Below are 288,358 nucleotides of genomic sequence, written 5' to 3'. Positions count from 1 at the left end.
ATATTATGGGCTTTACCAATGTCCCTTATGCATTTTTGTTCTAATATAATGCCACATTATTAACCAATTAGTCTAGAATCATGTCAAGTCAGCAGAGGTACACGTTCTGTTTTATGTCAACATCCTCCCTTCAATATATGTAAAGTAAATCATTCATCACCAATAATTAATACAACATAGAAAAAAAAAACTAAAAATGGATTTTTTCACCTCTTTCCCTACACTCAGAACTGGTGTGTGCTCCCAGTGAAAACGAGCTGAAAGTTTGCTTCTCTTAGGTTATTCTTGTCTGCATATGTTAGACCTTCTGGTTTTGGTTGCTTCAACAGCTTTTTGATGGCTTCACACATGCAATTTATGTTTTCATTTTTTTCCAGCTTTTCTGGAAATTTTGCAAGAGTTGTTTGTCTAGAAAATTCCTTTTACCTACATGTCTCATATCTCTCAGAGCATTTTACATTTTAATTTCACTGATTACAAATTATGATGAACACATTTTCATTTGTTGACCTTAAGTTGTCATCTTTTATGAAGGATTGAAATATTTTCTCAATTTTTAAGGTTATCTTTCTTTTTTTTATTGATATGTAGTTCTGTACATAGTCTACTAGTGAAACATATATTGACTACAGGAGTTGTAAATGTATTCTCCCACTCTGCCCCTTACATTTTCAATTCCTTAAGTTTGCCTTTTGAGTAAGAGCATTCTTACTTATAATGAGGTCCAATTTATCAATTTTTTTCTATATTGTTTCTGTTTTATGCTGTCTTTGAGAATTCCCTATCCTACTGATATAAAGATATTCTCCTAGGTTTAATCCTAGAAGCTTTATTGTTTTTAAGGATGATGCTTCAATGGGGTCAATGTTCTTTTTTAAAATATGAATCTCTCTATCAATTAGCTTTCGCTACATAACAAAGCACCTCAAAACTTAAGTTTTTTATTAATGTAATTTTATTTTATTGAGTGCACTGGTAGGATCTTGGCTCACTGCAATCTCTGCTTCTGAGTTCAAGCAATTCTCATGCCTCAGCCTCCCGAGTAACTAAGACTACAGGCACCTGCCACCACACCTGGCTAACCCACTATGACTCTGTGGGTTGCCAATTCACCTGGATAATCTGTAATCTGCTGGACTCAATCACACATGCTACTGTGACAGTTAATACTGAGTGTCAGGCACGCGTGGTGGCTCATGCCTGTAATCTCAGCACTTTGGGAGACCAAGGCAGGTGAATCACCTGAGGTCAGGAGTTTGAGATGAGCCTGGCCAACATGGTGAAACCCCATCTCTACTAAAAATACAAAAATTAGCTGGGCATGGTGGTGCATGCCTGTGATACTAGCTACTTGGGAGGCTGAGACAGGAGAATCACTTGAGCCAGGGAGGCATAGGTTGCAGTGAACCGAGATTGCACAATTGCACTGCAGCCTGGGTGACAGAGCAAAATTCTGTCTCAAAAAAAGAAAAAAAAAGACATGTACTGTGTTTTTACGAAGTAATATTTTAGTTATAGGGTTTGTAGGTTTCTCTTCAAAGCTGAGTGTCAACTTGATTGTGTTGAAGGATACGAAGTACTGATCCTGGGTGTGTCTATTAGGGTGTTGCCAAAGGAGACTAACATTGGAATTAGTGGGCTGGGAAAGGCAGAACCATCCTTAATCTGGGTAGACACCATCTAATCAGCTGCCAGTGTAGCCAGGATATAAAGCAGGCAGAAAAACATGAAAAGGCTAGACTGGGTTATCCTCCCAACCTACATCTTTCTCATGTGCTGGATGCTTCCTGCCCTCCAATGTTAGATTTCAAGTTTTTCAGCTCTGGGACTCAGACCGGCTTCCTTGCTCCTCAGCTTGCAGATGGCCTATTGTTGGACCTTGTGATTGTGCAAGTTAATACTACTTAGTAACCCTATATATATATCTTATTATGTACATACAATATACATAACCCCCATATATATATCCTATTTTATATATATCCTATTTTTATATATATCCTATTTTTATATATATATATCCTTTTTTTTATATATATATCCTATTTTTTTTATATATATATCCTATTAGTTCTGTTCCTCTAGAGAACCCTAACTAATACAGTTACCAAGGGTCTGTCCATATGTCTGTTTGTTGGCTGGCTGGGTCATTTGGCATTTGTTATTCAGGAGGATAGGTCAGGCTTATTTACATGGTGGTGGATGTGGAATTCTCAAGGTCAACAACAACAAAAAGAACAAGTCACAGTGTACCAGCACTTTTCAATCTGTGTTGACATCATCATGTTTCCCATTGTCCCTCTGACCATGTGAGGCAACATAGCCAACCCAGATTCAAAAGGCAGAGGGGAGACTTCACTTCCTGATAACAGGAAATTATTTGTAATGGTTTTTACAATCTACAATATCCAGCTGACCTAGCACCATTTATTGAAGAGACTTTCCTTTCTCCACCATTCTTTAGTGTTACTTAATAATACAATTACTTTCTATTCCAACTTGCCTGGAGGGAGAAATTGAAGCTGAAAGATGTGTTTCAGTCCCTTAGGCAGTTTAAAGTCCTTTCTGTAGCAAGATTCTTCTCTTTGTATATTCTGAGTTACTTAGTATCCTTTCTGTAATGTAGCTGCCTGGATAACATATTCCAGTCTAAGAATGTTTGCCCTAGAGAGTAACACTAGGGATCTCATTTGACATTGCCCTCAGCTTGACCAAACTTCAGAGAGATGAGTTAGACATACATAAAGCAAACCTTCCTATACGTATGATTATCATATTGTCTTTTTAATGTTTGGAGCTTACTGTGTTATTCCTTTTTTCATTCCACGTATTAGTTATTTCATTATCCTCTTTTAATCAGTATCACCAAAGTTTTATCAATTTGATTGATAAAACATTATCAGTCTTCTGAGAATCAGGCTTTGGCTATTTATGTATAAATCTGTGGATTTTTGTTTTTTATTACAGTATTTACACTTCTATTTTTATTTCCATTTCTTTGACTTTCTTCAGGTCCAATTTGGTTGTTATTTTTTCTAATATTTAAAAAATATTAATGTTTATGCCATCAGTATAAGCTATGTTATCCTAGCATAATAAACAACAATAGTTGCAAGCACTATTGTTTTAGCAACTCAGATGTCCACCATGAATCAGTTTGGGACTCTCTTCCTCAAACTTCATTATCTACATTCTGAGCCATCAGGGTACTGAAGGGCCAGTGTATCATCATTGTCCACTCTAACTTTTCCTTGAGATGTTTGAATTTTTGCTGATATCAGAGCCTTAAGTAAAATCTATCAATGCTTGATTATAGAAACTAAAACTTCAGAAAGGATTTGGGGCAAAAAGCTTATAATTTTTCTGAAGTATCCTAAAATGCTGTCTTATGATTGGGGCATACAATATATAGCATATGCAAGTTTATTTATCTTTTGAATTTAGTTTTATGGATAAATTTAGGATGGCAAGTACCTGTTTTTTGTCTCCTTTTATTTTTCTATGTCCTATACCAGAGGCCTAGCAGTAAATTTCTGCCTCCTAGAAAATGCCAGCAAATGCTCTGTGTGATTTACAAGCAGAGTATTTCAGAAATGGTAAAACACATAGAAAGCATTTTTCAGAACCATAGTGTTACTCTCTAGGGCAAACATTCTTAGACTTGTGACACTGACAACTCCTCTGTGAGGGCATTCTATTTTATAGAATTTTAGGTACCACTGAAATGCCTGACGGGGCATGGTATATATAAAATGTAATTTTAAGGCTGTAAATTAGTTTTAACAAAGCATATAAGATTGCTGAATCTAGTACTCTCTGCATATTGCAAAATTAATGCTTTGGGGCTTTCTTTTAAGCTTGGATAAAGCTGGGTAGAGATTGGGGTTTTCTTCTGTGCAGAATATGATCACAACAATTACTTTCTATTCCAACTCGGCTGGAGGGAGAAATTGAAGCTGAGGGATGTGTCCCAGTCCATTAGGCAGCTTCAAGTCCTTGCTATGGCTCAGGGTTCATCTTTTAGCTTGTATTTTTTTGTTTTGTAGAGACAGGGTTGGTCAGGGTTTTCATATGAGTTACTTAGAATCTCTTTTGAGGTGAGACTCCTTAGAAAACATATCCTAGCTTTGGTATATTAAATGCATTTGACCAAGAAGGTTTTGACATTCTCCTCAGCTTGAAAAAACTTAGACAGGATTTTCTGGGACTATAGGTGTTGACCTCCCTTTTCTTAGAGCATTTACTTTATAAAATGTTCTATTGTAAATTCTTTGTCTGTCCCTTTGAGATGTAAGTTTTCTCCCAGTGCCAGTGTCTTACTAGTTTCACAACCCAGGAATATCTTTCTCAAGGACCTGGGAGCCTTTCCTTTGAAATGTAAATATCAAGAGAGAGTTTCCTATTTCCCAGTTTTGGTGGGAGAGTAGGAGCTTAATTTACATAAGCAACAATTCACAAATATAGATGGCTTGATCACACGGCCAACCTCCCCCTAATGCCCATCAGTACTTTTTTGTATTGGTAGAATTGAATTCAGTCTCTCTCCCTTATTGCAATAGTCTTGAATAAAGTCTTCCTTGACTGTCAACTTTTCTACTGCAATTTTTCTTTGATGTATCCTGTTTCCATTTTGTGTAAGTGAAAGTCTTCTGAGGAGTTAAAATAAGAAAACCACCAGCTCATTTGCTGCCTGGTCACAGAGACAGCTATCAGAACAAAGATGTGGTGTGTGTGTGTGTGTGTGTGTGTGTGTATGCGTGTGTGTGTGTGTGAGTGTGTGGCAAAGTAGGTGACTCAGGGTCTGGGTGGAAAGTCTTTCATTATTTTATGAATTTCCCACATGGTCATTCTCTCTGACAGGTACCAGGTTAGATTTATTGGAGATAGAGCCAGAGTTGGTCTTGAGTGGAGATGTTTGTTGTGCATTGCAGAATGATTCAGATAGATCATTACCAGATAATCTCACCAGTCAAAATGAAGATGGAAATGTTGGACAAAATATTTGATCCTCATATCACAGGATCAAACTCATTAACAGTTGTATACACTTTCCGATCAAACTTATCTACGTTTTCAAACTTCTTTTTTACATCCTTGAAAAAACAGGGGTGCTCTAGGCAGATAACTCTACCTGCTGATAGAATTCTTTGCTTATTTTGGCCCATGTAATTTCTAGTGGGGAGTTTGTGCTGCTTTCTACTCACTTAATTTACATACCTGTGACAAAAATACTTTCAAATTAGGGTAGATTAGATGATGATTGATTAAAAGCCTCAATAGTTATTTCCAATAGAACTATTCCATGGCAGCAGAAGCTTATCTTTAAGATAGGTACCATCAATTTTCTTTTTCCCTCTATACACAAATCCCTATGAAGAGGTGGTATCTACTCCTCCTTTCCCCTTATATCTGGGCTGATATGAATGACTTATTTGGCTAATAGAATATGAGAAAGTGATATCCTGCTTCTTCTGAAGTTAGGTCATAAAAATCTCTGCAACTTACCCTGGGTATCTTGGGCTATTTGCTCCTGCAATTCTTACTCTGAGAGTAGTCAGTGCCATGTAAGAAGTGTGTCCATGACGTGAGATATTTAAGTTACATAAATAGGCCATGTTGATTGAAATGCCATGTTGTGGGTTAGGGGGAGAGAGAGAGAGAGAGAGAATGGAGGCCAAGGAGCTGAGAGAGAGAATGGAGGCCAAAGAGCAGAGATGCCAGACATGCATATGAAGAGATCACCTTGAAAGCATATCCTATAGGTTCAGTCTCTGCAGATAATGCAGTTTGGCAAGAGGTAGACTGTCTAGCTAAGTCATTCCCAAATTCATGACCTTCGAAATTGTGAGAAAGTTAAAACAGGTGTTTTAAGTCAATAAACTATGGGGATGTTTATGCAGCATTAGTTAACTGGAATAATATCCAAGTTTCAATTTTAGGTTTTAGAAGAAAATATTGCTTCCACATTTCCATGTTCAAAGCGTCCTGCTCTTTTCCCCAAAATTAACTCTGCTGGAAGTTTCCAAGCAGAAAGTCAGTATCAAAAGTTTGGTGCAAGTTTTATAATAAAATAAATTCCTCTCATTTGTATCTCACTTGTAAAGAAAATTTGCAGAGGCAAATAGAGAGCCTAAAGAGTTTTGAGGAAGTAGATCTTAGGTTTATTTCTTTATGATATTAGACAGTTACCTGTGATGAATTAGTGCAGTCTTATACCCTTGTAGAATTATATTTAGGATTGTAATTGGAAGGTTCCTAAACACTTACTTTTTTGAGAAGAAGGGTTTTGAAGCTGGCAGACTGGCATTCAAATCTTAATCCTACCATAAACCTTGGGAAAAATACTTAAATTTTTATGCACCTCAATTTCTTCACCTCTAAAATGAGAATAATAATAATAACGCTTTGCACTGTTATTTTAATTAATGATATATAAAATGATGTATCTAGCAGACGGTAGATATTCAAAAAATGCCAGTCTCCCGTTTCCATTTTCTTCTTTTGCTCAAGCAATTCATTAAGCTGCCTTCTCTGTCTCATTCCTCTTTTTTCAGTTTAAGTAATATTGTCACTGTTTGTAGGTATGTTTCAGTCCTTAGTCTATAAACTCAGGGTATGTATTTATTTATCTTTGCATTTCCAAGAATAGTTCATACCCTGCCATTTAAAAGATATTTTAAAATATGCATAGAATAGAAATATAAAGTCTCACCTCTCCTATAAAGCACCCTTTGAGCAGCCTACCTCCTACTGATCCCTATTTTCCCTAAAATTAAAAAAAAAAAAAATGAAAACACTACACCATCTGTTCCAACCTTTAGGCAATCATGAATTAGACACTCCATGTAATTTTTACTTTCATGTCAGTTTACCACATACAATTTAAGTCTTCTCTTATAAAATCTTCAAATAGTGATTGTAAGGTCTTTCTTTGAGGTGGTCAGGTTTGTTATTTTATTGCTCCAAGCCTTGCCTAAAACAGTACCTGTAAAATGTAATATATCTTCAATGGATAAATAAGGAAGAGTCTCTGTCGGAGAAGAATGAAAGGTCAAGGAGCAAATTAAACTTTCATGGATTAAAATGATCTGGTCTTTCTCCCATAATTTGGAAACTTGGAGTCTTAATATTAGGAAGTATTAGGTGTGCGTTTGGTTTAGAATGGTTAAATCTCATTTGTTGTAATTTAAAATGGGAACTTTATTGCACTGTGATTGAAACACGGCCTGAGAAGTTTAATAGAAAATCAGTTCTTGTAAAGCTAGTTGAAAAGTGATTGCTTTTTAATTGGAATTGTTTATAGTCACAGTCCATTCTTTAAAGCTATTTCAGGATTCAAACAAATGAGAACAACTTGAAACCAGGAAACTGCATTAATCACAATAGTTAACTCACAATGCTAAATAGACAAGAAAATATTAACTTTCTGGGGGAGGTGAAGGAGTCATTTTCTTTAGTAAAATCGCAATTTAGGATTAAAGTGGGGCCTTGTAGAAGGGAAACAATGAATTTCCCAAACGCAAATGTTGATCTATTGACCAAGCAAGTTTACAGTTTCGATTCACTGACTGAAAAGCTGTTGCCCTCACAAAGCCTTCAGAAAGTCAAGTTCTTTCCATTTACCATGGAATTTGTCCAATCTGAGGTCCAATCACTTTGTGTCTAACGATTAGCCCAAAGAAGTTTTTACATTTCCTAAGTAATAGTGCACTTTAGAATTTCTTCAGGGCATCACTCCATTATTTAGCCAGTAACATTGCCAGAAAACCATTAAAAAGGTTTGTGGAGGTCTTCCATTTGTTAGTTTTTCACAAACCATTTTCTTTGTTAAATAACTCTTTTCCTCCTTGACTTTTCAATCTTCTACAGTACTGTATGTCTTAACTTCTTTATAACTGAACACAGCAATAAAACTAAGATTCTTTCCTTGCCTCTCTGCTGCTCATTGTATTTCCATTAGAATTTGTTTTATTTTCTTTTGCTACTGAATTCTAAAGAAGTGATCCAGTTTATTTTGCAACAAGAAGGTAGAAATTATTGATTATCACAGTTCATTATTTTCTACAGTGGGTTTGCTATGGTTGGTCATTCATTTTAATGTAAAATATACTCACATACAGAACAAAAATTTAAAAATTTAGCATCTAGCAAAATCAATCTATATGTAAGCATAAATGAGCAAAATAATTCTAAAAATGGGAAAAGTTCCCTCATTTGAGCTTTGCCTAGCTCGTTACTAGCTTTAAATAGACATAAATAAATAAATAATATATACACTTTACTTCCAATAAGACATATCGAACTAAGATATATTCATAGAAAACAAGTCTCACCTAGAATCAAAAGAGTATATATTCTTTTCCCAGTCTGAGATGATACATATCGTATTATTATATTTTTTAATCAGAGTCTCACTCTGTCACCCAGGCTGGAGTGCAGTGGTATAAACATGGCTCACTGCAGCCTGGAACTCCTGGGCTCAAGAAATCTTCCCACCTCAGCTTCCTGAGTAGCTGGGACTACAGTTGCATGCCACCACACCCAGCAACTATTTTAATTTTTTTTTTTTTTTTTTTTTTTTTTTGAGACCGAGTCTCTCTCTGTCACCCAGGCTGGAGTGCAGTGGCACAATCTCGGCTCACTGCAAGCTCCGCCTCCCAGGTTCAGGCCATTCTCCTGCCTCAGCCTCCTGACTAGCTGGGACTACAGGCGCCCGCCACCACGCCTGGCTAATTTTTTGTATTTTTAGTAGAGACGGAGTTTCACACTCTTAACCAGGATGGTCTCGATCTCCTGAACTTGTGATCCGCCAGCCTTGGCCTCCCAAAGTGCTGGGATTACAGGTGTGAGCCACCGTGCCCTGCTTAAATTTGTTATAGAGATAACGTCTAACTGTGTTGTCCTGGCTGGTCTCACTCTCCTATACTCAAGCGATCCTCCCACCTCAGCTTCCCAAAGTGCTGGTATTATAGGCATTAGCCACCATGCCCAAGCCTTATTGTATTTTTTGATGGCTAAGTTGCCATCCATTTTTATTTTTCCAATAGCCTTTCACCTCTTTCACTGAAGTAAATATGATCTAATATTAAAGTTAAACATTCTCTGAATCCTGGATGACATTAGAACATAAAGCAGCTCTCTTATTGTGGGAAACATAGACTCCCTGCACAAATTATTACAAAGCCAATGTCTACTTTTTAAAGTAATGGTGACGATAATATAGAAATAAGGCTATCTTTATATAATGCTTTAAAGTTGTGGTGAAGGACAAAATTATCATGTCATTTGAATATTACTGCACTGTATTGGATTTGTATTATAATACTCATTATTAAGTATGCAAAGTGACACACGGAGGGAGTCAGTGGCTTTGATGAAGACCACAAATCCAATAATAAGCAGAACTGGAATCTAACTTAGGGATTCTTATCCTTAGCATAAGGTTTTCTCTATTACATCATGTTATTACACTATGTTAAATTAATTTATTAAAACATAAATAAGTATAATAATTTTATATACTGCTTGGTGTATAGACTGATGCACAGACTGATGAAAATATATACAATCACATTTCTTAGCTTAGAAATCTAAATTTTCTCTAATATAAAACTTAGATTAAGTTTTATTTCAATAAAATACACTTTATCAAGGGATAATTTACTTAAAATAAAATGCATCCCAATTTAGTGTATATTTTGATGAGTTTGAAAGAATGTGTACAGACAGGTAACTACCATCATTACCTCAAGAAATGAAATATTTTTATCATCTGAAAAAGTTCCTTGTGATTCTTCACAGTCAATCCTGTTTCACCCACATTAGCCCCAATCACCAATCTGCTTTCTGCCTATACAGATTGGAATTATCTTTCCCGTTTCATATGAATGACTCAAAAGTACCTACTCTTCTGTGCCTGACTTTTTTCAACATAATGTTTATGAGATCATCCATGTTGTGAAGTTGTATCGACGGTTCACTCCTTTTTATTGCTTCTTAGCATTCAATTGTATGTTATGCTAACATGTTTATTTATCCACATGTTGATGGCTATTTGGACTGTTCCCAGATTTTGGCTATGGGCAATAAAAAAGCTATAAACATTTGTGTACCAGTCTCTGTGTGGGTGTGTGCTTTCATTTCTCTTGGGCAAATATCTAGAAATGGAATGGCTAAGTCATATGGTAAATATCTGTTCAAATTTATATAAAACTGCTGAAATGCATTTTTCAAAGATTGTCATTTTATATTCCCATAGGCAACATATGTCAGTAACCAATTATCAATATTGGTATTGTTAGTCTTACATTTTAACCATTCTATTGGGTTTGTAGTGGTATCCAATTATAATTTTAGTTTTAATTTCCCTGATGACTAATGATGCTGACATTTTTTCTAGATGAAAATTGGTCATTTGTATATCTTAAATCAAATATATATTTACATCTTTTTTGTAATTTAAAATTGATTCATTTTTCTTCTTACCTTTGAATTTTAAGAGTTCCTTATATAGTCTAGATGTATTTCTTGTATTTCTGTGTTAAATATAATCATTTCCAATATTTTCTTCTAGTCTGTGACTTGCCTTATTTCATTATGGGTATGTTTTAAAGAGCAGTAGTTTTTCATTTTGATGTATTCTAAATGTGAATATTTTTGTTATTCATACTTTTTTTATGTTCTATGTAAAATATTTTTGCTAACCAACCTAAAATCATAAAAATGTTGTTTGCTCTTCTGAAACTTTAATACTTGTGTCTCTTAATTTTAGATCTATAATCTATTTTGAGTTGTTTGTTGTATGGTGTGAATTAAGAACAAAGTATTATTTTTTTCTCCATAAAAATACGCTATTGTTCCAGTCATAGTATTTCATCAGTATAATTTTCTCATTAAATTGACTTGGCAACATTGTGAAAGATAAATTAATATCTATCTATCTATGTACCTAACTAACTAGACTTTTGATTCTAATGATTTATGTGTCTGTCTTCATAACATCATCAAATTGGCCTGATTATATCTGTATTTATATTATATCCTGAAACCAGGTAGTGTAAGTCCTCTAACATTTTCTTTAAAAACTAAAATTACTTATCTATTTGTTATCTCTTGTATTATCATATATTTTGAAATAAGCTTGTCAATTTCAACAAGTAATCCTGTTGATTGAGATTGCATAGATTTCTTTCAACAATATTCTTTCAGTTTGCTTTGCACATATTTTTTAAAATTTATCACTAGTCATTTCATGTTTTTGATACTATTATGACTGATATTTTTTACAATTCAATTTCTGTTCATTTTAGTATATAGATATATAATTGATTTTTGTGTGGAGACTTAATATCTTACAGCATTTGCTAGCCTACTCACAAATGCTAGTAGCTTTGTCTTGATTCCTCAATGTATATGCACATACACATTTCTGCATATGTCACATGTGAATGAAGACAGGTTTAATTCTTCCATTCTAATGTTCATATGTTTTATGTTTTGACTTATTGAATGAATTCATATTAAGAGTGGAAATCATTTCCTTGTTACTAATATTCAAAGAAGAACACTAAATATTTCACCATTAAGTGTGATTTTAGCTGAGAGTTTTTCAACTTGACTTTTATCAAGTTGAATGGGTATTACATGCTCTCAAAAGCTTTACTGCATCTTTTGTGACAACCATGGCTTTTTAAAAAGTATATTAATGTAATAAATTATATAGGTTGATATTCAAACCAACCTTGCATTTCTGCTATAAAACTAACTGGGCTATGATATATCACATTGAGGCAGGAGAATAAGACCTGGAGGCAGGGAACTTAAGACTGATCCCTGCTGACTTTCTAGAACTAAATCAAATGAAAGCACATCAGCAATGACAGGAATGTGAATGGCTTTGTAAGTTCACTTCCTCCTCTCCGTTCACACCATTTACACTTGGTAACTTCACATTCATCCTCTCCATTTACCTAGATCACACACACCAAATAACATCCTCTCCATTTACAATAGGGTACATCCCGAGTAAATGACTCTGTGACTTCACCTCATTCTCTTCATTTACATAGAATATATGCCAAGTAACCAATGGGAAACCTCTAGGGTATTGAAATTCCAGAAAATTCTGTAAATGGCGCTGTTGAGCCCCTATGCTCCGGCTGCTCCCACACTGTGGAGTGTACTTTCATTCTCAATAAATCCCAACTTTTGCTTTCCTCACTTTGTGAGTTTTGTTCAATTCCTTCTTCGAGATGCCAAGAAACTGGACACCTACTGGTAACAACATTTGCTAATATTTTGTTAAGAAGTTTGTATCTATCTTTATGAAGATATTATCTCCCAGTTTTATTTCTTTGATGTTTCTTTTTTGACTTTTGTTATCAGGAAAATGTTGACCTCTGTTTTCTGAAAAAAAAAAATGTGTAAGAATAGTATTTATTTGTTAAACAATTTATAGGCTATAACTGTGAATGTATGTGGGACTGTGTGTTCTTTGAGGTAAAGTTTACAAACTACTAATTCAATTGCTTACATATTTATAGGGCTAGCTATATTCAGAGACCTTTTTTTTAAGCTTTATTTTGAGTTGGTGTTTGAAATATGCACTTGTACTGAATATACATTTTAGGTTGCCATAATATTTTCTACAGCTTCTAAGAGGTTATTCCACTAACTTTTTGGTTGTATATTTTCCATAGGCAACATGAATACTTTTTTTTTTTTTTGGCCATGTTAAAGTTTTATTAAGTTTCAATACATAACATTCCAAAAAGTGAAAAGTGATCTATAATACCCAAGTTCTATGTTCAACTACCAGTTAAACAAGGAAAACATTTTCTATATCATTCTGTTTTACAACCAGTATAAACCCAGAACAATCAAGGTCTGATTCTTTTTCCGCAAGTTTGCTAGGTCAGTAAACTATTTATCAAACAGGTGTCTGGTCATTTTAACATATTCCTTGCTTTGAACTTAATAGTCATTCATAATTGGTACAATCTCTATATCCTATACTATCTTTAGGATATCTATATATCTTAAATATCTAGGATATCTCAAGAGCCGAAAAGGTCCTCACAGAGGCTTTAATCCAAGTAATCATAAAAGTATGGAAGGATTGGGCTAAAACAACTATGGAAGTACAACAACCACATAAATTTGGTCATTACCCATTACAGGTCTGTGATTAGTAGTAGTCTGTTAAATGAGAGTTAAAATGTTGTACTTACTATCCCTAGTTGCAAATGGTAAAACATGACATTGCCATAATTACGACCAAAAAAAAAAAAAAAAATCCTAGAATATGAGTTAGTTCCTGTAATCCAACAACTCGAGTCTGTTTCTTTTGAGAAAATTATGCTATTGGCTCTAGTCTCTAAAGCAATAAACTAAAACTTGTTTCCAAGATGGGGAGGTAAAGTGAGCTTATAAAACAATACAGCAAACGTGGCCTACTTATTTCCAGTGTGCTTGCCATTTTAACATGTTTGTTACTTTCCAGATGTCACTCGTAAGTTTTATTCTACAACTAAACTGTGTTTCTTGATAAGCCACCACCAAAAAAATGTTTCACTTACTGACAGACACAGACACTTCACTAGATAGAGCTACCACTTAGATTTATCATTTTTACGATTCAACTTAAGTTCTAAATTGAAGAGTTGTCCCATGACTTTAGCTAAAGAAAATGAAAACCAAAGCTGTAAAATCTATGTAAAGAAACACAAGAACTTCCTGACTACTTCCACTTACCAGTTTCCTTAATTACTTCTCCTTTTCCATTTGGTCAATTATTGTTTTAAGGAACTACCACTCACTCCCTAGTTATGAATGTTAATCAACACTGATGCCATCCTCAGGTCCATAGGAACCCTTGAAGGCAAAATTTATTGCTTGCACCAAACCAATTCTGACAGCACTACTTATGCAACTGTAGTGACTTATTGACAATCAGCCACCGTCTGCTTCAACAACTCTTAGCATTTGATTTATCTGACTGCTAGCTTTATCTACTGTGAATAAATCAGCACTCCATGACCATAATGAGCATAATCTTAAACCATCTTTGCTGTTTCACAGGCATTCGATGCTTTAAACCTGATGTGGAATGCTGATAGATTAACTTTTTAGAAGTCATAAACCTTTAGGAAGTTGGAGATAATTTCATTGCTTATCTATTTTCTCCTTTGCAATCAAGCTGTTCCATTAAAAGTGAGACATTACAGAGTTGCAAAAATTTGAAACAGTAAGAGCAGACACCTTTGCAGCTTCATGGTTGGTTTTGGCCAAACTTTTTATTTAGTATTCTGTAGTTGTTTAACACACACTTAAATGGTCTTATTCAGGGAGGGGAAAGGGGAGGTTCTTGCGGTTTCCCAAGGAAATGTCAGAAAAGCAAAATGGCCAGCATTACCCATTTGCTTTTTTGGGTTTACTGCGTGAATAGCACTTTCCTTACATAGGCATCTGATTTCAGGTTTTTCATGCTGAGAACATTGAGATTTCAGTTGGAAGACACCTGAAATCTTCTAAGTAGCATACTCCAACCACCCTCTAATAGCTAGCTTGTTTGTATAGGCAGAACAATTCATCTCTCCATTTTACATGGCTAGATGTTTTGTGGAAGATCTTAGAATTGCTTGCGTCATTTACTGGGAAAAATCAGATAGGAATTGGCCTTTAGGAACACTTTTACTTGGAAAGTTACAACACTAATATAACAAGTCTTAACACATTTAATATTTGCTTGTTGAAAAGCAATGTCATAAAGTCAAATAAAATTAAACATGTTTTACTTTTTTTCTCATAAGAATATAAAAATTATGGAGGGGAACTTAACAGGGAATTTAAAAAAGGTGACACAAGTTTTCCTTTTAGTAGTCCTTGGGTAGCTGTGACAGAATAGTTTCACTTTTTCTTTGTTTCTTTGAACTGGGGTTTTGGCTCAACGTTTTGTTTGTTTCTAGTATCTGCTTCTGCCTCCCCCTCTATCAGATCAGCTTCCTCCACAGCCACCACCTCTTGGTGCTCTGCAGCTTGAACTGCTGTAGGAATCACGTGGAGAAGGGTACCCCCTTTCCAAAGAAGCGAGAAGCCCTGTTTCTTGTCTGCCAAGCTAATCACGACCACTTGAGTGGAGATCACTTCGGCTGCTTGAGTAACTGTCTTCACTTCTACCATATCCATCACGTGAGCTGCTGTAATCATGATAGAGACTGCTTCCAGCATAAAATGGTGGGGGCCCTTGTTTAGGTGGAGCACTATGTGAGTTATCATAACTCTCATATGAATCTCTGTAGGAACTTCCACTTGGATGATCTGAATAGTCATGATCACGATCATATCCATCTCTATCACTATAACCTCTTGATGGATGGCCATCACATGAACGGGAATGACCATAATCATGGTAAGTATAATCTCGTGGTGGTGGGGCATAATCTCTTGTATCACGAGAACTTGGGTAATCTCTGCTTGAAGAGCTGTCTTTAGTAGAATAAGCATCATCTCTTGGGGACAAATAAACATCTCTACGAGAGGGCGGCAGTTCCCTTCGAGGTGGACCTCCGTAACTATCTCTCCCATGTGATAAAGGAGCTCTTCCTTCCATTCCACTGCTGCTGTGAACTGGTCCTGATGGTGCAGATGTCTTAGAAGAAGGACCTCCACTTCTTGGTGATGGTCCCCTTTTTACTGGGAGTGGTTCCCTGGTTCTTGTGTTAAAATGCATGGAATATCCACCATCATCCATGTGTCTTCCCCATGAGGGAGGTTCCCTGGTTCCTCCACTTCCTCCTCTTCCACCTCTTAGACCTCTTGGAGGGCCTCTACTTCTTGGAAGTGTAGGTGGTCCATATCTACCACTTTCCAATGATTGTTTGGTGGCTTATTCCACTTTGATGGCTTTTCCATCTAATAACTTTCCATTCATGTCTCTGGCTGCATCCTTAGCGTCTGCTGGGCTTTCAAAGGTGACAAAAGCAAATCCTCTTGATTTGTTGATTTCACGGTCTTTCATCAAGAGTACTTCCACTATTCACTATTCGTCCGTATTTGCCAAATGGTGCTTCAAGCGCTTTCTCATTTGTTTCCATATTAAGCCCAACAATGAAGAACTTTCCTGGACAATCTGCTACAACCATTTTTTAAAACATTAATCAATTTCTTTTTTTGCTGGTGAATCAGAGGGGTGACAATGGGTTCAAGTTCCAGTGAGCTCACTAACAGTGACTTCCTACCAACTCAACACCAGTGGCAGCTGCCAGGTCCGAGGACCAAATCGTGAAGCCATTAATGCTACTGTGCAACCAATATGCATACATTTTAAACCTTGTTTTTCTTATGTAATTTGTCTTTTTTCTCTGGCTACTGTTAAGATTTTCTCTATCACAGGCTTTTAGCAATTTTATTTTGCTCTGTTTTATTTTGATAGGCATTTAAAAATATTTCCAGGTGTTGAGCAAGCATTGTAGCTTTATTCAAATTTGAGAATATAGTAACCTCTATTTCTTCAATTTTTATTTTTTTATTTCTCTGTCCTTACCCTGTTCGGAATTCCTATTCCATGTCTGCACATAAATTTATTTTGTTCCGTGGATTACTGAAACAAATTATTTCATTCTCTTTCTTTTTCAATTTTAATAGATTCATTGCTAAATTTGAATATTTACTGATATTTTCTTGTGTAATATCTTATGTGTTGGTAAGCCTATCTAAAGTTTCATTTAGACATTATTGTTCAACTCTAGAAGTTCTATCTAGTTGTTTGTTTTTTAAATTTCTATTTACCCTTTTATTTTGTTCATGTTATTCTTTACATATGTTTACGTATTTATAATAGCTGCTTAATGTATTTGCTAGTTCCATTATCTCTGTCATTTATAGTTCTATTTGATTATTTTTCTCCTGCTTTGGATTACATTTTTTTACTTAACTTAGCAGTCATTTTTTATTTTATGCTGAACATTAAAGATTTGATGTTTTTTGGCTGGATTTTTGTTTTCTTCCTTTAAAAATTATTAGGCTTTGTATGGACAGGTAATTGGTTACTTATAGATCATTGTCATTCCTTTGAGTCAGTTTTTAAAGCTTTTCTGCGAGCAATCTAGAGTCGCCTTTATTCCACTGATAATTTGTCCAAATTATTAAGATACTGTCCCCTCTGATGAAAAGTTACTCTCTTAAATATGCTAAATAATCAAGAACTCTCCACTCTGGCTAGGTGGAGTTCAATATATGTTGTTAGAGCTTGTCTTGTGCAAACTCTGGAAATATTTACCTTATAGATACTTGGTTGTTTTTTTACCTGGCCTCATCGAGTTTCACTCCACACTTGCATATCTGAGTACTCAACAATGATATAAAAGGGCCCTGTAGTTAGATTTCTGAAGCTTTTTTTCTGCATAGCTCTCTCTTCTTAAATTTCCATAGGTTTTTGGGGAACAGGTGGTGTTTGGTTACATGAGTAAGTTCTTTAGTGGTGATTTTTGAGATTTTGGTGCACCCATCATCAGAGCAGTATACACTGTACCAGTTTGTAGTCTTTTATCTTCACCTCCACTCCCAATCTTTCCCCCAGTTCCCAAAGTCCCTTTTATCATTCTTATGACTTTGCATCCTTATAGCTTAGTTACCATTTATAAGTGAGAACATACGATGTTCAGTTTTATATTCCTGAGTTACTTAACTTAAAATAATGATCTCCAATTCCATCCAGATTGCTGCAAGTGCCAGAATGCCATTATTTTGTTCCTTTTTATGGCTCCATGGTATATCTATACATACCACAATTCCTTTATCCACTCATTAACTGATAGGCAACTGGGCTGGTTCCATATTTCTGCAATTGCAAATTGTGTTGCTATAAACATGCGTGTGCAATTATCATTTTTTGCATAATGACTTCTTTTCCTCTGGGTTGATACCCAGTAGTGGGATTGCTGTATCAAATGATTGTTCTCTGCTTTCTTTGTTAAATTGTTTCTTGACTGAATTCTTTCTCCCAAGAAGACTAAGAACTGAGGATGCCACACTTTCCAGTAACTTAATGAAATGTATTAACTTTCTCTTTTGTTGTGCTACAATATCCTTGCTGGTGAAGAAAACTTGAGGGTTGTAATTCTGTAGTTTGAGAAGTACTCATGTCCAAAATAAAGATTTGGGGTAATCCAGTACAAAATTTTCATTTCATATATTTTTTAGTTTTGTATTTCATTATTAATGATTAAAGTCCTTACGCAAGAACATCTGACTGAATAGAATGACAAAATCTGTGAAGAATATCAAGAATTCTATCACAGGTGCACAAAATTTGCTTTCCAATTCTGCAAAGAACAGATGGGAATTGTCAGGTTGCAAGGTCTATGAGGGCATGATCTAAGAAATCCACCATGTCTGTCTGACATCATGATCATGGCTATCATGACATCAGATAATCTCAGATAGACATTCGGTAAAATATTCTATGAGACAATCATCACAATAGTGATAAATTGGCCATCATTTAAAACAGCAAAGCAGAAATGTTCTTAGGAGGTATTTTATACTATTGTTCCTCTGTATGGGCTTTTAGCGTATGCTAAAGGGAAAACTCAAAAGGATTAAACTGTTGTCAACAAATTAATCATATTTCAGAAAAAAAGCTCAAGAGTATTTGTAAAATGCAAAAAAAAAAAAAAGAAAGAAAGAAAAAAAGAAAGGAAAGGAAAAAAAATAATCAAGAAACCAACAAAGTTGAATTTTCAGTTCTACATATAATGTAAAATCCCAAGGCATGCAAAGGAAGCAGAAAAATGTAACAATAATGAGGCACAAAATCACCCCTTTCTGTAAATTCTTATTTCCATCTGGATTATTTTCCTTCCACCTGTGGGAATGCCTTTAATATTTCTTGCAGTTCGTATCTGCTTATTGCCTTTAAATTTTGTTAGGCAGGACCACAGCTGAATTTGACCTTTGGCTAATTTTGCTCCACGATCGACGCACAAATTTTCTACATACTATACCCCCCTACGATACCCTGTGAATTATTAGGATTTCCTCTCTAGTTAGTGGAAATGACCATTTATTCTTCCAGTCCTGTGTAAGTACAAAGGATTGTTACCTCTGTCTTTTCACGCATTTCTTTTCTGGTCTCAAGCTGTTTTCCCATGTTCATTTGCGGATTAGTATTCAGCTGATGACTCAGGGAGAACTCTTCCAGATCTCTAGAGTTCTCTGTCTGGGCAACTCTCTTCTTTCTGGTACTCTGCATTGCAAACTCTATCAACCTTGTCTTCCCTTCTTTCCCTGCTATGTCTCTTCAAGCCATAGGCTCTATCTGCTTTTCCTTTTTTGGTGCCATCTGGAAACCTCTTCAGAAAGTATACCGGGACAATCAGAGAGCTCACATTGTTTATTTAGTATCTCTGTTATTGCTCTCTGTCATTGTCTGATATCCAATGTCTTCAAAACCTTTGTTTCATTTATTTTGTGCATTTAAATAATGTTCTGGGAAGGAGAATATATCTAATCCTACTTATTCTACCTCGTTCAGGAGAAGTCTTGAAAGTAGGATTTTTGATTTGCATACAGTTTTTATATGTTTAATTTTTGTCGATGAACAAGGAGACATTTTTGTTTTGTTTTGTTTTGTTTTGAGACAGAGTTTTGCTCTTGTTGCCCACTCTGGAGTTCAGTGGCGTGATCTCAGTTCACTGAAACTTCCGCCTTCCGGTTTCAAGCGATTCACAAGAGGACATTCTTAGTGAAATATAAACTTCACATTAGTATTATTTCTATCTCTGATACTCATTTACTTACATAAATCCCACTGGCTATGAGCCAGTCAGACAGCAGATGGTTCAGTTTAAATCAATTAAATTGAATGACTTGTGCCATAATAACTGGACTATCAATGTGCATGTCCAAAAAGCACTGTTCTTTTAACAATAATCCTTACGCTTTTGCCAGTCCTTGAGGAAGGTCAGCTGAGGTTCACCTTCAACATTTATCAACATTATTAATCTTATAATTTTTATTTATAAATGAAGTGACTAGATGAGTAAAAAATATTGTTATTCAGTATTAATCTTATCAAATGTTTGTTATTAGTATTTTATGATTTTTATTTAATTTTTATTTTTTGACCAATTATGTAATTATGGGACACAAAGTGATGTTATCATGTATATACAGAGTGTGGAGTGATGAAATCGAGCTATTTAACATATCCATCACCTTATATACTTAACATTTATTCTTCTTGTCTCTTTGCCACTTCACAACCTTTGACCATTTCCCTAAGCCCCCACTCTGATAACCACCATTCAATTTTTGCTTCTATGAGTTTGATTGTTTTAGATTCTACGTATAATTGAAAACTTGTGATATTTGCGTTTCTGTGCCTGGCTTATTTTACTTAGCATACTGTCCTCCAGGTTCACCTATTTTGAAAGGACAATATTTCCTTCTTTCTAAAGGCTGTCTAAATATAAAGACATTATATACATATGCCACATTTTCTTTAACCATTCATTTGTTAATGTATGCTTAGACTGATACCATAGCTTGGCTATTGTGAATAGTGCTATGATAAAAATGTGAGTGCAGCTATCTCCTCAATATGTTGATTTCCTTTATTTTGGATATATACCCAGCAGTAGGATTGCTGGATCATATAGTAGGTCTATGTTTTAGTCTTTTGAGCCTCCACAGTGTTTGCCTTAGTGACTGTGCTAATTTACATTCCCATCAACAGTGAACAGCGTTTCCTTTTCTCCATATCCTTGTCAACATTTGTTGTTATATTTTGTCTTTTTGAAAATAGATGTTCTAACACACACTGGGGCCTGTTGAGGGGTTGGGGGTGAAGGGAAGAAACCTAGATGACAATAGGCGTAGCAAGTCACCATGACACACGTATACCTATGCAACAAACCTGAATATTCTGCACATGTATCCCACAACTTAAAGTAAAATAACGAAATTTGAAAAAGAGAAAGAAAATAGCTGTTCTGACAGGTGTGAGTTGGTATCTATAGTTTTAATTTGCATTTCCCTAATGATTAGTGATGCTACATATTTTCATTTGATTGTTGGCCATTTGTAGATCTTCTTTTGAGAGATGTCTATTCAGTATTCAGGTTCTTTGCCCAGGCCTCTTTTTTTTTTTTTTTTTTCGCTGTTGAGAATTTTGAGTTTCTTGTTTATTTAGGATATTACCATTTTATTAGACCTATTGATTACAAATATTTTCTCTCATTATGTAGATTGTAGATTCACTGTGCTGTTATCTGCATTCAGAAGAATTAGACCTTCGCCACACACCTGTGAAAGGAAAATAAATCTTGGGGGCCCCAAATCACTAAGCTAAAGGAAAAATTCAAGCTGAGAACTGCTTAGGGCAAACCTGCCTCTCATTCTATTCAAAGTCAACCCTCTACTCTCTGAGGTAAATGCGTATCTGATTGGCTGTTTTGGAGAGGCTAAGCAGAAACTCAAAAGAATGCAACCATTTGTCATTTTTCTACCCATGACCTGAAAGCCCCCTCCCTACTTCCAATTGTCCCGCCTTTGCTTCGAGTTGTCCCACCTTTCCAGACCGAGCCAATGTTCAGCTTTCGTATGCTGATTGATGTCTCATCTCTCCCTAACATGTATAAAACCAAACTGTGCTCTGACCACCCTGGGCACATGCTGTCAGTACCTCCTGAGGCTGTGTCATGGGTGCACGTCATCAACCTTGGCAAAATAAACTTTCCAAATCAATTGAGATCTGTTTCAGATATTCGGGGTTCACACACCATATACAAATATCAACTAAAAATGAATTAAAGACTCAAATCTAAGATCTGAAACTGTAAAACTACTGCAAGAAAACAAAGGGTGAAAGTTCCACAGCATCAGTCTGGGCAATGATTTGTTGTGTCGGACCCCAAAGCACAGCCAACAAAAGTAAATAGACAAATGGGGCTGCATCAAGCTAAAAATCTTTGACACGGCAAAGGAAACTATTACTAGCATTTTCAAAGTGATGGGAAAAGATACATTTTTTTTTTCTACAAGCAAACCTTACTATTTGAATTAATTATAATTTAATTTTTTCCTATGTTTATTCTTGAAAATGTACCAAAAAACAATGACTTAGACATTGCTTAAATATCTAAGCAATAAAAGAAATGAAGAACTCATGAAACAGCAGATTTTTATATGTCATTTTCTCTATAAGATAGCAAACCCCTAAAGGTTACGATGTATGCTTTAATTCCTTATCTTCCCTCCACAGTACCTAGCAAGATACTCTTTTACTATAGGTATCTAATACCATTATTATTTTTCAGTTGATTAACAATTAAATTAATCCACTTAAATAGGTATACTAAGTTCAAATAAAAAATACATGGACAACTAGGCACTAAATTAATATTTAAGGCTTCTACTTAATTTTCTGTAAAGTGAATTTTTGGAAAGCGTAAATTTCTATACAATAAAGACAATGTTAGCACTATTATATTGTTGTGGGTATCTCCTGTGTTATGTTTAAAACTTTTAGAAGAGTATCTGGAATATAATAAGTACTTAATAAATCATAACTATGATTTTAATTATTAATTCAATTATTAATAATCAAACATTTACTAAACAGTATACAAAATTGTTATCCACCTCATACAAAATGGCACAATTCTCAGATGCATTTCAATGTATGAAATGAATTTATTAGTATAATTTTTCAGCATATTAAATTTCCAAAAAATTTTTGAATATTTTTTCCTATTTCATCAGTATAAACTAATTATAAAATTGAATATATGTGAGTTTTTCAAAAGAAATATTGACCATCATATAAAATGGCATATTTAAGAGATTAGTAAAATGCCAAAGTCCTACAATTGGAAGGAATCTGATAATTCAGTATTAAAATAATTAATAAAATATGGATAAAACAATAAAGTTTGTATTGATATAGAACATATTGAAGGTCAAAAATAAAAACACTACTTAATGAGGAGAAAATCAGATTTAATCTTCTTTTAGCAATTAAACATATATTTCTTTTGAGGCTACAAACAAAAATGACAACAAGTGTTGTCTTCAGGAAGTTTCTAGGCTTGTATCGGGTATGGTTAACAGAAGGAGGTGGTTTCAGCATAATGTTAAGTAAGTGCTATAATAGTATAATCTCTGAGAGAAAACACCAAGCCTGTCCTAGAGTTTGAAGAAATTTGAAAGGGAGGATGCCTGGGCTGATTTGAAAGGATGAAGAGGAGTTAGGTTAACAAAGAAATGCAATAAAAAGAATCGACAGAAGAAAAGAAGCATGAATCAGTATGTTGTTTCTACAGCAGAAATTGTGTGTCAAGGAACAGTAAGGGGTCAACCTGGCAAGGCAGACAGACTCCATGGCACCTGGGGTATTATGCACGTGCAAAGGAGCTGAGCTCTATTTTATAGCAATAAGAAACCACTTCTATTTGTTTTTGAGATTTTTTTCCCCAAGACTTTGTGAAAAACATCTTGGCATGGGAAAATATAAAAGAGATATAGAAGATGAAAGACAGACATTACTTCAAAATGCAACCATATAAATATAGTTCGTAAAACTAGAATGGATATTTGAGATCACCTAATTCTACTGCTTCAATTTACAACCGAGAAAATTGGTCCAGAGGCAATCAGTGCCTTATCAAAGACACAGAGTTGTATTACAGTTAAGGTCTGAATATACACAAGCATGCACACATGTGCCCTGCATACACTTATGCACACATTCAACTAAAAAGCCATTATAAAGAGGTAGTGGCATGTTGAAATGTGTCTAAGAGAGACTAAAAACTTATTTATTTACTTTTATTTTTAATTTTAATTTAAATTTTTATTTAAACTGATAGGGAAAGGGCACCTCACCTCAGGTACTGCTGCAGAGATATGCCTTTATTTTTACATTTTTAAAAATGGAATTTCAACTTTTATTTTAGATTCATGGGGTACATATGCAGGTTTGCTACATGGGTATATTATGTGACACCGAGGTTTAGGGTATGATTGATCCTGTCATCCTGGTAGTGAGTGTAATACTCAATAGTTTTTCAACTCTTGCCCCGATCTTACCCTCCTCCCTCTAGTATTCCCCAGTGTCTACTTTTTCCATCTTTGTGTCTATGTGTACCCATTGTTTACTTCCCACTTATAAGTGAGAACATGTAGTATTTGATTTTCTGTTTCTGCATTAATTTGCTTCAGATAATGGCCTTCAGCTGCATCCATGGCACTGTAAAGAGTGTGATTTCATTCTTTTTTATGGTTGTGTAGTATTCCATGGTTTATATGTACCACATTTTCTTTATGCATTCTACCACTGATGGACACCTATTCTGATTCCATGTCTTTGTATTATAAATAGGGCTGCAATGTACGTACAAATGCAAATATTAATCAAGAACAAAGTATGCACCAATGCTCTAATCAATATTTTCAGTTATAATCAACTATGCTTTTCAGAAAATTAAGTTGATAGAGAACAAACAAAATGCTGAGTAGGAAATCTTAAAAATTGTCTTGTGAAAACTGATAAGCTAGTTAGAAATTACCAGGTCAAACTTTAAGAGAAAGCTGAAATTCAGAGGTATAAGCAGAGAAATTTAAGCCAATTTTGCTTGAAGAATAAATTATGAAAACAAGTTACATGTGTGGAAAATAAAGATAGATATCGAAAGTTCTGCTTGAGTTTACTAGACTCTCTTTATTTCAGCATTGAACTTGGATTCTGAGTCATTACTTCATGTTGAAAAAGAGTAAGAAAGGTAAATCCATATTCCTCCTCACACTTCCAGAGAATTTTAGGGAGAGTTTACTTGACTCAGAGTAGACTAAGGGCAAAAAGACAGACAGAGGATTTTTCCCTAAGAAGATTTATTCATTAGCTGATGTTATTTGGATTTGTAGCCCTGGGATCTACATCACCAGGATTTAGGTTTACTTTTTTTAATTGACATATAGTAATTGTACATATTTATGGGGCATATAGTAATGTTTCAATACATACATTGTATAGTGATCAGATCAGGGTGATTAGCTCCTTCATTGTCTTAAACATTTATCATTTATTTGTGATGAAAACATTCAATATCTTCTCTCTAACATTTGAAACTTTAACATATTATTATTTACTGTTCCCACACTGGTGATGGGGCCTAAGTACCTTTGAGAGAAACAAATATAAATTGTCTATAAAAAGAAGGCACTTTATCCTAGGTTTCAGGGACTCATAACATTGGTTTTATGGCCAATGACAAAGACATGTTAGTAGATAAACACACAAGGAAACAAGGTATTATGAGTTAAAACCAGTAAAAAACAGCCTACAATAGAAATAGACCAGTGAATTCTTCAAATTTTGGAATGACTAGACTCAGAAAATTGCTTTCCTTACTCCATTTAAATAAATAAAGAACACATTGAATGTATTGGCAGGGTAAAAAAAAAAAATCTATCCACTCGTGGAAGACAGTAGTCCTAAAAGAATGAAGTAGAGATTCTAGAAACGAATATATAATACATAAAAATGAAAACATAAATGGGTTTAGGATTGCATTAAACAGAAGGGAAAATAAAATAAATAGAATGAGAAGACAGTCTGGATATTCCCATAGCTGCCAAAATAAGGAGGGGTTTACCCTATGTGTGGAATATTTTAGTTTATTTCACTCATACAGAGACACATGTCTTTTTTTTTTTTTTTTAACATTCGTTACTTTGTGTGTGATGAAGAGGTACAGAATAACTAGAGGTCCAATTTTTGTGTCTCAGTGATTAACACTCCCAGCAGGAGTATTCCTAAATCCTTTTTTTTTTAGAGAGCAGTTATTGTATTTTATCTGGGGAATTGCATCCCGTCTCTATATCCAGGGGAGAAGAGGCACAACTGACCTGCTGTTCTGGATGTACTTTTTGGAAAAACTGTCTTTTTTTATTTTTTCTCATTTTATATTTCTTCCATTTCTTGACTATGAACTGAGATTTTCTCTGAGACAACCTAGGGAAAAACTGCTCTGAATCTTGTCTTTTCTCTGTTTTGAGCTGATTCCCTCTACTCTGTTATCTCCAACAAAATGATTTCATCTGCATTCTAGAAATTCCTTTGGAAGTCTGGTCACCCTGTGACATATTTTCTTACTTTTTAAGGACTACTATTATAGACATATATATTTATATTTTATCTAAGTATTAGAAAAGAAAGGAGAAAGTTGAGGGTATTTAATCCATCACATTGATCTGGAACCATCCTATTTTGAACCAGGCTTTGCTGAGAACTACTTCTTTCATTCTGCACATTAACATTATCTGGGGGAATTTATATATATTTTTAAAAGGCTCAAACACAGATAAATTAAATCAAAACCTCTGGGATTGGGGACTGAGTATCCACATTTTATAAAAGCTCCCAGGTGATTTTAATTATAGCCAAGTTTGACAGCTTCTTCTGTACCTCTTCCTCTGATAAATTAACTACTTTAAAGTTCATATGGAACAATAAAAGAGCCCGTATTGCCAAGACAATCCTAAGTCAAAAGAACAAAGCTGGAGGCATCCCGATACATGACTTCAAACTATACTACAAGGCTACAGTAACCAAAACAGCATAGTACTGGTACCAAAACAAAGATATAGACCAATGGAACAGAACAGAGCCCTCAGAAATAATACCACACATCTACAACCATCTGATCTTTGACAAACCTGACAAAAACAAGAAATGGGGAAAGAATTCCCTATTTAATAAATGGTGCTGGGAAAACTGACTAGCCATATCTAGAAAGCTGAAACTGGATCTCTTCTTAACACCTTATACAAAAATTAATTCACGATGGATTGAAGACTTAAAAGTTACACCTAAAACCGTAAAACCCTAGAAGAAAACCTAGGTAATACCATTCAGGGCATAGGCATGGGCAAGGACTTCATGTCTAAAACACCAAAGGCAATGGCAACAAAAGCCAAAACTGACAAATGGGATCTAATTAAACTAAAGAACTTCTGAACAGGAAAAGAAACTACCATCAGGTAACCTACAGAATGGGAGAAAATTTTTGCAATCTACCCATCTGACAAAGGGCTAATATCCAGAACCTACAAAGAACTTAAACAATTTTACAAGAAAAAAAAATCAAACAACCCCACCTAAAAGAAGGCAAAGGATATGAACAGACACTTCTCAAAAGAAGACATTTATGCAGCCAACAGACACATGAAAAAATGCTCATCATCACTGGCTGTCAGGGAAATGCAAATCAAAACCACAATGAGATCAAACAACCCCACCTAAAAGAAGGCAAAGGATATGAACAGACACTTCTCAAAAGAAGACATTTATGCAGCCAACAGACACATGAAAAAATGCTCATCATCACTGGCTGTCAGGGAAATGCAAATCAAAACTACAATGAGATACCATCTCACACTAGTTAGAATGGCAGTCATTAAAAAGTCAGGAAACAACAGATGCTGGAGAGGATGTGAAGAAACGGGAATGCTTGTACAATGTTTGTGGGAGTGTAAATTATTTCAACCATTGTAGAAGACAGTGTGGCAATTCCTCAAGGATCTAGAACTAGAAATACCATTTGACCCAGCCATCCCATTACTGGGTATATACCCAAAGGATTATAAATCACGCTGCTATAAAGACACCTGCACACGTATGTTTATTGTGGCACTATTCACAATAGTAAAGACTTGGAAACAACCCAAATGTCTATCAGTGATAGACTGGATTAAGAAAATGTGGCAGATATACACAATGGAATACTACACAGTCATAAAAAGGAATGAATTCATGTCCTTTGTAGGGACACGGACAAAGCTGGAAACCATCATTCTCAGCAAACTATCGCAAGGATAGAAAATCAAACACCACATGTTCTCACTCATAGGTAGGAATTGAACAATGAGAACACTTGGACACAGGGTGAGGAACATCACATACTGGGGCCTGTCTTGAGGTGGGGGGAGAGGGGAGGGATAGCATTAGGAGATATACCTAATGTAAATGACGAGTTAATGGGTACAGCACACCAACATGGCACATATATACATATGTAACAAACCTGCACTTTGTGCACATGTACCCTAGAACTTAAAGTATAATAATAAAAAAAGAAAATATTGAAAAATAAAATAAAATAAAATTCTCAAGAGCAGGAACTTAAGATTACTTATTTATCCAGCTAGTGTTTGTGTATAGACATGTAAAGGTATATAAAATTGAATTAATAGTGGTCAGAAAAGTTCAGAGTGAGGAAATTGAGCATAATTGTTCATTCTTATTTTATTTTTTGTTTCTGAAAATTTTTTAAAAAATTGAAAACTTTCAGAAAATATATTCACCCTACTTTTCTGTATAAGTAAGCAAAATTAAAAACTTTTAATACTTGGGATATGAACAAAGTAGTGCATTTTCATAGTTTATTAATCACACAAGTACGTGCCTATGTGCACAGCCTACAGTCATACCCCTGTGCCTTCTCTATTTGTCTTTAAGGCTAAACTAATTTAATATTTTTATTTGAGATGTGAATTGTTCAGTTATCAGATTAGCAGTTTCCATGATCATGTAGTTTCCGGGATTATGTTTGATGAATTCCCAGGGATGTTTTTCCTCTTTAATTTTGCTTCATATGCTAATAAATTGGTTTAGTTAATGTGGGTCAGTGTGGCACTTCTAATGAATAAACTGACTACCTAGCACAGAATTAAATCCTGGGAACTATGAATCACCAAGCTATAAATATATAGGGAGCTCCCAGAAAGGTGCTGATAAACTACAGAATGGAGCTTCTTCTGTAAGATGCTGCTGGATCTAGAGGGTGAGTCAAAACCTAGGTTTAGAGCTTTATCTATTTTTTAATCTTAAAAAAAGCAATCTGAGAAATAATAATGTTGAATAAAATTAATGCTAAATGCAAGATTATTCATGCACTTTTATACTCCAAAGTTGTGTGCCACTCCAAGGAGCTTTTTGATCATTAAGATCAGATAATTTTCCTCTGATTATGCTATATTTGATCCAGAATCCTATTCAACTGGCCTGCATTCACAAATTCCCTTTGATGGATAAGCCCTACAGATAGAACAACTCCCTGAAGTCTGCTGCTCAAAGAGAGATAGACTATCTCCCTAATTAATTTATTTTCAGTATGGCTGTGGTAACAATTTATTATTATATAGAGCATATCATATTTTCATGGTGCTGTTCAACAGCAAAAGTATGAATCAGGAAATTATATTCTTACTACTGAGCCCTTTTAAAATTTGTTTTATTGTAGTAAAATACACACAACATAAAATTTACCATCTTAATTCTTTTTAAGTGTACAGTTCAATGTGCTAACTATATTCATATTATTGTGCAACCACAATATCTCTAGAACTTCTTTATCTGCAAAACCAAAACCTACCATTTCCCTCTGTCCTATGCTCCTGGCAACCACTATTCTATTTTCTGTTTCTGTGAATCTTTCTACTCTAGATATCTCTTAAAGTTGGAATCAAACAGTATTTGTCCTCTGTAACTGCCTTATTTTATTTAACATAATGTCTTTAAGGTTCAGTTATGTTGTAGCATATGAGAGAATTTCTTTTTTTTTAAAGCTGAAGAATATTTCATAGAATGTATATATAACCTTTTTAAAAATAAATTTTATTTTGCATATTTAAGATACATGATATTATAAGACACTTATATACTACAAAATGGCTACCACATTTAGTTTATCCATTCATCCATCAAGAAACATTGGGGTTGCTTCTACTGTTTGGCTATTGTGAATAATGCTGCTGTAAATATGAGTTGGAATTCCCTTTTATCAATGTATTTTAAGCTTTCTAAATCACAACTCTTCTCTTTTACAAATAAGCAAATTGATTGAATTCTTTCATTGGGGATGGCTATAAAGATTCATGTGCTCCATTCAAAACTCGCCAAATCAGAAAGTTTTTGCACTTTATCCCAGCTTCAATAATGATTAACATATGTAAATCACCTTAGTTGGGTCCTGTTATTCATGTGGTAGGTACAGAAACCGAATCTGAGATTTTTATAGTCTAGATCTTAAGTCCTGAATCCTAACTCTCAGCTCTCAATACTTCATTTCTTATATAGAATAATATAACTAAACAGAGCAAAAGCCAAAATGGCTGAAAAGTAAAAGCAATCAAATATGGAATAAAATGTTAGCTGAACAATATTGACAATGAACTATTAAAAATATATTACAAAATTACATCAGGATAAATGGGGTATGTATCACTTCAAGTGTTTATTTTTTGTGTTACAGACTATCCAGTTATACTCTTTTGTTTATCTTAAAATGTAAAATTAAGTTATTTTTGACTATAGCTACCCTTTTTGTGCTGGTAAATACTAGATCTTATTCATTCTTTCTAACTATTCTTTGAACCCATTAATCTTCCCCACCCTCTCACTACCCTTTCCAGCCTCAGGTAACCGTTCTTCTACTCTCTTATCTTTATGAGTTCAATTGTTTTAATTTTTAGCTCTCACAAATAAGTGAGAACATGCAAAGTTTGTCTTTGGGAGGCTGAAGGAGGAGGATCTCCTTAGCCCAGGAATTCCAGACAAGCCTAGTCAAGATGTTGGGACCCTGTCTCTACAAAAATAATTTTCAAAATTAGCAGGGCACGGTGGCATATGCCTGTAGTCCCAGCTATTCTACTCTGGAAGCTGAAGAGGGAGGATCACTTGAGCCTCAGAAGTTGAGGCTACAGTGAGCTATGATTGTGCTACTGCACTGCAGCCTGACAATAGAGTAAGACCACAACTCTTAAAAAAAAAAAAATTGCTCCAAGCAAAATAAAGGGACACTGGAAAATATTGTGGAGCATGAATGAAGGATTTGAGGATTACAAAAGGCAATGATTGAATGTTAGGCGAAGTGGCAAAGCTTTGCACAATCGATTTATGGCCAATTAAAGTGGAAATACAAGCAACTTTCATAGTAAGATATAGACAAACAAACATTGTTGATAGAATTCAGAGTATGATACTTCCTTACCTACTAAAAAAGCATTTAAAACTTCATATTGAGTCATCAAAAAATAAACATTTTTCCAAAATGCTGGAAACAGAATAAGGTGCCTATAGTAAATCATTATACAATGTTTCTCTGAAGTGCCTACCATTCAATTACAAAAAATATCAGATATAAGTACTTGGAAGAAACATGTAACATAATTATTGCTGAGAGCAAAATTTTCTACTTCAAGGCCAAAAAAAAAGTTGATTTGCCATTAATGCCAAGTAAAGTTTTTAAATGCATCTAATATTTGATTAAAATGTTAATGGCTTTTTAAATCATAAATAAAATGGTAAAGAATGGAATGAAAAACAATCCAATTAACCTAAGGATAAATCCAGCAATAACTATAGAAAATCTCTATAAAGTAATGTCGAATATTTCTATGAAGATAAGTAAAAGTATTATTGAAGGGCATAAAAAATACATGACTTATACTAAAGATGTCAATATATTTTATATAAAATAATAATTTTTAATATTCAATAAATGCATTTTTATTCCATTAAAATATTAATAAGAAGTTATCATTCAGCAAAGTGATAATAAATACCACTAGGAAAAATAAACAAGAATAAAGCAATATCATTTTAAAACTAATAAGTTTGTTAAGGAAATTGTCCTAACAATATCAAAAGATATTAACGGGGGGATGGCCAAAATGGCTGACTGGAAGCAGCTAGTATGCACTGCTCTCATAGAGAGGAATGGGAGAGGTGAGTAAATACACCACCTCCAACTGAAGCATCCAGGTACTCTCATTGGGACTAATGAGGAAAACAACTGGAGCCATGGAGAACGGAGAAAAGCATGGTAGGATGATGGCGCACCAGGAGCGACAGAGCCAGGCAAACCTCCCCTGCCCAGGGAAGCCATGAGTGAATGTGCAACCCCGGGAACCCATGCTCCTCCTTACAGATCTTTGCAATTCTTGTCAGGAGACCCCTTATGAACCCGTGCAACAAGGGCCTTCAGCCTGACACACAGAGTTGCCTGGAGTCGCAGGAGAGCAGCTGTTTGGACACACATGGAAATTCAGAAGCCTTAGATACACAGGCTTTCTGGCAAAAGCAACTGCAGCTCCAGGAAAGTGGGAGGTTAGTCCCCTGTGCATACCCCTAGAAAGGGGCTGAATCCAGGGGACTGAACAGCAATAGTCTGCAGGTCATGCTTCCACAGTACCTGGCAGGATAAGACCCGCTGGCTTGGAACTCCAGTCAGCCACCGAATAGCAGCATTACATCTCCCTGAGACAGAGCTCCCAGGGGGAAGGGTGGACCTGCCATCCTTGTTGTTTGACTGACTTAGCCGTTCCAGTCTTCAGATTTTGGAGAGTCCAAGGCAACCGGGGACTGAAGCAGACCCCCAGTACAGCACAACTGCTCTACGAAAACGTGGCCAGACTGCTTTTTAAAGCAAGTCCCCAATCCCATTCCTTCTCACCAAGGGGAACCTCCTAACCAGGGTCTCCAGCTACCCCTGTGAGTGTTCTACAGCCAGCAGAGGTTTCAAACCTCCTTGGGATGGAGCTCCTAGAGGGAGGGAGAGCCACCATTTTTGCTGTTTGGGTGACAGCCATTCCAGCCTTTGGGTTTTGGAGTTTCTGAGGTGACAGGGCTGAAACGAACCCCCAACACAGCATAGCTGCTCTATGAAAATGTGGCCAGACTGCTGTTTTAAACAGGTCATAAGCCCAATCTTCCTCACTGGGTAGGATTTCCTGAATAGAACCTCCAGCTACCGCTGTCAGTGTTTTCTGGCCAACAGAGGTTTCAAACCTCCCTGGGACAGAGCCCCAGAGGGAGAAGTGGGCCACCATCTTTATTATTTGAGTGACTTAGGCATTGTGGCTTTGGGGCTTTAGAGAGTCCAAGGTGACCAGGAGTGGAGTAGACCCCAAGCACATCAATGTTGCTCTATGAAAACGTAGCTAGGTGGCTTTTTAAGAGGGTCTCCAATCCCATTTCTCCTCTCTGGGTGGGACCACCCAACTGAGGTCTCTAGCTACCTCCTACAGGTGCATTTGGGCCAGAAACAGGTCTGTACATCCCTGGGATGAAGCTCCCAGAAGGAGGGTCAGGCCACCATCTTTGCTGTTTCATAGTCTTCACTGTTAATACCTCCAGGTACTGGAAAATTTGAGGTGGCTAAGGACTGTAATAGACCTCCAGCACACTGCAACAGCCCTTTGCAAAAGTGACAAAACTGTTACTTAGGTGCCTATTCCCATATATCTTCACTGGGCAGGTCTTCCAGGCCTGGGCCTCCAGACACCCCTTGCTGGGGCTATTGAGCCAGTAGCAGCTTACATCTCCCCATATGGAATCCCCAGGGGCAACTGAAAGCCTCTCTGTCACTGCCTCTGCAGTGGAACTGCTCTTACTACACTCAGACTAATGAACGAGCAAAGACCCTAAGTGCCTTATCCATACCTTCAACAAGCTGCAGTTGACCAAAGGAGAAGCCAGTCTATCTCCTATGGGAGACAGCCACCCTTCCCTGCTCATCACCAGACAGGGAACCCCTGGCTTGGGCCTACCACATAGACCCTCCATCCTGGGCTGATTGCACTGAGCAATATTGACCAGCATCGCTCTTGGGTGCAAGTAAAAGACCCTTGGGCACAACCACTACTAAGGTATCTTACTCTGCTGCCTCCAAGTTGGGGAAGGAACAAAAACCCTGAGATTTTTGTTTGCCTCAGATTTACTTCAGAGCTTCAGTGGGCAGCTCCAGAGTGCCAAGCTGTGGTCTACTACCAGCACTGAAGGTGGAGAGGAGCCCACACTTTCAGAGGATTGAGAGGGAACACAGCTGCAACAGTGAGGAAACAGGGAAGCCACAAAACCAAGCAAGAGCCTTCCAACTGACCAGTAAGCCTAAGTGCCACCTACTGGATCACATCCCAAAGCTTCAACACCAAAAATGCATTGCTAACATACCACCTTGTAAAACCAAAGACAATAAATCAGCTTCAAATGAAGACCCTGCACAAACTCTTGGCCCTGTGAAAATATAGAGAAGTCTATTGACTGTACTCAATCTATACCACAGTTAAAGGATGAGAAGAGATGAGAAAGGACCAATACAAGAATTCTAGTAACTCAAATGGCCAGAGAGTCTTATGTCCTTTAAATGACCATACCAATTCTCCAACAAGAATTCTTAACTAGACTGACCTGGATGAAATGACAAAAATATAAATCAGAATATGGATAGGAATGAAGATCACTGAGATTCAAGAGAATGGCAAAACTCAATCTAAGGAAACTAAATCACAATAAGATGATACAGGAGCTTAAGCACAAAATACACCAAATTAAAAAGAACCTAATGGACCTGACAGAACTGAAAACCACAATACAAGAATTTCACTATGGAATCTGAAGTGTTAACACCAAAATAGACCAAGCTGAGGAAAAAATCTCAGAACTTTAAGACTGGCTTTCTGAAACAAGACATTCAGACAAAAATAAAAAAGAATGAAAATGAATGAACAAGACCTCCAAGAAGTATGGGATTATGTAAAGAGGTCAAATCTATGCATCATTGGCACCCCTGAAAGGGAGAAGAAGAAAGCAAGTAATTGGAGAACATATTTCAGGATATTGCTCATGACAATTTTGCAACCTTACTAGAGAGGCCAACAGTCAAATTCCGGAAACACAGAGAACCCCTGCAAGATTCTGTACAAGAATACCATTGCCAAGACATATACTCATCAGATTTTCCAAGGTTGAAACATCAGAATTTTAAAGGCAGCTACAGAGAAAGGGCAGGTTACCTACAAAGGGAACTCCTTCAGGATAACAGTGGACATCTCAACTGGAACCCTACAAGCCAGAAGATACTGGGAAACTATATTCAACATTTTTGAAGAAAACATCTTCTAACAAGAATTTCATATCTACCCAAACTAAGCTTCCTAAGTGAAGGAGAAATAAGATCCTTTTCAAATTAGCAAATGATGAGGGAGTTTGTTACCACCCCTGCCATACAAGAGATCTTGAAAGAAACACTATATATAGAAAGCAAAGACCACTACCAGTTAATTTAAAAAACACATTTAAATACACAGACCCATGACACTATAAAGCAACCACACAAACAAGCCAATATAACACCAAGCTAACAACACAATGACAGGATCAAATCCACACATATCAATACTAGCCTTGAATGTAAGTGGGCTTAATGCCTCACTCAAAAGGCACAGAGTGGGAAGCTGGAGAGAGAAGCACGACCCACTGTTATGCTGTTTACAAGAGACCCATCTCACACGTAATGACACCCATAGGCTCAAAATGAAAGGATGGAGAAAAATCTACCAAGCAAATGGAAAACAGAAAAAAAGTAGGAGTTGCAATTGTAATTTCAGACAAAACAGACTTTAAACCAATAAAGAAAAAAGAAGGGCATTACATAACGGTAAATGGTTCAATTCAACAAGAAGAGCTAACTGTTCTAAATATATGTGCACCCAACATAGGAGTACCCAGATTCATAAAGCAAGTTCTTAGAGACCTACAAAGAGATGTAGAATCTAATGCAATAATATTGAGAGACTTCAACACTCCACTGATAGTATTAGACAGATCTTTGAAGCAGAAAACTAACAAATATATTCAGGACTTGAACTCAACATTGGAGCAAATGGATCCTGTAGACCTCTATGGAACTCTCCATCCCAAAACAACAGAATGTACATTCTTCTTATCACCACATGACACATACTCCAAAATTGACCACATAATTGGACATAAAATAATCCTCAGTAAATGCAAAAGGACCAAAATCATATCAAACATACTTTGGAACCACAGCACAATAGAAATAGAAGTCAAGACTAAGAAAATTGCTTAAAAACATGTAATCACATTTAAATTAAACAACAGGCTCCTGAATGCCTTTTGGGTAAATAATGAAATTAAGGCAGAAATAAAGAAGTTCTTTGAAACTAATGAGAACAAAGATACAACATATCAGAATCCCTGTAATATATCTAAGGCAGTGTTAAGAGGAAAATTCATAGCACTAAATGCCCAAATCAAAATGTTAGAAAGATCTCAAATTAAAAACCTATCATCACAACTGAAAGAATTATAGAAGCAAGAACAAATCAACCCCAAAGCTAGCAGAAAACAAGAAATAAACAAAATCAGAGCTCAACTGAAGGAAAATGAAGACACAAAAACCACTCAAAATATAAACAAAGCCAGGAGTTGGTTTTTTTTTTTGAAAAAATTAGGAAGATATGTCACTAATGAGACTAATAAAGAAAAAAGACATAAGATCCAAATAAAGACAATTATAATTGACAAAGTGGATGTTACTACTGGCCCAACAGATATAAAAATAACCATCAGAAACTACTATGAACACCTCTATGAACATAAACTAGAAAATCTAGAAAAGATGAATACATTCACAGACACGTACAGTCTCCCAAGACTGAGCCAGGAAGAAATTGATTCCCTGAACAGACAAATAATAAGCTCTGAAATCAAATCAGTAGCCTACCAACCAAAAAAAAAAAAAAAAAAAAAAAAAAAAAAAAAAAAGCCTAGGACCTGATGAATTCGCAGTTTAATTTTACCAAACATAAAAAGAAGAGCTGTACCATTCCTATTGAAACTATTCCAAAAGATTGAAGAGGAGGTGATTCCTCCCCAACTTATTCTATGAGGCCAGTATGATTCTGATACCCAAACCTGGCAGAGACACAGCAAAAAGAGAAAATTTTAGGCCAAGAGTTTCGATGAATGTTGATGCAAAAATCTTTGACAAAACACTTGCAAACTAAATTTAGCTCCATATGAAAAAACTAATCCTCCCAAATCAAGTAGGTTTTATCCTTGGATGCAAGGTTGTTTCATCATACAGAAATCAATAAATTTGATTCATCATGTAAACAGAACTAAAGACAAAAGCCACATGATTATTTCAATAGATACAGAAAGGACTTTTGATAAAATTCAACCTTCCCTCATGTTAAAAACTCACAGTAAACTAAGCATTGAAGAAACGTATCTCAATAATAAGAGTCATCTATGACAAACCCAGAGCTAACATCATACTGAATGGGCAAAAGCTAGAAGTGTTCTCCTTGAGAACTGGCAAAAAACAAGGATGCCTTCTCTCACCACTCCTATTCAATGTAGTATTGGAAGTCGTAGCCAGAGCATTCAGGCAAGATAAACAAATAAAGGGCATCCAAATGAAGGAAGTCAAACCACTTCTGTTTGTAGATAACATGATTTTATATCTAGAGTCTCAACCCCAAAGCTCCTTCCACTGATGAACAACTTTAGCAAAGTTTCAGGATACAAAATCAATGTCCCCAAATCACTAGCATTCCTTTACACTAAAAGCAGCCAAGCCAACAGCCAAGTCAGGAAGGCAGTCCCATTCACAATTGCCACAAGACAAATAAACTACCTAGGAATACAATTCACCAGGTAGGACATGAAAGATCTATACAAGGAGAATTGTAAAGCACTGGTCAAGGAAAACAGAGGACACAAACAAATGAAAAAACATCCTATGCTCATGGATAGGAAGAATCAATACTAAAATAGCCATACTTCCCAAAGCAATTTATAGCTTCAACACTATTCCTATCAAACTACCAATGATATTCTTCACAGAACTAGAAAAAACTATTTTAAAACTCATATGGAACCAAAAAGGAGTTGAAATAGCCAAGGCAATCCTATGTTTGAATATAAAGAGCAAAGCTGGAGGCATCACATAACCTGATTTCCAACTACACTAGAGGGCTACAGTAATCAAAACAGCATGATACTGGTACAAAAACAAACACATAGACCAATGGAACAGAATAGAGAGCCCGGAAATAAGTTCACACACCTGACCATCTGATCTTTGACAAAGCTGACAAAAACAAGACATGGGGGAAAGTCTCTCTGTTCAATAAATGGTGCTGGGATAACTGGCTAGCTATATGTAGATTATTGAAGTGTACCCTTCCTTACAACATATAGAAAAATCAATTCACAATCGATTAAAGACTTAAATATAAACCCCAAAACTATAAAAACCTTGGAAGACAACCTAGACAATACCATCCTGGACAGGAAAATGGGCAAAAATTTCATGATGAAGACACCAAAAGCAATGGCAACAAAAGCAAACTTGACAGACGGTATCTAATTAAAGTTAAGAGCTTCTGCACAGTGAAAGAAACTATCAACAGAGTAAACAGACAACCTATAGAATGGGAGAACATATTTGCAAATTATACATTAGACAAATGTCTAATATCCAATATCTATAAGAAACTTAAATTCTCAAGAGAAAAACAAACAACCCTATTAAAAAGTGGGCAAAGTACATATACATACACTTCTCAAAAGGAGACATATGTGCAGCCAATAAGCATATGAAAAAAAGCTCAATATCCCCTATCATTAGAGAAATCAAATCAAAACTACAATGAGATATTATCTGTTGCAGGAAGTCAGGGACCCCGAACAGAGGGACTGGCTGGAGCTGCAACAGAGGAACATCAATTGTGAAGATTTCATTTTAATATGGACATTTATCAGTTCCCAAATAACACTTTTATAATTTCTTATGCCTATGTTTACTTTAATCTCTTAATCTTGTTATCTTTGTAAGCTGAGGATGTATGTCACCTCAAGACCACTGTGATAATTGTGTTAACTGTACAAATTGATTGTAAAATATGTGTGTTTGAACAACATGAAATCAGTGCACCTTGAAAAAGAAGAGAATAACAGCAATTTTTAGGGAACAAGTGAAGACAACTATAAGGTCTGACTGCCTGAGGGGTTGGGCAAAAAGAGCCATATTTTTCTTCTTGCAGAGAGCCTATAAATGGACATGCAAGCAGGGAAGATATCACTAAATTATTTTCCTAGTAAGGAATATTGACATTAATACTCTGGGAAAGGAATTCATTCCTGGGGGGAGGTCTACAAACAACCACTCTGGGAATGTCTGTCCTATGCAGTTGAGATAAGGACTGAGATATGCCCTGGTCTCCTGCAGTACCCTCAGGCTTACTAGGATTGGGAAACTCCATCCTGGTAAATTTTTGGTCAGACTGGTTAACTGCTCTCAAACCCTGTTCTCAAACCCTGTTTTCTGTTAAGATGTTTATCAAGACAATACATGCACTGTTGAATATAGACCCTTATCAGGAGTTCCGCCTTTTGCTCTTTGTCCTGTTTCCTCAGAAGCATGTGATCCTTATTCTACTTTTTGCCCTTTGAAGCATGTGATCTTTGTGACCTATGCCCTGTTTGTACACCCCCTCCCCGTTTGAAATCCTTAATAAAAACCTGCTGGTTTTGAGGCTTGGGTGGGCATCACAGTCCTACCGATATATTATGTCACCCCCAGAGGCCCAGCTGTAAAATTCCTCTCTTTGTACTCTTTCTCTTTATTTCTCAGCTGGCTGACACTTATGGAAAATAGAAAGAACCTATGCTGAAATATTGGGGATGGGTTCCCCCGATAATTATCTCATGCCAGTCAGAATTGCTATTATTAAAAATCAAAAAAAATATTTAATTACAAAATTTCACATGTACCCCCAAATCTAAAGTAAAAGTTAAAAAATAAAATATAATATTAAAACATATTAGCATTTCACAGAAATCAAAAGAACATTTAACTGATACAGAATTGACAAAAAGATAAATGGCAGTGGTGTATAGTTGTCTAAAATTCTTCAATATCCTTTGAATACAAACAGAATCATTAAAATAAAATTCAGTGAGGTTGAATCTATGGTGTTCAAAGACACGTAAATTTTAGGTGATACAGCTTCTGACTATAGATCTCTGGAAAAACTGGGTAAGTAAATGTGGACTCTGGTAAGGAATTTGCCACAGGGAAAAGGAAGTAGGCTTCAGACTTCTCTAGGACAGTGGTTCTCAACTTTGACAGGACAATGAAATTGCCTAGTGAAATTTTAAGAAAAAGCAGTACAGAGCTCTATCTCTGATCAGCTGAGTAAGAATCCCTCTCTCAAAGCAGATAAATTACTAGCTGGCAACAATTACAATATAATATTCTCTAGTTTTTTGGGTTTTTTTTCTTTCTTTTTTTTTTTTTTTGAGACAGAGTCTTGCTCTGTCACTTAGGCTAGAGTGCAATGGCACGATCTCAGGTCACTTCTACCTCTGTCTCCCAGGTTCAACTGATTCTCCAGCCTCAGCCTCCTGAGTAGCTGGGATTACAGGCACCCACCAACATGCCTGGATAATTTTTGTATTTTTGTGGAGACAGGGTTTCACCATGTTGGCCAGGCTAGTCTTGAGCTCCTGACCTCAGGTGATCTGCCCACCTTGAGCTCCCAAAGTGCTGGGATTACAGGCATGAGTCATTGCACCCAGTCTCCTCTAGTATATTTTGAGCAACTTGTAGTTAAGCCACCACAAAGTAGATAATGCAAGTGTTTATTGGTGAAAAAATAATTGAGTAGATGAAGGTACTCATATAGACAGACATCCTGACAGGTCAATCGTGTGTGTGTGTGTGGCCCAGCTAGAACATTTCTTCTATGAAAATGTTTGGAATAATTAAACAGTGATTGATTCCCCTTCTGCCATGATTGTAAGTTTCCTGAGGCCTTCCCAGCCACCCCGAACTATGAGTCAATTAAACCTCTTTCTTTTATAAATTACTCAGCCTCTGGTATGTGTTTATTAAGAGCATGAGAATGGACTCACAAGTTTTGAACCTTGTTATTGTTTGAACCAGATATGGGCCACCTTTCTGGGTAATTTTGTGAACTACCTAATATTTTTTAAACAGATTCTGTTGTTTTTCATTGCTTGCAACCAATAACCCAGGCTGATACCATGGGCTTAGTCTTACTAATGGGAAAGAATTAAATATTAATGGTATAAATAAGTTGTAACTTTTCTATGCCCCAGAGAGAGTTCATTGATGGGGAAAAATATTATGGAATTCTACAGAAGAGATAAATAATTTTCAGAAGCATGAAGAAGGCAAATTAAAAGCAGGATCACCATGAGTGGTAATGTGTTAAAATTTAGTAGTGAGGGAGGGTATTTATTCCAGATGAGTGAAACAATACACCCCTCTATTTATAATTTATGGCATAATTTAATCTAGCCCTTTCTTCCTTTGGTAACTGTCATTTCTTCCTTTGGATTTCCTTGAATTTAATTGCTTCATAAAAGATTTGTCATTGTACCAGATTGTTCTGAGGTTAATAGTTTAAGAGCTATCATCAATGTACCACCAAAAATAACCTAGTGCAGAAAGCACGTGACAGAATATTACAATGTCTGAAAACAAAGCAAAATGGTCTCTGACAGGATTGTATTGAATCTTTCAGACATCATAATAAGATATGATATTTGAACTGCTCTAGTTTTCAAAGCTCTGTCAATATATTATATCTGAGGGTTATTCCATAAAATACAGCTCTCCTAATTTTATTATAATCATTTGATGGAAATCTATTTCAGATTCAATAAGCATTTCTTAAACAGGAAAATAATGGACATAATTTAAACTTCTAAGTATAACTTTACACTATTATAGTGAATGTAGCAGAAATAGTTTCCAGAAAATTCATTTCTTTTCTTTTCTTTTTTTTTTTTTTTGAGATGGAGTTTTGCTCTTGTTGCCCAGGATGGACTGCAATGGTGCTATCACAGCTCACTGCAGCCTCCACCTCCCAGGTTCAAGCGATTCTCCTGCCTCAGCCTCCCGAGTAACTGAGATTACAGGCATGTGCCACCATGCCCGGCTAATCTTTTATTTTTATTAGAGACAGGGTTTCTCCACGTTGGTCAGGCTGGTCTCAAACTCCTGACCTGAGGTGATTCACCTGCCTCGGGTTCCCAAAGTGTTGGGATTACAGGCATAAACCACCATGCCTGGCCTATGAATATTCATTTCAATTCAATTTACAATACACTTGTTGTTCGGCCTGCATTATTCTAGGTACAGTGATGCAAAAATAAGTAAGACATGGTATTGGCTTCAAGGAGCGATAGGCTGGCAGGCAGTACAAGTAATTATTAAAATTCAACAAGTAAGTGTGATAAAGAGCCTTAATATCAAGTGCAGTAATTATACTCTCTCAACTTTCTCAGGGTAATTGTGAAGATGAACTTTGAAACCAAACGTTCAATGCAGAAGATAGTTAGGATTATAATTGCAAAGCTGCTGCTATGATGCAGAAAACAGAGAGATAAAAACACATGAGACTGTGTGGTGAAGTAAAAAGGCAGGAGTCTTGAAAGAGAAAAACAGGTTCAAACAAATCCAATAAAACTCTATGTTTATCAGATGTACAAAATGTGGGTAACCATCCTAACTTTTGAGTTTCTATTTCACAGTTGGAAAAACTGCACTAATGCCTACTTGGAAAGGTGGCATTGAGAGCTAGATAGAATATTAACTTATCAACTAGCATAGAGTCTCAATTATTTTATAAAGCAATCACTCAAATTTATAGTCTTAGAGACAATTAGATTGTCACAGTTCCTGGCACATAATCAGCATACAATCCATATTTGTTAAATGACAAACAGATTAGCATATTTGAGTGTTGGGAGTTGGTAGGGCAGGTATTGTTATCTCAGTTAATATTATTGTTCATGCTAGAGTCAAATTTACTTTACATAACAGAAAATGCACTTACATGTCAAATTTAAAGCTAAGAGAACTAATTATATTCTGAACATAAAAAGAGCTTAATCTCTGAATAATTCACTTAAAGTAAATGCTTTGGGTATTTTTCATTTGTTACACAAATAATAATTTTAAAAATAAAAGTTTTAAATGGAAAAAAATAACAACTCTTGGCCTGTGGGCTCTACCATTATTGTTGATTAGAAAAAAATCTGAATTGAATTCATAAAAAATAAACATCTTCTATGGAAAAAAATATTTAATTACAGAGATTCTGTCTCTGGATGTTAATGTATGAATTTGAAATATATGAATAGTTGCATTGATAAAGTAGACATCTGCATTTCATCCATCATTTTATTACAAATCCACAAATTTTAAACAAACTGTAGAAACATAATCAAATGGAAAGCTCAAATATAAGTCCTTTTCACTTTTTGCTCATCATGCTCAAGGGAGTAAGAAAGTACAGAAAGACTTAACATTATAAACACCTATTTAAGAACCATGTCAAATCCCCTGTAGCCCATCTCCAATTTACCATTGTATCCCCAGTTTTGCTACAATATGAACCACCTTTAACGGTCAATGAAGAGACATGGGTATGAATGGCAATGGCACAGGCAGGAAATGTGATGCTCAGATACCTATAATGCTTAGGTACATAAAATAAACTGAATTACTAAGATCAAGTACAAAGCCACCTGCCTAAAATATCAAGACAGATTAGGAACCAGAGTTTCAGCAGATTTCTAAAGGTAATCTGATAGGAAACTTGAAATGGACTTCCAAGAAGCAAGGCAATAGGCACCTTTAGGCTGTAACTGAGCATGTTTGCGCAGATAGCATTTTTTACCGATCATAAATCCCTGAAGACTCAAGGACATGCCTTCATGCTTGTGATTCTCACCTGCCATGATGTATACACATTATTTGGACATTTACCGACATGGCAGGTTCTAATTGCTTTAATCTTGGCTCCATTATTTTAGTAAATGGTATTGCTATATATAGAAGATAGGTTCCTAGATTAGGCATATGTAAGTGACTGGTACAACATCAGAAACACAGTAGGATATCCACCAAATGGTAATTGCTCTTCCTTTCAGAGCCTTTGACCATGACTTCCAGATGCCTAGAATGCTTCTATCCTTGTCTTGCCTGTGGAAATGCTGTTCATTCATCTGGCCCCAAGGACAATGTCCTGTCTTCACAACCCTGGTTTGATTTCCAAGGCAACTCTGGTATAAACTGTATTAGTTATGTTTCCGTAGAATTTTGTACTTTTCTTATCAAATAAAGTCAATGATCTTGTTTATAAATATAGTAAGACATTAGGGAAAGAAAATAACTATGTAACTATGTTTTTTTTTAGATTATGTTTCAGAGCATGTTGCTATGACTCAATTTACTTGATGATTGACATGAAGGAAATGGCTATGAAAAAGTTTAGTTGTTCAGGAGACTAGGATTAAGATTCTTTAACAATAGGGGATAAATAAAAACATCTCCCCAGGCCAAGTAACTCCTGGTTTGAAAGTGCAATATTTTGTACCGGAGGCAGTGGGCAATGACATGCAGCTGTCCTCTAATGTAACTTCCCTCTCAGCTACTGTTACTTAACCTTTAGTTACTTATTCAAAGTATTCGCCACTCTTAAATACTTTCTTGTTTATTTCTTTATTAATTCACTACATATTCTTTTTCATTCTCAGTGTTGTGTAAGCTCCATATAGTCAGTCTTGTATCATTCACCATTGTGTCTCCAGGACCCTGAATTGTATCTGACATGTTGCATGACAAAGTGAATAAATAAATGAATGAATGAACAACACTATAGTTTTGCAAGAAAAATGAAAAGAAATACTGGGGGGGTCTAGGGTTGTCAGAATTTTTCTTATTAGGACTGACAGTGAAGTATCGTCATTAGAATGATAATATTACCAGCATTTCTTGATTTTCTTTCCTTGGCTGTCCCTCCCTTTGGAGGAGGGAGTGCTATTGTTCCTGAGATCAGCAACTCAAACATTATTGTTACACAAATGATATGAATGAAGTGTGTTACTCACTAGATTACTGTAAGAAGATTTTGATATCTTAATGCTCACTATCTCTATAATGCTGTGCATACTAGGATCACATTCTAGCAGGTGAAACAAGCAAATGTCATAACCATGAAACTGGGTCTTTTTTATCTTTATTTTTATGCCTTACACATAGATAGTACTCAACAAATGTTGAAAGAATAGATATATACAATATAATCAATTATTCAATTATACCTTACTACTATTTATAATACAGGTTCCCAAGGAAATGCATTGAAAGTGATTTTGAACTACAGATGGAAACACACCTCTTTGACCTTTGACATGTAGCTGTGCCCTGCCAGCCACAGTAGTGGGAACTTTCACGTTAGTGGGAGGTTCGGGGAGAAGGTGCTTCATGTCAGTGGGAGAAAGGGGTTTAGGGCCTTGTTGCTCACAGTGTAGTCTGCATCGCTATGTAGCTTATTGGAAATGCAAAATTTAGGTTCTATTCAGGAATTCACAATTGGAATCTGTGTTTTTATCAAGATCCTTAGGTGATGTTTATGCACATGAAAATTTGAAAAGCAAAGTTTCTAAGAGGTAATTTATTTAAGACATCAATAATGTTTTAAATATCTAAGTAAAGATATTCTACATAGCTTTGTATTGGTAGACAAAAAAAAATGCTCTTTAAGTCAATTTCTGTAAGGTTAAGAGGTATAACACCCTTCAAAATCTTATTTGTATATTTATCAGTTTCCAGAAAACAGTCAGTGCAGTGTTCATAATAAATCAATTCAGTGTTTAAATGGCTACATTTGTTGTCTCAATAAAGCATAATAAACAGTTGCTACCTTTCATTTCTGTTTCCATCAAGGAGGAGTTAAAATATTAACTGGAAACTTGTCATTTCTGTTTCTTGGCAGGAAATTGTTCTCTCTTACACAGAAGTTGGCACAACTTCCAAGTTCAAAGAAACACAGGATTTTACATTCAGAAACATCTGCTTTGAATTTTACATTCAAAAACACAGGATTTTACATTTCACACATCTGCTTGAAATAAAGTATGAATGTAAACATCTTTCAATGATCTTTCTCTTCTAGGCACTTCTACAGCATTTAGTCTGGGTCACAAAATTAACATAACGTTATAGAATGTTTTGCACTAAAGGATGTTGTCTCACAATTAAATTTTACTGATGTTTAAAGAGCAACATAGACAACATGTGCTATAGAAATTCGAAGAAGAAATTTGGATTACTTGAGTAATCTATAAATAAGCTATGTGGAGAAAGGTAGATATGAAACCTGCTACTGAGAGGTGAGGATGGATTGGATAGTGGCAAGAAATTTCAATAAAGGCAATGACAATGGCAAAGGTGTAAACAGAGAAAGAGCAGAGCAAGTTCAGACATTCACGAGGAAATATGTTAATGAAGTGTGGTGATGGGACTCATAATGAGAAACATTGACCAAGTCAGGTTCCCTTTAGTGTTGAATTCCAAGTTGAATTACAATATTTCCTGTAGTAAATAAACATGTTTTGAGTAAGTAACAAAATGAAAAAAAAGTATGTATTAAGAAAGTTTAATCAAGCAAAGGTATGCAGCATGCAAGTCTAGTTAACTAATGTCAATAATATAATGCTGAATCTTAATAAATGATTGCTGAATTTCAAGTAAATGAATATACAATGATTCACATAATTTGCAGGAAAAGAAATTAGTTTCTGAAGTCAATTAACTCTTCTTCAATTTGTTTACCTGTTTCACAGTTTTCCAAAAGGTGGTAGCAATTGACAGAAAGTCACCAAGAGAAGAAATGAATGTAAATGTAGGATAGACGCACTTGTCTGAACATGGCTCTAGGTGGGACTCTGCAGCATTTTTCTCTCTAGATACGTCTCTGGATTCCTGGCACTTTCAAATGTATCTCTGTCTTTCTAATGTGATAATATCTAATTTCCAGTGGAGGTAAGTGGACAAACTCCTTTTGCCATTATATGTTACCGTGGCTCCTCCTGACTGTTATAGCCAGATACTTACCTGCCCATAAGGTTTCAAGTAGTTGTTTATAACCTAACACATGCTTTATTCATTTTTTAAAAAAATGACAGATAAAATTTTGTGTATGTTTATTGTGTAAGCATATTGTTTTGAAATATGTACACATTGTGAAATGGCTAAATGAAGCTAATTAACATATGTGTTATCTTCCACACGTATTTTTGTGGTGAGAACACTTGCATGATCTTACTTACATGTGGAGTGTAAAAAAGTTGAACTCCTGGAAATATGGAGTGGAAAGGTGGTTGCCAGAAACTGGGAGAAGGGAAGAATAATTGAGGAGACGTTTGTCAAAAGATAAAATATTTGAATTAGATAGCGGGAATAATTCAATGGATCTATTGTACAAAATGGTGACTATAGCTAATGACAATTAATTATATTCTTGAAAATTGCTAAGAGAATAGATTTTAAGTGTTCTCACTGCAACCAATAAATCCTGGAGTGGCAACTACAAGGGTGAATTAAAGGCCAGTTTCCCAAGCTCAGTTTCTCAGAGTATCTTCCTCTTGCCTTTCCTTTTCCCAGCAAGCCCAGGCTTGAAGACTGTGGTATTTTCTAACAGTCACTACGATAATTTCTCTGCAGATGTTGGCCGAACTGTTACAGAATTATCATGTCAAAACTTCCATCCAAAACATTCATTTGTAGAATGGTTATGGTGACACAGGCATCTCTTGGAACAGCACAGTGTTCTCAAGGGGTCCCTACTTGACAGACATTAGGAAGTTGACTAGTGGGCTACTAGCCATGAAATGATGCTAAGTTCCTTTGATAAAACTCTAAAGTATTAACTCAGGAGGCTATTCTCCTGTGAGGAATCTGTTATCCTTGTCAGAAGAAAAAGCAGGCTCAATCGATGTTATCCAAGTTTTTCTTCCTTTCTACAACTTGAAATTATGATACATTAACAGGAGAAGAGATGATGGAGGAGAGTACAGGAGATGGCTGGGATATCCCATTCCATTACGTCTAGACAGAACCATCCAGAAAGCCGGCTAACAATCAAGAGGAGCTAGAAACGGAAACTTTTTGGATAGGGGAGTAAAATGTCTAATGTCAGGAGCCAATTTAGAGTTCTTAAATTATCTGAATCATTAAATATTGAACTACTGGGAAAGCAACAGTTTTAATCAATCAACAATTGAATCACCATAAATTATTCTGAGCACCTGTGGTAAGTTCAAAACAGTTCAGTTAGTTTTCATTTGTTTTATATGCAGAGTGATATTACATGCTGCTTCAGTGTAGGAATTATGTTCAATAATGGCATGCTTTGTCCACTAGAAGCACACAAAACAAACATTTTTTTTATTTCTTTTTTTTTTTTTTTTTGAGACGTAGTCTCACTCTGTGACCCAGGCTGGAGTGCAGTGGTGGGATCTCGGCTCACTGCAAGCTCCGCCTCCCGGGTTCACACCAATCTCCTGCCTCAGCCTCCCGAGTAGCTGGGACTACAGGCGCCCGCCGCCACGTCCGGCTAATTTTTTTTGCATTTTTAGTAGAGACGGGGTTTCACCGTGTTAGCCAGGATGGTCTCAATCTCCTGACCTCGTGTTCCACCCGCCTCAGCCTCCAAAAGCGCTGGGATTACAGACGTGAGCCACCGCACCCGGCCTTACATGTTAATTTATAAAGGTGAACAAGAGCTGAAACTATTAGTCCAATAGTGATAGGGAGACTTGGGTTTTTCTTACTGTTGAATTGTGTTCTCCATCAGCCTACTCCAAAAGGGCCTTAATCTTAAAGTGAAAATGAAACCAAGGCTATTAGTTTGGAAAGGATCGTATAGGCTTCCTAGAACACCCTTCTATTTAATGCATGGTTCTCCTAATAATCTAAATTTATGTATGCTCATTTGTAAATGCGACTCTCACAAGCCTGATCTTATGTTCAGTTGAAACTTGAAGTGATTTATCTGTGGGATCTGAGAGGTTCCTAGAAGTTGCCACTTCAGGATACAGATATGTTGAAGCTATGAGTTTCTAATTTCTGGAGGCAGAGCCATTATCTGAATGACTTGAGAGAGAAGAGAATGAACCTGTTTCCACTCACTGATCTCTAGAATTACTAGATCTCCTCTGTACATTGAGGAACTTAGCAAAAAGGCAATTGGATTTAAACCTGACTACACATTAGAATCACCTGGGAGACTTGAACTATATACAAATGCCTGGTCTCCACTCCCAGGTATTTTAATTTAATTGGCCTGAGATGGCTCCTGGGCATTTGCAAATTTTAAAGCTTTTTGCATGGCTTAAATGTGCCATCCGAGTTGAGAATCATTAGAGGAGAAATCATCAAGTTGATCTGGTCTCCTGCTCTGACATTCTGAGACTCTGGAAGACAACAGATCTAATAAGTTTCCAATGACGGATCGGGGGAGATCTGAAGCTTGGATCACTGTAGCTTTAATCATCTACTGTTACTCTAGTAGAGTAACACATTTCACTAATCCAAGAATTCACTCTCCGCAGCTCCTGCTATGAAATTTATGACATTTCTAATGAGTCCAAAGAACCCCCAATAGAAAAAAATCATGCCCTTTGTTGATTTCAAAATTTTTACCATACATGGAAGTTTCAGAATATTTTTTCCAATTTTAGCTAATATTATACTAATTATAAACATCATACACATCAGAATTGATTATTTCTCATAAGTTGGATGAAATTATCTTCTACCTATAACATTCCTTCTCTAAGGAGATAGTGAAATGTTTGTTAGTGGAAAATTCTGTATAGACAACTCTTAAATAGCATCTATAAATCTTTGAGAAAACACAAGTAGTAACATAATTCTAGTGGGTTATTGTCACATGAAGATACAAGCCTGAACTTATAAAATCATTCTTGACTATGAGAGAGAGTTACAAATGCCTTTTGCTGGAAATTGCTGAGGAAATATAAAAGTGTATTATTATTTTGGATTCTGTTTATTGAAAACATTTTTGGAACTGGAAAATTAATTAGCTGGCTGATTGAATTAAAGGCAACTGGTGAGAACCATCCTTCACAAACTGCAATTTCAAAAAGCTCCACTTTAACCTAAGGGCTGTGGATTTGTTCCTGATTTAATTTGGAAGACCAAGTCTCACATATTCATTCCACTGCTGCTCCCTGTATTTACTGTAGTTAATTGTTACTGGAAGTCTAGAGCTAAATTGAGAATTTGTGTTCTTCTAGAGTTTTAAAGAGCTGTGGGACCCTGCCACAAGAGGCTTAGCATAGAGCAGCTTCAGGTTGGAGTAGGATATTTATTCCTCATGGGTGAATATTTTCTTCAGTTTTGTAGACATTTTGTCTTACAAATGATTGTATTCTCAGCAGAGGCTGAAACAGTTCACTTCTAACTCGAACAATAGGAGCACAAAAAGAAAACAAATGACAGGAGGAAAGCTAGAGCAAGAAGTACTAGAAGAGGAGACCAAAAGACTTAGGTTATAGGAATGACGTTCACAGCCTGAGTTCAGTCTTGGCTCAGACAAGCACCCCACTCTTTGTGGTACCAATTTACTGTATTATCCCATTTCCACACTGTTATAAGGAACTGCCCAAGACTGGGTAGTTTAGAGAGGAAAGAGGTTTAATTGACTCACCGTTCAGCATGGCTGGGGAGGCCTCAGGAAACTTAGAATCATGGCAGAAGGGGAATCAAAGACGTCCTTCTTCACATGGTGGCAGGAAGGAGAAGTGCCAAGCAGACAGGAGAAAAGCCCCAGATACAACCATCAGATTTTATGAGAACTCATTATTATGAGAAAAGCATGGAGGTAACCACCCTCATGATTCAATTACCTCTTCATCAGATCCCTTCCATGACACCTGGGGATAATAGAACTATAATTCAAGGTAAAATTTGGGTGGGAACACAGCCAAACCACATCACAGGTCATTTTTGGTTAGTGAACAGTTTTTAAAAGCAACTCAAGCCAGAGCTCATATCTGACAAAGACAGCAAACACCAGAAAGCCAGTGGGGGGAAAACAGTTCCATAAAAACCTCCTTGACTAGAGGAACTGAATGTATAAAGGAAGATGGAAATGCAATAGATAGATTTCTCAGCAGGTGGGGAAGAGTAACAGCTGGACCAAAGTTTATATAAATATAAATCTTTAAATACAACTTACCAGAAGTTTCATGAGCTAAATAATTGCCCAACAAATATGTCCATGTTCTAATCCTCAGCACTAGGGAATATATTGTCTTAAATGGCAAAAGGAACTTTGTAGATGTAATTAAATTAGTGATCTTCAGATGGGGAGATTATCCTGAATCATCTTGGTGGGTCTAATGTATTCACAGGTGTCCTTATAAGAGGGAGGAGGTAGAATTAGATTCACCAAGCATATATCATGGCAGAACAGAGGTTGGACTAATGCACTTTGAAGATGGACTAAATGGCTACTAAATGAGGAAGGCCAACAACCTCTAGAAGTTGTAAAAGGCAAGAAAATGAATTTTCTCCTAAAGCTAGCACCTAGTACCCAATTTTTACCAGCACTGAGTGTTTACTGTGTTTTGGGTATTGAGCTATGTACTCTTCCTATGTTATCTCATTTATCCCTCATTACAATTATATGAGGACTTTCAGCATTCCCTTAGCCCAAGTACCATGGTTTTTGATCTTGGACTTATTTCTCTAGACGGTCTGCTGTGGATCTTCTCTAGCAATGTCTTTCCTCTTGTCAAGGGGACGTGTCCATCTGGACCTCTACCAATTTCTAGGCCATTTTCTGTGTCCTTGTATACAAACTATGGTATTCCCTTTTCAAATAGCAATAGCCTCCAGCAACTTCCCAGAACACAAGCTCTATTCCCAAAGGCACATCCCAACTTCTAAAAATAAAACCCAAAGTGAGGCAGTCCAAGGTTGGCATGGGACCCCACCCCCAGTAAGAAAACCAGATGTTTCCTGTTTTGTTGCTCTGTTATCCTCAACATATGGCTTCCACCTCATAGTACAGGACCACTTAAGCTCCAGCCATCTTATTCTTCTTTCAGTCAGAAAGAAGGAAAAAGGCAGGAGAAGGCACATCATTTCCCTTTTACTTCACCTACTGGAAGTAGAACACGAAGCTCTTTATAGGAAGAGGAGTGGGAGGTCCTGCTAAAGGCACAGGTATTTTGTACTGTCAGGCTGGCATATTCGTTGCAATTACTAATATAATTTAATTCTGACGTTTTCATTTTGTACTGTTCTATTTGTCTTGTTTTACTCCTCTCTCCTCAGTGTGTGTGTGTGTGTGTGTTTGCGTGTCTGTGTGTGTGTATTTTCCTTACCTGCCTTTTAAAATATTGCTTGAGTTTATTATTACATTTTTCTTTCTACTTTATTTGAAAGTTTCTATTCTTTTTGTAGTTACTATCAATATTCCAGTGAATATTTATAATAAAATCAACCTCTTTGCAGATGACTAGAGTGAAATAAGGATCTAGGATGGCTTTAACTCTATTCGTTTTTGTCTCTGAGGCTGGAAAAAACAGAAATAGACAAGTGGAAAACTAGAGCTAGAAGCTCTGAAAGCTGCCTTAAGCAATGAGAATGACATTCAGGAGCCTGAGTCCTTGGGACTTTGCATGCAGTTGTTATCTGTTATTTTAACAGCATTGTTACAAGCTCAAATTAATTACTATTATCGTTTTATATCATTAATTTGTTTTTAGATGTGTATGATTATTTTCTTTGCTCACCAGTCTCACTTCCATTTCAGATATTCTTTCTGGCATCTTTTTTTTCTCCTTTTGGATTATTTAGAATTTCTATTAATGAGAGTATGTTTTTGGTTATCTGAAGATGTTTTACTTGCTTTTTTTCTTTAAAATAGTTTTCCTGAGCAATCAATATAATTGAATAGCCATTTTCTCTCTCGATGCTAAAGGTGTATTTTACTCTCTGCTTGCTATGATCTAAATATTATGTCTATGTAGGTTTTTCTCTTGTTTTCTTTTTTGTTTGTTTGTTTGTTTTTTTGAGAGGGAGTCTCACACTGTCTCTTGGGCTGCAGTGGTGTGATCTTGGCTCACTGCCACATCCGCCTCCCAGGTTCAAGTAATTGTCCTACCTCAGCTTCCTGAGTAGCTGAGATTACAGGCACCTGCCATCACACCCGGTTAATTTTTTTGTAGTTTTAGTAGAGATGGGGTTTCACTATGTTGGCCAGGCTGATCTCAAACTCCTGACCTTGTGATCCACGGGCCTCAGCCACCCAAAGTGCTGGGATTACATGTATGAGCCACCACGTCCGGCCTTTTCTATCATTTTTTTTCCTGGTATCTATTTAAAATGTATTTTGAATCTTCTTGCCCTATTCATAATGTGTCTTACATTTTATTTCACTTTTCATTACTTTGTGCTACAATATTTTGTGATTTGTTCTGATCCTTCTCCCATTTACTAATTATGTTTGGATTTCTCAAACTTTCACTTCACAACTAAGTTGATAATTTTAACTACATTAATTTTTTTTTCTACAACTTTTCTGTATTCCTTTGTTAAATATACCTAGTTAATTCTGGTAGCCTTTTAATTCTGATTTTATACTTTTAATTCCATTTTATTTTCTGAAATTTAATAAGCACATCCCTTTAGCATTCTTTTAAAATATTTTTAATATATGAGTGTTTATAATTCTGTTATTGTTTGTTGTTTCTGTTGGTTCTCACTCATGGATGCTTGTTCTCTCATATGTGTGGCATAATTTTTTATTGAGAATTCATACTTGTTTACATTGTGTGTTGAGTATATACAGTACAGGGAAAATTTTGGATTGCTTCTTCCAGGTACCTAGGTAAAAAAATAGATCTTAACATACATGGCAATTCTTGGCTCACATATTTTGAACTGAATGATAGAGTAGATTAAGACCACAAAATATTTTAAGACCAGACTTTGACCTCATAGTCTCAGTGAAGGTTTTGTTTACATAAAGATTCCACTTAAGACTGAAACCAAATTATGCATGGTACTTTACTTATTTTACTATTTGCCTTTATGGAGTGTCTTTTTCTGTTATTGCTAAAAGAGCATGTGATTTATTCAGATGCTTGCTTTGGAAGCTCTAAAAAATGTGGAGTCCATATGTACCCTCAGATTAACTTTCATTTTTAATACTAGCTTAAGTTCGTAATCCTTGCTCCCTGACTGCATCTGATCTGAGCCAATTTCTAATATTTTATGCAAGCTCATCCAGCTACTTGGGAGTCTGTTTTAAATTATTTTATCAATGTTTATTAGATGTTACATAGCAGGAGAATTTTGCAATTTCCAGTTCATCATAATGTTGGAAACACAAGGCTCATATTAATCCTTCAGAAAATTGTTCTATTCTCGGGGTGCTTACATTTTTTTAAAGGAATAAAAATATTATCACTAGGTTCATATAAAATTCTATGTTTTTTGGATGCTTACATTATATAAGAGAGTGGGGGCAAGAATTTTAGGTATGATTAGGTGGTATCAGACAATATGATGTAAAACAAATTTATCTGAAACCAGGTTGCCTGGGTTTGAATCCTTGCTCATTCACTTAGTAACTGTGTGATTACTGTGGAATTAGTTAATATTTCTGGGCTCTGGTTTTATTCTCTTTAAAAGAGGTATAATATTAATAACTCCCTCATAGGTTTATCTGAGAAATGAATCTATCGATACATGTAAAATACTTAGAGAAATGTTTGGCATATGACAAGACTAAAAAAATCTAGTTATTATGATCGTAAATGGTATGGTGATATGAAGTAGTGTATTGCAAATTAATCACAGGATCAACAGGATTTTTTAAAAAGTAGATGATAGGCAGCAGTGTTTAAAATTGGGATTGGTGTATTTCATCCTTTATTTAAAAGAAGCTGAGTTGCAAAGCTTACAAGTGAATGAAAGATAGATTTAAATATTTTTGTAGGACTTGAGTTAAAGTGTTCATTTGACATATGTCTCTGAGTAAGCAGATAAGAAATGGGCCTTTCAAAATTGGCCTTTCAAAACACTTACACATTTTAGTTAATGACTTTCAAAACATACGAGTTTAATTTTTAATGATGTTTCTTTATGTTAGGTTTATTTAGCATTCAAAAGTGATTTTTGATCACTATTTTGGAAACATTCAAAGTTTCTAAGAAATGACTGCTGTTACTAGGATACATTTTATTTTTATATTTATTCATCTCCTGTTTAACATTTTAAGATTTTACAGACAAATAAAGATCTTCTTTCCAATGTCTTGGAAATAGGTATTTTCAACTATAAACATGTTATGAAAACAATAATATTTTTCTCCGGACTGCTGAAGAGAACTGGCATGAAAAAATATAAATCCATGTAAAAATATGCACCATGGGTTTGTTGTGGGAGAATTTAAATTCTTTTCTTTTCTTCTCTGAAGAAATATTTAATGCAGCACTTTTTCTTCATTGCAGCTTCAGGGAATTCATTCTCAAAACTATAGAAAAGGTGATTGGGACAGGCACTTTGTTTGATGTTATGATTCTTTGGAAATAAAATAATCCTTCCCCCAATCTGGGATACAATAATTTACTTTTTGATACACCTATTCCTCAAGACTGAGATTTTGTTTTAGGCATATGTGAATTTTGAATGCCTCATATTGGAGACACTTATAATAAAGGTAAAATTGAGTGTTGGGAACCCAAAATCGAAGGAATTAAAATAAAAAATTAGGAACACAGACTTTCTCAGTGTGATCTTTTGAGGTGAAAATACATTGCAAGAAAATAAAGCTTGGCTTTATAATTCCAAAGTAGCATTTGTAGCCAATAGATATTGAGAGGCTGTTGCTACCAGATGAAAATAAACTGCTCTGTCTTCATGATATAGGCTGGACACAAGTTTTTTCTGTTGAAGCACAGGCTCTGCAATATTTGATCCCAGAGAAGAGTTTTGAGAAACATAACTATAGAACATTCATTAGAAAAAAATCAATTTGATCTAGTGTTTTATCTAGTTAAGGACACTTATTACTCATGTTTCTGAGGTCACAATGGTAACCCTAAGGTGGTATCAAGAACTCAGAAAGTCATTGAATCAGCAGTGAAGGAAAAGTTAACCCCTATATGTGCCTACTAACTGCAAAATACAAACAGATGTATAAACATCTCATTAAAACTACCTAAGGTAGAACCTAAAACATATCTATCAACCAAATAAGTTAATTGTATTTATTGGAAGTTAGTTGTATTTATTAACACTAACATAGGTTTATGAGTTATGATAAATATTATCTTTACTTTTATATTTATATATGTGAATAACATAATTTCTTAGATTTACCCAAAAACTTGGGCAACTATTTTTTTTTCCATAAAGTTGAAAATTTCTTCAAACATTGATATTTACAACAAGGTGGCTGTCTGGAATTAACCATTGCTTTCGGGTCAAGCACACTGTCCATGAATTTTGCTTCATTAAAATGAGATTCTTGTTTGTGTCCCTACAACTTCAAGGTTCAAAATTGCCACAGTCCTAGTTTATATATCTGTCCTTATAAACAATATTTTGTGAAATAAAAAGTTATAAACACATAGAGATAAATTCAAGAGATTATTTTCATTGTAATTTGTATGAACTAGCCAAGATGTAGGAATCATATTAAAACTTAGCAGGTTCTCCGAAAATGAAAATTGAATGAGATTAGCATTATTTATCTGTGGTCAGCATCAGGTCCAATGTGAGGTATGCATTCATATAGCAGGTGCTTTAGCTAATGAGTTGTCTAGTTAATGTAACGAGTTTACTGTGCTAGGTTGACTAAGTGAGGTAAATGTAAGAAATGCCTTTTTCTTTCTCCTTATATCATCATTTATCAAATAAGAAAGGCTTTTTCTTCCCTGCTCCTGTATTTCAAGCAGAAGTCATAGATTTTGCCGTTATTAAGTATTTTTAAACAATGCTATTTAAAATTATTAAAAATACAATCCAAAGTAAATCAAATTTTATCTTTTCTTCAGTTTAAAGTTTGTCTTCTCCACTGAAGCTCCCTGCCTGAATTGCATTGAGGAAGGAAATTCTCACCACCTATGAAATTCTGAGAATTTCTCCCTAAACAGTTAGTGAAAGCCATCTTCGTCTTTTGCTATATATCAGCCAAAGTATGCGCTGGACTACGATTCTCCAAAATGGTGTGGTTAGCATGTCTGGCATGGTGGGGCTTTAGGATGTGTGATCAGCTAACACCATTCATTTTCAGTTGTTTTATCTCAGGCAGAGTCCCTTTTAACATCTTTTTACATTTACTAATGCAAAAATATTTATATGCTAACTAATATTCCAGATATTGTATCAAGACATGTTGAAGGTTATATAATTCAGACTTAAGTAGGACAAAGCAAATTATATTAATTGAATAATAATTTTGAGAGAAAGAAACATGAAGAGTCAGGAAGGTAGGATGAATCAGAGTCTGATGATAATTATTTATTTGGAGGGGGATTTGGCTGTGTCATTCAGTGTCAGGTGGTGCCTTTTAATACATTATTTTATTTTATTTTATTCATTTAATTTTGAGACAGAGTGTCACTCTATCTCCCAGGCTGTATGTAGTGCCACAACCTCAGCTCACTGCAACCTCCGCCTCCTGGGTTCAAGCAATTCACCTGCCTCAGTCTCCTGAGTAGCTGGGATTACAGGCTTGAACCACCACGCCTGGCTAATTTTTGTATTTTTAGTAGAGATGGAGTTTCAACATGTTGGGCTGGCTGGTCTCAAACTCCTGGCCTCAAGTAATCTGCCCACCTCAGCCTCCGAAAATGCTGAGATAACCGGCATGAGTCATTGCACCTGCCCATTTCTTTTTATTTTAAAACAATTAAAAAAATAAAGGAAAATTGGAAGTACAGTACCAAAATGTCATTTTCTGAAGCATTTGAAATTAAGGTAGTGCTCTGATGTCCCCCACCAGTTTTCTTAGTTATATCCTTTATGGCACATCATTTAGTGCAAGATCATACAGTGCACTTAGAGTTCTTTCATCTGAAAAAGTTATTCAGTCTTCATGTGCCTTTATTGATCTTGATACTTTTGAGCATTACAAGCCAATACTTTTGTACGCTGTCCCGCAATTTTGTTTGTCCAATGTTTCCTTGTAATTACATTCAAATGATATGTCTTTGGCAGGCCTATCACAGAAGTGAAGTATGTTCCCCTCCTTGACTCCTCTCAAGAGCACACATTTCAAATAGTCTCATTAGCGACAATGCTCACTTTAACCACTTCATTAAGGAGGTGTCTGCCATACTCCAACCACGTAAAGTTACCACTTCTCTTCTCCAGAATTTGATAGTTTATATACTCCACCATTTTTTTCCAGTAAAATAATTAGAACACAGAGGGGTTGAATTTTTTGCCAAATAGCACACAGGTAATTGCCAGAAAAGCCAGATGGAGAACCCTAGAGTGCCAGACTTAGAGTGTGTTTTTGCTTTCAGCATTTCACTAATCTTTATAATGTAAATCAGTGTGCTTCTTGAAAAAAGGTCTTCCAAATAAATAGTAGCCATAATCTATTTTCTTTTGTCAATTTTCTATATTCCATCCCTAACACTAGAGGAAAATAAAATGGCCAATCCCTACTATTTGTTCAGTTTCCTTACAGTATACCTTATCCTAAATTCTCAGGCCTAGGTGATTTCACAGAGTTGCCAAATATTGTTATTAAGAAAGAGATCCAGGGACAAAATCTTCAAAACTAATGAAACATGTCATGCCCTATGTTCTTGCCAGATTGTAAATGTTCTTATATATTGTTCTATCATGTTCATGATTTCCTTTCATTTTTCTTTCTGCTTTGAGAAATCTTTGCCTGGAGCTTATATTCCACTGCTTCATAAGGTATTTCAAGTATTTTCTATTTTTCTTAGCATTATATAAATTTCTAGTCAATAAATTACTCATTACTCTTTGTGGAATGCTTTTTTTTTCTCTCCTATTTGTTGTCTTTCCCCTAGCAAAATAATTTTTTCTTATTGTTTCCAATTGACTTTGCAATGAGTCTTCCATCCTCCAAGAATCTTTCTATTCGTGTGGTAAAAATAAGCTGGCAGAAATCAGGAATATAAAAGTTAAAGGATTACCTTTTTTGACTCCTGAAACCTCCTAACTTCATAGTTTTCCAGGAGAATTTAACTTAAGTCAACAGCATTCAATCAATGTTCATTGATTTTATACTAAGCAATTCCCTATATAACAAGAATACGAGTATACGTATAATTCTAGATCCATGCCTACCAAGAAAATACAGTCTGAAGGGAAGAAGACAGATAAATAATGAGGATTTGCAATCTTTTAGGATTAGGACTATGAAGACTAAATTGCAATGTAATGAAAGGTAGAGCAGTGCTCTTCAAATCATTGTTTATGGGTATGAAAAGACCTTTCCTAGGAGGTAATGTGTACTCTGAGTCCTAAAGTAGGAAATTGTTGTGGGAAGTCAGGGACCCTGAATGGAGGGATTGACCGGAGCTGTGGCAGAGGAACATAAATTGTGAAGATTTCATGGACATTTATCACTTCCCAAATAATACTCTTATAGTTTCTTACACCTGTTTTACTTTAATCTCTTAATCCTATTATCTTCATAAGCTGAGGATGTATGTCACCTCAGGACCCTGTGAACCTCAGGACCCTGTGATAATTGTGTTAACTGTACAAATTGATTGTAAAACATGTGTGTTTGAACAATATGAAATCAGTGTATCTTGAAAAAGAACAGAATAACAGCGATTTTAGGGAACAAGGGAAGAAAACCGTAAGGTCTGACTGCCTGCGGGGTCAGGCAAAAAGAGCCATATTTTTCTTCTTGCAGAAAGTCTATAAACAGATGTGGTCTCAGTCTCCTGAGATTTGTAAGATCACCTGTCACTTGAGCCTGGGAGGTCGAGGCTGCAGTGAGCCAAGATCACATCATTGCACTCCAGCCTGGGTGACAGAGTAAGACACTGTGTTAAAATAATAATAATAATAATAATAATAATAATAATAATAATAATTTGAAGACAGTGACAGAAGTCTTAAATTAAATGGGAGGCCCTTGTGAGCATGAGCCCTGTGCAGCACAGATCACATCCCACGAAGTCAGCCCTGCCGAAAGTCCTGGGGTAGAAAGGATGAGTTGGAAGGGATGGCTATAGAAAAGGCAGGGCAGTGTGGTGAATAATGACTTAAAGTGAAACCAGATCAAGACGAGCCCTGTAAAACAAGACAAAAAGTTTGGGATTACCAAGTCTATCTTATTTGAGAGTATAAGGACATATGTACCATTTTGTTAATGAAAGATATATGTTTATACTATCAACTACAAAATTTTTCTTCATAGAAATAAAAGAACTATTTATAAAAAAATTAAATAATAGTATATACATGTGTGTATATATATACACATACATATATGTATATACAGCATGTTTCCTATACATAATTACATAGACACTTCTCAAATTCCCCAAATATCTTTCCTATGGTTCTTCACATCCTTGTCTTTGAAATATAAGGTTTATTAAAAGAATGGTATACTTCCAATTGTTTCTTAGACCAAAGGTTTTAAGGAGTGCACATCCATTAAAGGGTGATCTCATATCTATTACTTTCAAATTTCACCCAGTTTAGATTTAATCATACATCAAGGATATTGTAAGAATGCTGCAGAGTTGTTTTCATAGAAGATTAAAGTTGCCATAGCATCACAGTTTACCTTTCCATTGCTCTGATTAAAGATATTTATTAGTAACTGAACTTTTCTCATTATAATTTTCCATTTGTTATTGCTCTTTTAATATTAGGATGACATAAAAAGAAATCCTCAATTGTGGCAAAGTTTAACTTTCTATCAAGTAGCTTCGTCAAAAAAAAAAGTGGTTAGGGTTATTGTTACCCACTATTTTAGTCTGTTTTGGCTTCTATAATCAAAATACCATAAACTGGGTAGTTTATAAACAACAGAAATTTATTTCTTACAGTATGGAGTCTGAGAAGTCCAAGATCAGGGTGCTGGCAGATTTGATGTCTGATGAGAGCCCATTATTCAAACACGGCAACTTCTTGTTGAGTCCTTATGTGATGAAAAGGGTGAACAAGCTCTCTCAGACCTCCTTTATTTATTTATTTTTTTCTTTTTGTAAACTATTTGGAGAGATTTATTCTGAGCCAAATATGAGTGATCATGGCCCATGACCCAGCCCCAGAGATCCTGAGAATATGTGCCCAAGGTAGTCAGGCTACAGCTTGGTTTTCTACATTGTAGAGAGACATCAATCAATACATGTAATATGTTCAGTCTGGAAAGGAAGAACAACTCAAGGTGGATGGGGGGTGGTCAGAGGGTCGGAAGGGTGTTCCACGTTATAGGTAGATTCGAAGATTTTCTGATTGATAGTTAGTTGAAAGAGTTTATCTAGAAGGGAGTGTCTGTGTTAAGATAAGTGGTTGTAGAACCCAAGGTTCTTATGCAGATGAAGCCTCCAGGTAGCAGGCTTCAGAGAGAATAGACTGTAAATGTTTCTTGGCAGACCCGAAAAGCTGCCGGACTCTTAGTTAATTCTCTCCCGAATCAGGAAATATATGTGAAAAGGGAAGAGGATTCTCTACAGAATGTAGATTTTCCCTACAAGTGACAGCTTTGCAAGGATATTCCAAAATATGTCAAAAATTAAAATATGTCAAAAATTATACATTGGGCCTGGTATCTGTTATGTTGGTATTTTATTGCTACAAAGAGTCTGCCCTCGTGATCTAAGTACCTCCCAAAAGCCTCACCTCTTAATATCGTAACCTTAGGGCTTAGAATATCAACATATGAATTTGGGGGAACACAAACATTCAGACCATAATACCCACCAAGAAGTTTTTTCCAAACAATCCGCACTCTACTGCTATCACTAGTTCCTGCTCATTCAGCCTCACCCATGAGGCTCCATCTGCCCCAGGGGTTCTCAACTAAATCAATATCTCTGGAGGGTTGATGCTCAGACATTGGTATTTTTCCAGTGCTTGAATTCACCTGCTTTTATCCCCAAATGCAGGAAGAAGACAAATAATTGCAATTCTAGGACTAGTAGCTATACCCCGTTTGTTTTTGGAAATTACCTTCTACACTGTAAAAGGATCCCAAATATTTTTATTGAGGACTTGCTTTCTTCCAAGAACTTGTTCTAGGCTCTGGAGAAACAACAGTGAGTAAGGAAGAAAGATTCCCGCCCTCTTTGAGCTTAATTTCTGGTGGGAAAACAGACAATAAATAAATGAATATAAGCATGCACTAATAGTCAAAAAGCATACACTAGGAAAAGACAACAAATAAGCACAATAATTGTAATAAATGCTAAGGTTGGAAATACACCATTCTAAAATGTAATAAAGAAGCTAAGGCCTGAAAGCTGAGAAAGAGGCCAGCTGTACAAAGAAATAGCATGAGTTCTAGTTAGGAGAAATAAAGGACAAGCACAATACAATCATGAAATGGGAACAAAATTGTTGTTCCAAGAAAAGAAAGAACGCCAACGTGAAAGCAGTACAATGAGAAAGGAGACTGGAATGAAAAGGCTATTTGCAGACAGGGGTCAAATCAGTTTATCTGTCTGAACTCCCCTTCCTGCTTGAGTTGTCATGCCTGCAAAAACTCTCACTATAATATTGGCCTTTCTCATCAGCCTCCATTTCTGTTTATCTTCATCTTCTCAGCTTGACTCCCAGACTCAGACCTTACTCAGACACTGAACCTTGACCATGTCCTTTTAAGAAGAATGCAAAGGAGTAAGAATGATGAAATGGACTTTGGGGACTTGGAGGAAAGGGTGGCAGGGGGATGAGGGATAAAAGACTACAAATTGGGTACAGTGTAACCTGCTTGGGTGGTGGTTGGACCAAAATCTCAGAAATTACCGCTAAACAACTTATCCATGTAACCAAACACCACCTGTTCCCCAAAAACCTATTGAAATAATAAGTTTTAAAAAGTCTGATCTTGATCTTGTCTTTGCTCCTGAGACTGTTTTTGTCAGGCATTCTTTATTTTTATTTTTTAAATTTTACTTTAAATTCTGGGATACATGTGCTGAATGTGCAGGTTTGTTACATAGGTATACATGTACCATAGTGGTGGTTTGCTGCACCTATCAACTCATCATCTAGATTTTAAGCCCAACATGCATTAGGTATTTGTCCTAATGCTCTCCTTCCCCTAGCCACTCATCACCCCCGAGCCCCTCATCCCCAAACAGGCCCCAGTGTGTGATGATCCCCTCCCTGTGTCCATGTGTTCTCATTGTTCAACTCCCACTTATGAGTGAGAATATGTGGTATTTGGTTTTCTGTTCCTGTGTTAGTTTGCTGAGGATGATAGTTTCCAGCGTTATCTATGTCCTTTCAAAGGACATGAACTCATTTTTTTTTTTATGGTGGCATAATATTCCATGGTGTATATGTGCCACATTTTCTTTATGCAGTCTATCGTCGATGGGCGTTTGGGTTGGTTCCAAGTCTTTGCTATTATAAATAGTGTTGCAAAAAACATACATGTACGTGTGTCTTTATATTAGAATTATTGATAATGCTTTGGGTATATAACCAGTAATGTTATTGCTGGGTCAAATGCTATTTCTGGCTCCAGATCCATGAGGAATCACCACGCTGTCTTCCACAATGGTTGAACTAATTTACACTCCCACCAACAGTGTAAAAGCGTTGCTATTTCTCTGCATCCTCACCAGCATCTGTTGTTTCCAGACTTTTTAATGATCACCATTCTAACTGGTATGAGATGGTATCTCATTGTGGTTTTGATTTGAATTTCTCTAATGACCAGTAATAATGAGCTTTTTTTTTATGGTTTGTTGGCCACATACATGCCTTCTTTTGAGAAGTGTCTGTTCATATCCTTTGCCCACTTTTTGATGTGGTTGCTTTTTTTTTTTTTTTTCTTGTAAATATGTTTAATTTCCTTGTAGATTCTGGATATTAGACTTGTCAGATGGATAGATTGCAAAAAATCTTCTCCCATTCCGTAGGTTGCCTGTTCACTCTGATGATAGTTTCTTTTGCTGTACAGAAGCTCGTTAGTTTAATTAGATCCCGTATGTCAATTTTCACTTTTGTTGCAACTGCTTTTGGTGTTTTACTCATGAAGTCTTTGCCCATGCCTATGTCCTGAATGGCATTGCCTAGGTTTTCTTCCAGGGATTTTATGGATTTTCTGTTTTACATTTAAGTCTTTAATTCAACTTTAGTTAATTTTTGTATAAGGTGTAAGGAAGGGATCTAGTTTTAGTTTTCTGCATATGGCTAGTCAGTTTTCCCAGAACCATTTATTAAATACAGAATCTTTTCCCCATTGCTTGTTTTTTAAGGTTTGTCAAAGATCAGATGGTTGCAGATGTCTGGTGTTATTTCTGAGGCTTCTGTTCCATTCCATTGGTCTATATATCTGTTTTTGGTACCAGTACTATGCTGTTTTGGTTACTGCAGCCTTGTAATATAGTTTGAAGTAAGGTAGTATGATGCCTCCAGCTTTTTTTCTTTTGCTTAGGATTGTCTTGGCCATATGGGCTCTTTTTTGGTTCCATAAGAAATTTAAAGGAGTTTTTCCTAGTTCTGTGAAGAAAGTCAATGGCAGCTTGATAAGAATAGCTTTGAATCTATAAATTACTTTGGACAGTATGGCCATTTTCATGATATTGATTCTTTCTATCCATGAGCATGGACATTTTTCCCGTTTGTTTTGTCCTTTCTTAGTTTCTTGGACAGTGACTTGTAGTTCTCCTTGAAGACGTCCTTCATGTCCCTTGTAAGTTGTATTCCTAGGTAATTTATTTTCTTTGTAGCAGTTGTGAATGGAAGTTCACTCATGATTTGGCTCTCTGCTTGTCTATTATTGGTGTATAAGAATACTTGTGATTTTTGAACATTGATTTTGTATCCTGAGACTTTGCTGAAGTTGTTTATCAGCTTAAGGAGTTTTGGGACTGAGATGGTGGGGTTTTCTAAATACACAAGCATGTTGTCCACAAACAGAGACAATATGACTTCCTCTCTTCCTATTTGAATCCCTTTATTTCTTTATCTTGCCTGATTGTTCTGGTCAGGACTTCCAATACTATGTTCAATAGGAGTGATGAGAGAGGACACCCTTGTCTTGTGCAGGTTTTCAAAGGGACTGCTTCCAGCTTTTGCCCTTTCAGTATGATATTGGCTATGTGATTGTCATAAATAGCTCTTATTATTTTGAAATATGTTCCGTCAATACCTAGTTTATTGAAAGTTTTCAGCATGAAGGGGTGTTAAATTTTATTGAAGGCATTTTCTGCATCTATTGAGATCATCATGTAGTTTTTGCCATTGGTTCTGTTTATGTGATGGATTACGTTTGCTGATTTGCGTATGTTGAACCAGTCTTAAATTCCAGGGATGAAGCCAACTTGATCATGGTGGATAAGCTTTTTCATGTGCTGCTGGATTTGGTTTGCAAGTATTTTATTGAGAATTTTCACATCGATGTTCATCAGGGATATTGGCCTGAAATTTTTGTTGTTGTGTCTCTGCCAGGTTTTGAATCAAGATGATGCTGGCCTCATAAAAGAAGTTAGGGGGGAGTCCCTCTTTTTCTACTGTTTGAAATAGTTTCAGAAGGAATGGTACCAGCTCCTTTTTATACCTCTGGTAGAATTTGGCTGTGAATCCATCTGGTCCTGGGATTTTTTTGGTTGGTAGGCTATTAATTACTGCCTTAATTTCAGAATTTTTTATTGGTCTATTCAGGGATTCGAATTCTTCCTGGTTTAGCCTTGGGAGCATGTATGTGTCCAGAAATGTATACATGTCTTCTAGATTTTCTTTTCTTTTTTTCTGTTTTGGAGATGGAGTCTTGCTCTGTCTCCCAGGCTGAAGTGCAGTGGTGCAATCTCAGCTCACTGCAACCTCCATCTCCTGGGTCCAAGCAATCCTCCTGTGTCAGCCTCCTGAGTAGCGGGGAGTACAGGTGCACACCACCATGCCTGACTAATTTTTTTGTTTTTTGTTTTTTTTGTATTTTTAATAGAAACGGTTTCACCATGTTGCCCAGGATGGTTTTGAACTCCTGAGCTCAGGCAATCTGCCCCTCTTGGCCTCCCAAAGTGCTATGATTACAGGCATGAGCCACTGTGCTTGACTTCCTTTATCATTTTTTATTGTGTCTATTTGATTCTTCTATGTTTTCTTCTTTATTAGTCAGGCTAGCAGTCTACCTATTTTGCTAATCTTTTAAAAAAACTAGCTCCTGGATTCATTGATTTTTTTGAAGGGTTTTTCATGTCTCTGTCTCCTTCAGTTCTGCTCTGATCTTAGTCATTTCTTGTCTCCTGCTAGCTTTTGAATTTGTTTGCTCTTTCTTGCTCCTCTAGTTCTTTTAATTGAAATGTTCAGGTATCAATTTTAGTTCTTTCCCACTTTCTGATGTGGCCATTTAGTTCTGTAAATTTCCTCTAATCATTGTTTTAGCTGTGTCCCAGAGATTCTGATATATTATCTCTTTATTCTCATTGGTTTCAAAGAAATTTCTTATTTCTGCCTTTATTTCACTATTTACCCAGTAGTCATTTAGGAACAGGTTGTTCAGTTTCCATGTAGCTGCGTGGTTTTGAGTGAGTTTCTACTTTGATTGCACTGTGGTCTGAGACACTGTTTGTTATGATTTCACTCTTTTGCATTGCTGAGGACTGTTTTACTTCCAATTATGTGGTTGATTTTACAGTAAGTGTTATGTGGTGCTGAGAAGAATGTGTATTCTGTTGATTTGGGGTGGAGAGTTTTGTAAATGTCTATTAGGCCCACTTGGCCCAGAGCTGCGTTCAAGGCCTGAATATTCTTGTTGACTTTCTGTCTTCTTGATCTGTCTGATATTGACAGTGGGGTGTTAAAGTCTCCCACTATTATTGTGTGGGAGTCTAAGTCTCTGTAGGTCTCTAAGAACTTGTTTTATTAATCTGGGTGCTACTGTATTGGATGCATGTATATTGAAGATAGTTAGCTCTTCTTGTTGCATTGACTCCTTTACCATTATGTAGTATGCTTCTTTGTCTTTTTTGGTCTTTGTTGGTTTAAAGTCTGTTTTATTAGAGATGAGGTTTGCAACTCCTGCTTTTTGTTTGTTTGCTTGTTTGTTTGCTTTCCATTTGCATGTAAATAGTCCTCCATTCCTTTATTTTGAGTCTATGTGTGTCTTTGCATGTGAGATGGGTCTCCTGCATGCAGCACACTGACGGGTCTTGACTCTATCCTATTTGCCAGTCTATGTCTTTTAATTGGAGCATTTAGCCCATTTACATTTGACATTAATATTGTTATGTGTGAATTTGATCCCGTCATCATGATGCTAGGTGGTTATTTTGCACATTAGTTGATGTAGTTTCTTCATAGTGTTGTTGGCCTTTATATTTTGGTGTGTTTTTGCAGTGGCTGGTACCAGTTTTTCTTTTCCATATTTAGTACTTCTTTCAGGATCTCTTGTAAGGCAGGTCTCTTGTTGAGAAACTGTCTCAGCATTTGCTTGTCTGTAAAGATTTTATTTCTCCTTCACTTTTGAAACTTCGTTTTGCTGGATATGAAATTCTGGGTTGAAAATTATTTTCTTTAAGAATGTTGAATATTGGCCCCCACTCTCTTCTGGTTTGTAGGGTTTCTGCAGAGAGATCCTCAGTGCGATATACTTCCCTTTGTAGGAAACCTGACCTTTCTCTCTGTCTATCCTTAACATTTTTTTCTTTGTTTCAACCTTAGAGAATTTGATGATTATGTGTCTTGGCGTTGCTCTTCTTGAGGAGTATCTTAGTGGTGTTTCTGTATCTCTGTATTTCCTGAATTTGAATGTTAACCTATCTTGCTATGTTGGAGAAGTTCTCCTGGATAATATCCTAAAGTGTGTTTTCCAACTTGATTCCATTCTCCCCATCACTTTCAAGGACCCCAGTTGATCACAGGTTTGATGTCTTCACATAGTTCCATATTTCTTGGAAGATTTTTTCATTCTTTTTTATTCTTTCTTCTCTAATGTTGTCTTCACACCTTGTTTCAGTAAGTTGATCTGCCATCTCTGATATTCTGGTATCCTTTCTTCTACTTGATTGATTTGGTTATTGATACTTGTGTATACTTTATGAAGTTCTGGTGTTTTGTTTTTCAGCTCCAGCAGGTCATTTATATTCTCTAAACTGGTCATTCTAGTTAGCAGTTCCTGTAACATTTTGTCAAGGTTCTTAGCTTCCTCACATTGGTTTGGAACATGCTCCTTTAGCTCAGAGGAGTTTGTTATTACCCATCTTCTGAAGCCTACTTCTGTCAATTTGTCAAACTCATTCTGTGTCCAGTTTTGTGCCCTTGCTGGAGAGGAGTTGCAGTAATTTGGTGGAGAAGAGGCATTCTGGTTTTTGGAATTTTCAGTATTCTTGCACTGGTTTTTCCTCATCTTCCTGGATTTATCTACCTTTGATCTTTCAGGCTGATGACCTTTGGATGGGATTTTTGTGTGGGTTTTTTATTCTTATTGTTGATGCTGATGTTGATGTTATTGCTTTCTGTTCATTAGTTTTTCCTGTAACAGTCAGGCCTCTCTTCTGCAGGTCTGCTGCAGTTTGCTGGAAGTCCACTCCAGATCTTATTTGCCTGGGTATCACCAGTGGAGGCTGCAGAACAGCAAAGATTGCTGCCTGCTTCTTCCTCTGGAAGCTTCATCCCAGAGGGGCACCAGCCTGATGCCCTCCAGAGCCCTCTTGTATGAAGTGTCTGTCAACCCCTGTTGGGAGGTCTCTCCTGGTCAGGAGGCATGGGGGTCAGGAACCCACTTGAGGAGGCAGTCTGTCCCTTAACAGAGCTCACGTGCTGTGCTGGGAGAACCATCCTTGTCAGAATCCACTGCTCTCTTCAGAGCTGGCAGGCAGGAATGCTTAAGTCTGCTGAAGCTGTGCCCAAAGCCACCCCTTTCCCCAGAGGCTCTGTCTCAGGGAGATGGTAGTTTTATTTATAAGCTCCTGACTGGAACTGCTCCCTTTCTTTCAGAGATGACCTGCCCAGTGAAGAGGAATCTAGAGAAGTAGTCTGGCCACAGCCACTTTGCCATGCTGTGTTGAGATCTAACCAGTCCTTAGCATTGTCAGGGGAATATTGCCTACTGAAGCCTCAGTAATGGCAGACACCCCTCCCCCCACCAAGCTTGATCATTTCAAGTTGACTTCAGACTGCTGTGCTGACAGTGAGAATTTCAAGCCAGTGGTTCTTAGCTTGCTGGGCTCTGTGGGAGTGGGACCCAAAGAGAGAGACCACTTTGGCTCCCTGGCTTCAGCCCCCTTTCTGGGAGAGTGTACAGTTCTGTCTCGCTGGGGTTCCAGGCACCACTGGGGCATGAAACAACATACACACACACACACAAAAACAAAACTCCTGCAGCTAGCTTGGTGTCTGCCAGAACAGCTGCCCAATTTTGTGCTTGAAACCCAGATTGCTGGTGGTGTAGGCACACAAGGGAATCTCTTGGTCTGCAGATTGCAAAAACTGTGGGAAAAGCGTAGTATCTGGGACAAATAGCAGTCCCTCATAGCTTCCGTTGGCTGGAAAGGGAGGCCTCCTGCTCCTTGCACTTCCCGGGTGAGACAATGCCCCACCCTGCTTCTATTCACCCTTTGTGGGCTGCACCCACTGCCTAACCAGTCTCAATGAGATGAACAGTGTACCTCAGATGGAAATGCAGAAACTACCCACCTTTCATGTTGGTCCTGCTGGGAGCAGCAGACTGGACCTGTTCCTATTTGGCCCTTTTGCCAGATCTCTTCAGCCATTTTGCCAGATCCAGGCATTCTTGCTTTCTTCCATGCCCTACTCAAAGCTACCATCAACATTTCCTATGGAATCTAGACCATGACCATGACCTTCAGCCTAGGACTCTTCCGCCAATGTGGGTGCTAGTCAGGAACACCAGTCACATTTTCCTCAACTTGCTACCTAATGTGCTGCCTGCCTTTAATAATAGCAGTAGCCACTGAGTACCAGAACCCAAAAGATGCAGCTCCTGGCAACTGCTCAAGAGCAGCCAAAAAAGGAGCAACTGTGTCCAACATGAATCATGAAACCTCAATGGAGAGATGGTCTTATTTTGGAATTTTAGCCAATAATTATTTCTCTTTTAAATTTTCCAAGTAGATTTTTAGATATTGATATCCATTCAAATATTAGTTCATGGTATGAAGTTGAAATAGCTTTCATGTTTATTTCATATTTGTTAGAAAGAAGGGAATTCCTACATAATGTTGACTGTTAAAAGTTAATAAACTTAATATGGTAAAACATCTTTTGTTCTTTCATATTTCACTTACTTCACTGAGAATAATTTCATGAATTCCCTTTACATATTTGTACAATTCAGGCTTATCAGTTAGATGTCTTTATCCCAATAAAACAGCTTCCAAAGTACACTGACTTCAATGAGGCCCTTGTGGCCCCTGTTAACAAAACAACAGGGAAGCTTTTAAGCTCTGAATTATAATCACTTGAGTTCATAAAAACCATAGATATTAAACTTTGAATTGTTTTGCATGGGTAGCAATGATAACTGGATGGAAATTATAGTATATTCAACACCTTCACTCTTATTCTCTTATTAATTATGCTTATCACTTAAAAGTCGTTGATGCAACATATGTATGAGTCAATCTCACTCAATTAATTTAAATGTTTTTATGAGTGAAATGTATTAAAATATAATCCTAAAAGGCTGTGCTTAGAAGATAATGGCTTTCAATTATAATATATAAATACAAGATTGAAAGAGATATACCAAACCATTTCTTCAACTCCCTAAAATACTTAAATTGAAAAAGAATAACAAAACTTTCTTAGGACTCAAAATAATTACATTTAACTTAGGTTTAGTTATGCTATTTTAGTTGTTGCCAGAGATGACCAAGATATTTTAAAATCTGAATGTAAGTGTGGGACAATTAAAAGGCTGTGGACAGCAGGATGCAGTATCAGCAGTATTATTTTTTTAATGGGGTATTTAGGAAAATTTTTAAAATAATAAGAAACATTAGGCATAAGGGAAGTAATCACCACTGAGACACTGATACTTATGAAAGTATCAAGTGTCCTGGCTTCCCTGAGACTGTCCAGCTTTTATCCTAAAGTTTCTACATCCCAGGAATAACCTCAGCCTTAGACATACCAGGATGTTTGGTCAGTCTGTACATAAACTAGAACACGTAAGAAAACAATTTGAACAGAATAAAGTGGTTCTACAGAGTATGGAACAGGGTACTTTATTGTTATCCAAATAGGAGATCTATTTATGAGTAAAAACAGCACTATTAAAATTATACTGTGACAATATGCATAAACTGGAACAGACTAAAGTGAGGTCAGCAAACTTTGCCAAGGGCCGCACAGTAAATATTTCTGGGAATTTAGGAATTTTAGAGGGCAAGAGAAAGTGTAATGATGATTAAGCAAACAGTCTCATAGAGCAAAGCTGAGTCAAGAACTAGAGGATAAACAAGTTGAATGGTAAGAGTATCTTCAACTTAGTGTTGTAAGTTTAATTTTGAACAATCAAGCCACTATTTCCAAAAATTTTGCATCTTGCCTCCTATCATTCACATTTATAATCTCAATTGTCTTGATACGAGGACCCTCTCTTGTTTTATTCCCATGAGGCTCAATGTGCAGTATGCTTGAATAATTAAAAGGCAACACTGGTGTCCTCTGGTGATTTATTTTATTAAAATCATTAGCCTACTATAGGGCAGAGGGTTCAAAATACTTAAGAGATATATCAAGATCCTCTATAATGTTGGTGCTAGGGCACAGGGTTAACAACTAGCCTATGAAGTGGTCCAGAGAAAGACAATCTTGGTCTTCCAAAGCTGTTCACTATACAAACATTCTTGAAAAGATAGTCAAAATGGCAATCATGAAGCTTACATTAAAGTTAAGGAAAGAAATAATAAGAAACAGAGAGTCATTAGGAGGGTTGATGTACTTCCAAGGATACTCTGGCAAATGATAATGACATGGGTCCTTGGAAGCTAAGCATCTCACTGTACCTTTGAGGCCAAGTATCCCAGTATCACAGCTTTTCTGAGTAATGATGCTGTTTCTAAGGATAAAAAGGTGAGATAGGCAGAGGCATTCATTTCTGAAATTGGCCCAGATTCTACAAGTTTACTTAGCGTTTTATAGCCTAAGTGCCATAGAGAGCACTCAGTCTAGGAGTAGTTGCAGGTATGTACCTAGGAAGGGTTAATTTTATTCTGTCCAAAGAGTACTGGGTTTTCAATATGCCACAGTTCTTGCACTGCTGATTATGCCATGTTCTATGGATGGCTTTTGCACTTTGAATGGTTCTCTTGCTACACCAGCATCTGCTGAGTTTCCTAAATATAACTCTTGATGACTCCTTAACTTTCAGTTTCCTATGAGTTCTACAATGAACCTCTTTTGCAGTTTTTCTTCCTCTTCTAAACATCTAAGGCATGATAGTAGCATAGTCATTATATATCTTTGGAATTTCTTATTGGAATCATACACATTGGCTTTGTGCATTATTCTAAACTCCTTAGTTGAATTATAACTACTTATCTGCATAACATCTCAACTTCAAATATGAAAAAGAGTAGATGTTGATTTTTTCTTTTTGGAAAATTCAAAATACTGATTTATCCATTAATCAATATGATCACCAAATAGTTATTAAGTGTTTATTACATACTAACATGTACAAACACATTCCAATTAATTTTCTCTTAATTTCCTATCACTAATAGGAAAACCATGATTTTGCTTAGGACTTCTCATCTTACTGCTCAAATAGTGTCCATCTCCCATGGAATTTCCCCATTATAATCTTTCCTAACATTGGTTGATTTATCAATGAAATAAGAAATTATTGTTCCCTTTTATTAACAGCATACTTAAGTGACTTACCAATGTTATGATGAAGCTTGGATTCAACAGAGATGTTCTATGTAAGCTTTGTGTTTCTTCTTATTCATAGTAACAATGGTTTCCACTAGAGGATAGTTATTAACACCTCAAGGATAATTACCACTTGTGATGGCACTACCAAGATAATGAGTTGTCCTTAAATATTCATGGTGACTCATTTAACCAGACAATGGACTATGTATTATTCTCTGTTTATTACGACTTGTCTTTTCTCGTCTTTCTATGCAAATATTGAGTAAAATTATGTTAACAATTTTAATTATAAAAATACCACTTATGTCTATATCTTAGTAAAGGTTTCAGAGTTTTTATTTATTCAAATTTTAGTTTATTTTGTGACCTACTACTATGTGCCAGTGATGTTTGAGATGCTAGGGAGCTAGTACTGGAGAAACAGGTAACATTCTTTGCTCCTGTGTGGCTTGTGGTATAATATCAAAAGAGATGAGCTGAATACCATAGCTAAGTACCACAGCTAGGAAGTCACTTAACTAGAATTCAAAACTGGGTTTGTTTGACCTAAAGTCCAAATTGTTTTCCTTTGCCTTGAAGCCTTGACACAATCATTAATGTTTTCTACAAAAAAAAAAAAAAAAAAAAGAGTTTTAAACATAGGCTGATTTCACAAATGGTAATAACACTGTGAAAGAGGTTCTAAGATGTCAGCAGATATTGTTGAAAGAGTAAACTAGCCATTTGGGCACATCTAAGAGTCAAAACATTTCTGTTCTTATTAGGTTAGAATATAGACAAACTCTAATCCCTGAGAATCACTCCATTTTAGATTATTATGCAATTTCCTAAAAATTGTATAATATTGGGTAGATCTAGGGTTTCTATACCACAAATACATTCTCCTTGATTTGAGAACCTTTTGGTGAAGCCATTCTCTAAAGACTAACCCCAGGATGGATTATAATCCTAGTTCAAGAGAACAGTGTAAATCCTCAGAGATATACCTATATGTGCCTCTGAATTCCATAGCGGACATGATCAGGACGGTACCAGAAAGATAATAGGGGTTATCAGAGTTCTTAATCTTTTCCTCCATATCCATAAGAAAATGTACTGGCCATTTTATGTATTACTACCTATGGTAGGCAGAATAGTCCCTCAAATATGTTCACACTCTAATTTCTGAAACCCATAGACATAGAAAACATGACTTTACAAATGTAATGAAACTTATGGAGCTAGACTCTATGGATAGCCCTAATTTAACCATGTTGAGTCCTTTAAAGCAGAGAACTTTATCTGACTGTGATTACAGAAATATAGCAGAAAGGCAAGAGGGATGTGGGATAAGGGAAATCAGAGAGATTCCAACCCTGAGAAGTTTTGATTATCCACCATTGGCTCTAAGGTGTAGGAACTCACATGCAAAGATGGAAGACATGCCTCTAGGAAATGAAGGTGGTCTCTACCTGACAGCCACAAGGAAATGGATGCCTCAGCCCTATACCTTCAAGGAAATAAATTATAACAAAAATCTGAGTGAACTTGGAAGTGGATTCTTCCCCAGAGCCTCCAGAAAGGAATGCAATACTGTTAACACTATAATTTTAGCTGAGTGAGAACGGCAGTGAATTTGAGATAATAAACAGATGTTATTTTAAGGTGCTATTTATTAATGTAGTGATGAAAAACTAATGCATTGCTTCTGGTAATATTTCATGGCCTCTTGTCTAGTCTGTTATGTTGACTTGTACATTCTATCTCATCAAATTTCACTGAAAATACTCAGCTTAAGACTTGCTTTTCATCGTTGGCCTCACCCCTTTTTGATTAAAGTGTCAGTTCTTACTATTTCTTTCATTCTCATGGCTCCTTTTGACTTTGGATATTTCCCACAGTTCTTTCTTTGCTCTAAAAAAGCAGTTCATATCAGGCTCACTCTACCCACATGCTTAGATCATGCTCCAGGAAATAAGCTAATTTTTCCTTTCCTTTCATAGAAATTTTTCTTCCTATTTTCAGAAACTGTCTTCCTGTATTGCATATCAACATGACCATACCTTTGTGAGACAGATGCACAAAACTTCCCCTTCCCCACTTCTCCATCTGATTATTGAGACTTTCTGCTTTCAATGGGTTCATACCATTGTATATTTATTCTCATAGTTAGCCACCCCCACTTAGGGCCCATAGTACTAAATAAGTACACTTGTAAAAAGGCATACAAAGTGGCCGTATAAAAGCAAAAGATGAAAATATAAGAGAGCTAGAAGACATCTAAACTTTTTTAAAATTTTTATTTTTATCTTTATATGTATTTTGGTAATTGAAACCTTTGGAGTTAATGCTCCAGATTAACTGGAAAATGATGAAAATATTTTCATGAGGCTGTAGTGGCTACAGGGAAGGTTTCTGGGGCAAGCAAGTTTTTAGGCTTGCAAACCTCAGTATACTAATTGGCAAATGACCTGGAGTCCACTTTATCTGGAGAGTTGAAACAACAGTGGATTTAGAGTCTAAAGAATATGGGACATTGCAGATTTGGAGGTCTTGGCATAAAATAATGAAAATTTTATGATGCAAGTGGCCTCCAAAGATCACCTAAAGAATCTTCTAGCCTCCAAGGACATGCATGATAACTTACAAATTTGAATGTCTTTGAATTAGATTTAGATGCCAGAAAATACCCAAATAACAGTAGTTTAAGTTACATATAAATTTCTTCCTTGCATAAAAGAAGTTCATATTCAGACAGATTGGAACTGACATGGTGGTTCATGATTACCAGATAATCACGAAGTTTACTTCTAACTTACTCTCCATTATCCTAAGACTGTAATTTCTACCCTAAATATCACCTCCTGGTTTTAAAAACCACTAGAGCGCCAGTGATGTATCTGCATTTAAGTCAACAGGAAGGATGTGGAAGTGGGGAGCAGAAAATGACATTCTTTCCAAGTCAATTTCTTCTGAAAACTCTTTATTGAAGTTCTATAAAATGCTTGGTTTAGACTGAGCATGGTGGCTCATGCCTGTAATTCCAGCACTTTGGGAGGCTGAGGCAGGTGGATCACGAGGTTAGGAGTTTGATACCAGCCCGGCCAACATGGTGAAACTCCGTCTCTACTAAAAATATAAAAAATTAGCCGGGCGTGGTGGCACACACCTATAGTCCCAGCTACTCAGGAGGCTGAGGCAGAAGAATTGCTTGAACCCAGGAGGTGGAGGTGGCAGTGAGCTGAGGTTGTGCCACTGCACTGCAGCCTGGGTGACAGAATGAGACTCCATCTCAAAAAAAAAAAAAAAAAAGGGCTTGGTTTAGTATCATTAGCCAGATGTTATTTGACCAAAGGGAGGAAGGGAAATTAATGATTTTAGCTAAGTAAAATAAACCCTAAATAAAATCAGTGTTCTGTTTTAAGAAAAAAGGAAAGAATAGATATTTTCTCAATTTTTTAAATAACACTTTCTGCCTTATTCAAATTTAAAGATTTCTACAAAAGAGAACGTTTCTCCATCTTTGTCACATATGTGGCTTGGAATACAATTATTCCTTGTTTTCAGAATTTTCTGCAATGCTGTGTAAATTAAGCTCATTAAGAGTCTATGCAAAAAGCAAAAAAAAAATGTGACCTGTAGTAGACTATAGGTTTTCACTTTTCGACTGAAGACCTGCCCCTGAATTTTCTAGAGAGCCTATCCTTTTTTCACTGTAAGCCCAATTGGATTTGGCTGGTTGCAACTCCCCCTTATCTCCCGGAAAAGCCTTGGTTGGCCTAAGCTAATCATCCATACAATGGCTCTGGTGATTTTTACAGGGATACGCAGGTAGCCCCATCCCATTCAAGAGTAGTTAGACCCAAGATTTTGCCCGACTCTTAGAAACTAAGAAACTTAATTTCTCTTGATACCACATACTTACCTGGAAGACTGCCTCTCTGGATGCAGCTGGCAGTAATCCTGAATCTCTGGATGCAGCTGGCAGTAATGTTTAGCCCTCAAGGGAAGAGGCTGTCTGAGAATAGAGTGAATTTATAGACAGATCTATTTTAACAGGCAGAGAGAAAGTGAAATCAGATCTTTTGAGACCCTGTATGAATTTCAAAGAAATCGTTTCACTTAAGCAAATTTGTGTCAGATTTTCTGTCCATTTACAGCCAACATAGTCTTTATCATCATAGAAAAAAATGTATTTGATTGACTACTATATATTGGCCACTATGCATTTCATGTTGAAATAATTTTTTAATAGTGCTCAATAGTTAGTCTCAATAATAAAAACTATATCCTTCGGCCACTCAAAGAAATCTTCCTTGCATTTTCCAAAAGGAAGAAAGTTTTGCTGGATTACAACATTATAATGTTGTAATATAATACAAGATATTCTTTTTATCTTTCTTCGTATCACCTCTGATTTCTACTCTTTGTTCAAAATTTGTAAAGTTATTTTAGTATGTATGTATAGCTAAAACATAGATAACCAGGGCTAGTTTAGCTTAATAAGTGGCTCTTATTCTATCCATTTTTATCCTCTCTTTAATTATTCCCACCATAAACTTAACCACACCTTGTTTATCCTCGTAATTGGCAATTTTGCCACAGACTGTAAAAGACACATACGATTAAATATCTTCACAAATGTTTAGTTTCTGTTAATGTTACAAGGTAGTATTGGCAGCATTAGTATGCATAGAGTATTATTTTGTAAATCTTTGACTGCCTTGCATATTGTCTTTTACCAAATCTGTAAAGCTATGGTTTCTCATTTTTGCAGCCCTCGGGGTAGCAAGTTTATTGCATCAATTCAGAAAAAAAAGAAGTGACATTTGGATTTCTGAAACAGACATTTGAAGCTCATAGCACACACAACAGTTTTTAGGGAAAACATTTGAATTTAAAAGCTTGTCTTTATTGTGCATCAAAGTTCAAGGTCTTACTCTCTACACAGAAGGGATACACAAAAAGTTTTTTGAGTAAGAAAATAGAGAGAAGGATATAAAAGAAACAAAAGAGGTACATCTTGGACCCACTGCTGTGGGCCTCCTCTTGCTTACGTTCCCAGCACAAAATAAGACAGACCCACCTCTCAACTAGGTTAGGGATATAAGCACAAAGGACACCTGTGCGTTGTATCCAGGAGTGGGTGTCTGAGAATATAGCAAGATTCTAGAATGATTTCCACACCCATAGAAGGAAGATACATAGGAGGAATAGGTATTTTTAATTACAGGCCTTGAACTAGCACCCCCACCAAGTTTACTCTCTACTTGAATAGAAGTAGCTGCATTTTTCTAAGCTCTTAGAAAAAAATCAGCAATAGCAAAGAGAGAGAGGGAGACCTGCCTCCTTGTAAGTTAATATTCAACAAGAAAGAGAAATTTTGACTAAAATTCAGTCAAATGAAAGTTTTAAATTCTCATGCTTCTGACTGGTTTTCTGTGGAAATCCTATTATTTTGGGTTGAGGATACGTCTTCTGAGACAATTTGTAAATTTGCTCCTGCCCGAGGCCCAGTTGGTATACCCATCTTAGATAACTCTCAAATGTAAACCCTCGTGAGACCAGGCCTATGGCTGTAATTTCCCAGAGGAGCTCCTCCTGCTTTTGTTCCTCTGGTTCTGACTGAAACAGAAAGTCTGGGTGAGCAAACAGATTTTCCTCACCACCTTCTTCTGGTGTTAAGTGAATTTTTCTAGTCTATTCTTGAATTGAGGTTATAGAATTTCACAAGTTCCAATTTTATTTCAGGGCTATAGCTCCAAATCTCCCTATGTACAAGCCCAAGATCTTGTATTCCATGAGGCACTTAACACTCAAGGCTGTATTTTTACCAGGATTGGAAATATCCTAGCAGCTGCTGTCCTGGCTTTAATACACAGTTGCAACCCTGATTTACTGCTTCCTATTTAGGTTGAATCTTGGGGATTTCTCTTACTTTCCAGAGAATTCAGTACATTTAAAAAGATGCGTTATATTCTGTCTCAATATTGTGTAGCAGAAGTTTCATCAGGATATCTGGTTTATCATAGATTGTGTTTTTCAAAACGTATTCACTCATGTTACCTCGTTTGGGATCAGAGCTTATATACCTTTGTTACAGATGAGGCAACAGGTTAGATGAAGAGTGCTTATTCTGTGAGACCTGTGTACTCCTTGTTAAGGAAGCAGGGCTGAAAACTTCTTCATTCTCTCTGATACATCAAGAACATCTCTTTCCCACCCACCTGTTAAAACACTCGCTGCTTTCAGACTCATGTTTTTCTTGCCCATGGCATGGTACCCTATTGACTTCCTGCTCACTCACTTTCATGCTTTAAAGACTGTGGCACCTACTTACAGCCCCCTCTTCTACCACGCATGTCACCACCATCCTGGTCCAATTTAGTGAGTGTCCCATTTAACTCTCAGGTCTTATATTTATTTGATATTTTTATTTTTTATTAGTTTGCCCTGTCTCAAACGTTTAGTTCAGGGCAGCATGCAAATGTTGCATTTACTTGTGTTTTTATTTGTATAGATTTAAGGGGTACAAGTACCATTTTATTACCTGGATACGTTTTCCTGTGATGTTTATTCTCAGTAACTTCAGTCTTGATTATTTTTTTGGACCACACAGCTACACGGAAAACATTTAATCTGAAATAATAAATTCAGCCACTTAACCTTTTGACTACAATCTCCTGATTGTATACCCACTGAGTATTTGGAGTTTTTAGAGTTTTTTGGATAACTCTAAAGATCCATTCCCTGAACTCTCTTCTTCTTAACATTCTGCCCTATCTTGACCTTATTTCCTTCTGTGTATTGCTTAGACTCTGTGGGTCTTCATTTAAATTATTTTGTTATTATTAACTTTAACAAGTTATTTAATTTTCTTTTGTACCCAAACAGGAAAGTCCCAAACATGAACAAATCCAACTATATGTCTGTATGAAATGTCAAATGTTAAAATCAGTTAAAGGAAATGCACAGCTTCGTAGATTACTTCTGATGTAATCTAGAGATTCAGTTGTCATCTGGTGTTTCTGCCTTGTTCAGCACACTTTCGCTTTTTTTCTAGTTATGTATGTCTGCAGTGTTCTAAACCTTTTATCCTTTCTCCAAATCTTCAGTTAAACCAACACTATATTTTGTTCTCTTTTTAAAAAGAAATTTTGTCGGTACATAGTAGGTGTATATATTTATAGGGTACATGAGATGTTTTGGTACAAGCATGCAATGTGAAATAAGCACATCATGGGGAATGGTGTATCTGTCCTCTCAAGCATTTGTCCTCTGAGTGACAAACAATCCAATTATACTCTTTAAGTTATTTTAAAATGTGCCATTAATTCATTTTTGACTATAGTCACCCTATTGTGCTATTAAATAGTAGGTTTTATTTACTCTATTTTTTTGTATCTACTATCCCTACCTCCACCCAGACCCCCACTACCTTTCCCAGCCTCTAGTAATTATCCTTGTACTCTATATCCATGAGTTCAATTGTTTTGATGTTTAGATTGGACAAATAAGTGAGACATGTGATATTTGTCTTTCTGTGCCTGGTTTATTTCACTTAACATCATGATCTCCAGTTTCATCCATGTTGTTGCAAATGAATGGATCTCATTCTTTTCTTCATGGTTGAATAGTACTGCATCATGCATATGTACAACACTTTTTTTTATCCATTTATATGTTGATGGACACTTACGTTGCTTCCAAATCTTAGCTATTGTAAACAGTAGTGCAGCAAACATAGGAGTGCAGATATCTCTTTGATATATCAAAAGATTTCCTTCCTTTTGGGTATATACCCAGAAGTGTGATTGGTGGATCACATGGTAGCTCAATTTTTGATGTTTTGAGGAACCTCTAAACTTTTCTCCATAGTAGTTTTACTAATTGACTTTCCCTTCAGCAGTGCACAAGAGTTCCCATTTCTCCACATCCTCACCAGCATTTGTTATTGCCTGTCTTTTGGATATAAGCCATTTTAACTGGAGTGAAATGATATCTCACTGTAGCTTTGATTTTTACTTCTCTGATGATCAGTGATGTTGAGCACCTTTTCATAAGTCTACCATTTGTATCTCATATTTTGGAAAATGTCTATTCAAGTTTTTGCCCATTCTCTGACCAGATTATTTTACTTTTTCCTGTAGAGTTGTTTGAGTTCCTTATGTATTCTGGTTATTAATCCCTTGTCAGATGGGTAGTTTGCAAATATTTTCTCCCATTCTGTGGATTGTCTCTTTATTTTGTTGATTGTGTTCTTTGATGGGCAGAAGTTTTTAACTTGATGTGATCCTATTTGTCCATTTTTTCTTTGGGTGCCTGTGCTTGTGGGTTATTGCTCATGAAATCTTTGTCCAAAACAGTGTCATGGGGAGTTTATCCAATGTTTTCTTACACTAGTTTCATAGTTTGAGGTCTTAGATTTATGTATTTATCCATTTTGATTTGATTTTTGTATGTGGTGTGAGATAGAGATCTAGTTTCATTCTTTTGTATAGGGATATCCAGTTTTCCTGCTACCATTTATTGAAGAGTCTGTCTTTTCCCTGATGTATGTTTCTGGAACCTTTGTCAAAAATGAATTCACTGCAGGTGTGTGGATTTGTTTACAGGTTCTACATTCTGTTCCATTGGTCTATGTGTCTATTTTTATGCCAGTACCATGCTGTTTTGGTTACTATATTTCTGGGGTATAATTTGAAGTCAGGTAATGTGATTTCTTCAGTTTTGTTCTTTTTGCTTAGGATGGCTTTGGGTATTCTGGGTCTTTTGTGGTTCCATATAAATGTTAGGATTTCTATTTTTATTGCTGTAAAGAATTCCATTGGTATTTTGATAGGGATTACATTGAATCTGTAGATTACTTTGGGTAATATGGACATTTTAACAATACTGATTCTTCCAATCCATGAACATACAATATTTTTCTATTTTTGGGTGCCCCCTTCATTTTCTTCATCAATGTTTTATAGTTTTCATTATAGAGATCTTTCATTACTTTGGTTAATTCCCATGTATTTAATTTTATGTGTGGCTACTATAAATGGGATTACTTTTTAAAATTTCTTTTTCACATTGTTCACTGTTGGCATATAGAAATGCTACTAATTCTGTATATTGATTTTGTATCCTGCAACTTCACTGAATTTGTTCATCAGTTCTAATAGTTTTCCTGTAGAGTCTTTAGATTTTTCCAAATATATGGTCATATCATCTGCAAACAAGCATAATTCGACTTCTTCCTTTCCAATATGGATGCCTATTATATCTTTCTCTTGTCTGACTGCTACAGCTAGCACTTCCAGTACTATGTTGAATAAGAGTAATGACAGTGAGCATCCTTTTTGCATTCCAGATCTTAGAGGAAGGCTGTCAATTTTTCCCCATTCAGTATGATACTATTAACTGTGGATCTGTCATATGTGACTTTTATTATGTTGAGGTATGTTCCTTCTATCCCCAGTTTTGTGACAGTTTTTACGAAGGGATGTTGAATTTTATCAAGTGCTTTTTCAGCATCAGTTGAAATGATTATATGTGTTTTATCCTATCAAGGATAGTTGATTTGATTGACAAATGCAAATTATCAGTGTGACACTTCATATCAACAGAATGTGACCCATAGTTATCCAGAGATAAATCCCTCTTGGTCATGATGAATGATCTTTCTAGTGTATTGTTGAATTCTATTTGCCGGTATTTTGTTCAGGATTTTTGCATTAGTATTCATCAGAGATATTGGCCTGTAGTTTTCTTTTTTTCGTGTATCTTTGTCTGATTTTGGTATCAGGGTAATACTGGCCTCAAATAATGAATTTGGAAGTATTTCCTCTTCTATTTTTCAGAACAGTTCGAGTAAGATTGGTATTAATTTTTCTTTAAATGCTTGGTAAAATTCAGCAGTGAAGCCACCGGGTCTCATGCTTTTCTTTAGTGGGAGACTTTTTATTATGGCTTGAATTGTGTTACTTTTATTAGTCTGTTCAGGTTTTGAGTTTCTTTATGATTCAATCTTTGTACATTATATGTATGTAAAAGTGTGTCCTAGATTTTAAAATTTATTGACATGTAGTTGCTCAGAGTTGCCACTAATAATCTCTGAATCTCTGCAGCATTGGTTGTAATATCTTCTTTTAATTTCTGATTTTATTTGGATCTTCTCTCTCTCTTATCTTATTTAGTCTACCTAATGTTTGTCAATTATGTTTAACTTTTCAAAAACAAACTTTTGTTTCATTCATCTTTTGCATTTTTTAAAATTTCAATTCATTGATTTCTGTTCTGATATTTATTATTTTTTCTTCTATTAATTTAGGATTTGGTTTGCTCTTGGTTTTCTAGCTTTTTAAGATGCATCATTAGATTGTTCATTTGAAGTTTTTCCTCCTTTTTGATGTACGTATTTATAGCTATAAACTTCTCTTAAGAGGTACTGCTTTTGTTGTAGCCCATAGGTTTTTGTATGTTGTGTTTTCATTATAATTGTTTCAATAAATGTTTAAGTTTCTTCTTAATTGCTTCATTGACACACTGGTAATTCAGCAGCATATTGTTTTATTTCTGTGTATTTGTATACTTTCCAAAATTCTTCTTATTAATTTCTAGTTTTATTCCATTGTGGTCAGAGAAGATACTTGATATTATTTCAATTTCTTCAAATGTTTTAAGACTTGTTTTGTAACCTATGTTCTATCCTTGAAAATGATCTTTGTGTTGAGGGAAAAAATGTGTTTTCTATAGCTCTTAGATGAAATGTTCTGCTTTTCTCAAGCAGAAGGAATTTGGTCTATAGTACCAATTAAGTCCAATGTTTCTTTGTTGAATTTCTGTCTGGAAGATCTGTCCAATGCTAAAAGTCGGGTGTTGAATTTCCCAGCTATTATTGTATTGGTGCCCGTCTCTCCTTTTAGCTCTAAGTAATATTTTCTTTCTATATCTAGGTGCTCCAGTGTTAGGTTCCTGTCTATTTAAAATTGCTATATCCTCTTGCCAAATTGACCCCTTTATCATTATATAGTGACCTTCTTCTTCTCTTTTTATAGATTTTTGTCTTGAAATCTATTTTGTCTGATATAAGTATAGTGACTCCTGCTCTTTTTTGATTTCCACTGGTATGGAATGTCTTTTTCCATTTCTTTATTTTCAGTCAGTGTGTGTCTTTATGGGTGAAATGTGTTTCTTGTAGACAACAGATCAGTTGGTCTTGTTTATTCATTCATTCAGCCAGTCTGTATCTTTTGGTTGGAGAATTTAGTCCGTTTACATTCAATGTTATCATTGATAAGTAAGGACTTACTTCTGCCATTTTGTCATTTGTTTCCTGGTCATTATATGGTCTTTCTTCTTTATTTACTTCCTGTCTACCTCTAGTGAAGGTGATTTTCTGTGGTGATATAATTCGATTTATCCCTTTTTATTTTTTGTGCATTTATTGTCATGAGGCTTGCAAATATCATCTTATAATCCATAATTTTAACCTGACAACAACTTAACACTATTTGCATAAACAAAAAAGCAAAAAGAAAGCTAATTAAAAACTCCATGCTTTAACTTCATGCCCATTCTTTAACTTTGTGTTGTTTATATCTTATTGTACTATGTCTTTAAAAGTTGTTGTAGTTATTATTTTTGATTGGGTTCATCATTTATTCTTTCTACTTAAGGTAAGAGTAGTTTACATACCACGGTTCCAGTGTTATAATATTCTATGTCTATGTGCTCACTATTACAAGTAAGGTTTTTTTTTTTTTTTTTTTTTTTACCTTCAGGTGATTATTTATTGCTCATTAATGTCCATTTCTTTCTGTCGAAGCACTCCATTTAGCATTTCTTGCAGGACAGATCTGGCATTGGCAAAATCACACAGCTTTTGTTTGTCTGGAAAAGCCTTTATTTCTCCCTCATGTTTGAAGGATATTTATTGCCAGATATACTATTCTACAGTAAAATATTTTTCCTTCAGTGCTTTAAACATGTTATGCCATTCTCTCCTAGCTTGTAAGGTTTCCACTGAAAAGTCTGCTGCGAGACTTGGAGCAGGGGAGCCAGGGAAGCTCCATTGTATTGTATTTGTTTCTTTTCTCTTGCTGACTTTAGGATCCTTTCTTTATCCTTGGCCTTTAAGAGTTTGACTATTAAATGCCTTGGGGTAGCCTTCTTTGGGTTAAATCTGCTTGGTGTTCTATAACCTTCTTATATTTGGATATTGATATTTTTTCTAGGTTTGGGAAGTTCTCCATTATTATCCCCTAGAATAAATTTTCTACCCCTATCTCTTTCTCTAACTTCTCTTTAAGGCCAATAACTCTTAGTTTTGGCCTGTTGAGGTTATTTTCTAGATCCTGTAGGCATGCTTCATTGTTTTTTATTCTTTTTTCTTTTGTCTGCTCTGACTGTGTATTTTCAAATAGCCTGTCATTGAACTCACTAATTCCTTTTTCTGCTTGATCCATTCTACTATTAAAGGACTATGATGCATTATTCAGTTTTCCAACTGTATTTTTCAGTTCTGAAATTTCTGCTTTATTCTTTTTAATTTATTTCAATCTCTTCATTAAATGTATCTGACATAATTCTGAATTTCTTCTCTGTGCTATCATGAATTTTTTAAAATTTCCTCAACACAGCTATTTTGAATTCTCTGTTTGAAGGGCCACATATCTCTGTTTCTCCAGGATTGGTCTCACATTCCTTCCAGTGAACTATAGATTAGTTCATTTGGTGAGGTAATGTTTTCCTGGATGGTGTCGATGCTAGTATATGTTCTTCAGGGTTTGACTATTAAAGAATTATGTATTTATTTTAGTCTTTACTGTTTGGGCTTATTTGTATCCTTCCTTCTTGGGAAGGCTTTCTGAATATCTGAAAGGACTTGGGCGTTGTGATATAAACTGTATCTGGTTTAGGAAGTACCACGAGCCCAGTAACATTGTGGTTCTTGTAGACTTGTAGATGGTCTTTGACCAGATCTGGGAGAATTCTCTGGATTACCAGGCAGAAACTCTTGTTCTCTTCTCTTACCTTCTCCCAGACATACAGAGTGCTTCTGTCTGTTCTGAGTCACCTAAAGCTGGGGGTGAACTGACATGAGCACTACTGTGTCCACCACTACTTTGGCTATATTGGGTCAGAATTGAAGCCAGCATAGCACTAGGTCTTGCCCAAGGCCTACTGTAACTACTCCCTGTCTACTACCTATGTTCGCTAAAGGCCTTGGGGCTCTACAAATAGCAGGTGGTAAAGCCAGCTAGGCCTGTGTCCTGCCCTTCAGGGTAGCAAAGTCCCCTAAGACCTGGGTGGGTCCAGAAGTGCCATCTGGAACTTACGGACTACAGTCAAAAAACCTTAAAAGTCTACTTGGTGTTCTATTATGCTGCAGCTGAACTGAATTGCAGGCTGAGCTATAAGACATAGTCCTTTCCACTCTTCCCTCCCTTTCCACAGGCAGAGGAGCCTCATAGCTACTACCACCCCAGGGCACAAGGAGTACTGTCAGACTACCACCGATGTTCCCCTAAGGCTCAAGTTCTCTTAAGTCAGCTTGTCACAAGTGCTGCATGGCCTGCGACTCAGTCTTCCAGGAAGTGGACTCACCTCTGGCCTAGGGCTGGTCCAGAAATGCCATCCAAGAGTCAAGCCCTGAAATTGGTGACTGCAAGAGACTGCTTGGTGCTCTACCTCCCTGTGGCTGTATTGGTAGCTAAGCTGTAAGACAAAGTCCCCTTTACTTTTCCCTCTGCTTTTCTCAAGCAGAAGGAATTTTGCCCTGTAACCACCACAGCTGGTAATGTGCTGAGTCTCACCTGAAGCCAGTAAGTCTCAGAGACCCATACAAGGCCCTCAGTGTAGGACCTGGGTATTTCTGCTGTTTATTCAGAGCCCAAGGGCTCTTCAGGGAGCATTGATGAATGCTGCCAGGATGGGGTCCTTTCCTTCAAGGCAGCAGGTTCCCTTCTGGTCCAGCGTGTGTCTAGAAATGTCATCTGGGAGGTAGGGCCTCAAACAGGGGTCTCATGACTGACTGGTGCCTTATCCTACTGTAGCTGAGCTGGTGTCCTAGAAGCAAGACAAAATCCTTACCACTCTGCCCTCTACTCTCCTAAAGTGAAAGGAAGGGGTCTCTTTTGGAATCTTGAGCTGTGCAGCCTGGCGTTAGGAGAGGTGTGATGCCAGCACTCCCTTGGCTGCCCCAGATGGGTGTCTCAGTATTTTGTGTGCCCACTCAGTCCACTGCCTCTCAGCCTAGTTCAGCACTAGAAATAATCTAAAGACTTGTAGTCCTTATGGCCTAGACTGCCTTTCACATTTATTTGGAGACACAGAGTGCTGTAGCCCTTGGTGGCTAGGTTTGCATTTACTCAAGTTCAAACCAATGAGATCTGCAATTCCTTCTGGCTGGGGCTGGTTTAAATGCTCTCTCTCTGTGCAGGCATCAGCTGAATTTGGTCTGGCTTTCTTTTCTGCTCTAACAGGACACTGAATTCTTTTCTGAATTCAGTGCCCCACAATTGCTGTGTTCTCCCTCTCCCAGTCCCCAGAGATGCTCTATGCAACACACTGCTGCTCCTGGGGTTGGGGGACGGGTGGCATCTGTGGTTCAGGACTATTTTTCCTTTCTCTTCAATGCCAGTGCCTCTTTCAGCAATATGAAGTTAAAACCAGGTACTGTGAGTGCTCACCTGATTTTTGGTTCTTATGAAGGTGTTTTTGTTTTATTTATTTATTTTTTTTTCTGTGTAGTTGTTCACTTGGTGTCTTTATGGGGAGCATGATTGGTGAAGCTTTCTATTTCACCATCTTTCTCTGCCTCCAAGAACAACACTGTTTCCTCATCCTTCACCACCAGGAAAAGAAAATTTCATCCATCACGAGGAAAATAGAAGTTATTAAGTAACTCATATTCTTCCTACCCTTACATTTTTAAAACACTGGGCATGTGCATCTACCTTTTTTTTAACCTCTTGAACAGTTACATTGGAAGAGAGATATCCCTTTGCTCTAGGGCCCATCCTCCCACACATGTAAACCATCTTTTTCTAGTCCTCCTTAAAATACCCCTTAAGATCTCACTTTGTAGATTTTTATCTCACTGTCTGTACTTTTCATCTCTCCCTCATTGCTAGTACATTTTTTCATTAAAAACAATAACAACAAAAATTTAATATGCTCCCTAACCCCATCTAAGGAAATCTTCAGGAATTGCCTCATTATTTCTTTTTTTCATTTATAGCCAAGCCTCTAAGGAGATATGTAAATGTGTTTATTCTGTAAAAGGGCCATGTATACAAAGCAGTCCCCAAATGCCAATGGAGCCCCGAAATCCAAGAAGGAGGCAGGCACATCCAGTTTGTCAGTATTGGGTGATTTATTAGGGGTGCTTATAGGCAGAAGCATGGTCTTAGGCAGCCTCAAGACAGGTAGATCTCCTCGCTGTTCCTCCCAAACCCAAGGCATAAGGAAAGGGTCCTATGTGTTCCAGCAAAACAGTTAAAGGCAATCCTCCAAAACCAGCAAGAATGCTGTGTGCGTCACAGCCTCTAATTTATGTGATAATGTCATGGTTGCTTTGATCTAAAAGTGGGAGTACATGTTCTTGCACTAGGGGCAGAAAATAAAACAGAAACCAGGAGACATTCATGGGGCTAGAGCCAATCAGAAGTCAACTGGTGGATTAGCGTCCATGATAGAGTCACTTTTGTCTCCACAGAACTTTCGGCTTCTATTGCTGCATTGCTATTCAATTCTTGTCTCATTGCCATTTAATTTTCCAACCCATGATACCACAGAAACTCTCTGGCCAAAGTTCCTAAGAAATTCATTTGGTTAAAATCTGGGACATACTACTTTACAAACTAACTGTTTTCTTGTTTATGTTCTAAACAGACAGAAAGCTCTTGAGGACAGAAAACATTTGCTTCTTGTTCTTACTATAGTTGCCAGCCCAAAGTAGATACTCAATAGGTATTTCATAAATAAACATACTGATACTATCGATTCATGAAAATAAAAAAATTAAAACTTCCTCAATTCTATAGCATGTTGAGATATTATTTCCCAGCCACCCTGCTACAACACCAAATAAAAATGCATCTAGGCAAGAAGGCATCAGAAACACAGTGATACACAGTGATATCTACTCCTTACCTATTTTAAATACAAATCATTACTTCCTACTTCTAGCAACTGTGACAGTACTGAACAACAACCAAAAAAGTTGTGTTTATGAATTCTCAACCACACTTTCAGTCTTATGGGCAGAATCTTTTAGTACATAGTCTTATTTTCTTTGGCCCTGAGATTTTCTTCTGCTGAACAGAAAGCATTGCCCCCTAGGACATAATTAGGACTGAAAGGATAATGCACAGCTGCACAGAACCACCGAGTTTGTCAGTCGCACTGCATGTGTCCCTCCCCCTTCTTCCCTGACAGACTCTGCCAGCTCTTAGGCCATCTGTAGTGGTGCTGCAAGATTGGGTTAATAAACCTGAATTACTCTGAAAGTTTTGCATTAAAATGTGAACATTTATCTTAGCCCAGGGAGCCAAGCTTTCTGTGTAATATAAAAGGTTTCTGAGATATAGGAAGAAAAGGCCTTCTTAATAGCCCATTCAATCTTTTCTAGAGGGTCACTGACTGTTTACTTTCTTCACCTAAGTTTGATCTGCTAAATTTTCTACGTAAACTTAAAAGTACTCTATAATGGTAATAGATGTGCAGTAAATTCCAAACAAACAAACAAAAAACCCAAGCAAAAAAGGAATTGGCCTGGTGAAAATCAGAAGAAAGTAGAAATCCAGCTTCTGATATCTACAAAAAAATTTGAGAATCAAATGTTCTAATTAATTAATGGAGGACACAAAACCATAAATAAGATGTTTTTAAAAAAAAATTTAACATTAATATTTATTTAATTTGTTACTTTGCAAAAACATCATTTCTGTTTTAAGGCTAAAATTGTCCTGCACACAATTTAGGTTGACATTTTTGTTTTTTGGTTTTTTTTGAGACAGAGTCTCACTCTGTCGTCCAGGGATTACAGGCGCGTGCCACCATGCCTGGCTAACTTTTGCATTTTTAGTAGAGATGACGTTTCACCATATTGGCCAGGCTGGCCTTGAACTCCTGACCTCAAGTGATCCACCCACCTTGGTCTCCCAAAGTGCTAGGATTATAGGTGTGAGCCACCGAGCCCAGCCTAGGCTGACATCTTAATTCAATTTGAATAAATCAATGATGAGATTGAATGAAAACATTACTCTCTGTAGAAGTGTGATTTTTAGGTACCATGGGGTTTTATAGTTACTGTTGAACTTAGAAATCACCATACACATACACACACCCTTATTTTATACATAGAGGTCTTAGTTTCAGAAAGATACAGTTGTTCAATTGCTCATTTATTTATCCTGCTGATAAGTGCCTTCTCTGTCATGAGTTCTGTGTTGGTGTCAGTCTTCCAGAAGCAATAACACAAGTGCCCTGCCCTTGAGTAGAAGCTCACAGTCTGGTGTGGGAAATGCAAAGTTAACCAAACAATTACATTTTAACATGCACATGGAAATATAAGTGTGTCTAAAATCATTTGATGGTATGTTAAAATTAGTGATAAATTAGAAGATAAAGAGCATGTGTCACAGGCAGAGAGTTGATGACTAATATTAGCTTATCACCCTCCCTTCTGTTTGTACATTTGTCCTGTAAATAATAAAATTTGTAGAACCTCCTCATACCCCCTGCTTTTGACTGCAGTCTCTGACTATGGCCAGGTTTCATGTTTATGAGTATTTGAAAGGAATTCTTCTATCCTAGGATGCATGAATCAGAAATTCTTCTCGACTCTGAGACCACCTTGGGCCTCATGGAATCACAATGTCTAGTGATATTATTTCTGTGTCACTAAAGCAGAGACCAGAAACTGACAACCTGTATGTGTGTTGTGTATGGCCCAAGTTTGCTCTTTGGTGCTTTAAAATAACAAACTTAAATGTTTTGGAACGTTGACTGCATTTCCAGTTTACCATGGTCTCCACTGCTTCCCACTGTTCACTATCAGTTGCTTCATTTGTGATATTTGCCTGTCCATATTGGCATTTTAATTTATGACCTTCAAATTAAACTGTGAAAGAGCCAATGCCGTTTTTCAGTCCAGGGGCACCAGTCAACAAAAGAAAAACAAGATATTACTAATTTGTTTTGGAGTGGTCCTATTTAAGCCATTGCTTTCTCTCTGGTAGTTGACTTGCAACTGATGGAAAACAACTCATTAAACAGTTATATTGATAGAAGGTAAGTGGGCACAAAATCATTTCATTTATGGTTATTTGTAATTAAATCTTTGGGAAAACTGATGTCCCACTTTGTCGTGGTTGAAAAATAATAGGCAAACTCAATGCTTTAAAATAAAGTTACAAACTCAGAATTAAGAAAAAGTGTTCCCGTAAATTTTAATGAAAATACTTATCACAAAACTTAGGCACTATAATTCCCAAGAGAGGCTTGAATCCAGATTTTGTCATGTTAGTTGTGTTAGTATCACAAACTTAGAGGCTTAATATAACACATGCTTACTGTCTCACTGTCACTAAGGGTCAGGAAATGAGGGACAGCCCAGCTGGGCTCTCTGCTTCAATGTCTCTCACAAGGCTATGGTTGGGGTCTCATCTGAGACTCAACTGGGGAAAGATCTGCTTCTAAGTTTGTGAGGTCATTGGCAATATTCAGTTCTTTGTGGGTTTTTGAGTATATTGCTAGTTGTTGACCAGAGGCTGTCCTCAGTTCCTTGCTATTAAGCCTCTCCACATGGCAGCTTGCTCCATCAAAGTCAGGAAAAAAAAGGTCAATTGATTCTGCCAGCATGATGGAAGTTACAATTTTATGAAACATAATCATGGGAGTGACATCCCATCACCTTTGCCATATTCTATAGATTAGAAGCTTGTCAGTTCCATCCACACTCAATGAAAGGGGATTATCCAAATATGTGAATACCAGGAGGAAGGGTTAATTTAAAGTACTTTTACAGTTGTTAACCACCAATATATAGAGCTGGTGGTGATGCGATGCCAGCTCACTTTCATTAGTCTCCTGTGTGTGCCAGATTTTCATTTAGGCATTTTGTGTGTACCAATTCACTTGTTCCTTCACACTCCACACCCCAAAAATACAATCCATATATTATTATCATTATAAAAAAAAAAAAGTGAGAAAACAGGAAAGCACACTGTTAATATCTTACCCAAAGTCACAGTTAGAAACTTGTGGAATTCTAACCCAAGCAGTTCGAACTTATGCCCTAAGCTATTTTATTAATAATCTTTTAAAGTTTAAGTACTACACACATAGAGGAATATATACAAACTATATTGGTTTAGCTTAATGAGTTATCATAAGTTAAACACACCCGTGTAACCACAACCCAGGTCAGAAGATAGAGGATTACCAACACTCAATGAACTTCTCTCCAATGCTTTTCCCAATCACTACCTCTACTCTCCACCTTAAAGGTAACCTGTATCTTGACTTCCAGCTAGTTTTATCTGTTTTTGAATTTTATGTAGGAATACATATATACATATAATACATATTGTTTTGTTTCTGTTTCCTTCATTCAACAATGTTAGGTTACTCTATGTTGAATGCAACATCAGTTCATTCATTTTTTATGGTGTCTAAAACTGAATTCTACACATGAGCTATAATTTATTACCCATCTCACTGTTAGCAGATACTTGTTTTCATTTTAAATGGTCTTATGACTATCTATATACATGTATTCTGGTGGATGTATGTACACGATTATATTTGGTATGTACAAATATGTAGAAGTAGAGTAGGCAATTGTAATAGATACAAAAATAGATTTCAAAATTGGTAGTATCCATTGAAGTAACACTAGTGGCATATAATAGATACTCAACAGAACTCAGTATTGAGAGTCTTTCTCACAATAATAATTTTAATGAATGAGTAATAGTATTTTGTTGTTATATTTTGCATTTGCAAGAAAAGGGTGGATATCTATTCATAGATATTATTGGCCATCTTGATATACATTTGCAAGTAGGAGGTTCAAATATCTTAATTAAATATTCAGTCATTTCTTATTAATATTTAGGAATTCTTTATGTATTTTCGACTTCACAGAATTAAAAGTTGTTTTTTCACTTTGTCAAAGATGTCTTGTAACAGATATCAATTTTGTATATCTAAATCATTAAAACTTTCCAACTTGGCTAGTGCTCTCTTTTAATGTCCTGTTTAAGAAATTTGTCTACCTCAACATTCTGAAGATATTATTTCCCTTATCTTTTAAAACTTTATTGTTTCACTTTTCACATTACATTGTTAATCCCCCATACACGATATACCAAAGAGCATGAATGCTAGGTCATATTGTAGGAATACGTTTAATTTTGTCTGGAATTATTTTTCATCTGCTTTATTTTTCTTAGTGTTAGTTTGTTGCTGCCAAATTATCTTATATTTTGTCTGCAAACATCTTTCATTGACTTTAATTTTTAATGTAATAGTAGCCAAGAAATTTCTAAAACAGACTAAAGCTCTTCATCTACGGATATAAGAAATGCTAAAAACCTGATTATACCAATTACAAATAAAAACACACCTGGGTATCAAAATAGAAATGCTTATAACTGAAGAAAAATTGTGCTTCAGCCTTATTTTCTCACTCTTCTCTTTATGATACTCAAATTAAATGTATATTGGGTCTTTCATTATTTCCTTTATGTATATCTAATGATACATATGTATCTTCTGGTCCTTTAGTTTGAACATTTTGTTCTGACCTATTTACTAGTTTCTAAATTCCTTTTTTAATACAAATCAACTTATCTTGTTTGTTTTTCTTTTTTTTTTTTTGAGACGGAGTCTCGCTCTGTCGCCCAGGCTGGAGTGTAGTGGCCAGATCTCAGCTCACTGCAAGCTCCGCCTCCCGGGTTCACGCCATTCTCCTGCCTCAGCCTCCAGAGTAGCTGGAACTACAGGCGCCCGCCACCTCGCCCGGCTAGTTTTTTTTTGTATTTCTTAGTAGAGACGGGGTTTCACCGTGTTAGCCAGGATGGTCTCGATCTCCTGACCTCGTGATCCACCCGTCTCGGCCTCCTAAAGTGCTGGGATTACAGGCTTGAGCCACCGCGCCCGGCCAAATCAACTTATCTTGACGCCAATATCTGATGACCCCAATGTCTTGATATCCTGCACATTTATTGTTTACTGTTTTTTTCTTTTGGTGTAATGTTTCCTTTCTCTATGCCCGATTAATTTTGCTTGTGTGCTTGACACTGTGAAAGAACATTTTTTAGAAAAATTGAAAGATTTAAATATCTTTTACATTCAGTGAGCATTTACATTTTCTTCCAGGAGGAAATGTGTTTAGGGACAATTACCTTATTTTAGTCATGAGTGAAGTCATTCAAAGACAAATTCTTTTTGAAGGATGCTCTCATTCTGTCTTTTTGGTGAGCCCCAAACTTTAATTTTTGTCCTTCCTTGCCCTTGAAGCTGCTGAAAGTTATACTCTACTTTTTAACCTTTCTCTTTACTTTCAATTTTGAAATTGGGAACCGCTTTTAGCAGCTATTATAATCGCAAATACTTAACTTACCTATTTAGCTTCTGTTTTTTAAGAAATTCTCATCCTATAAATTCTTATATCCTTGTCAGTGCTCTAATTCCTAAAACGAGATACTTTTTGGAGAGAAAAAGGGTCACTTACATTTTATTCAGCTTTCTAGTTCACATTAGAAAGTTTTAGGGAAAACAATTAAGTCAGCCATTTCTAGGAAGCTGACCTCCAAAGCCTATGTTTTTAACCAAATAAAGTAAATATTCCTGTCTTAGAATTATCAGTAAACTGAAATATAAAGTATGAAGCTCAGTTTTATTTTGCTTATAAATATGAGAAATGGAATAGATATGAATTTGAAGTTTGTAATACTGACAAAAGAAAACAAATGTATTGACAAAGGTGGTTGGAGAATAAGTAATTTAATGAACATTTAGCATGGTATCCAACAAGTATATACATACACACACATGCACAAATACACATTATAACATTTAACCAAATATAAATTCTATAAGGTTAGAAATTACTATCTCTCTTTCATAAATGAGGAAATTGAGATTCAGGCAGAATAAATAATGTCAATCACAATTTAACCTACTTCTTTTCAATGACTATATATGTGTTATATATGTATACACACAGGTATTACATATATTCTAATTTATCACTGTGCATTGGTTTTATTCTGACAAATACATTGAAATATATATTTTAGAAAGTTTTTCTTTCATAATATGTCCTTTTGAGTTTTTTAAGATTTAATTCTTAAGATGTTGCCCATTCTTTTCGTGAACATTTACTTACATAGAATAGCTAAATTTTAATAATCCAGGAAGCTAAATAAAATACCCTTAATGACTGTTTTTTTTTTTTTTTTTTAGACAGAGTCTCCCTTTGTCACCCAGGCTGGAGGGCAGTGGTGCAATCATAGCTCAATGAGCCTCCAACTCCTAAGTTCAAGTGATCTTCCCACATTGGTCTCCCAAAATGCTGGTATTACAGGCATGAGCCACTGTGCCTGGCCATATTTTCAATTGTTATATAAATCACACTTGCTTTGGAGATATTTCAAAAAGTATACAATCAACTGGTGATGTAATTCTACAATTCACACATATTTAACTCACCATGATCAGATCTAATTTTCATTAAGGCAAAACACCTGGTGAATTTTAAGCATTGGTGGCTCATGAGCAAATAAATTAGCTTTACCATATCCAAATCATTATCAATATGTAAGAAGTATTACCTACTATTTAAGCATTCAGAGGGTACCAGATTTTTCAATGTTTTTGTCTGGGTTTAACATATTTGCCTATTGTGAGCCTTATTCTCTTTGGATATAGAAGAGCATAGCTGAAATATTAACAGTACATGGCCCACTCTGTTCCTCATTATCCTTTTTGCTCCTTATAACCATAGGATGTCCCTCAAAACAGAGCCAACTTCAGCAAAACAACAAATAATAATATCTTTATATGGCACTTTGTGAAGTGCAGCTCTGGACACTTTTATATAATCCTCAAGAATGTTATGAAACATAGGTATTAGTATTCTAGTTTTAAATCTGAAAAAAATTGGAGCTCAGAGAGGTTTAACATGTGTCCAAGGTTTTACAATTTGTAAACTCTTGGGTGAAGATTCATGCATGTTTGGGCAGTAGAAAACAGAAAATAAAGAGTGTGGTATAAAATTTATTAGACTTACATAATAAACACACAAAGCGTTAATTCAGTGTATCCAGGTGAACATAAGAAAAGTAAAAAGAAAGTACTATGGAAAATCAGGGAAAGTAACATTGAGGGAACTGCGAAATGATTATATTTTTGTAAGTAGACAGATAAGACAAAAGAACATTTGGAGCCTGTCTGGTTGCCAAGGCCTTTCCATAGCTTCAGCTCATGTGGAAGTCTGATCAGCAAAACTCAGAAACCTTAACAGTTTGAAAATATTTCAGAGTGGATAGATAATACTCCCTACCTTTTTTTGTTTGATTCATTAATTTATTCAACAAATATTTATTCAAAGTGTATGTTGTATCAGGCACTATTCTAGATGATGAGGATACAGCAATGATCAAAACTGACAAAAATCACTGCCTTTAGGGAGCTTACATCCTAATGGTAGAAAAAGGATAAGCCATAGAGTAATTACATCATATATTATATGAGAAGGTCTTATGTACTACAAGGACAAAAGAAAACCAGACAAATGGGGATGGGGTGATGCAGCTTTAATAATAGCTAAATCAGACTGCAGTGAGAAGGTTAACTCATAAAAGGGGTGAGGTCTGAGCCAGGTGGATATCTGATGAAGAGCACTTCAAGCTGACTGCAAATCCCCTGAGGTAGAAGGATGCCTGTTGTGTTCAAGGAGTAGCAGGAAGGTCAAAGTGGCTAAAACAAAGATGGAGGGGAAAGAAGACCATGTGAGCTTGGGGAAGTCTTGAGCAGCCAGTGATCCCCTCCGGCCTCCCCATTTAACAAGTGAAATGTTAACCATTGGCAGCTTCTGAGAAAATAAGTAGCTTGATTTTACCTGTAACCAACCTAATAGCAACGACACTGGTTGCTGTTTTGAGAATTTATTAGGGAAATAAGGACAGAAAAAAAAAATCAGTTAGAAAGCTTTGGCAATGATTCTTACTGTGGCTTAGATGAAATGGTTGCAATAAAGTTTATAAGTGGCCAGATGCTAGATATCTTTATGACGGTAGAGAAACAAGATGAATTTCTGGACTTTTATCTCTTGAAACATTGACATTCTCTTCTTCATTGAAGTATTTTATAGACATATTCATTAAAGGTGGTTGCATATTTTATCTTAATTTCTGTGTCAAATAGTGATATCATGAGTAATGTGTGAAGAACTTGTTAGGCACACATTGGAAGTTATTCAAAGCTAAGTGGAGGGCTTGTTGAGAGAGATTTCTCAGCATCCAGTATGACGTGAATAAATGGCATCAAGATATTGGTGTGTGGTAATTCTATCTACTTTTTGATGATTATCAGTGGTATGTTTATAAAAGACAGAAAAGGGGTCCCAGGAGAGTAGTCAATAGATGATATGGGTTATGGATTATGATGCTGAAACTTCTTATGCCTCCCTACAAATTGTTCATTAATATTATGTTAGTGTCATAATTCTTGTGTGAGTCCATTACATCGCTCAGAATGACTATAAATGCTGCTACTGTAAAAGATAAACTGAATTACACTTTGCAGATGTCAGTTCCATGGAACTAGTAAATAACAATAATAAAAATGTTGTGAGTGTGCTCTCTTTCTAAAGGAGTTTCCTCTCCATTTTGTACATTAGGGGAAAAACTTAAATGAGAGAGTCTTACAATAAAACTGCATTTACCCTCTTTCCAGAATATCATGAAAGGAGACTGGAAATGCCAGTGAGTCCTTGGGACCCTTCTCCATGTAAGGGGTTTGTGGCCGACTCCAAATCAATTTTTCTTTTTCTTAGTTGCCAACTTGGAAGCAGAAGTTTCTAAAGTTTAAATGGGTTTTAGGGATTATTTAAGTTATTTAATCTCTCTGATCCTAAGTCTTTGCCTCTGTAATGGGATAAACAGCTCGGAGTTGTGAGGGTAAAATGAGATACTGTCTGCAGTGAGAGTGAGACGTATTTATTGCACATACTCAGTTTGGACATAATTGGTTTATAGTACTGTCTACTGCAGAAGAATTGGCGGCTGAGAGAAATGATATTCACAAGATTTCATAGTTAGGAATACGACTTCTTTTCTTACTTCCAGACTGGTCCTCTGTAACAGGAAACTGTGATGGTTAGTTTTGCATGTCAACCTGGCTGGGGCATAGGCTGACCAGAAATTTGGTCAAACATTATTCTAGATGTGTTTGCGTGGGTATTTCTGGATATGATTAACATTTAATTTGGTAGACTGAGTAAAGCAGATGCCCTCCATAACGTGGGTGGTCTCCATACATTCAGTTGAAGACCAGAATAAAAAAAAAAAAAAAGGCTGATCCTGCTGTGAATAGGAAAGAACTCCTCTTTCCCGTCTACCTGCAAACTGGAACATTATTTTCTTCCTGACTTTGTGCTTGAACTGAAACATCAGCTCTTCCTGGGTTTTGAGCTTGCAAGCATTGAACTGCAACTCTGCAATTGGCTCTCCTGATCTCAGATTTTCAAAACTGGAACTATACCATCAGCTCCCCTGGGTCTCCAGCTTGTTGACTGAAGATCTTGGGACTTGTAAGTCTCTGTAATTATGTGAGCCAATTCCTTATGAGAAATAACATGTGCACACACCCTGTGGGTTCTGTTTCTGTCGACAACAGGTCTCTAATAGTGACCTGTGCTCCTAACACAGAAAATGCAAGTTTTACCCTTGACCTGAAAGTTTTTTTTTTTTTTTGAGACAGAGTCTTGCTCTGTCGCCCAGGCTGGGGTGCAGTGGCCGGATCTCAGCTCACTGCAAGCTCCGCCTCCCGGGTTTACGCCATTCTCCTGCCTCAGCCTCCCGAGTAGCCGGGACTACAGGCGCCCGCCACCTCGCCCGGCTAGTTTTTTGTATTTTTTAGTAGAGACGGGGTTTCGCCGTGTTAGCCAGGATGGTCTCGATCTCCTGACCTCGCGATCCACCCGTCTTGGCCTCCCAAAGTGAAAATTTTTTTTAAATATACTCTTATTATACATGCAGGTCAAGTGTTTGAAAGTGTGGCTAATTGGGCCAGATGCAGTGGCTCATTCCTGCAATCTCAGTACTTTGAGAGTCTGAGGCAGGAGGATCGCTTGAGCTGGGAGTTTCAGACCAGCCTGGGGCAACATAGGAGACCTCTTCTCTACAAAATATACAAAAAATTGACTGGGCATAGTGGCATGTTCCTGTGGTCCCAGCTACTCAGGAGGCTAAGGCAGGAGATTGTCTTGAGCCCAGGAGTTTGGGTTTCTTTTATTTTCAGTATGGAAAACAAACATACTTTATGTACAAAACTGTAGGAAAAACAGACTATTAACTAATTCAATACTTGTTGTCTCAGTGATTGGCTTTCTTTGTGCCAGCAGCAGGACCTAGGCTGAACCCCTGAGTTGCAGTGAGCCCTATTCATGCTACTGCACTCCAGCCTGGGTGACAAAGCGAAACCTTGTCTCCAAAAGAAAAAAACAAAAGTGTGGATAATCTAATGTATGATATTAGGATTCTGTCTTAACTGGAACATGTTAGAAGCAAAGTGATTGTAAAAGAGCTGAAGCAACTTAATTCTATGTAACAGCAAAAAAAAAAAAAAAAAAAAAAAAAAAAAAAAGACACAGAAGAACCTGAAGTCCAATTTTATTGTTTTGCTAATCATTACACTGGTGATGTACCACAGCTAAGGTCAAGTAGTTGGCAAAATAAGGAGCAGAGGCATATAGAAGAGGAAGGGCCATGAGGAAATCAAATGATTGAAATTAACAAAACCACAACCAAGACCTATGTTGTCCTGAGGTATGCCTTTGACACCTGGTAGCCACCATGGAACAGCAGATTGCAACTTGAAGACATCAACGACCATAGTTTCAGGGCATAACTGAGTGGCTCCTGGGAGACCGAGTGACACACCCTGAGACAGTGAAAGGGAATAGAAGGACATATCCTGAGTGAAAGGAAGAAGTCTTATTCCTATTGATTTCTCTCATGGACACTAAAAATACATGGGTTTCTTTATCTTCAGTATGGAAAACAAACATCCTTAATGCACAAAACTGTAGGAAAAACATAGAACATTAACTAATTCAAAATAAAATGTCTTCCTTTCCGGGAATGTATAACTTGGTCATACTGATGGTTGGTAATGCCATTTGGAACATGAATGGGAATAATCACAGTAGAAGGACTGTCTCCAAAGTCAATGATTTAATGTTACAACTTTGCTGCTACAGTAACATACAGCGATCAGAGCAGTTCAAAGATTTCATTATCAGTTTCTAAAGACAACAGATTTTAGAGAGATAATTCAGCCTTTAAAATATTAATTTAGTCTACATATTGTGTCTATTCTTGGGCCCTTAGGCAACATTAGCAACTCATTATTTCTTCCTGAAGCTACTTGGAAAACCGAAATCAACCCATTGTACCATATAACTCATGTTTATGGTTTCTTTTAAATAAACACGGAAATGGACTCCTCCTGTCTTAAAACTTAAGAAAGTTACATTTGTCTTATCTGAGTTCCTTTTTTAGGAAACCAACCATCAGACATCCCAGATAGTACCAAGGAGCTGAAACTCACCATGTTACTGTATTAGGACAATGAGATGTCAGACCCCTTACCTGTCATGATTTCCTAACTGACCACCTGTTTTCTATTTCAATTCCTTTTCCTAATTTCTGTTTTCCCACACATGGTTACATTTCTCCCCTGCTATATACATTCCTAATTTTGGTCAGTCAGAGAGTTGGATTTGAGACTGATCTCCCAGCACTTGATTAAAGCCTTTTTTGCTGGCAATACTTGTTGTCTCAGTGGTTGGCTTTCTTTGTGGCAAGAAGCAGGACCTAGGCTGAACCCATGATATTTTGGTCACAAAACTATCATGAGTTGTGGTAGAAAGCTCTTCTGTTGGATATTACACATGCACAAATGGGTCTGTGTGCTTACAACACATCCAGATGTTAATGCTGCACAATAACAAGGAAGAGCACAGTTTGTCAGAGAAGATATCTTTTAAATTTCCTATTGACACACTAACCATGAAATCAATCTGCCTGACTCCCTGGAAAAGTATTTTGATCATATTCCAACCCTCTCCCTCTTTGGAGGCACAAAATTCTTCTCTCCAGAGTTCCCATGTTGTACCATACTGACCTGTTGGATTCTGTTTAAATAGGTGCAATTTGACTTTGCAAGCCAGTTTTTGAGGTGCTGTATGTTTCCATGGTGAGTACATGGTAAGATCATAATAAACGGTCATGAAAAGATTGTATACAATGCATATCTTTCAACAAGGCCAGATTTACTTATAGGTAGCCAAAGGGAAGAATAGTAAGTAAGGTGAGATGGATTGCCAAAAGAAGTAGAAAAATACAAGAATTATTTCAAATTAACTAATTTGCTGAAGGGATAGATTTTTTTTTTTTCCCTCAGGTAATAGGGACCCTGGCCACAGACTAAGACAGAAGGGGCACAGGGAATTTCCTACTGAGAAAGGAAAATGGAGAACAATAAAATAAAGTAACTGAGAGAACTGGCTAAGGAAACCCTGAAAATAATAGTTTTAAGTTCCCAATTGTTGTTTCAACCTAGTTTGGGAATATAAAATAAGAGTTATCTAAAGGTTAAGAAAATGATTTTTATTATTTCATCTTTTAGTCAAACAGTATTTTGAATGAAATAGAGAACATACACTAAATAAAGTATGGAAAAGTACCTTATGTATTGCAGCTTATATGAAAGAATCAAGATAATACATATATAGTATGTAGCTAAATGCTTGATTATCACAGAAAGGATTATAACCTGAATTATGCATTTTATTCTGTGAGAAAAGGCTTCTATTAACACAAGTCTGGATAGCTTTTTGGATATGCATACAGATTGGTGATTTTGTGAAAAATGACTGTAGGTGCATTATCTAAGAATTTAATATGCACCTCAATTAATGGGAGCAAAGAGACATTAAAATTAATTATAGGTTATTCTGACTTTTATCTAAAAGTGGATTAATGTAAATGAGGAGAGATAAGGATACTAATACTTATGTAGTATCCACACTGTATCATGTGTTTCTCGTCATTTTAATCCACAAACTATCTGATATAGTAGGCAACATTATCCACATTTTGAAATGTGATTAAAATCCACAGATGAAATCCATCATATTAGTTGTAAAGCAAATATTTGGACTCAAGTCAAGCCACAATAATTCCTCAGAAATGGATAAGAGAGATAAGACAAAGGAATGAGTTAGAGATTATTAGGATTAAAGAGGTTTTCAGGGAAAACACAGGTTGTATTACTCTGTTCTTATGCTGCTTATAAAGAACTGTTCAAGACTGGGTAGTTTATAAAGGAAAGAGGTTTAATTGACTCAGGGTTCTGCAGGGCTGGGGAGGCCTCAAGGAACTCACAATTATGGAGGAAGGGGAAGCAAACACGTACTTTTACACATGGCAACAGGAAGGATAAGTGCCAAGCAAAAAGGGGAAAAGCCCCTTATAAAGCCATCAGATATCATGAGAACTCACTCACTATTATGAGAACAGCCGTGGAGCCCCCATGATTCATTCACCTCCCACCAGGTTTCTCCTACGACATGTAGGGATTATGGGAACTACAATTCAAGAGAGATTTGGGTGGGGAGATTTGGGTGGGGACACAGTCAAACCATATCACAGGTCATTTTTGGTTTGTGAACAGTTGTTTGAGAGCAACTCAAGCTAGAGCACATATCTAACCAAGAGGGCAAACACCAGAAGGCCAGTGCCAGGAAAATAGTTCCATATCCTCCATGACTGGAGGAACTGAATGTGTAAGGAGGTTGGAAATGCAATAGACATATTTTTCAGCAGGTGGGGAAGAATAGCAACAGACTAAAATTTATATAAATAAAAATCTTTAAATAAAACTTATCAGAAGTTTGATGGACTAAATAATGGCACAACAAATATGTCCATGCCTTAACCCTCAGCACCAGTAAATATACTGCCTTAAATGGCAAAAGAAACTTTGTAGATATAATTAAATTCGTGATCTTGAGATGGGGAGTTTATCCTGAATTGTCTGGGTTGGTCTAATGTATTCAGAGGTGTCCTTTAAAGAGAGAGGCAGTAGAATTAGATTCAGCAAACATATATGATGGCAGAACCGATGTTGGACTGATACACTTTGAAGATGGACTAAGTGGCCCCTAGATGAGGAAGGCTGGCAGCACAAAAGCTGTAAATAGCAAGAAAATGGATTTTCTCCCAAAGTCTTAGAAGGCAAAGCCCTGCTGGCATCTAACTTTATCCCATTGAGACTAATTTTAAACTTTTAACCACTAGAACTGTAAGGTGATATATTAGATCATCTTCACTCAGGAAGTTTGTGGTAATTCGTTACGGCAGCAATAGGAAGCTAAAACGAAAAGTATGAGAAACATCAAATTAATTTTTATGCTCCATGTAATCGTTTAGAATTCCCCTGTTCCTAGATGCCTCCTTACAGATTTTATTATTTCCTTATTCATCTCAAGAAATTGTTGGGAATTAATTTCCTTTTGTATATGAGAGGTAGGACAGGTAAGAATAAAAGTTAAAGCAATAGCAGAAAAATCTCTATTCTTAAACCAATAAGCACAAATAGGAAACTAACAGTTTTGGGATAGTCTGCAGCCTATTTTTGACATTTAGATACTTAAGTAGCTTTTCTTTCCCCTCACATTTTTGATTTCATTTCAGTTGAACAGGACAAAACCCCACATCACATTTTTTATTTTAATTATAGTACTACAATGAACTATATCACTGTCAGTGCCAGGGCACATGGTATTCTGACTTATTTGTACTTGATTATGATCGCATGTATATTCTGCCTGTTCTGCAATGTCTCACTAATTCTCATACGTTTAGGACCTACTTTTCATTCATACTTTCTTTCATTCACTCAATAAATATTTATTCCATTCTATATGGAAGATATTATGCTAAGAACAGGGATACATTTGTAAATAGAACAAACATTATCCTCTACTTTATTCCTCCTCAAACTACCCCAGACTACAGTGATCTCATCTACTTATATTTACTTATATCTACTTATATTTACTTATGTCTGCTCCACCACATGTAAGCACTTAATGAATATTAGCATGCTTCTCTATCTTAGTTATATATTCATCCAACTTACCTTCTGTTAAAGTGCAGTTAGTTTGTTTTACATAGTATGAAACTCATGATAGACACTAAGTAATTTCTTGTTGACTAGTAGGTATATGAATCACCAAGATTTATAGAATCATTGTATCTTACACTAACATATTTGAGTAGGTCTTGAGGGGTAAGTAAAAATTGTTCAGGTGGTAAGGGAGAAGGATGAGCTTCAAGTGGAGAGAAAGATATGGGTGTTTGAATAAAAAAGAAAAATGTGTGAGGTATATCTAAAAAAGAATGAGCATTTTAATGTGGTAGGAGCATTGTACATAGCACATCACAGGGCCAAAGAGCCATGCTGGGGTTGTAGTGAGAAGAACTTTTAATGTCATAATAAGGTGTGTGAACTCTAACTTCTTAATTTTAAAAATTTTATTAACCATTTGTTTCTTTTTGTGGTAAAAATACATAGCATCAAATTTTACCACCTTAACTATATTTAAATGTAAAGTTCAGTAGTGTTAGATATATTCACATTGTTGTAAAATAGATCTGCAGAACTTTTTCATCTTGCAAAACTGAAACTCCACATTCTAAGTATAAGGGAACCTATGGAATGAGAAGATTTGAGATAGATTATTAGAATCCCCCCATTTTTGTTAATAAAAGATAACTTCAGCATCAATATAATTTCCTGACAAGGGGATGAAGGAAATTTGAAAGCCAGTTAGCAGCATGATATAACATACTGTTGAAACCAGAGAAACCTAGATTTAAATTTTGACTCCAGACTTAATTCCTGTCTTAAGTAAATTTTTAACTATGACATTTTTTCCCTAAGATTCAAAAATGGGATTTGCTTGTTGATACTCACTTTGATGTGTGTGTGTGTGTGTGTGTGTGTGTGTATTTTAATCACTGACCATTCTTTTTTCTATCTATGTATTTCTTATAAAGATATAGCAAAACTATTTGAAGGTGAATTCGCTAATAGTATATTAAATACCTTTACTTTTCTCCATGATTTATGCTAATCTATGTCTCTGCATTTCCTGAATTCCTAAATGTTAAAATGAATTCTTGAAATTTTTTCTTAACTGCTGGAACATGACTATTTAATCCACTTTATGTTCCAAAATATAATTTAATCTTCACTTTCACAATTAGGCTTTTGAGACTAATATTCTGTGGCAGCTGTTCTCAACCCTGACTGCAGATTAAAGTAATCAGAAAGCTTTTGAAAATATGATGCAGGGCCTTACCATGGAAAAATTAAATCACAATCTTTTTGGGTGAGCTTGAGCAGCTAAATAGTTTTTTAAAATTTCCCCAAGTGATTCTAATATAAAGTGAGGGCTGAGAATCACCATGCTACAGTGTGGTATTTTCCAGTGCACTTGTTTTAAATTGAAACCAAGTTGTTCCTTGAGTATGGCTTTCTGTATTTCATCCAGAGTTTTTATAAGCATGGTTACCTGGGGAAAAAAATTTAGATGCCCAGTTCTCTGTTGTCATTTTAATATAAATATTTTGTTTTCAAAATTTATCTTAGTACAGCCATTAAGTATCTTGATATTTATATAAGTTATATAATATAGGAAAATAATCAATGCATTATAAGCTCCTGCACGCTAGTAGAAATCTTGATTATATTTAATACCTTAATCTGTGAGTTTTCACAAAATTTCAAGAGTATCAAAACCAATGAATGCTTTGGAGGAGAATCTTTTCTTTTGCACATAATTCCCATCATCCTCTTCCACCCCAAATCACTAAAATGTAATCTATAAACTTGGGAGGTACCTTTGGTAGGTAATTACTTTTGGGAGGTAATTAGGTCATAAGTGTAAAGTCCTCATAAATGGGATTAGTTCTCTTTAAGAAGAGATGTGAGAGCTTGGCTCTTCTATCTGTTCTTTGCCATGTAAAGATACAATGAGAAGATGACCATTTGAAAACCAGAAAGAATGCCCTCATGAGACACTAGATCTGCCAGTGTGTTGGCCTTAGACTTCCCAGTCTCTAGAACTCTGAAAAGTAAGTGTTTGTGGTTTAAGCGATCCAGTCTATGCTATCTTGCTATTATGGCATCCCAAACTGACTAAGACACCCTATACAATGAGGGTAGGCATTATCCAATCAGTCAAAAGCTTGAATAAGACAAAAAGAGAAGCCCTCCACGAGCAACAAAAAATTCTCCGGCAGACTACCTTTGGGCTTTATTGGCAATAACAACCTTCCCTGGTTCTGCAGCAGATAGCGTTTAGACTTAAACTGGGATATGAGCACTCTGGGTCTCTAGACTACTAGCCTACCATGAAAATTTTGGAATTACCAGCCTTCACAATCACATAAGCCAATTCTTACAACAAATCTGTTTACACACACACACACACGCACACACAAATACACACACAAACACACACACACATACATACACATGCACCCTGTTGGCTCTGTTTCTCTGGAGAACTCTAATATACACATCAAGAAATCTCTCTTATCCCAGTTTTTCAAAGAAATTTCCTTCCCAAGTCACCTGCTGTATAGAAATAGACTTTTGATAATCTTAACTTACTTTAACTTTTCTACTTTGGAAATAACATGTCTTAGAGCTGGTCCATGACCAGCTCTATATGTGTTATAGGGATTTGGGGTGATTTATTTCATATGGTCCTTAAAAATAATTTACAAAAGGTCTTTTATTGTTCTTTCCAGTAGAAAAGACCTGGTACTTCCTACTTTGAATTAATAAGATTAAAAGGCCATATTGGCCGTTTCAAGATTCCCCTGTATTCCCGTTTCTTTTGAACATTATGACCAACCAGAAAGATACAGAAAACTACTGCAGTCTAATGACACAGTCTGCATCAAACCTCTATGTCCTTTTCTTTCCTGCTTGGTAAACTGTCAATTATAGCTCCATATCCTTTCAAGTCAGAAGTTTCCTTTAAGTTTTTTTAGACCTTTTACAAGAAATCTGCTATTTTGCTCGAAACATGTTTTTCACTTTGATACAAAACATAGAACCATTCTTAAACCCAAATGCATTCATCTGACAAAATTTTACTGGCTATAAATTATTATATTCCCTTGCGCTAGTCATCAGAGATTAGGAATGATTAAAATATTATTTAACACAAAAGTTCCAATAAAAAGAATAGAAGGTGTCCTAAGGCAATGATTAGTTTAGTAAATAAGAAATATAGACATATGGGGTAAAGAAAAATCATGGGAGAATAATAGAGCTATTGATATTTAAGCTGGTCCCTAATTAATGTGTACTGTAGATATCAGGCAAATTCTCTATGCCGAACTCAGTGGAGGCCAAAGATCACTTACAAAAGGAAAATATTGGATGGCCTCCTGACATCAATAATTTTGTTTTATAATTCTGTGATTTATTTCCCAGGAGGAATAAGCTATTTTACATGCATATAAGATCCTGGGGTCAATTATGACCTTACGTTATACATCTCATGCATATATGCAGCCACAGGTACTCTGAAAATATTACTTATCTTCTACAGAACATACAAACTAAATATTATGCTTGTCCGTTCAGTGGAAGAAACACAAACCATAGACATGTGTACAGTTATATATTCTGTATAGTGCTATATGACTGATGGAGCATCTAGGGTCTAATTGCATAACTTTCCTGGATACCTATAAAACATCGATTATGCTATGCAAGTGTTTCTCTCAGGAATTTTAATATAAATAGAAATACATTATAAAGCAAGATTGCTTTGAATCTAAAATCTCTTCAGTTCTGGCTAATAAAGATGTAGGTTGATTGTCTATTTGGAATGCTGCTACGGTAATATTCAGTAAAAAAATAATTTTATAGTCTTAGATTTCTATATTACAATATTGAAAAAATTATTACAAGTTACAGTATTTAAATATATTATGTAATATAGGACAAAATATAATGCATTACAAGCTCTTAATGTACAATATTAGAATAAAATAATTCATACTTGCAACAAGAGCTATAATAATCTCTTCTATGCCTCCTAGAATTTCCCTGCCAAGGTATCATTATGAAATACCTTCACTTTGTAGATAATGATGAGGAAAATCACCAGGATTGGAATAAAATAACTTCTAAGACCCAATAAATTATATATGTGGTCCAAATTCCGTATTAATTTTTTACTTCTCTCCTCCTGTTGCAGTGGAGAAAGTGTGTCTCTCATCTAATTTCAACCTTTTCATGAAGGCACTTGATAGGCATTCAGTAAGTGTTAGATGAATACATGAATCATTATGAAAATGAAAAAAATACATTTTATCTTTCATTAACAAGACACTTAAACTATCAACTTCCTTAATTCTCTTATAGATCTACCCCTATTTCTCCTGGGTTCCTTCCATTAGCATCTAAATTTGTTGATTTGTTTAGTCTTTGAGAGAGACAGAGAGAGCACAAGGCTTTTGCTATTTACCCCTCTATTTGCAGCTCTCTTCTCTATCAAAACAAAAATTCCTATGTTTTCTGACTCACTACTTTCATATCCTTTCATCTGACTCACTTACCACATGACATCAATATGATTTCTGCCCTCATCGCTCCACTAAAGGCATTTTTCCAAGGCTGACCAATGATCACCATATAGCCAAATTAAAGGGCCCTTCCCATTGGTCAATATACAATGATGACTCTGCAATATTTGGTACTAATGATCCACTAAGAAGTACCTACTTTGTTCTGTGAATTCTACCCAATTCTTCATCTCTTTGGGTGCTCCTTTACTCATGTTTTGTTTAATCAAAACCATTAAATATTGGAAATTCTCAGAACCCTGTCCTTGACTGTCCTTCCACTCAAACTTTACTGTTTCTTTAAGACAACATTTTTAGCCTTGGTACCATTGACATATTGACTATGACTGACTCACCAGACTATTACTTTGTTTGTATCAATTAATTTATTTTTCATTTCAATAGTTTTAGGGTTACAAGTGGTTTTCAGTTACATGGATGAATTGTGCAGAAAATTATTTTTCATGTGTGTGTGGGGTGTGTCCCTTATATTACGGGAGGTTTACCGAGCCTTATTCTTGGTCTCTATCCACTAGATGTCTATACCATACTCTTTCCCAGTTGTGATAATCAAAAGTATCTCCCACATTGCCAAATGTACCCTTTACAGCAAAATCGCCTTCAGTGGAGAACAACTGTTCTAGATGATCTATATCATTGTAGCTCATGCTTTTTGTTTGTTTGTTATGGTTCTTGTTTTTTTAACTATTCTACAACCTGTATGCCACTGGTTTATATCCATCTTTGGCTGCTATACTGAATTCCAAAGTCATTTATCTAAGCTGCCATCTCACTGTCTTTACTAGTGGGCCTCATATAAAACTTACTATTCAAAAAGTCCTAAATTAAGGTAAGTGTTCTCCCACCATCATACGTGCCCTTCTCCCACTTTTGAACCTTAGCCCACCCAGGTACTTGTGCCAGAATCATTGGATTAAAGGACCTATCAAAAATCAACTACTATTTCCTGCTGATTGTAATTCTAAAACCTTTTTCAAATCCAATCAGTTCTCTCTATCTCTACTGTCACCAGTTTAATCCAAACCTCCATTTTATCCAGTGTCAAGGACTGCAGTATCCACCTCAGAACTCCTCTGCAGTCTCCACATTGAAGCCAAAACAATCTTTAAAAAAAAACATAATCATGTTATTCTCTTGCTTAAATCTACTCATAATTTTCCCATGACCTTTCCATTAATGAACAGAAACTATTTCAAAGCCTTGTAAAATATGGTCCTTGGCAAAGCCTCATTTCTCTTCATTCACCATTTACTGTCTGCTTTAGCTTTATTGTCCATTTATCACTTTCTTAAATGTGCCACAGTTTTCCTTGACTCAATGCTATTTCATACAATGTCATTCTACTCCCAACTTTTATCTAATGATCTCTAGGAAGTAATTGGTTCACTTGTGTGGCACAAAGATTAATAGCTCACAAATGTTTACGTCTTAATTCTTACAACTTGTGAATATTCTAGGTTTTATGGCAAAAGGGACTTAAGGTTACAGATAAAATTGAGGCTGCAAATCAGCTGAGCTTTCATAAAGAGATTATCCTGGACTCTCTAGGTGGGCCCGATGTAATCACAAAGTTCTTTTAAAATAGAAGGAGGAAGAGGCAGGAGCTCACGGTGAATAGTGAGAAGAGCTCAATTCAGCATTGCTGGCCTATAAGATGGAAGAAGGCTGTGAACCAATAAATTCAGGCAATCTTTAGAATATTAAAAAAGCAGGAAAAGGGATTTGTGTGTAGAACCCACAGAAGGAATGCAGACCTGTAAACATCTTCATTTTAGCTCATCAAGACCCATGTGAGACTTCAATTTACGGAACAGTGAGATAATACATTTGTATTATTTCAGCCACCAAGTTTGTGGTGATTTGTTACATCAGTAATAGGAAACTAATACAACCTGTTACTCACATCCATGACACTCTGTTTTTCTTCTTTACAGTCTTTTGTGTACTGTCAGTTTTATATTCAATGACGCTCTGCCTTGTGAGATTGTGTCCAGGTGATAAGCATCTTGTTTTTCTCTATTGCTTGTACTCAAAAAAGAAGGATTCAGAAAATATTCATGGAACAAGTGAAAGGATAATTTGGTTCAGAGTTTATTTTCATCACTTTATTGTATCACATGAATTTCTGCCCCCTGTATCTCGCTGACCTATGGAAAAAATACAGAGCTGTTGTCCTACTTTTTTTTCACTACTATTTTGAAATCAGATGAAATGAAGCATGAGGAATAACTTTAAAAACCTTGAAGCATAATGTAAGTTTCCATTATTTGCAGTATATAGCAAAGATAAGAATTAAATTAATATGTTTAATGAGCAGACACCAAATTAACACTTGCATTTAATTATATAAAATTGGTTAGTGCTTAGAAGTTTTAGGTAGAGAAAATTAACGCTAGGCATAATGAACCCACTTCTCTATTGAAAACAGACTTCTAGACTGGGGTGGTGGTGTGGGACAAGAATAAGACATAGTAGTATTAAATAAATATAGTGGTAAAAGGGACATGTCTGGGGAGCTAACACTATAAAAACTGTAGAAAACCCTAGGCTTAGTGACACGACACTTTTCTGTCTCAAAACCCTCTAATTCCTTGCAGGCCATGGGATATGTTAGTTGTTAACAATGCTTTAAAAGTAATGTTCAGACTCATAAGGAATATATTTATGCTTTTAAACATTATTTCCTTATGAAAAAAACTTAATGCTTAAATATTCTTCCCTTATTAAAAAAAATTTCTAGGCTACTGCCTCCTTTTTATCTTGATGTGCTTTATTTTTCTTTCTCTTGCTTTATGATGATTTAAAAAATGTATTTGCATGTTTGTTTTGTGTTTACCTCAATTTCTTTATTTTTGAATTCCATGGGTAAGGGACAATGAGTCGATTTTTCACAAGCAATTTGTACTAAGTAAGAACTAGGGCTGAGTTGGTGGCACTCAGAGATCTACCTCCCACTCACACTATTTTCAAATCCCAGAACACCCTTATTGTTTCATTCTTTTCTTCCATGTAAAACCTGCCCTTCCTTTCTGGGTCTCCCACTCCCTTTTCTTGCCTGTACCTCAGAGTACCAGGTCCATTCAATCTAATTCCTTGATCACCTCAGGTGACCTTTATCATGAGCACCTCAAGACCCAGCTTGACCTCTGTGCTCCCTGCTAGGTGATTTAGTGTCTAGAGTGAAGGGGTGTCCCAGTTTTTGGAGAGAACGATGTCAAAGACCACCATATCAGGAAAAATAACCCGTGTTCAAAATTATCCCGGAAAAGCCTTCAGGGAGATACCTGGGTAGAGAAGAACTACCACATCTCTAATGTAGTCACTAGAACAGGACAGCTGAACAGGACACAAATAATTAGATTTGATGGTCTTGCAACATGTGAAAATATTTGTTTAAACAATAAAATGACATCCCATATGTCAAGATGATCACACCACAAGAGGACTGCAGCGAGCTGACAGTCGAAATTACATCATTTAAATGAGGATCTGATTCCAAAATAGTATATGAGAACAAAGTTATTTCTTTAAAATAATTTATAATAAACACTAAGGTTTGAATGTCTAGTGGTCTGAAATGTTCAAACGTTTATTTTATTTATTCATGTTTAGTTTTTAAGAAAGCAATTTGTTTACCTGAATGAGAAGATGGAATCAGCAGGTAGTTTTGAGCCTGGGACAATACAGAAAACTCTGGCAACTCTGAGTCACTGAGGTTCCCCACATGCTCAGGAATTTGTAAACACGAATGCATTATGTGGTGGGCCAGAATAAATACAAATATATACAGCTTCCATTTCTGCTGCTCTACTGCCCATATTATGGTAGGTGGCTGGTTCCCCAATTATTTGTCAAGTGCAGATAGGTAGGAATCTGATAGCAGAATAACACAAGCTGTAAAACTTTTCATTAGGCAGCTACTTGAGTTTCCCCAAGTTTCAAACACACACACAGAGTATCCTTAACCACTGTCCCACAGGGCATGAAAGTCTTTGAGGAGAACCACAGAGCACCTAGTAATTTCATCTCTTTAGAGTTCTAGATGGGCCAAAAGTGCAGAGATCCTATAGCTGTGGCTACCTTCCCTGACATTTGCCAGAGCCACCACCTGGGGTAACCTCAAAGCAGCTGCTATTTTTGCCTTCTCTTAAGTCACATTACAGCTGATATGGTAATTTGGAGAAAAACTGAGATTCAGTAATGGTTTAATTAGGTGGAATATTCCTAGTTTAATTCTATATTACAAATATTCTTTTCTGAGCACTTCTTTTTTATATTTTTGTGTGAAATTTTACTTCATTACCTTTATGGAGTAAAGATTTATCCTCTCACCTCATCTCCCAACCACATACACATGAAATATTCATCAGGATGGGGTTTAAGCCATCTTTCTGGAATCAGAAACAGCTGGAACTATAGATGGTGTCATGCTAGTCCTGAGACTTCAGTTTCCAGGGACAAGATTCTTGGACAGGAAAAGGGAACCTCCAGGAGGGAGTAAATTGAGACATTAAGAAACATATAGGACAGAGGGGATGTATTTTATTCTGCAACCTACTTATACAACCTTTCCCATGAATAAGGCCTATTAAGCTGACTGAATTTTGGAAAAGCCCCATTCATACTTTTTTTAATGGCTTCTTTTCACGAAGAATAAATATCACAGAGAAACCAACAGAATGCTGGCCTGGTTACTACCTTTAAAGGTCATTCTGAGTAGAGTACCATATTACTCAATATTAATGTGACATTTCACCTTAATGCTCCAGGGAAATGTCAACCACAAACAATCAGGGTCAGGGTATACAGGGACTCTCTATTTTATCTTTGCCACTTTTCTAACTATTCTACAATAAAAATATATTAAAGAATACAAGTTTCAGGGACCAACAAATGAAAAGTCATTCTCTACTTTTGGTAGGAGAATCTGGTGGTGGTGATGATAGCATAGGGAAGGTAGCAATACTTACTTAAAATAATTGTAATCTTCAGGAACTTAATGCCAGATAGCAATGGGAATTAAAAGGAGATAATATAAAATTTCCATCCAAGTGAAGTTTTCTTTTTAAGATATAAATTTTTAAGAAATGTTGGAGGCTTTTAAAATTACAGTCTTTCTCAACATCAGTGTGATTATCTATTTATTTATCTTTCTCTCATTGTAGATATCTGTGGACAAAACTGGAAAATGAATGGGATTAGGATTTATTCTACTAGCTTCCTTTTCTTCCCTCTGGGCAAGCTCCTTCATGGCATAGAGTTTCCTACAGTTCCCAGGAAAATTTATCTGGCTGCTCATTTCTACTCAAATAGGGAATATACTTGATAAGATTTCTACATTCAAAGCTTTGCCATTTCCAGTAGGATTTATAGTCATTATTCATGCAGTTCATTAAAAATGCATGCACTTCTAAGTGCTCATACATTCATTTTTATAGATGTCACGGGGCTTCAGTAGTGTCTCATTAATGGTTTTGCAAATAATGCAAGACACATTTCAGTTTTTATTTCTGACAGAAAGTGAGACTATCTCTTACATTATACTTTTGAGGTTTGAAAAAGCTGGAGATAAAATTTCATTGAAAAAAATCAAAGAGAAAAGAAGTTTATTCAAATGGTAATGATTTCACAGTTAAGACAAAATGGAATAAAAAAGATCTATGAAATTTTTTGTTTCAATATAATGAAAGGTTGATTTCCATTTGACAGGCTGCAACATATGAAATACAAAGAATATGTGATTCATTTTTGAAGTTGTTCAGCAAGGTCTCACAATGTAGGACACTGTGACAATTATTGCATTAGGGCCTCATTTCTTAAACTCATTCTATAAGACAGACTCTGTGCTAAATACTGAGATCACCACAAAAATCACAGGATAAAGTTGCTACCATTAGCCCTATATTATAGAAGAGGAAACTGATACTTCAAATATTACAGAACTAGGCCAGGCGCGGTGACTCATGCCTGTAATCCTAGCAATTTGGGAGGCTGAAGCGGCGGATCACCTAAGGTCAGGAGTTCGAGACCAGCCTGACCAACATGGAGAAACCCTGTCTCTACTAAAAATACAAAACATTAGCCAGGTCTGGTGGCACGTGCCGGTAATCCCAGCTACTGGGAAGGCCAAGGCAGGAGCATCACTTGAACTCAGGAGGCGGAGGTTGTGGTGAGCTGAGATTGCACCATTGCACTCTAGTCTGGGCAACAAGAGTGAAACTCCATCTCAAATATATATATATATATTTATACACACACACACACACATATATATGTATATATTATATAACATATATTTTAGAACTAGGAAATATATATATTATATATATTATATATATGTATTAGAACTAGGAAATAGAAGAGTTGAGGTTCAAACTCAAGTCTGTCAGTCACAGCACCTGTTCTCTTATACAATTTCTAGTTGGGAAATAAAAGTTTTAAATTTTGAATAAAATGATATTTGACAAATGGAATCTTACAGTATGAGTAATACCTGTTTGCAAAATAATAATGTGTCTAAAGAAAATTTATAAATTATCACATTAAGATAGTATGCCAGAGCAGGCATAGTGGCTCGTACCTGTAATCTTAGCACTTTGGGAGGCTGAGGCAAGAGGATTATCATTTAATCTCAGGAGTTTGAAACTAGCCTGGGCAACATAGCGGTACCTTGTCTCTATGAAAAAAAAAAATTAAAAATTAGCTCATTCTGGTGGTATGTGCCTGTGGTCTCAGCTACTAGGGAGGATGAGATGGGAGGATTGTTTGAGCCCGGGAGATGGAGGCTTCAGAGGGCTATAATGTACCATTGCACTCTAGCCTGGGCCACAGAGGAAGACCCTGTGTAAAATAATAATAAAAAACGATAGAATGTCAGTTATCAGTTTGTTTTTTAATCTAAAATCACAGTTTGCTTCCTGCTCTCCCATACCAAATGGAAGTTCTCCTTTAAACACAATCCTTGATGGCAAGCATTCTTAGTACAAGGCACTGGAGAGACATTCCAGGAAGAAGGCATTTCCCTTGCAGTTTTTAGAGACTGCATCATTGATCGGTAGCACGGATGTGAGGGCATCTTGTGATTCTTTGCCCCAGCCATCCACATGGGATGCGTCGTCTTTCGATGACCTCATAGACCTGGCCTGGCCTAGTGATAACTCTCTTGCAGCTCTCCTGATACATGCATCAGTTGCTTTAGGCCTCGTGCCCGCAGCAGTGCTCTGACTCGCCCTGCAGGCTGGCTTGCCTGCACACAGGCTATGGCTCATCTGTGACTGAAAAATCTCTCTGTCAAATGGCTGGGACCATCTGTGGCCTGGATTACCCATTGAAGTTCTCTGATATGTAGTGGGTCATTAGCACAACTTCAGTGAGATCTGAACTCCTGCCTTGGCGAGTGGGCACACCTTTCAAATAGATATCTAAATACAGAATTCAAGGAAATGCCATGACTGAATACCATACTTTGAAGATCATGTTGTATAGATAGATTTTTAAACCACAGAATTGAATGGTGTTATTTAGGGAAAGAGTTTAGATACATTAAAATAAATGTAAAATGGGGGCATGGTATGGAGTTGTAGGAAACTCTCATAATGAGATGTAAAGCATAGGAGTTAGAAACAGCATGAAAGAGAAAGCAGCCATAATACATAGATGAGATCGAAAATCAGGAGAGGGGACATTACCACAAGAAGGAAAATTTTCCAGAAGGAGGAAAAAATGAACAATGCTGATACTGCCAAGAAGCTAATAAAATGAGGTCATGACATATGAACCTTTTGTTTGTTGATAGTTCAACAGAGTAACAAGATGGTTTCGGTAGGGAAATGTGGAGGCAAAGGGAGTTTTAAATAGAAGATGCTGGAATACGTTGTATGCAGTTAGGAATAATTCAGAAGAGAGAGGAAGAAATTAGGATGCAGAATAAAAGGGCAGAGTTAATAAAGGAAATTTCTGGAGAAGACAAGAGGAAACGTCTGTGAGACAGAGAGAAAAGGAGCTGTTTCAGAGGAGCAGGGACACTTTATTCTAACTCGAGGGAAGACAAAGGGCACAAGAAGAGAGTGAGGGTGAAGAGAATTGCCATTTATCTGGTTGCTTCTATTTTGTCAGTGAAGCAGGAGGCAAGAGTCATGGAAGTACATGATTGAACGGGTTTTGTGAAAAAGAGAGACACGAAATGACTACTTTAAAAATGGTAATGCGAACCGGAGAAGGATGAATATGTGTGTGTGTGTGTGTGTGTGTGTGTGTGAGTGCCAGGGCAGAGTAGGTAGCTAGTAGATTCACCAGACTTAGGATTCCCCAGATGAGTGAAATGGAATGAGAAGGGAGCAAAGGAGTTAAAGATTTTTTGAAGAGAATGAGTACGATAATGGGATGTAAACTGTAAGGGGAAAGATAAGGACATTTGGAAGCAAGGTCAATGAACTTGAGATATTTATTGAAGGTGAAGAATTGCTCAAATAGGAGTACTTCTTTAGGTAAGCTGAGAAAACAGAAACAGTTTTCCAAAAACTAAATTCTTGAAATTAAGATTTCAGAAGTAGTTTTCGTGGTGACAAGGCCACAGATACGGTCATGGTGGTGTATGACTGAGATGGAATGAAAGAAAAGCCCTTTGGAGATGAGGAGGTCAAGGAACTTGGAGTCCAGCAATTATCCTTAATCTGTCCATTCTCCAATAACTAGGGATAAAGATATTTAAATAGGATAGAGAAGTACACGTTTTCAATAAATGTATATGTTACTTTTCCTCTTCCTGTTTACAACTTTGAGTTTCCATTTCCAGCTTTAGCATATTCTACCCTGTTGAAGTTCTGAACCCTAGTACATATTGTGTGTGTGGGGGGGAGGGGAGGCTGGGAAATTGGGAGACGTAGCTTGGTGCAAATTTTTGTGGGAAATGTAACACATTAGCCATTATTGGTTATTAATAATAATTGATGAAATTTGTCAAAGCTCTTTGAAAGTTTCAGTAAGAAACAGAAACCAAGTCTAAACTTGTTTTATTTGCTGGATGAAATTTTGTTTGTCTTTCATGGGAAAAGGATGGAGAATGATAAATTATTCTGATATTTCCCAGGCAGATATAGGACAGCATGAGTACTTTAGGGTCAGGGCACTGTGACATAGGAAACAGCACTAAAAAGAAAGGGGAAATGAATGTCATGAAAAGTTCTTATTGACAACTTGATTTTGCATGGAGACAGGATATCCAGAAATCTCTGTTACATCAGTGTCCTACCTACAGTGAAAAAAATATAGATAATGATTCATTCTCCATTGATTATTTTCTAACAATTTTTCTGGTGGATTTTAAAAAGAATCACAAAATTATACATCTTCAAAAATTCACTTTAATTGTACCATATAATGGTGCTTTTTTGTTAAGGAATCAATGTGTACAATCTGAAACAGGGTGACTGGGGAGGTTGGGACTTTATTTCTGCAACTGGAGTCCTTGGCTAGTTTCCATTTTCCATAATAGAAGAAAATGCACCAACTTTTTTTTGCTGCAGGTTTTCCTTTGAGATCAATAAGATAATAAACTACAAAAATACAGCCATTAAAGTATTGGGTTTTCCATGAGAATATAGCATGTTTATAGGCTGGCCTTCAAGTCCCTTGTCTTCAATCAGGCATATCCAAGGCACCAGAGTTGCAACTAATAACAAGATGATGAGCTGTTTTTCGCTGTTGTTGCCTTGATTGCTCACTCTTCCCTGCTGTGAGGTAAGGGCTGTCCTGGGTTATCTTGTTGTTGTTTCAAGTTTCTTTGTACATTGCTCGCAGAAATCTACCCTCTATTTTTCTGTGAAGGAGAAACCTTTGTGAGAAGGTGGATAACAATTAGATAGAAGAAAGGAATTAGTCATGCATCATGAAGTCACTGCTATTAAATACTATAATATAATCTCTACTGCTATTTCTAACTAGCTTTTAGTCTTTCCAGACATTTAGTCCTACAAAGCTTCTTTTAAAATACACTTTATGAAATAATTCAATGATGTTTTTGCAAATACAATACATTCCAAGTATTACATCTCTGAAAAATATATGTTGGAGGAACAGTGTTGTAATTATACCAATCTTATAGAGGTTTTTATCCTTTTCCAAGTCATCTCCATATATTTTAACCATTCTACATTACCCTGTATCAAATATGACTGATGTAAAAATTTCTAAGATAGGATAGTTTAATAAGAGAGCCAAAAATGTGTAAGGAATATGACAAATTGTACTATATCTTTTACCCAACTGGCTGCATTTGTGCCTATTGCCTCATCTAGCCCCATCTCCCCCAAATTTCATCTTCTCTCTTTGCTGCCGGCATACATATCTAATTGTCCATTCAAAACTGGCTCTTGGCTAACTCAAAGGCTCCTCAAATTCAACTTTTTAAACACAAAACAAATAACCTTAACCTCTTCCATACTGTCTCAGTTTATTTACATTGCTATAAAAGAATACCTGAAGCTGGGTGACTTATAAAGAAGAGTTGTATTTGACTCATGGTTCTGCAGGCTGTACAAGAAGCATGACACTAGCATTTGCTTCTGGTGAGGACCTCAGGAAGTTTCCACCCATAGTGGAAAGGGAAGGGTAATAGGTATCACATGGAGAGAATAAGAGAGGGAAGGGATGAGTTGCCAGGCTGTTTTCAACAATCAGGTCTCTTGGGAACTAATGGGGCAAGAACGCACTTATTACCAAGTTATTTATGAGGGATCTGAGCCCATGATCCAAACACCTCCCACAAGGTCCCACATTCAACATTGGGGATCAAATTTCAACATGAAATTCAGAGAAGACAAATATGCAAACTACATCACATGCCAAAATAAAAAAAGAAAACAACATCAAACCCAAAAATTTCTACTCTTCCAGTCTTTTTTTCACAATGAACATCATCACTTTTAATTCAACTGAAAAGCAAGAAACTATTTTACCTTTGACATCACCTCTACTTTACCTCTTTATTCAACTTGTCACTGTGTCCTCTTGATTTTACCTCATAGATAGTCCTCAATTCCTTTCCCTATTCAATACCTCTATCACCACCGCTGCAGTTCAAACTCTCATCAGTTTTGACCTGGAAAACTGCAATGTCTTCCTAGTGAGTTTCCTTGTCTTCTATCTTGGCCATTCTAGTTGATTCTCTAGGTGGTTTCTGATGTAATCATTAAAAAGGTAGATATTATTTTGTCATGTCCTTGATGATAACTTCTAAATTGTTTCCCATAGTTCTTTGAATAAGAACAAATTTCTTCACCATATTAAAGAGACCCCATATAAACTGTCTTCTGTAAGTTTACCAGCATCATCTTTTATAACTTGCCAATAATTCTAAGTCTATCTTGGCTTACTATACATCCTACAAAATCATGCTTATTTCTGTTTCAGGGCTTGCCTTTCCACAGGCCATTCTGTGATGATTCTAGGTTTCCTGAGGATAAAGACCACATTTCTTTCACTTGCTTTTTATCCAAAGCCCACCAGAGTATCTAGTATTTGGAACTCAATAAAAAATATGTTTATATTTATGTAAAAATATATTTATGCATATATATATATATTTCCTGCATGAATTATGATTAAGTGAAAAATTATACTCTATTACCCCATTTTTATTTGCCTTCTTTTAAATTCTCAGATATCAAGTCCCGGACTAAAATGGAAAGTACTGATTTTCATAGCTACAAGTGTAATTCTTATTACAGTTAATCAACAATAGTTTATTGAGCTCTAATAATGTTCAAATGATTTCATTAATAGCTAAGGATATCTGAAGGCTACCTAATTTTCATAAGTAATATTTTGGTTAAAAAATTAACAAAGGTAAGAGATAGGGAGAGGAGAACATAGTTTGAGATAAGACCCAAAACCAAATTTGGTTTGCAGAAGCAGCAGAGACCATTCTGTTTACATTAGAAAGTTTGGGCCAGTAAGTATGAAACTATAACTTTCAAAATGGCCAGTTAAGCTAATCTGGATGAAGTATTTTCCGATAATCAAAGTCCATCAATTCTGAATCAAATTTTCCCTACCATTTTTAACATCCAGTTCCACAGAGTTATCTACTAAAATTTGTTTATATAAAAGGAACAATATTAACAAGGTTAATACATACTGCTAAGGCCTGTCTCTGTGTAAGAACCTATGGATCTCTGGAGTATGGTGGGGTTTTATTATTTTAGACCACTGGCAAATGTAGTGGATGTTGGTACCAGGGAAATGAGAAAAATGTAAAAATCACAAAGGAGAATATATACATTTCCCTAGATCGTTTCAGAAGAAGGAAGAGATTTTAGCTCTAAAAATTCTGTGAAGCAGATTAAAAGCCAAGTTTTTTTTAAAAAATTATTTAATTATTATAATCATGTAGAGGCTGGCATTGAAGCTTGAGTTACAAGTCATAACATGACTTTGATGCTAGATTTATGTTTGAAAAAATTCCATGCAAAGACCCTAGCGCAGTAATATACCCTTAATAGCTTATTTTAAAATGTTTTTTTCCTGTGTGTTAGCAAGCATAATTTTATATGCTAGGATTTTTGCATCTTGAAAAGATTAAAACTATTGGACTAAGTTATCGAGAGGAAGCACCTGGGATGATTAAGAGAAGGAAATGCAGAAATTCAGAGGCAAATATTAAACTTATATACTGAGTGCATTGTTTTAAAAAGAACAATCCTCTAGATTTTCAAATATTGTAAGAATTATGATGTTCTTGTTTGAAAAATTATTGTCATAAAATAATATTTTGAAATTTCTTCCCTTTTGAGAAGAAAAAAATTGTACTATTATGAAATGTAGGAAATGAATCAGTATGTAATTTTCAAGTCCAGATTATATCCTATACTAGGAACCATCCTGATATTGTAACTTACTTTATCTATTGCCTTATAAGGTCACTTTCTTTAAATATAAACATTTAAGAGTCATTATGTATGGTATATGCTAAACTCCTAGAATATAGAGTCAAAATGGCTTACATGCAGAATGTAAATTTTTTAAATTAAAATTTTAAATTTCAAAGCCATGAAGACCCAGACATTATTTTTAGGGTCTCTGATTATTGGTCTCCTCATATAAAATAATGATAATATTTATATCGTATATATGTATGGGATTAAAAGAAACAATGAATGTGGAGGATTTGGAATATTAACTGGTGAATAATAATTGATAAATGGTGACTATTGTTGGTGCTTTTATTATAGTACTAATATTTACATTCAGAGAACCAGATTGTTATAAATAAATCCAATACGCCCCTTTGAAAAAATACTTAATAGAGGTGTCCATAAAAAAGGAGCAAAAGTATTTGTACTACTTCAAAGAATGTATAGAATACATTTATGAGATTTTGACTGACCCGGATCTATACATTCAACTTCCAATAATAACGATTTGAAGATCCGTCTGTCTCTTCCCCCACATTTAATCTATAAGGTTTGGATAGGATTCCTACTTTCATTCTAGTCAGATGGCATACACAATAACTCAAGCCTAGGTTTATTAGCATATGACATTTTCCTTAGCTTCGGTGATTAGCTTAGGCTGGCCACTTACACCAAGCATAGTCAATGAGATGGAATTAAGCTTTTGTTGGAATTTATGGGAGAGAAACTATTTCCCTTTTCAGTTTCAAATAGAATTTGAAACTGGAATGACAGCAGATTGGGAGGCAATATAGATGTCTTGTATCTACCAGAGGTCGTCAATGTAAGATAAAGCCAACATGGAGAAGAGTGGAGCTAAGAATCAAATTTGGTCCTTATGATAATTGTTTGAGCCCACTGATGATGTCAGGCTTTAAACATCACTATGATCTGGATGTTTATATCCCCCAAAATTCATATGGTGAAATCCTAACCCCCCAAATGGATTTTTATGTCCCCCAAAACTCATATGTTGAAATCCTAATCCCCCTATTTGGAGGTGGGGCCTTTCGGAGGTGATTAGGTCATGGGAGCAGAGCCCTCATGAATGGGGTTAGTGCCTTTAGAAAACAGATCCAAAGGAGCTCCTTCATCCATTTCACCATGTAAGGACACAGCACAGAAGCACCAGCTATGAACCATATAGTGGGCCCTCACCAGACACTTACCTGCTGACACCTTGATCTTGTACTTCTCAGACTTCAGGACTGTGAAAAATTTCAGTTGTTTATAAGTTACCCAGTTAGTGATATTTTGTTTTAGCAGTCCTCAATGACTAACGCAGACGTGTCACCTGGGTTTTAAGGAACCACTGAAAGAAACAAGGAATAGAACTGTGTTCCTGAGCCAGAGCATAAGCAGGAATATCCCTTTGAAGGGGTGACTTAAAGGTTGTAACTTGGAAGACTTTTACTGGTAGTAAGCATAATTTTGCAATGATTTCAAAATAAAATGGAAGACAGAATTTTTGTTTGCTTGCTTTTCAAAACTAATTAGTTAGAACACAGTTGATTAATTAGGGAACACAATGCTTATTATATAGATTATTTTTGGTTACATAAAACATTTTAATTATAAATGTTTAGTTTATGAAATATCATAGATATAAACAAAATTAAATGTACAGAGACAAAGATATTTGTTTCTGTTCAGCATCCACAGTTAATTTTAGCAGATACTTGTGTACAGTGTCAACCTTGAATAGTTGACCTAGAAGTGCCCTAAAACTATTCATAAGTATAGATGTTTTTCTAACAAGACACTAGCATCCAAAGCAATTAAGGTTTGAAAAAATAGATACTTTATTGAATTGTATTGTCTTTTGTTGTTAAAACACTGGATAAGAAAGGTGCCAATTTATTATCCTGGGAATAGAAAATAGGAATGGAGAATAATGAAAGAATGAATTTGCTCAGCATTTACTATCTATTTCCCTTACCTTCATTATATAAGTTATATAAATTCTGAGAACAGAAAAATAACTTGAGTTTTGAATGTGAATTATGCTATTCAGATCTGCTTTGTCTTCATTTTAAAATAACTTTGTAAAGTTGGCTAACACAAATTTTCAAAAAATTACCTTAGAATTATAAGTATAGCTATGTTGACAATATTCTTAAATATCTTTCAATGACACATAATACACATAAAGAGAAGTGCACCTGTATAAATGTATATATTGCAGGATTTTCGCAACTAAACATATCCCTGCAATCAGCCCGCCTATTAAGAGACAGATTATTACCAATACACCGGGATCTCCCCTCTTACATTCCATTTCACTATTGCTATCTTCTAAAACATAGTTTTGACTATTCTTGCACTTTGTGTTATTTGAGTCATATTATACGTAGTTTTTATTATCTGGCTTCCTTTGTTCAACATTCACTATGAAGTCCATTCATACTGTTGGGCATGTGGCTAATTCTATTGGAACTAAAGGTTGAGCATTCCAAATAAAAAAATCTAAAAAAAAAAAAAAAAATTGCTTCAAAATCTGAAACTTCCGGAGTGCCAAATTAATACTCAAAATAAACGCTTATTAGAGAATTTCAGATTTTCAGATCAACCAGTAAGTATATATAATGCACATATCTCAAATCCAAAAACGTCACAAATCTGAAACTCTTTTGGTCCTGAGCATTTTGGATAAGGAATACTCAACCAGTATTACAAACAGTGCCACTCTAAATCTTGTGGTATGTGTCTTTTGGTAAGCACATGTATGAATTTCTGTTGTGTATTACTTAAGGAGTAGAATTATTTGATCACATAAATTGTTTGGGTAAATACTTTCAAAGTGGTTGTACCAATTTATAGTCTTACCAGCAGCAAATGAGAATTCTAGTTGCTCCACATTCTCACCAATACTTGTTATTTTCTACCTTTTAAGCTGTAGTCATTTTTGTGGGTATGTGGTAGTACCTGGTGGTTTTAACTTATATTTCCTTGATGTGTACATTTTTATTCATTTATTTGTTCATTTGTCATCACCTTTTTTGATGTGTCAGTTCAAAGTTTTTTGTATAGTGACAACATTTTTATAACATTAAATCAGCAGCGGTTACCATATTTGAAATCAGGATTTTCATTTCAAATGGAAGCTCAAAAATCCCTTCGGTTCATACATGCCTTCATCTATCTCAAATAATGTAAGTTCTGATTCAGAAAAGTGTGTTTGTTTCTTGGAGCTAACAGTAGGAATTTGCATGTGCTGAGGGAAAAAAAATAAAGTTCTGATTCTAGCAAAAGAGTAATTATTTTGGAATTTCTCTTAATATTAAAAGTAAAGGCATTTTATCATTACTTTTGTCATTGAAAGTAATAGAAAAACTGCAATTACTTTTGCAGCAACCTAATAGTCCTATAAAGTCTTCACAACTCTAAATTAATTTGCAGGAGAAAGAATTGTCATCGATTTAATTATATGATAAAGTATCTATTTATGGTAGCTATCTCATTGGAAATGGTCATTGATTTGAAAAATTTGACTTCTTTTGACAATTTTTAACTTGATCTGCCATTCTTTTAGTATTTTCTTTTACTTAGTATATTTAGCTCCTACTACTGGTTTGGTGCTCTACCTGACCTATTACATATATTATCTAACTTAATATTCACAGTAAGTGTAGCAGGTAGGATTTCTTTTACCTTCATTTTAAAGATAAGTACATGGAGGCTTAGAGAAAAGAGAAACTTACCCCATATCACAGTGCTGTTAAGAAGTGAAAGCAGAATTCAAAGATAGCTTTGGGGTATCAAAACTGATGCTTTACTCCTTGTTAGCCCCTATAACTTACTTGGTGTGCAGCTGCTCAAGTCTGTCAAACAGTGTAAACACACATGTTTTATTTGGGTCTCACTAAGTCAAGTTGGATCTCGGGATTACAGGCGTGAGCCACCGCGCCCGGCCTACTTTCCACTCTTTCCGTCTCTTTTTCTAGTGACTGCTTAGACACAAGACACTGCTTAGACATACGTAGGCCATATCCCCTCAGTGTGGGCTTGCTTCTCAGTAGGAACTTCTAATTGAGGTGTTCTGTGCATTTGACTCAAAGAGTTTCATTCCACTTGCAATATTTTATCTTCTTAGCATATCTTTGTTAAACTACTCTAATGAGACTGCCCTTGGCTGTATAACACATCTACATCCTTCTCTGAAGTTGTTTCCAAATTTTATGCTACTATACTCCTTTTTAGAGTCCAAAACTCTCATTTTTTTTTTTTAAAGTGACTCACCCTGTGCGTTGAAAAGTTCTAGTGGTTCTGGCACATTAGATTTGGCCCCAGAAATTATTACAGTTCAGCCTAAGTATAATTTTTTCCACATTGATTTGATTTATGATGAGCATTTGTTTCACTCTTGTCAAACAAGAACTCATTTATTTTAAATAAAATGACATTCTGAGCCAGAAGACAGAAGGTGCACTTGGTAAATGAAAAGATCACCATGTTTCCTTGCATCAGTAGAAATTATGTTTTTATATACTCTGAAAATATTTTAAATGTGGGCTCTCTTATTTGATTTGTATCATAAACGAAGAGGCAAGAGAAATGGATCAACATGAGGTGGAAAAGACATAAATTATAAACATCAGAAGAGATTACTTACTTTCAGGATGAAGCAGTAGCTGTGAATTTCATAGATTCATAAAGAAATAGCAGAAAGCAGAAACAAAGTTTCATATACTGAAATTCATTTTGAGGCTCCATTTGCTACGTCTTTGCTTTTTGTTAGAGCACCTCATTAGATGTCAAATTGTTTGGTTTTTATCTTTGTGTCCAACACAAAGAATGCCTGAAAACAGCCTTTGACTCACAAAGAGTAGTCTCCATTAGAAAGTGAGCGAGAGGCAGAAGGATGGCCTTGATCTACTATAGCTTCATTAAGAAGTGTAGAGTAAGGCAGCTTCCAGGAAAAGGAGCTACCATGTATTGTGAGGGTTTCAGTGGAAATGGTTCCCAATTGCTTGAGCACTCCCAGGAAAACAGGAAGGCGGATGACAGTTTTATCTCAGCAGGGATGAGCCTCCGAATCAAATCTAACATGGCCTCCCGGGTGAATGTGTGATTCCTGAAGGTGACTGCATATAAATTAAGAATGGCTGGATGAGGATATCTCCCTTGTGAACACTGATGGTTTCTACTTCACTGGTACCCCTCTCCACGTTCTTTTCCATGTGCCCAAAATCTCTTGCTCAATATGAAGCCAGGTTCTACCAGCTGTTGTGCACTGTCAACTCAGCAAGACCAGCCTCCACTCAGTCTTAGTGTTCTACTCAGGGTTATGACTACTCATGGTCTATGCCTGAGGTCCCTCCATGTGTTCTGCCCAGTTTAGCAACTGTACCACATTTATTTTCATTTTAAATAGTGTATCAGTATTTGGGGGTTCATTAAAATTCACTGGGGTGGTTTTAATAGGCCTCTGCTTTATAGTTGGAATTTCTACTGTGTCCTCAACTGTAGTGAACAACTAGGTTCACTATATATGTAGAGGAAACTCAACAGAAAGTTGGCAAATTTTTTTGTGATACCTACTTTAATCAGAAAGATAATTAGTAAGGGTTTAAACATATCAATATAACTAGGACCATCCTATCAAGGGCGGCATGCAAGCCTCAGCTGACAAAATTAATTGCTTGTGGATATGAATGGCTGAAGACAACTAACTCTGTATTTGGGTGGTATTACAGAAGTATTCAGTTCTGCTGTCTGTTGGCCACTAGAAATTCCAATCAGTTAGGCCATTGGGCTTTTTGGTACCTGAGAGGCACGTGGGGCCACCAGAATCCAGTTAGTAATATAAGTAGAAAGCATCAGAAATTATGCATTAGCTATATATAAAGTATATGTAGGAAATAGATATTGAGTAGTCCTGCCATACATAGTCTATAGTCTGAAGTTTTTTATTAAATTTTTTTATATTCAAATCTATAATTCTTGTTCAATGATGCTGTTTTGTTTTGCAATTAACTTTTTTGACAGCAATATATTTAAAAATATAAATGCATATTTAATAAGAAATTTATATTAAATTTATGCTTTCAAAAAATAGATGATACATGTATGTCTTACAGAAAAGTTGATCAAAAGTTGCCTTCCTTTTTGGGTTGCAAATCATTACTATCTTTGTGGAACCCAGAAGACACTAATCTGTTGGTCAAGAATCAGCAACTACTTGAAAAGTTAAAAGTTACTTTTAAGAACACTCTATTCAAAGACAGCAATATTAGCTGAGCAGCTGCAAGAGATGCATTCATATACAACTCTTGAGCATTATTTTTCATTTAGATCAAATGAATGCCTTTTAAGTTAATTTTGCTAATTCTTGGTTAGAAATCTTTTGTGCGTACAGAAAAAGCATACAAGTATATAAGCACACACTTAGATATTGTTAAATACCTCAAGTGAAATAGCTGACATTGGGAACGCTATTATAAATTTAGCTAAAAGTTCAACATTAATTTTGTTTCAGTGATATTTATGAATGTTAATTTCATTGTGGTACAACTCCATGCTCAAAAGTTTTCTAATCAAAGAAAAGAAACCCAGGGAGCAGAAATATACTTTGTTTGTGGTATAAGCAAACCAATATGTGGTATAGAAACCCAATATAATTCATAATTATGCTCAAACAAAATGCAATATTCTACCAATAGAAACAAAGTTGTCAAAATTTATAAATATGTTAGCTACATATATAATAACTAAACCACCAAGCTGTTTTGCTCAACCTGATGTTGAAAACAAGTAAAAAATTGCATAAGCTCTTTCTTTTATCTACTCATCAGCAAGTGTATTTTAGAAATAATGAGCCTTTGAAGTGCTACTTTCAAAATCAACCTAAGTGTACTATGAAAGTTTTAAATTTTTCTACACAAATCAACTATGATTTTATATTTGTACTTTGTTGAAAATTAGTTGTAAAACTTTAATAAAAAAATCAATGAATGAGCGTCCTATATTAATTCTTTGAAGTTTATAGTAAATTGAAATTATAAAAGCAATACTTGCAAGCAGAAAGACATTTGAGTTTAACTCTGCTAAAGGAAGGTTAAACTGAACAAAACAAGAAATGCAAGTTCAAATAATGTACTGAATTTGGTTTTGAATTTATATAATAATACTTGAAGCATCTTAAACTGTAGGCAATTATTTCATTACTGTTTTTAATTGGATACATTTACATTCTCAGTGGAATGAAATTGAGACTGTCTAAAATATTGCAACATCTAATTCCAGCAAAAGACTCAAGAGAGTCAACAGAAAACTTACTGATGAGTTTCTTTCTTAGGAATGAAGCAGGAATGGATGATATTTACATAGATTTGGAGCTCTAAACATGTATGTGACCTGGAAGAAGTTGTTGTACTTTCTATTCTTTCAATTGAGCAGATAATGGGTGGGGAAGAAGAGGATTCAAACATTGATAATTTGACAATAACATGAGGCACCCTTCCTTTCTTCCTAAAAATTTATTTGGCATACAAAAAGCTGTACATAATTAAAATGTATACACTTGATGGAGATAAGTTTGTAACCTTGAAATCATCACCACAGTCTATGCCATGAACCTATATATCACCTGCAAAACTTACCCTTCTTGTTTTTATTGCTATTATTATTATGTGAGAAAAGAATTTAACATAATCTATACTCTTTACAAGTTTTAAAATATACAGTACAGGATTTTTAACTGTAGGCACTATGCTATACAGATCTCTATGACTTGCTTATCTTGCACAACTGAAATTGCACTCTTTGACTAATACCTCCACATTTTCTACCACTTGCCCCAGGCCCTGCCAGCCACCATTCCACTCCCTGCTGTTATGAACTTAACTGTTTAGACTCACTATATAAGTGGTATCATGTAGTATTTGCTCTTCTGTCTCTGGCTTATTTCACTTGGCCTATGTCCCCCAGGTTCATCTATGTTATCTTAGGTGGCAGGAATTCCTTTTTATTAAGGCTAAATAAAATTCCATTGTATTTATATACTACGTTTTCTGTATTTATTTTTCTGTTAATGAACATTGAGGTTGCTTCGACGTCTTGGCTATTGTGAATAATACTGGAATAACATGGAATGTAGATATCTCTTAGAGATCCCAATTTCAATTCCTTTGGACGTATATCCGGAAGTAGGATTTCTAGATTATATGATAGCTCTATTTTTAGTTGTTTGGGGAACTTCCATATTGTTTTTCACAGTGGTTGCGCCAATTTACATTTATACCAACAGGATAAAAGGGTTCCCTTTTCTCTATATTCTCACTAATATTTGATATATATTATATATATAATATTTGATATATATAATAACAGCCATCTTAACTGTAAAGTGATCTCATTGTGGTTTTGATTCGCCTTTCCCTGATGATTTGTGATGCTGAGCACCTTTTCATATACCTGTTGGTGGGGGACACTTTTATACAACTAATTCCTTGTATCCCTTTCACAGATCCTTCCCATCCAGTTGGTGTATAAAAAGTGTGTGTGCCACATTTTATAATTCCAGTATCAACTCACACACAAACACATACACAGAGCTGGAAGAAAATTTAGAATTTAAAGGAAATGGTACAACTGGAAAACCAACAGTATCTGACATCAGACAAGTGTCCTTTCAATTTGCCAGATGCCTTGCAGTTGGACTTAATGAACAAACTGGAAAGAGCATAAATGTTTAAACATATCTCGGAGTTCCCAATAGATGATCGCCACAGAAGCCTTTTTATAAATTTTTGAAAATAACACAAAATGCCATAGGTTATTCATGGACATATTCATTTCTAAGAAAACTGTCATTATGGAATGGAAAGCTATCAACTTCAAGAGCTTAGCTATAGGTGAAAAAGGAGAAGAGCTTCAACTTTATAATATTTTTATTTATTGAAAAATTCTGAGTGGGAAGCAAATGGTGAAAGTGTTCATATTTGTACGATTTCTTCATGGTAATTATATTCTTCCATCATTTTTATAATTTTGAAATTCTTTATAATTATTTGATTTATTGAAAAGAAAAGCAGCAGCACAATGGAGATTGGAAGGGAATACAAAATCTGTACCTTCTTGAAAGTGTTTCTAGGTTCAGTCCTAAAGATGCTTGGGGGACATGTCAAACCAAACATGGTTATTAAAACAATATAGTCTCTGCAGTCTGAACTATAGAAGGCTTCACAACACAGAGGTTAATCCTCATTTTAAATCATTGTACCATATATCTTCATTAAATTAAATAATCTCTTCTTCTGCAAAAAGTTTGTGATGCTGTAGTACAATATGAATAAGCTTATTTTTATTATCACTTCAAGGATAAATGTTTTGCAAATTCTTCTGTATACATTATGATATTTGATTCAGATAACAACATTGTTAGATAGAAAAGGTTGTCCTCATTATCCCATGTTAAAGACTAGCAACAAAAGCTTCCTCCTATCACACAGCTAATCTGTGATAGGGCAACTGCTAGAATTCAGGATTTCTAACTTCCAGCAATTTGACACTTTTTCTACATCACCATTTTGTCCCCCTCATTACATGTCTTTCAATGTTGTGATTTTTCAAATTATCTTTTTTTTTAACCAATAATATTTCAGTCATGTGTTAATATGATGATAAGGGATTCCTAAGGAGAAAAATTAAAGAAAACCCTTCTAACAGTTTATGTAACTCCTAAGTTCTATGATTTTCTACTTTCCTGTAATTTCCCAGCCTCTATGTCTTTAGAGACAATGTGCTGTCTTATTACTCATGAGATCCAAGTTGTCAGAAAGAACCAAAGAAAATAAATATTATATGTATGAGAAGCACTTTTAGGCAAAACTCAGTGCTATAAAATTTTATTATTTTCAATAACGGAGATTAAACACATACCACATCGATTTAATTTTGTAATATTGTAAATGTTGTAACTATCTTAATATTTACAAATATAAACTTTAGGAAAAATTTTTAGAAATGTGTATGTATTTTTGGTTTAGAAAATATGGTCATCTCAGTGTATTGACACAACAGCCTAGAATTAAAGATAAATGTTAATAATAATATTATAAACATATATTGAATCAGAAACTTGCAAAAATCTAGTTGTTATTAAATTTTTTCTTTTTTTTTTCTTAAGGAAGGCCATAATTTTTTTCAAGTTTCTTTTAACTTTGCTTTCTATTTTTGTGACTGTCATTTTTAAAATAAAGCTAAGCTCTGAAGCAAATATGTGAAGAAATGAACATTTTCATGTTTCAGTTTTCTGTTATGATTGCTCTACCTCACCCCAAGATGCCTACAGACATTTTTATCTCCGCCCTTTCTGAAATTGTCCAATTTCCTTTAATTTCTCTAACTGGAGTGTCATTAATATAGTTCCTGATTCTTACATGTGCCAAGAGACAGGTACTGGGAAAATCTTCCAAGAGGAAAAAGGCGGAGATTGAAACGAGGCTTATGACTAAGTTTTTATGCTAATTGCTTCTAAAGAAATAAATTAAAGAACTAATTATGGCAGCTAAATTTATTCTCCTGAATTTAGTTGAGGAGAAAAGATCGTGAATGACATTGTGATAACACCTGACAGAAATGTAAAATCAATGCATTTGTTTTATTGGTGTTCTATATTTATTACTGCTTATTCTTGCAGCAAATATCCTTACAGCCTGCTTTCAACAAAGCTGTTTGCTTAGATGATTACCTAATCCATAAAAATAATGTTTGATTGGTCTAGCAGATAAGAATTATTCCTAATGCATTTAGGATGGCAAATGCTAATTCACAATTGTACAAATGAGATGCCCTAAACAACAAACAAACAAACAAAAATTAGCTTCTATCTTTTCCACCTCACTATTTTTGTCCCACCCAGATAGCTATTGCATTTATTTCTGTTTTTCTCTTGTAATGTTTCCTTATTACATACATACATACACACATACATGTGTGCACGTGCTTGTTTGCTCAAGATGATTGTGGAAAATTCAACAACATATTCTCTTGCAAAATTTAAACACTTCTTAAATGTTTTCACTATTTTTTCCATACAATTGGTACTTTTTTTATACATACACACATAGATATATACATATAAAAATTGTGCATAATTTTTTTCATATATTGGCACGCTATGTCAAAAATTTATTCTCTGTAAATTGAAAAATATTCTAAAGGGAAAAAGAACATAATTGCTTAAGTGCTAGAAGGCTATGGTTCTATTTTATTTGTGACTGTGGTCTTTGCTGTACATCAAACTTGACTTCAGAGTTAGTCTAAGTTCATATATGGTAGAAACTTTCTTATAGTTTTTTTTCTAATCCTTCACAGTATCCATCACCAGTGCCGAAAACAGTAGTAACTAAAATATATTGATTCGATATGCTTCAGTGTTCTTTACTTTCAAAAGAGAACAGGTGATCTTGGTCTCCCTGCATAAAACTACAATTTTAATGGGGGAAGGAGGGAAGCTTGTATTGTAATTTTGGTTGTTTTCTACTGTGCCTTGAAAACTTTTTTTTTTTTTTTAATTTTATTCGTGATTTGAGTGAAGCCAAATGGAGCTCTTTCAGCCCTTATGTTTTGTTATTATACAGTATGATAATCTTACTGGTAGTATTTGGAACTAAGATGCATAGGTAGGTGATCAATGCTCAATGTCACCCATGAGTATTGGTAAATAAGGAAACAGATCGATATGAATAGAAAAAATATAAAACTTACCATGCAGAGAGAGTAGTAAAGAGGAAAAAGATATGTGGCCCCACTCATCCATTCAACAGCCATTTGAGAACTTATTTTAATTGGGCTTTGTGCTAGGTGTTTGGGAAACATTAACAAACTTAGTTATGATCCATGCCTTCTTAGAGCTTCAGGTCATAGTGAAACAGACATTATAAATGGATACAACATAAACATAAGCACATTCATATAGTAAATATGTAATTAACTGAAATTCTGTTAAATATCAAAAAAGCAAACACACTTGCAATGAGAAAGTGTCATAGGAGGAAATGATTAGTAGTGAAAGTAGTTGGAAAAGGCAAAGCCTTTTCTATGAAGAAGTGATTTTCAAGTTGATGTGGCCATAGGTAGAACTGCTTAGAGAGAAGCACAGAGTCTGATTCATGAATCTCCGAATGTTCTCCAGACTCTAGTTCAATTCCTTCACAGGGTCCAGGTGTACGCCCTGATATTCTGTTCTGGGAGCTGCTTTTGAGTCCTAATAATAAATCCCCTTTGGTCCAAACTGGAGGAAATATATTTATTTATTTGAGACCAAAGAACCTTCAGTATCATGTGTGCAAAAGCTGAATTTATACTGAGATGAGTCTTTATGTGATAGCGAGTATAAAAATGCATCATTTGGGAATCCGATCTTCTTTAAATTGATACTATAGCAATTAGTATATTAGTAAATTTAAAACATACTGAATATGCCTACATTTTTGAATAGCCTTCTTTGCTCAAAATAACTTATCTGGAGTATTTACTTTGTAATGAGTTATAAATTTGTAGAATTTTTAGAGACAGAAAAGGCCCTCAGGAAATTGTGCTATTTTAAAGATAAGAAAACAGAAAAGAAAAAAAAAAAGAGAGATACAGGGATAAGGTAAGACTATAGAACTGATGTATAATACGATCAGGATGAAGCTAAGTATGATTGCCATTTTAATGCTTTCTACAAAAGTACTTGTCAACTCACTCTTTAAGAATTTGTAGGTTTGGCGAAATACATTGATGACTCATATACCAGCTTTTCGAGACAGGGACAAGTCATCGGCACATGATTACCTACGACAACATACAATGTTGAGGTAACATTTGAGTGCAGCAAGAAGATCTAGGCAGATTCTTCACCACATTACTGCAATCAAATAATGTTATTTTTATTTATTTTTATTTATTTTTTTGAGACAGAGCCTTGCTCTATCACTCAGGCTGGAGTGCAGTGGTGTGATCTTGGCTCACTGCAACCTTCACTTCCTGGGTTCAAGCGATTCTCCTGCCTCAGCCTCCCGAGTAGCTGGGATTACAGATGTGCACCACCACACTCGACTGATTTTTTGTATTTTTAGCAAAGACAGAGTTTCACCATGTTGGCCAGGCTGGTCTCAAACTCCTGACTCCAGCAATCTGCCTGCCTCAGCCTCCCAAAATGGTGGGATTACCGGCTTGAGCCACTGCACCTGACCAAGTAATATCTTGATTTCAATTTTTCCTTTATAGATTAGTAGTACTAGCTTAACCTGAATACGATTATGCAGAACTGGGAATACCAGCAATTACGCTCTTAACCAACTTTAAAAGTGGGCTAAGCATCAGTGTACCGTGGTCACCACATTATACCTAAAATATATCAAAGGGATGCCTCTCGGGCCAAATGATGACATCAAATTGATTACATCATTCTTTGGCAGTAGAAGCTGAAGGACATTGAAATCACTGAAGCAATGCCCAGTGCCAAGACCTGAACCAACAACTTGCTGGTCTCTTTCAAACTCTTTTAAAGGAACAACATAAGAAAACTTCAAGCCCACATAAAATGGTTACGTGTTGAGTTTATAGAGAATATGAAGATTTAATAATTCGTCATTACTGCAAAAAAAAAAAAAATCACACCCAATATGCCAATCTGCAAATATTTGGTGGTATTCATACAAATGAGATTTAAGAGTATGTATATTGGTGGAAAAAGGAAAGCACATTAAAACCAGAAAAGTTATTTTGAACATAGTGTTTTTTATAATGGATAAAATTTTCTCACGGGGAAAAATTTTGTTTGAATATCTGAAGTCTTGCTGACACAGCTGCAGGATACGTTTCTCAACCAATAAGTTTCAATAAAATCCGTAGTAGACACCTAAATCAGGGCAACTGAGGACAAAAGCTAGTAAGAGGGGGAAAAAAAGAACTTGTTTTATCAGGGTGCAAAAACACTTCTCAGCTTAATATGTAACAAAACACTCACTTTAGTAATATTTAAACTGTGATCTCAGATTAGTGCTCTCTAAACTGAGGGCTTCAATTCCTAATCCTAGGCTTCTCAGCTGTTGATAATTGAATATACCATTTCTATTGCTTACCACTTTGTGTGGTCACTACCAAACATAAAAACGGTTTGTCCTTGCAATGTGAGGAATAATACACATGATCATACCAAAATCTCAGATAGAAAAGTAAAATTGAATATCCTTTTCAGTCTGTGCTTAGGTTTCTTAAGCAGAATGCAGGTAAAGTGCTTTTGTTTGTTTGTTTGTTTAAAAAAAAAAAAAGCTTTTCATGCATTTGCAAAATGGTCTTTTGAGCTTTTCATTTCCAAATAATTACATTAGATTCTCCTAATGGGAACCATTAGGTCCTTGCCTTATGTCTTTTTCTACAATATTAAAACACAATGTTTTCTGTTAGCTGTTATAAGAATCCTGAATCATACAGTAAAGTAAAGAAAGAACAGAACTGTAAATACTTTACTATATGATTCAGGTATTTACAGTTCTTTCTTTAACAGGATCAGTGAAAATACATAGAGATGCACACACACACATACACACAGATACTTCTTCCAATAGACACCTTTTAAAATAATATTTCTCTGTTTCTACCACTTAGAAATTAAATAAATTGGAAGTATTCATCACATGAGTTTATTCATTTTCAAAGCAACCCTATTATTTAAGTTATTGTAAAACTACACATTTTTAGATTATATTTCTGTAGACTTAAAATAATAGTTTTAAAAGTAATATATATGTTTCTATCATTATAAGAGATGTCATTATATAAACATACATATATATGAAGGCATATCTATAAATGGATACATAAATGTGTATGTATATGACCAAAAATCAAAACATGTTTATCTATCCCTGTCTATCATATCTCTCTCCAGCACATAAAGAACAAGTAATTTAAGTTTCTTTTTAACTTATGACATGTCATAAGTTATGGGTTATAACAAGGAATAAGGCCCTATACTAATCATATCAGTGACTATTCATTTTAACACACAAAGCATTTGATAGGCAAGGACTTCTCAGACCAAAGGAGAACATGTATCAGGTGTTTTTTTTTTTCCCTTTACCTAATTCCACTGGAAAAAAAAAAAGTTCTTTTTATAGGCAAGCCTTCTATTCAATCATAAGATGTAGGTGGATAAGTGGGACGATAGAAAAGTAATAGGATTGGAGAGTTGAGTTGAGTCTAGTGAAATATGGTTTACAAAAAAAAAAAAAATACAAAACCTGTAGAAGCTTTTCTCTGAGCTGGGTTTCCTTGACTTACATGATGGGGAGTCATGCAGCCAATACAACACAAATGGTGGCTTTCAAAAGAGTCTTTTATTTTTAGCTCCCCTGGATTTCAAAAGAGGAATGTCTACAGGAATAAGGGTCATGGTTGTCATAGAAACTTATGCTAGATACTTCTAAAAACAAGATTTCTTTCTCCAATCTTGGCTTCTGCTCCTTGACCAGAAGCAGAAATAAAGTTATAAAATATAAGGAGTTATTTTGGAATTCTATAAGACTAAATAAATTAGAACATTAAAAGAAAGTTTAAAGAGAAAAAAAATTCTAGTGATATGCACAAAACTGAATGAAAAGGTAAGTATACTGTAGAATACATCATGGATGTATAGTATGGTCTTTCTTACTTATTGCATAATAAACCTTAATTTTATATTTAGATATCATTTAGAATATGTAAGCAGTTTGTGTCAAGGCTGGAGTTTCACAATCTCTATTGAAAGAACATGGAAGGAGGTTTGTGCCAGGTGTAAGAGTGGCCAAAACAAAACCAGTACCAAAAGATTAAAGTTCAGATGAAAAAATGTCTGAAATTTAAAGATGGCTAATAGTTTAAGTAAGCTGGCATCCTTGGGAGTGCCCTGTGGAATTAGGTATGAGCCACAATTTCTACAAACAAGCTATTTTTTTTTTTTTTTTTTTTTTTGAGACAGAGTCTCGCTTTGTCACCCAGGCTGGAGTGCAGTGGGGCGATCTCGGCTCACTGTAATCTCTACCTTCCAGGTTCAAGCAATTCTCCTGTTTCAGCCTCCCCAGTAGCTGGGACTACAGGTGAACATCACCATGCCTAGCTTTTTTTTTTTTTTTTTTTTTTGTATTTTTAGTAGAGACGGGGTTTCACTGTATTGGTCAGTCTGATCTCAAACTGCTGACCTCAGGTAATCCACCTGCCTCAGCCTCCCAAAGTGCTGGAATTATAGGCATGAGCCACCGTGCCCAGATGAAGCAAGCTATTCTAAGAGAAAAGATGAGTTTTAACCAGTTTGTCCACTACTGTCAGTTGATAGTAGCTATCTGCATTGTTGTGTTGATATGGCTTCTGAGGCCAGGGTTGGTGCTAGTGATAAATATGGAAAGAGAAGTAGAAAGTGATGGTGGCATGCATTGCATGAGCTTGTCATTTGTTTGCTCGGTTTTTCTTTTTCTTTTCTTTCTTTTATTTATTTATTTATTTATTTATTTTTAGATGGAATTTTGCTTTTGTCACCCAGGTTGGAGTGCAATGGCGCCATCTCGGCTGCAACCTCTGCCTCCCAGGTTCAAGCAATTCTCCTGCCTCAGCCTCCCAGGTGCTGAGATTACAGACACTCACTACCATGCCTGGGCTAATTTTTGTATTTTTAGTAGAGATGGGGTTTCACCATGTTGATTAGGCTGGTTTCAAACTCCTGACCCCAGGTGATCCACCTGCCTTGGCCTCCCAAGGTGCTGGGATTACAGGCGTGAGCCATTGCACCCAGCCTATTTATTTTTTTATTTATTGAGAGATGGTCTGGTTCTGTTGTCCAGTCTGGAGAGCAGTGGCACAATCTCAGCTAAATGCAACCTCTGCCTCCCAGGTTCAAGCTATCCTTCCACCTCAGCCCCCCAAGTAGCTGGGACTACAGGCACGTGCTACCATGCCCTGCTGATTCTTTTTTCTTTTGTATTTTTTGTATAGAAGGGATTTCACCATGTTGCCCAGGCAGGTCTCGAACTCCTTAGCTCAAGCTATCTGTCTGCTTCAGCCTTCCACAGTGCAGGGATTACAGGTGTGGGCCACCTCGACCTGCCAGAAGTTGTTTCTTCATTGGCCTGGAGTAGACTATTAGTGCAGTTAGTAAGTCCTGCCCTGATGTGGTCCAATCTTTTCAATTTTTGCTGCTCAGACAATGAATGTGTAGAAGGCCAGCAACTTCTACTTTAGTTGCTTCATTACCAGTGTTGAGACGGCAGCATTTTATGGTAAGATATAGGCAGCTATTTCTTGGGTTCAGATAGTGGAAATGTTTTGAAATTTCATTTCAGAGATTGAATTACCCAGGTACTGGAGTTTTATGGGGTATTTTGCCCCCCATTGAGTTATTGGTGTCACATTATAAGAGTCTCTCTAAGGGATTCTCTGTAAATTACTTTTGTGTAGAGGTAATATCTACTGAATGAGGCTACCCCAAAAGACATACAACTGGAGAACTAAGATTAGTCAAACAAGAAAAAGAATTAAATGAAGACAACTCTTGATGCTATACCTATTAAAAAAGTACTACCTCATTCATTTTATTGTATTTGTAGAAAAAGAAGGATTAGGATTTACAAGTATTTTGTTTTCTAGTTATCTGAAATGGCCAAAACCAGATGAAATAGATGTAAATGGTTTACAATTTTTATAGATTTTTATTGTAAAGAAAAAAATGTTCAGATACCCAAAATAAAAGACAAGATTTCTGAAATCTGTAAGGTGGGGGGAAATATTTTGAGGAAATAATGTTAATCAGCAGGTTAAGAAAGGAAGATGTATATTAACCAGAGATTGTTATATTAAAATATCAACCCTCACTTTCCACTCACATTTTATTTTTCTCAAAAAACTCAGGCACTTCCTTTCCGTCCAAACATAATTTTCCCAAATCCACATATAAATCAATGGGGATGAGATCAGTACCGTCTTGCTATGCTACTTCTTGACATGTTCAGTTCTGCACAGTGCTATGATGGATACATAATACCCTCTGCGCTGATTCCACATCCGGGTCTTGTAACTTCAGATCATGTCATCATTCTTGGGATGTAGGGTTATAGCTCTCTTGGTTTGGGAGGAAGCCACTTCCTAGGGGCAAATTATCTTTCAAAACTTGACACAGCTCCATCTCCCATGTCTACTATTTTCTTTTCTCTATGCCAGTGATGATCTACTCCAAGATGTGGAGTAATTGTTTTATGAAATATGTCTTCAAAACACAACGATTCTTCTCACAACTTTTTTTTTTTTTTTTTTTTTTTTAAGAATTGAGTCCCTTACTTTACACCTCCTACCCTCCTAAGAAAGACATTCTGTGTTTCCAAAGCGTATTAATGTCTCCACATGTACTCTGATGTTCCTTTCTTTTTTTTTTTTTTTTTTTTTTTTTTTTTTTCTGAGACGGAGTCTCTCTCTGTCGTCCAGGCTGGAGTGCAGTGACGAGATCTTGGCTCACTGCAAGCTCCGCCTGCCGGGTTCACGCCATTCTCCTGCCTCAGCCTCCCGAGTAGCTGGGACTACAGGCACCCGCCACCACGCCAGCTAATTTTTTTGTATTTTTTAGTAGAGACGGGGTTTCAACGTGTTAGTCAGGATGGTCTCGATCTCCTGACCTCATGATCCGCCTGCCTCGGCCTCCCAAAGTGCTGGGATTACAGGCGTGAGCCACCGCGCCTGGCCTGATGTTTCTGGTTCATTTACTGATTTAGAAAAAAAGGTAGCCCCATGGAAAGGCACAAATCAAAAGCAGTTTCAACATTTTACATTGCTTTTCATTTTAAAATTCAAGAAGTGCTTCAAAAGTTTATCTCTTAAGTACATCGCTTTTTAACAAGGAAAGGTTAGCAACTGTAAAAATATTGTCAAGAAATGTGGAAACAACTTTAGCTCTTTGTTATGAGTATTGTGAGTTAGAATATTGTCATGGAATATGTTCCTAGAGAATGAAGAAGTTTCTACATTAAAAAAAAAAAAAACCTGTTAATTATATGGTTTGAATATATCAATCTGGCAGCGGTGCTTCAGTTCAAAAGAATTCTGTGGCAAAACTTGGAAATAATTAATCTTGAATCTCATTACTGCCTCGTCTTTACTTCAGAGACCCCTTCATTCTCCATTCCTGAACCATGTCATCCTGTATATATATAAGGGCTTACCATGTGTTTTATTCTCCATTTGTGTTCTCTGTCTCTGAGGGCATTTGCTGAGGCCAAGGCGGGCGGATCACGAGGTCAGGAGATCGAGACTATCCTGGCTAACATGGTGAAACCCCGTCTCTACTAAAAATACAAAAAACTAGCCGGGCGTGGTGGCGGGCGCCTGTAGTCTCAGCTACTTGGGAGGCTGAGGCGGGAGAATGGCGTGAACCCGGGAGGCGGAGCTTGCAGTGAGCCGAGATCACGCCACTGCACTCCAGCCTGGGAGACACAGTGAGACTCCGTCTCAAAAAAAAAAAAAACAAAAAACAAAAAAACTGTTCCTAAAGAAGTTTTCAAGTGCTACAATCGTAAGTTAGTTGCTAAGTCACAAACTTCTGATATTTAATGGAATTACTATAAAATAGAGGAAAGGTGTAAGAGGTAGATTTTTGAACTGGGCAAAATGTGTTGCTTAGCACACTTTCTGTAGTATGGAATAGTTTAACTCTTGTGAATAAGAGAAGCTCTAGTTTCTAAACTTTTACAACCCTACATAGGTAAGGATGTCAATTCTATCTGGTAAGTTAAAAATGCTTGTTAAAAATGTTTAAATGTAAGTAGAGCTACTTACCTTGTGATGAAACTGCTAACTTTATTAGCATTCCCATGACAATGAAAATAGATTTGGGCCAGAACTTCATTCAAGTGAGAAACCTTAAATTCTAAATACACATAGGTATTAATAGGACTTAAATTCATGACGTAATAGCCATTTATATAATTTGATCTATAAACATAAGTGGCACATTTTTATTGCCAAAGATATTTAATCACCTGAAATTAGTCACTGTTACCCTCACCATATGTGCCAAGAATGAAGACTGTGTGTATAGAGCCCACCCTTACATATAGCAGTGAAAAAGATGTGCTCAATCATCAAAGTAGAAAACTAAATAAAAAGTAGCTTTTAAATTACCTTTATATTTTATGTGAAGTACATTTTCATTAAAATGTTATTAAATCACCATTTCACATTATTAAAAATAAACTTGAACTTCATAAGTCTAATTTTGTTACATATCTTAAATTTTGATCTTGAGAAAATCTGAACAGCATTAGGAGTTGCACTAAAAAATGTGCTCTGTGAAAGACCTACAGGAGCTTGAGGGGTATCTAAGACCGAATTTTCCACCATTTCAAAGGGATGAGGGCTCAGACTCATATTTTGATTCAATAAAAATAAAATACTATGATAACTTCTGAATATATAAATGTTTTACATAAATTTTAAATTCTTATTTGAATATCTATTGATCTATTTGAATATTGAAATATATAGATAAAATTGGATTTTAGGTATCTATACCAGGGGTGTCCAAACTTTTGACTTCCCTGGGCCACATTGGAAGAAGAATTGTCTTGAGGCACACATAAAATACACTAATACTCATACTAACCATAGTTGATGAGCTGACTAAAAACAATTTTCAAAAAAATTTCATAATGTCTTAAGAAAGTTTGCAAATTTGTCTTGGGCTGCATTCAAAGCTGTCCTGAGCCGCATGCGGCCTGCAGGTCACAGGTTGGACAAGCTTGATCCACGTCAATGTAAATATAAATGAGATATAGATAATTGTTAATTTTATATACTTAAATATCTTTTGAGGGGTCAGTATTTAAGTTAAAGGAATGGCATGTATGCAGTACAACTTTTAATATCACTGTATAGAGCACACTTGACATAACTAACTCCATTTTAGAAAAAGACTCCATTTGATATTTAATAGGGCACTTTGTCAGCAGGAATAAGATGTTTTGTTTAGCCGGGCGCGGTGGCTCAAGCCTGTAATCCCAGCACTTTGGGAGGCCGAGACGGGCGGATCACGAGGTCAGGAGATCGAGACCATCCTGGCTAACACGGTGAAACCCCGTCTCTATTAAGAAATACAAAAAACTAGCCGGGCGAGGTGGCGGGCGCCTGTAGTCCCAGCTACTCGGGAGGCTGAGGCAGGAGAATAGCGTGAACCCGGGAGGCGGAGCTTGCAGTGAGCTGAGATCCGGCCACTGCACTCCAGCCTGGGTGACAGAGCGAGACTCCGTCTCAACAACAAAAAATAAAGACTGCATCCAACCAGATAAGGATACAAACAAGCACATTCTTCCATTATCAGTTCTCACCAGAGGACTCTGTGACTATAAAAGATGAGACTTCCAGCAGCTTAAAATGGCCATCTTAACTGACACCATTTTGCATTCACTTGTGATAAGAACTTGGTATCTGCCACTGAAGGCTCTGCCACCTCAAAGATTCTTCCTTGCAAGGCTTGTTGGACTACCAGGCCCAGACCAAGAATCCTTCCTTTTGTCTTCTATGCTCCCCCTGGACTGGTTTGTTACCCTTTCTTCTATCTTTTTTTCTCTTGATGTGAAATGTTACTTTGTGTATTGTGGCATGCTTAACCTGTAGCATTTATATATTGATTATATATACTATTATGTATGGTTTGCAATGTTGACTGACTTGTGGAGTGACTTGGGCCTGTGTGCCTGCAGCTCTGACTACCGAGTGAATGCGAAGTATAAAGGTGAATTACCTCCTTGGGAACTCCAAGTAGCTAGTAGCTTTTGTGATTGAAATAGCATCAGGAAAAGCCTGTCACTGTGGAAAGATACAAGGCATGTATGGACCTGGTTATTTCTAACTTTGCTCTGCTCATGGCAATCACCTGTTGTGCATTCAGTAGGCCACATTAAAGTCCTTAAAATTATAAATCTTAAGTAGTTGTTGATTGCCTGTAGGCTTTTGCCTATTTAATTTTGTGATAGAATTTCCCTCTCACCCCAGCTGGCTCAGAGTATATGACTAATATGTCAAATTTCTCTGTCTAAGAATAGCCTTCCCTCTGGTTTATGTGAGACGAGGGGCCCGAAGGGCCTGAGGTCACGGAGAACAAGTCGAGGAACAAACCCATGACCCAATGTCACTAGTTCTCATGTTACCTTCCCTAGTTTTACACCTCTTTGATTGTTATTACTTACAGATCCTATAAACTGTACATCAAAAAGTATTTTTAAAAAATCTAAGTCAAGGATAATTTGACACCTCATGTACGATTTCTCCTCTGTAGTCAAACTATCCCTGACTTGGATTTTTTTTTTTTTCTCTTTTATTTAAGTTAAATTAGAACAAAGATTTTGGCTAATTTGTTTGCAAGTACAATCTTAACATGGTGGAAAGTACACTGAGCAAGAAATTCTTAATTTGTTATTCAGTCCCAGCTCTGGTATGTGCTAAATTTATGATCTTGGAGAAATTAGTTTTCTAGAGTGAGCTTCTAAATATATAAACTGCTATACAAAGGTAAGTTATTATCATTATCTCTTATTGCCATCTACTCTCAAATGTAAACGAATTCCAACTATAGTAGGGTCTTGAGTCCTGAATATAGATTCTAGCAGACTTAAGATTTGGGGCGTAATCTTAACTGAGAAAAAATAATTATTATTTTTAAAAGTCTAATATTTATTTTAATTCATTTTGCAGTTTAACATTTATGGTGTTTTCATGTCCAGTTTTGCTTATAGACAATGCCAACAGAGTTTCCTTATCCATAGAAAATATTGCATTGATATTTTTGATAAAAATGAATGAGACCCCTAAAATTTATTTGAGGAGTTAATGGAACAGTTATCTCACAGTGCAATTATATCTGATGAATAAAAACAGTTCATTAATCTAAAAAGATATTTATTATCTCTCCTAAAAATGAACAACTGGTTTGTAACCACCAATGAAAACCAAATTTGGACCAAATTAATTGAAATGATTTTTTATGCATGCATGTAAGTAATGTAAAAATTGATTTTTATACAATTGAGATATTAAATGTTATTAAGTATCACTAACATTGTCAAACGGTAGACGTTAAAAACTGATGGTAAGGAGTGACATAAAATATTGTTCGTCCAAAATTATATTAGATCCACCATAGAAGTGAAAAGGACCATTTCAAGCTAGTGACTAATATCATAAAAGCATTTTGTACAAGGTGTGAAATTATTTAAAACATCACTTCCATTTTATTGGGTAAAGGAAATCATAATGCTGAAGTTTATGGGTACATTTGAATTTAAATTGTTGCTACTCTATACAACTGTTCCTGCCCTTTCTGCTTAAAAACAACTAATGTGATAATCTTCATATACAAAAATTGATGTCAGAATCATAGAAAATAGTGTAGGAGAGTCCTTTTTGACAGTCTGACATTGTTCAGTATGCTATGCACTTTCTCAACTGTCAATTGCTTTTCTAAATATTTTTAAGTTTATCTTTAATATGTACCACATAACATGGAGACACTATCATTACTATTATTATTTTTTAGTTAGTGAAGCATAATTTTTATATTGAGAATTACACATATCTAAATACAACTCAACAAATCTTCAAAAACTGGTGAACCTGAGCACCATATCAAGAAACTGATCGTCATTCACACATCAGAAGAATTCTTGTGATCTCTTTCAGCTGTTGCCTAATCCAACTAAGGGTAACCAATCTGAGGACTTATGAACATCTAGGTTAGTTTTGACTGTTTTTGTACTTTATATAACCAAAATCATATACTGTGTGCTTCTTAATGACTGACTTCTTTCATCAATAGTATCCTTGTACATAACATATATGTTGTGTTTAGCTGCAAATCATATCACTTATTTATAGTAGTCAACTGTGTAAATAAATCACATTTTACTTGTTGATTCTACTGTTGGGTGTTTCATTAGTTTCCAGTTTGGGACTATTATAAATAGCTCTGCTTAAAATATTCTAAAAATAACATTTGGTGAATATGTGGAAACTTTCCTTTTGGGTGCATAACCATATGAAATTGCTGCTTGTAACTCACAAACAATTGGAAATTAGCAGTTTCATAGGATTTAATCTAATGTCCAGTATTAAATAGTTGGGTTACATTGTACACATATTTTTTGTTTAGTAGATACTGCAAAAGAGCTTGCTAAAATTACTGTATCAATTTATCAACCTGCCAACAGTTTATTATTGTTGGGTTTTGCCACAGTCTTTGAAATTTGGTATATATTCCTTTGTAAAATTTTAATTATTCTGATAGATTTGTAATTATATATTATTATAGCTTAAATTTTATTTCACTAATAAAATTAAGGCGCTTTTTATAATATTGACAACTTGGATATCTCTTTTTTGTAAGATATGTTAAATTCTTTGCCAAATTTTTTTTTAGTTTTCTCCTTTTCATTTGAATTTGTGTATCTGGTGTGTGTGTATTCTTAAGACAATTAGTGCCTTGTCAGATATATGCTTTGGGAATGTCTTCTACAACTGTATTGGTTGCTTTTCCATTGCTGAATGGTATTTTCTGCTGAACAGAATTGCCTGCATTTAATATACTGATTTATCAATTACTTTGTTTTATATTTAGTCTTAATGGGCCAGATTTAAGAAACCTTTGCCTATTCAAAAGTATCCAAGATGTTCTGTTTATTCTTCCAGTAACTCTGTTTTCATGTCTTTCACATTTAGATTTTTGATTCATGTGCAATAAATTTTGGGGTATGAAGCAATGTGGGGGCCAATATACATTTTTCCTCACAGGTATCTGCAATCCTTTATTGAAAAGTTAATACTTTTCCTGTTGAATTGCCGTTCTGTCTTTGTCATAAGTCAGATTATATACATATCCGTATTTGTTTCCAGACTACCAGCAACATTATTTTAAATGTCATAAATGATAGCAAGATTTCATTCATGTGGGTAAACCTGGGATTTGTAAAAAGTCAAAATTTATTTGAACCTGTGTCTAGGAATGCTACCTACGAGCAAACTGGACAAAAATTAAAAATGAGAAAATATTTAAATTGCCAGATTAATTTCTTGTGTGGCATATAAACTTCTCAAGTCAATTTCAACTGAAGAGTTTCAAAAACAGTCAAGCAGTGATGGACACTTGGGGAGTGGGGTGCAAGGGGAGAGAGAGCATTAGAACAAATACCGAATGCATGCGGGGCTTAAAAGCTAGATGACGTGTTGACAGGTGCAGCAAACCACCATGGCACATGTATACCTATGTAACAAACCTGCACATTCTGCTCATGTATCCCAGAACTTAAAGTATATTTAAAAAAAAAAAAGAAAGAAAGCAAAGAAAAAAGTCAAGCAGTATAACTGTCACTGAACTAGCATGCAAAAATAGCACTACTGAAAACACTAGATGTTTGTTCAGATAACTCTGTATTTTGTATCTCTATCTTCCAAACAACACTAAAGAAACTTTGGTCATTGTCTGTTTTAACATTAGTAGTAATTTAAGCAATACATAAGCAAACAAATGTGACACTTTTTAAAATAGTTTCAAAGTGTTCATATAAACAGATAATTCTGCATTCATTGATGTATTTCCAAATATTGCCATATATATTGGCTGATTTAAGCCTTGGAGACCTCTTGTTATAAAATGTGTGTAATTTACTTATGTATTTTACTTAACTCAAACTTGTCTCGACTCGATTTTGTTTAACAGTTTCTTTGCTATTAGCTTCTTTCTCTTTCTTCAACTTTTATTTTTATTTCCACATTCTCATCTGAAGGCCTATCTGGTTGCCATCAGTATCAGTAAATAAAAATTTAGATTGGCTTAACCTCAGAGTTAACTTTTAAAAATATTGGAGGTTTTTAGAATCCTATGTTTTGTGAAAATTATAGGAAAATAGCTGGTTAAAATGTTAGACTACATCATCCAGTGTAAGAGGGAGAAACAAGAAAATAAGCAGGATATATTTCATGTTTATAAAAATTGTGCTGAAGAACTGAGTTGAATGTTCCAAGAAAAGTTTCCCTGTTTTTCCCTACTCTCTGACTGTCAAAACCTTTTCTACATTTCTTGAAAGTCTCACCAAATCTTATTTTTGAACTGAGATATTGAAAACAATTATTTACAAATAGAAGTTATTATGCAAACAAATATCTTTATACCCATTTATTTACCAGATTCCAACTTTCTTAATTCTATAGAAGGGTCTAGAACACTCAGCAGGTTCAACAAGGAAAATTTCCATACATAATAAAGAGGAATATTTATGAGAATGAGACAGCATGTGGTCATGATGGGGGCCCTTCAGTGAAGATTCTGGTTGAGTTGGAGGAGAAAGTGTAGTTTGAGGGCCTTAAAGAGTTGATGAGTGTGGCAACAAAAGAAAAGAAGACACTCAGACAGGCAAAAGAAAGTGCTTGTTACATGTTCATCTCTTTTTCCACTTGGCTTAAATTCTGTTCTGCCTCCTAGAGGGGTGGAGAGCTTCCTTATATACTTGGGGAGGCAAAAAGAGGTCATTTGTCCCTCCTTCAGGTATGAAGGATCCTTCTGTATTTGGTACAGATGGGAACACAGAAGTGATCGCAGTGCTTGTTTGACACTCTGTGGTGATTTTCAACAGCTTTATATAGAGAATAAAGCCCAACAGAGGTACAGTATAACATCACGAACTTTTTTCTTTGCATAAGCTACACTAAATATTTCTGCTCAACCGAAAACACCATTAAACAATTGAAAAGCAACTTATAAAACTGGAGAAGGCATCTTTAATACATATTTCTGACAAAGCTCTTAATGTATTTGAAATACACATGTAAGTGTTCACAGCTATTAATATGCAACATGAGTGAAAAGTAAATATTTGTCGTTGAAAGTCAATGAAATTATAAAGTTGTTCGTTAGTTGCTATGAGAAATGGTGGGCTATGGACACATCCAGAAAGAATCCTCCTGAAAATTAGCTCTATTAATTATTTCACTACTTTCTCTTATACCAGTGATGTAGAGCATAACCCCACCTTCCAACCCCAAAGTGAAAAAAGTCTCTTTTCTTCAAACCAGTCACTCTCACATCTAGTCTTAACTTCTAGGGTCACTGGAAGTGGTCCACAGTCTCCAAAATGAGATGAACATTAATAGTTCTCTGAACATACTGAGATCGAAGAGTAAAGTAGGTCACTTGAAACTGAATGTCTTTATAACTATTTGCGTCACTTCAATGGCTATAAAATTCTACAGAAGTCATGAGTGTTTAATTAAAAAAATATATTTTTATACAATAGTTTTAGATTTACAGAAAAATTGAGCAGATGGTTCAGAGTTCCTATATACCCCTGTGTAATTTCCTCTATTATTCCTCTACTATTGATATATTCCATTAGTATGATACTTTTGTTATAACGAATGCACGGATACTGATACATTTTTATTAACCAAGGTTTATGCTGTACTCAGACTGCCTTAGTTTTTGTGATAAAATAATCCCTGTCACTGGGTAATTTGTAAAGAGCTTCATTTGACTCACAGTTCTGCCAGCTGAAAGATTAGACATCTGGTGAAAGCCTCACGCTTACTTCCACTCATGGTGCAAGGCAAAGAGGAACTGGCCTATGCAGAGATCACATGGTGAGAGAGGAATCCCACGAGAGAGGGAGGGAAGAGATGCCAGGCTGTTTTTAACAATCAGCTCTCTCAGGAACTAAGAGAGTGGGAACTCACTCGTTACCATGAGGATGGCACCAAGGCATTTGTAAGAGATCTGCTCCCATGACCCACATACTTCCCATCAGGGCCCACCTCTAACGCTGGGGATCAAATTTTAATATGTGGTTTGATGGGACAAAAATTCAAACTGTAGCAGCAACTAATGTCCTTTTTTCTGTTCCGGGGATTCCTCCATAATAGATACCACATTATATTTAGTAGGTGTGTCTCCTTAGTCTCTTCTTTACTGTGACAGTGTTGCTGACTTTCCTTGTTTTAGATGAACCTTGATATTTTTGAGGAACAATGGTCAGAAGTATTGCAATATGACTTTTAAAATTTGTCAAATATTTTTCTCTTAAATATACTAGGGTTATGAGTTTTGGGGAAGAAGATCACACATGTAAACTGCCATTTTCATAAAATCATTTAAACTGTTTGCCCTAAAATGATTTATGACTATGGATGTTGACATTGATTATCTGGCTAAAGTGGTGTTTATCAAGTTTTTCTACTGTACAGTTAATATTTTTACCTTTTGTATTCTGTACTTTTTGGAGGGAAGACATTATGCATAGCACACACTTAAGGAGCAGGGATTTAAGCTCCACTTCTTCAGGGTGAAATATCTACATAGTGTATTTGAAATTCTTCTGCATGGGCTGTCTCTGTTTTCCCATTTGTTAATTTATTCAGTCATGTATTTATATAAGTATAGATATAAATTATTTATAAAAATATCTCATGGATATTTATTGTATACTTTGGGCTATGATCCAATATATAATCCTTACTGATGTTCTTGCTCAAATGGTTCCAGCTTTGGCCATTGGGAGCTCTTTCATTTGGCTTCTGTGTCTTTTTGAAATATCCTGTTAGTATGTTTTCTAGGGTTTTAAAAAATTTGTTTATGTTGCTGTTGTTTCCGTATGTTTGCTTTTAGAATTCCTTACTTTCTGGCACTATAAGATGCTTCAGGTTTGTCTTGCAGATTTTTTGATCTCCCTCTCCAGCCTAAGAATCCATATTTCTTCAAGGAGACTTGGCTTCATTTAATAGCATGAAACATCAAGGTCTGATTGATAGATGTGCTCACTGCTGCTGGGGTCTCATTTATTTTAGAGCTGTCACCTGTCAGAGCAAAGAAACATATGTGTGAATACCAACCATTTGTATACACATTTTAATAAATATTTCTCTGCATAACCATCTTGATTTATATTGTTACATAAGAGTTTTTAATATTGTCACAAGCTGCAGTTCGTCACACTATTGATCAACTAACTTTCTCCTCTTGCTTATCTGTAGATCCCCACTTCAACAGTGAGAAGCCTGGTTTCTACCAAATGTCATGCATTTACTTAATTTTTCAATTCCTGTTTCTGTGTACAGTATTATCAGAATTCTTAATCCTTGCCCTAGTGGTAAAGAATGTTACCAACTAGAGTACGGAACTGTGTGTAGTTATTTTGCTTTTAGTCTTTTAAAATAAATTTTATTTTTAATTTTTATGAGTACATAATAATTGTATATATTTATGGGGTAAATGTGATGTTTTGATGCAGGCATACAATGTGTAATGATCAAATTTCAGAGTAATTAAAGTATCCATTACCTCAGACACTTATAATTTCTTTTTGTTAGTAACATTCAAATTCCATTCACTTCATTATTTAAAAATACATAAGATTTTACCCATACTCTATTCAAGATGGAGTCGCCCTGGTTTCAACACCGCTGACAAAACTAAGATGTGTGCTCTAAGAAATCACTCCTGCTTGCTGCTTTGCACCTAGAGAAGGCACCTAGACCTGCTTCTACCAACACCTCCCACCCAGTGGGACCATGCACACAGTCGCCAGCAGGGACCCCTGCCAGCTGTGTTGCCTCCACCATTGTGTTGAACACCTACAGGGAGGCCAGCACCGTGGCACCTGCTAGCACTCTGCCACAACTTCCATATCTCAGGCACCACCAGGGCAGTTGGTTCCTAACCTTAAGAAGCTGGAGAACAAAATCAAGGTCCAATAGAAGTCCCCCAGAGTTAGAGCATACAGTCCAGAAGTTGGGAGCTGAGCACTGGCCACCTAAAATCTTCTAGAAACAAGGTCAATTGGCTGAATCTACCTTATAACACAATCAAACTTTCAAGATCATCAAATAGGAGGAAAAAAAAAAAAAAACTCATCCAAAAGTCAGAAACCTCAATGATCGAAGGTAGATAAGCCCACAAAGTTGAGAAAAAATCAGCACAAGAACCCTGAAAACCAAAAAAGCCAGAGTGCCTTTTTCTTTTCTCCAAATGAGAGCATCACCTCTCCAACAAGGGTTCTGAACCTGACTGGCATGGCTAAAATGACAGAAATAGAATTTAGAATATAGATAGGAAAAAAGTTCATTGAGCTATAAGAGTGCATTGAAACTCAATCCATGGAAGCTAAAAATCACGATAAAACAGTGCAGGAGCTGACAAACAAAATAACCAGGATAGAAAAAAATATAACCATTCTGATAGACCAGAAAAACACACTATGAGAATTTCATAATACAATCACAAGTATTAATAGCAGAATAGACCAAGTGGAGGAATGAATATTAGAGCTTGAAGACTGACTTTCTGAAACAAGACAGTTGGGAAATAATAGAGAAAAAAGAATTAAAGGCATGAACAAAGCCTCTGGGAAGTATGGGATTATGTAAGAAGACAAAATCTATGGCTCATTGATGTCCCTAAAAGAGATAGGGAGAATGGAGCCAACTTGAAAAACATATTTCAGAATATCATTCATTAGAATTTCCCCAACCTAGCTAGAGGCCAGCATTCAAGTTCGGGAAATGCAGAGAACCTCACTAAGATAGTTTACAAAAGATCATCCCAAAGACACATAATCATCAGATTCTCCAAAGTCAAAATGAAAAGAAAAAAATTGTTAAAGGCAGCTAGAGAGAAAAGTTATATCACCTACAAGGAAAAGCCCATCAGACTAACAGCAGACATCTCCATAGAAACCCTACAAGGCAGAAGAGATAGGGGGACAATATTCAGCATTCTTAAAGAAAAGAAATTCCATCATAGAATGTCATATCTAGCCAAACTAGGCTTCATAAGCAAAGGAGAAATAAGATCCTTTTCAGAGAAGTAATGCTGAGGGAAGTTGTTACCACCAGACTTGCCTTATGAGAGTTCCTGAAGGAAGCACTAAATATGGGAAGGAAAGACTGCTACCTGTTCCTAAAAAAACACACTTAAGTATACAGACAAGTGATACTGTAAAACAACCACATAAACAAGTCTGCAAAATAACCACCTAAACATCATTATGACAGGATCAAATCCACACATATCAATACTAACCTTAAATGTAAGTGGGCTAAATGCCCCAATTAAAAGACACAGAGTGACAAGCTGGATAAAGAACTAAGACCCTTTGGTATAATGTCTTCAAGAGACCCACCCACAGGCAAAAAAAAAAAAAAAAAAAAAAGAGGATGGAGAAAAATCTACCAAGCAAATGGAAAACAGAAAAACAGCAGGGGTCGCAATCCTAGTTTCTGACAAAACAGACTTTTAACCAACAAGGATCAAAAAAGATAAAGAAAGGTATAACAGAATGGTAAAGAGTTGAACCTGACTGGCATGGCTAAAATGACAGAAATAGAATTTAGAATATAAATTCTATTTATATTCAACAAGAAGATCTAACTACCCAAAATGTATATGCGCCCAACAAAGGAGCACCCAGATTGATAAAGCACGTTCTTAGAGATCTTCAAAGGGACATAGACTTCCTCACAATAGCGGGAGATTTTAACATCCCACTGACAATATCAGACAGGTCATCAAGATAGAAAATTAATGAAGATCTTCAGAACCTGAAATCAGCACTGAATCAAATGAACGTGATAGATATCTACAGGACTCTCCACCTAAAACCAACAGAAGATACATTCTCATTGCCACATAGCATATAGTCTGAAATTGATCACATACTTGGAAGTAAAACCTTCCTCAGCAAATGCAAAAGAACTGAAATCATAACAAACAATCTCTCAAACCACAACATAATCAAATTAGGAATCAAGACTAAGAAATACACTCAGAACCATACAATTACATGAAAATTGAATAACCTGGCCCTAAATGGCATTGGAATAAATAGTGAAATTAAAGAGGAAATCAAGAAGTTCTCCAAAACTAATGTGAACAAAGATACAACACACCAGAATCTCTGTGACACAGCTAAGGCACTGTTAAGAAAGAAATTTATAGCACTAACTGTTCACAATAAAACCTTAGAAAGATGTCAAGTTAACCTAGCATCACACCTAAAAGAAGTAGAGAACCAAGAGCAAACAAATTCCAAAGCTAGAAGGCAAGAAATAAAATCAGAGCTGAACTGAAGGAGATTGAGACACACACACACACACACACACACACACACACACACACACACACACACACAACATTCAAAAGATCAACAAATTCAGGAGTTGGTTTGTTGAAAAAAATTAATAAAATAGATAGACAATTAGTTAGACTAATAAAGAAGAAAATGGAATATTCAAACAAATACAATCAGAAATGACAAAGGTAATATTACCACTGACCCCTCAGAAATACAAACAGCCATCAGAAAATATTTTGACAACTCTTTGCACATGAACTAGAAAATCCAGAAGAAATGGTTACATTCCCAGACACATACACTCTCCTAAGACTGAACCAGGAAGAAACTGAATCCCTGAACAGCCCAATAATGAGTTCTGAAATTAAGTCAGAAATAAATAGCCTACCGCCAAAATAAGCCCAGGACCAAATGGATTCATACCTGAATTCTACCAGATGTACAAAGAAGAGCTGGTATCATTACTGTTGAAACTATTTCAAAATATTGAGGATTAGGGATGTCTTCCTAACTCATTCTACAAGGTCAGCATCATCCTGATATCAAAACCTGGCAGAGATACAACAAAAAAAGAAAACTTCACATCAATATCTTTGATGAACATTGATGCAAAAATCCTCAACAAAATACTGGCAAAGTTAATCTAGCAACACATCAAAAAGTTTGTCCACCACAATCAAGTAGGTTTTATCTCTGAGACACAAGATTAGTTCAACATAAGCAAATCAATAAACTTGATTCGTCATATAAACAGAACTATAGACAAAAGTCACATGATTATCTCAATAGATGCAGAAAAGACTTTTGATAAAATTAAACACCACTTCATGTTCAAAACTCAACAAAATAGGTACTGAAGGAACATCCCTCAAAATAATAAGAACCATCTATGAGAAACCCACAGCCCACATTATACTGAATTGGCAAAAACTGGAAGCATTCCCTTTGAAAGCCAGCACAAAACAAGGATGCCCTCTTTCACCACTTTTATTCAACATAGTATTGGAAGTACTGCCTAGGGTGATCAGGCAAGAGAAACAAATAAAAGACAGGCATATAGGAAAGGAGAAAGTCAAATTATCTCTGTTTGCAGATGACATGATTAGATATCTGGAAAACCCCACAGTCTCAACCCCAAAGCTCCTTAAACTGATAAACAATTTCAGTAAAGTCTCAGGATACAAAATTAATGTGCAAAAGTCACCAGCATTCTCATACACCAACAAAGTCAAGCTGAGAGCCAATTCAGGAATACAATCCCATTCACAATTGCCACAAGAAAGAATAAAATACCTAGGAACACAGCTAATCCAGGGCATGAAAGATTTCTACAAGCTGAACTACAAAACACTGCTCAAAGAAATCAGATATGACACAAACAAACAGAAAAACTTCCATGCTCATGGCTAGAAAAATTTAATATTGTTAAAATGGCCATACTATACAAAGCAATTTATAGATTCAGTTCTATTTCTATTTAACTGCCATCAACATTCTTCAGAGAACTAGAGAAAAGTTAAAACTCATATGGAACCAAAAAAGAAATAGCCAAGGCAATCCTACACAAACAGAATAAAGCTGAAGGCATCATACTACCTGACTTCAAACTATACTACAGGGCTACAGTAACCAAAACAGCATGGTACTGGTACAAAAAAAGACACACAGACCAAGGAACAGAATAGAGAACCCAGAAATAAGATTGCACACCTACAACTGTCTGATCTGTAATAAACCTGACAAAAACAAGCAATGAGGAAATTACCTCCTATTCGATAAATGGTGCTAGAATAACTGACTAGATATGTGCAGAAGATTGAAACTGGACCCTTTCCTTACACCCTATACAAAAATTAACTTAAAATGGATTAAAGACTTAAATGTAAAACCCAAAACCATAAAAACCCTAGAAGATAATCTAGGCAATACCACTCAGTACATAGGAATAGGCAAAGATTTCATGATGAAGATGCCAAAAACAATTCTAACAAAACCAAAAATTGACAATGGAATCTAATTAAACTAAAGAGCTTCTACACAGAAAAGGAAACTATCAACAGAGTGAACAGACAACCTACAGAATGGGGAAAATATTTGCAAACTCTGCATCTGACAAAGGTCTAATATCCGGTATCTGTAGGGAATGTAAACAAATTTACTAGAAACAAACTCCATGAAAAAGTGTGCATAGGACATGAACAGATACTTTTAAAGAAGACATACAGGTGGCCAAGAAGCATATGAAAAAAAAGTTCAACATCACTGATCATTAGAGAAATACATACCAAAACCACAATGAGATACCATCTCACACCAGTCAGAATGGCTATTACTAAAAAGTCAAAAAATAACAGAAGCTGCTGAGGTTGCAGAGAAAAAGGAACACTGCTAACACAAGAATATAAAACCAAACACTGCACATTCTTACTTACAAGTGGGAGCTGAACAATGAGAACACATGGACACAGGGAGAGGAATAACACACAGTGGGGCCTGTCGGGGGGTGGGGGAAGGGAGAACATCAGGATCAATAGCTAATGCATGTGGGTCTTAATACCTAGGTGATTGGGTTGATAGGTACAGCAGACATTTACCTATGTAACAAACCTGCACATCCTGCATATGTATCCTGGAACTTAATATAAAAATAATATTTTTCTTTTAAAAGAAACACTTATACACTGTTGGTGGGAGTGTAAATTAGTTCAACTATTGTGGAAGACAGTGTGGAGATTCCTCAAAGACCTAAAAACAGAAATACCATTTGACCCAGCAATCCCATTACTGGGTATGTATCCAAAGGAATGTAGATCATTCGATTATGAAGAAACATGCACCATATGTTCATTGCAGCACTAGTCACAATAGCAAAGACATGGACTCAACCTAAATGCCCATCAATGACAGACTGAATAAAGAAAATATCGTACGCACACACCATGGAATACTTTGCAACCATAAAAAAGGAGACAATGTCATTTGCAGGGACATGGACAGAACTAGAGACTATTATCCTTACCAAACTAGTGCAGGAACAGAAAACAAAGTATCACATGGTCTCACTTATAAGTGGGAGCTAAATGATGAGAACACATGGACATGTAAAGGGGCAAAACACACACTGGGGCCTATTAGAGGGTAGAAGAAGGAGAATGGAAAGGATGAGGGAAAATAAGGAATGGGTACCTGGGTGGTGAAATAATCCATACAACAAACCGTCATGACACAAGTTTCCCTCTATAACAAACCAGCACATGTACCCCTGAACTTAAAAGTTGAAAAAAAAAAAAAGGAAATGTATGTTCTTTCAAATTAGACAAACCTAGTACATGATCTTCATGACTGCAGTATTTTTTTTTATTTTACAGTAGAGATCTTTAATAATTTTGATATTCTTTAATACGATAATTGAATTTTTAAGTTTGGTACTTGTAGACTAATATTTTAGCAATTTATATTTTTGATAGGAAATCATCCATTTTCTTGAGTCTTTTAAAATTGTTGCCACCAAGCTGCAGGTAGTATTAACTTGCTCTTTCAACGGGTCCTAAATTTTGTGTGCATGTCATCTACTTTCCCCTCTTTTCTCATGTTAAAAAATTGAACAATAATCATGCAACCTTATCAAAGATCTGAAAATAATTTGACAAAATTCAGCCTGTTTGTTACTCTGTAAAATATAAATAGATGTTAATAAATATAATGATTAATAATATATTCTTATATGTAATTATTTAAGGTCTATTTAAAAACAGCTGGTAGAAAATATTCTAAAAAATCTAGAGAAAAATTATTTTAGTTAAACTTAGGAGATAAATAAGTATGCCAACAAACACCATTGTTATTCAACATTGTCTTGCAGATTCCAGTGAGTACACTAAGGTAAAACTTGGAATAACTATCACAAACACTGACTACAAATAGTTGGCTATCTTTGGAATGACCTTAGATAGTATATGCAGAAAACACAACAGAATCTGTTAAACACATTCTTTTTAAAATCCACCTACTTACCTTAGTCTTTATGGGTAAGCATTTTATAATGGAAAGTTGAAAAAATTTTAATCAGAATATGGACAGCTATAAAATACTTAAAATTAAATTAAATAATAAAGTCATAATTATATATATAAATTTAAAAAATTCTTTTAGAGAATAGGGAACAATAAATAAGTGAAATGACCAAACTTAGAAACAAAACCCAAGCCCCAAGACCTGCCTTCTAAGAGCAGATTCTATCATCATCAAATTATAAATCCACCAAGGTTTCCAAGGCTTAACATTATTATTATCTTTTTTACTTCCAAATTGATCCACAACAAAATGGTTTTTTTTCTTATTATAAAAATACATAAAATGCATATGGAAGAATAATTATCCAAGAAAAGCCCAAACATATATAAAAATGAAGACTATAAGAATAAACTTGCTTACCTAGCATAAAAACAAATTATGAAGCTTTAAGAATCAAATTGATATTTTATCAACCCCCCAATAGAGGAATTTTTTACAAAATACAGATTATGTGAATAGATTACAATGTATATAAGAGAGTAATCTATATCTCTAAGAATTTCATTTTAATTTAGTCAGAAAAAATATTACTGTGACACAACTGGCTATGTGTAAAGAAAAAATTGAAGTCAGACCTTGTATCTGTTAGAAATGCTTTTGTCCATAAATAACAGAACAAAAGTCACGCATAAGTGTTGACCTTTCTCACTTGGCAAAAAGTCTTCAGGTTGATAGTCTAGACTGAGGCAGATGCTCTAGAATGTCAAAAGCAATGGATTTCCTTTTGGCTTTCCACCTCCAGGTTTGCTGAGAAAATTTATATGACTATCACAATGGTTGCAAAATGTCTCCTCCAACTCTAGTCATCCAGGAAAGATATAAAGGAAAGGTACGAAAGGAAAAAGGACTTTCCCCTAGCTATATTTTGCCATATTTTTAAATGAAACTGTGACTGTCTAATAAATCTGCCTATATCCCTTTGATTAGAACTATTTTGGGGGCAGTGATGAAAATTGCTGAAATATTGAGCTTCCCAGCCATTGGTATAAAAACTGAAAAAAAATGGTTGGGTATGGAAGTTGAATAAGAAAGTTTTCAGATTCCTAAATTACCATTAATGTATCTCATGCACAAAAATACATATTCTAGATACATTAAATACTTAAATATATACTATAGAAACCTACAAGCACTCTCTAAAGAGACTATATGAGTCATCTTGGTAAGAAGGAAACATTCTAGACCAAATTCTAAAACTAGAGGTTAAGAAAGAAAATAGAATCTTACCAGTCTCTATAATAAATGAAATATTTTATTTGTCAAAAGTAACATCAAGTTGATAAAAAATACTATTTTGGAAAAAATTGTAATGAAAATGGTGGCCAAAATCTAATATCCAAAATTTTATCAAAAAAGCACTCTTACATGTTAACAGGAAAATAAATGAAGGAACCAGAGGATAAATGAGAAAGAAACATGTCCAATTTTTTTTAAAGGTAGCTGCTAAGCTAATTGTCTTTATTCATCCCTTGATGGAGTGATTTTGAATAAAATTTTTGTCATACTGCTTATATGTGCTCACCTCTAACTCTGAATTCCATTGGCACAATATGGTTTCCACCCCATTCCACTACTTAAATTGCCCTTTCACAGGTAACCAACAACCTCTTTGAAGTTTAATCCAATGCATGCTTCAGTAATTTGTCTTCTTCACTTTGTTAAACATTATTAATCATGCCTTTCTTCCAAACATTCTCACCTCACCTTTTCAACTTTTGATTGAAACTAATTACAGACTCAGAAATTTGCAAAAATAGTACATAGAAGACCTTGTAGACTTTGTGCAGCTTCCTTGATGGTAACATCTTATATGACTGTAGTATAACATCAACACCAGAACACTGATATTGAGGTAGCACTATTGATTCAACTACAGGTTTTAATAAGTTTTATAATTTTTCATGATTTGTATGCACGTGTGTATAGTTTTATGCAATTTTATTCTGTGTACAGTCTCATGTAACCACTACCCAGACCAAGAAACAGAACTCCTCCTACATGACTACAAAGAAACTCCCTCATGCTACCTATTTATAACACACACACACACACACACACACACACACACACACACACACACACACATTTATTCCACACTCCTTTTGTCTTATTATGGTGCCACATTTTTCTGGTTTTTCTCCTACCTTAGATGCTTATCATCCTTAAGTGTTCATATTCCTCATATCTCTACTACAGACCCTCATCTCTTTATACTTCATGTCAGTATCTCTTAGCCAGAAATTGACTCCTCTCATCTTCAATATTCCTGTCTCTCTCCTACTTCAAGGCATTCTCACATGGCATTCTCTCTGCCTGAAACACTTTTATAATCCATCCTAGCCCTCATTCACCTACCTTTCCTAATCACACCTACCATTTTCTCTCTCAAGGGGCTTTTTCACCCTCTGTCCCATTGTACTAGGTTAAGTCCTCTTTTTCATGGATTCCTATTAAACCTCGTACTTGTTATATTAAAATTATAATATGCTACCTTAATTATTTAATTGCACAACTTCCCTAGTTAAAGATCTACCCTGTATGGGTAGAGTACAAGTCCATCTTATCTTCTGTTGTGTGTCCAACACCCAGCAGTAAGTAGCTCATACTAGACACTTAATAATATCTGTTAAATGAAGTCCTATACTTTTATGAACTGTTTAACCAATTGCTGGTCTGACTTTAAATAGCAGGTTTTCTTGCCTTCATAACCTATGTTCTAATATCCATAATTTGTTCTAGTGCCTCGAACCTCGGTTTATAACACAGCAGAACAATATGAAAAAAGCACAAGGCATGATAGTAAGAGGATTATTTGCTTTGTAGAAAGATTTAACCAGGAAAGTATTGGGCTGGTTGGATTTCTGATGGATGAAGTTTCTACTGAGGGAAAAAAATGTCCTCTATTCAAGCAATTTTTTTCTGAATATTGAAAATTTCAGTTAAGAAAGAAATTTCTATCAAAGTTAAGGGAATTAGGATAATTTCTGCTATAAACCAAACAACAGGTAACATACCACTTCTTAATGAAATTCTCTGTCTCTTCTCCAGAGAGGCACCCTCTGACTTGACGCCAAGTTAACTAGTCAGGAGAAGCTAAACTCCTCGATATGTAAGGGAGTTCTGGCTTGGGTGCTGTTCTCAAATTTTGGTGAGAAGGAATTCATGTACTGTTTTATTAAACTTATCAAAAACTTTTCAAATTCTGGCTGGGCACTGTGGCTCACACCTGTAATCCCAACATTTTAAGAACCTAAAGAGGGTGAATTGCTTTACCCCAGGAGTTCGAGACCAGCCTGGGTAACATAGTGAAACCCTGTCTCTACAAAAAATAAAAAATAAATTTTAAAAAATTAGGTGTAGTGGCACACACCTGTGGTCTCAGCTACTCTAGAGGCTGAAGTGGGAGGATCACCTGAGCTTGGGAGGTCGAGGCTGCAGTGAGCCGTGATTATACCACTTACACTCTAGCTTGGGTGACAGAGTGAGATCCTAACTCTTCAAATTCTCAAATACACTTTCATTTGTCTTTCCCAAGCTCTAATAAACCTTTCCATTCTTCTCATTTCATTTCCTATTTATGTATCCTCTCTATTTCCCAAAATATGCAATTGTAATGTGCATTTCTTCATTTCTGAAACCCCACTTCTACCTACAGCCCTAAGGTTACACAAGTTTTTGCTTTTTCATTATGCCTGTCATCTATGATCTTTACATACTCTTTGTGTGCACTTGAGTGTGTGTGTGTGTGTGTGTGCATTCTCTCTTGCATTTCTTTCCTATTAACCATTTGGGATTTGTTGTCTAATATTGTTGAATCAATCTGATAACAGAGGGTGGGATATATAATAGATATCTTATTTAGGGTAAAACTTTTATGTACCTCCCTTTTATCCATCCTCAACTGCTTTGTAACATTCACAATAATCTCAAATAGAATAAAAAGTTTGCTATTGCTTATGGTTGTTTTGTTTTGTTTTTCATCATTTAAAAATTTTTGTTGCTTTGTTTTTAAGTACCAATACTCCAATCTTACAACATTACCTGTCAGTTAATCAAAATTTACTTATGGCTTGATGATAAAAGATGTAGGGAGGGAAGAGTTGAAGATTAGAGAAATGGACATACTAGTGGCCTCTAATACTTAAGACATTAATCACGTTAACTCTGTGCCCTTTATACGAATGTTTTTTCTTGTATTTAGTAATCTGAGAAAATGCTGCTACTTAGAAAATAAAGAACATAGTGGTAGGTGACATGATTATAATAACTTTGGAATAATTTTGTAGATCAGTTGATGCAATTATTACATAGGGAGAAGATATTAAGAGGATTTTTGAAATATTGTTTCCAAAGCCAAATATCTTTTTTAAAAATCTGAGCATATTTAACAAATTTTCTCAAAACATTACTCTGTAAATCCATTACATAGAAATCAAAGTTACAATGACAGATGATTTTGTAACCAAAATTTATAATGTTTATGGTATAGTTGGAGATTTTTTAATATGAACTAGATAAAAAGTTCATTTTTTATATGAACTAAAGATCCTGTTTTGCATATTTTTATTTCATTGAATTTTTATAACACAAACTTGAAATCTATAAGGGAAAAATAAAAACTGAAACGTACATAAAATATATTTTGGTTGGAAGGAACAATTTATTGCTAAGGGAAATCATTCTCTTGGCTTCCTTATATGGCTTAAAATAAACTATTTTTCCTTTATAGACTCATTTTTTAATACCAAAACTGATCTTTCCTTCCATGAGATCTTAAGAATTCTCTGATGTTGCCAGTTATCATCACAGTATTCAGTGGTGTTAAAATAAAAATCAAGGATTTGTTTTATTGCTGAAGCAGATTTGTATTAGTCCTCTTTGTTCAAGCTTCTGAGTATCAAATGTACAATTTTCTTTGAGCTTCTCCCTGAAATTGCATTTTGATAAATTCCTAGTGAGATCACAGAGGATAACACAGAATAACTAAAGATTCTGGGTGGCTTCAAAGTTTACTTAGTTGAGCATATTAAATACATGGGGAGGATATTGAATATACCAAATATCATGGCACTTTAATAATCTTCATTTGGTATCTTTTAGGAGGTATATGATTTAAAACTTTGATTCCATAATGTCATTGTTAATGGTTTCTATTGAATAGATTTATCTTTTAGTTATATTTTTTAGATATTTAAAATTCATGAATCACATAAGAATGATCATCAGCGTTTTATTGATTATAACTCCTACATATAATACATTTGTGCTCATAGCATGGTGGAATTGTTGGACCTCAGTAAGACTTGAAACTTCTGGCTGCTTTAAGAAAATGCACTAAAATATGACACAATATATGGCAACTGTATAGCACTAACAAAACACAATCTTATACATATGTTACTTTATTTCACATATTTGACCTTCACAACTTACAATTCTAGGGTAGATCCTATAGTGTATGCTTCTCATTGTGTGGTTTATAGAGCATACTGGAGTGAGAATACAGACACCTACCTTGGTTCTATTTTAATGGTAAAATTATTTATGTGTTTGTTTTTAATGGACAAATAATTATTGTGTATGTTTATGGGGTACAATATAATGTTTTGGTCTATGCATACCTTGCAGAAAGAGAAAAATCAAGATAATTAATGTATCCATCACCTCACCAGGCTTTCTTCTTTTGTGGTAAGAATATTAAAAATCTATTATTTTACCAACATTGACATGTAGATTATTTTTAACTGTGGTTACCTCACAGTGCCTGTCTAATTGAAATTTTGTACCCTTTGATCGACATCTCCCCTTTCCTCAACCTTCCCCATCTCCCACGTTTCTGGTGACGATCTTTCTACTCATTTCTATGACATCAGTTTTTTTAGATTCCACATATAAGTGAAATTATACAGTATTTATCTTTCTCTGCCTGGTTTATTACACTGGGCATTATGTCCTCCAATTTCATTTATATTGTCACGAATGATAAAATTTCCTTCCTTTTTTAAGGCTGTATGGTATTTCACTGTGTATATATGAAGATGATCTTCAAATTACAATTGAGTTGTGTCTTGATAAACTCATCACACGCTGAAAATACTAAGTCAAAAGGATGTTTCTGACTTTAGAATATTTCAACATATGGTGGGATAATCTAGGCACAATTTCATCTTAAACTGTGAGTGTACTGAATGCACATAGTTTTCACACCACTGTGAAGTCAAAAAATCGCAAGGTACATCATTGTAACTCTGGGAATGTATGTACAATATTTTCTTTACCCAGTCATCTGTCGATGGACATTGAGGTTTCTCCCATATCTTGGCTATTGTGAAAAATACTAAAGTGAATATGAAAGTGCAGATATTTCTTTGACATACCAATTTCAATTCCTTTGAATATACACCCAGCGAGATTGCCGGATCATATTGTAATTTTATGTTTAGATTTTTGAGAATTCTCCACACTAATTTCCAAAATAACAGTACTAATTTACATTTCCACCAACACAGAGCAAATATTTCCTTTTCTCCACATCCTTCCAAACACTTGTTATCATGTGTCTTTTTGATAACAGTCACTCTAACAGGTGTGAGGTAATATTTCACTGTGGTTTTAATTTGCCTCTCCTCGAAGATTAGAGATATTGAGCATTTTTCATTTATGTGTTGGGCACTTATATTTATGAATGAGTCATTGGGCAAATCACTTAACTTTTCCAGCTCTAAATTTTCTGATTTGTAAATTGAGATGATTGAATTAGATCGGTGTTTCCTTTTTTGTTTTGTTTTTTGTTGGTTTTTCTTTTTTTTTAATTTACCACTGGCTATACAGTAGAATCTCATGAGAAACTTAAAAAAATTAGGTGTCTGGCCCCAACCCAAAGAATTTTGGAATAATTTGGTCTGGGATAAGGATCAAGTATTGTTTGAAACTTCTCAGGTGATTTCAAGGTGCAGCCAAAATTTAATACTACTGGGCTAAAATCTGTCTAACATCTCTTTGAAACTCTGAGAATTACATTTTCCTTTTATTGTCAGTGAATTAAATTGTCATGCATTCCGTTTTTCCTGGACTTATATAATCAATGCTAAAATAGGTTTTCCAATACTCCACAAGACAAAATTACAACATCAAAATACATGGACTTCAATATATACTTAAGGGAAACAGAAAAAATACTTTATACATGACTATTTGGAATTTATTTAGTAGTTTTATGATGTGAAGTATGATTTATTTATTCTTAATTGCTCTTGTGTGTTTCAAGCTATGTCTATAAAGAGCCCACGACTTGACCATAATACTCAAACAATATACTGATACACATCTTCATTAAAACATCTGAGAAAAACTTCCAATGACAGACATATTATACTGTTCAGTATGCTAGAGTGTATTGATAGAGCCTTCATGAAACCTGAATTTCTGTAGCTAGTGATAACTCATTTTGCTAATAGAGAGAAAAGCACATATGACTTTTGGTCAACCTATACTTAGCACTCAATTTAAATAATTTCTATTTATTTCAGTAAAAAGTAATGTCAAGAATCTTTTCTATACATTAAAAAACCTCACATAAAATGTGTTAAAAATAAATATAAATGTATAAAAATTTAGAAATCTTTCAGGTACACAAGTTACCCATCTACAACCTGTTTAATCCAGTAACTCTACATTTCTGCATATTTATTTTCAGTTTGGTCCAGATCTTTATTCTGGCCCTAATTTCTCTACTTAGCAACAATTTTAAACTATCTGTGAGATATAAAGACTCAGGTATTACCCTGTGTTTCACAGTGTACAGGTCTGTGCAAACTTACCTCAAAGTCCGAGGAAGCCAATAGGCCGAAGAAACATGCTGACAAATCCGGTTTCTTAGGAAGAAACATTTAACAGAGACTTTTGAACAGAAGTCATGTCTGTGTCTTGAGCAGCAGCAAATCAAAATGGTGGACCCCACTCCATTAATCCCACACCTAGGGCATAGATGCCATAAGCGAGGGGTGGTTCAGAAGGGTAGGACAATTGAAGTACAATAACATCAAGTCTGCTTCATTTAAAAGCAGAATTTAGGGTACGTACCTGCTCTGACATAAGGAACAACAGATAAATGGAAATCTCAGAGATCTTCCCATAACAGGTGTTAATTAGAAGCCAACATAGTGGATTAGCATAGAAGATGGAGTTGCTTTAGCTTCCACACCTTCTCTGCCAAAAAGATCAAAACTGCAATAAGTTTTGTTTAAGCTTCAGTTCTTAATGTATTTATTTAGAATGTTCTAAATGTTCTATTTCATTTAACAACATCATTATCTTCCCAGTGGTCTGTGTTAGACATTTCAGGTCAATCTTTTTCTAACCCATGCACACTTCCTCCTAACACTGTATGAGTCATGAACTCTTAAAATAGACTACTTCTCCAAGACTATGGATTCCACTTGGACATCTGTAATATTTGCTTTCTTTATACTAAAAAATTATCTATTTAACATAAACTGGAAACAAAGATAAATGAACAACAACTGAAGGCTAGCTTCAAATCAATTCAATCACTGATTGTCTTAAAAGTTACCTAATTCTACCTTAAGTCTTCAAAATGTTAAGACAAATCCTCCCTGGTGTAAAATAACATAACCCTAACACTCAATTTATCTGTAAACAAATTATACACAGAATGTGAAAAACATTACTGGGAAAAGCTAAAAAAACAAAGCCATCTAGCAGCAAGAATCTCAGTAATCAAACCAACGGCTTGTGTTAGGAAGGGAAAGGGCTCAACTCAGTAATGGACTGATACAGATGGCTCTTGGGATGAATGTGGGTGGGAGGCTTCTGCCAGCATGAATGCTTAGAGAAGCGTCCTTTCCAGCCAGGTGCGGTGGCTCATGCCTTTAATCCCAGCACTTTGGGAATCTGATGCAGGTGGATCACTTGAGCTCGGGAGTTCGAGACCAGCCTAGCCAACATAGTGAAACATCATCTCTACTAAAAATGCAAAAATTATCCAGTCGTGGTGGCGGACGCCTGTAATCCCAGCTACTTGGGAGGCTGAGACAGGAGAATTGCTTGAACCCAGAGGGTAGAAGTTGCAGTGAGCTGAGATTGCACCACTACACTCCAACCTGGGTGACAGAGTGAGACTCCATCTCACACAGACACACACACACCTAAAAAAAAAAAAAAAAAAAAAAAAAAAAAAGCAATGTCCTTTCCATAAAAGGAAAATAACTTTTATATTTAGAATACATAGGGCATAATGTGGATTTATTTGTCCTGTAGGTAAAGTGAAAAACCAGTCAGGTAAGAATGGTCACTCATGGCAGTTTTCAAGCATGAAAAATATTTCCTGAAATTATCATCACTTTTCCTTATTAAAGAAGGGTGTTAATTGGATTTTGAGTTCTTACCTCAAGAAAACTTGAATTTTTGGGGGGGAAGTGGGCTCAAAAGATAATATATCTTTCGCATTCACATTCAGAACCCACAAGTTGGAGTCCAATTTTCAGTATTTTAATTACCTTAATAATACTATGAATGTGAGATAGTGGGATAAAGATCCCAACTTGAAACAACAGCCAGTGTCTGTGGTAATTTCATGCCTTGTCAAATACTTTTATTGATTGGTTTATATGTCATTCTTGTTATAAAAGACTATGCTTTAAAAAAATCTTATTAGTAACACTTTCCTAATTTGTATTTTTAAAAGCTAAAGATCACTGGATTAATAACATGGGGGGGTTAGAATAAAATAATAGATTAATATTGCTGCAAACCTGAGGTGGCATGGGGTGGTCGGAAAACCAGAACTGTGTTAAAAACATTAAGCTCCATCATAAATATAACTCACAACTGCTAGCTTTGGGGAGTGAGGGAGCATTGTGTGGGTTTTGTTTTGTTTAATTTATTGACTAAATTAGGCCTTTTTGAGATTGAGACTTTTAGCATCTTTAAATTGATTTATAGATTTGGTGCAACCACAGTGAAATTCTTAGAAGCCAATTCTGGAAGCTAAGGTAGTTTTAACACTAACTTGAAAATAAAAATGAACTTATTAGCTAAGGCAAACTTTAAGAACAAAATTAGTGGAGTCACGCCACCATATATGGAAACTTACTGTAAACGTGCACTAATTAAACATTGTAGTATCAGAGAAATTGTAGACAGACAACCATATCAAAATAACGCAGGTATAAACAGACCAACACGTATATGGACATGATTTGTAACAAAACTGGCATTGCAAAGCAGTGGAGAAAGGAGTCATTGCTGTAATTGGTAGCCATATAAATCGCATTACATCATGATCCTTTACCTAACATGATACACAAATATTAAGGTTTTATACTTCAGTGTGAATAATTAGAAATACATAAAGTTTCTAGAATATAATACTAGTGAACATCTTCATGACTTTGGGATAGGCAATGATATCTTTAATAGCCCATAAAAATCAATTAATACACTAAATTAAAATTTAAAAAATGTGTGCTAATCAAAAGATGCCATTAAGAGTGTGGAAACGTCTCCTACCATCTTCCAGTTTCTAGGATAGAGAAAAACTGAGTTCAATTATTCAGTTGTTTCCTGACTTTCAAAGAATCAGAGAACTTAGGCACACTCATGACACTTATTAGCTCCCAACCCCACCCCACCTGATGACACAGAGTAATGTACTCAAGCTTTATCCCGATATTCCGTCATCCTGCGATTTTTGCCTCTGTTCTCCAGTGGAGCTAATCATTAATCCATGGTTCAGCACACAATGTAGCGAACCCAATTCTATTGCTTTCTGAAGTTACCTGAACAGAGTTCTCACTTTATCCAAACCCATATGTTATGTGTCAGAAGCCATATTACTTGGATATGGGGATAACTTAGCTAGTAGGTGAAAAGCCAAAGAAAGGAAAGTGACTTAGGTGTCATTCCTGACAGGAAATACAGTCTTAGGGCAATTGATGCACTGCATTACGATTATTTTCTATTATGTTTGTTTCCTCCACTATCCTTAAAAGTTTAAAAGTTGCTTGAACTCAGGAGTTCAAGACCAGCCTGAGCAACATGACAAAACCCCGTAACTACCAAAAATTAACTGGGCGCGGCGGCATATGCCTCTAGTCCCAGCCACTAGGGAGGCTGAGGCGGGAGAATCGCCTGACCCCAGCCTAGGCTGCAGTGAGCCGTGATCCTGCCACTGCATTCCAGCCTGGGCGACAGAGCGAGACCCTGTCTCTTTTTTGATCCTGCAGAGGCGTGGTCTCTTCTCCTTGCAGCCTCAACCTGCCGGGTTCAAGTCGTTCTCCCGCCTCAGTCCCGCCCCCGCCCCAATAGCTGGGACTGCAGGGGCGCGCCACTAAGCCCGGCCAATTTTTTTTTTGGTAGAGATGGGATTTCACTCCTGACCTCAAGTGATCCGCCCAATTCGGCCTCTCAAAGTGCTAGGATGACAGGCGTGAGCCACCGAGACTGGCAAAAAAAAAAAAAAAAAGACAAGTTTAAAAGATGTAATTGCGGCTGGGCGCAGTGGCTCACGCCTGTAATCCCAGCACTTTGGGAGGCCGAGGCGGCGGATCACAAGGTCAGGAGATCGAGACCATCCTGGCTAACTCGGTGAAACTCCGTCACTACTAAAAATACAAAAAATTTGGCGGGCACCTGTAGTCCCAGCTACTCGGGAGGCTGAGGCAGGAGAATGGCGTGAACCCGGGAGGCGGAGCTTGCAGTGAGCCGAGATCGCGCCACTGCACTCCAGCCTGGGCGACAGAGTGAGACTCCGTCTCAAAATAAATAAATAAATAAATAAATAAATAAATAAATAAATATTAAAATAAAATAAAATAAATAACAGGTGTAATTCCTTATTTATTATGGTATTCTTAGCACATTACCCAGAACATGAAACATATTCAGAAATATACATATTTATATACATCAATTAAAATTAACTTCCTATTACTAAGTGTTCACTTATTAATAAGTGTTAACTATTTTTTAGTTTGTTAGTGACACATCCAGATATATAATCATGTTAAAACAAATAAAATTAAATCAAGTCTATACATTCTATGCTGTGATAGGTGTTTTAGTTCCTGTAATCCCTGAAATGCCTAAAATGGCCAGGGAAATCTGTCTGCACGTATATTGGGAAGGGTCACAAGTCACTTCTTCCACTTAACACTTCATTTATGCCAGTCAAAGAAGTTTTATCCCTAAGTCTCCCAACATAAGTACCTGTATTTCATTTCCTTTTTTCCGACCAAGCTTATGAGCCTTTTTGTTATACTCCCTGACTTGTTTACCTTTCCTTTTGCAAAAGCAGAATTCAATTATGAGAAATTCTAAAGACTTACATTCTGACTTTTTTTCAATATGCCCATAAACATAAAATTTACAAATAGTAATTAAAAACATAAAACTACTACTAATTGACCAGGATGTAGTCTCCGTTATTGATTAAGTTTAGCTTTTATTTTTTCAATGTCAGTAGGTCAGAATTCTGAAACTGCTTCTGTGCTTGTGTGACTGTATTTATATGTGTAAAAGAGAAGATTTAGGGAAGTGAAAGAAAGAAGAGAGAGAGGGAGAATGAGAGAGACAGAGAAAGTAAGAGAGAGAGACCGGTTGATGATATTTTATTAAACTGCTTTGAGTGGTGAATGTCAGAAAGAAGCAAGATAACAAATGACAGGGCTAAAGTGCTCTATATGAGGAAATCAGAGATTCACATTTGCTCCTTTAGATGATAGGACACAAAAGAAAGTGTTCAGAGGAAGAAAGAAACAGGAGATGATGGAAAACTCGGTGTGCTGAGTAAAGTGATGTTTCCCATGAGAATCCCCAGGATGGGGAAAGGATTCTCATTTGGGAATGTATATATGTGGTTTTTCAATTATTTTTAGTTTTAATTTTTATGGGTACATAGTAGGTGTATATATTTATGGAGTACGTGAGATAATTTTGATACTGGCATACAAAGTGTAATAATCACATCAGGGTAAATGGGGTATCCATTACTTCAAGCATTTATCATTTTTTTTTGTGTTATAAACATTATGAATATATTTTTTTACGTGTTTTAAAGTATACAATAAATTATTGTTGGCTGTATCTTACTCCATGTAGAACGTGTTTTGTTACCTATCCCTGTAACTAACCAACTTAGGCAAGCTACATACTTATATTTGTAGTTATTTCTACAGAGACATTGAGGAAACAAGGCAAATGACTCTCTCTTTCTTCCTTCACCTCCCCCTCCCTTCTAGTTTCCATCCCTCTCTCCCTCTTCCTCCACTTCTGTCTTCTTTTCCCATTTCTTTCCTCCCCCTCCATGTCTTCCTCCTTTTCCTCCTCCCTTGTCCTCTCTATGTTCCCCCTCCCTGATCCTATGGTTCAAAATCTGAAGAGTCATTAAAATACTACATACTAAGGAAAGTATTATGAACAGAGAAAACCATAGTCAGAGTAATCAAGAATTTAAGAAATCATACCTTTGCAGTTTCATGAACATGAAATAAAACATTGAGTCAATTGTATCTAGTAGTTTCTCTTTTAGTTCTTTAAGGAATCTCCATACTGTTTTCCATATTGATTGTACTAGTTTACATTTCCACCAGCAGTGTAAAAGAGTTCCCCTTTCACCACATCCATGTCAACATCTATTGCTTTTGACTTTTTAATTATGGTCACTTTTGTAGGAGTCAGGTGGTATTTCATTGTGGCTTTAATTTGTATTTCCCTGATAATTAGTGATATTGAGCAACTTTTAATGTTTGTTGGCTGTTTGTATATTTTCTTTTGAGAATTATCTATCCATGTCCTTTTTCTGCTTTTGATGGGATGGTTTGTTTTTGTTTTTGTTTTTGTTTTTCTGCTGCTTGTTTGAGTTCCTTGTAGATTCTATGTGTTAGTCCTTTGTGGGGAACATAGGTTGAAAATATTTACTCCCGCTCTGCAGGTTGCCTGTTTGCTGATTATTTCTTTCATTGTGCAGAAACTTTTTGGTTTAATTAGGTCCCAGTTATTTACATGTGCTGTTGATGAATTTGCTTTTGGGGTCTTAGTCATGAATTCTTTGCCCAAGCCGATGTCTAGAAGAGTTTTTCCAGTGTTAACTTCTAGAATTTTTATGGCTTCAGGCATTAGATTTACGTCTTTGATTCATCTTGAGTTGATTTTTGTATAAGGTGAGAGATGAGAATACAGTTTTATTTTTCCACATGAGCATGGGATATGTTTCAATTTGTGTCATCTATGATTTCTTTCAGCGGTGTTTTGTAGTTGTCCTTGTAGAAACCTTTCACCTCCTTGGTTAGGTATATTTCTAGGTATTTTGTTTTATTTTATTTTGCAGCTGTTGTACAAGGGATTAAATTCTTGATTTGATTATTAGCTTGGTCATTGTTGGTGTTTAGCAGTGCTGCTGATTTTTGTACATTGATTTTGTATCCTGAGAATTCATTGAATTCATTTATCAGATCTAGGAGCTTTTCGGTTGAATCTTTAGGGTTTTCTAGGTATACAATTATATTACTACAAACAGTGACAGTTTGATTTCCTCTTTTCCAGTTTGGATGCCCTATGTTTCTTTCTCTTGTCTGATTAATTTGGCTAGAACTTCTACTATTGTGTTGAATAGAAGTGGTGAAAATGGGCATCCTTCTCTTGTTCCAGTTCTCGGGGGGAATGCTTTCAACTATTCCCCATTCAATATGATGTTGGCTGTGACTTTGTCATGTATAGCTTTTATTACTTTGAGGTTAGTTCCTTCTATGCTTATTTTTTTTAAAATCACAAAGTGATGCTGGATTTTACCAAATGGTTTTACTGTCTATTGACATGATCAAATACTTTTTGTTTTTAATTCTGTTTATGTAATATATCACATTTACTGACTTGCATATGTGAAGCCATCTCTGCATCTGTGGTATGAAACCCACTTGATCATGATGTATTATCTTTTTGATACACTATTGGATTTGATCAGCTAGTATTTTATTGAGGATTTTTGTATCTATGTTTATCAGGGACATTGATCTCTAGTTTCTGCTGTTGTTGTTGTCATGTCCTTTCCTGGTTTTGGTATTAGGGTGATACTGGCTTCATAGAATGATTTAGGGAGGATTCCCTCTCTCTCTATCTTTTAAAATAGTTTTATTGGAATTGGTACCAATTTTTCTTTGAATGTCTGATACAATTTAGCTCTGACTCCATCTGGTCCCCGACATTTTTTTATTGGAAATTGTTTTATTGCTTATTCAATCTTACTGCTTGTTATTCGTTTGTTTAGGGTTTCTATTTATTCCTGATCTAATCTAAGAGGATTGTATATCTCCAGGAATTTATCCATTTCCTCTAGATTTCCTAGTTTGTATGTGTAAAGGTGTTCAAGATAGTCTGGAGTGGTCTTTTGTATTTCTGTGGTATTGGTTGTAATATCTCTACTTTTGTTTCTAATTGAACTTATTTGGATGGTCTCTTTTTTCTTGGTTAATCTCGCTAATGATCTATCAATTTTGTTTATCTTTTCAAAGGACTTGCTTTTTGTTTCTTTTACTTTTTGTTTGTTTTTTTGTTTCATTTAGTTCTGCTCTTATCTTTGGTATTTCTTTTCTTCTGTTGGGTTTGGGTTTGGTTTGTTTTTGTTTCTCTATATTAGCTTGTCTATTTGTGCTCTTTCAAATTTTTTGATGTAGGCATTAAATGCTATGAACTTTTCTCTTGGCACTGCTTTTGCTATATCCCAGAAGTTTTGATAAGTTGTGTCACTATTATCATTCATTTCAAAGATTTTTTTAAACTTCTATCTTGATTTCATTGTTAATCCCAAAATCATTGAAGAACAGATTATTTATTAGGTTGGTGAAAAAATAGTTGGTATTAGGGTGTTACTGGTTTCATAGAATGATTTATGGGGGATTTTCTCTTTCTCTCTCTTTTAAAATAGTTTTATTAGGATTGGTACCAGTTCTTCTTTGAATGCCTGATAGAATTTAGTGGTGAATCCAAAGGTTGGTTGGATTCACGTTTGAATTAGGTTGGTTGCTGCCATTACTTTTAATGTCAAAAACTCCAATTATTTTTTTGCTAGGCTAATAATTTCCATGTATTAGTATAGTTTTGAGGTTCCTTTTGGAGTTGATTTTGAGTTTTATTCCATTGTTGTCTGAAAAGATACTTTATATAATTTTAATTTTCTTAAATTTATTGAGACTTGTTCTGTGGCCTATCACATGGTCTGTCTTGGAGAATGTCCCATGTGCTGATGAGAAAAAGGTATATTCTTCAGATCTGGAGAATAATATTCTGTAAATATCTCTTAAGTTCATTTGTTCTAGGGTATAGTTTAAGTTGATTTTTTTCTTTGTTTACTTTCTGTCTTGTTGATCTGTCTAGTGCTGTCAGTGGAGTATTGGAGTCCCCCACTATTATTGTGTTTCTATCTCATTCCTTAGGTCTAAGAAGTAATTGTTTTATAAATTTGAAAGCTCCAGTGTTAGGTGCATATACATTTAGGATTGTAATATCTTCCTATTGGACTACTTTTTTATCATTATATAATTTCCTTCTCTTTTTTTTTTTCTGTTGTTGCTTTAAAGTCCATTTTTTTCTTACATAGGAATAGGTACTCCTGCTGAATTTTGGTTTAAATTTGTGTGTAATATCTTTTTCTACTCCTATACTTTATGTTTATGTGAGTCCTTATGTGTTAGGTAAGTCTCTTGAAGGCAGCAGATATTTGGTTGGTGGTTTTTTAATTTATTCTGTCATTCTGTATCTTTTAAGTAGACCATTTAGGCCATTTACATTCAACATTAATATTCAGCTGTAGGTACCTCTCTATTCATCATGTTAATTGTTGCCTAGATACTTTGTTTTGTTTTGTTTTGTTTTCATTTTTATTTTTTTTGGAGGCCTAGTGAAACTTACACATTATGAAAGTTCCTTTGTGGTGTATATTGAGCTTTTGATTAAAGATTTAGAACTCCTTGTAGTATTTGCTTGTGGAGCTAGCCTGGTAGTGACAAATTCCCTCAGCATTTATTTGTCTGAAAAATACTTTCTCTTTTATTCATGAAGCTTAGGTTTGTTGGATACAAAATTCTTCACTGAAAATTATCATGTTTAAGGAGGCTAAAATTAGTACCCCAATCCCTTCTGGCTTGTAAGGTTTCTGCTGAGAAATCTGCTATTAGTTTGATAGGTTTTAACTTTATAGGTTACCTGATACTTTTGTCTCACAGCTCTTGAGATTATTTCCTTTGTCTTGACTTTAGGTAGCCTGATGACTATGTGCCTTCATGATAATCTTTTTGCAGTGAATTCCCCAGGTGTTCTTGGAGCTTCTTGTAGTTGGATGTCTACATATCTACCAAGACCAGGAAAGTTTTCCTCAATTATTCCCTCAAATCATTTTTCCAAACTTTGAGACTTCTCCCTCAGGAACACCAGTTTTTCAAAGGTTTGGCTGTTTTACATTGTCCCATACTTCTTGGCGACTTTGTTCATGCTTTAAATTCCTTTTTCTTTGTCTTTATATTATTGGGTTAATCTAAAAGCCTTGTCATTGAGGTCTGAAATTCATCTACTTGTTCTAGTCTATTGTTGAAACTTTTCACTGCATTTTGTATTTTCCTAATTGTATATTTGATTTCCAGAAGTTCTGATTGTTTTATCTTTATAATATATATTTCTCTGGAAAGTTTTTCATTTATATCCTAGATTTCAAAAAATTTATTTAAGCTTTTTTTTTTTTTTTAACTTTTCTATGGTATCCCCTTGAGTAGCTTAATACTCAACCTTCTGAATTCTTTATCTGGCATTTCAGAGATTTCTTCATAGTTTGGATCCATTGCTGGGGAGCTAGTGTGATCATTTGGGGTTGTTATAGAACCATGTTTTGTCATATTACCAGAATTACTTTTTGACTCCTTATTTGGGTAGATTATTTCTTAAAGTTGTTCTCAATTTTTTTTATTGAACTGTGTTTATTTTATGTTTTTCTTTCTTATAAATCTAAGTTTAAGGTTTATAGTTCATTTTAGCCCAATTTGATTCTTGGTGCTTTAAGAGGTGAATACTCTGTATGAGTTTTTTAGTTATGGATGGTCTTTGTATACTGGCTTTCCCAGATGCTGTTTGTAGTAATTATGTACTTGGTGTGTGGGCAAGTTCACTGTCTTTTATGGGGTTGAAATGGCAAAAATCTTTTGAAGCTTGTCTCATTCTTTCACTGTGTACACTCTATTTGTTTATTTAATTTTATGGGGTTGAAATGGCAAAAATCTTTTGAAGCTTATCTCATTCTTTCACTGTGTACACTTTATTTATTTATTTAATTTATCCCCAGTATTTTATTTACTGAGTCAATGATTCAGGCATCAGGTCAATAGGGTGGCATCCCTGGGTAGGCAATGGTTATAAATAAGGCAAGTGGGTAGATGTAATATCCAGTGGTGGGAAGATATACTAGCCTTGATGAAAGCGGCTGGGTGAGCTCTCAATTAGATGTGCTGAGGTTTTATCAGAGTGAAGAATGGGAGCTACCTTAGCTCCCCTGCCATGCCAGGCAGGAAAGTTATCCACTTCACAGCCTCACTCCTATCCCAGTATTCTGGTTATTCAGATCAGAGAGGTACCTCTTTTCATCCTTAGAAATGTTGATGTTCCAAGCAGGGAGAAATGGTGATTCTGCCTTTTGTTCAGATCTGAATCTGGGGAGTGCTCCTCCCGTGGAGCTTCCATCACCCTGAATTGCTCCAGAAAGGCTGTCTATAGGTGTATCCATGCTGTGTTTTTGGAGAAAATCCCCAGCTGTGTATTCAATGGTGTACTGCAGGGGTAAAAGGACACCTTCTTTAAGGCCCTTCACAATCACAGAGGTTGCTGCCTATTAGGATAGAGGTGCAGACTTTCCCTACTGCACCGAGCACTACAACTGTGTCTCTGCTGTAAGAAACTTCCCACTAGAAGGCCTGCCGTTCAGATTCTTTTGTCCCATGGGATGCTCCCTTGATGTGGTGCTTTCCCTCTTCCACTATGAATGGGGCTTCCTTACAGCTGAACTACAGTGCTTAATATCCCTCTTCTGGGTCTAGCCACTCATTGGGACTGTCTGGCTCTTCAGGTCTCCCAGCAGTGGCTACCAGCACTCGCTCTGATGGAGGTGGCGGGGGAGTGACATAGACTCTGTGAGAATTCTTGGTTGTAGATAGGTTTAGTGTGCTGGCTTTCTAGAATGCTGGTTGTTTTAGTACTGAACTTGTCACATGGACAGAGTCAGGACTTTTGATCAGCAGGCAGTGATGTTAGCTGAGACCCTGCTGCTGTTTTCTCCTTCTTGGGCTCAGTAATATTCTGCCAAGAGGTGCTGTAATTGCCTGAGTTGGTTGGCCTCCAGCCAGGAGGTGATGCTTCCAAGAAAGCACCAGCTTCAGTAGTAGCAGTGGGATTTGAGCTTGCCCCAAGTTGTCCAGAGGTTGTATTCTGGTTTCTCAGGTGATACATGGGGCCATAAATCTCCCAAAATTGTCTTTTGTGTTAAGCTACCACGGAAGGTAAAGAAATACCATCAGGTTGGGGGCAGAGTTAGGTGGTTCTGACCTCAGACTCTCCTTGGGCTGGGCTTGCTGTGGCCACCATGGGGGATGGGGTGTGGATCTCAGGCTGCTGGGATAATGTTCCACAGGGACTATAACTTCCTCTGTTGTGCAGAAGAGTTTGCAAAGGGAGTGGGGAGTAGATAGCAGCAGTAAGCCTCACCCAGCTCCCATGCAGTTTGCAAGGCTGGTCTCACTCCCACAGTGCCTTGCTAACAGTGCCAGGTTTAGATCCTGGCAGCTTGCACACAGAACTCAGTACTTCCTCAGTCCATAAGCTTCCCTACAGAGATAGCAAACAGGGCTTTCATGCCATGCGCCTCCCCATCTGTCCACAAGGCCAGGAATCCAGCTCCTGTGCTCATCTGTTCAGCACACTTCCAGCTTGTCCCTCGGTTCTGTTCAAGGTGGTTCATCCCCACTTGAATTATAACATAACATTCAGGTGGGAGGTTCTTTCACCCTGTGATCCCTCCCTGAGTTCATTTGCTGACTTCTCGGAGGTCCCATGTGAGATATAGTCAGGAATGGCTTTCCTGGACTTAAGCTGGAGACTGGGAATGCCTACAAGACACTTCCCACTGCTGGGAGTTTTATGCTGCTCTCTAAATCCATTCCAGCTCTGGGTAGGGTTAAGGACTTCTCCCATGATCTGGATTTTCAGATTCCTCATTGGGGATGTGTATTTGAAGGCAAGCTCTCCTTTCACACTTGGGAAACTTACAGTTTTTCACCTATGTCTTGGAGTAGCTGCAGCCTACTGCTTCTTTCAAAGGTTCTATTATTTATTTTGGCTTTCCTGGTTAAGTTCCTTCAGTGATTCTTGGAAAAAAAAATTTGCAGTGTGAATCTATACCCACTATTCTGTCCTTGCAAGTGGGAAAGCATGATGACACTGCCTCCTGTCCACCATCTTAAAAAAAAAAAAGTTTCAGTCTTTCTAATGTAGATATTCAGTGCTATAAATCTTCCTCTTAACATTGTTTTTTCTGTTTCCCAGAAGTCTGGATAATTTGTACCACTGTAATTATTCATTTATTTTTTTTAATTTTCATTTTGATTTCATTATTAACCCAATTATCATTCAGGACCCAATATTTGAGTTTCATATATTGTATACTTTTGAGGACTCCTTTTAGAATTATTTTCTGGTTTTATTCTGCTGTGTTCTGAGAAGATACTTGATATAATTTTGATTTTTTTCATATTTATTAATACTTGCTTTGTGGCCTATTATATGGTATATCTTGGAGAATGTTGTATGTGCTGATGAGATAAATGTGTATTCTTGGGTAGAAAGCATTATAAATATCTGTGAGGTCTGTTTTTTCTAGAGTGCAGTGTGTGTGTGTATATATATATGAAATACTATATATATTATATTACATATATGAAATACTAATATTATATTATATTTTATATATATATAGTATTTGTTTGTTGACTTTCTGCCTCAAGGATCTGTCTAGTACTGTGAATGGAGTGGTGAAGTTCCTCATTATTAATGCGTTGCTGTCAATATCTTTTCTTAGTTCTATTAGTAATTGCTTTTTGAATCTCAGAGCTCTGGGGTTAGGTGCATACATATTTAGGATTATTATATCTTCTTGTTGAATTTATTATTTTATCAATATATAATGACCTTTTCTGTCATTTTCTACTGTTGTTGATTTAAAGTCTGTTTTATTAAATTTAAGAATAGCTACCACTTCTCACTTTTGGATTCCATTTGCACAAAATATCATTTTCCACCTCTTTACCTGGAATCTATAAGAATATTTACTTGTTAATCATGTCTCCTGAAGATAGCAGATATTTGGATTGTTTTTTATGAGGGTCTGTTTCAATCATTGTGTTGATTTTTACCTAGTAACTTTGTTTTTTTGTTGTGTTATCATTTTTTAAGCCCTGTGAATTGTGTTCTTTCAGAAGTTTCTGTTATGGTGTGCATAGATTTTTTATTTCAATATTTAGAACTCCTTTTAGGATTTATTATGGCACTGATCTAGTGTTGATAGATTTCCTCAGCAACTGCTTGTCTGAAAAATACTTTATTTCTCCTTCATTTATTAAACTTAGTTTTTCTAGATACAACATTGTTAGTTGACAGTCATTCTATTTAAGGAGAGTAAAGACAGGGGTCCAGTACCTTCTGGTTTATAAGATTTCTGCTGAGAAGTTTACAGTTAGTCTGGTAGACATGCTTTCCCAGAAGGACATAACAATTCTTAGCATATATAAACCAAATAAAACAATTCCAAATTACTGAATCAAAAGCTGATAGAACTGCATAAAGAAATGAAAAAATGGGAAACTGAAAAAGAAGCACAATTAAACCTGAAGCAAGCAGAAGAAATGATAAAAATTAGAGTGGAAATCTGTAAAATTAAGAACATAAAATCAATAGAGAAAAACAACAACAAAAAAGCTGTTTTATGAAATTAATGAAATTGAAAAGTCTCTAGCCAGACTAAGAAAAACAAAACAAAAACAAAAGCATGAGAACACACAAATTTTAGAAATAAAAGTAGGGTCATCACTACGGAATTTTTAGGCATTAAAATGATAATAAAAAATACAAACAGCTTTATGACCACAAATTTGATTACTTAAGTAACATGGGCCAATACCCCAAAAGACACAAACAACCAAAGCTCACACATGGAGACACAGATAATTTGAGTGGTCCTAAACCTATTAAATTGAATAAATATTTAATAACCTTCCAAAACAAAATGCACCAAGCCTGAGTGGGTTCAATGGTGAATTCTACTAAACATTTAAGAAATAAGTTATGTCAATTTTCTACAATATCTTCCATAAAGTAGAAGCCATAATTACCCTAATAACAATACTAGATAGACTTTACAGGAAAACTAAAGATCACCATTTCTTATGAACATAGATGCAAACATCCTTAATGAAATATTAGCCAGAATTATACACCATGACAAAGTGGGATTTATTTCATGTATTTGAAGTTGGTTCCACATTAAAAATGAATTAATGTAATTTACCACACCAATAGAGTAAGAAAATAAGTCTACAATCATATCAACTGATAAAGGAAAAGTATTTAACAAAACCCAACAGTCTTAGTGATAAAAACTTCCAGCAAATTAGAAATAGAAGGGAACTTTCCCAACTTAATAAAGAATGTCTACTAAAAACCTGCAGTTAATGTAGGTTTTCTGGATGCTTTTCTTACAAAATTGGAGATAAGAACGTACTCTCTTACTACATTTATTCAGTGTCATACTGGAATACCTAGATAATGAAATAAGTTAATAAAATAAATTATATACAGATTATGAAGGTAGTAAATGCACTGTCTTTTTTCATGCATGACATGATTACGTAGAAGTCTCAAAGAATTGAAGAAAAGCTTCTGGCAGTAAAAAGTAATTATGGCAAGGTCACAGGATGCAAGGTTAACATACAAAAGTCGATTGCTTTTTTGTATACCAACAGTGAACAATTATAATTTTGAAATTAGAAACAATACTATGTTTAGTACCATTAGAAACATGAATTAAAGCCAAATTTTAAAAATGTATACAAGATCTTTGCATAGCTACCTACAAAATTCTGATGAAATGAATAAAATAGGATATAAATAGAGATATTTGATGTCCATGAATTGGAAGACTCAAAATTGTTAAAATGCCAATTCTTCCCAAGTTGATCCATAGATTTCACACAATCCCAATCAACTTCCCAAGAAGCAATTTTATGGATATTAACCAACTGATTCCAAAGTTTACTTGGAAAGGCAAAGGACTCAGAATAGTCAACAGAACATTGAAGAAGAATAACATTTGAGAACTGATGCTACTTGACTTCAAGACTTATTATGAAGCTATTGTAGTCAAAACAGTGCTTAGTAGTGGCAAAAAAATGGACACATAGATCAATAGAACAAACTAAAGTACCCAGAAATAGACCCATGCAAATACAGTCAACTGATCTTTGACATAGGAACAAAGGCAATTCCATGGAGAAAGATAGTCTTCTCTACAAAACAAATGCGAGAAAAATTGGACAACCATATGCCAAAAAAAATGAATCTAGACCAGATCTTACAACTTTTACAAAATTAACTCAAGATTAGTCATAGACCAATGGTTGCCAGGGATTTGAAGGAGAGTGAGTGGGGTAGGTGAAGTACAAAGAATTTTTTGGATAGAGAAACTATTCTCTATATTTACTCTGTATCTGAATCCACAGCTAAAGTCACCCCAAAATTAGAGATAGGAAAATTCCTACAAAGGACTGTCACAAACTGTCCCAAGATGGGGCTAGTTGGAATTCTAAAGAAAGGTGATCTGTTTAAAGAATTATCAGGGGAAGTTTACAGAGTAAAGGTGCTAACTTATGTACTTTGGAAAGAAATGGAGTCTGTAAGACTAAAGGCAGAAAGATAAATACCACATGTGGGACAAAAAAAAAAAAAAAAAAATGAACTCATGGAGATAGATAGTAGAATGATAGTTACCAGAGGATGGAAAGCGCAGTGGGAAGAAAGGGATATAGGAAGATTGTTAATGTATATAAAAATACAGTTAGATAGAATAAATAAGATCTAGTATTCGGTAGCACAATAGGGTGACTGCAGTTAACAACGCCTTATCGTATATTTTATTTATTTTTAAAAAATTAACTTTTTTTTTAAGTTCAGAGTACATGTGCCAGTTCATTATATAGGTAAACTTGTGTCACAGGTGATTGTTGTACAAATTATTTCACCACCCAGGTATTAAACTTAGTTCTCATTCAATATTTTTACTGATCCTATTCCTCCTCCCATCCTCCACCCTCCAATATACCCAGTGTATATTGTTCCCCTCTATGTATCCATGCATTCTCATCATTTAGCTCCCACCTATAAGTGAGAACATGTGGTATTTGGTTTTCTGTCCCTGCATTAGTTTGCTGAGGATAATGGCCTCCATCTCCATCATGTTTCTGGAAAGGACAAAAATGTTGTTCTTTTTTATGACTGCATAGTATTCCATGGTATAACTGTACCACATTTTCTTTATCCAGTCTGTCATTGATGGGCATTTAGGTTGATTCCATGCCTTTGCTGCTGTGAATAGTGCTGCAATCAACGTATGCATGCATTTGTCTCTATAATAAAACAATTTATATTTCTTTGGGTATATACACAGTAATGGGATTGCGGGGTCAAATGATATTTCTGTGTCAAATGATATTTCTGTTTCTAGGTCTTTGAGAAATCCCCACACTGTCTTCCAAAATGGTTGAAATAATTTACACTCCTACTAACACTGTATAAGCATTCTGTTTTCTCCTCAACCTGGCCAGCATGTGTAATTTTATGAATTTTTATTAATAGCCATTCTGACTGAAGAGAGACAGTATATCATTCTGGTTTTAATTTGCATTTATCTAATGTTCAGTGATGTTAAACTTTTTTATCATATGCTTGCTAACCATATGTATGCCATTTTTTGAAAAGTATCTGTTCGTGTCCTTTGCCCACCCTTTCATGGGGTTTTTTTTTTTTTTTTAATTTGTTTAAGTGCCTTATAAATTCTAGATATTAGACCTTTGTTAGATACACACTTTGCAAACATTTTCTCCCATTCTGTAGGTTTTCTGTTCACTCTGTTGATAGTTTTCTTTGCTGTGTAGAGGCTCTTTAGTTTAATTAGATCCCATTTGCCTATTTTTGATTTTGTTGCAATTGCTTTGGGCATGTTCATTATGAAATATTTGCCTGTTCCTATGTCCTGAGTGGCATTGCCTAGATTGTCTTCGAGGGTATTTAGGGTTTTGGGTTTTCCATTTAAGTCTTTAGTCTATCTTAATTTTTGGTGTAAGGAAGGGGTCCACTTTCAATCTTCTGCATATGGTTAGCCAGTTATTCCAGCACCATTTATTGAATAGGAAATCCTTTACCCATTGCTTGCCTTTGTCAGTTTTGTTAAAGATCAGATGGTTTGTAGGTGTGAGGTCTTATTTCTGGTTATTTATTCTGTTCCTTGGTCTGTGTGTCTTTTCTGCACCAGTACCATGCTGTTTTGGTTACTGTAGCCCTGTAGTATAGTTTGAAGTCAGGTAGTATGTTGCCTCCTGCTTTGTTCTGTTTGTGTAGTTTTGCCCTGGCTATTTTGGCTTTTTTTGTTCCACATTAAATTTAAATAGTTTTTCTTAGTTCTGTGAAGAATCTTAATGGTAGTTTAATAGTAATAGCACTGAATCTATAAATTGCTTTGAGCATTATGGTCATTTTAACAATATTGACTCGTCCTATCCATAACATGGAATTTATTTTTTTTCATTTGTTTCTGTCACCTTTGATTTCTGTGAGCATTGTTTTGCAGTTCTGCTTACAGAGGTCTTTCATGTCCCTGGTTAGCTGTATTCCTTGGTACTTTATTCTTTTCTGGCAATTGTGAATGGGATTACATTCCTGATTTGGCTCTCGGTGTCAACTGTTTTTGCTGTATAAAAATGTTAGTGATTTTAGCACATTGATTTTGTATCCTGAGACTTTGGCAAAGTTGTTTATCGGCTTAAGAAGCTTTTAGGCTGAGACCATGGGGTTTTTCTAGATCATGTCATCTGCAAACAGAGATGGTTTTACATCCTGTCTTTCTCTTTGGGTGCCTTCCTTTCTTTCTCCCTTGCTTCCTTGCTTTCTTGCTATTTATTTATTTATTTATTTATTTGACTGATTGCCCTGGACAGTACTTGCAATACTATGTTGAATAAAAGTGATAAGAGAGGGCATTCTTGCCATGTGCCAGTTGTCAAGGGGAATTTTTCCAGCTTTTGCACGTTCAGTATGATGTTGGCTGTGTGTTTGCCATAGATAGCTCTTATTATTTTGAGGTAAGAATATACATATTTGTTATTATTTGAAATACTTTAAATCGTAAGGGAAAAAATGGAAAGCTATATAATCATTTTATAAAGGCAGAATACATTTAATACCCATATCCGATAAGACTGTCAAACAAGTTGTGATCAAATAAAAATATCACTCTATAAGTAGGATAATCTAAATAAATTCCTAGCAAAAGAATCAAATAATGAGACAAAAATACCCTACTAGCATATAAGACTTGTACTAGGAAAAAGGATTTATTCAGTAACCAGAATGCTAATATAATTCATCATAATTACACATTGAAGTTTTTTCTATAGATTATGTCAATAAAATCAAGGTAACCCACAAGCCTTGCCAAGTTTTATTACTAGAGAGTTCATCTGTTTATTAGACAAACTTTTTAATGAAACTATTATAATGGTCAAAACAAATGAGTATTATTGAGAATAACCCTAAAATTCATAATTATTGGTGGACTTCCACATGTTTGAAGATGCACGCCATGTTTTCAAAATAAATGTATAATAATTTAAATCCCAAAAGTGGTATGTATTTTCTTCTGAAGCAGCAACATTTAGTAGCTAGAATGGTAGGAATTGAAATCTAGTTTCTTCACTGACAATCTTTGTGTACCTATGCAGATCACTTAACCTGTCTCTGTTTCTCATATAAAAATGTAATATAGTTTCTATCTCATAGGATTATTTATAAGTATTAAATAATTAATATATGTAAAGATTTGGAATAGTACCCAGTTTATAGCAAGTGAATACAAATATTAGTATCACTAATATTAGCACTGCCATTACCACTACTATTCCCACTATTATCAGTGATTCCAAATTGTGATCAGGTCCAGATACCTTGGTATACAGAGGAGGCAATCAGCAACTATTATACTTTAAAGAATAATATATACCATAAAACATTCAACTTGTAAGTTTTCTAAAACTTGTTCATAATAAAGAGTTGATCTAGGAATTGTATATTGAAAAATTTAAAAAGCAATTTTTAGAAGGAATAAAAGGTGATTAGACAAACATGAAATTTAATTTTATTTAATTTAATGTCTTGCTAGCATTTAAATCCATAAGTCTGTGCCACTCAACTGGTGATTTTTTTGGATTTCCGGAAAAATTTGAATTTATGAATCCTATATATAATTTCAAACATTATCCACAAAATGTGAACAAAAACAGCCCCATAGCCTTCATAAATGTTCTCTTCTGCTGTTAATTCATAAATAAATGCCAGCATTAAAAATATACATGCTGTTTTTTTTAGATTGAATAATTCAAATAATACTGAACATTGTTAGGTTGACTATCATGGTAGCAGACATTAAAAAAGAATAGTAGTGTAGATGCGAAGAGTTGATGTGTTTCATAATATAGAAAATCTCTAGAATTTTGAAGTAAAAAGAGATTAATATTTTATGTGATACAGGAGTTTGTCTTCAAGCAACCAATCTCTTATTCACTTTCTTTTCCTTCAGGAAAGTGAATTGATTATCACTCACATTATACTATTCAAGGCTAATTTGCCTCACTCAGTTGTACCTTGACAGCTAAACACCAAATACCTTACTCGGCATCCCTCTTTGACACTTCTTAATCACTTTAGTGTTCTTGCTAATGCTCCAACATGTCCTTTTCTCTTTTCTAGTTTTGCACATTATTGCTCTGTCTGTACAGTAGTTAGTCCAAGCAGTTTATTATTGGTAGTACATTTCCTTTTTCTAGTTATATTTACATCACCCGTCTAAAACACTGAATTTGAGTAAAAGTGATTGATCCTGTTTCCATTTTAAATGAATTAGGTAAAAAACAGAGAGAAATTCAGACAGAAATTCAAAGGCTAAGGTTTCTTATTGTGACATAACTTGTATTTTCAAATATATGAGCATTTGAAAATCTCTGAACCTAGTAGACACATTGTGTTTGTGTGTGTGATAATTTTGTTGGGTCTTTTGACATTATCATGGAGTGAGATTTAGGAAGAAAACAAATCCAATCTTAGCTGTACCATTTGTTAACTTACTAGATACAATACACTAGATACTAACATTACTTGCAGGACTGATCTTAAGAGTAATAAATGTGCTAAATTTAATTACCTGGAACAACGGCCTGTACCACACACATCCTAGGCTGCAGTTCCCTTTACCCTGCTTTATTACTTCCTATTCCTCCATCTACTTTCATGAGCTCCAGAAAAATGTCATATTATCTTATCTGCTCAGACCTAACTCCTATTCTTTTTTTTTTATTGTTGTGGAATACTTATTCCCTTTATTCTTTTATTGTCGAGGTAATGACATCTCAGGAGGAAAAGGCGGTAAATGATTATGCCTAATCAGTCATTTTTGGATAAACTGCTCTATGTTATTTTGTTATCATATAGAATACATTAAAGTAATCTTTGCTAAGTCTATGAATGCGATACATCTAATTTTTATAACAGCCCTATAAACTGGGCATGATTCTCATTTATAGTTAAAATTGAATTTTTAGGTGGTAAAATCATTTGGTTCACTAACTGAACTAATACATTCAAGAATGAAGATTCAAGCTCATGCCTTTAACTGCAAAGTTTATACTATTTTTATCCTCTGAAACAGAGGAAACATCAATAGCTTAACTAGAATGCAAGATTATTTCAGCAATTAGTAAGCTAATACAATAAAATGCATTCTTCAGAATACTGAAGAATTGTTTTGTACTTCTCATAAAAGAAAACTTGTAAAGGTATAAATCACTTGCACAGTTATGTTTGGGTTTTTTTTGTTTGTTTATTTCAGGTCACCAGTGAGTTTTCCGTTATTAAATCTGACAGTCAATTCAGTCTTTATTTTACCTGATCGAAAAGCAAAATTAGAAACATTTTATGATTCCCTTCACCAAGAAATGCTTTTGTTATTTGAGTTCTAAATGATCACATTCTCCTCATTTTCTTCCTTCCTTTCTTGCAGATACTTGTTCTCAGTTTCTATCAACATTGGAGGTCCTTAGGATTTAGTCTGTAGACCACTTCTCTTCTGTGTGTAATTATTATTCCTTTGGAGACTCCTATAATCTCCATAAATACCATATCTATTGCTGATTATTTGCAAATTTATTTCCTTGATTTCTCCCCTGAAATCCATACTTCGGTATCCTACTGCCTACTTGACATCTCCTCTTATTTCTCCTAGAAAGTCTGTAGACATCTAGACATTTCAAAATTAAAAATTTCAAGCCAAATCTTAAATCATATTCCCTGACCCTGTTTTACTTACAATTTTTTTATGTTAATTTCTGGTAAATTTATCCACCAGTAGTTCCATCCAAAAACATTTATTTCACTGACACGCTGCATTCACTCCAGCAGAGTTGACTCTACCTTTACAATATATCCAGAGCCTCCTACTAATTATCCTTCATTGCTCTATCCTGATTCCAAGCACTATAATATCTGGCATTAGCTATTGCCATAGACTCTTAACTGGTCTTCCAGCTCCCGTTTTCGTTTCACTAGAGTTTATTCTCCAAACTCCCTATCAAAATGTATATCAATTATGTCACACATCTCTGCAAAACCCCTCAATGAGATTCTGGTTGTTTTAGGGTAAATATGAAATCTCAATAATGGTATTGGCACCAGTGACATAATTCACTGCTACCCTCTTCTTATTCACTCTGCTCCACTTTTGTTGCTCCTTAAACTTGCCAGGCACACTTCACTCTTGGAGCTTTGCACTGTGTTCTCTCTGCTTGGAATATCTTTTCTTCACATATCTGCAGAATTTACTTGCAGATTTTCTTTGATTCTGCTCCTTTGATTTTGTGCTCAGATTTTTCTTTCTCAAAAATGCTACCCAAGTTATTTATTCACAATTTCAGCCCCTTCCATAGCTCTTCCACCTTTCCCAATTCGGTGCCATTTTAATTTTCAACCTCCTATTGTATTACACATTTGTGTGTGTGTGTGTTTCTTGTGTTTTTCTAGCCCCACAAATATGTTAGCTTCATGAGGGCATGGATTTTTGTTCCCCACCTCCCATGAATACATTCTCAGTGCTCAGAACAGTGCCTGGTTTATAGTAGAAACTTAAAAAACAGTATTTCTTAAATGAATGAATGAATGAACACCATGATGGGACTGCAGGTTTTTGAAATAGTGGCCAATTGGAGCCAACAGCCATGAAAACATGAGGAACAATGACTAGAAATATCTTCCTTTATTCAAGCAAGACTGTCTTTAACACATAGGAATCAATTCCTCAAGATTTTTTTTTCCTTAAAATCACTCTCAAATATTTGACAATTCTAAACATTCCAGTACCCATAACAGTGAAGATTCAACAAAGACCCTCTGTTAAATATATTAGTTTCAAAAGCAATAAAGTTGAAAACATGAAAGACAAGTAAAATAATAGAAAAAACACATTTGCTGACTTAAACTTGTGAAAAAAATATTGGACATGATCATTTTTTCCCCTCTTATCTCATTAAAAATGACTAGTGTCTTGAGAATATATATATATAAACTTCAAAATAGGTCAACAAGTTCAATGCCCTTCAAGCCATTCTTTAGCTAATGCTACAGCCCTTAAAACTGTCTCTTCAGATTGCTACTTTAAGAAGCACTAACATCTGTCTGCCTAATACATCCCCCAACTCCAGCAGGTGAGCCAACTTCCCAAACAGCAAGCCTTGCTTTAAAGAACAGAAGTTGTGTCCTCTGGGATGTTCTTTTGGCAGGGCTAGTGGGCTGTTCTCAGCAATTTTCCAAACTTCCATTTCACACTTCTTTAGTTCTGAAAAGAAAAAAAGGAGGGGGGAAGCAACTAACATCTTCAATGTTTTTTGAAGCAAAATAGAAAATGTCATAGCATTCAGTGGCTATAAAATAAATGTCTAAGAGTTCTCTTTCTAGCTTATTGCGACAAATTATCTAAGATGATACCACTTGTGTTCTATATATGGTTAAGTACTTTCAGCTCTCCTTAAGGTTTAGGTACCTTAAAAAGTGTTCCTATTTTCAGCTTAGAGTTAATTCAAAGTTGTTTTGGAGAATCTGGTTTTGCTTGGATGAACTCTGAGAATTTTATTCAAATAAAGGTTAGGTGTCTTCCTGATGTTGCTTGATGTATTTTAGGAGGATAATTTGCATATGTTGTTGAAACTAATCCAGCATTTAACTTATATTTCTTCCAAAGTTCTTTGGTAAATGTTGAGAAATAATGATGTTAATTTTTTTTGTTTTCTTTGTGAAGACACTAAATTATTTTATGGTCACCAAAATTAGTCTTAACTTCTTAATTAAATTGGTAGGTTAGGCAACAACAACTAAGAAGGAAACAATGAGTATAATTAGGTTTTAGGTTTGACATTGGCAGAAGAGTATACTTTTGGGAAAGTTTCATAATTACAATTATCTTATACACTGTGCATTTTCATTATTAATTTGTATTAGTCCATTCTCACACTACTGTAAAGAAATACTGAAGACTGGGTAAATTATAAAGAAAAGAGCACATGGTTCTGCAGGCTCGACAGGAAGCATGGCTGGGAAGCCTTAGGAAACTTACAATCATGGCAAAGGTGAAGGGGGAAGCAGGTATGTCTTCACATGGCCAGAGGAGGATAGATGTGTGGGAAGGGGTAGTGCTACACACTTTTAAACAACCAGATTTTGTGGATAACTCACTCACTATCGTAAGAAGCACCAAAGGGGAAATCTGGCCCCATGATCCAATCATCTTTCACCTGGCCCCACCTCCAACATTGGGAATTACAATTTGACATGGGATTTGGGCAGGGACACAGACCCAAACTATATTGTAATTCAAATGCTCCATGTACACTAACTCTCTTTCTTTCTCTTCTATTTCTCATATGAGGGCAAAATAAACTTCTTGGGTCTGTAGATAGTATGTAGTAGTCATATCATTTAATAAATATTGCTAATTAAACTAAGAAATTGCATTGAAAGAAGGGTAATTATCCAGCATTTTAGAATTAGAGAATCTGTGCTTTTCTTATATTCCAAAAATATTTTCCAAAAACATCTTTGTTGAAAATCTTAAATAGTTATTGTTCTGGGAAATATATTTTAGAAGTAAAATATTCTGGAAATGAAAAGCTATATAAGTTATAGTCAAAGTAATTCTTTCTAACATAAATATATAACAGGTTAATCACTCATTCATCCTCTTGAGGGGTTTTAGTCTTTAATCTTTAGAGTGGTCTTGAGAAAGCTCATAAGGTCTTTGATAAGTTAATTGAAAATAATTATAAGATTCAATATTGATAAAATAAAGTTTCTTCACAGAGAGAGGTCAAGATTATTATGTTTTATAGACTATATGTTCTATCTCTATAGTATCTATCTATCTATCTATCTGCCCATCCATCTATCTACCTACCTACCTACCTATATGTGTATCAAACAGGGTAGCTTCTGGAGAAGGCTAGTTGAAATAATAACCCTTTCAACACCTGAAATATTTTTTAAAAAACTTCTCCCTGAAGTTTTATTAGTCAAAATATAAATTTTCATTAATTTTTCAAATTGATTATTATTTCTTCCTGTGAATGATTGAAGGATTTTTAAAATGTAAAAAATATAGGTATTAATAATTAAAGCTAAGGAAATATGGCCAAAGTAGGGAAAAGAATAATTTTGACTAGGTGGGACTAACAAAGAATCTTAGAAAGTGATCAATGCTTCTGATTCAGCAGTTTTTTTAATATAAATGAATTAAGCTTATCTAGTCTACTACTCCAAAGATACCAACATTCCATTCCCGCAATCAAGTATGTGTATGTGTGAGAGAGAGAGAGACAGCCACAGAGATATGGGGAGGTAATGGACTGAAGGAGAGGGAAAATTTTTTTTAAAGATGAGACTTATAAACTGAGAATTATTTAAAAACAGCTTTCAATATTTAATTTGCCTCATTTCCTTATTCTACTTTTTTATTCAGTAATGTATGTGTAGCTCTCTCTCTCTTATCTTTTAAACAAACTATACTTAAACTTAAGTGGATAAGAAAAAATTAGTAAAGTCAACCTCTTACCAGAAGTCTTTACCATCTTTCATAAGATCCACCATCTAAAAATGACATAAAATTTATACTAGATTTTTTCTGAAGAGATCAACCTGGCTTCTTCAGTACAGAACATGTATTGGCCATAAATCTCAGGTTGGTGCAAAAGTAATTGCGGTTTTTGCCATTGAAAGTAAAAGAAAGAAGAACAAGTCATGCGTATTTTGTGACAATAGCCTTATTCTTTAGTCCAATGCCTTCAAAAGTATTATCTCAAATGATATTCATGGGGTTTGCTGAAAAGAAAAACATTATACAATTCAGGTAATGGTCCAACAATAAAACCTCACTTTGGTGTGATCCTACAAAATCCACAAGTTAACACCAGCTTGTTAACAGTAGGGAAAGTGTGCATTTCAGCTAAGAAAATGAATTGCAATAGCATTCTGAAATGATGGGCTTACATCAGTAGAAAACAGATGATGTAAAAGGAGAAAAAAGCAACTAAATGTGAGTTGTTGATTACTCACGCTGCATCTTTCCTTCTTTCCCATCCCTGTTTCCTTCTGTGTGGATAATGCCTAACCTGTTTTGTCCTCTACACTTCTCTGTGCCACCTAACTCACTATGCCTCTGGGAAGTGGGCTAGTTTATCTGACTGATGAAACCAGCCAGAAAAATCTGGACTTCCTCAACTGAACTCAGCTCTTACATTTCCTTCCTCGTGAACTGGCTGTGCCCAACAGCAGGCATTCTTCTTTCCTCATGTACTAAGTTCTACTAGAGTACTCTTCCCCACTCTTGGGAGGGAAAGCCTGCGCTAGCCCAGCACTGGATATGACTGGCTGGGAAGATAAGTTGACTTCCAGGCTTCAGATAGAGAACTCAGTTGGAGCTTATATTTGGTCTCTTTCAGTATTTTAGGTAATATTTTTATCAACCTTATTTTATAATAATACAAAGTTATATAAGTATCATTTACCTAAAATAAACAATCACTAAAGTATATGTGTGTGTGAATTTTGACCAATGTGTATAGGTTAACTAACACAATTATAGCATATAACATTGGCATTAACTCAAAAAGCTCTCTCATAACCCTGTGTAATCAATAGATTTCCTGTAATCCTTGCCCCTGTCAGTGACTGATTTTATTTTTCTCCTTTTTTTTTTTTGACATTTTCAGAACTTCACATGAATGGAATCACATAATGTATAGTTTTTTGTGTCTGATTTATTTCCTTTAGCATAATGCTTTTGAGGTACATCCATGTTGTTATTTTTATTAATAGTTCCTTTGTGTCTAAATACCAGTTGGGTATCTGAGTTGCTTCCAGGATGTGCGTTTTTGAATAAATATTTAATAATAAGACTTTTTGTAAATATGCTATTCATTTCTGTTAAGTAAACATATGAAAGTGGTATTTTTGAATCCTAAGATTAGTTTATGTTTTACTTTAGTAGAATCTGCCAAACTGTTTGCTAAGGTGGTTGTACCATTTTCCATTCCCACAATCAAGTTATGTTCATATCTTCACTGACACTTAATATTATCAGTCCTTCTAATTTTCGGTATATTGGTGTTCATTTTGATTTTAATTTTAAATTTTTTACTGACTACTGACCTTGAATCTCTTTTCATATATTTCTTTACAATTTATGTATATCTTTTGGTGAAATATCTATTCAAAATTTTCTTCATTTGTTTAACAAAGTTCTTTGCTTTTTATTTTTAAGTTATAAGACAATATATTCTGGATATGAATTCTTGGTCATGTACTTGTTTTGCAAATATTCTCTCTCTCTCTCTATCTCTGTTGCCTTCCAATTCATTTTTTAATGGTGACTTTTAAAAGAGTAACATTTATTTTGATGATCTTCAGTTTATCAATTTTTTATAATTGACTATTTTGTGTTTTTATTAAAAATCAGTTGAACATTTATTTTGGATCTATTTCTGAAATATAATTCTGGCCTATTAATACATCTATCCTTATTCACATATCATAGTCTTGATTATTTTTATCTATATAGTGAGTATTGAAATTAGGTAGTGTATCCTTTACCTTTTTCTTTAAGAAAATTGTTTTGGCTATTCTAAATTTTAAAATCAGTTTATTCATTTCTAAAATAAATTGCTGTAATTTTAATTGGCACTATATTAAATCTACAGATGAATTTGGAGAGAATTAGCATCTTAACAAGGTTCATTCATTTGCTACTTGAACATAGTATATCTTTTCATTATTTATGAGCCTTGAACATAGTATCTATCTCCATTCTCTCTAAAATGTTTTATAGTTTTCAATTTATAGGTTCTGCACATATTTTGCTAAGCTTATCTCTATGTATTTTATTTTCTGATCTTGTCAGAAATGGTATTTTAAGTGTCAAGATACAAATGTTCATGGCTGGTATACAGGAGTATAATTGATTTTGGTTTACTGAAATCTATGAACTTGCCAATACCACTTTAGTGTTAATAGCTTTTTTGTAAATTCCTTAAGAATTTTTTGAATAGACAACCATATCACCTGTGAATAAAAATAATTTATTATTTTATTTACAAGATGTATATCTTTTAATTATATTTTCATTTTTCTCTAGCTAGGAATCCAGGCAAATAATGATTAAAAATATGAGATCGGATTTCCTTATCACATTAAAAAGGTCCCCTTCAATTAGCAGTTCGCTGAGAGATTTTATCTGATTAGTTGATGGGTTTTCCTCAAATCTCCTTCCTGCATCAATTAAGATAATCGTAAGGTTTTCCCTTTTTTATTCTGTTGACATTGCAAATTACATTACTTATTTTTTTTTAAGTATTAAACCGGCTTTGCATTCCTGACATAAACCCCATTGTTCTTTTATGTCTATATTTCTGGATTTAATTTGCTAAAATCTTAAAATGCATTATGTATGGAAATTATGGATATGGGATCAAAGAATATTGGTTGGTAATTTTCTGTTCTTATAGTATCTTTGAATAGTCTTAATATTAGTTTAATCCTAGCTTCATAAAAGGAAATGGGAAGTGTTTCCACTTATGTTTTCTGAAAGACTCTGTAGAATTGTACAATTTTTTTTCTTAAATGTTTGGTAAAATTTATCAATGAGGGCTGGACGTGGTGGCTCATGTCTGTAATCCCAGCACTTTGGGAAGCCGAGGCGGGCGAATCACGAGGTCAGGAGATCGAGGCCATTCGGGCAAACACGGTGAAACCCCGTTTCTACTGAAAATACAAAAAATTCGCTGGGTGTGGTGGCAGGTGCCTGTAGTGCCAGCTATTCAGGAGGCTGAGGCAGGAGAATGGTGTGAACCCAAGAGGTGGAGCTTGCAGTGAGCCAAGATTGCCCCACTGCACTCCAGCCTGGGTGACAAAGCAAGATTCTGTCTCAAAAAAAAAAAAAAAAAAAAAAAAAAAAAAATCAAAAAAATCATCAGTGAGGTTCTCTGGGCCTGGGGTGTTCTTTGTAGGAAAGTTCAATAATAAAAATTCAATTTTTAAATCCATATCAAAGTACTTAGGCTATCTATTTCTTCTAGAGTGGGATTGGATCCTTTGTATTTTTCAAAGAATCTATTGCTTCAAAGTTATTCAACTCTGACATACAGTTGTTATAATATTCATCTTGTTAGCTACTAACATCTACAGAATCAGAAGTTACACCCCATCTTTAATGTTTCTGTCTTCCTTTTCCTGCTATCATTTTAATTCTCTGAAAAAGTTAGCTTTTAGTTTTATTTGTTTTAACATTGTTGTAAATTTTCTATTCCACTTAGTTCTTCTCTTTATTTTCTCCATAGAATTATTTCAAGTTATGGGTAATTTGGTGTTCTTAAAGTAAAAATACAGATCCTTGATTTGAAGTCCTTCTTTTCTCTAATATAAACATTAAATGCTAGAAGTTCTCCAAGTCTGCTGTTAATTCAATCGAGTACATTTTTCTCTTCAGATATTTTAATTACTAATCTCTATAAATCTCATTTGTGTCTTTTAAAAACATTTTGTGTCTTGCCTCATTGTCCTCTGGCTTTCTTCTACCATCTTAAGTATATGAAATATTTATCAAAGCTCTTTAATTGTCCTTGTCTACTCTCATCATCTATTGTTTCTGGGATTTTTTAATTAATTGATTTTTCTGCTAACTATAGGTCATACTTTCTTGCATCATTCAATGCTTCGCAATTTCAGAGTGGATAGTGAACATTGTGAATTTATGTTTTTGGTTGTTAGATTTTTTTGCTGAAATACAATTAAATTGTTTGAAATCAGTTGTGTATTTATACAATTGCTTTTTTAAAAGCTTTGTTATGGCTGGACCTCTAATCTAGGGCCTTTAATCTAGGGCCAATGTATGCATGCTATCGAGGAGATAAACTTCTGGCGATCTTACTTGATGCTCCAAATTTTGCAGTATCTTTCCATTCTGTTTGGTGGAAAGATAAACTCTTCACAGCCTCTTTGAAGCCCATGAATTGTTGCCTACTTCTTTCTCATGGTTTTCTTCCAGATATTTTCTCTGAACCGAGGTAGTTATTTTTTATGCAAGCTCATATGGTTGCTCAGCCAAAAACTCAAGAACCTCTCTAAATCTCTGGACCTCTCTGTGTGCACAGTTCTCTGCTTTCGGTATCCTTTTCCTGAATTCTAGCCTCCTCAAACGCTAATCTTTTTCTTCTTAATATAATCAAGACTGCAAGGCTATGTTTGGGCCTCCCATGGCTTTGCTGCAAACTTGAAAACTGATTAAGAGAAGCACACGGTGAATTTGTCAGGTCTACCTTGTTTCTTTTTCTTCCAGGAGTCACATTCTAGCTGCCCACTATCCAGTATCTGAACCATGTTGTTTCACATATTTTCTAAGTTTTATAGTTGTTTATGATAGGAGGGCAAGTTCTTTCCCTGGTACTCCATTTTGGCCAACAGCAGCAGTTTCCAAAGATGTTATTTTTATCTACCATCTGTCTGATTCTTTGCCTAACATCGCAAAAAAATTCAGAAGTAGGTGGGAAATTGTGATTTTGCTTTTCCCAAAGAATTCAATAATGTCTCTTGAATTTAAAAAAATACATACTTTTTAAATATTTTGAAACATTTTCATTATAAAGCTAGTTAAAAATTAGAGAACTTCAGTCACATAGTGGTAATTTGTGATACCTAAACCTTACCCAGAGAGATCATGAATATAATTCGTTATTCTCCCTTAAGGAACAATTAGTTAACAGAAGATGTCTTACAAATATGCTCTCTGTCTCTCTCTCTCTCTCTCTCTCTATATATATATATACACACACACATATATTTATGCATATAATACATATATGTGTGTATGTGTGTGTGCATGTGTGTTCCAAAAAATTTATTCTTACTCTCTCAAATAATTTGTTTTGCAAAATGTATTTTAGATAAGTCTAAATATATATGTTAATATATATAATTTTAAATATAAGAGACTGGGAGGTTACTTAAAGCTAGATGTTGTTTTTAAACTTGAAAATATAAGCATTATGAGTGTCTAAAAAAGAAAAAATAAATATAAGTTAGTGAACTCAGATTTTAATTGGAGTTATTTTTTTTTTAACTTGTTATTGAGAAAAAGCAACAGTGTTTTATCTGCTTTTACTGCATAACAAACAACCGCAAAAGTTAGGAACTTAAAATCATAGCCATTTATTTGCTCATCTTTTTATGTCTTGGAATATGGAGTGGACTATGGTAGGCTTACTCGTAGAGTCATACATAAGGTTGGCTGAGGCATGATTGGTTTAGAAGGGCCTTGGCTGGGAAACCTAGTTTCTGTTCCACTTGGTTTTTTAACATCATATTGTGGTCTTTCCATATGGGGCATGGTCTCTAAAAGAAGGAAAAGAGACAATACTTGAGTGTATGAGCATACATCAGGCCTTTGTTTTGCGTCAATTTTACAGATGTTCCAATGGGCAAACAATTTACCTGACCAACCTGAAACTTGGGGCGAGAGGGAAGATATATTACATCCTTTAGGACGAGCTACAAAATTTTGTTCCCATTTTTGTAATCTATCACATAAAGCATACTGTGCTTCTTCCTCTTAAAATTCTTTTATGGCTTACTGTTACCTTCAAGATGAAGATTAACTTCTCTAAGATTGCATTCCAGGCTATTCATAGGCTTGATACTATCATTAATCTCTCATACATGGACCAAACTCCAAGTCATTTTTCATTCAATACATTAATTAGGCCCATAGTTAAGAAGGGGATGGCTGGATGTGGTGGCTCACATCTGTAATCCCAGCACTTCGGGAGGCCAAGGCTGATGGATCACTTGAACACAGGAGGTGGAGACCAGCCTGGGCAATATGGCAAAACCCTGTCTCTACAAAAATTACAAAAATTAGTTGGGCTTGGTGGTGCACACCTGTAGTCCCAGCTACTTGAGGGGCGGAGGTGGGAGGATCGCTTGAGCCTGGGACGTCATGCCTGCAGTGGACACTCCAGTCTGGGTGACAAAGTGAGACCCTGTTTCCAAAACGAAAAAAAAAAAAAAGGAGAATTTGATTGTAGGAAGACTCATTTTCATGGAGACTACACTTGTGTTTGAGGTAAAAAATTAACTAACTGTTGTAAAGTCACCTTTATCAACACTTTTGGAATGCATTTGATGATGATTCATGTAGTTCTATCAGCCAGATTCAAGCTTTGGGTACTTTAAATCTGAGAGATACATAATTAGAAAATGTAATATTTCAGAAAATTATTTTTGAAGCCATAATTGCTCTTAGATATGCCCACAAATCCTGTAGGGTTAGTATAATATGGACTATGGATATTAACAATCAAAAAATAAAACCTAGAAATAAGAACCTTTTATTTAAATAATATGCATTGCTGCAATAATTTGAACATTTACGGTGTGTCAAATATTATGTTAAACATATAACTTACATTAGTTCATTAATGTTCGTAGCAATCATTGAGTGTAAGTGTTGCATGCCTGTTTTACAGATGAAGACACTAAGAATCAGGGATGTTATCTAAAGTTATACAAATACTAAGTTAGTATAACTATTTGTTATATTGAGATAACAATCTGTATAACTCAGATAACATCCCAGGGGATAAAACCCAGGCCTGATTCTGTAGTCTCCGCTGATAACCTCTAATTTATAATACCTTTCTGCTCCCTTCCTTTTAGGTTGTATTTTCTTGCTATCTAACAAATTGCCACAACTGTTTTCCTGGATTAGAAGTCTGGATACAGGTCAGATGAGTTCTCTGCTCATCATCTCACAAGGTTGTAATCAAAGTATTGGCCAGAGCTGTAATCTCACCTGAAGTTCAGGGTCTTCCTCCACACTATACTCACATATGAGGATTAAAAACAATAAACTAATTTTATTGCAGCATTATTACTAATGTCAAAAGATTGGAAAGGCCAGGCTCAGTGGCTCACGCCTGTAATCCCAGCACTTTGGGAGGCCAAGGTGGGTGGGTTACCTGAGGTAGGGAGTTCAAGACCAGCCTGACTCCTTCTCTACTAAAAATACAAGATTAGCTGGGCATGGTGGCATATGCCTGTAATCCCAACTACTCGGGAGGCTGAGGCAGGAGAATCACTTGAACCTGGGAGGCGGAGGTTGTGGTGAGCCACAATCATGCCATTGTGCTCCAGCCTGGGCAACAAGATATCTCAATCTGTTTAAAAAAAAGAAAAAGACTGGCAACAAGCTGAATGTAGTTGCCAAGTTACTGTTTAAATGACTTATAGTACATGTATACAATGGGATATAGTACGTCTGCTAAAATCACTAGAGAGATCAAAATGTGATAGTGTGGGAAGACCTTTATAAATTATGAATTGTTAATTAGAAAAGGTAAACTTATGGCATAGAATTATGTCATGTATTTGTAGGCACAGTACAATGTTTTAGAAGTACAAATGGGAAACTTAACAGTAGCCACTTTAGGGAAGGTAACTTGGAATCTGAAGTAGGAGGGACATTCATGTTTTACTATATATCTTTTTCATTCTGTTTATACTCCTTACCAAGTATATATGTTACATGACTTTTAAAATAAAAATTATTTAGTATGAGAAAACTGTACTTTAAAATAAAAATAAATGTTTCTCCAAAGAGCATTCAAACAGTGCCTGCAGGGGCGGAGAAGGGCGGTCAATTCAAAATATCCATACTACAGAACAGACACAAACACTCATTATAAGCAATGTGCAAATAACTCATAATGGGGTTTCAGGGGAGGTAGATTCATTATCTCCCATAGTCAGGGATTCAGGGACGGCATTCTGAAGATGCCTCTTTAGGTGAATTTTCATGTCAGAGACGGGGGAGGAGGCCAGGAAGTGGAAACACTAGGAGGAGTGGAGATGATGAAACGAATGAGGGTCATAGAACATGAAGTTATGGATTAGGACACAAATGCCAGGTGATAGAATTCCTTTTCCACCTGTACAAACATTAATATTCCTTTGGAATGATTAATTTGCTCATGATGTTTAGATTAGATTGGTGGGGAATATTAGAGACATGAGAAAAGGTAGAAAATGTGCAATGAATCAGACTTTCATATGAGACCACTAGCTGGCAACTAAGAATTTTGACAGAACAGGGCGGATACCTGGAGTAAGATGAGGCTTTAAAATGGCCAAGAGGAGCACTAAATGGGAATGCAAGGGGAATCTATAATCAAAGTTTTTCTAAGTTATAACTCCTTGCCTGGAACATGGTCCAGGTTCGGAGTTCAGTCTACCTCAGTAACCATTTGGTTAGTGATTTCATTGCTAGCCCTCTGAGACCAGTGCTTTGGAGTGAAAGGGAAAATCTAGACCTCCACAACAGCAACTTCAAAGGGAGAACTGCTCTTCCATTAATTCAATAGAGAAAATCGGTAATCAGTAGAAATGCCCCAAGGCTATCAATGCAGTTGTTTTCTACTTAGTCTTGGAAAGACTGCTGACTCTGTGACTATTATCTTCATTTAAGTTGTTCTTTTGAGAGTATTAAGGCAAATACACATGAGCCTCTGGGATTCATTTCGATGCAAATGAGCACACAGATGCAGAGCACATTCGTGTACAACACAGGAGAAATGGAAGACAGAGTCTACAGCATACTCTAAAAGCTACAAATAAGGTCAAGTCCAACAAATACCTGTGAAGGCCGAGCAGGATGGCTCACACCTGTAATTCCAACACTTTGGGAGGTCGAGGTGGGGTGATCGCTTGAGCTCAGGAGCTCAAGACTAGCCTGGGCAACACGGCAAAACCCTGTTTCTACAAAAAAATACAAAAATTGCAAGACATGGTGGTGCATGCCTATAGTCCCAACTATTCTGGAGGCTGAGGTAGGAGGATTGCTTGAGCCTGGGAGGTGGAGGCTGCAGTGATCTGAGATCGTGCCACTGCACTCCAACCTGGGCAACATAGTAAGAAACTGTCTCAAAAAGAAAAATAAAAGAATTAAAAATATATATATTATTATACCTTCAAGCATACACTCAATAAGAGATATCCTTAAAACATGAGGCTAGGCTCACATTTAGATGTGACAAAACCCTTTATGAAAAATTTTGCAAATAGATGAACTGTTTTTTTTCATAATCAATCTTGTCAAAAAGGAGGAACTCACTATATGCTATTAATTACTTAAAGGTATGAATCTGATTATCGAACCACATTTTAAAGTTTCGATGGCAATAAGTATAATAAATTCTTGCAATGTTTACATCTGTGGTTGAAATTCTGTTCTTTTGTTCATCTTTCATTAGATTTTCCTCCTGAGGCTGGCATGTAAACTGGGATTTAGCCTCTTGCCTCTTAAGATGAGAACCCTTACTGTGGTAAAGTAAAACTTCACAGCTTTCTTAAAATCCCATAAAAACATTAATTTGAAGCCAAAATCAAATATCACAGCTGTGGTAGATTAAGGATGGTTATAAATTATTTGCTACTCCTTGCATTAAGAAGTAGAGTTCAATTCCCCTCTTTTTGGATCTGCGCTGATGTAGCGACATGCTTGACTAATAGTATATGGCAGAAGTGACATTGTGGTGCTATCAAGGTCATGTTTTAAGAAGTTTCTGGTTTCTACCCAGGCCTCAAGGATTGCTATCTTTGAGAGCCCTGAAAGACCTTAGTGTTACAGCACTATGCTAAAGAAGGTCCATACAGGTTCTCCACGTGACAGTCAAAATTTATTCCAACCTTGCAGCCCCTTCACCAAGGTGTCAGACATATCTGTGAAGCCATCTTGGATTCCCAGGCCAACTTATCAACCAGCTGAGTACGACTGCATTCCTAACCCCAAAAATTCTTAAGATGGAACACAAGAGTTGTTTCAAGCCACTGAATTTAGGGATAGTTTGTTATGCAGCAACAGATAATTTAGACAATGGCTATAATGTCTCTGTGTCCTCGCAGTTACACATTTACCTATGATAATTGTCTACCAATGTGGAAAAATTATATTACTGTTCAGGTTGCTGGGAAAAATTGTAAGGTGAATTAAAATTAGCTATGTTATTTTCTCATTTCTTGATGCCCACGCCTTTCAGAAGCCAATGTCATGCTATTACTCACCTGCTCGTAAAATCTCTGAGACCAACCACTTCCATAAAAATGTAATGGGGTATTTGAGTTTTTTTTCTACAAGAGGCATTTTCCCTTTGAACTTATCTTTTATTTAGGGAATCAAAGAAAAAAATTCCCAAGAAAGAAATTTTAGGAACTGGCTGACAAATAATTTCAAAAGAAAGATCTACCCAATAATTATTAGAGAGAACTTGGTGCTGACATCTTATGCCGTGACACACCTCCAATTCAATTTCAGTTCTAGGGGGCTTTGATTCATTTTGTGCTGCCAATGTTTCACCTGAAATTTCACCACCGTCTTTTCTCATTTGGCCTCAAAGTCTTTTATAACATGGCATATTGCTACCCCTGCACACTAGAATATTACAGAAGTACAGGGCAGTTAATGCTTTCAAGAACAATCCTTGAACAATTGGGACCAGAGATGAAATAAATGTTATAGCCTCCTATTCATGTGAACAATTTTGAGTAGCATTCTATACATTTCTCAGAAATCCTGGCAAACTCCTCTCTCTCTCTCTCTCTCTCTCGCTCTCTCTCATTGTCATTATGACTTTTCCTCTTCCTTTTGTCCTTTCTTATTCTCTCATGTCCTTATTCTTGCTTCCTGGGATCTCATTCCAAATAACCCTCCTGCACCCGTGTCCTTGCCTCTGCTTTGTTTGGGAGGGAAATACGACCTAAGACAGTGTTTCAACATTACATTACTTAGAAGATATTATATATTCCATTTATGCTAAAGCCCAGTCTTCCTACTAATCCAGTATTCATAGGGCTTACAGTAGATATATTTTTCAGGTAAAATGAAAGATTTTTCATTTAATGATGAATAATTTTTCCTGACTTCAAATGACAAGACACCTGCATTTCAAATTTCTTGCTGAGGCGAAGACAGCAATATATGCATTTAAACTATAATTGACTAAATATAAGATGTCAGTCTCATTAACACCTCATTGCAAATAACTAAAGAAAGAAGTCTGGATATACACCTCCTACTGATGTGGTTCCACATGTAGTCTTTTTGCTAGGGCTACCACCAAGCTTAATAGAGAGATTAGGGGGAGTATCATTCAAATGTCAGTATGGACTTAAGCTAACAATGATAAAAAATTGTATTCCAAAATTTAATTTAAAAATTAACTAATAATAAACATTATGCATTTGCATTAGGCAACAAGCACACTAAAATCTAGCCCCCAGCTTATTCAGTTTTAAAGATTTCACTTCAGCCAAGGTCAAAGAGTATGAAATCCAGTCTAAGACCAAATTAAAGTCATCTGTTTGTTCAGGGTTAGTATACTAAATTAATGGCAAGACAGCAGAACAATTATTCTGACACAACAAAAATAAAGACTGACCAAATTCTGAATTTTGTAGCATGCATCAAATTAATTGAAAATGGTTGGAGAAAATGGCAAATATCTCTTTCTGGCAAGGAGTAGACAAATACCAACTTTTAAAAGACGTGCATGGTCAGCTTACAACTGACTTGCTGAGCAGAAAACCCCTTAAAGCTTGAACACTTTCAAATACAAAGGAAAATTCTTAAGTATAAATATGTGCCAGAGATTTCTGTAAACCTAACAAATTTATTCTGAACTAGGGTCAAAAATGATCCTGTATTGCCTTTGAAATCTAACCTCCCTGGCACCACAGGTTTATTCAGCTTGATAAATAACTTCATCTGAGTGCTTCAGAGATGTACTGTGGACATTATAGTCACAGTAAAATTCCACCGTCTTTTGGATACACACCCAGCAGTGGGATTCCTGGATTGTATGGTGTCATATTTTGATCTTTTTGAGGAAACTTTGTGCTGTTTTTCATAATGGCTGTACTGATTTACATTCCCCCAACAGAAAGGAGGGTTTACATTCCTACCAATAGTATAGAGGGTTTCCTTTATCCTTTATACTGTCAGTGTGAATGTAAATCAGTACATCAGTACATCCTCACCAACACTTGTTATCTTTTGCCTTTTTGATAATAGCCATTCTAATGGGTGTGGGGTGATATCTGCACTCTTACATTTATTGCAGCATCATTCACAATGGTCAAGATATGGAATCAACCTAAATGTCCATCAATGTATGAATGAATAAAGAAAATGTATTATATATGCACAATAGAATGTTATTTGATCATATAAAAGAAGAAAATTCTGCCATTTACAACATGGCTGAACCTGGAGAACATTATGTTAAATGAAATAAGCCACACACAGAAGGACAAATAATACCTTATCTCACTCAGATGTGAAATCTAAACAAGTTGATCTCCCATAAAGCTAGAGAATAGAATGGTGGTTACTGTGGGCTGGGACCACGGGAGTGGAAACATTGAGGAAACGTTGGCCACAGGATACAAAATTTCAGTTACATAGGAAAAATAAATTCAAGAGATCTATTGTACAATAGGGTGACTATACTTAATAACAATATTTTGTATTATTTGATCCCAGGCCCTAAAGTGTCATTTCACTGTTCTGTCTTCAGGCCTAGTCCGGGCCTTGGAATTATATTGTGTTCTTGAAAAATGTGGAGACAGTGGATGTTAAGTGTTCTCATAACAAAAATGATAACTGTGAAGCAATTCATATGTTAATTTGCTAGATGTAGTCATTACACAGTGTATATATATTTTAAAACATCATGTTGTACATGATAAATACATATAAATTCATCTGTCAATTAAACATTTTTAAAATTCCCTTGGTCTTTAAGAAAAAATAAGAAACTCAAGCCACAGCTCGAGAAAGAAGTTAGAGGTTTTTTTGTCTTGTTTTTGTTTTTTAACTGTGGCTCTTATTGTGCTATACAAAGAATTAGTTCTCTTATGACAGCAAAATATCCTGTGATGCTCTCTGTGGAACATTCAATTGTAGAAAGCCCTGGAACAAAATGTACGTTTGCCTGTGTGAGTTTGTGTGGTGAGCGAAAGGGACAGGGAGGAGGTGGAGAGAGGGTAATTGATACTTGAGGAACTATTACAAGGTCTCAAGAACACCATATACATTACTTAACATACTTATCGAAGCAATACTGAGATAGCTTTTTTAAATCTCAGTTTCACTGACGAAAAAACCGATTCATCAAGATTTAGAAACAATAAAAGTAACAACGCTCATACATTGTAAAAACAAGATTCAAATTTGAATGCTTTCTGGATTCTAAATTCCAGTTCTTTATTGCATAGCACACTACCTCTAATGAAATATGGCATATTAGCTTCCATATGAAAGATATATTCAGCTGCATTGCACCATTTCCATAAGGCAAATATTTTTAGCTGAGCTGCATTTCTTTATAAATTAGTAGTCATTATCTATATTCTAAAGAATTATATGGAAAATTCAGCTGGGAAGAGAAAAATGCTCTTCTTTTTATTCTGAAATTTCAATATTCACATCTGTCTAGTGACGTCATATTGCAAGAAGAAAATGTAATAAATAAGCAATAAGTGAGAAGATTTGAGAGAGTAGGGGCAGGAGCTGGGCAAAGATACTCCATCTTGTCTTCCTCTTGATTAAATTGTAAATTCCCTGGAGGTCTCTTGAATCTTTGTGCAGTACTTGAAAACTGACATCATGTTCAGCAAACAAGCTTGTTGCTGTTATTTACAGAGAGTGAAGGGCATTTCTCATGCAATGGGGGAGAAACTATGCCTTGAAAAAGCTGTCTAATAAGACAGGAAGTTTGAGTTTCTCCTTGCATATGTTCTCCAATGTTCTGCATATACTATATGATATGTAAATGTACACGTAATACAGTTACTGAATGACCTTTTGTCAAACTAATCTGTGTGCCTCTGGCTTGTTTTCTTTTCTCTGCCCTTAAAAGTGAGATTCTAATAACTGCCTTTTCTCCTGCCACTGGCCCAGGTGTACTAGTTGCCAATTGCAACATAACAGATGATCAGCCATAAGCTCAGAAGTTTAACACACTTTTTTGATCTCACAGTTTCTGTGAGTCAGGAATTCAGGCAAAGCTTAACTGAGTTCTTTACTTCAGGATCCCTCACAAAATTAGAATCAAGGTGTTGGCCAGGGATGAGGTCTTGTCTGAAGACTCAACTGAGAATGATACATTTCCAAAAACATATCGTTTTTGGCAGAACTCATTCCTTATAAATTGGGCTGAGGGCCTCAGTTCCTCAGTTCTTAGCTGGCTCTTGTCTCAAAGCTGATGTCAGTTCTTGCCACAAAGATCTCTTTAATGCAGTGGCTTGCTTCACCAAAGTGTATAACCTGAGAAAATCATAGAGAGAGAACTTGTTGGTAAGATAATAATTTAAGGCAGGATGTGGTAAGCACCGAATGTGTGATAGACACACACACACACACACACAGAGTCAGAATTCCAAGACTGGAGAGATCACAAGTGCTGGGACATTCAGAGAATGGTCTAACTAGCCGGTAGGACTTCAATCTGATATTAAAAATATGTAGATAACATCAAATATGGAAAGCAAAGCCATGTACTCAGCCAGAGGTAGCTGCAAAGACAAAAGTATAATTGGTGTGGATTCAAAAGGCATATTCTGAGGAAATGTGGAGTACCAGACTACTTGAAGAAAATGAACTGTTTTCAGAAGTAATGATAATTGATTATGTTACATACAGCTGTCAATATGCTATGTTGCTTTAAATACTTTACCTATATTAGCTCATTTAATTCTAATAACCTTTTGAGAGAGACAACATTATTATTCCCAGATGGTAAATGAGAGTATTAGGTCCTAGAAGTTCTAAGTTACTTGGTAAACTTACACAGCTATCAACCAAAAGAGATTGAATTCAACCAGGTATTCTGACTCCATAACTCATGCTCATAAAGTAGGTTAAAGCTAGTTTATACATTTTCATAAAAGCAGAATCTCTGTAGTTTTCTCTGACTTTGCTGCTTATAATTATGGGACCATAGAAAAATCACAGACATCAGTTTTATATTCTTTAAAATACGAAATTTAAGATAAATAATCTTAAACTTTTCCTAAACTTGAAAACTCTATGGTTCCAATATTTTAAAAATAGATTTTAGCCTACACAAAGCCAGCAATTATAGAAGTTTTTTGGCAGAAAAGAGTCATGAACCAAGGAATATTTTAGGAAACTATTCTGGTAGGAAGTGCTATATAGTCTGGATTAAAGACAGACTATAGTCAGATGAACAGGTGAAAAACATTGTATTAGGCCAAGTCTTCACAGACTTCCAATGTGGTAGCTGAAAGAATAAAGAGATATGTTAAGCAATCACAGAGGAAAAAGTTAAAGAATTTTCCGAAAGGCAATGGTGGTGATGTGGAATCCCGTGACAATGGCAGCCAGATATGGGTTTAATTCTGGGATCAGACACTTACTAACTGTGATGCAGGGAAAGTTACTTATATTCTCTAAGCTTCAGGAAGATGGAGATGAGACAGCATTAGGGTAGCATAGGTATGGAGCAATAATAAACAGTCCTCAACAAGCAGTAACTTGGTACAATGCACTTTTATTCCTCTTACACTCAAAATCTGCTCAGGTTCCATAAAACACTCTAGAGAGTGGTCTCTATGTGGTGATTAGTGATCTAAGCCAGTTTGATCTTGTGGCTCCACATCTCAACCCCAAATCCCCTAGTAACCACAACAGAGGAAGAAAGAGCAGACAAATTCTTCAGTGTTTTTACCAGTTCTTCTTTTTAGGCATTTCCACTGACTGTACACTGGCCAGTAACCTATGATTCTGCCTAACATAAGGGTCTGGAAAGTCAGTATACTTTATGCTCAGGAATGAGAAGAGAATAAATATTGGTAAACATTAGTGATGTCTTCAAATACACCCAATTTATCTTAGCACAGTATCATGCCCATAGCATGATAGGTGTCCTTGGTGATATCTTTCACTTTACTCTTCTTGGAAGAATTGCGTAGATTAGGGTTAGGGAATAAAGAAAGAAAAGTTAAAAATACTCCCAAATACTTAAAAGTATCTTTTTTCCTTTACAGTCTGTCGCCTTCTTCCTCTTTCTCTCCCTTTCTTGTGTGTATGTACACACACACACACAGAGGTACGCATGTGTGCACACACACAGGGATACACACACACACACACACACAGAGGTACGCACACACACACACAGGCATGCATCTAAATGTCCATGAATCAGGTTAAGATTTGTGGAAGTGATAAATCAACTAGACTTCACAGGTCAGTCCTGAAGTTAACATTTCTATGATGTTTCATTCTTTGTTCTGATATTTCAGGCAGTCTGAAAACCTGAATTTAGTTCCGGGCCTGCTATATATACATACACATTTCAATATTTTATCATCTTTGATCCCTGCCTCTAAATTTTTTAAACCCTCTTAATGATTGTGACAAACAAATTTGTTCTACACATTTTCAAACGTCCCCGATTTTGGAGTACTCTTTTACTTGTAAAACACTGTCTAGGACTATGAATTAGACTCTTCATATGTCACATACTCTAGTAATAAAATGTTTAGTCATGGTGTAGGAAAGAAAGCAAGAGTACCTAAGAAATATCAGATATCATAGTCTTAACACTCAGACTTCTTTTAACTAAATAGGGCAAGAGACTGTCCCCTTACAATCAAGAAGAGAAAGATTACTATGATTGTAGTATATGCCATCTTTTAGAAAGTATCATAGATATGTCATGACATATTTTAGAATGTGTTATAGATATATTATGCCATCTTTTAGAATATAACATAGACATATAATATCTTGGAATACTTTATGATTTCTCTCTCTCTTTTTTTTTTTTTTTTCTGTCGCCCAGGTTGGAATGCAGTGGCGTGATGTCAGCTCACTACAACCTCCACTCCCAGTTCAAGCAATTCTCCTGCCTCAGCCTCCCGAGTAGCTGGGACTACAGGCACCCAACAGCATGCACGGCTAATTTTTATAATTTTAGTAGAGGCAGGGTTTCGCCATGTTGGCCAGGCTGGTCTTGAATGCCTGACCTCATGATCTACCCTCCTCGGCCTCCCAAAGTGCTGGGATTACAGGCGTGAGCCACTGTGCCCGCCCACTTTATGATTTCTTAATTCAAATTATCAGGTTTTATATTTGTTGCATCAAACACAATGTTGTCTAATGTAAGAAAACCTAGTTACAGAAATAAGAGTAAAATTATTGCACATGAATTATGAATGGTTTCTGTTTTTGTTGATAGACTTTATTTTTTAGAATAACTTTAGGTTTACAGCAAAATTGAGAGATTTACACAGAGATGTACCATATACCCCTGCCCCAACACAGACATAGCCTCCTCCCTTATTAACATCTACTGCTGGAGTGATACAGTTGTTATAATATAAACCTACATTAATATGTCATTATCACCCAAAGTCCATAGTTTACATTAGGGCTCACTCTTATGTTGTGAATTCTATAGGTTTGGACAAATACATACAAACATATATCCACCATTATAGGCTAATACAAAATAGTTTTGTTACGGGGTCTCTGGGGTGTTGATATTTCTGGCTGGAAACCTCTGTGGCTGTGGCACCTTTGCCCAAGTTCTTGCCCTGGATCCAGGAAGAATGAGGTATGCAGACAAGTGAAGGGTGAATAAGCGTTTTATTTTTTAACAGCTCAGAGGAGTGGGTAGCTCCTCCCTGTAGGTAGGTCATCAAGTCGAGTGTTCAGTTCCCAGCAGAGAGGAGGCCCTGGAGAGGATGGCTCCTCTCTGCAGGCAAGTTACTGCGTCTTTGCAGGTCTCTGAAGCTCTCAGCAGAGAGGGTAGCTCCTCTCACCAGCAGGTCATCTCTGCAGCTCTAAGTGGAGAGGGAACTCCTCTCTGCAGCTGATTGTCTCAGCATCTCCAGCTATCAGCAGAGAGAGTATACCTCTCTGTAGCTGCTTGTCCCGTTGTCATCTCTCTGCCCTTTCCATTCTCTATCCATCCTCTGCCCTGCTCTGGCTGAGCCCAGGGCCTTTATGGACCTCAGACGGGAAGAATTATGTGCTGATTGGTCCGTGGGTGGCCATAGGCTGCCCAGAAGAAGCTCCACTAGTTCACACTCCAGTCCAGGGGACTGGCAGTTCAGCCCCCAGCCTTCAGGCCCTCCCTGGCCCTAATGTGGGGCCTTCCTGGGGACCCACCCCCTTCTACCCAGGACTCTGGAATTTTGCCTTTTCCAGAGAGTCATATAATGAAAATCATACATAGAAACAAGCATTTAAGGCCAGGCACAGTGGCTTATGCCTATAATCCCAGAACTTTGGGAGGCCGAGGCAGGTGGATCACTCGAGGTCAGAAATTCAAGGCCAGCCTGGCCAACATGGTGAAACCCTGTCTCTAATAAAAATATAAAAATTAGCCGGACGTGGTGGCATCCGCCTGTAGTCCCAGCTACTCTCTTTGGGAGGCTGAGGCAAGAGAATCACTTGAACCCGGGAGGCATAGGTTGCAGTGAGCCGAGATCGTGCCACTGCACTCCAGTCTGGGTGACAGAGCCAGGCTCCACCTCAAAAATAAATAAATAAATAATAAGAAGAAATAAGCATTTAAGTTTCCTATGTCTTTCCATGGCCTGATGACTCATTTCTTTTTAGCATTGAGTAATAATCCATTTTCTGAAGGTACCACATTTTATTTATGCATTTTAAAAATATCTTGGTTGTTGCCAAGTTTAGATAATTATGAATAAAACTGCTATAAACACCTATGTACTGTATTGGTGTGGACATAAGTTTTCAGCTACTTTTGGTATATATCAAGACGTGCAATTGATGGACTGTATGGTAAGGGTATGTTTAATTTTGTATGAACCTGCTAAATTGTTTTTCAAAGTGGCTGTACCATTTTTCATTCCTTGTTGAGAGGCCTTGTTGCTCCATGTCTTCATCATCATTTAGTGTGATCAGCATTTTGGATGATGACCATTCAAGTAAGTGTGTTTAAATGATAGACAAGGTTTTTACTACTAAAGTTATTTCCACTCCATGGAATTATGTCTTGTTTGATTCTGTGTTTCTTGAGAAAGCTTTTGATTGTTTAGCATTCCTTGAAACCTGCAAATAAGGAGGATTAAAAAGGTAGGTTAATGAGTATTTACTGTATTTGATCATTATTTTCTTTTTTTACAGCATTACGCACTTACATTCTTTTGTTATATGTTGGTTTTTCTAAAGTTTTATTAATGTGAGTCATCATTTTTTAGTCTCATTAATTCTGGGATCCTAAAGAAATTGTTCTTCTGAGCCAGTGACATCGAGAAACAGATATTAGACTGTGATGAAGTCAGCAGAGAGATATACCTTGTGAAGTGCACATCCTCTCCTTGCAAAACCATGGCTTGCCTGCAGGATTTTTCTTTTCTTATTTTATTTCTAATTTAGTTCAGATTTGTTGGGAGATCTATAACACAATGTATCTAACAGCTGACTAAACAGGCTAATTGAACATCTACAGGAATGTGAAATCCCTGTCCAAAATGAACTCACCTTTTTTTCCCCTGGGGTTGACTGTTTGTTCCCTAGTATCAATTGTATTGGTTATGACTCCATTCTCTAGACATCTATAGCAGACATTTGAGAATCAATCTAGTCTCTTCAAATATCCAACCAGTTAATTAATCCATCAATAATGTGCTGCTGAATCTACTGTTAACAGACTATCCCTCCTTTACTACCTCTCTGCTGTGAGTATTATAATTCAGGCTATCACTATTGTCACTGTTGGGGACCACGGGCTGCCAGACTGGCTTCCCCTTAATTCACACTTCTCACAAAGGACAAAGTAATTTAAAACAAAACAGAAAAAGAGGATATTGTCCAGCTTATAATACCTCAATAATTCTTAAAGCTGTCAGCAAAAAAATTTAAACGTATGAATTCAGCACTTAGGGCCCTTCATAATCTAACTGCTGCCTTCCTTTCCCTCCTCAGTTACTCCCATTCTCAGCACAACTCTTCTTTACCTGCATGGGTCTGATAGCTGCATCCTGTGTTTTTGTAATGGGCCTTCTCTTAGCCCATTTTGTGATGCTGTAACAGAATATGACAAATTGGGAGACATAAAAAGAGGATAAGTTTATTTCACAGTTCTGAGAGCTAGAAAGCCAGATATCAAGGTGCTGGCATCTGGCAAGAATCTTTTTTCTATGCTTCCCCATAAAAGAAGGCAAGACGATGAGAGAGGATGAGTGAAAGAGTAAGGGGGCAGAATTCTTTTTTTTTTTTTTTAATCAGGAATCCACTCCCACCATGAGGACAGTAATTTATTCATGAGGGCAGAACCCTCATGACCTAATCAATTCTTAAAAGTCCTTTCTCTCATCATTGTATCATTGGGGATTAAGTTTCCAGCACATAAACTTTGGGGGACACATTCAAACCTTCAAACTACAGCAGATCCCATAATGTTCTCCACCTCTACTCTGCTTGTCTAGTTTATGAATTCTGAATTCTGAAACATTTACTGTCCTAACTGTGGAGCCCACATGGAGACCAAATAAAACTCTTTCAGCCGTCTTATGGGATGATTACAGGAATTCTTACCTGCTCCATCTTCCTTACCTCAGAGTGCACATAACTCTGTGAAGTTCCCTCAGGCAGTCATTGCCACCTTCCCCTGGGTTGAAGGATAAAGAGGTCAAATGGAATGTGTAACCCCCCAAAAAGCCTGGAGATTTCAGATTTGATATTCAGCTCCCCAAAAAACTGAAAATAAGATGCATTGAAAGATATAACAATTATTTTTTAGCTTATTTGTTTTGAATTGACTTACAATAAAATAAAAACAAAAATAAAAATAAAACATATACTTGTAGATATTTTAGTATTTTAAGAAACTGTTTAAACATGTCAGTTGTTTCGAGAATTATTTGATTATTGTGTGGCACCTTTCATTATAGAGTCTTGAAAGATTATCCACTGTGAGACAGAAAAGGCAAATCTGAAATGTCTTTATAGTTTTGACTAGACAGTTTATTAGAATAAAGACGAAGAAACAGTCCAATAAAATGATTCATATCAAAATTTGCACAATCTACATTGTCTGAAGTTCTGTTTTGTTTGTTTTATGTCATAAAGATATATGAACATCGTCTGGAAATCCTGGAAAAAAGTCCTTTGTAACATTATGTAATCCTATAGTGTAAAGGCATAGACCCTTTTAACTGCGTAGAAATTACCATGTGTTTTTATGTGCTCAACTTTGTATGTATGCAGATTCAATTCTACTTGTACGCTAGCTTTGTGAAAGAAACAGCCTTTGATTAAGAGTTTATAAACTGGCTCAATTATTGACCAGATGAACGACTTTGGAGAATGCCAGCAGCTTTTTTGAATTCCCCCTTATTTTGTATTTATGCATGAGATCTCTCACTTTGTACCGAAGTTCCCTGCCAGAGGATCTTTGTAATGTTCACTGATGTGTTCTAGAATAGGCATATGGTAGGTGCTCAATAATTATTTACTGAAGAAATATAGGTTTGAATTATAAAATACATTTAGGTTCTAAAGGGCATGTGTAGTAAGCCCCTAAACTCTAAATTTTGTAATGTTGGCCACCTCAAAATGTCCTTGGGTTCTTTACTCATGGAGAGCGTTTCAGCTACTACACAGGGACTAGGGTTCATGGGTAACTTCACCCCCACCCCCGTGACTGTTCTTGAAGAAGGAAGCAGATAAATTTTCCAAAGTCATCACCATAATTTAGTGAAGTTGAGTGGAAATGCCTTTGTAGCATAAGTATTTCTGAAGGCTTTATTAGGTTTATTCCTAATTGACTTGAATTTTGCGTCCACTTATTAGTCATGGTGGTCCTATTCTGTGGTTATGTCCAGCTAATTGCTCAACTTTTAAACTTCTGATTCATTTGTTCCAAGTATTGTGACCACAGGCAGATCTCTGCTGGGATTTTGAGCAACTCTTTGTAACCACAGTCTAAAGTTTCACAGACGGGCCACCACAGAAATATTCTTCATAGAATCATTACTAGATTAAGAAATGAGGCTGTTATCCCTACCCTTCTCTCTGCAAGAAAACGTGTGCTGTGTGAACCTGGAAGCATTTTCTCAAATGTAACACCCAACCGGGCTCTCCCTGAAATCCCTCACTGACGGTAAAAGTGTTTTTTTCTAAGATATCGGGGCCGAATTGACCACTCCAATTATTCATTGTTCCCTAAGGCACTAAGAACACATTATGCAAATGAAGTTAAGTTACCATATAATAATATACGAGGCAGACAGAAATAAAATAGTTGAGAACATACAGATTCAATAATGGTAGTGAGTCAACAGATTCTGGAAAAGATAAAACCATGAGATGTAATGATTAAGGGAAACCTTAGTTATCCACTATTTCCAAAATGCTTTTTAAATTTAACAGTCACTGCATGTTCCTAGCCATCGACTATTTACAAAACCATAAACATAGCCATTAATGGACCTCTGTGGGACTTCAAAATCAACTATTTGAGAGTCTAGAAATACGCATTTTACTTTCATGGTACTGTTTTAATTCCTTCTCCAGTTTTTGGTTTATAGTTACCTTTTATTTATTTTATTATGAACAGTAGGTTCACTGTGATGTACATGTTTGTGCTTTTGTATGTGACAGTAAAAATGAAACTGCTTTTTCTGCTAAAGACATATATTTTCCACTATGTACTGACCTAGCAAAGGGGATAGTGTCACGCAACTGTCATCTACAGAGATGCTCAGAATATATGTTGAAAACATCACAGTATGATCCTTCTGATGGTGAGAAAAGAACTACCAGGAAAGGTAAGTAAAAAGGATGCCTTATTGCCCTTGTATGATACATATGTTGATGAAGTGAACCAATATCCTTCCCCTGTAGCTGTAAGTCAGTGAATAAAACAAAGAGCCCCGTAACAGATGATTGGCTTATTTTGTAGACTATTTTGGGGACAGTTATTAGGACAATTTCAGGGCTTGACTATTCCGAAAGAAGTTATTTATTATGTAGTATATTTAGTACGTAAGTTATTAGTATGTAAGTGTAAATGAAAGAAATTATTTAATAGTAAGTGTGGGTGAATCAAACTGACTACTTCATGGAATTAAGACCCAAAGATATAAGACTTTCTGTTTGTTTCAGGGAAAAATAAGGAAGAAGCCTGTCAGAGTAGTAAAAGAAAGAGACCAAAGTTATGTATGAAAGTAAAAGTTCTCTGGTAATAGTGCAAAGTAGTGAAGCTCAGTAGTAACAATTTATGAGTTGAATATTTCCAAAGATGTCATTGAATTCTGTATTTTTGTTTACATAAAACAGACTTGGAAAGTATAAAATAGACTTGAGAAAATTTCCCTTTAGGTTTACTGCAGATCAAAATATATGTTTTTCAATTATACCTTGGACTTTAATCCTGAATCCTTATTGAATCTTAAGAATAAAGAGTCCTAAAAATTGGTATCTAAGTATCTCTGAGCTTTGTAGGAATTGAATATGCTAAAGCACATTTTTAAGTGATGTGTTTAAGGTATGACAGAATGGCACAAGCTGGTAGAGATCTAATGGGAAAGATATTCAGTTCTCATTTATCCATAGAAGTAGGACTGTAATTGAAGTTGGCATAGTGCTGTTCAGCACTCTTGCCGTTCTGAGATATTTAACACTTACACATTCTACACACACACATGCACACACTACATATACAATAAACCTGTGAAGTAAGGAAGAGCAAGTTTTCTTCTTACCTTTGGGCACTGGGGGCCAGAATTCCTCTGTGACTTGCCTGAGGCACACGTTGTATATACAATGAAGTCAATATTTGAACCCAGATGTATCTTCTTCCAAACTCCAGAATTTTCCACCACCCTCTGCTGTCTTTCATATAAAGTTGGGGCAAATATTTATGCCATTAGGCTAAGTGCCTTAGCCATGTTTTAAAGAGAATACAGCCAGTGTGTCAGGAAACTCCTGAAGTGGGGCTAACCTGTATCTTATTTCAGGCATCGTGTTGGGTCTGTTCCAAGAGAGTGATGGCATCAATGCCACATTTTCAGTAAGTGGCTGCTTGCTGTAGACCGAAAAACTCATGTAACTACTTCAGCTGAAGTGTCCACACTATGTTGGATACTGTTTCAGTGCTTTGCAATAACTCCTTTCATAGCAAAGTTTATAGTCTAATGTCCACATGCTACACAGGCTTTGGCATTGTGTGATTTAATTTTTACCACTACAATGGGGGCAGTGTAGTTGTCCTCATTGCACTGTGAGGAAATCAGCAGAAGTGTGGAGAAACCACCCCAGAGCCTGGTTTCCACAGTTCACCATCCAGAAGGCTGCTCCTGAATTGTTCTAAGGAGTATTTCTTCATATTGAGGGTCTTTCTTCTCCATCTCCATGGTTGTACTCATATTTAGTTCTCTCACTTTTCTAAAAGTCTCTTTTCTTTTCCACTCTGCCTGTGGAAACCCTGCCGTCCCTCTAAACCTTGGTTTAAAATTCCTTCATTTTCAAATACTGAAGTATTCACTCTACATTGATCTTTTATTTTCCTTTTTACTTGAAAAATATAGTTGTCTTATAGCTCATAGGATTTGGTGTTTAGGGCTCAATTTTTTAAAGAAAATTATTGTTTTCACATATTAATTATTTTTGTTGTACTCCTCTTCTAAAACAAATTATAAAATCTCTGAAGGACAAAAATCCTTGCCAAGTGCTGAATTGCTGTGCTGTCAAGGTCAACAAATGGATGATTGCTTTTAAATTATTTGCATGCTTTATCTATTTGAGAGAGACACATTGTTGAATTATTCACCGTGCTTACCACATAGAGGTTGCTTAATAGTTACTATTTGAATTAAATGAAATTTATGTTTTCTAGTTACTTAAAATTAGTTTCATGACATTTAGGAAGCTATCTTCAAGTCTCCAAATCTACTGTTAAATTTAATTACTTTACACATATTTTATGTAGCATTAAAAGCTATATAAAAATAGGAATTTGGTGTCATCGTGGTGTAACAAAAATCACTGTCCCGCTGATGAAGTATTAATTTTTCTTTACTAGGGAGTAGGATATAGTACAATCACATTCTGTCTATTTTCCAAAATACTTCCTTTCTCCCCCAATTATACATATTATATTATTATAGTCTCAATTTGATGATTTAAGATCCAGCAATAAAATTTAAAAACATGCTATATTCACTTGTATCATAATTTCACACAAAATATCTCTTTGCTCCTCTAGCCATGAAATAATACTAAATCAAAGAAAATACAGTCAAAAATGGCCATTAGCACATAGTCTTATCTTCTTTGTCACCATAAAAATATTCACTGTAATACATTCTCTAATATGATGAGGAAATGAGTCAGCAGTCTTACACAGAGGGAGATGTCCCAGGTCTACTTTTGTTGATTTACTGTCAGCTTCTATTTGAATTAGACTTTGGGCCAAATACAAAGCAGAACCTAATTCATTCCCCTAATGATCATTTCTAGGATCTCTGGCAGGCTGTTTACTGCTCAGGGCTAGAGAAGACAGATGAAACAGAAAAATGGCAGAAAGGACCCTGCAACACACACACACACACACACACACACACACACAGAGACACTGAAAGCCTGGAGACTCCAGGAGTATATTTAACTATTTCTGAAGGTGTAAAGTCCAGCAGAACTGAATGATGTAAGGAAAGAAAGAGAACACATGCAAAGGTGGTGCCATTAGATGATCCTAGGCTGTGAAATGCACTATTTGCTGCCCACTCTCCTACTGCCCTTATCATAGAGGGAAGTAGAGCCAAGTAGAGTCAAACTAAAGGTGGCACACTTTATTTCCCAGTGAGGACCACAGTAATATTGCCAGCCTCATATGCTCTTTTATATTTTTGCCAATCTCCTGCATATATGAAAGCTATTTCTTCTCCTTTAAACCTGGACACAATTTTTTAGTTGCCTCAGTAATAATAATGAAGCTCACATGACTCTACCTAACTTCCAAGGCTTGATCATAAAAGGGGATAGGATGCCCCCCTGGATTGTTCTCTCTCTGTCTCTCTCTCTCTCTCTGTCCTCTCTTCTCTCTTGCCTCTCTTCTCTCTTTCTGAGCTTTAGAGCTCAGTCATCATCCTGTGAGGAAGTCCAAGATGGCTCCCATGAAGAAATTCAAGTGGAGAGAAATCAAGACCACATACAAAAACATCGACTGTCAGACGCGAGCAAATGAGCTTCAAAAGATTCTAGCCCTCAGCTTTACAGTCTTTCAGCTGAAGTGACAGATAATGGGAAGCAGAGAAAAGCCAGCCCTACTGATCTGTCCAAATTCTGATCTACAAGGGATAGCATGATAGTGGTTGTATTGCTCCACTACATTTTAGAGTACTTCATGGAGTCACAGTGAGTGAAACAGATGTTGGTACTTGGAAGCACACTATTGTAGTAACAAAACTCAAACACTTACCATTGGAAGCATATGATGAGTGGAAGCTGAAATGAGGAGAATGTTCATAAAAGTTGAAAGGGCCTCTGCCATGGTCTGAATGTTTGTATTCAATCAAAATTCATATCTTGAAATCCTAACCCCTAACTGATGGTATTAGGAGGTGGGGCCTTTAGGAGATGATGAGGTCCTGAGGGCAGAGCCTTCATGACAGGAAATAGAGTTTCTATAAAAGTAGGACCAAGAAACACTCCTCACCCCTTCTGATAATGTGAAGAGACAGCAAGAAGGCATTGTCTCTGAACCAGGGAACAGGCCCTCTACCAGACACCAAATCTGTGGGTGCCTTGATCTTTGAGTTCTCAGCCTCCAAAACTGCAAGAAATAAACTTCTGTTGTTTATAAGCTACCCAGTTTATGGTATTATTCTGTTACAGTAATCCAAATGGATTGAAACAACCTCAAAGTGATTGTTAGGAGAAGTCATATGGCTTTCAAGAAGCCTGTTAGGGAATTCTTAGAAGAAAGTAGGAAAAAATGTAACAGCAGGATGGAGGAAGAGAGGCTTTTCTTCCATAGCAGTGAGAAGTTTATTTGTTTGTCATAATGTGGAAAATGGAAACTGTACCTAGTAAATTGATGAATCTAGAGAAGGAGATTTTTGGGCAGAATTTAGAAGATGTCTTCTGGCTTCTTCTTAATGACTATGATAAAATGAGAGTGGAGGTGAGCTCAAAAAAATTGTCCAGTGTTCAACTACAAGTTGAATTCAGAGTACCTACAAGGGAGCCAGAACATACTGGGTTTGAAAACAAACCGTTTTTATATTCTGCCCTCCAAGATTCTCAAATTAAGAAAGGGCTTCATGGTAAAGATACAATCTAGGATGTGGCTCTAAAATCTTTTGTTAAGAACTCAGAAAGCTATAAAGCAATGCCTGAGAGAGCCATCCTGCCAGACTCTGCCCCTCTAAGAATCTTCCAGGCAGGCCTCACAATACCTCTCTAAGAATCTTAAAAACCAACTCCCATAGCAACATCACAGAGAAGCCCAAGGTATAGAAAGTCTTTTGTATAATGAAATGTATTATGCATTGATTCCTAAGAAGCTGTTAACATTTTTAAAAGAATTATATCACCTTGAACTGAAAGGGACAGAGACACAATGAAAAAGAGGTCTCATGACCTCCAAACTTCAGTAGTTAGTAAACGGTTAGGAAACTACTCAGCTTCAAACACTGGCCATTTCTTGTGGGAACAGAAGAACAAAAGAGAAATCAAAGAGCCCAAAAGGCAGAGGCAATAGACCCTGTAGGAAATAAGACTGAAGCCTAATTAAGGAACTGGCACTGTGAGTATGACTGAATTTCTTATCTACTACAAACCAAGGGCTGCTGTGTGTATTCTGTTTTTCCTCTTTCTAAACAGAGACCTCCATACTAGTTGGCTATTGAATGCCTATTCAATTACTGTAGACTGAGTGTGTGAGTGGAATCTCATTGTTTTTTTCAATAATCACTGTATTAGTCCATTTTCATGCTGCTGATAAAAAATACCCGAGACTGAGTAATTTATAAAGAAGAAGAGGTTAGATGGACTCACAGTTCCACATGGCTGGGGAGGCCTCACAATCGTGGTGGCAGGCACGTCTTACATGGCCACAGGAAAGAAGGAATGAGAACCAAGGAAAAGCAAAAACCCTTTATAAAACCATCAGATCTTGTGAGACTTATTCACTACCACAAGAACAGTATTGAGGAATGTACCCCCACAATTCAATTATCTCCCACCAGGTCCCTCCCACAGCATGTGGGAATTATAGGAGCTACAATTTAAGATGAGATTTGGGTGGGGACACAGCTAAACCATAACATATGCTGTCAGAATTGAGTAAGGACACTTGAAGAACTGCAACTGAGAAGGTGTTTTTTGGACTTGGACCTGGTTTGTATAACAAAATGAATCACCATCCTGAGTTGGATGATGCAATAAGGTGATATATCGAGGGGCTTGAGGTAGAGAGTGATCATATCTTACAAACTGGAGAAAGAGGGGTTGTGAAAAGTGGACAGACAGTGGCCCATTAGGTTGGCCGAAATGTTCACAGCAATATTTCAGAGCCACATTCTCTTCCAGAGCTTTGCCACTTCCACCAAGGGGTAGAATCTAATTTTTTGCTATTTGGCTTCAATTAATACCATTAGCAGAAATGATGCTATGTGATTTTTAAAGCTAGGGCACAAAAGATGATAGAGCTTTGCCTGGCTCTTGCTTTTCCTTTGCCTGCTTGCCCTTGGACCTTATCTTTCCATTTAGAGAAACCACATGGAGATTAATTAGGCTGCTGGCCACAAGCCAGCATAAACTCTAGACTCATGAGGGAATATGCCTGTAGACACTTCTAGGCTCCAGGCTTTGTGTATTCTGTCTGAGACCCCATATACAGTGGGGTAGAGAGAAGCTTTCTCTGCTATGCCCTGTCTAAATTATGGATCTGGAGAACTCCTGAGTATGATAAATGGTTTTTTCATAAAATTATGTCTGCAATACCAAGACTTTTAAGATCTATGATAGCCTATCCATCTCTGCAGGATAGAAGGTGCTTTGTGGTCTTCAATGTGTGTGGACTGTCACACCTGAAACAGATTTCTAACAAACTGTTGGTATCTTCTTAAAAATCTGAAATACAGTAGAAATATTATTTGTGCTCAAATTCAGGGAATTATTCTTAAGAAATATGATTAGATTATGGACCCATACTTTGCACAATAAGTTTTCTCTGAAAGGGTATATGACAAATATTTATTATATTAAGAATGAAAACTAAGATGTTACAATTTTTTTAAAGATGTTAAAGTAATTATGTGACGTTCCTGTCTCCAGGTCCTAACAACCCCACAGCTGGCTCATTCTAAGGTGAAGCTTGCCAGACTCTGCAAACAGAGCTTGAAATTCATCACTCAATTCAGGAATAAGAGTTCTGGGAGATGGAGAAACAGGTTGATAAATTTTCAGAGAAAACCCCAAACTCTTCTATTTATTACATAACTCTTATTTGTTAGTATGTATTGACAACCAGGAGTCACTAGACATTTGAGGAGTGAGTAGCCCAAAGAGAAAGGTAGGAAGAACAAATATCCATGAGCACTTGAGGAAAATAATAATTAATATAAATGAAGAGAAATAAAAATATCAGGAGATCAATGAGTAGAGGGCTCACATAATAGGCATTTCAGAAAGAGAAGAGAAAATATAGATGGTAAGAAATAATCCAGAAATATTAGAATATAAATATTCAGAGAGGGGTTTATAAGGATAAAAGCCAGAAAATGTTTAAAAGACTCACACACAGAAATATTGCCATACAATTTTTAAATTTTAGGACAAAAGTGAAAACCCAAAGGATTCTGGGAAAGAGGAGCAGGGACTAGGATACCATTCAATGGAAAACACTCAAGTGATGCCAAGCATCTCTGCAGGAGCATTAGGTGCTGGAAGATATTACAGCAATGACTTTAGCACTAGAATCCTCTAGCCAATAAAATATACAAATGCTAACAAGAGAAAATTAACATAGAGTTAGGTAGATGATAGAGACAGATATAAGAATGATAGGAGGATATATATATATATCGACATAAATATTAATATGTGAGTACTCCATAAACCTCCTTTGAACATTCTCTTAAAAAAAATAACTAGAATATTATTCTAACCATTGAAACAATTTGAAAAGAAAGATGCTGCAACATTCCAGATAAAGTGGAAAACAAAATTCTAGCTTAGAAAAGCAAAATGAAAGTGTCCCAAATATGTGTGTAAGACCACCAGTTTGATTTATTGTAGGGGACCACAGGATTTTAATAATGTCTTTGAGAAGTTAGAGAATGGCGCCTATCATAAAACATTGTTAAGAAATTGGATGATAAAAATAAAATGAAGGCATATTCTTCACTTATTAAAAAATAAAGTAAAATGAAGAAGGTGTACAAACTTCAGAATAAAAATATTGAATAAACAACTGGTTCATCAGGAGGTGGAAGTTGCAGTGAGCCGAGATCACACCGCTGCACTCCAGCCTGGGTGACAGAGCAAGACTCTGTCTCGAAAAAAACCTGTGGTTCAACTATGAAAAAAAAAAAGAACTTCTGCAGCATGATTGTAATCACTTGATAAGATGTAAGAAATTTAAATAGCATTTGTTGTAGATGCAGGAAATATTCTTAATTAAATGGCACAGATTTAGAGACATAGAAAATATATTCTTATCTGTAGCTACAATTTCCATATGTACAGGTATAATTATTCATTCTACAGTGAAAATGGTTATACAATTATGATGTTATTATTGTCATTAATAGTTTTTATATTTAAAAAATAATTATAAAATGAATTCAGGAGAATTTTAGCTATATAACAAAATTAAAATGTGAGATATATATATATAATTTGTTTATATATAAATATATATATATAATTTATTTGTTTAATTTTGAGACAGAGTTGCGCTCTGTAGCCCAGGCTGGAGGGCAGTGATGCCATCTCGACTCACTGCAAACTACATTTTCCAGGTCCTGGTTCAAGCAATCCTCCTGCCTCGGCCTCCCAAGTGGCTGGGATTACAGGCGTGCTCCACCATGCCCAGCTAATTTTTTTGTATTTTCAGTAGACACGGGGTTTCACCACGTTGGCCAGGCAGGTCTTCAACTACTGATCTCATGATCCACCTGCCTTGGCCTCCCAAAGTTCTGGGATTGCAGGCTTGAGCCACCGCTCCTGGCCAAAATGTGATTATATTTTACTTTAAAATGTAATGCTATATTTAAGATAAAGAAGGAAGTTGTGGAAAAGATTTGTAGGCAAAGTATAGTTGTTGATTTCCTCATATTTATAAATGATTGATATTTTAAAAATTGATTAATGAAGAAATAGAAGTTTTAACGCATTATTTAAATTTAAAGGACAATAATTTGAACTATTTGAATAATGACAAGGGGAAGAATTTTTAAAAGTCTACTAAATTTCTCATTTTCCAATGTGTCGAGTCAGTAAACCATTTTTTTAATAAAAGGATCAAGAAATAGGTATTTGTGTGTTTTGAAAGCAATAAGGTAAGCATCCTATTTTGTAAGGACATGTAGTTGCCCTTAATAGATGTGAATAAAGTAGTAATAAAAATAAACATTATATATGCCTTCATTATACCAAACATTATCATGGTAACGAAGCATAAAGAATCAAACACATCATATAATATTGAAGCTTCCTGCTTTCTCTATGCATGGAAGGACTATGTTATGAACACTTTGATAATAACTTTTGTTGAAATGAATCATATTCTTCATGTAAATTGCATAGAGTAAGATAAAGTGGATACAATTATTGCTTTCCAAAATATAAGCAAATCATATGTGAAGAATACCCAAAGGATTATAAAGGACATGCATTATTAAATTTGAATTTTATCTCAATAGAATTGTTATATTATTTCTCTATTTTAAATGAGAAAAATAATGATTAGAATAGTTTTATCTTGCCCAAAGTCATATAGTTATTAAGTGGTCAAATCCAATTTCAAACTCTGTCTTCAAATACCAAAGGCTTGTAATTTTAGATAAATATCCTAGGCATACTTTGGTAACCATTCTGTGTACTTCGTATTGGAGGAAGAAATTTTCTGTAATACTAAGAAGAGAATTTAAACACTATTTTAATAGAAGACAGCAAAACAACGTGTATTTCCTGAGTTAGGTTAGCAAAGAAATATCCAATTATTGTGACTAAGCAAATATATAATAAGTTAACCGTTGGCTTAACATTGTCTATTTAATCATAACATTAGAGCCACAAGCTTAAAACCTTTTTTTTGATGAAATTATTTTTTTAATTTTAATTTTTATCTTAAGTTCTGGGGTACATGTGCAGGATGTGCAGGTTTGCTATATAGGTAAACGTGTGCCATGGTGGTCTGCTGCACCTATCAACCCATCATCTAGGTATTAAGCCCAGCATGCATTAGCTATTTTTCCTAATGCTCTCCCTCCCCCAACCCCATCCTCTGACGGCTCCTGGTATGTTGTTCCCCTCCCTGTGTCCATGTGTTCTCATTGTTCAGCTCCCACTTGTAAGTGAGAACATGTGGTGTTTAGTTTTCTGTTCCTGCATTGGTTTGCTGAGGATAATGGCTTCCAGCTCCATTCATATCCCTGAAAATGACGTGATCTCATTCCTTTTTATGGCTGCATAGTATTCTATGGTGTATACATATATACCACATTTTCTTTATCCAGTCTACAATTAATAGGCACTTGGATTGATTCCATGTCTTTGCTATTGTGAATAGTGCTGCAATAAACATACATGTGCATGCATCTTTGTAATAGAATGATTTATATTCCTTTGGCTATATACCCAGTAATGGAATTGCTGGATCAAATGATACTTCTGGTTCTAGATCTTTGAGGAATCACCACACAGTCTTCCACAATGGTTGAACTAATTTACATTTCCACCAACAGTGTAAAAGTGTTCCCATTTCTCCACAACCTCGCCAGCAACTGTTTCTTGACTTTTTAATAATTGCTATTCAGACTGTCATGAGATGGTATCTATACATGGTTTTGATTTGCATTTCTCTAATGATTAGTGATGTTGAGCTTCTTTTCATATTTTTGTTGGCCACATAAATGTCTTCTCTGAGAATTGTCTGTTTCTGTCCTTTGCCCACTTTCTCCTTTTTTTTTTTTTCTTTTTAATTTGTTTAAGTTCCTTGTAGATTCTGGATATTAGACCTTTGTCAGATGGACACACTGCAAAATTTTTCTCCCACTCTATAGGTTGCCTGTTCATTCTGATGATAGTTTCTTTGCTGTGCAGTAGCTATTTTGTTTAATTAGCTCCCATTTGTCAATTTTTGCTTTTGTTGCAATTGCTTTTGGTGATTTCACCATGAAATGTTTGCCAGTGCCTATGTCCTGAATGGCATTGCCTAGGCTTTCTTCTATGGTTTTTATAGTTTTGAATTTTACATTTAAGTCTTTAATCCATCTTGTGTTAAGTTTTGTATAAGGTGTAAGGAAGGGGACCAGTTTCAATTTTCTGCATATTGCTAGCCAGCTCTCTGGGCACCATTTATTAAATAGGGAATCCTTTCCCCACTGCTGGTTTTCATCAGGTTTGTCAATGATCAGATGATGGTAGACGTGCAGTCTTATTTTTGCATTCTCTATTCTCAAATGCTTAAAGTCTTGAATTATATTTGTCAAGAATACATTAAAGTTTTGCAAAAACATGATGGTTCTACATAAATATTAATGACTTTAAAATGCCAAACCAATAGTAATTCACAAAAACCACCACCTCTGAAATCATTCTTATTTTTATATGAGACAATAGCTATCGAACTGATTTTAACAAAGTGGAAATGAAGAATATGAGATTTTTATATATGACCTAAAAATAATACTATAACTAAAGAGTCAAGATTAAGTAGCTCATATCTTTCTGCCCAATAATTTTAAAGGGTTATGTAGAGGATATGCTAAATGTAAAAATACTTTGCTCTGATAAGGAGATATTAAATTGCACTTCAATTAAAATTAAAATGGAATATAGAAATTAGCAAGTAATTTGCTCAAATGCATAATCTTAAGATCCTCTTTCTGTTTAGTGATTCAAATTTCTTTCTCAAGTGGTTAGAAGAAGGCAAGTTCATGAGATATTGTAATTCAATGTATTTAGTAAAAATGTATCACATCTCTGAGCATTTAGCTAGTTAAATGCACCCCAACACTCATGCATATCATAAATTTTCCCTGACCATAAACTCTTGCTGGGCTCTTTGGTTAATACCCAGGCACTACTTGAGGTTTCTCTGAAGTTTAAGCACCAAGGAATTGGAGGAAAACTTCTCAATGAGTAGAATGCTAAGGCTTACCCCTCACTCTGTTACCACTGAGTGCCATTGTCAGACCATAAGCTAAAATTTTTTTATATTTTATTTATGATTTGTACCATAATTCTAACAAGTAGTTATTATTTCCCTCGTTTTGTAACAGATGCAAATGAGGCTTAAATGGGTTATTAACTAGCCCCAGAGTAGTCAACTATTAACAGAGAACCAAGGATTAAATCTAAATCAATCTGACTTGAAGGTCCATATTCTCTAAAATGCAGTTGCCACTTTTAACAAAATGAATTACATGTGCTTACATTATACTTTGCAAATCATAATCATAATATCCTACCTGAATTTCAGAAAATCCTCAACTCCATAGGAGGTGTGACCCATTATCTCCTATGAGCATCATTCCTTTCCTGAGTTGTGCTGAAGACATTATATGAATAAATGTTCACTATTCCTAGTGTGAGAGTGTGTGCATGGTGATATATTAAGAAACAGTGTGTGTATGTGTATGTATATATACACATATGCATGTATATGTACATTTATCTTTAAGGGACACAGCCAGCATGAAGTAGGTACCATGGTATATCACAAACCTTTTCCAGTTTTGCCTGTCAAGTTTTCATCAACAAATGAAACGGTTTTTTATAATAATTGAGCATATATATTTTTATAGCAATGCCTGTCATGAAATTCTCATTGCTGAGAGAGACATAACACATGCCGCAGCCCAGGAATTCCTTGTGAACCCGAGAATTAAGATGTAACTTAACATCAAGTTAGCAGGGAAGAGATGTTTGAGAAATTTGCCTCCTAATGAGATGGGAGAAAACAAAGACAGTGCAATGTCACAGGCCTCAGGAATGGCCAACTGAATAATATGATGAGTCTTCATGGCTTTATAGGATTGCTAATGCTCTAGAGGCATTTTAAATAATATAATTACTCCAAGTACAATTTCATTGTTTTCTTATACTAAAATGTATCCCAAATACTAAAAATAGGTTGAGAATCACTGTTTTATCTGTGTTCCTTAATCACACTAGGACATTTCTTCCTTCCCAATTCCATGATTTACTAGTCCAGGATACACACCAATTTTCCATAGGCATGGGCACAGCATTTTTTCATTCATCAGGGATCACAGCAATGTTTGCAGATGAGATGTGGAAGCCAATTATAGTGGCCTCAATGGCACTTCCTTTGCTTAAAGTTGTTAAGTCTTGTGTGTTATATGTCTTTACATAGCACAAAGCAATCCTAAAATTTGCTTTCTTTATATACTTTCAGTTCATTTATTTTTTAAAACACTTGAAATACTTCCCCATTTCTTACAAAAAAGATGTCCAGACTCTTCAGGTTAATATTTGAGGAATTTCCTGTTTTTATCCCATCCCATGTTTTCAGCTTAGTAACCAACATCTCAGGTGATCAAACTACTGGCTGCAGTCGTCATTGCACACTTTGGCATGGCCATTTTTAGTCCCACAATTTCTCCATTAAACATCCTTATTTCATCATCTCTAAACCCAAACTAAATCACTTCAAGTTCCAATTTAAAATTATTCTCAATTACAGCTTGTGGTGTTCTCCTTTATCCTGACTTTCTTCAGAATTGGCTTTCTCTACCCTTCTAAACCATGTCTAGTTTGACTGAGCAATTTTTAATTGTTTCCTTTTTAAATTGATGTTTATTTATTCTCATTTTTATAGGCATATATTATTATTGTCATTCTTTTCTATTGACACATTGTAGTTGTACATATTTATGGGTATAATTTGATGTTTGATGCATTTATGTTACATATAATAATAAAATTAGGGTATTTCGTGTATCCATCATCTTATGTATTTATCATTTCTTTGTGGTGAGAATATTCAAAATCACCTCTTCTGACTATGTTGTAATACACGATACCTTACTGTTAACCATTGTCACCCTACTGTGCAATAGAACACCAGAACTTACTCCTCCCATCTAATCATAACTTTGTACCTCCCTCTCCCTATCCCTCCCTTCTCTCTCCCCTCACCAGTGTCTTGTAAACCAATTGATATGGTTTGGATATTTGTCTCCTCCAAATCTCATGTTGACAGGTGATCTCCAATGTTGGATGTTGGCCTTAGTATGGAAGTGTTTGGGTCATGGGGGCAGATGCCTCATGAATGGCTTAGTGCCTTCCCCATGATAATGAGTGAGATCTTGTTTTGTTAGTTCATATGAGAACCCGTTGTTTAAAGGAGTCTGGAAACTTCTCCTCTTTCTCTTGCTCCCTGTCTTGCCATGTGACACATCTGTTCCCCCTTCACCTTCTGCCATGAGTAAAAGCTTCCCAATGCCTCACCAGAAGCCAAGCACTTGCTGGCATCATGATTATATAATCTGCATATCCATGAACCCCAATAAACCTCTTTTCTTTATAAATTACCTAGTCTCAAATATTCCTTGATAGCAATGCAAAACAAAATGATACTAATGAGTGGGGCATTGCTATGGAAATACCTGAAAACATGGAAGTGTCTTTGGACCTGGATAACAGGTAGCAGCTGAAAGAATTTGATGGGCTCAGAAGATGATAAAAAGACAAGGAAAAGTTTGGAACTTATTACAGTCTGGCTAAGTGGTTGTGACAAAATTGCTAATAGAAATATAGAAAGTGAAGTCCAGACTGATGAGGTCTCAGATGGAAATGAGGAATTTGTTGGGAACCAGAGCAAAGGTCATCCTTGTTATGCGCTAGCAAATAACTTGGCTGCAATGTATCCATGCCTTAGCAATTTATGGAAGATTGAACATAAAATTATGACCTGGGGTGTCTGGTGGAAGAAATTTCTAAACAGCAAAGCATTCAATATGTAGCCTGATTTTTAACAGCCCATGATCAGATGTGGGAGCAAAGCAATGGCTTAAGTTTGGAACTTATAACTAAAAGTTAGAAGAGCATAAAAATTTGGAAAATTTTCAACCTAGCCATGTGTTAGAGAAGGAAAAAACATTTTCAGGAGAGAAATGCAAGCTGGCTACAGAGCAACCACTTGCTAGAGACATCTGCAGGGCTAAAAGGGAGCCAGGTGCTAATAGTTAAGACAAAGGGAAAAAGGCCTCAAAGGCATTTCTAAAGTCTTCAGGACAGCCTCTCCCATTACAGGCTCAGAAGCCCATGAAAATGTAATGGTTTCTGGGGTCAAGCCCAGGGTCTCACTACCCTGATTCTCCTGTGAAGTGCTGCACCCTACATCTCAAAAACTCTAGTTCAAGCCTTGGTTCAAAGTACCCTAGATAGAGCTCAGGCCACCACTTCAGAGAGCACATGTTGTGAGCCTTGGTGGTTTTCACAGGGTGTTAAGCATGCTGGTGTGCAAAATACAAAAGTGAAAAGGGCTTGGAAGCTTCCTTTTATGTTTCAGAGGATGTACTGGAAAGCCTACGTGCCCAGGCAGTAGCCTGCCACAGGGGCAAAGCACTCACAGAGTCTCTACTAGGGCAGTGCCAAGGACAAATACAGAGTTGGAGCCCCCACACAGAGTCCCCACTGTGGTACTTGCCAGTGGAGCTATGGGAACAGGGCCGTCACCCTCTAGACCCCATGATGATACAGTCATAAATAGTTTCCAGCCTTAGTGTAAAAAAAGCCATAGGAATCAGATTCCAACTTGTGAAAGCAACCACAGTGGCTGCACCATGCAAAGCCACAGGGGTGGAGCTGCTCAAGGTCTTGGGAGCCCACCCACTACACCAGTGGGTCCAGTATACAGGACATAGAGTCAAGGGAGATAATTTTAGAGCTTTAAGATTTAATGTCTGCCCTCTGGGTTTCAGAATTGCATGGGGCCTGTTACTCCTTTCTTTTGGCTGATTTCTCCCTTTTGGAATGGGAATGTTACCCAAAGCGTATATCATACCTTTGGTAATAAATATCTTTGTCCCATGGAAATAAATACCTTTGTTTTGATTTTACAGGTTCATAGGCTGAAAGAACTTGCCTTGGAGTCTCAAATGAGACTTTGGACTTTTTGAGTTGATGCTGGAAGAAGTAGAGACTCTTGAGGACTGTTGAGAAGGGATGGCTGTATTTTGCAATGTAGGAAGAACATGAGATTTGGGAGGCAAGGGGGCAGAATGATATAGTTTGGATATTTGTTCCCTCCAAATCTCATGTTGAAATGTGATCCCTCAAGTCGGAGACTGGGCCTAGTGGAGGTGTTTAAGTCATGGGAGTGGATGCCTCAGGGTGCCCTCCCCATGGTAATGGGTGAGTTCTTGCCATGTTCGTTCATGCAAGAGCTGGTTGTTTAAGGAAGCCTAACACCTCCTCCTTTCTTTCTTGCTCCTTCCCTTGCCAGGTGACACAATTGCTCCTCCTTCACATTCTGCCATGAGTAAAATCTTCATTAAGCCTCATTAGGAACTGAGTAGATGCTGGTTCCATGCTTGAACAACCTGCAGAACTGTGAGCAAAATCAACCTATTTTCTTGGGGTCTATTTCTCTAAGGGGTCTCAGACAACCCCTTATGGCAACACAAACAGACCAATACACCATAGTTTTACTTTTTGCTTTTATTATATCAACTCTCTTTATTTTTCTTTTTCTTATTTTTAATATTCCACATGTAAGTGACATCATGTAGTATTTGCCTTTTTGTGTCTGACTTATTTCACTTAACATGATGTCCTCCAAGTCCATCTATGTTGTAGCAAATAAAAATATATCAATCATTTTTATGACTGAATAGTATTCCATTGCATATGCATACTGAATTTTCTTTATCCATTCATCCAGTTTTGGACACTTGAGTTGATTCCATATCTCAGCTATTGTAAATAATGTTTTGATTTATAATGTAGTGCAAATACCTCTTCAACATACTGATTTCATTTCCTTTGGATATATACTCAATAGTGGGATTCCTGGATTGTGTGATAGTTCTATTTTTAATTTTCTCAGGTACCACGATACTGTTTTCCATTTACAATCTCACTGAAAATGTTTAAGTGTTCTATGTTATCTGTATCCTCACCAAACTTTGTTTTCTGTTGTCTTTTTTTATAGTAGCCATTCTAACTGGAGTGAGGTGGTATCTCATTGTGGCTTTTATTTGCATTGCCCTAATGATAAGTGTTGTTGAGAATTTTATAATGTACACATTGGCTTTTTGTATATCTTCTTTTGAGAAATGTCTACAATATCTTCTCCTTACTTTTTAATTGGGTTACTTTTGTTGTTGTTGCTGCTGAGTTACTTATGTTTCTTATATATTCTGGATATTAACCCCTTGTAAATTGTATAGTTTGCAAATATTTTCTCCCATTTGGTAGGCTGTCTCTTCACTCTGTTAATTATTTCTTTGAGGTGCAAAACCTTTTTACTTTGACCTAATCCCATTTGCCTATTTTTGCTTTAGTTGCCATGCTTTTGAGGTCTTTTTTTTTTCAATTGCCTGCCTAGCTCAAAGTTTTAAAGCATATCTCCTGTGTTTTCTTTTAGTAGTTTTATGGTTTGGGTTCTTAATACATTTTGAATTGATTTTTGTATATAGTGAGAGGTAGGGGTCTAGTCTCATTCTTCTGCAGTTGTATATCCAATTTTTTTAGCACCATTTATTTCAAAAACTGCCTTTTCCCCAGTATGAGTTCTTGACAATATTGACAGAAATCAGTTTAGTATAAATATGTGAATTTCTTTTTGGGTTCTCTATTCTGTTCCATTTGTCTATGTGTCTGTTTTTATGCTAGGACCATTCTGCTTTTGTTACTTTAGTTTTGTAATATATTTTGAAGTCAAATAGTGTAATGTCTCCAGCTTTGCTCTTTTTGCTCAATAGTACTTTGGCTTGTTAAGGTCTTTTGTAGTTCCATATGAATTTTAGGGATTTTGCTTCTATTTCTGTGAAGAATGTAATTTGTATTTTGATAAGGATTGCAGTTATATCTGTAGATCACTTTGGGCTGAGACTGGACGATTTATAAAGAAAGGACATTGATTTGGCTCACAGTTCTGCAGGCTCTATAAGTATGGCACCAGTATCTGTTTGGCTTCTGATGAGGGCCTCAGGGAGCTTCGAATCACGGTAGAAAGCAAAGGGTAGCTGGCATGTCATACAGTGATAAAGGAAACAAAATAAATGCTAGGCTCTTTTAAACAACAAGCTTTCATACAAACTAAAAGCAAGAACTCACTCATCACAAAAGGGATGATGCTAAGTCATTCTTGAGGCATCTACTCCTATGATCAAACACCTCTGACTAGGCCTCACTTCCAACATTAGGGATTGCATTTCAACATGAGATTTGGAGGGAATAAATATCCAAATCATATCAGATAGTAGGGAAAATATAAAAATATAAATTTTTGCAACCCATGGACATGGAATATATTTACATTTATTTGTGTCTTCTTCAAATTCTTTCATCAATGTTATATAGTTTTCATCTCTTTGAATACATTTATTTCTAGGTATTTTATTTTTTGTAATATTGTAAATGGAATTATTTTCTTGATTTCTTTTTCAAGTAGTTTGTTATTGATATACAGAAATACTACTAATTTTTTATGTTGATTTTGTATCCTGTGACTTTACATAGATGTTTTAGTAGTTTTAACAGTACTTTGGTGGAATTTTTAGAGTTTTCCATATATCAAATTATGCCATCTGCCAACAGGAACAATTTGACTTTCTTCTTTCCTATTTGATTTGTCTCTTTCTTGCCAAATTGCTCTGGCTAGGACCTTTAGTATTATGTTGAATAAAAGTGATCGAAGTTGGCATGTTTGCCCTGTTCCAGATAAAGGAAAAATGCTTTTATCTTTTTCCCATTCACTATAATGTTAGCTGTAGGTTTGTCAATATGGATCTTTGTGTTGAGGTATGTTCTTTCTATACCTAAATTTGCTGACAGTTTTTATCACAAAGGGATATTAAATTTTGTCAAACACTTTTTCTGCATCGATTGATCACATGGTTTGGTTTTCATCTTTCTTTTTATTAATGTTGTGTATGACATTTATTGATTTTTATATGTTTAATTTTTCATCCCTAGGATTGAATTCCACTTGCTTATAGTGAATGATCTTTTTAATTTGCTGTTGAATTCTATTTGCTAGTATCTTACTGATAATTTTTACATTTATGTTTATCATTAATATTGGCCTGTAGTGTGTTTGTCTGGTTTTGGAATCAGGATAATGCTGACCTCATAAAATGAGTTTGGATGAATTCCTTTTCTTCAATTTTCTGAAATAATTTTAGAAGAAATGGTATTAGTTCTTTAAATGTTAGGTAAAATTCGGTAGGGAGATCATCAAGTCCTGGGCTATTTTAGATGAAAGACTGTTTCTTACTGATCCAATTTCCTCACTTGCTATTGGCCTGCTCCAGGATTTTTGTTTGTATGTTTGCTTGTTTGTTTGTTTGTTTGTTTTCATCATAATTTAATCTTCGTAGGTTGTACATGTCCAATGATTCATCTATGTATTCTATGCCCTTAAATATGTTGGTTTATAGATGTGAATAACAGTCTTTTACTAACCTTTATATATTTGTAATATCAGTTGTAATGCCTCCTTTTTCATTTCTAATTTCATTTATTTGTATTTGTTTTCCTAGTCTGGCTAAAGGTATGTCCATTTTATTATCAAAAAGACAACTCTCCTTTATGTTGATCTTTGAATTTCTTTAAGTCTATATTATTTATCTCTGCTCTGAGCTTTATTATTTCCTTCCATCTGTCAATTTTGAGTTTAATTTATTCTTGGTTTTCTAGTTCCTTGAGGTGCGTGGTTAGGTTGTTTATTAGAAATATTGTTTTCTTTTTGGACATAGGCATTTAGTACTATAAAATTTCATTTTAGAACATCTTTTGCTTTGTCCCATACGTCTTGGTATGATGTGTTTCCATTCTCATTTGTCTCAAGGAATTTTTAAATTTTTGTTTTATTTTTTTTCATTGACTCATTGGTTATTTAATTTCCATGTATTTGTAATGTCTCTAAAATTTTTTCTTTTTGATTTCTATGTTCATGCCATTATGGATTACAAAGATATTTGATATGATCTTTATTTTCTTACATTTGTTAAAACTTGTTTTGAGGCTTGACATACGATTGATCCTAAAGAATGTTGCATGTGTAGTTGAGATGAATGTGTATTCTGCAGTGGCTGGATGGAAGGTTTTGTAACTATCTGTTAAGTTCATTTGGTCTATGATATAGTTTAAGTCTGAGGTTTCTATTTATTCTCTGTTTAGATGATCTGCTCAGTGTTGAAAGTTGAGTTTTGAAGAACTTTATTATGATTGTATTTCCGTCTATTTCTCTCTTTAGATCTAACAACATTTACTTTATATATTTGTGTGCTTCAGTGTTGGGTGTATATATATTTACAAATGTTATATTGTTGTTTAAAAGTGTATCTTACTAAATAACCACAGTACCAAAGCATTCATTATTATAATGGCGGTCTCTAATGCCTGTTTACTTTAATACAATGACCAAAACATAGAGTTAATTAAGCAGTTGGACATTTAATTTGTTCATTAATTCATTTATTTAGTATCATAAGAAGTAAGCTGCTTCTTGTGCAAAATGTTACTCAGCTACAGAAAAAAGTTATTTCAGTCAAACACTATGCAAAGAAAAGAAATGTGTTTTGACATCAATAAAATTAGAGTGAGAATATGTGACCAAAAAGAAATAAATGAGCTCATGAGATAAGACTTAAGATACCATAATTTCAAGATGCATTGGTTCTGTAAATAATCGGAAATTATTATTTTTGCTTGTTTTGGGGAACTAACATAATTCATCAGCAAGAGAATGAAAGAGACAACACTTTCTGTAGATGTCAATGACACTCATCAGTTGATAGTCCAACTGGAGCAGCTGTATTTCTTTCCCTAATTGAAAAATTACCCTGGAAAATAAATGGAGTTTAAACATCTTGTGGTGATTAGATCTTTGGAGAAAAGATTATCAGTGGTGGAGAAAGTGTATAGAACAAAATAATTAGCATTTGATATCTTCATTACTTTTCAAAACTTCATCAATTTTTGATGTCTCATATTTTAAATTGGAAATAACATATTTGGAATATAACATAAAATATTAAGCACTAAACATTATATAATTATATGTATATAACATAAAATATTAAACATTATATACTTGTATGGTGAACTAAAATCTATCTACCTGAAGATTAATTCTAAAAAAATGAGCCATATGTTTAGTTTTCTTTATTTCTTATTTATTGAAACTTTAAAAATAGCAAGTGATTCATTACGAATTTCTCTTTATTCTCCTTAATTCTTCCACATTCTAATAGAAGTACTAATGTCTTTTAAAGATTTATAAAAATAATCTCATTATAAATATGATGATCCCCCAATCATGATTTACAGAAATAACATTAAGTAGACTTTTTAAAATTTCTATTTTAAGTTATAAAATATAAAGAAAACACTCCCTAAATATAATTTGGAAAATAAAGTATAAAGTAAAAATAAAATCACCAATAATACCATATTGAAAGATAAATTATTCAACACTTTAGTTCCTTTCCTTATAGCTTCTATATAAGGTATTTATGAGCTATGTTGAATACATACAAATTTTGTCATCAACAAAATGTCATTTTTTTTCTGTCATACTCTTACATTTTATTCAGTAGGAAACATTTTTCTGTAGTCACTGGGTAAAATATCATCAGAGTGATGACAGTTTTCTCAATCTGAACTAACAGGCAGTCTTATCAATTTGCAAGCCCAGCCCCTATTCAACATTTAAATACATTCTCTACTATAGTAAACAAGATTCTGAACTTGATTTGCCACTAATTATTCTCTATTCTTTCAAGTCCACTTCTTGTAATCTCACATTGAGCACACGGGGAGGGGTGTCTTTTCATTCTCCTTCCAAGTAACTATCTGGTCTTAAGCCTCTGGCAGCTGGACTTGAGGACAGAGGAGAGGGAAAACACAAGTGTTCCCCATTTGAAATGGTATCAATGAACACAAGCGCTATGCTTGCTGTAGTCTGTTAGATACCTTAAGACTAAGCTCCTGTCTCTTGTAGTTCTCTTGACTTAAGTGAATACACTGGTAGTCACTTGGGAACCTTCCTGAGTCCTGAATTTCAGTTGCGCTTCTTGTTGTTGATGTCCCTTCACTTTTCTAGGAAACCATAGATGATCTCACACTGACTTTCCCCTTGTTTGCTAATATATGGTTCATGGGCAACTTGCATGCATTTACACCTCATGTTCAGAAAAGGTCTAGTTGTGCAGGTCAATTCCAAAATAACAACCGTGTCTCGTCTCTGCCCCCACAGAAAGTGAGGAGCCTTTATTTGCTTATCTGAACTTCATAGTATTGCTTTAGGTATAGGTTCTGAAAACCAGAAGAACTAGGTCATCGTTTCAAAGTCTAAACTTGTATTTTCTTTTCAATTACATATTGAGAATATGAGTTTGCTTTCATTTTCTCATGTGTAATGTCTTTGACTTTATATTTGTTTAGATTGTGCTCTGATTGAGATAGCTTTATTTTTAAATATCAAATCAAACTGTCTTTGGTTTTGTGATTGTTTCTTCTTAGAAAGTCATTGACATACAGATAACAGATAGTCTTCTACATTCCAATGTTATTTCTTTCTTAAACATTATTTTTCCTTTTCGTAAGTAACACCAAGTTCTCTGTTACCCTTCAAATTTTCTTCTTTAACATATTATTTATCTGAGTTTAGTAATTAAATGTTAGAATCATTTGATGTTCTACTTGAGGCCTACTTTCTAACTCTGAGAGGAAATTTTATTTATTCTCATGTATTCAGTTGCTAACCATATATGGAAAATTACCAAATATAAATCTATATTGCAGAGTTTTCTCTTGACTCACAAAGACACATTTACTCTTTCTATTTAACATCTGTTTCTGGCCAAATTCTCTAAGAATTAGATGACAATTCCCCACCGTCCCCCAATTTATTTCTTCTCCAGTGTTTACTATCTCAGCAAATAGCTCAACAAATACCTTGCTTCTAGAGTACATGAAATTTGTATTTGATGCTTTGCTCACTCTTAGCCTCTAGATTCAATTAATCACCCAGACATCAACTTCTTTATGTAAATATTATGTGAGTTCATTAATTTATTTGAATTTCTTTTGAAATCCTAATTCCTATTATTACTTACCTCGGTTATTGCACCATCTCCTAGCCTAGATGAAGTTATATATCATTCTTTCTCTTTTGAGAATTTTTTATTTTTATTTTTTTTGAGATGAGTCTCGCTCTGTCACCCAGCCTGGAGTGCAGTGGCGTGATCTCGGCTCACTGAAACCTCCGCCTTCCAGGTTCAAGCAATTCTCCTGCCTCAGCCTCCCGAGTACCTGGGACTACAGGCACGTGCCACCATGCCTGGCTAATTTTCTTTTTTCTTTTTCTTTGAGAGGAGTCTCCTTCTGTCACCAGACTGGAGTGCAGTGGCGCGATCTTGGCTCACTGAAAGCTCCGCCTCCTGGGTTACAGCAGTTCTCCGGCCTCTGTCTCCGGAGCAGCTGGGAGTACAGGCACACGCCGCCATGCCCGGCTAATTTTTGTATTTTTAGTAAGAGACGGGATTTCACCATGTTGGCAGGATAGTCTCCATCTCTTGACCTCGTGATCCGCCCGCCTCGGCCTCCCAAAGTGCTGGGATTACAGGCGTAAATTTTTTGTATTTTTAGTAGAGACGAGGTTTCATCCTGTTAGCCAGGATGGTCTTGATCTCCTGATCTCGTGATCTGCCTGCCTCAGCCTCCCAAAATGCTGAGATTAAAGGCGTGAGCCACCGCACCTAGCCAAGAATATTCTTTACATGACAATTAGGGACTTATAGAAAATGATAGTGATTATTTTACTCTTCTGTCTAAAACTCTCCAATTATCCTCTGTTTTATTAAAGCCTCAGATTATTAACGTTGCCCATGATGTGCATCGTCCAATGAGATAAACCATGTTTGTATCTTACCCAATTCTTTGTAAGGTACATTCCACCTAGAATGACTCATTTTTTTTCCTTTTGTGTTATTTCCAGTCTTAATGCCTTTGCATATACCACTACCTTATGTAAATCACATGCTACTAGCCTCCTTCCCACCCACCCATATACTAAGTATACATACAGCCATTTTTTGCCTCATTAGTGTCACGCTTGAGGTAACTAAATCAGGGAAGATTTACGAACTTCACGCAAGTTTGATTTTACCATTAATTGTATAAATTTCCTCCTATGCCATTCAATTCTACCAAATTGTTTAATGTGACTCTAATGTTGACTGCAACGGTATAGACAATGTGCATTTTATTCATCACTGTATGTCCAAGTCTTGAACAGTACTTAATAGAGGGTAGGTACTCAAATATTTATTAAACAAACCACAGCTTTAACTATAGTTCATGGTCAATAACCTAAATGGGGAGAATATTTAAAGAAGTGAAAGAAAACAGTCATTTGTCTAGTTCCCATGGGCTGTAATAGGAAAGTACAAAAAGCTTCCAGAATAAAGTTTTTGGAAGTCTTTTAGATATTATGTGCCAGGCAAATGGTGGAGTTCTCAAGCTAGAAAATTATTGAATATAGAAAACTCTAGTATCATTTTCTATAAGACAAATCCTCACTTCACATTATCAGATTTCATAGACTTATATATGTCTGTCTATTACTGTATTCATTCAGCTAGGTAAATAGAGAAGAGATGAGGAAGAGAAGAAGAATATAATATTTAACAGATGTACCTTTGGGTGATAGAATTAAAAGCACTTAAAAATTATTCCATGGCCGGCCGCGATGGCTCACCCTTGTAATCCCAGCACTTTGGGAGGCCCTGACAGGCCGATCATGAGGTCGGGAGATTGAGACCATCCTGGCTAACACGGTGAAACCCTGTCTCTACTAAAAATACAAAAAATTAGCTGGGCGTGGTGGCAGGTGCCTGTAGTCCCAGCTACTCGGGAGGCTGAGGCCAGAGAACGGTGTGAACCCTGGAGGCGGAGCTTGCCGTGAGCCGAGATGGCGCCACTGCGCTCCAGCCTGGGCGATGGAGGGAGCCTCCATCTTGGCGCGGGGGCAGGGCGGTGCGGGCAGAAATTATTCTTTATACTCTTGGTATTTTACATATAACTATACCCATTTTAATTTCATAATTATAATATGTATACTTAGACTTAAAATATTATTAAACAAAGGCCGTATCAACCACACATGTGTACGTGAATTTAACTAATGTTTATTAAATGTGATGGGTACTCTACTAGTTTTAACTTTACCAAGATATTGGTAAAATTGTTCATCAGAAGTTCCTCGTTATTTATCCTCAATAGAATCCAAGAGACAACACAAGACATTTAGAACTTTCTTTTTCCATTAATACTCTCATAAATTGGAGAACCAGAAGTTGTTATGCAGATGTGCATTAGATTGGAAGTTTAGAGATACTGGCTATCATAGGTTATCATTACTGAAAAAGCAGAGTACATGGCTACCCCAATAGTTTCTTTGTTTTTCATGTATATTTCATTAAGATTTGTAATAATATTTTAGGCACAAAGACATCATTAAGTTGCAATGCTCCTCAAAATAGAAGGTGAACTAAATTTTCTCCATATTGATGTCTGTCCCTCATAATCATTAAGAAATTTGTAACTCCTAAAAATTAACAAGTAACTACATTTCAAGTATTTCTGTGAGCTTTGCAACTTAAATATATCCACAGTTATGAAGAAAGGAGGATTTGTATAAACCATTCTCTGCTTTCTTAAGTGAAATCCTTCCTTGCCACATAGCAATTATGTCCTCTGGTGGATAAAAAGATGAATATGAAAGAATACTATTTTAGGATCTACAGGCTCTATTTGGACGTAACTCATTTATAAACTCATGAAAAATAGCAAATCATTTCTATTTTCAAATAAAATCATACTTAAGAATGAAAGCTGTCATAATTATGTGGTTTTGTCACTATGCATATATTTTGTAATATGCTGATTTGATTATTTTAAAGATAATAATTCTATCACTGTTATCAGTCATGACACTTTTATAGGACTGATGACACGTCTTGTTTACAGTGGTGAAAACTGATTGGTAAAATAGTCAATCTATTTCATGTTTCCATTTTTTTAAATGCATGTAAAGGTGTTCATAATAGCCTTGAACTACCTTTTGTATTTCTGTGGTGTCAGTTGTAATATCTCCTATTTTATTTCTCGTTGAGCTTATTTGCATCTTCACTCTTCTTTTCTTGGTTAATCTTGCTAATCGTCTATCAATTTTCTTTATCTTTTCAAAGAACCAGCTTTTTGTTTCATTTATCTTTCATATTTTTGTGTTTCAATTTCATTTAGTTTTGCTCTGATCTTGATTATTTCTTTTCTCTTACTGGTTTGGGGTTTGGTGTGTTCTTGTTTCTTTAGTTCCTATACCTTAGATTGTCTATTTGTGTTCTTTCTGACTTTTTGATGTAGGCATTTAAGGCTAGGAACTTTCTGCTTAGCACCACCTTTGCTGTATCCCAGAGGTTTCGATAGGTTGTGTCACTATTAGGGTTCACTTCAAAGAATTTTTAAATTTTCATCTTGATTTCATTGTTGACCTAATAATCATTCAGGAGCAGTTAATTTAATTTCCAAGTATTTGCATTGTTTTGAAAGTTCCTTTTGTAGTTGATTTCCAATTTTATTCCATTATCATTTGAGCATTTTGAAATAATTTCAATTTTCTTAAATGTATTGACACTTGTTTTGTGTCCTGTCATATGGTCTATCTTGGGGAAAGTTCCATGCGCTGATGAATAGAATGTATATTCTACAGTTGTTGGGTAGAATGTTCTGTAAGAATCTGTTAAGTCCATTTGTTCGAAGATACAGTTTAAATCTGTTTTTTCATTATTGACTTTCTGTCTAGATGACCAGTCTAGTGCTGTCAGTGGAGTATTGAGCTCCCCGACTATTACTGTGTTGCCGTCTATGTCATTTCTTAGATCTAGTAGTAATTGTTTTATAAATTTGGGAGCTACATTGTTAGGTGCATATATTTTTAGAATTACGAAATTTTCCTGTTGGACAAGGCCTTTTATCATTATATAATATCTCTTTTGTCTTTTTAAACTGCTATTGATTTAAATATGGTTTTTTTTTTTTTTTTTTTTTTTGAGACGGAGTCTTGCTCTGCCGCCCAGGCTGGGGTGCAGTGGCCGGATCTCAGCTCACTGCAAGCTCCGCCTCCCAGGTTTACGCCATTCTCCTGCCTCAGCCTCCCGAGTAGCTGGGACTACAGGCGCCCGCCACCTCACCCGGCTACTTTTTTTTTGTATTTAGTAGAGACGGGGTTTCACCGTGTTAGCCAGGATGGTCTCGATCTCCTGACCTCGTGATCCGCCCGTCTCGGCCTCCCAAAGTGCTGGGATTACAGGCTTGAGCCACCGCGCCCGGCCTAAATATGGTTTTGTCTCATATAAAAATAGCTATTCCTGCTTGCTTTTCGTGTCCATTTGCATGGAAAATCTTTTTCTACCCTTTACTTTAAGTTTATGTGAGTTCTTATGCATTAGGTGAGTCTCTTGAAGGTGGCAGATCCTTGGTCAGCAAATTCTTATTCATTCTGCAGTTCTATATTTTTAAGTGGAGCATTTAGGTAATTTACATTCAATGTTAGTCTTGAGATACGAGGTTTTATTCCATTCATTATGCTATTTTTTGCTTGAATACCTTGCATCTTTTTTATTGTATTTTTTGTTTTATAGGTTCTGTGAGATTCATGCTTTAAAGAGGATCTGTTTTGATGTCTTCCCAAGATTTGTTTCAAAATTTAGAGATTCTTTTAGCAATGTACAACCCTCCTAGCTTAAATCAGTAAGAATTAGAAACCTTGAACAGACCAATGACAGGCAGCAAGATTGAAATGGTAATAAATTACCAACAAAAAAAAATCAGGACCAGATGCATTCACAACTGAATTCTGTCAGACATTCAAAGAAGAACTGGTACCAATCCTATTGACACTATTTCACAATATAATGTAAGAAGGAATCCTCCCTAAATCATTCTATGAAAACAGCATCATCCTAACACCCAAACAAGAAAGGACATCATCAAAAAGAAAACTACAGACCAATATCCCTGATGAACATAGATGAAAAGATCCTTAACTAAATACTAGCTAACTGAATCAAACAGCATATCAAAAAAAATCCACCATGATCAAATGGGTTTCATACCAGGGATGCAGGAATGGTTAACATATGTAAGTCAAAAAATGTGATACACCACATAAACATAATTAAAAAGAAAAATCACATTATCATTTGAATAGATGCAAAAAAGAACATTTGACAAAATCCAGCATCACTTTATGATTTAAACCCTCAGCAAAATCGGCATACAAGGGATATACCTCAATGTAATACAAGCCATCTATGACAAACCTAGAGTCAACATAACACTGAGTGGAGAACAGTTGAAAGCATTCCCTCTGAGAACTGGAAAAAGACAAGGATGCCCACTCTCACCACTTCTATTCAGCATAGCACTGGAAGTCCTAGCCAGAGCAATCGGGCAAGAAAAAGAAACAAAGGGCATCCAAATTGGTAAAGAGAGAAGGTCAAACTGTCGCTCTTTGCTGATGATATGATCATATACCTAGAAAATCCTGAAGATGCCTCCAAAAAGCTCCTGGAACTAGTAAATGAATTCAGCAAAGTTTTGGGATACAAAATTAGTGTACAAAAATTAGTAGCTCTGCTATATACCTACAGCAACCAAGCTGATAATCAAATCAAGAACTCAACTCCTTTTTACAATAGCTGCATAAAAATATAAAATACTTAGGCATATACCTAATCAAGGAGATGAAAGAACTCTACAACAAAAAGTACAAAACATTGCTGAAAGAAATCATAGATGACACAAACAAATGAAAACATATCCCATGCTCATGTATGAGTAGAATCAGTATCATGAAAATGACTATACTGCCAAAACCAATCCACAAATTGAATGCAATTCCCATCAAAATACCACCATCATTCTTCACAAAACTAGAAAGACAATCCTAACATTTATATGGAACCAAAAAAACAGCCCAAGTAGCCAGAGCAAGTCTAAGCAAAAAGAACAAATCTGGAAGAACCACACTACCTGACCTCAAACTATACTACAAGGGCATAGTCACCAAAACAGTATGGTACTGGTATAAAAATAGACACATAGACCAATGAAACACAAGACAGAATTCAGAAATAACCCCAAATACTTACAGCTGAACTTCAACAAAGCAAACAAAAACATAAAGTGAGGAAAGGACACCCTATTCAACAAATGGTCCGGGAATAATTGGCAAGCCACATACAGGAGAATGAAACTGGATCTTCATCTTTTACCTTATACAAAAATCAACCCAAGATGGATAAAAGAGTTAAATCTAAAACCTGAAAATATGCAAATTCTAAAAGATAACATCGGAAGAATCCTTCTAGACATTGGCTTAGGCAAAGACTTCATGATCAAGAACCCAAAAGCAAATGCAACAAAAACAAAGATAAATAGATGGGACTTAATTAAACTAATGAGCTTCTGTGCAGCGAAAGGAACAGTCAGAATAGTAAACAGAGAACCCGCAGAGTGGGAGAAAATCTTCACAATCTACACATGGGACAAAGGACTAATATCCAGAATCTACAACTAACTCAAACAAATTAGCAAGAAGAAAACAAGCAATCCCACCAAAAAGTGGACTAAGGATATGAATAGACAATTCTTAAAAGAAGATATACAAATGGCCAACAAATATATGAAAAAATGATGACCATCATTAATGAGCAGGGAAATGAGAATCAAAATCATAATACTATACTACCTTACTCCTGCAGAAATGGCCATAATAAAAAAATTAAAAAATAATAGATGTTGTTGTGGATGTGGTGAAAAGGGAATACTTCTACACTGTTGGTGGGAATGTAAACTAGTACAAACACTATGGAAAACAGTATGGAAATTCCTTAAAGAACTAAAGTAGAACTGCCATTTAATCCAACAATTCCACTACTGGGTATTTACTCAAAGAAAAATAAGTCATTATATGAAAAAGATGCACACACATGCATATTTGTTGAGGCACAATTTGCAGTGTCAAAAATATGGAACCAAACTAAATGCCCAGCAATCAATGAGTGAACAAAGAAAAAAATATATATATACATACATATACACATACATGCCATGGAATATTACTCAGCAATTAAAAGGAACTAATTAATGGTGTTTGCAACAACCTGGATGCAACTGGAGACTATTATTCTAAGTGAAGTTTTAGGAATGGAAAACTCAACATCATATGTTTTCATTCATAAGTGGGAGCTAAGCTATGAGGATGCAAAGGCATAAGAATGATACAATGGATTTTGGGGACTTAGGCAAAAGGGTGGGAGGTGGGGGAGGGATAAAAGACTACAAATTGGGTTCAGTGTATACTGCTCGGGGGATGGGTGTACCAAAATCCCATAAGTCACCACTAAATAACTTATTCATGTAACCAAATACCACCTGTTTTCCCAAAACCTATGAAAATAAATAATTTAAAAATATTATTTAAATTTTTTGTGGGTACATAGTAGGTGTATATATTTATGAGATACATAAGGTATTTTGTTACAAGCATGAATGAAAAATAAGCACATCAGGGAGAATGTGCTTATTGAAGAATGCTTTCAAGCATTTTTCCTTTGAGTTACAAAGAATCTAATTATATTCTTTAAGTTATTTAAAAATATATAATTCAGTTATTATCGATTATAGTAACCCTATTGTGTTATCAATAGTAGTTCTTATTCATCCTTTCTAATTTTTTTGTACCCATTAACCATCCCCACTTCCCTTCCAAATCCCCACTACCCTTCCCAGCCTCTTGTAACCATCCCTCTAGTCTCTATGTCCATGAGTTCAATTCATTTGATTTTTAGATCCCCCAAATAATTGATACCATGTGACATTTGTCTTTCTGTGCCTGGATTATTTCACTTAATATAATGATCTCCAGTTCCATTCATGTTGTTGCAAAGGACTGGATTTCATTTTGGCGGGGGCTAGAGTTATTGATTTAGGAATGCAGCAACACAAGAGTATACCAATATACATTTTATAATCCCCTAAGCTGTAGATTTAGTTGTGCACACAGACCTAGTCTTTTTGTTCAGGGTGGACTGTTCATAGATTGCTGGAAATCTTGGGAACAGACTGTCAATCCCTTTCTTACTGACGATGAACCAGGAAACTTATAGCCCTGGAGATTTCTGACTATTATCTTTGCCTACTCAGGGTAACCACCATTAGAATAAAGCAAAATTGATGGAGAAAATGAGGAAAGAGATAGAAACAACCAGGGTTTTTGGTAATATCACTTAGCTACAAGACTGTACTTGTCTGAAGCCTTACCTCAGGGCATACATTTGCGTGGACATACAACTTGCCATCTTTTTTAGCCAGTTTAAATAAACTAATCTGTTATTTTCATCTAATGCAATTGAACTGATAGAAAACTGAAGTTATTTTTTCAATTTTGGCAAGTAGTTATTTTATCTGATTAAAATATGAATGTATTGCTCACCTGAAAAATAAAATAGATAGTATGAATATATGTAAACAGGATTCGTATCAGATTTCCTCAGGCACAGTTCATATAAGTTTGACAGTATTGTTGGGAACAACCAAATACTTACCAACTGAAAAGCTACCAAATAGTGAATCTTGACAGAAATATAATTTAAAAATAGATGGAGAAGAGTCCTTCTTTTCAAAGGGGCAATGCTGCAAAGTGAAGATAAATGTCATAAGATACATGAAGCTCTTGTTATATAACAGATTTATGCTTCCAAAGCAATAACATCCAGCAAAACCACTTAGGAAATGAGCAACAAGATGAAACAAATAGACTGCTGAACTTTGAGGTGCAGTAAAGTTTTTCCCATTCACCTGGAGCATTCTCATCCAACTGGAATTAGAACTAGCTGCAAGATAAATCATCTAAAATCTAGAGCTCTGAGTAGTGAAGAGATAAACATAAGATTAACTGTTCCATCTAAACTCATTTCTCATCACAAGGCTCAAATAAATCCCAGTGTCTGTTGTATATCAAAGTCACACTGCCATAAGGAAACATCAGACTTTATTCTGAGGATTCTTTGTCATCTCATAAAAAATGGGTTACTAACAAGACAGTTATCAATAGCGTCTATGAAATAGACTTTTATAATCACAGTCCTTACATATTTTTGCATAAATTAATATACATTTAGTACTAAACAGAATGAGTAGATTTTCTTCATAATTATTAATTACACCAATTGGTTAAAAATTTCATTGCAAATTATTAAAAAATTATGGCTGATGATGATGCTTTGGAGATAATAAAAAAATAGAGATACAGTATGTGATAAAGAAAAGCATCGTAAGAATTGACCCACTGAGAAATGTATCCAAAGTTGAAGAGATAAAGACTATCTATTGTTTCCTTTGTGGGTCTTCCTTGACCCACTAGGGATGATTAAATTTCTTCCTTTCCTGATGGTAACTTGCTGTCTTCCATAAATCGCTCTTAAAAACGTCCTGAGAAGCAAGTAGGCGAAGGCATATAAAGATACATGTGAGTTGTGCTAAGCAGTGATGGAAAAAAGCCCCAAACCTCCCTAGTTCCCTATAATTGTAGTTATCTTATGTAAATAGAAATGATACACTTATGACATTTCATTCCTCTATTACACTCCATTTTCCACCACACACTGTGTGTATATTCACACTAATCGGTAGATCTTAACATTATTTTGAAAATGTAATTTGAAAAATGTCAAATTCCTAGAATATTCCCCATATTGTTAATAGATAAAAGTACTCATATGATGTTACATGGAATAACAAATTTGGGGAATGAGACATTATGAGACAGCAAAATTAATCATATAACACTTTTACTCAGGTTACATTAGGGAGTCCATACTATGGTGCCAGAAATAGCTATAGGAAAGCATTAATTGATCTAACAAACAAGTATTTAGTTTTTGTTATGTACCAGGTACTATTCTAGATGATGGGAATGAAACACTAATTAATATGTGATTGTTGACTTTGAAAAGCTTGTAGTATAATATAATAAGACAAGGAACTACTAAAGTGAAATAGAAACCAAGATATATGGTCCCAATAATGCTTTACTGACAATGAAAGTTTGCATTGGAAAGGGGACCCCAAACTGAGTCTTAAAAGTCAAAAAGGCATTTGCCAACAGCATGGAATTGGATGAGAGTCAGAGATGTGGAAAGGCCATTCTAAGAGGAACAAGTACTTGGAGAAGCCACATCTAGTTAAAAGCCAAGAAGATACTATGTATGCGCTCAGGTGACATTGGCAGTGTTTCTCACAGAGCTGGGAAATAAGAACCCAGCTGCATACCTGTGTCTTAGTTGACAACTCTGTATTCGATTGGGGGATCATGAATTTTAGTTATTTTTTGTGCCACTGAGTTCCTAGTTTCTAGGGTAGTGCTGTTGACATACAAATGCAAGAAATAATTGAGAGAACATGCAATGTGAATATTTATGAGAATCAAAGGGGAGGCACCAACAGTCAGAAACAGTGGTGAAGCAGAGGCCAGAGAAAGAAATTTCAAGAGGAAGAGAGCAATAAGGCGTGAAACGTTGCCAATAAGTCACATAAAATAGGGTGAAAAAAAGCATTTGGTAATTAGGAAATCATTAAAGTGGTACCTGAGTGTAGTATCTTGAAGAGTACATGGAAGACAGATAAATGCAGCAATTGAGGAAATTCCTCTCTTGAAACTTGTATTTTACAGAAAAGAGAAATATAAATTTGTAGGTAGATCCAATGTAGGATTCTTTTTTAATTATTATTTTGCTTGCCGTTCCCTTCTTCATTCTTATATGGAAAATAATTGACCACTGACAGGCAACTGTGAGAATGAAAAGATGAAAACTTTGAAAAGATTTGAAATCAGATGATATGGAATAGTATTTGGGCTCTGCCTTGTTAGCTGGCCACCTTGCACAAATCAGTAACTATCTGAGTTTCAGTGTGTGCTTGAGAAAATAGGAACAGTAACATACGTCCTACCTTATTCATATGAATATTTAGATGATTATATATAACAATGTATGTGGGGAGGCTGAGGCAGGAGAATGGCGTAAACCCGGGAGGTGGAGCTTGCAGTGAGCTGAGATTCGGCCACTGCACTCCAGCCTGGGCGTCAGAGTGAGACTTTGTCTCAAAATATATGTATATATATATATGTATGTGAAAGTAGGTTATAAATCAAATTCATGATTAGCTTTCACTCAAATTAGACCTCTGTAAAATAAAAAGTAGATAATAGATACATTGATTATCAGACTAAAAGTAAAAAACATTTAGATAAAATAACTAAGTTGGAGAGTGAATGTTAACTTGTTTAGCTGTAATTTGTGACTCCACCAAATTGTAATTTTTGATCCACTTCCTATTTCAACTGGGTTTATATTTCACTTCTAGTACTAGAAGTGCTAGAAACTCATATTCATCTTTCAGCTGCTAAGTGTGATAAAAGAATGCTCCATGAAATTAATTCTCTATTTTGGCAAAGACTAAAACTGCAATAAGCACAATGCAAATTTAATCTATTCTGTTTATAGTCTCATTGTCACTTCAAGGTCCTTTTGGGATGCCATATGGGCTGGTTTACTGCTTAGATGAAGTTTACAAATATAAACAAATAAATAATTTTGGGAATTTCTACAGAGTCAAATTAAGTTGGATGTAATGTCAAATAAACAGCACATATATCATAACTTCACAATGAAATATAATTTATTACATTTCAGGAAACAAATTCCCAAATTATATTTTACTGGATATACAAAAATGCTTGCTTGCGTCTAATGTATTTCAAATCTGCCACTTATTTAGAGTCATGCTTTTTACCACAGTAAATAATACAATTCAAAATGTATTCATATCCCAATGAGTCTGCCTGTTTTCTAATATGCTAACAGATCTTATTTATCCAATGGAATGTTCATGAACAAATTTAGCCAAGCTACATTTTTTCTTCTTTCCTAAAGTAAAATTCTGAGATGGAGAACAAAGTGATTGTTGACAGAACTAACGTTTAGCTTCTTTAATAGTGAGATATTTAAGACAAGTCAGCTAAATGCTTTACAAAAAATATGAAATTTGTGCACAGGAAAAAAAAATGGTTGGCCACCAACTGATGTTGAATAATGCTTACAAATATTTGGCCATCGCAATATTTTTTAAAAAGCCAATGAACAAATACAAATCAGCAAGTCATAAAAATATAGAAATTTTTTATTAAATTGAGAATGTAATTCAGAAAAACTATATAGTATTTGGTGGATATTAAAGCATAGATATCTGAACTGTGGATAATTTTAAGAGTGAATTTATCTCCATACTTCATCCATTAAGTGTTACTAAAGGACAAATGTGTGTAAGAATCTTCTGAATGACTTTTATTTACTTACATATCTTTATATCATAAAATACCAGTTTTATTAAGAAATATTATCTTTTTCTATATCAGAGAATTACCCTACATGATGAACATCAGTCGTTATGTCATTATCTTCAACATTATCATGAAGTATTATTATTAAGTATTTCCAGGAAACGTTTCAGTTTACAGTGTACTTTTAGAAATACTGCTGCATTGACTTAGCAAAAGTCCTGAAGTTGATGAAGAAATCATATCTTTTTTGTAACTTTTATTTTAAGTTCAGGGGTACATGTGCAGGTTTGTTATGTAGGTAAACGTGTGTCATGGAGTTTTGTTGTACAGATTATTTTGTTACCTAGGTATTAAGCCTGGTAACCATTAGTTATTTTTCCTGGTCCTCTCCCTCCTCCCACCCTCCACCCTCCGGTAGACCCCAGTGTCTGTTTTTCCCCTCTATGTGACCATATGTTCTCATCATTTAGCTACTACTTATAAGTTAGAACAATGCAGCACTTGGTTTTCTGTTCCTGCGTTAGTCGTATCTTCTTCTAAAGACTGGAAAGTTGGAAGTGAGAGAGGTAAAGTCATCTAGCTTTAAGTCACAAAGTCGGAAGCCATAATTTAGTTTTTGAAATTTAGATGCTGTATTTAGATTCTGTAGACCACACTTTATAGTTTACATTTGCTAACAGTTTATAGCTAACAAAATACTTTCTCAAGCGTTATCTCAGTGAGCTCTTTGTATTGACCTAAGAAATAAACATCAATATATACATTTTGCAATTGAATGTTCTAACATTGAGAGGAATTAAATGTCCTGTCCAATGTAACACAACTTGTTTGTGCAAATGCCTGTATTGAAACAAAATATATCTAACCTTTCAACTTTGTAATCAATTCAGGTTGTACATTGTGTCATATGTATAATTAGTGTATATTTCATATACTACTAATTATTTTATTTTCAATTAGCTGGTCTGTGATTGCAGAGATTTCTCAGTTTACAAAATTTCTAGGATTTAGATCCTTATAACCCAATCCATTCTCTCCTCCAAGTTGCAGAGATTTCTCAGTTTACAAAACTTCTAGGATTTAGATCCTTATAACCCAATCCATTCTCTCCTCTAAGTTTTTTTTAAAGACTCCACCAAAGGTTTTTGGTAAGGAGATTTCAAGGAATTCCAAGGGAAGGGTCCTCGAATAAATAGGACAGGAAAAAGTAGAATAGTGAAAATGAAAGTGCCCTGGGCATTGAGGCTTGGCATCTATCTATTCATTTGATCTTGGCTAGTCCACCACACTTACCAGACTTCTATTTAACCTGTACAAACCAAGGTTTTCCATTAGATGAGGCTGAGACACAATGCAAATCTAAAAATTCCCAGTCAACAAAACTTAAAGGTTTAATATTATTTCTCTGATGAGTAGGCTCCAATAAATTAAACATGATGGAAATATGTCTATATAAAATAAATGCAGTAGTTATAGTCTAATATTCAAATATAAAATTCCAAATTGTGATTATTTGTTTTGATTTACTTTATATCATGTGTGAAGACAAGATTTTTAAGGAAACAAGTCATAAATTATAACTGCCTTTGTGCTCACTCTAGGCATATCAATTCATACTATCATAAGATTGTAGTTGTGGAAAATAGGCAAACTCACATCAATTTTAAAAGTCTATTAGACAGATACTTTGTAAGAAATGTTAATCACAGTTGTGGTAAACACAAAGAATGCCCAGTGCAAAGCTATTTCATTACTGAGAAAATAGGAAATAGGCTATTCACTGCTATGCACAGGGGCTATACTGTCTGATCTATGTCTTGTCTTCTGTAATGGACTGATAATCACCCCTAAATATATCAGTTCCCATTCCCTGGAACTTGTAATTGTTACCTTATTTAAAAAAAAAAAAAAAAAATGTTCTTTGTAGGTGTGATTAAATTAATGATTTTAAGATGGTGAGATTATCTTGAATTATCTGGACAGGCCCAAAATGTCATCACATGTGTCTTTATAGAAGAGAAGCAGAGGGACATCTGACATACACAGAAGAAAAGGGAATGTGAAAGGAGGCAGAGATTGAAGTGAAGTGGCCACAAAATGAACTGCCCTCCTGGAGGGCAGCCTCCAGGAGCTGGAAGAAGTAAGGAACAAATTCTCCTCCAGAGCCTCTGGAGAGGGCACATTCCTGCTGACACTTAGGTTGATTGAGGTCCAATGATGCTAATTTCAGGCTTCAGTGTTCCGGCATACACAGTTGTGAAAGGATAATTTTCTGTTTTTTTAAGCCACCGAAGTTGTAGTAATTTGTTACAGCAGTCATGTTTCCATCCTGAGGCCTAGACAAATATTCACCAATAGATCTTTTTTTAAAATTATTATTATTTATTTGTATTGGCCTGGTAATAGTACAACTACTCTTTCTTGTACACAAAAATTCATATTTCATCTTTGGACATTGTATTAGTCCCTTTTCATGCTGCAAATAAAGACATACCCAAGACTGGGTAATTTATAAAGGAAAGAGGTTTAATTGATTCACTGTTCAGCGTGGCTGGCAGGCCTCAGGAAATTTACAATAATGGTGGAAGACGAAGGGGAAGCAAGGCACTTTCTTCACAGGGCGGCAGGAAGGAGAAGTGCAAGCAGGGGAAATGCCAGATGCTAAAAAATGATCAGATCTCATGATACTCACACATTATCATGAGAACAATGTGAGGGAAACTGCCCCATGATTCAATTACCTCCCCCTGGTCCCACCCTTGGCATGAGGGGATTATGGGAATTACAATTCAAGGTGGGGTTTAGGTGGAGACACAGAACCAAACCATATCAGACATTAAGATGCAGGAGGTGGCATTGTACACTTTTTAAATAGCCATTCCCATAGCCTCTGTGGAAATAATCAGACTCCATAATTCTTGTTTGTAGAATACCTTATTTGTAATAGCAATAAAATGGATGGAGATTCTTCTTTTAAGATGTTACTTATAGATGAATGTATGAATCTATGATAAATTTATATGGATAATTAAAAAGAGATTTGCTCTTATCTTTTAATTCAATTAGGTTGATTCTAATCTTCTGGGTTATGGTTCTGATTCCACATTAGGAGACATTAGCTGGACATTTCTTGGTCATTTGGAATTACTCATCAATTGGTCATGGGTTATTGTTTTAATTACATGATGATCAATTAAGATACTTCTAAATTTTATAAAAATGAGTTATTCGTGCCCTTTCTAAATCAGCTGCTAAATCTCACAGCTTTATAAGTGATCATTTGGCTTATGAATATGCATTTAATTGAGAATTGTTACTTGTAGATGATAAGCTTTATATATACCCCTGACATGTTATTGTGGTTCAATGAGTGTAAAAGATGAGACCTGACGGTGTTAGTTCTCTTACTTAATGTGTGACCTCACCTAAGTACTTAATGTTACCAGCCCTCACAAAAATAAAAGCACTGTGTAGGATAATGTTTTTAAGAACTGTAGGAAAGGTGAGATTTTCAGCATATAAAGGTTGGCTGTATTTTTCACTTACGGAAAGGGACTTAAAAACCCATATAAATACACAGGGTCTGTCTGATTCTTCTTGGACTGTTCCATGTAAGATGAGGAAACTATTAATGTTGTCATTGTCCTGGAGCATGTGTTTGGGAGAATGTAATAGTGTTTACACTATTTGGATTTAAAAAAATAACAAACCGGAAGTTAACATAGTGCTATGTTAACAAATGGACTGTTCACACTTGTTCTGGTGAATTCCTTTGTAGCCAATAATTAGGGATTTCAATCCAGGTTACCCCTTTAGAATAATAATGGATAACATGGATTATATGTGGCGATGACTCACGGAGGTTTTTCAAGAGTTTCCTATAGATTAATATTCACAGTTTCATCAAAAATGACAATACAATTTTATAAAACAGATTTTGGCCCCTTTTACTAATTTGGAATGACTTTCCCAAGCTGATCTACCAATACGCATGAGTTTTTAAATTCGTTTTTTATTTTAATTTATTTATATTTTTATTTTTCAGATGGAGTCTCTCTCTGTTGCCCAGGCTGGAGTGCAGTGGAGCAATCTCTGCTCCCTGCAACCTCTGCCTCCTGGGCTCAAGCAATTCTCCTCAACCTCTCGAATAGCTGGGATTCCAGGCATGTGCCACTACATCCAGCTAATTTTTGTATTTTTTGTAGAGATAGAGTTTCACCATGTTGGCCAGGCTGGTCTTGAACTCCTGCCCTCAAGTGCCCACCTCAGCCTCCCAGAGTTCTGGGATTATAGGCGTGAGCCACTGCACCCAGCCTAATCACATGATTTTTAAATAAATCAGTAAAGTAGTTCTGCTTCCATTTTGTATGTAGATATCCTCAGAAGAACTTACTCCTTAATAAAAAGGCTTGATAGTATGCAAGGTTGCAAGTTTTGTTCAGCCCATTAAAAAAAATGAAATTGCTAGGTGACTATGTAAAATAAATTCCAAGGGGGATAGCTCTCCTAGGAGAAATAGGTTGCACAAGCTTTTTCTCCGTTGTCAGAACACAGCAGGAAGGAGCAGCTGCTATCAAATTGGAGCAGGAAACAGCTGAAAATGTAAGGATTTCTTAAGGACCATGTGTGGACTATCATGGAAATTTAGAATATCTGGGAGTTTCAGATAGAAAGGACAGTAATAGTAAAGGATGGCAGGATACCTAAAATAGTTCCCCTTAGTAATACACAGGTGTGCAAACCTGCCTTGTTTGTATACCCTTCACTGAGAGAATGAAGGGTCACTGAGGTAAAGAAGGAAATGTTTCCATCCCAGGGGCCTAAGCAAATATCCACAGGCTCTAGGGAAGGAGTAGAAGCAAAAGCTATCTTCCTCATTAGGTGGAGTATCAAATCCCCTTGCTCCTCCATGAGCCTCATACTTAGTAACAAGGAATAGCAGCCTACATTCTGTCCCTAGGAGGGACAGGAAACCTTTCTGTCACTGGTCCCGGGTAAAGGTACAATGCTGTTGAGGGAGAAATGGAAGCAAGTCTGTTTATATGTTTTCTAGAGATTTTAGATGTAATTAGTGGAAGAGGTAGGCTCTACTGGGTTTACATCATCATAGTGGGACTGGAATTATGCAAATGTTCACAGTAGTGAAGAAGAAGCATTTCAAATTAATTACCTAAGATTCAAACTTTAAATCTCTGGAGAGAAGAGAGAAAATAAAATCCAAAGAAAGCAGGGATAAAATAATAATAATAGTACAAATAAAAATTAAAATAGAGAAAAATTATTTATTATTAAGAAATATTTTCTTTTTCTGTATCAGGGAATTATATTACATGATGAATCATCAATCATGAGACAAATGTCCATAAACAAGAATAGAGGGAAATGTTCCCAACTCAGTAAAGGGCTTTTCAAAAAAATCCAACAGCAAATATCATATGCAATAGTAGAAAAGCAATGCTTTCACCATGAAATTTGAAAAAAAGTAAGAATTTCAACTCCAAGCTTTTTTTTTTTTTTTTTTGCATCTGTACTGTCATTTATTTTTATTTTTATATTTATGTATTTTTTATTATTATTATACTTTAAGTTCTAGGGTACATGTGCATAACGTGCAGGTTTGTTACATATGTATACTTGTGCCATGCTGCTGTGCTGCACCCATCAACTCGTCAGCACCCATCAACTCGTCATTTACATCAGGTATAACTCCCAATGCAATCCCTTCCCCCTCCCCCCTCCCCATGATAGGCCCCGGTGTGTGATGTTCCCCTTCCCGAGTCCAAGTGATCTCATTGTTCAGTTCCCACCTATGAGTGAGAACATGCGGTGTTTGGTTTTCTGTTCTTGTGATAGTTTGCTAAGAATGATGGTTTCCAGCTGCATCCATGTCCCTACAAAGGACACAAATTCATCCATTTTTATGGCTGCATAGTATTCCATGGTGTATATGTGCCACATTTTCTTAATCCAGTCTGTCACTGATGGACATTTGGGTTGATTCCAAGTCTTTGCTATTGTGAATAGTGCCGCAATAAACATACGTGTGCATGTGTCTTTATAGTAGCATGATTTAGAATCCTTTGGGTATATACCCAGTAATGGGATGGCTGGGTCATATGGTACATCTAGTTCTAGATCCTTGAGGAATCGCCATACTGTTTTCCATAATGGTTGAACTAGTTTACAATCCCACCAACAGTGTAAAAGTGTTCCAATTTCTCCACATCCTCTCCAGCACCTGTTGTTTCCTGACTTTTTAATGATCGCCATTCTAACTGGTGTGAGATGGTATCTCATTGCGGTTTTGATTTGCATTTCTCTGATGGCCAGTGATGATGAGCATTTTTTTAAATGCTCAACTCCAAGCTTCTATGCAATGATCTGAGAATCTACAAAGTGCTTCTAGATAAAATAAGTGAATTTAGTAAGACTGTAGAATGTAACATCAAAATAGAAAAATAACTTTTCTTTCTTTAAACTACTAACAAATGATTGGAAATTGACATTTTAAAACAGCCACGAGAACGTTTACTATTGACAATTTATGTCCCAAATCTATCTGATAATACTAAAAGTAATTGTTAAGAAAAATAAATTAAAACCTAAATAAGTGGAGAAACATAGATTTTTCAACTTTTGGAAGATGGGATATTACCAAATATCAGTTCTTCCCAAATTGATGTAGATAAAACACAATCTAAACAAAATTAAAGCATGGTATTTTTAGTATGATGAAATGGTGAATGACTTTTGTGAAAATTTGAAAAAGGGACCAGAGTACCAGTCCCAAGTCAGGAAAATTTGATGCTTATTTAATCCATGCCAAAGCATTTTAAGTAGTTCATTGCTATGCTCAAATCATTTATATGTACTTTTAAAAAAATTATGTCCATGAGTGTCTACTAAGACATGGGACATTTTTTTCCCCCTGGTTTCAGTGGTCCCACACATTGCAAGACATCAGCTATAGACAGCAGTGCCTTACCCAAATATTACATAAAAAAACAAAAAATCAAACCAAAACAACCAAGCAAATAAACAAAATAAAACAGAATACCATCACACTATTTTCCAAAATATCCCCTATGGGATGATACTGTCACAACTAAAAACTATTGAAGTTTGAGTCTGTAAGTCATGATCGTTTAACAAATGGATTGTGTGATCTTCAGTGTAATATTTGCTATTTGTATAAACCAGTTCCCTCATCTATATAATGAGATTGATAACATACTCATGTTATAGGGACTTCATGGTTGCTAACTAAAACAAATAATACTTTGCACAATGACTAATACATTGTACACATTCAAATAAGTGTTGGTTATAATTTTTACAAATGGTCAAATTTTGTTTGTCTATGTGTTTGTTTATTGTAGTAAATTGTAGATGGGATTATCAGAAGCCTTTAAGAGATTTTTCATTATTATAATTCTTGATTATCATGCAAGAAATGTAATCCTCATTATGTTTCCTGGTTCTTTCTGAACAGTAGAAGAAATGATGCATCTCTCTGCTAAGGTACTTACTCTGCCATGGAAAGTAAAGGATAGATATTTGGTTTAGCAAGGAGTTTCTAAAACAGACCTCCTATTTTCTCTTTTCCTAAGCAGCATGGAGCAGGCTAAATGACCAAACAAATGAAGGGTATGGAAACATGAGAGTGTTAAGAATATTGTCTTGAGAAATTATGAACTAAGCTCTAATGTGTCACTTCTCGTTTACGGAACACCTATTCACAGTGATTGTATTTTGAAGCTGTTCAGAAGCATTGTAATAATGATTTATAACTGGCTTTATTTTAAAAATGCATCCAGATAGAGCATTTCATCACAGCTCTTAAGTGCTTGATGATCTTTCTTACTTGATTTCATCTTATCCTGGATGGTTGAGTTGAAGTTGCCCTTAATTTTCCTGTCTTGTCAGGAGTTTCAGCCGCAGTTATGAAAGTTTTTGATCTTTGCCTTTTCTTTTCCACATATTTAGGTGATGTACAGAATCTGGGTGTAGTCAGGCCTCATTAGCTCTCTAAAAACCTGCATCTAATGGGCACTTCCATGAAAGTGAGACACTCAACGTTTTCAACTCCTCTATGTGTCTGAGCTGAAAGGAATTGTGAATGCATTTTATCTTCACGAAAGCAAGCAGGGAAAAATCTAAATACCCTATCAAAATACCAATGGCATTATGTACAGAAATAGAAAAAAAAAAGTTCCCAAAATTTAAATGGAAGTACAAAAGACCTGGAATGGCCAAAGCTATCCTGAGTAAGAAGAACAAAACTGGGGGAATCACATTACCTAACTTCAAATCATACTACAGAACTATAGTAACCAAAACAGCATGGTATAAAACAAACACAGACCAATGGAACAGAACAGAGCACCAGAAGTAAATTCATACATCTACAATGAAAGTATTTGCAACAAAGTGCCAAGAGTATACAATGGGGAAACACTGTATGGACAGTCTCTTTTTGACAGTCTCTTCAATAAATGGTGCTTGGAAAACTGGATATCCATATGCAGAAGAATGAAACTAGACTCCTATCTCTTGCTATTTGCAGAAATCAAATCAAAATGAATTAAAGGTTTACATTTAAGACCTTAAATTATGAAATTGCTGAAGAAAACTTTGGGGAAATTCTCCAGGACATTGGACTTGGCAAAGGTTTCTTGAGTAATACCCTACAAACACAAGTGACCAAAGCAAAAATAGACAAATGGGATCACAGGAAGTTAAAAAGCTTCTTCAAGGCAAAGGAAACAATCAACAAAGTGAAGAGACAACCTACCGAATGAGAGAAATATTTGCAAACTATTAATGTGACAATGGATTAGTAAGAAGAATATACCAGGAGCTCAAACAACTCCATAATAAAAAACTCTAATAATCTAATTGAAAAATAGGGAAAACATCTAAATAGACATTTCACAAAAGAAGAGATACAAATGACAAACAGGCATATGAAAAGGTGTTCAATATCATTGATCATCAGATAAATGTAAATCAAAACTACAATGAGATATCATTTCACCACAGCTAAAATGGCTTATATCCAGAAGACTGGCAGTAACAAATGCTGGCAAAGATGTGGTGAAAAGGGAACACTCGCACACTGTTGGTGGGAATGTAAATTAGTACAACCATTATGGAGAACAATTTGGAGGTTCCTCACATAACTCAAAATAGAGCTACCATATGGTCTCAATCCTACTGCTAGGTATATACCCAAAAGAAAGGAAACCAATATATTGAAGAGATATCTGAACTCATATGTTTATTGCAACACTGTTTACAATAGCTAAGATTTGGAAGAAACCTGTGTCCATCAACAGATGAATGGAAAAAGAAAATATGGGCCAGGCACGGTGGCTCAAGTTTGTAATCCCAGCTCTTTTGGAGGTGGAGATGGGAGGGTAGCTTGAGCTCGGGAGTTCAAGACCAGCCTGGGCAATGTGGTGAGACCCCACCACTACAAAAGTAAAAATATTAGCCAGGAGCAGAGGCATGTTCCTCTGGTCCTCGCAGTTTCAGAGGCTAACATGAGAGGGTTGTGGAAGCCTGGATTATTAAGGTTGCAGTAAGCCATGATCAAACCACTGAACTCTAGCCTGGGTGAAAGATTGAGACCCTGTCTCTAAGACAAAAAGTACTATTCAGCCTTAAAAAGGAAAGAGAACCTACCATTGCAACAACATGGATGAAACTGGAGATAATTATGTTAAGTTAAATAAGCCACTGTCATATAAAGACAAACTTCACATGTTGTCATTTACTTGTGAGAGCTAAAAAAAATAAAATAAAAATAAAACAATTGAACTCATGGAGGTAGAGAGTAAACTGATGGTTACCAGAGGCTGGGAAGGGTACTGGTGTGGGGATGGAGGAGAAGTGGGGATGGCTAATAGGTACCAAATTAAAGTTGGAATGAATAAGATCTAGCAGTTTATTGCACAACAGGGTGACTACAGTCAACAATAATTTGTCATACATTCTAAAATAACTAAAAGATTATGATTGTATAGTTTTTAACACAAAGAAAAGATAAATGCTTGAGGTGATGGATACCCCATTTACCAGAATGTGATTATTATGTATTATATGTCTGTATCAAAATATCTCATGTACCCTATAAATATATACATCTACTATGTATCCACAAAAAATTTTAAAAAATTAAAAGGAAAATCTAAATTTAAAAATGACACAAAGGACTTATTACCTGCAAGAAATTTTCTAATTTTCCATTAATTTCCTTTTGTAGCCTGGCATGTAGTTTATTGACATTGATTGCATTTGGAGGAATATGGAAATGAATTATGTTCTGTCACTTGACTACACAAAGATAAAAATGTCCAAGATGCACAGACACTTCCTGCTCCCAACACTTTGTGTCCAACAGGCAAAAACTTCACACATACACTCTTGTATAATGAGAATGTGAAAGATGTTTAAATTTTAATCTCAACTCCTTACTGCTAGAGGAAGGGAGGTAGGAGGAACTACCTGCTGGGTATACTATGATAGAAAGACAGTATCTTTTTTAATTTGGAAAATTAAAAGGACAAAGGAATAATAAACATGTTTTGAATGCTCAGTGCTATTCCAGGAGATTTATATATGTTACTTCATTAATTCCATAAAAATCTTGTTTCTTCCTCTAGTTTAAATAAAATATAGCCAGATTTTGTGTGCTTGTTAAATAACCTAGTTGTTCTAAATAATCATAAGGGAACTCACATTTATTGAAGGGTCTATGCATTGCCCAGGAGTTTTCTCGAAGAAAACCCACATCAGCAGCATTATCACACTAATGCAGTAGACGAGAAAACTGGGGCTCCAAGAGGTACCAGTGGTGCCCAACAAGACATTAAGTAAATTCCTGTGGAGTCCATGATGTGGGGAGGTAGTGTGCTACAATATTGCTGCCTGAGAAGCCTCTTTTCTTATCTGAACCAACTGAGTTTGATAATTTCAGTGATTAAGATAATATTTTAATTATTTTTGAAATTTAGGTAAATCTTATGGCATTGATTTATAATTGAATATGATAAATTTAGTAAACACTTGTTTTATTTTGTTTTAATTTTGTTATCAGTTTTGAGATTTTTTTCTTCTTTCAAGTATAGAGTAGACCAGTTTTATAAATTAATTGCATTACATAGGCAGTTTCCTCAATTTCATTTTGACTGAGTGTCTCCATTTTCACTGATTGTAAGATGGCTAAGAAGTAAAGAAGATGAAAGAGATGGAAGAGGTTTTAAATAACTTGCATTTCACTAGATGAAAATTCAACGTGTGCATCGCATCCCTGCTCTTCAAAATATTCTCATAGAGAAAAGAAAACAGACAGCACGTTCACTGTTTTGACTGCTTCAGAAATTACAATGAGCAAAACAATGATTCTTTCTTTTTTAAAAAATAAATTATTGTGGTAAGAACTTTTAACAATAAATCTACATTTTTACCAATTTTTTTAAATGTACAATATAGTATTGTTAATGTTAGGCATCATATTATTCAGTAGATATCTTGAACTTTTTCATCTTGCATAACTGAAACTTTATGCCCATTTATTGCAACTACGCACTTCTTCCTCCCCTCCAGCCACTGGCAACCAATATTGTACTTTCATCTCTATAAATCTGATTATTCTAGGCACCTCATATGAGTGCACTCATTTAGCATTTGTCCTTCCATGACTGGTTTATTTCACTTAGCATAATTTCCTCAAGGTTCATTTATATTGTCCCATGTTATAAAATTTCCTTCTTTATAAAGGCTGAATAATATTTTGGTTTTTTTAATATATATACTTTGTGTGTGTGTGTGTGTGTGTGTGTGTGTGTGTGTGTGTGTGTATGTGTGTATAATATTTCCTTTATCCAGTCATCCATTAATGGACATCTAAGTTGCTTCTAAATCATGACTATTGTGAATAGTGCTGCAGTGAACATGAGAATGCTAACGTCTTATCACAATTCAAATTTTATTTTTTCTTTTGATAATTACCCACAGATGGTTTTGCTGCTTACACTCTTTTTTTTTTTTTTCTGTTAGGCAGCCTTAAACTGTAAGACTATTTGCGCTACAAATACAGTAACTAATGTAATGTATGGATATTTATATGTACAAGTTTTTACTTCCAGAATACATATTTTTATATACACTTGAATAAAACACCTTACTAAAACATTCTTATGCTTGAAGTAAAGCCCTCCCCAAAAATGGCATTTTTATTTTTTACAAATATGCAACACATGAAACTTAAAATATTTTCTGAGAGAGAAATACAAGCAGGCTTTTATTCCATTAAGACTTATATTTAAACATATTCTCCTGTTAGTGTTCAACATATTATGAGGTGATAGGTCATAACTTAATCATTTCACAAAGCCAAGCAGATACACAAGTCTTCACAAGCTTTTATAAAGCATGTGTATAAAAGCTTTTAGTCCACAAGCTTTTATGGACTTTTATACATCTTAACCAGCCTATTCAGGAGCAATATATTGTATATTCTAGCTCAGCACACCTCAAATTTTAGCATGCACAAAAATCTCCTGGGGAATCTTGGTAAAAGGTAGATATCCACTGATGGTAAGAGAGATGGTTAATAAGTCAGTGAAGAAGGATAAGAGATGGAAGAGGTGTTAACTATTTAGATGGCTTCACAATTTCTCATTTTCATGTGTTCTATTTACTTTGGGTAGATGATAACTTAAAAATAGAAGCTAATTATTTACTTTAAAAATACTCTTTTTCTTCTTGCCAGTTTGGTTCTTTTATACAATCTTCAGATATAAATGCACTAAGGATTTAAGAGGAACAATTTATCATATTCCATCAATTCAAAGACATATGTTTTCATATTTTAACTTCTCCGAAATGATGCTGAATCTTAAAATTGATAGCATTTTACAATGCAGTTTATACCATTTTTTCTTTATCTTTTTAAACCTTCTTTATTTTCATGATTTGGGTGCCATGCTTCTCACAGTCTATGGGATCCTAGATTTCAAGAAAGATTGTTGCTGATGACTGTGTCCTTCATGTCACTGATCAGCTACTCTGTAGGAGAGCAGCTTGAGCTTTGATAGCTAAGTGTAGCAGATGATATTCTGGATTCTACTACAAGAAGTTGCTGAACAAGACTAATACCATGCTGGGTATAAAATGTCAAAAGGACAAAGATCTCATTTGGCCTTCTGCATAGACTATTTTTCTAGGGCCACAAGGAATGATCAAGGATCTGCAAAATCAAAAAAGCTTTTCTTCTTGATGTTCCTGCTTGAGACTCTGCTGCAAATGCAACTTACACTCTATGGAGAAGGGGATCAGTGGCCAACATTTCTCCTTGTCTAGGAATGGTTGGTGGTTATTCCTCTGCTGAACACACACTTGAAAAACATTTGAAGACATTTTTGGACTTCCATAAGAAAGGTTTCTCTGTTACGTGGGGGAGAGGGAGCTGAAAGACAATGAAGAGTCTCTTTCTTTTCTTCAACCAGTGTAGTTCAGGAGGAAGAATTTTGCAGATATTCATGTTTTTAAAAATTAAAACAAATAAAAATCAAAGCAACTTAATAATCCTATGAGTAATATAAGACAAGTTTTTAAACTTAAAATGAGCAATTTTAGAAAATTACTTCTTATTTTATTAGTTCTTACCACATTTGTCATTTTCAAGCTGTGTTTGCTGAGCCTTTCTATATGCTATGAGTAATTAACCTTAGCCGCTATCCTTCTGAAAAACCATTGGTGACATTTTAGACTCTGTATGTTCCTTACAAAAATAAAAGACATAAAACTTGAAGGACAAATTACGTGTTCCTTTACTCCCAAGAGCACATATAAATAGATGCTCTGAATTCTCTGAATTGGTTTTGTTTCCTCAGAAGGGCAAACTAGGCCTTTATTAAACTACTGTTTTTAACATCATCTGTCATTATTGGTCATAACAATATTTCAGCTCACTCTAAATTAAAAGAAACTAATAGTCTAATAGTCTTGGCACCAAAAGTGGCATTGTGGTTTAGGGAGATAAGTCAAAAATGTGTTAATGATAAGCTAGAACTGTAAACTCCCATGCATAAAATAACTATGGCTTATATTTTAAGGTAACAATTCAATAATAAGGGAAAGTAATCAGCAATTAACAGTCAAATATAAGTAAACCTCAGAAGCTATTGAAAATTTCCTTAAAATAATCTGAGCCTACAATCAAATTTAAGAAATATTTAATTCCCAGACTTGTTTTTTCACTATTAGTGTTTCTTCAACATAATGCATAGTTTACTATATTAATTCTTTCTCTTACCCTGTTATTCATATCACAGTCTTTTAAATTTAATGGCAGGACTTCTTTTTATGTAGAAGATGCACTCTTTATTTTCCGATAGGTACAAAACGACTGTGCAAGACCAGTCACTAAAACAAAAGGACATCCATTGGCAATTCTGAAAGTCAATTTTCAGTTTTGCACAACTATGTAGTAATGTAAATAATTGATGCTTTTTTGGTTTTCCTTGCTCAACCCTATAATCAACTTAATTGAAACTCTGATATTACTAATTGAGAAACTATCACTCATTTATTCAAACTTCCTTAACTCTATTAAATTTGTTAGTAAGAACACTAGCATCTGGAGTAGTATCTCATAGCTGTTTCACTTAGAGAAGCATCTTATTTTTAAAATATTCTCTACTTTTTTTCTAGGTTCAGGGAGTACATGTGCAGATTTGTTACACGGGTCAATTTTGTGTCACTAAGGTTTGGTGTACAAATGAAAGCATAGAACCGAATAGTTTTTCAACCAATGTTTCCCTCCCACTCTCCCATGTCAATCAGTCCACAGTGTCTACTGTTCCTATCTTTGTGTCCACATGTATTCAATGTTTAGCTCCTGATTATAAGTGAGAACATGTGGTTTCTGGTTTTCTCTTCCTGCATTAGTCTGCTTAGGATAATAGCCTCCAGCTACACTCATATTGCTTGCAAAGGACATGATTTTGTTCGTTTGTGGGAGAATCTTTAAAGTTAACGAAGTATTTACAACTTCTTCAATATTTAAAATTCTGCTGTTTCAAGATAAAAACATTTAAGCACTTTGAGTATGTGTGAATACATATGCATATTTTGATATTCCATTTTATTTCATATCCATATGTATTCCAAGAGTCCAAATGTGATGAGAAACTAGTATTGTATTCCGAGATTCGTATGTATTCTGAGAATCCAGTTGTGACGGGAGACTACCTTTTAATGTAACATTAAAAACATATGTATATCTTACTCTTGAAGTTACAGTAGGAAAATTTCCAGATTCATAAAGACCTCTGATTTATAAAAAGTGAGTGACAGTGGAAACTGCCTTTCCTCTTCACACCAGGAGGATTTTCTAGGGTGCGATTGAGCTAAGGATACAGAATTATTTTCTGCTAAATGCTGGACAGAAAGAGCCTGCTTTGTATGCTTCCTGTTGTCCATTCATCCTACAATGGAGGGAAATAAAATACTAGAATGATATATTAACCATTTGGACCATCTCTGATTGGTTAAAAAGACTGATCTTCATTGGTCTAATTGTTTCCAACACATTTTTATGCTTTGTTTTCCCTATATATTGTCAGGTTTTTCTTAAATAGATTTTATCTTTCGTTTTGTCTAATGGATAGAAAGTAAGATTCAGGAAGCAAATCTAATTTGTCCTAAAATTATGCTTTTTGATCCTTTTACATGTCTTGAGGTTTACGTTCAAATGTGTTAGGGGGTCTACCTCCCAGTCCTTCATGAATATGTTCAAATTTGGCAACACAGGAAAAGCAGCAGATTGCTTATTAAGTCAATTGTTACAATAAATGAATCACTTTCTTCCAAATGTTGAAATATTACCCCAGGCATTCTCAAACTTCCTAAACTACAACAAAGTGATTGAGAATAGCTGTGATACATCTGGAAAGTGTTTCATTAAAATAAGGCATGCGTGCACACACACACATACACACACACACACACACACACACACATACAGAAAGAGAGAGAGAGAGAACAGGGAGAGAGAGAGAGAGAGAATTACCATGTGACAAATAGGACAATCTCAGGGAACATCAGAGAAAGAAAAACTTCTGGGGATTTCCATCTGGGCTCACTTAAGTAAATTTTTGCTGCCTCTCTTTTGGACATGTAAAGTGGGAAGGAGAGGAGGAGGTAGAGGAAGATGATCAAATAGAAGCTTCCATTAATTGTCCTCCCTATAGAAACACCAAATTTATATCTACACAAAAAAATATATTCATAAGAATTACATATCAGGTAAGCAATAACAGTGCCTGATTTTAACTTCATATCACTGAAAGAGGCACTAAAGAGAGTAGGAAAGAGCCTTGAACTGCCAACACCACTCCTCCCTCACCCAGCTCCCCTGCACCTGACAGTGGCCAGGTGGCACAGAGAAATAATCTGTACACTCCGGGGAGGAAGAATGCAACAATTGTAGGACTTTACATTGGAACTTAGTGCTGCCAAAACTGAGCAGAACTCAAACAACATGTATGCAGGGACCATTTAGACTAATCCCAGCCAGAGGGCAATTGCCCTTCCTAGCAGTCAGTCAGAACCTGAGTGTTGTCAAGTCTTGCCACTGTGGGCTACAGTGCTCTGGGGTGCTACATAAACTTGAAAGGCAGTCTAAGCAGCAAGGATTATAACTCCTAGGCAAGTCCTAGTGCTGTTCTGGGCACTAAGCCAGTGGACTTGAGGGTCACCCAACTTAGTGAGACACCAGCTGGGGTGGCTAAAGGAGTACTTGCATCACTCTTCCCCAATCCCAGGGAGCACAGTTCACAGCTCCAAAGCAGACCCCTTCCTTCCACTTGAGACAGGAGAAGGAATAGTAAAGAGGACTTTGCTTTGAAATTTGGATACCAAATTCAATGGCAGAAGGATAGGGCCCAGGGCAGAGTCATGAGGCCCTTATTCCTGTCTCTAGGGCCTGAAAAATATATCTAGACACACCTTGGTCCAGAAGGGACCTACTGCCCTGAAGGAAAGGACCAAGTCCCAGCAGGATTCCCCACCTGATGACTAAGGAGCCCTTGGGCTCTGAATAATTAGCAGCAGTAACTAGGTAGCACATGCCATGTGCCTTGGATGAAACTCTGAGATGTGCTGGATTCCTGTGTGACCCAGCACATTCACAGCTGTGGTGGCTATGGGAAGAGACTCCTTTTGCTTATAAAAAGGAGAAGAAAAATAAAGGGGACTTTGTCTTACAGCTTAGGTACCAGCTTGGCCAAAGTGAAGAACAGCACTAAGCAGGTGCTTGGGGACCCTGATTGTAGGCCTTGGCTCCTGATGGCATTTCTGTGTTTACTCTGAATTTTTGGGGAGTCCACTGCCCTTATGGTGAGTCCTAGGCCTGGCAGCATTCACCACAAACTGAATGACAAGCCCTTGGGGCTTCAGTGAACATCCGTGGTAGCCTGGCTGTATTCACCATGGGCCTGTGGTGGTATGAATATGGAGACAGACTCATCTGCTTGGAGAAAAGGGAGAGAAGAGTGGGAGGAAATGCATCTTGTGGTTTTGGCGCCAGCACAGCTGCAGCAGAATAAAGAACCAGGTAGATAGCTAAGGTTTCTCACCCTGGGCCCTAGCTCCTAGACAGGATCTCTGGACCCACCTGGGTGTGGGGGAACTTGCTGCCTTGAAGGAAAAGACACAAGCCAGGCTGGCACTGCCACTTGATGATTGTAGAGTCCTAGAGCCTTCAGTGAACACAGGTGGCATCCAGGTAGTGGTTACAGTGCCCTTTGGGCAAGACCCAGTGCCGTGCAAACTTTAGGTCAGAACTAGTGCAGTCCCAGTAGTGGTGGACACAGGGGTGCTTCTGTCACCCATCTCCCGGCCCAAGACAGCACAACACAGAGAAAGAAAGAGAGATTTCATTTTTGGGGGGGAAAAAGTAAGGGAAGACGACAAATGTCTCTACCTGGTAATCCAGATAATTCTTCTGGATCTTATCAAAGACATGAAGGCAGTACCTCTGTGATGCTGCAAGAACTACAGTGTTACTGGGGTTGGAGTGTTCTCTAAAGCAGATCCAGCTTTAGTGACTAAAACCTTAGCTCACAACATCCAAGTGCCTTTGAATACCTGAAAAACGATTCCAACAAGAATGGGTAAAGATGAGCCCAGTCTATGAGGAGTACAATAAATACCTAACTTTTAAATGCCTAGACACTGAAAAACACACACAAACATCATGAACATGCAGGAAAACATGACCTTACCACATGAACTAGATAAGTCACTGGGAACAAATCCTGTAAAGACATGTGACCTGTTAGAGAATAATGGAAAGTGGCTGCTTGAGAAAACTCAAAGAAATTCAAGGTACCACAGAGAAGGAATGAACAATTCTATCAAAAAAATTAACAAAGACATGGAAATATTTTACAAGAATCCAGAAAAAAATTATGGAGTTGAAAAATGCAATTGCCATAATTAAGAATGCATCAGGATCTCTTAATAGCACCAGTAATCAACTAGAAAAAGAATTAGTGAGCTTGAAGACAGGCGATTTGCAAATACTCAAGGGAGGCAGAAAAAAAAAGAATAAAAAGAACGAAGTGTGCCTACTAGATCTAGAAAACAGCCCTTAAAAAGTTATCTAGCCTCAAAAGAGTTAATGACCTTCAAGAGGAGGTAGAGATTAAGATGGCACAGAAAGTCTATTTAAACGAATAATAGCAGAGAACTTCCCAGACCTAGAGAAAGATATCAATATCCAAGAACAAGCAGGTTATAGAACACCAAGAAGATTTAACCCACAGAAGCCTACCTCAAGCTATTTAATATTTAAACTCCCAAAGTTCAAAGAGGAAAAAAAGGGAGCCCAAAGCAGCAAAAGAAAAGAAACAAATAACATACAATGGAACTCCATTACATCTGACAGCAGACACCTTACTGGCCAGCGGAGAGTGGCATGTCACATTTAAAGTGCTTAAGGAATAAAATTTTTACCCTAAAATAGTACATCTGGTGAAAATATCCTTCAACCGTGAAGAAGAAATGAAGACTTTCTCAGACAAAGGAAAGCTGAGGGTTTTTATCAACACTAGATCTGTCCCACAAGGAATGCCGAAGGGAGTATTCTAATCAGAAAGAAAAGAATGTAAATGAACAATAAGAAATCGTCTGAAGGTACAAAACTCACTGGTAATAGTATGTGCACAGAAAATCACAGAATATAATACTGGAATTGTGATGTGTAAATTCGTATCTTAAGTACAAAGATGAAAGAAATAATTGATCAAAAATAATAACTACAAGAAATTTTCAAGAAAGGAACTACAGCGAGATATAAACAGAAACAGCAAAGAGTTAAAAAATAGGGAGATAAAGTTAAAGTGCAAAGTTTTTATTAGTTTTCTCTTGCTTGTCTATGGTTTTATTTGTTTGTTTATGTAATCAGTGTTAAGTTGCCATCAGTTTAAAATAATGGGTTATCAGATAGTATTTGCAAACCTCATAATAGCTTCTAATCTAAAAACATACAATGGATTTAAAAAAAAAAAAAACAAGAAATTGAAACATACTACCAGAGAAAATCATCTTCACTAAAAGGAAGACAGGAAGAAAGAAAACAAAGAAAGAAGACTACTAGCATCTAGGAAACAAATAACAGAATGGTAGGAGTAAGTCCTTTCTTATCAATAATAACATTGAGTATGAATGGACTAAACAAACTCTCTAATTAAAATGTATATTGGCTGAAAGGATTAAAAAATATAGCAAACAATCTGTTGCCTACAAGAAACATACTTCTCTTATGAAGACCCAGATAGCCTGAATAAAAAGGGGAAGGAAAAGATACTTCATGCCAATGGAAACCAAAAAAAAAGCAGGAGTAGCTATGCTTGTATAAGACAAATAGATTTCAGACAAAAACAACAAAAGGAGACAAAAAAGGCCATTATGTAATGATAAAACGGTCAAATCAGCAGGACAATTTAACAATTGTAAATATATATGCACCTACCAATGGAGCACCCAGATATATAAAGCAAATGTTATTAGAGCTAAAGAGAGAGATAGACAAGAGGAATTTTGGAAACCATACAAACAAATGGAAATAAAACAAAATGCTCCTGAATGACCAGTGGGGTGACTGAAGAAAATAAGAAGAAAATTGAAAGTTTTCATTAAACAAATGGTAATGAAAACACAACCTACCAAAGTCCATTGGATACAGCAAAAGTAGTACAAAGAGGGAAGTTTATAGCTGTGCCTACATCGCAAAATAGTATAAACTTCAAATAGCCTAATGATGCATCTTAAAAAAATTAGAAAAACAAGAGCAAACCAAACCCAAAATTAGTAGAAAAAAATAATAAAAATGAGAAAAGAAATAAATGAAATTGAAGTGAAGAAAACAACACAAAATATCCATAAGCAAAGTTCTTTGGAAAAGATAAACAAACTTGACAAAACTTTAGCCAGATTAACTAAGAGAAAGAGAGAATACCCAAATAAATAGTATCAGAGATAAAAAAGAAGACATTACAACCAATACTCCAGAAATTCAAAGAATCATTATAGACTACTATGAGCTACTATATACCAATAAATTAGGCAATCTGGAAGAAATTAATGACTTCCTAGACACATACAACCTACCAAGAGAACCATGAAAAAATTCAAAACCTGATAACAAGTAACAAGATCCAAGTCATAATCAAATGTCTCCCGGCAAAGAATAGCACAGCACCTGATGACTTCACTAATACATTTTGCCAAACATGTAAAGAACTACTACCAATCCTATTAAAACTAATCCAAAAAATAGAGACAAAAGGAAAACTTCCAAACTCATTGTATGTGGCCAGTACAATTCTGTTACCAAAAGCAAAGACACATAAAAAAGGAGAGAGAGAGAGAGAGAGAGAGTGAGAGAGAGAGAAAGAGAGAAAGAGGAAAGAAAGAAAAAGAAAGAAAGAAAGAAAGAAAGAAAGAAAGAAAGAAAGAAAGAAAGAAAGAGAAAGAAAGAAGGAAAGAAAGAAAGAAAGAAAGAAAGAAAGAAAGAAAGAAAGAAAGAAAGAAAGAAAGAAAGAAAGAAAGAAAGAAAGAAAGAAAGAGAGAGAAAGAAAGACAGACAGACAGACAGACTACAGGCCAATTATCACTGATGAACACTGATGTGAAAATCCTCAACCAAATATCAGCAAACTGAATACAACCATGCATTAAAAAGATCATTTTTCATGACCAACTGAGATTTACCCCAAGGATGTAAGGATGGTTCACCATAAGTAAATTAATCAATGTGATACATGTTATCAACAGAATGAAGGACAAAAGTCATATGATCATTTCAATTAATGCTGTGAAAGCATTTGATGAAATTCAACATTTTTTTTATGATAAAAACCCTCAAAATACTTGGTATACAGGGAACATACCTTAACAGAATAAAAGCCATATACGACAGACCTGCAGTTAGTATCACACTGAATGGGGAAAAAAACTGAAAGCTTTTCCTCTAAAATATGGAACACAACAAGGATGATCACTTTCAACACTGTTTTTTAACGTAGTACTGGAAGTCCTAACTAAAGCAATTGGACAAGAGAGATAAATAAAGTGAATTCAAATTGGAAAACAAGTCGAATTATCCTTGTTTATAAATTATATGATTTTATATTTGGAAAAACCTAAAGACTCCACCAAAAAACTATTCAAACTGATAAATTCAGAAATGTCACAGGATAGAAAATCAACATACAATAATCAGCAGCATTTCTATAGGCCAAAAGCAAACAATCTGAAAAAGATCAAGGAAATAATCCCATTAACAATAGCTACAAATAAAATTATGTACCTAACAGTTAATAGACCAAAGTAGTGAAAGTTCTCTACAATGGAAACTATGAAACACTGATGAAAGAAATTAAAGAGGACACAAAAATATTGGCATTATATTCTATGTTCACAGACTGGAAGAATCAATATTGTTAAAATGTCCATAGTACCCAAAGCAACCACAGATTCATTGTAATTTGTGTCAAAATACCAGTGACATTCTTTATAGAAATAGAACAAAAAAAATTCTAAAATTTAGATGAAACTACAAAAGCTCCAGAATAGCCAATGCTATGCTGAGCAAAAAGAACAAAACTGGAGGTATTGCATTACCTGACTTCAAATTATACTACAGAAGTATACTAACAAAATCATCGTGCTACTGGCATAAACACAGACACATAGACCAATGGAACAGGTGAGACTAGCCAATAATAACTTAATTGTACATTTTAAAATAATCTTAAGAGTATAATTCGGTCAGGCAAGGTGGCTTAGACCTGTAATCCTAGCACTGTGGGAGACCGAGGCAGGCACATCACTTGAGCCCAGGAGTTTGAAATCAGTCTGGGCAACCTGGTAAAATCCTCTCTCTACAGCAAATACAAAAACAATTAGCTGGGAATGTTGGCACATACCTGTAGTCTCATCTAATCAGGAGGCTGTGGTATGTGAATCACCTAAGCCCAGGAGGTCAAGACTGCAGTGAGTCATCATTGAGCCACTGTACCCCAGCCTGGGTGACAGAGTGAAACCCCAACTCAAAAAAAAAAAAAAAAATGTAATGGGACTGTTTTTAACTCAAAGGATAAATGCTTGAGGAGATAGCTACCCTATTCTCAATGATGTGCTAATTTCACATTGCATGCCTTTATCAAAATATCTCATGTACTTCATAAATATATGCACCTCCTATGTACCCGCAAAATTTTTTTTCAAAAGTCCATACACCTAAACAGTCAGCTCATTTTCTACAATGGTGCCAAAAGCATACACTGGGGACAGGTCAATCTCTTCAATAAACCATGCTGGGAAAATTGGATATTCAGATGCAGAAGAATGAAACTGGATCCCTATGCTTTGCCACATAGAAAAAGAAAATCAAAAACAGATAAAAGACTTACATCTGAGACCTCAAATTATGAAAGAAAAATGGATAAAAGACTTACATCTAGGACCTCAGACAAGAAAACATTGGGGAAACTCCTCTTCAGGACTGGGCGAAGATTTCTTGAGTAACACCCCACAAACACAGGCAACTAAAACAAAAATGGACAAATGAGATCACATGAGGTTAAAAAGCTTCTGCATGGCAAAGGGAACAATCAACAAAGAGATAACCCACAGAATGGGAGAAAACGTTTTCAAACTATCTATCTGACAAGGGATTAATAAGCAGATTATATAAGGAGCTCAAACAATTCTACAGGGAAAACTTTAATAATTCAATTAAAAATGGGGAAAAGATCTGAATACACATTTATCAGAAGAAGACATAAAATGGCAAACAGGTATATGAAAAAGTGCTCATTGACCATCAGAGAAATGCAACTCAAAACTGCAATGAGATATTATCTCACCCCAGTTAAAATGACGCTTATCAATGAGACAGGCAATAAGGAATGTGGAGAAAAGGGACCCCTTGTATACTGTAGGTGGGAATGTAAATTATTACAAACACTAGAGAGAACAGTTTGGAGGTTCCTCACATAACTAAAAATAGAAATACCATATGATCTCATAATCCCACTTCTAGGTATACACTCAAAAGCAGTAGTCCCCGACCTTTTTGGCACCAGGGACTGGTTTTGTGGAAGACAATTTTTCCACAAGTGGGGGTGGAGGTGGGAGATGGTATGGTTTGGGGATGACTTTGTTCCACCTCGGCCATTAGCATTAGATTCTCATACAGATGGCACAACCTAGATCCCTCCGTACTCAGTTCACAAGTGGGTTCCAGCTCCTATGAGAATCTATTGCCACCACTGATCTGACAGGACGTGGAGTTCAGACTGTAATGCTAGCTTGCCAGCCACTCACCTCTTGCTATGCGGCCTGGTTCCTAACAGGCAACAGACTGGTACCTGTCTACAGCCCGGGTGTCGGGGACCCCAGCCTTAAAGGAAAGATATCAAGATATTGAAGAGATATCTACACACCCATATTTACTGCAGTGCTATTCACAATAGCCAAGATTTGGAAGCAATCTAAGTGTCCACCAACAAAGGAATGGATTAAAAAAAAGTGGTACATACACACAACGGAATACTATTCAGCCTTAAAAAATAATGAGATCTTGTCATTTTCAACAACATGAATGGAACTAGAGGTCATTAATTTAAATGAAATAAACCAGGCACAGACAGAAAAACTGCATGTTCTCACTTATTTGTGAAAGCTAAATATTAAAACAATTGAACTCATGGAGATAGAAAAAATGATGGTTACCAGAGACTGGGAAGTGTAGTGGGGATTAGAGGAAAAGTGGGGATGTTTAATGGGTAAAAAAAAAATAGTTACAATAATGAATAAGATTCAGTATTTGATAGCACAACAGGGTGACTATAGTCAATAATAATTTAATCCTGCATTTAAAAATAACTAAAAGTGTATAAAAGGATTGTTTGTAACACAAAGGATAAATGACAAATGCTTAAAGTGATGGATACCCTATTTATTCTCATGTGATTATTACACATTGTATACCTGTATCAAAATATGTAATGTACCCATAGCATATATACACCTAGTATGTACCCAGAAAAATAAAAAATAAAAAACAAAGTAGTAGGAGAATAAAGTCACCATACCCTTAATATTCGATTCCCGGTACTATTCCTTGTGTGGTGTAAGTTTTAATTTTGCTTAAATATTTCCATGCGTTGATTATAACATTATCATCTTTCCCTTTTTTCCACAGCATTCTTCTTATGAGGTAATATGTATCCTGTAGCACAGCACACTTGGGATCAGTTCACACATATATTTAATCGTATATGAGAAACTATTATTACAAATTATTAATTGCTGAATTAAGCATAAAAATCATGCATGCATATATCCTCATGCATTTCACATTTAAATACGTTTTTATGTCATTCATCTGATTCACTGTTTTTTTTCCTTTATTATTTTATATCTACCCACTTCGAAGCTATACCCTAACACCTTTTTTTCCATTTATCCCTTTCTCTGTCTCTGTCTCTGTCTCTCTCTCTCTCTCTCTCTCTCTCTCTCTCTCTCTCTCTCTCTGTCTCACACACACAAACACACACACAAACACACACACACACATTCTCCTTATTTCCTGGAAAAAAATAGGTGTTTTCCTATGTATTTCCATCTTTAATTATGACTGACTTCTTTTATAAGAAAATTAAAATTTAACTACAGGGAAGTAGAACATTTCTTTAATCAATCATCAGAGAAGGATTGAATTTGTAATATTATGACAAAGGGACAAGTGGTCATGACTTTTTGTCTTTATTTTAGGGGAATATAGTGAGAATTTTGAGGCTTCTTTTACAGATAAGATAAAAATTAAAAATGGCTCATAAAGAAAAGAATCGAGCTTTAAAAAAGTTTAATCAATGTGAGGTATTTTATAAAAAGTCATTCTGGTGGTAGGTAGGTAAGAGGGTGAGAGACAAATAAAATAAATACACTACAAAATTTGTTTTTAACACTAAGTGAAATTGTCATATGTGATATTTCCCCATATTCAGAAGAAGCAATCCTCTTCTTCTTGGCAGTTGGTCAAAACTCAGGAAGGCTATTGAGACCTTACCGGTCACTTCTTACCCAAACTCTCTCATAGCAGAAAGATTTTCAGTAAAGTAAAAGTCTAAAGAGAATTTTAATTCTTATATTCAGACTCCAGGAGATTCTTTTTTTTTTTTTTTTTGAGATGGAGTCTCGCTCTGTCGCCCAGGCTGGAGTGCAGTGGCCGGATCTCAGCTCACTGCAAGCTCCGCCTCCCGGGTTTACGCCATTCTCCTGCCTCAGCCTCCCGAGTAGCTGGGACTACAGGCGCCCGCCACCTTGCCCGGCTAGTTTTTTTTTTTTGTATTTTTTAGTAGAGACGGGGTTTCACCGTGTTAGCCAGGATGGTCTCGATCTCCTGACCTCATGATCCGCCCGTCTCGGCCTCCCAAAGTGCTGGGATTACAGGCTTGAGCCACCGCGCCCGGCCTCCAGGAGATTCTTTTATGAACAACGTCTATCTGTAAAAATCAATGGAAAATATGGCCTACAGGTCTAGAGCAGAATTGCCCTTGATATTATTAGAGTCAGATAGATATAAAAATGCAACCACATTAAGACAATAACATTAACTCAAATAGAGAAGAAATTACAATAAGCAAATCTTATTAACTTCAAGATGGTGACCCAATGCAACTTCTCACATACATTTTGCCCCTAGAGTCATATAGAAGCTCTTTTGAAAATCATAACACTAAAATAGTCTGAGGTTTCATTACAATTCAAAGTCAAAGGTTTTAATATGATTTACAAATTAATTAAACAAATCTTGGCAGCATAACAAAATATTATAATGGAAACCATTAAAGTCCATTTTATAGGCCAATTTATTCCCTTTAATGGAGTTATTCAAACCAGCTTAAAATGTATATATTTCTTTCCAAAATATAAGTGATTTATCTTTGGGAAGTAAGTCTAGGTCAGGTTGCAAACTATTACCCACTACATCTACTATACTACTTCAGATTTTATGATGTAACATTCTGGCTAAAAATAATTTTTAAATAACTGAGCCTTTCAAAACTAAGTATTTTCTTTACACTTTACTTTGAAATTTGATATTGTTATAAAATGTTGCAAATGCACATAAAATGAACCTTAAACATATCTAACGTGGAAATAAATTAATTACCAACCATTGGATCATGTTAAAGTGATGCTTTTCATGCTTTTAACAGAAAATTCTCATTGAAAAACTTTTTTCCCCTACAATTTTAGAAAGAAAATTATTTTTCTCCCTCAAGGTATGTGAGGGAGACAGATTTACCTTTGGTGAGGGCGAAAATGTCAGTTGAGCCTTCAGAGAAATTGTTTTTTAAGGCGATATACTTCTCTCTTATCTTTTCTCCCACTCTCTGGCCCACTCTTGCCTCTAGCTCCCAAGAGTCCATATTTCCACATTACCTTCCAGCTGTACAGCCCAGAATTCTCTGCCACAGTTCAGTACCTGGTTTCACAAACACCCCAAAATGCCACTCTTTCAATGTATCCCTGTGTGGGTTTATTCTGACTAGACATTATAAATGAATCTCCTCATGTTCACACCAACATGGCATTTTTTGACTTTTGAAGTCCATTATTCCATTTCATCTTCATGAGAGTTCCATGAGCTAAGAACACAGGCAGTATAATCCGTATTTCACAGGTTAGGAAATTGAGTCTCTAAAAATTAAATGTTTATGGTCATTTGGATAGGTTAATAAATGTTGTGAAGCTAGAATTAAAACACAGCTATTTCTCTCTCCTCATCAATAGCTTTCCACATAATATACAATTTTGAATGCTTAATACTTACCATAAAAGTGGATTAAGAGTAACTGTTAAGATATTAATCTCTTTTTTGTATGAAAGTTTATTAATTTTTCCACTAATTCAAATACATAAACATTCATTTACTGAAAATTAACTTCATTCTACAAAAAGTAAGCATTCCACGTAGGTATTTGAAATCCAAAGAAGTATTTAAAAAATTAAAAAGGCTTCCTCCTTTGAGGAGCCCTCAATTTGGTAGGAGCTATATGTATGTAATACAATGGAAGGGGTTTTATGATGAAATGATGTACACGGTGCTGTAAGGGCATGAGAAGAGAGAAAACATAAAAGGGAGGCAATGTTAGATGAAGCTTTACAATACATTTATATTATGTATACCACCCAACATAAGTGTTTAATAGAGAAGATTAAAGCTATTTCAAATATAGAAATAGAATTTTAAAGGCTTGGTAGGTTGAAAGTTATACCTGATGTAAATGACGAGTTGATGGGTGCAGCACACCAACATGGCACAAGTATACACATGTAACAAACCTGCACGTTATGAACATGTACCCTACAACTTAAAGTATAATCATAATAAATAAACTAAAAAAAAAAAAAAAAGAAAGTGTTAGTTCTGTTTATATAATAACAAGTTAGGACAATTTCTTTTTTTTTTTTTTTTTTTTTTGAGACGGAGTCTCGCTCTGTCGCCCAGGCTGGAGTGCAGTGGCCGGATCTCAGCTCACTGCAAGCTCCGCCTCCCGGGTTCACGCCATTCTCCGGCCTCAGCCTCCCGAGTAGCTGGGACTACAGGCGCCCGCCACCTCGCCCGGCTAGTTTTTTGTATTTTTTTAGTAGAGACGGGGTTTCACCGTGTTAGCCAGGATGGTCTCGATCTCCTGACCTCGTGATCCACCCGTCTCGGCCTCCCAAAGTGCTGGGATTACAGGCTTGAGCCACCGCGCCCGGCCAGTTAGGACAATTTCTATGTGGGTGAAAAATAATAAAAAAGGAGAAAGGAGGATGTGGGAACAGTTTTTGGAGCTGTACTTGTCATGTTAGAGAAATTATAAAGCATCAATTAGCAAACATTTTAAAGAAGAGGAGGCCTGCGATTCAATTTGTTAGGAAAGTCACGTTTGAGGCAGAGTGTATAAATGGTTGAAGCAGGACAGACTGGATGTGGGAAAAGGAAGCCGAGAGAAAAGTGACACGGAAGGTATGGAAGAGAGTGCTTTCTATGGGAGCCTACTCCCGGTTGTTAATACTGGGTTGCCATTCTGTGTTCCTGCGTGTGAGTTATGGCATCGACTTCTGAAAGGTTTTCATATATGTGATACTTTTTTCAGGGTGATTAACTTTCTACCCAATATTTTCTATTATTTTTTCTATTTAGAGCATTTTCCCTTACATAGTCATCTCAGACTTTAAGAATTAGTGCTTTAATACAATTTTTACTGGTTATCTAAAAAATGATTTTAAGCAAGTAAATACTGTGAATACAAAGAAGCTTAGGTCTTACTGTGGAAACCTTTTTGCCACTGCAGAGATAATTTTCTTAATTTAATGAGAGAGTTTAGAAATGATGTCACCAAGATGGCAGAATAGAAAATCCCCTTGCATCACTCTTCCAACAAAAGTACTACCAGAGCCACTTAAAGACTAGAATATCCCCCTGAATTCACCAGGATACAGAAGAATAGTAGTGAATATCCTGGGCCCACAGAATTTAAAGAAGCCATAACTGGTAAAAGGGATATTCATTTTAGACTGTGCCACCTCCTCTTCCAAGCCAACATAATACTACTCACATAGAATTTTCCTTGACCCACAGTTTCCAAGGATGGAGGAGAGAATTGGAGGTGGATGTTTGATCTCCCTATTGGTCTAAGAATCTTCATAGGAGGCCCACTCTAGTCCCATCCCACAGATACATTAGGACTGCCAAGAGGGCCAAACCACCTGGGATGAACTGAGGACGAGGAGCAGGCATTTGATCACAGCTAATGGTGTGCACTACAAACCGTGAGGATGCCATGATAAGACTAGCTGATGCCACAGGGCCACAGGGGGCATGATTCATGGGAATGACAGAGATCCTGGTCAGATTTTCCACAAAACTAAGAGGTTTACATGGAGCTTTTCCCTGTCCGAGAAACAACTAAAAGAGAAACAACTGCCCCAAAATTTTGAAAGCTCACTTCCCTAGAATGTAAAACAATGGCAAGGCAGCAGTTTAATTCTAGTGTAGTGTTTAAGTTCCAATTTATTTTGAATATATGTCCTCCCTAGAATGGGCAGAAACAGTAGGCCAGCGATTAAGTTCCTTATGTAAGTAATAAAAGTTTAACACCACTAAACAACACTAGAAAAAGGTCTAAGAGGTTCTCAAATGTGCAGATATCAATGCAAAGATGCAGTGATTGTGAAAACTCAGGGAAATATGAAATCACCAAAAGAAACCAATAAAGGACTTAGAAGAAGTGAACACCTATAAAATGTCTCACAAAAAAACTCAGAATAATTTCCCTAGTTCAAGGAATCACAAGAAAATTCAGGTAAAAAAGAAAAACTAAACAAAATTTAATAAACAATCAGGAACAGTATGAGACTTTTGACAAAGAAATAGGAACAACTTAAGTTCAAATAAAAAACCTAGAAATACAGAATACAATAACTAAAATGAAAAGGTCTATCAGAAATTTTCAAAGGCAGACTTAATCAAACAGAGGGAAAAAATCAGGAAGCTTAAAGATGGGACCTATAAAACTATCCAATCAAAGGAGCAAAAAGATTAAAAAATTGAAAGATTAAAGAAAGAAGAAAGATTAAGAAAATTATGAGACATTCTTGGGCAAACTGAACTCACATAATAGCATTTACTGAAAGAGATCTGAGAGATAAAGCCCTGTAAAGTATATTTAATAAAATAATAGCTAAAAATTTCCCAAATGTGGAGAAAGATGACAACATTCAGGTACGGAAAGCTCAGAGGTCACCAACCAAATTCAACTTAAAGAGGAATTCCCCAAGGCACATCATAATCGAATTATTAAAAAATCAAAGGCAAAGAAAGAAAACTCAAAGTAATAAGAAAAAAGAACAATATCAGATTTAACTGAGTCTCAGTACAACTTTTAGCAGATTTCTGAGCAGAAACCCTGCAGGCCAGGAGAGAGAGGGATGATATATTCAAAGTGTTAAAAAGAAAATCACCAGACAAGACTAACATACCCAGCAAGGTTATCATTCAAACATGAAGTAGGGCAGGGGGGAACCTCTTCCAGGCAAAAGATGAGGGAAGGAATCAACACCAAACGTGTCTTACAAGAAACGTTTCAGTCTTAAAGACAAAATGCTAACATATAATAAGAAAATATTTGAAGATATGTTAAAAGTAAGAATACAGACAAAATCAGAATACTATAACACTGTAACTGTGGTATGTAAACCACTTATATGTTAAGTGTAAAGACTAAATGACAAAACTATTAAAGACATTAGTAACTACAATGATTAGTTAAGAAATAGGAAGTATAAAAAGAGGTGAACTAAAATACTGATAAGTCAAAATGGGGAGGTGGACAATGGTGTTGTTTGGTTTTTGCTATTTTATTTTTATTTTTTTTGCAATCAAAGTTAAGTTGTAATAAATTTAAAATAATTTGTTATAAGTTATTTTTTAAGCCCTGTGGTAACTACAAAGCAAAAATCTATAATAGATACACTAAAAATAAATAGTACAAAATCAAAACACATTACAGAGAGAATCACGTAACCACAAATGAAGACAGTGAAAGAGGAAAAAAGAAATAAATGACCTAGGAAACAAGTAACAAAATGGCAGTAGTCAACTTTAGCTTTCAACCATAACCTTAAATGTAAATGGACTAAATTCTCCAAAAAGACAAAAAGAAACATTGGTGAAGATGCAGAGAAAAGGGAATGCTTATACACTGTTGATGGGAATGTAGATCAGTACAGCTGTTATGGAAAATAACATGGACCTCCCTTTACAAATTTAAAAAAGAACTACCATAAGATCCAGCATTCCCACTACTTGGTATACACACAGTAAATGAAATCAGTATGTCAAAATGATATCTGCACTACCACGTTTATAATGCTGCACTCCCAGCATTATTCACTACCGCCAAGATATGGAAACAACCTAAGTGTCCATCAATGGATGAATGGATAAAGAAAATATGGTATATATATACATGATTAAATACTATTCAGCTATACAAAAAAGAACGAAATGCTTTATTTGTGGCAACATGGGTGAACCTGGGAAACATATTGTTAAATAAATTAATCACAGAAAGACAAAAACTGCATACCTTACTCATACGTGGAATCTACAAAAGTTAATCTCATCAAAGTAGAATTTAGAATAGTGGTAGCCAGAGGCGGCAGAAATAACGATGGAAGAAAAGATTGAAAGAATTTGGTTGCTGGGTAGAAAGTTACAGTTAGGAATAATAAGTTCTGGCATTTTGTTATATAGTAGGATGACTATAACTAATAACAATGTGTTTATATTTTTGTTAGAAAAGAGGATTTTGAAAGGTATCATCACAAAGAAATGATGAAGGTTTGTAGTGATGGACAGTCTAAGCACACTGATTTGATCATTACACGATGTATACATGTATTGAAACATCACACTGTAGCCCATAAACATGTGTGATCATTATGTGTCGATTATGAACAAAATTAAGAATCTATCAAGTAAACAAAAATCTGTGTGGAAGAATACTGTTGAATCAGACTGCCTGACTTGGAATTCTCTTACTAGCTGCACACCCAGGGAAGGTTATTTAACCTCTTTATGCCTCCATTTCCTCATCTTAAAAATGAAATTACCAGTTTCTCTCTTCAAGTTTTTTGAGGACTAAACGAACATTATCTAAAAATGATTAGAGCTCTGGCAGATTGGATATGCCTAATATATGTTAGCCACCATAATCACACCACCGCCACCACCATCAACATCATTATCATCATCTTGCCAAAAAAAAAAAAAAGGCTCATTTCTAAAGCGAGTTCAGAAGACAGGAGTTTAAGTCCAAAAAGAAATGTGTTCCATCAAACTTCTCATTCATTTGGCAAGAGAATTTTCAAACCACAGAAGCCTCATTCTAATATAATAATCATGCTATGTGTTATATACTTCTATGGTTAAATATAGTAGTTACAAAATTCCTTTGAAAATATATAACATTAGCTCAGCCTGTAACTACATAGGTCACCCTAGATACTTCTAACCACTTATCATATAAATGTCTGCTATATGTTTTCTCACATAAAATTGTGTGTCTAAAATAATATTTGACTTTTTATTTCTAAGTATGTCAAGTATTTATATATAAATGTAGCCACTATTCTCTTTTTTATATCAATGAAAAGTTAATTAATAGACTAAGTAGACTTTCTGCATTTATTATTTTCTTTGACTTTTCAACAATAAGTCTCCCCTTTCTCTGCCAGTATTTTGCTTTCTTTATGCTTCTTTATGCTATACTAGTTCTCACTTCATCTATTGACCCTCTGTCCTTTCTCTGTATATTCTCTGCACTGGAGATTTCAATCACTCTTATGGCTTCAGTGAAAACCTCTTTTTAATAAGATTTCTAGATATCCATCTGCAGCCAAGAACTCTGTCTCTATCAAACTCTAATATTATCACTAATTGTCTACTTGATTGATGTGTGGTCACCTCAGTGTCAGCATGTCTAAATCGAAAGTCATATTTCTCCACAAACTCTCAGATCCTTCTATTATTATCTTAATACTCTGAATCCTATAGGTTCAAAACTGTAGGGGGCAATGTGATAGCCCTTAAGAGAAGGCCTTTGGAAACAGGCACAACATAGCTTGCTTTGCCTCTATCATTAGTAGCTTTATGCCCTTTAATGACCTACCTTCTCTAAGCCCTAGTATCCTGTCTAGTAAAAGGAATTTTATAGGGGAATAGCTCAGTGCTTGGCAAAAGCAAGCTCTCAATGAATTTTAGCTGTCGTTATTAATGCTACCCACCTAGAGTGCCTCTGAATAATAGACACATATAATTATCTCTGTGCCTTTAATGAATCTTCCTCAATTCTTCTGTCATCTTTGTCCTGGTGACATCAATTCACAATGCATATGTCAACTATAACCTCTTTAGCTTGCCTTTGTTTTCTCCAGTTCCCTGAAGCTGCTTCTTTAAGAAACCAAACAGACAGAAAATGCAGAATCAGCTCCACTTATGTTGCTGAGATGAAATAATAGATCAGTGGGTTCATTTGCAATCTCACCATACCCTGAGCTTGCTTTACCCTAGGAATGCCATATCTTAAATCTCCTTTGTCTTTGCCATGGCCACACTCTGGGCCATACCCATGGCCATACTCTTAGCATGAACCTCAGTGTTCCCACTCTCACATGTCCAATCAGCTCCCTCTTTCTACTACTCCTGCTGGCTCAGTCTCAGAATTTTTTGTGCGCAGGCAACCAGCAAATAGAACCATCGATGCCCATAAATTCCTTTACAGTCCAGGTCTACATTGTCCAAACTTCAGTGTCTCCCCTCAGTGATAAAAATTATTATTCACCTTTCAAAAACATTGCCCCCCCCTCACTATTACCATCACCATTAAATTCAGTGCCACCACAACTGTCAGGTTCTACATTTTCTACTGTTTTGTTTCCTGATTTCTCTGATTTAGCTAGATTGATGTTTCCTCATTGTTCTCTGTCCTATTTGTTACTTTTCTATACCCTTGATCAAACTGCAACCATGACCTGGAACATTCACCTCGTTCTCTTTACCTATTTATATAGTTTCTCATCTCCACTGTCTAACTTAAGTCCCAATGAGACTTCACTAATAATTATAGCTATGGGGTTGTTTCCTATCTCAATTTATGTACTGGTTTTACCCTTGTTTCTTTGTGTTTTCAGACATTTTACTATATTCCTTTTAAGCACATGGATTATGTATTATGATTCAATACTGGCTAAACTTATGAATTCATATGAATTTGACAGAGCATGCAAGCATCATATCGAAATCAAGATAATCAGACAAAAAATTTAAAAGTTCAAAATTGACACTGGTTCAGAAACTTTTTTTATTTCAAATGTTTTCAGTATAAAATCAATATTCAAATATAGATACATTTTGAGAAATATATATATATATGTCTGTGTTGGAAAATTTTATGCTATGCTATATTACATATTTATAGCATCACATAGATTTTTACAACATAACAGGCATCCACTGTCATTGTGATAACAATAAAGAAGAAGATAATGATGGTGCTGCTACTGCTGCTGCTGCTACTGCTGATGATGATGGGGTGAAAATAACTGGCTGTAAAGAAATTTATCTTTTAATTTTTTAAGGGTGCCTATACTGTTGAAGTAGACATATAATTCATATTCCATGTTGAATACATGTGATTTATAGTATTTGCTAGGCAAATTATTGGTCTTCAAGTAACCTCACTAACCTAACTTTGCATAACCTTCACAAAATCATCTCAGAGTTTGCCCCCATTCAGAACTTGCTTTGATGTTATTATTTTCAAAGTATCAAAATTAACATTTCTTTTATTTTTTAAAAAGTGGTATTGTTCTACAACAATCCCTTCTGATTTTGCTAATTTTACTGAGATGTAGTACATACAGCAAGAAATATCCCTGTATATCTGAGTGTTTGAAAATGGTTAAGTTTTCAGGGAGTCTGTCAGGATCATACACTATGCTTTCAATCCTATGTTCCTTGAGATCAAAGTCATCCTTTTCATATGCTGAAAGAGGAGAATATTGAGAAACTTTTAGTGTTTCCTAGATAAGTGCAGGGGTTATTAACATTTCATATGTTGAGAAGACATCACTCTTTAGTAAAAGCCCAACCTTTGGCTTGAGACAGTGTGAGAGAAATTCAACCAGTGAAGTGGTGAATAATGTTCCTCATGATTTTCAAGTGAGAGATTCATAGCTACCCTGTAGGAATTTATCATTTCACAAGCACTTTATCTATTATTTTTCACGAATAGTCACACATTTGTATTCTTTTGAAATTGGATTGTTACTTTTATCTCTGTTTGAAATAAAGACTGCTTTTCTCAAAGAATTCAAGGCACTCATTAATTATATTAATTTATTCACATGTAGTAAGTGCATTTACAAGTTATAGGAGATGAAATGAATCATTATCGGTACCATTACTGACAGATTTATTCACAATAAATCTTCATTGTTTAAAAGTGACCACCTTTTTCTTTTTAATCTGGTTTACCCAATGGAAACAACAGACCTAATTCAAGTGAGAAGATGTTAATGGAGAGGTGATATGTGAGTAAATAACCAAGTCAAATTTTGTCATGTGATCACGTTCTCTACCCTACCACATAGCTTTGAGAGTGGCTTGTCCAGGTGCTATGGATATCTCTTCCATGCTATCTTGCTCCTCTTTGGTACAAATAGGAGTATAGGGGTATAAGAACTTTTGCTTATTCTAATATGTGTGTGAGCTTCAATGCCTTTATGAAGTCCTAATAAATGGACTGATGTCTAACTTTCATGTTTCTTGAATTAGGTATCTTTTGGTAAACTGTCTCTGTAACTTGGACATTTATTTCTTGTTTAATTATATGTGGGCTATGTTTGCTATGGGTTGGCTGCAGGTTGCCTCAGCTCTGCTAAGTTCATCTGGGGTTGGCTTCATGTGTCTTACTGGTATTCTTATCCCAAGCTGAAGGAAAATTCACCATTTGGAACACGTTTTCTCCAAGGTGTGGAGCAGGAGAAGGGGATCCTCAGTCAATCTATAGAACTGCATGGAAAGCTTTGGCTTGGATTCAGTAAGTACAGTATCCACTTACTTCCCACTGGCCAAAGCCTGTCACATGATCACAGCCATAGTCAATGAAGCAAGCATGAATGCTTCTCCTATAGGCAAGATTCACGCAACGGGAAGGATGCATACTCAATCCTATTATAGTGAGGAATGAGAATCTGGGAACAATCATCTGTCTGTCTGTCTCCCTTTTAACTTCCAGCAGTAGCAGAAGCCAACACTAAGGGTGTGAAGCAAGCTCGCATGCACTAGGATCAAGAAAGCCACTGAGGCACGCTGTTGTGATTCCCTCCTCTTGCCTCACCTCACCTGCTTCTGCTCTCATGAAGTCATCATTGGAAAGTGCACACTGGCAGCAGGAGGGAATAGCCTAAGATCTGGCGTGCAGGCTGACAATACAGTTTTGGCACACTATAGTGTAAAATATTTCTAGTAGTACTCCACATTCATTCTGGCTACTGGGGGTAGCCAATTTCGGGGGCCAAGAGGAACTTCTCTGTTGAGTAAACACCATGGGATACAGAGGAACAGGTGAGCACAGCAAGAAATGGGGCCAACCGTTGACCCCTCAAGGGAGGATAATTTGCAGAAAATTTTGTATCTACTTTGACTCCTCCTAAGGAAAAATAATATTAATAATGAGAATTTCCACAAGGAAAAAAGGAAAAGGAAAAGTGAAAAATTGAAAAAATTGTAATAATGTATGTGACAAAGTTCTCTAGATAGTACAAGGAAAAAAAAAGATCCTAAAATGTTGGAGTTGGACTAAACCCTAGGGCTCTTGGTGAAAATTTATTTTCCAACTTTATTTTGGTATAAAACCTATCGTGACATTTCCTGAAGTATTTCCTTTAGATTGCTATTCAGTCATATGAAGGAAAAAGTCTTGGGAATTCTGGTGAAATCAAGGTTAATGGGTTTCCTTCATCGATATAATTTTTACATGATGATGTTAAATAAATACAATACATATGTTTTCATGCCTTTTGGGCCACTTATTTATTCCAGCACCCCCTTTTTTATTTTTAAAAAAGAGAATTTTACATAACTATTGTTATACAGGTTATACTTAGGGAAAATATTGTCAATTACAATAATGGGTTATGGACAACTTGAGATGGAAAGGTACTTCTACATTTCGATAAACATGCCACATCATTTCTTCTATATTATCCTGGAACTCCAGTGGACTATGTACCAACTGATATTTTCTCCAACATAACCCTCCTATGTGTGCTGAAATAACTTAAACTAAACATTTAGCTTTCTGTTGTTTCCTCCTATTTTATCCACATTTCCTTATGTAAATATTCTTTATGTCTAAAAGCATTAAGCTTCTATAATGCCATAAAAATATTTGTGTAGTGTGTTGTATTGTAACACACAATGAACCACACTTTCTAGTATTCATGCCCTGCAGTTTCCTCACTTTGAATCACTACTGGCCCTGTGATATGCTTTCACCAATGAAACGTGAATGAAATGATGCCATTCAGTTCCAGCCCTAAACATTAATAAGATTGGGTAATTTCTGTGTTTTTGTTTGTTTGTTTGTTTTGTTTTTTACTTTTAAAAGCCTACCCTATAGACCCAGGAATCATACTATAAGGATGCCAAGACTATCCTGATAGAGATGGGATGTGTGGATAGTCCCTGGTGGATGAGATAACATTTGGAAAGAGACCATGAGCGAGAGAAATGAGTTGCTCCAGCTGATAACAGCAAGGCCCCAGACATGAGAGAGGCCTCTTGGACCTCAGTCTAGGCCATCCTTGTACTGAATCCATTCTCATGGGGACTATGTTAGGTATTTCTATCCAATTAAAACCGTCCAAATTAATCAAACAAACAAAAAAACATTGAGGGTAGCTCAGCTGAAATTCCTGACCCAAAGAAATGTAAACAACTAAAAGAGTCATTGTTTTATGCTACTAAATTTTAAGATGGTTTGTTATACAGCCAAAAGTATCAAAACAAAAGTTGTTCCTGTTTTCTAGCTGATGATATGGTGGGAAGTGGCATAATCTTATCATATAAATCAATACAAAACAATATAAAGAGTCACGATGATGTAGGGGAGATAAAATATCAGAAGGTCAGTGTTTATAATTAATATCAAAAAATTAAGATAGGATTTGTGATTTTTTGAACCTCTAAGTCAGAGAAAATTAATGCACACACACACACACACACACATACAGAGACATACATATACATATCCTATCCCAAATATGTAGAATATGTATTTATGCATACACAAATATATACACATATACATACAAACATATATGTATATATCCCAACTATATAGAATATCTCTATAAAATTTGTGTAAATATATG

At 35.6% G+C, this 288,358-nt stretch overlaps 1 long non-coding RNA gene and 1 pseudogene across 1 annotated transcript; one reads left to right on the top strand and one right to left on the bottom strand.

Moving 5' to 3' along the window:
• Window positions 1-14,962: 14,962 nt before the first annotated feature.
• On the bottom strand, window positions 14,963-16,142 carry LOC102132393 (RNA-binding motif protein, X chromosome-like; annotated as a pseudogene).
• Window positions 16,143-51,836: 35,694 nt separating this feature from the next.
• On the top strand, window positions 51,837-244,167 carry LOC141410226 (uncharacterized). Its single transcript, XR_012434470.1, has 2 exons — window positions 51,837-51,956; window positions 242,013-244,167. It is a non-coding gene; the product is annotated as an uncharacterized lncRNA (long non-coding RNA).
• The last annotated feature ends 44,191 nt before the right edge of the window (window positions 244,168-288,358 follow it).

Source organism: Macaca fascicularis, chromosome 4 (assembly GCF_037993035.2).
Source record: "Macaca fascicularis isolate 582-1 chromosome 4, T2T-MFA8v1.1".
Classification (NCBI taxonomy): Eukaryota; Metazoa; Chordata; class Mammalia; order Primates; family Cercopithecidae; genus Macaca; species Macaca fascicularis.
The sequence above is the reverse complement of the archived record's forward strand: the minus strand, read 5'-3'. Positions and strand labels throughout refer to the sequence as shown.